This window comes from Lampris incognitus, chromosome 10 (genome assembly GCF_029633865.1).
Source record: "Lampris incognitus isolate fLamInc1 chromosome 10, fLamInc1.hap2, whole genome shotgun sequence".
Taxonomy (NCBI): Eukaryota; Metazoa; Chordata; class Actinopteri; order Lampriformes; family Lampridae; genus Lampris; species Lampris incognitus.
This window is the reverse complement of record NC_079220.1, coordinates 27,308,086-27,596,443: the sequence shown is the minus strand read 5'-3', so window position 1 is coordinate 27,596,443 and position 288,358 is coordinate 27,308,086. Positions and strand designations below refer to the sequence as shown.

Here is a 288,358-nt window from a genome sequence, read left to right as displayed (position 1 = left end):
CCAGTGTCGCTTTGCGAAGTCGGCCGTGCTCCAGCGAGAGGGACGGACAGGTGCGGGCCGTCAAAGCTGAACTTCAAGCTAGGTTAGGACCGTACGAGCCCGTTCTGACCTACCTACAGTCCGTCTTGTTGTTGGAGAGACCCTTTCAGTGTGTGCTTCTTTACACCGTGGTAAACGTTGTGTTTTGGTAAGTTTCAGCCGACTGTAAATCAAGTTTATAAATGTATGGGATGTTTCACTCCACACTGTCAAGGCGGTCTAGTTTTCAGACATTACTAATGATGTTCGTCGGCCCTTATGCGAAAGCTATTGTGGCTGCCAAGCGACTGATGCGTTTGCACAATGCAAACGTCTTACCTGTCAGTTCAAGACGAGACAGATGGCACGCCACTATTGCTATTTATAAACTTGTAAAAGTGGAAGGGACTTTTAGCAAGATTAAAACACTTAACTCTGCGGGATCATTTAGATCGCTGCACCACACTGAGATTTAATTTATTCTGTATAATGTAACTACAAATCCCTGAGCTGCAATCCTGTCCAGTGTGCATCATGTTAGCAATGTTGCCATCATATTAGATAAGCAAGCCCTTAACTGTATTATGCCGTGCAAACAATAAGGTCCCATGTGAACATGAGGTAGATGAACAAGTAATTCAAAGTGTGGGCCATATACTGTACTGTTAAATAGAGATTAAGCTCAAATAGGCCACTTTTGATGTTACTGTTACATGAAATGTTGACCTGAGGGCCAGACCAGTTTCCTTTAGTTCAGGCTCTGCCTTTATTTGATCAGACACTACTCACCCCCCCCCCCCACACACACACACACTTGTGCTTCAGTGGCACAGGCTAATTTCAGCCAAGAGTTATTCAGGGTAACCCAGACTTGGATATGGAATGACTGAAAATTGTAAATCATGTGTAATATGGGATGGGGGTAGGGGCAGCCTGCCTGAGATAACGGGCTTTCCATTAGCTACACAACAGAAAATCCCTTATCTTGTTTTTTTTTTGTTTTTGTTTTTTTTACTTTCAAAGTACAATCCATTTTGAGCACATGACCTCATATCTTCTGAGACTTCTATATTATTGCTTACATATTTTTCTGTCTCACAGTAACTGTTAACTTATATTACCATTCCAGTACTACTGTATAAGGCATTTTTTGCTGACATTCTTTTTCACGGCAAATCTTTATTTGCAGATTAATTGGGGAATCCTGTTAAATTGGGGAAATTGAGAAGCCTTTTGACCTTAAAGTGGAACAGCACTTGATTCAGGAATTTATTTAAAGCCTACATGATTTGTAAGGCCTAAGGCAGTGCAGAACCTATTTGTGAACAAGAACATCTCTCTCCTAGAGCAAAGAAATCAGAGCACCATGCCTGTGATCATTGGTGTCATCAAGATATAAAAATATACAGCTCACAACTGCTCCATTGTTGCTGAATGGGAGACAGACTTATTAATTTCATTGTGCCTCTGTCAAAATGGTAACATTTAACTGAAAAGCATTTTTAGTTCATTTTGGACATTTTTAGGTTTTGAAGTCATGGTTCAGTATGTTTTTGGTATAGCGGGGCAGAAAGAAACGAAAGATGACAAAAAGTGTGTCAATACTGCTGCAACCGGCTGCAACCAACTAATAAAAAAGTAAAATTTACTTAAAAGTAAATCAAAATAATTGTTCTCAAATAAATAAAATTATAATAAACATACATTAGAAAACTATACTTGAACTGCACTGTACTTGAATTCACATTAGCAGCTTTCACCTTCATATTAGGACTGTGCAACAACCGAGCTTGGACTGAGATCCGTTGTCATCTCATCTCATCTCATCTCATCTCATCATCAGCCGCTTCTCTGGGGTCGGGTCACGGTGGCAGCAAGCTAAGTAGGGCACTCCAGATGTCCCTGTCCCCAGTAACGCCCTCTAGCTCTTCCTGGGGACCCCAAGGTGTTCCCAGGCCAGATTGGACATGTAGTCCCTCCAGAAAGTTCTGGGTCTACCGCGGGGTCTCCTACCAGTTGGACATGCCTGGAAAACCTCCAAAGGAAGGCGCCCAGGAGGCATCCCAATCAGATGGCCGAACCACCTCAACTGGCTCCTTTTGACATGAAGGAACAGCGGCTCTACTCAAAGCTCCCTCTGGATGTCCGAGCTCTTCACCCTATCTCTAAGGCTGAGCCCAGACGCCCTACAGAGGAAACTCATTTCAGCCGCTTGTATCTGCGATCTCACCCTTTTGGTCGCTACCCAAACCTCATGACCATAGGTGAGGGTTGGAACGAAGATTGACTGGTAAATTGAGAGCTTTGCCTTCCAGCTCAGTGCCCTCTTCACCACAACGGTCCGGTACAACATCCGCATTACTGCTGATGCTGCACCAGTCCACCTGTCGATCTCATGCTCCATCCTACCCTCACTCGTGAACAATACCCCGAGATACTTGAACTCGTTCACTTGAGGCAACAACTCATCCCCAACCCAGAGGGAATAATCCACCATATTCCGGTAGAGAACCATGGCCTCAGACTTGGAGGTGCTGACTTTCATCCCAGCCATTTCGCACTCGGCTGCAAACTGCTCCAGTGCACACTGGAGGTCACATTCTGATGAAGCCAACAAAATCACATCATCTGCGAAGAGCAGAGATGCAATTCTGAGGTTACCAAAACGGACACACTCCTCACCTTAGCTGTGCCTTGAGATACTGTCCATGAATATCTCAAACAGAATCAGAGACGAGGGACAACCTTTGCAGAGTCCGACATCCACCGAAAACGTGTTTGACTTTGTGCCGAGAATGCGGACACAGCTCTCACTTTGGTTATACAAGGACTGGATTGCTTGTAGCAACTGCTCCGGTATTCCATACTCCCGCAGCGCCCCCCACAGAGTGCCCGGGCCTACATAGTCATCCTTCTCCAAGTCTACAAAACACATGTAGCCCATGCCTCCCTCAGCACTTCCGCAAAGATAAAGAGTTGGTCCGTTGTTCCACGGCCAGGACGGAATCCGCATTGTTCTTCCTGGATCTAAGGTTTGAAAGTCAGTCGGAGCCTCCTTTCAAGCACCCTAGAGTAGACTTTCCCAGGGAGGCTGAGCAATGGGCAAGGATGTGAAGGAGTGGTTGAGGATGTGATTTGGGCCTTTCTGGTAACTCCCTCCTTTCTGAGTCTGCACTTGTTTTCAGCAGTACAGTGGAGGTCATGGTTGTAGCACCCAGCACCCTCACGGATAGCCAGTCTCCAGACCTCCCTGTATTTTGCTGCTTGTTCCCAGGTGTTGAGGCTGATGTCAGACCTTTTGATGTAGGCCTTGATGTTATGTTTATATCACTTTTGTCCTCCTGGGGCATGGCATCCTGTCACAACCCGAGAATAAAGGACTTGTTTCAGGAGATGAGAGTCAAACATGCGGAGGACATAGCCTGTCCATCTCAGCTGTTGTTGTGCGATGGTGGTAGTTTTAGTAGGCATGTTGGTCTCCTTGAGGATGCTGAAGTTGTTGCGCTTATCCTCCCAGCTGATTTTAAGGATTTTCCTGAGGCCTCGCTGTTGGTATTCCTCGAGTGGCTTCAGGTGCCTGCTATATGTGGTCCAGGTTTCTGACCCATACAGTAGGGTGGGCAGCACTGCCACTTTGTACACCAGAATTTTTGTTCTGGTCTGATGGTTGCAGTTTTCAAAAACCCTTTTACTCAATCTTGACAGGGCCCAGTTGGCACAACTGAGACAAGGGTGTATTTTAATGTCAACATTGGCTTTGGAGGAGAGAATGCTGCCAAGATATGGGAACTGTTGCATGTTTTCGAGTCTGATGTCAGCAGAGATAGATGGAGGCAGAGCAAGCATATTTCTGTTGGGTAGGGGTTGGTAGAGGATATGGGTTTTTTTATGTTAATGGCCAGTATCTATACCTTTGCAAAGGCATCCAGTATGCTTTGTAGTTTCTCTTCTACGAGGGAGAGTAAGGCATTGTCATTGGCATACTGCAGCTCTATGATGGATGTGGTGGTGGTTTTACCTTTTAGCCCTGAATCTGTTAATATTCATAAGATCCCCATCAGTCCTGTACAGGATTTTGGCTCCCTGAGGCAGATTGGGACCCGTGAGGTGGGAGGATGGTGGCAATGAAGACAGAGAACAGGGTTGGGGTAATGACACAGCCTTGTTTAACTCCTGTGTGGCCCTTGAAGGACTCTGTCTCATCTCCATAACTGCTGAGTACTCTAGCTGACATATTATCATGTAGTAGTCATAGTACTCTGATATATGTATTTGTCAGGGCAGCCTATTTTTGACAGAACAAGCCAGAGGGCCTGGCGGTTTACCTAATCAAAAGCTTTGGTTAAGTCTATGAAGGCCATATATAATGGTTGATTCTGTTCCTGGGCTTTTTCTTGGAGTTGGCGAGCAGTAAAAATCATGTCCATGGTCCCTCTCTTAGGACGAAAACTGCTCTGGGATTCTGGCAGAATTTCCTCCGATATTGGGAGTGGTCTGGTGACCAAGACCCTAGCAAGGGCTTTCCCTGTAGTAGAAAGGAAGGAAATGCCACGGTAGTTTCTGCACTCAGCTGTGTCCCCTTTCTTAAAGACAGAGATGTCCTCTTTTTCCCATATTTTAAGTAGCAGGGCATGGATATGTCTGAGGAGTGTAGGTCTACCTGCCCTCAGTACTTCTGCCAGTATTCCATCAGGACCAGCAGCCTTGTTATTTTCATCTTCCTGATGGCATCCTGGACTTCTGTTATACTAGGTGGTGCTGCCATGTCCTGTTCTTTGGGTTGTTGCGGGAGTTGGTGGAGGGCATCCATCTCAGGGCTAGAGTCCTGGTTTAAAATGTCCTGTTAATGCTCTTTCCACCTGTCTTTGATTGACTCATTAAACTACCCTACAAAATCAGATCGCCGCAAATAAAAAAAAAATAGCAAATATGACAACATCATACAAGCACTCCATTTCTACTATCTGTAAATCAACATTGGCACAACAGAGAGCGCAACAGCTGCATCATTGCATGTTTCATTGAACCTTGCTAAAGCTAAAAAGCCATTCGCTGATGCTGAGTTGATTACAACGTATGCAATTGATGTGATTGGTGAAGTTTTAAGTCAAGATGAGAAAACAATAAAACAGTTGTGGAGCGATTAAAGCAGGTGCCATTGTTGGCTAACACGGCGACAAGAAGAGCAGAACTTTTAGCGGAAGAATTTTTTTTTTTTCAATCTACTCACCGAAGGAATGGAATCAAGTGCAACTAGACTAGACCAAGCTAGACTAGCTTGGTCTAGTCAGAAAGGCACGAACTGATGAAGCCTCTTTGATGAGAGGTGAAACGTCTTCACGGATATATAACCAAGTCCAGTTGCACTTGATTCAATTCCTTTGAATAACTATGACCTGGATGAATGAGAACATTCACAGACAAATCTACTCACCGATTTGAAGAAAGCAGAAGCCATATCACTAGCCATAGACTTGTCCTGTAACCGAACCGATTCGTAACAGCTGTCTGTTTGCAAAATTTTTTTCATGGGGAGACCTTTCAGGAAGAGCTACTTTGTTTGCTTCCTCTGCCTGCGCGCACAACTGGGGAAATCTTTTTCCTTTTTTTAACCCTTTTTCTCCCCGATTGTACCCAGCCAATCATCCCGCTGTCCCATTTACGTAAAAAATAAACAATTTTGGGCCTAATACTGACCCCCGTGGAACTCCACAAGTAATATCCTTGAATGTTGATTTAGTCACCTATTTGTACAAATTGTTGCCTGTTTCTTAAATAGCTTTTCAACCAATTCAACACAAACCCCTCTGATACCCTACCTTTCCGTTTTATTGAGTAATATTTCATAAGTAATATCAAATGCTTTTTTAAAATAAATAAACACTCCCACAGCATACTTCTTTTTGTCTATACAACTAGATATTTCTTCTATTAACTCTGTTAGTGCCATAGATGTTTGTTCTAAATCCATACTGTCTTGTCAACAAGTTATGCTTCTCAATGACATTGCCTAATACCTTAGAGAACTGGAAAAGTAGAGACACAGGCCTGTAATTGGTAAAATGATGATTATAGCTTTATACGATGGGATAACTTTGATCATTTTCATTTTAATAACTTTAACAATTTTCATTTTACATGGAAATGTACCCATTTGGAAGGACAGATTACAGATGTAAGTCAGAGGTTTAACAAACCGTTTATGACTTTCTCGAATAATGTCATGTCAATTTTGTTACAGTCAGTAGATGTTTTATTGTTACACTTACTAACAGTATTGATAATTTAATTTTCTTCTGCTGCTCTCAGAAAAATTGAGCTTGGATTTCTATCCCCATAATCATCAACAGCCCCCTCCTCGTTTGGCTGTGAGTCATTGATCTCGTCTGCCAATTTTGATCCCACACTTAACAAAAAAGTTGTTAAAACCCATTAACCACATCATTGATATTGTTTAAAGTCTTATCGTTGTCAATAAAATCCCGAGGGTAGTTTGTATTTGCTGATCCATTCTAATGCCATTTAGCACACTCCATATGCCCTTGATGTTTGTTTTTTTATTCTTTACTCTATTATTATTATGTTCCTTCTTGCATATCCTCATAATATTAGTTAACTTATTTTTATATGTTTTATATTTATGTTCTGCTCTGTAGTTCTATATTTTATGAATTCTCTATATAGATAATTTTTTTACAGTCATTTTGTAGTCCCTTGGTGATCTATGGCCTATCTTTATAATTTTGTTTTGTGTTGTATTTTTTTATCGGACAGTTCTTATTATATAATGATTTGAATGCATTTAGAAAAGTTTCATATGCTTTGGCTACATCCTCCTCCTCATATACTCCTTCCCGGGTTTGTGCCAACAATTAATCTCTAAAGCCAGCCATGGCTTTCATTTGCCTATATTTAACTCTGTTGGCATTCCCGTCCTTCCCACAATCACGGTCATCAATAACAAAAACCGGCAAGTGGTCACTGATGTCATTCACTAATAGCCTGATCACTGTATTGTCTTCCATAACATTTGCAAACATTTTATCTGTTATAGTGGCACAGTGTGATGTTAGTCTTTCTGGTCTCTTGGTCACAGGAAATAGACTCATTGTATCAGTAAATTCGTCAGTCATTGTGTGCTGATTTCGATTTAAGAGGTCTTTAAATTGAAATCCCCACAAATGAATATAACCTTCTGATTTGTCTCTGCAAACATTCCCTCCATACTATTCTTAAATCCCAGAAAGTTGAATCAGTTCATCTGGACCTAACATTTAGTGGAAGAAATGTTTCGTCACTCATTCAAGTGACCTCTTCAGTCTCACTTGACTGCAGGTATCCCCCAACCTTATAAAAAGCACAGGTGCATAATGACTGAAACCAACGATTGGTTTTATATGTAAATTGGCTTTACCATTAAGTAGAGTTAAAATGGCCATTTGTAACTATACACAGAGGATTGGGGAATAGTTGCAATCACAGCATTGTAAGATGGCAATAGATGTACTCTTAGCCCCCCTCCTCGGTTCAGGGATGGTCATTTCCTTTTAAAATAGATGGCCTCTTTGACTCCCCGTTCAAACCATCATTCCTCCCTATCATTTGCATATGAAACCAATCATTGGTTTCGGTCGTTATGCAGCTGTACTGTTTATAAGGTTGGTGGATGTCTGCAGTCAGTTGAGACTGAAGAGGTCACTTGGATGAGTGATGAGACATTTCTCCCACTAAACATTGTGTCCAGATTAACTGATTCAACTTTCTGTGATTTCCTTACCTGGATTATTGAGCATGGATAAAAACACTATCTTTAAATATTTCAGTGTTGAATCCAGGTGCACAATATACACAGCTAACAAGTACATTTTACTTTTTTCCATAAAGATTTCAATAGTAATACATCCCAGCACATCAACAGTGGTAGTTGCCATACTTTCCACTACCTTTATAATCAAAGATTGTTTCCATGTACAGAGCCACACCCCCTTCTCTTTTGATCCCCCTATTCATATAAGTCAGTTTGTATCCATTCAACTTCAAGTCCACAGCATTCTTGGAGCTGAGCCAGGTCTCAGAAATAGCTATAACGTTGAATGGTGTCTTGAATTGACTTAAATCAGACCTGCAAACTAGAGTAGCGAAAAAGTTTACAAGATACAAAACGCAAACAACGCCTTTTGGAGCGTTTTGAGAGTAGAATACAAATAGAAATCTTGTTTGAATAAACACAAGTGTTACTAAATTTTGGTTATTTTAACCACAGTGTCTAACTACAGTTAAGTACCAATGTGTCTACTTTCTTAAAATACTGAGAAAGGGTCAATGTGTGCTGGACTCCCTTCAACTCAATCTTCACCTCCACTTTAAGCCATACCTATTTCCATTTACATCTCATTCCTGAATCTAGCTGAGTTATATGTATAGCGCCTTCCTCCTTAAGCTCTCTCATTCTGGAAAGTAAATTACAGGGTACATTGTAACTGACAGTGATGGAAGAAGTCCTCAAAACTTTTTCTTAAGTAAAAGTAGTAGTACCACACTGTAAAAATACTCTGTTACAAGTAAAGGTCCTGTGTTGAAAATGTTACTTTATTAGCAACAAAAGTTAACAAAGTAAAATTGCTCATTATGCAGAATGGCCTATTTCAGAATAATATATTATTGGATTATAATTATTGATGTATTAATGTGTTCATCACTTTAATGTTGCAGCTGATAAATGTGGAGCTAATTATAATTAATTTATATTACTTTACATACTGCTGGGTAGCTTGTGAATTTCCCCCAGGGGATCAATAAAGCCTTATTCATATAGTAACATCATCATTTATTTATTGATTATATTTTGTATTGTTAATCTGAATCTGCAAATTAACTAGTAACCAAAGCTGTCACATAAATGTAGTGGAGTAAAAAGTACAATATTTGCCTCTGAGATGTAGTGAGTAGAAGTATAAATAAGCAGAAAATAGAAATACACAAGATAAGTACAAGTGCCTCAAATTTGTACTTAAGTACAATTGTTGAATAAATGTACTTGGCTACTTTCCACCAGTGTTAACCTTGTTGGACAAGTGCCATGAAGTTAGCTAATGCTCACTAATTTAGCTAACATTTCATATCAAGAAGGTGGCTTTAAAGAATCATTATTTTAGCAGAATCGCACCACACTGTGACACCTTAATAGACAATATATTCACAAACTTTATGGCAACACAGAGAGCGGGCTTTTAATAAATGACATCAGTGACCATCTATCTACCAGTTTTAATTGTCTATGACTGCAATTTCAGGAAGAAAAAAATTACCAACAACATTAACTATATAAGAGTAAGAACAGAGGAATCCATGAATGCTTTTAAAGAGGAATTACTAAGATATAGCTGGAATATAGTATACACAGAAAAAGACACTGATAAAGCTAACGATTCATTCCTAAACATATTTCTTTTTTCTTTTTTTTTAATTTATTTCTGATTTTTCCCTTTTTTCTCCCAATTTTAGTGGCCAATTGATCCCTATTTTAATTCAAACACCCACCCTCGTATTGCATGCGTTCGCCAACTGCATCTCTCCGGCCGGCAGTCTCGAAGGAGACGCCTCCCCACTTTCGTGACAAGGCGAATCCAAGCCGAACCACTGTTTCTTCCGACACACACAGAGACGCATTCACATGACGAACACAAGCCGACTCCTCCCCCCTCCCGAAGACAGCGTTGCCAATGATTGCTGCTTCATCGAGTCCGGCCATAGTCGGATCTGACGAGACCGGGGCGCGAACCCCAGTCCCCAGTGGGCAACTGCATCGACACCAAGCCGATGCTTAGACCGCTACGCCACCGCGGACCCTTCCTAAACATATTTCAATCCTTATATGACAACATTGCCCAATAAAACAATTCAACAGTAAACGGAAATATAAAGATAGGCCATGGATCACAAAGGGGCTATGTAGTGCTTGTCATTAAAAAAAAAAAAAAAATCATTAAAAAAAAAAAAAAAACAAGCTCTACAAAGAATTCATAAAGCACAGAACCATTCAACAAGGTACTGGAAACATTCCTCAGAGAGTTTGGTCCATATTGACATGATAGCATCACGCAGTTGCTGCATATTTGTCGGCTGCACATCCATGATGCGAATCTCCCGGTCCACCACATCCCAAAGTTGCTCTATTGGATTGAGATCTGGTGACTGTGGAGGCCATTTGAGTACAGTGAACTCATTGTCATGCTCAAGAAACCAGTCTGAGATGATTCGAGCTTTATGACATGGCGTGTTATCCTGCTGGAAGTAGCCATCAGAAGATGGGAACACTGTGGTCATAAAGGGATGGACATGGTCAGCAACAATACTCAGGTAGGCTGTGGCGTTGACACGATGCTCAATTGGTACTAAGGGGCCCAAAGTGTGCCAAGTAAATATCCCCCACACCATTACACCACCACCACCAGCCTGAACCGTTGATACAAGGCAGGATGGATCCATGCTTTCATGTTGTTGACGCCAAATTCTGACCCTACCATCCGAATGTCGCAGCAGAAATCGAGACTCATCAGACCAGGCAACGTTTTTCCAATCTTCTATTGTCCAATTTTGGTGAGCCTGTGCGAATTGTAGCCTCAGTTTCCTGTTCTTAGCTGACAGGAGTGGCACCCGGTGTGGTCTTCTGCTGCTGTAGCCCATCTGCCTCAAGGTTCGACGTGTTGTGCGTTCAGAGATGCTCTTCTGCATACCTCGGTTGTAATGAGTGGTTATTTGAGTTACTGTTGCCTTTCTATCAGCTCGAACCAGTCTGGCCATTCTCCTCTGACCTCTGGCATCAACAAGGCATTTTCGCCCACAGAACTGCCGCTCACTGGATATTTTCTCTTTTCGGACCATTCTCTGTAAACCCTAGAGATGGTTGTGCGTGAAAATCCCAGTAGATCAGCAGTTTCTGAAATACTCAGACCAGCCCGTCTGGCACCAACAACCATGCCACGTTCAAAGTCACTTAAATCACCTTTCTTCCCCATTCTGATGCTCGGTTTGAACTGCAGCAGATCGTCTTGACCATGTCTACATGCCTAAATGCGTTGAGTTGCTGCCATGTGATTGGCTGATTAGAAATTTGCGTTAACGAGCAGTTGGACAGGTGTGCCTAATAAAGTGGCCGGTGAGTGTAATTTGAGAGGGAAATTTAACTTCAAGAAATTATGTGTTCGAACAACTTTGAAGAGCATGGGCATTTCAATCTGTGGGGTAGAATTGTGGAACAGTTTGAGCATAGAACTCAAACAAAGTACAAACATTACGCAGTTCAAGAAGAAGTACAAAGGTCTGATTTTCAAGAGATGTAGGGACGATGAAGAGTTGTATTAACTGTTGAAGTTTTACTTAATATCTCCAAACATTCCTAATTAAATGTTTTCATTGTCCTTTATATGACACTGAGTGGATATCTGGGTTGTTTTATATTATTTAAGCCCCACCCATATCCCTGGCAGAGGTCTCTGAGGTGCTTAAAAAGCTCCTCAGTGGCAAGGCGCTGAGTGTGGATGAGATTCGCCCTGAGATGCTGAAGGCTCTGGACATTGTTGGGCTGTCTTGGTTGATACGCCTCTTCAGTGTCGCGTGGAGGTCGGGAACAGTACCTGTGGAGTGGCAGACTAGGGTGGTGGTTCCCATATTCAAAAAGGGGGACCGGAGGGTGTGCTCCAATTATCGGGGCATCACATTGCGCAGCCTCCCTGGAAAAGTCAACTCTAGGGTGCTTGAAAGGAGGCTCTGACTGATTGTCAAACTTCAGATCCAGGAGGAACAATGCGCATTCCATCCTGGCCGTTGAACAACAGACCAACTCTTTACCGTTGCGGAAGTGCTGAGGGAGGCATGGGAGTTTGACCAGCCAGTCTACATGTGTTTTGTGGACTTGGACAAGGCTTACGACCGTGTACCCCGGGGTACTCTGTGGGGGGGTACTGCGGGAGTATGGAATACCGGAGCAGTTGCTACAAGCCATCCGGCCCTTGTATAACTAAAGTGAGAGCTGTGTCCACATTCCTGGCACAAAGTCAAACACGTTTTCAGTGGGTGTCGGACTCTGCCAAGGTTGTCCCTTGTCTCCGATTCTGTTTGTGATATTCATGGACAGGTTCTCAAGGTGCCACCAAGGTGAGGAGTGTGTCCGTTTTGGGAACCTCAGAATTGCATCTCTGCTCTTTGCAGATGATGTGGTTTTGTTGGCTTCATCAGAACACGACCTCTGGCACGCACTGGAGTGGTTTGCGGCTGAGTGTGAAATGGCTGGGATGAGAGTCAGCACCTCCAAGTCTGAGGCCATGATTCTCTACTGGAAAATGGTGGATTTCTCCATCCGGGTTTGGGATGAGTTGTTGCCTCAAGTGAAGGAGTTCATCTCAGAGTCTTGTTCACGAGTGAGGGTAGGATGGAGTGGTAGATTGATAGGTGGATTGGTGCAGCATCAGCAGTAATGCGGACGTTGTACCGGACCATTGTGGCGAAGAGGGAGCTGAGCCAGGAGGCAACACTCTCAAGTTACCAGTCAATCTTCGTTCCAATCCTCACCTATGGTCATGAGCTTTGGGTAGTGACCGAAAGGGTGAGATCGCGGATACAAGCAGCTGAAATGAGTTTCCTCCGTAGGGTGCCTGGGCTCAGCTTTAGAGATAGGGTGAGGAGCTTGGACATCCGGAGGGAGCTTGGAGTAGAGCCGCTGCTCTTTTGCATCGAAAAGAGCCAGTTGAGGTGGTTTGGGCATCTGATTAGGGTGCCTCCTGGACGCCTTCCTTTGGAGGTTTACTGGGCACGGCCAACTGGGAGGAGACCCCGGGGTAGATCCAGAACGCACTGGAGGGACTACATGTCCAATCTGGCCTAGGAACGCCTTGGGATCCCCAGGAGGAGCTGGAGGGTGTTGCTGAGGAGAGGGACGTCTGGAGGGCCCTACTTAGCTTGCTGCCATCGCAACCCGAACCCGGAAAAGCAGCTGAAGATGAGATGAGATGAGATGAGATAGTAGCTGAATTAACTTAAGAGTAGGTGAGAAGGAGTAGGAAAAAATAAGAGTATACTACCTCCTACTCCTTTTCGAACATGTAACAAATAATTTGATGTATATGGAGAATTGTTCGCTGAGTTTGATGTGTGGATTTGTCGATTACTTCAGATTATTGGCAGTATATTATTTGTGTTAATTATTGCTTGTTTACATGTTTGAAATAAATCATCATTGATTCATTTACGTTGAATTGTTCTGTAAGGCAGTGGCTAACTGTGCTGTTACCGGCACATTATTTGCTCAGGCTGTATATTGTTAACTTGACTCACGGCAATTATTCTCACGTAATTCACTTTAGCCTGAGCAAATAAAGTGCTACACTGTAGCCTCCAAACATAAGTCAAAATATGACAAGGGTAACTATGAATGTTCGCTGTGAAAATAAAAGCTTACCTCAAGTAAAAGCTACCTCAAGTTTTAGAAGACACATTCGCTGGCGTTATGTTTTTCCCACCCGCATTTTTCAAAGACCCGCTCTAAACCTGCCCTATTTTGCATCTGATTGACTAGTACCCATTGCCTCTGTTGGTTAGGGTAGGGTTATGGTTAGCCAATCAGAGGCAGAGTAGGGGCGGGTCTTAGTGAAATGCAGGGTTAGGGTTAGTGAAATTCATGTGGGAAAAAATAACGTCATTCACCAAGCGTGTCTTCAAGTGGACGTCACGTATCAGACAAGATCAAAGTTAGCTGATTGGCCCATTGAAATGCCATAGAAGTTACTAAAACTACACTATTTATTGGACAATCCAATAAGGTTGATGCTAGCCTGGATCGGTAGGAAGGACACTCTCAGCAAAGACAGATAATGTGCAGTCTCATTCTCACTCACTCAGAACCCACCTCACACACACACACACACTTTTTTTTAAAACTCCAGATCTTCACGATACACTTGAATAACCTGGTTGACACTAAAAACATTAAAAACGACGATTGTCGCCAAAAGGTGATGGGTTTTCAGGTGTGTTAAATATTATTTGACGTTTGGAAAGTTTGCATATAGATACCTGCTGTTAAAGTGGGTAATTGACATTCCATGATCTGTCTTGGGGTCGGCCCCCCCTAGTCGAGCGGCTAGCGATGTCACCTTGTGGTGCGGTACATCCCGAATCAATTCTCGCATTGGGCAAGAAAATAGCTTGGTTACAGAAGTTAGCTTGGTGGCTAGCCCTGTGATCGCCTGGCGGCCTGTCCAGGGTGTCTCCCCGCCTGCCACCCAATGACTGCTGGGATAGGCTCCAGCATCCTCGCTACCCTGAGAGCAGGATAAGCGGTTTGGGTAATGGATGGATGGATGATCGGTCTTAACCTTCCTATTAAAGTGATCATCTGTGTAGTAACGGCAGTTGTTGAGGTTGTTGAAAGAAATTATTCCTGGGGTCAATATTTTGTCCAAATTCACATGTATTGTTGTAGCGACCGGGGGAGGCGGTTGCTCTGACTGTCGACAGCTCTGCACTGTGGGGCGCGGGGGCTCATTGGACTGTTAATTTTCGGGTTGTAATTGTTATTTATGTGTTCAAATGTTGTGTTCATGTTTTTGATTGTTTTTGTTTTGCTGTTTGACTCGGACTGGGTAGACAACCATTTGACTGACTGACTGTAGAACCATGACTGTTAGTTGTATGTTGAATCACAACCTTGGTAGGGGAAGCCATTGTTCGGCAACCATGGGGAGGGGCAGAATAAAGGAGCACTCCTGGGGTCGTGCGGTGTATGGGACACAGGAGCTGCCATTCTGAATGAATCCTTGCCTCTCCTTTCTTGTCAGTTCCGTTCGGTTCTGACGGAGTGTTAAAATTAAACGGCACTTTCGGGGTCATGCAGTTTATGGGACATGAGAGTTGCGAATAAGAGATCTCTATCTCTCCATTCTTCCACGCCGGCTCACCACATTATGTTCAGTGTATTCTGAAGTTTCAAGATTCCAACTGTCACACTTTTCATAAAGGCCTCCAGTTCTCTGCTGCTGCCTTGTGAGTTTATACAGTTGATCTCGTTGTCATCAGTGCTGGAAAATTTGTATTACCTTCTTTGCAAGGCTCATTTTCTGCTGCTTTACTATTTAAACAATCAATTTCTTTACAAGGGGGCAGCACGCTGGCGCAGTAGTTAGCGCAGTCGCCTCACAGTAGAAGGTCCTGGGTTCGAGGCCCGGGGTAGTCCAACCTTGGGGGTCGTCCCGGGTCGTCCTGTGTGGAGTTTGCATGTTCTCCCCGTGTCTGCGTGGGTTTCCTCCGGGGGCTCCGGTTTCCTCCCACAGTCCAAAAACATGTAGGTCAGGTGAATCGGCCATACTAAATTGTCCCTAGAGGTGTGTGTGTGTGTGTGTGTGTGTGTGTGTGTGTGTGTGTGTGTGTGTGTGTGTGTGTGTGTGTGTATGTCGGCCCTGTGTGACAGTCTGGTGGCCTGTCCAGGGTGCCTGCTGCCCAATGACTGCTGGGATAGGCTCCAACATCCTCGCGACCCTGAGAGCAGGATAAGCGGTTTGGAAAATGGATGGATTTCTTTACAAGGGTCCATCATCATTCCAGTCCATAGTCAGTCACTCTATGCTCTTAGTGAGCTGTCATAAGTTCAAGTAATCACCCATTTTAAATTAGTAATGTTCAGTTATTTCATTACCTTTGTGTGCTGCTCTCTTAGGAGTTGTCATCACTATTACTTATCTAATTCTGCAATCTCCCTGATGATCACTTTTCCCTCCTGGTGACCCATTCAGTTTAATGAAAACCTTGCAATTTGCTGTCTACGTCGATTGGGTCTTGTTCTGTTTTCTCAGGAATCGCGCCTGTCTTGCAATGTCAGCATTTTTCTTTTTAAGGTGTTTGTTCACATACACGTTGGATTCCTTCAGCTTTCTCCCTTGTCTGAGCAGTGCATGTTTTTGTTTTGTGTTCGTAAAGTGAATTATTATTGCAGGTTTCTCACCTTCTTTTTTTTTTTTCGGGGGAGAGGATGACACTCCTCAATACTCTTGCTGTCCACAGATATGCCTTTGCTGTCAAAGAAAGTGATCACCTGTTGCTCAAAGGAGTCCAGTTCAGGTTCGGTGTGCTCTCCACCCGAAGCTACCGCAGCCCTGGCATATGATCGGTGTCTGATTTCAAGCCCACTAACAATTGGATCGTTTATGCAGGAATACTGCTCCAGGTCTGCTAATCGACCTTCCAAGAGGGCAATCCTCTTGTCCTTCTCTGCATTCTGTCTTTTCAGTTCCTTAATCTTTGCCTGATATCAGACAGAATTGTCAGCTCGTTACACTCCATTTCCATCTTCAGTTTGACATTGCCTCCACTCTAACCGATTTGGGTTGGGGAGGGGGATTCAACTTTCCCTAACCAATCACTAAGCGACTAATTTATCCACCTGAATCTATCATCTTTTTAAGTTGACGCTGATGCGTAGCCATGGCAACATACTGGTTTTGCCGGGGTTTTAAGAGCGGAGCGGAGCAAATTAAAAATAAACTAAGATGTCGGGCAATGTTGAGAAGACATGCCGTCTAACGCTTGACAGTCGCGTTCGTCCTGCCCATGGTGCTGATTGGCTAATCGTTAGTCCCCATGCAGCACTCATTGGATAATCGCTTTTTCAACCGAGAAACTGCTGTTTCATGTCATAATGCCAGACCAGAAGAATCAGACAAGTCGGTGGAGTGGACAGATTCAAAGGTTTTGACACAGGCAATTAATCTCTCCCATCAAATCCATTAAGATTTTCTGTTGTTTAGAGATACTAGTTGCAATCTCTTCCGACAAAGTCAAGCGATTTCTTTATTTCCTCGATTCCCATAATTGCTCAACTTTTCTTAAGCGGCATTTCGTTTATTTAGTGCAACATATGTGTGAAAGACTAAACAACGCCCACAAAAAAGACAAAGCAAAGTTTCACAACGTCTCCATACAAGCACCGCACCGCAAACCCAGGAAGGTAGCTGGCTACCAGCAGCAACCACAGCAGGCTAGGAACAGTCAAGCTAACGAGGCTAGCTTGCCGGCTCACACAACATTTTTTCAAGTCCGTGTTCTAGAATCAGTGTAAATATCATTAAATGCAGTAATACAATTCTGGCAGCACGCTGGTGCAGTGGTTAGTGCGGTCGCCTCACAGCAAGAAGGTCCTGGGTTCAAGCCCTGGGGTAGTCCAACCTTGGGGGTTGTCCCCGGGTCATCCTCTGTGTGGAGTTTGCATGTTCTCCCAGTGTCTGTGTGGGTTTCCTCCGGGTGCTTCGGTTTCCTCCCACAGTCCAAAGACATGTAGGTCAGGTGACTAAGCCGTACTAAATTGTCCCTAGGTGTGTGTGTGTGTGTGTGTGTGTGTGTGTGTGTGTGTGTGTGTGTGTGTGTGTGTGTGTGTGTGTGTGTGTGTGTGTGTGTGTGTGTGTGTGTGTGTGTGTGTGTGTGTGTGTGTCAGCCCTGTGATGGCCTGGTGGCCTGTCCAGGGTGTCTCCCCGCCTGCCGCCCAATGGCTGCTGGGATAGGCTCCAGCATCCCCGCTACTCCGACAGGAGGATAAGCGGTTTGGATAATGGATGGATGGATTACAATTCTGAACCAGAAAATGTAACCCTAGTATCTTGTTGACAGTCAGTTACCTTTACTGTCTTTTTGTATCTATTTTTTTATGAAATTACTCGATGTAGCAAGTTACTGACCATAGTAGATCTGAAATGGCATTAGAATTGTAAATATCAGTGGTGTTTCTCTATAAGTGGGATCATTTGTAAAAGGAGGAAAAAAAAACTTTTTTTTTAAATCCATGCTCAATAATCCAGGCAAGGAAATCACAGTAAATTGAATCAGTTCATTTATATGGGGATACCTGCAGTCAGTTGAGACTAAAGAGGTCACTTAGGTGAGTGATGGGGACGTCCGGGTGGCATGGCGATCTATTCCATTGCCTACCAACACTGGGATGGGCGGTTTGAATCCCTGTGTTACCTGTAGCTTGGTTGGGTGTCCCTACAGACACAATTGGCTGTGTCTGCAGGTGGGAAGCCGGATTTGGGTATATGTCCTGGTCGTTGCACTAGTGCCTCCTCTGGTCGTTCGGGGCGCGTGTTCAGGGGGGAGGGAGACCTGGGGGTAAAAGCGTTATGCGCTGTGTCCCCCTGGTGAAACTCCTCACTGTCAGGTGAAAAGAAGTGGCCGGCGACATCACATGTATCGGAGGAGGCATGTGTTAGTCTGCATCCCTCCCCCGATCAGCAGCGGGGTTGGAGCAGCGATCGGGATGGCTCGGAAGAGCGGGGTAACTGGCCGGATACAATTGGGGAGGAAAATCCAAAAAAAAAAAAACATGATTGATGAAACATTTTTCTCAATAAACATTGTGTCCAGATGAAGTGATTCAACTTTCTGTAAGGAGAAAAAATATTTTTGAGAGCATTTGTAGCAGGATATATATTTTCAAATATATTTTTTCCTGTGCTTACTTTAGTAAAATGCTGAAGTATTAAAGGCATGTCTATAGGTGCCATGTCTATAGAGTAATGATAGTAGTAATCTATAGTAAATGGTTACTGTTGCGATCTAACTGTCAAGACTTATCAGTACTTTCAGGTTTTGCCGTTTAAAGATACAAGTTTCAGAAATGGCCTGAGTTTAAGTGATAAGGAGTTGATGAGTTGTAAGAATGTAAGAATTTGTAACCACTATTGCCCTTGTCATGGTTCATAACTTTTTTTTTCTTTTCTTTTTTTTCTTTTTGGTCAGGTTATCCTCAGGTTTTAGATTTGTCATTTACAAAAATGACTTGAATAGTAACATCTTTGTTCTCTTTTTGTCTTGTAGGTTCCTTGCCCTGACATCATTACGCCTACTGTTCCTAATGGCTTCAGGCCTGGTTGTGATTGTCTGTGTCGATACCTGGAGAAATAAGATCTGGCCACAGATCAGAGGTGTCGCAAGTAACTTTTAATTGGTTTCTCTGTTTGTATTCAGCTCCTGGGTCTTTACGCTTTTTTGATTGCCTTGGTCTTGTTAATTCAAAATATAGAGCTAGTTCATCCTTCCTTTAACACTAGCACGACCAAGGCTGTCATTTTGACGGTTTTCGATTTTCAAAGTTTTATAACTTTGTGGGGGAAAAAGATACAGACCTGCCACTCCCTGACTGCTCCTAAAATTGCATATATTTGCATTAAATGAGTTTTAGATCAATTGCAAAAAGAAAAGTTATAAGATCTACCTCAAATGACCATGAGCCATCAAAAAGACGGCTCGTAATTTGCATGTGATCGTGCACGTCACTATGACATGTGTTGGTCGCATCATTTCCTTCGCAAAGTTCATTGTTCTGTCCTAGAAACACACCATGACTACCACCAAGGTGTTGCAGTATTTACAGGCGTTGGACAGTGGCCATTTTAAATTGTTTGAAAAATAGTATTAACATTGTTAAAATTTTAATTTTGGTGTCAGTCGTTTCTTAACAGACATACTAACATATGCAATGCATTAATACCTTAATTAGGTATTTATCTTGACAAAATATAGAGTTTAAAAACCGTGTGCATTCAAGTTCAACCATGTCTCTCTGAAGTTTAAATTGTTTAAAAATAGTGTTATAGTTGTTAAAATGTTAATTTTGGTGTCAGTTGATTCCTAACAGACATACTAACACATGCAATGCATTAATATCTCACTTGGGTATTTATCTTGACGAGTTTAAAAACTGGCAGTCATTTTGATGGCCCATGGTTGTTTTAGGTAGGAGTGAAATCCTGGTTGTTCTAGTGTTAAAGATTTTCTGTGATGTACTTAAAGTATCTAGGTAGATGTGCAGTGTCTTGTGCAAACCTGCACTTTGGATGTTGCAAGTGTTACTTTTTATGTGAGATATAATTAGCCCTGCCCTTAACCATTTTTTTCCAAATGAACTTTCATTAAATACTGTAAAATATTAACTAGGCTGATCAGCTGAATCAAGGTGAAAATGTGGACTTGTAGAAGAATGAGGGATTTCCAAGTGTTGAAACTTGGATTTTACAGAAAGGAGGGCAAAAGTTTTGTACACTCAGTATCTGTTTCTTTTTGTATAAGATAATGATATGCAGGGTGCTTTGTGAGTTGACTCAAAGTCATGGATGTTCTTTCTTTCCTACAGTCAGAAAACTGGATGAATCGGAAAATGAAAGGTATGTTACTGCAACTTCAGTGCCATATCTATCATCAGCCACCAGACAGTATATCCACAGAGGTGATGGTTATGAGGAAGAAGAGGTGAAGGACGCTGGTAACATTGCCTTTTCTTTACAGCTGGGGTCTGGTGCAGCCCGGAGTCCTCAGTGTGCCTGAAATGTGTCACCACCTTGCTGAGGCCTGGGTGAGCGGAACAGCTTTAACACTCAGCGTGGTGCAGTACAAACGGCTAAATCCAGGCAAGGTAAAGCTCACAACCTGCTATCTTCTGTGACACTCAGCTAGTATTTATTAAATTTAACACGAACCATCAAAATTAATCAATAATCTGGGAAGTTTCAGCTGTAGGCATTGCGTGCACACATTGTTGCTGACTCAGTTGCCTGTATATTTGTATTCATTAAGTTTTGCGCTCTGACCTGTGGAGTCTTTACCTGTCTGGCTGTGGTTGGACGTTACATCCCTGGATTGGTGCTTTCTTACTCGGCTGGTAAGTGCAGTTCTGACTTCGCAATTCAAGTCTCATTTAGAGGCCCTTGTTAAAAATGCATGGGTGGTGAAACCAGATCTTTGGGGCCCTGGTTTCTGAGGTGATTAAAACCATGGTGCGATATACAGGCAGGGAGGGAAAGTTGGAGAGAGCGAGGGAGCTATGGTGCTAAGGATGTCATGCTGAGAAAGGGCTAATCGCCTAACATCCAATGCAGAGTGTAGAGCCAGGGACAGAAGTCCTGCCAGGCCACTCCACTCTAACATCTCCTAACAGTCTACAGTAGTTTGTACATGTTAACACGTACTTACTTTATTTTCTCGCTCTCTCAACCACTTAATGCAGTCACTCTCTCTCTCTTTTCCTGCCTACCTCACTCAGTCTGTTTTTTTTATTCAAGTTGAGCTCATCCATGGGCTTATGTGGGCGTGTCAGGGCTGACTGAGGAGGGTAACTCAGACTCTAAAATTTGGAGTTAATTCTGCATTTACCACAAATGAATTTGTTGTCTTTGCATTCCTTGTTGCAAGTAATAAAGTGGAAATCATCTTTTTTTGTCTCTGAGGTTCTTTTATTCTTTCCCTCAAGTGTTGGCTATTCTCCTTGCCCCACTGGCAGCCTACCACAGGATTTTGCAGCATGTGTGCGTGAGGCTGGAGCCAGTCATGCAGCGGCTGGATTTCAGTGTTCGTGGATATATGATGAGCAAACCCATTGATAATCAGTGTAAGTAGCACGTCTTACATTCATTATAATTAACACTAGTGTTTTCCTAGTCTTATGACACAACACCTGAATAAGACTGCACTTTCAAAGGTTGGAATAAAAGTTAGATAATGAGATCTTGCAGAAGTAGATGCATGCATTTGATAGGCTCTAAGTTAAAAAAAAAAAAAATACAACCTGCACTCACCCCTGGAAACAGGACCTTGTTTTTTTTTTTTTTTTACAGCCTGGGTAAAAGCATTATTTTGCATAGATACACGGGGATTAAAGTTCTCCGTCACTACGACGGATTATCGTCAATTGGATTCCAGAGAGGCCATGTGTGAGATCAGTGCAGGGTTTTCCTTATAGCATAACACCCGCGCCTAATAATTTTCTGCGCAGCACCTAAACCGAATGAATGGAAAAAGTATGCTGAAAGTTCTCTACCAAAGGATACCGTATTGGCCCTAATATAAGACAATTTTTTTTCTGAAACTTGGGTTTAAAAAAGTGTGTGTGTGTGTGTGGGGGGTTCTTATATTTCAGGACTAAACAATTACGTGTTCATTGTGCTGCCCCTTTAAGAGAGTTGACAGAGTGTTGGCTGTGTGACACTGTGTGTTATGTGGACTCAGCAGTTTCATTTGTACTGAAAAGCCTTCGAAGCACAGGTTGTCTAGCTTGTATGTAGGATTTTCAGTGTTAAGTTAGCATTCATGCTAACCACTGGTTGACTGTAATAGCTAATTAATGATAGTCTTAGCACATGTTGATGATTTAGTGTTTGTTGGTGTGAGCATGAGGCAAACACATTATATTTGTGAATTTTTATCTTTATTACGTATGTATTTCACTTTCAGTCCTTCTGATAAACATCTTAAATTGACAAGTTGTCTCCTGGATGTTTATTGAACCTGTTTCACTCTCTGCCAAGCTAGCAACCATGTTTACGTTTTAGTAAGGGCAGAATATTCATTCATAACAACAGATATTATTTTTGAATGGAGAGAATACCAGAGAAACTTCAGTATTTTACACAGCGTTTCATTATGGTTTGTTTGTTTAAGTACAAAAAAAGAAAGACTTGGACTGGGAAAAAAAATTAGCCAGAAGATTAGTTCTTTATTTATTTGTTTGTTTGTTTGCTTTAATCCCTGGATGCAGTGCTAGCAACTTTACTTTGTAGGTTTAAGTGGCAGTAGACAGCTTTCCAACTCCCCCAGTGTTTCCAAGAGGTATTATTGTTTGCACTGCTGCAATCGTTTTCCGTTTATTAGCAGTATGGCTACTGTCCAAAGTAAGAAACAACCGTAAGGATCCATATTTGAACTAGAAACCCCGGTCTCAGTGCTACGATAAAGGCAGAGTAAAACACCCAGTAGTATTAATAAGTAGGCAGGTTGTGTTATTTACTGATCCAGTAGAAAGAATGCCAACTGAATATCGGTTTGGAACCCTCTCAAGTCCCGGGTGTTGTATCAAACTCGTTTCCCTTTTGAGATCTGTTTTCCCCTAGCCAGAGTTCAATACAACACCAGAATGCTTGATTAACTGTAACCAAACCTAACCCTAAGCTTAACTTAATGTTTACCTTAACCTAATCATAACCGATAGCTAACCTGTTTCCATGCGAACGCTTTCGTCTGGCTAGGGGGAAACAGATCTCAACGGGAAAATAGAGTTCAATACAACACCAGAACACTCTGCAGGGCTGTCTAAGGTTCAGTCACCCCCCCCCTTTTCTCCCCAATTGTACCCGGCCAGTTACCCCACTCTTCCGAGACAGACCCAGTCATTGCTCCACCCCTCTGCTGAGCCAGGAAGGGCTGCAGACTTCCACATCATCAGTTCAGAATCAAGAATCAGTTCAGAATCAAGCAAGTTACAGTCCATTTTGTAGTGAAGTCTGCATCTCGCAATGCACATTGTATTTGTTTACTAGCAGATCTAAACTGCCCCATGGCGGCCACGCAGACGCATAGTGGCGACATACAGCAGCGGCCAATGAGGTATGGCTGGCTGCCCCAGTTACGTATGACGAAAATACATTGGTGCAAGCCCACCCAAAACCCATAGAGATTGCATTGCAGTTTCTGCAGTTTGAAAAAAATTGCCTTAACATGGTAGTCTATCAGAGCGATCTGGGCGATTTTCAACTAGACTGAAAGGGCGGTACTCCACAGAACACAACTTGACGCTGATTGGACGATGATATTCAGAGGCAGAACAAACTGTCTAGAACAGTCACAGCTAGCGTAGCACTGTAGTAGAATGTGATAGAAAAATTCCTTCTCCCTTTCCTTTGGTGGTGTGTCGCTTGACCGCCCTAAGGAACAAACCGCCCAGTGCTGGTGTGAATGAATAAGTTCCAAGTATGACAGAACACAATGGAATACCAGCTCAATGCTCCATCCAGGTGCAAGTTTATTGGTTTCAAGCATGACGACAACTCGGTGTTTCTGTGGATTTCTACCCATGTTTAAGTTTGGGTGGCACGGTGGTGCCGTGGTTAGCGCTGACGCTTTACAGCAAGAAAGTCCTGGGTTCGAACCCCGGGGTTGGCCAACCTTGGGGTCATCCCAGGTTGTCCTCTGTGTGGAGTTTCCCCCACCATCAGAAAGACATGCATGTTAGGGTTAATACTCCTGTCTGTGCCCCTCACCAAGGCAATGGAAAGATGAACTGGAGTTGGTCCCCGGGTGCTGCACGGCGGCTGCCCACTGTTCCTAGCTACACAGCTAGGATGGGTTAAATGCAGAGCGTAATTTCCCCACAGGGATTAATATAGTATTTTTTTAAAAAAGGTTTGCTTTGAAGCTCTCCATACCTCAAATCTACAGTGTGATTTGGGTCTACCCTCACATGACTAGTGTTTGCCAATCTTATTCCTTTTACATTAATACATGTCACGCATCCCATTTTCAATATTAAGTTCAATATTAAAATCCTTTTATTGTCAAACTGTTAGTTATACACAAACAGTGCAGTGCAATAGACATTTTTTATAAACCTTGGTCTGCATGTGTGTCTGTTTACTTTGCAGTCCTCCGTAAGCCTATCCACGGTGTGGCCTCAAATGAAGCCAGTGACAGTGAGGAGGAGTTGGCTGCTTTCTGCCCAACGGTAATTTATCTGCTCCAATTCAGAAGCTGCTCAGTGTTACTCTGTTTTTGGGTTTTTCCCTCTTTTTCTCCGCAACTGTATCCGGCCAATTACCCCATTCTTCCGAGCCGTCCCGGTTGTTGCTCCACCCCCTCTGCCGATCCAGGGAGGGCTGCAGACTACCACATACCTCCTCCGATACATGTGGAGTCGCCAGCCGCTGCTTTTCCCCTGGCAGTGGGGACTCTCACCAGGGGGACGTAGCAAGTGGGAGGATCACGCTATTCCCCCCTGTTCCCCCTTCCCCCTGAACAGGCGCCCCGATCGACCAGAGGAGGCACTAGTGCAGCGACCAGGAGACATATCCACATCCAGCTTCCCACCCGCAGACACGGCCAATTGTGTCTGTAGGGACGTCCAACCAAACTGGAGGTAACATGAGGATTTGAACCGGCAATCCCTGTGTTGGTAGACAACGGAATAGACTGCTACGCTATTCTGAAGCCCTGCTCAGTGTTACTCTTACACTGCCACAGTTTCAATGGACAGTCGAATTGTTATTGAACGTGGTCTAGTTTATTCTTTCTACTGTTGCAATAATAAGGCTGTGACAGACAAATAAGGATTTTTGTCTTTGGGAGCCTTTAAATATAAACATTTTTCTTTTTAAAGGCTTTCAGCAAATTTTGCTATCAACCAATTTTGACAACAGCTTAACTGAAAGCACTTTAAACCTTAAAAGAGGTATAGTTGTTCAACAAAATGCATGATCTTGGCTCTTTCTAGATTTAAGCATAATTCTAAAATTGAAGCTGCTTTTTATAAGGCTTAACAAGTTCATGGGCACTTTTGAAGAATGTTAACATCAGTCTGAATAGGTTGGACATTAATATGTAGCATTTGTGAAATTTAACTTTTTCCTGTGCCTTTTTTTTTTTTTATGGATTAAGTTTTGTCCTTTATAGTGTACAACAAAATTGACAGGGAATTGCAGTTTTTAGCAATGGTTGAAGCCAAGTGTTGAACCAGCCGATAGCTGTTTGACAACCACTGTTTTCGCACACTGTTGTGATCACTTGTTATGACTTCAGAATAAGTTTATTGCTCTTCAATCTGTTGTCTTTCACAGTTTGACGATGCTGTTGTTGCCAAGGAACTTGCATTGACTGACTCTGAGCACTCTGATGCTGAGGTGTCCTATACTGACAATGGAACTTTCAATCTGTCCCGTGGTCAGACCCCACTCACAGAGGGTTCTGAAGGCACGTACTCACTCATTAAAGATGCTTACGTTGTTTTATTGTCATTAACTGCAGAACTAATTGGTAATTGACCTGTCCTTGACTCTCTTTTTCTCTCATAAATCAGACCTTGACAGACACAGTGACCCCGAGGAATCCTTTGCTCAGGACCTCCCAGACTTTCCCTCTATAAACCCTGATGTCACCCTAATGGATGATGACGATGACACCAGCATTGGGCTGCCTAGTTTGGGCCCATCTGGGCTGCCTGGGCATCGAGCTTCCGTGCTGGATGTGGATGCCCACCTGGACTCGGACCAGGAGGACCTGGACGCTGAGCTCTCCCTCAGCGGACTGCCACCAGCTTCTGACTTCACAAGTAACTTGGCTGGGGTCATTACCAGCAATATGATCCAAGCAGCACTGATTGGGGCTATGCAGCCTCGGCCCCCTGCTGCCCAGCGTAGAGAAGGCCCTCCCAGGGCTGGGGCTCACCGAAGCTACCGTAAGCAGTCCAGCTCTGAGCTGGACACAGACTTGGATGGAGAGGACTTTGAAATGCTGGATCAGTCTGAACTGAACCAGATGGATCCCTTTGGTGGGCGGGGTGAAGGCCAGGGGTCCAACTTCCTCTCCAACCTGCTGGGGAAACCACAATGAGGTGTACGTGTGTGTGTGTGTGTGTGTGTGTGTGTGTGTGTGTGTGTGTGTGTGTCTCCATGACCGGTGTTTATCAGCTCTGTCCATGTGTGTGTGTGTGTGTGTGTGTGTGTGTGTGTGTGCGTGCACGTGCGCACGTGCATGCATGCCTCTTTAGGAGCAATGTAAGTATGTTTATGAGCCGTGTGTGATTTGTGTGTATGAGAGAATATTTTAGGATCTAGTCGCCAGGCTCCTGGTTAGCTTCAGTTGCTATCAATGTGAAGTACTTTGTTTTTGATTTTTCTTGTATTTTTTTCTCTAACTTTTCAACCTCTTCTTTTGTGTTTTTAAACATAAACCAGCATCATCCAGGAACGTTTTGTTTTGTAGGCTGAGCAATAGGAAATGCAACTCAATAATTTAATGGGGGAAAAAAAAGAACCTCAAAACTTTAACTGAACCAGCATAATTCAGACTCTCTCCGGTCTTGTGATTCATGCACCTGTAAGTAATAAGGGTACCTGGTCAATCATCAGGGATGACATCCAACAGCCCCTGTTATGATTTAGTCTTTTCTGCCTTGAGGGCCACAAACACAGGGCTATTTATCATGGGACCAAATGTGACATTCCTGTTAGCATTGACAAGTTTTTTTCAGTCAAGTCAATTTTATTTGTATAGCCCAATATCACAACTTACAAATTTGCGTCAGTGGGCTTTACAGCAACACAACATCCTGTCCTTAGACCCTCTCATTGGATAAGGAACAGCTCCCTAAAAAAAAACCTTTAACAGGGAGAAAAAATAGGAAGAAACCCAGGGAGAGCAACAAAGGAGGGCTCTCTCTCCCAACGTGCTATGGATTTTGTGTTTACACAACACAACATTGGAAGAGGATAAACAGAATTATAATGGAATTATAAAATTTAAGAATTATAATGGAATTATAAAATTTAAGTTTGACAACTTGCACAACTTCCAACTGAAAAAGTTTGAGCAATATCTCTCTGGTGTTGACTTTTTAAACAGTGTTCAAGTGTATTTAATGATTAGAACAGTGGCAAAGAAACCCACACTGAACATTGCTATTTCATTTGTTTACAAAGCAAAAGAATCAATGAAAAACTCTTAACATTTATAGGCACTTTTTTCACAATTTACAATGATCCCTTGGTGGGAAATAGGTCATTTTTAAGAAACCTCAGCTTCATGTTTTTGCTGGTTTGTCAGGTTGTTGTTCAAGGCTGCTGTTCTTCGTCCTTTAAAAACGTGTGGCAGTAGTCTTTTTAAAGACTTTGTGGGGACATTTGATATCACATGTTCACAGAGAGGAATTTGCATCGTTGCATAACATTTCTCTGCGGTAATGGATTTGGAAAGCATTGACTGTTGTCAGAGATTAAGCATAATACACCGTTATGATAAAGGCTTGAGTTACAGATCCAAGATCAAATTCATTTTTGACTTTTTTTTTTCCTCCCACAATTTTATGAAGGCATCATCACACATTTTACTAATCCTTTTAAACGTACATCAGCGTTTGATAGACAGAAAGCCTTAATGTACCGGGGACACGTTATGATGCTGTTTTAATTTCTTATGCTGTCGTGTGTTCATGTGTCTGTTCCTCATGGGCGGGTACGCTTGCTTTTTTTCTGTCAACCTATGGAGGAGTTGAATATGTTTATTTTGTTGTATGCTCAGTTAACATATGTCCATGGTTTATATTTCGGCTGAGCTTTCACAGGTGCTGTCTTTGGTCTGTTTTTTTTTTTTTTTTCAAAATCAAAATTTTAAGACAATTCATGTCATCTCCGTTCCCATTTTGTCATTCAATAATGCTGATCCTTTTAAGGGGAAAAAATAAATATTACTCTATAAACCTTTTACTGTTAGTTGGAAACATGTTTACATTGAAATCTAGTATTCAGACTTAACCCTGGTAGCATTTTTATAAGTGTAAGTATGTAAAGGATAAGTTTGCTTGTTCTCTTAAATATACATATAAAAGAACTCAAGGGTGCAGTAAACATTGTTTTTGTGCTGGTTAGCCTGATTTCCCGGAAGAAAAAAAATTCATTTTTTTCATGTTTTCCTGTTAAAAAGAATACAAAATAGGAAAATAATGTACTTGGTCATTCAAGTTTAAATGAGCCGCAGCTGGGAGTCACTGCAATAGTTTCAAACAATCAGAAGATTGTATAGAAAGAAAAAAATTGCTCAATTACATTGTGTTATTTTGTGAAGAAAATCGCAGCTGTCAGAGATTTATTACAATAGGTAGAACTGCTGGATCCACATTTGTGAAGAAGAAGAAAAAAAATATTGAATGGTTCAGATTTTGAAGAGGTCTAATTTGACTTATTTTGACTACTTGGGTTTGAGCAGGAATGGTCTTCATAGTCGCTCCATCGAGACTCGGTCCCTTACGGTGAGGGGTCTGTAGCTGGTCAACTAGTGTAATGTGCACAGTAGTGTATTTTTCCTCCATGTAACTGGTTTTGATATGTTTTGATGTGTAAATCTTATTAAATAAAATGTTTGCAATTAAGTTTTCAGAGTTTTGGACGTTTTTGTTATGGCTTCTTAGATTTGGCTAATTAGCTTCTTGCTCCTACTTGTTCTTTTTTGGTCTTAAGAAAATGTTTAACCTGTCAGATCAAAATAGCTTTAACATGTACAACAGTTGTTAGATCTTTGTGCAAAGAAAATTATTGTATGAATATAGGATAGTACTGGGCAATATGGAAAATATTACACTTATCATGAATTCATACACAATATTGATACATGAATATCTACTTATATATGCAAAAATAGCCTGTTAAATCTTCATCACACTGAGCTGTTTGTTATTGTAAAGTATGATATCAAATATTTCAGAACTAATTTGTGAGAAGTTTTAGGTAATAGATTATCATTATTGTTAATTTAGGCAACAAAATTATGTATTATGATGACCAAATGTCATACCAATACAATAACATTGAAATATGTTAAACAATATTAGATTATTGCCCTGTCCTACTCTGGACTTGGGACAAGTGACAACACAAAGAAAAGATAGTGCATGTAAAATCATGCAAGTTGTCAGTGATGCAGGCAATTATATAGGTATCAAATTAATTCGCCCTAAATGTAGATTTAGATCCAAAGGTTTGGACAGCAGCACACAAAACACGGCTTGATGATTGACCTTTATACTGTTATGCTTCGGATGACCACAAAGGGACTGTGGTGTTTGTATAGCACAGGTTGTCAGCCGAAATGATCAGTAAAGGGTACAAAACTGTCTTTACCCCTTTTTCTTAAACATTCCATGGTTTACTGTGCTAAAATATTTGGCCAGATCCAGACCATATTTAAGTAGGGTGATATCTATTTTTTTGAAAGATTATTGCAATGCAGTGACATCTTAATGATTGAAATCCTCAGTGTCACCAGGTTCTGCATTTTCAAAATACTTGTGAAAACACAGTCTTTGAAAAGTTCATGAGCAGACAAAATACTGTATTAAGGAGCTACAGAGAAACATGTGCAGATGAAACCTTTTTTGACAAGCCATCATTTGCAGTTAGGGCCGCCGATTTTTGCAAACAACTTTGTTAAACACAATTCTTGACACAAATGAAAACCAAAGGTAGACATGTTTGGTGTTTTTCCCGTAGTTCTAAACAATGTAGACAAGTTCTTACCCCTGTATAAGTGAACCATTGTTGGACGCCCTCTGAGACCCTCCCCCAAAGGTATCAAAGAATGACACTTTGTAGCGCCACGTCTGGAACAAAGCTACCCAGCATGCATGCCTGCATCGATTTAAAAAATTTTTTTTAACAACTGCATATACAAACAGCTTACACAAAATGGAACAGGTGCATAAAAATATAATAAAAAGAAAAAAGAAGATTGAAATGAAATTACATAAAACACAACAGAAAATATCTTAAAGGGCTAGGGCTTGTTTTGTAAATCATATTCTTCTATTTTACTAGAAAGTGTCATTGCATTCTTCTTTTCCATGAATTTCAGGACTTTCATGTAAGAAAGAAACTCATTGTGAAACACACAAAACTTAGGTTTCACTTTCATATACTTTGACTTGTGTATATAACATTTTCCAAGGATGAGAATGGTGTTCACCAGAAGGTCATCTTGTTTGTTTTCCAAGACAAGTCCATAAATAATGTCCTTGTGAGAGAAGTTTCCAAGTTTAAAAACTTTTGGGAACAACCGGTCATGTGTATCAATCCATAAAGCTTCAGAATACACTGAAAACATAAATGATTAGTCATTTCAATATCATCACAGAATACACAGTTATTAGTTTCGATTCCAAATCGATGTCGTAACAAGTCACTAGATGGATACACTCCATTCAGAATTTTAAATCGGATTTCCTTTCCTTTTGGAGTTACGGGGAATTTTAAATATCTAGTCGGTAACTTTTGAATAGTACATTTTGAATAATGTTGTGAGATTGAGTTTCTGTAATATATAATAGGGTAAGAGATGTAATCAAACATATTCCTAATTGTTTTATTTGGGAGTTTGATTCCATCAAAATCACAGGCTCCGACTTAAAGATTTGGAAGACTAGGGGTGATAGGAGTGGAGTCGGTTAAGATTCCTTTAATCAAACATAAGATAGAATTGGGGATTGCTTTAGTTATGGATATAGATGTGTGACGAGTGCCAGTCAAATCATATTTAAGGCAGAAATTCTCATATGACAAGATACTGCCACTGCTATCAACTATGTGAATCGCCAACCAAATAAATACCTTTCTCCATCCAGTTCTTGTTGTACAGCGACTTGTTTCTAACCATGATGTATCTATTATTCCATATCGGAGTGTTGTGAGGGGTGAAATTATGATTGTATAAAAGGTTCAAATACAAAAGGACCTGCGGATGAAAAAGTGATAATTTAACTGGAAGTCTTTGAATAGTGAAATCGCATTTGAGTAAGAATTCTATACCTCCCAATTTCTTGAAAATTTACCTTGGAATATGGTACCAAAAGTTGTTGTTATTCAGAAACGATTTTAACCAATTGATTTTCAGGATTCCGTTCATAAAACCAAAATCGCTGACTTGTAGGCCTCCATCTTGAAATTCTTTGGTCATCTCTGCTCTCTTAACTTAATGAATTTTCCTCTCCCAAATCTAATCAAAATTAACCTGATTGATTTTTTTTTAATGGCTCTGTTAGGGATAGCAATTGAGTATGCTGGGTAAATGCATCTTGAGATACTTCCCATTTTAGTTAAAAAGATTTGCTGCAATGAGCTAATGTCTCTCAGTAACTATGAGTTAAGTCTAATTTGGCATTCATCTATTACTTTCCACACATTCATATTTTCCCTTTCAGGTGGATCTTTGGATATATATGTATGCCCAAGTATTGAACAGTGGATTTTACAGGAATGTTGTATACCTCTGTTAAATGACTTTGGTGAATTGGCATTTACTCACACTTATTCAAATTTAGTTTTAGACCAGAGGCTTTAGAGAAAGTGTCAATCAGTTGTAGTATCTTTGGGATTTCAGTTAACTACTTCATAAAGATGGTTGTATCATCTGCTAACTGGCTAATAATGACTGTGTCCAAAGCACATCTAACGGGGCAATGTCAGAATTTTTTATTGAGATGAAAAGCATTTCTGTGGCTACTATAAAGAGAAATGGAGAAATGGGACAGCCCTGTTTAACCCCGTGTTTGATCATAAATCGGGGTGATGTGCCACCTGGTAAAGAGACAGCTATTTGTATTTTTATAGAGAGATTCTATAATGTTTTGAAATTTATCCCCAAAACCTAATAACTTTAAACAATGGAAAACAAAAGGGTGCTCAATTGAATCAAATGCTTTGTAAAAGTCAAGAAATAAAATAAAACCATCATCTTCTATCAAATGTCTGTAATCTAAAAGGTCAAGGATTAAGCGAATATTGTTGTGAATGGATCTGCCCTTCATGAACCCAGATTGGGAATCACTTATAATTTTATTTGTTATTTTTTTAATCTATTGACACAAATAAGGGTTAAAATTTTGTAATCATTATTTAGTAATGTCATTGGTCTAAGATTGTCTAATAGTTTGGAGTCCTTGCCAGGCTTGGAATTAAAGTTATTACACCTTGTTTCATTGTTGAAGGAAATGTAATATTTTCAGTTGCTTCAAGTAATATATAAAGGAGTGGATCCTTTAACAAATCCCGAAAATGTCTATAAAATTTTGCAATAAGACCATCATTGCCTGGAGATTTGTCTAATGACAAATTCTTAACTGCTATAATATTGAAATCAGTAGAATTGATATCAGCATTCACACAACTCTGCAAACTCATCATCTATGCGGGGAATAAGATCTTTGATATGGTTTAAGAAAGAGTCAGCATCATCAATAGAAAAGGCTGAGGAATATAATTTACTATAGAAGGAAAGCCCACTAGCTCACAAGTCTCTGCCCTGTCGAAGCTGTTTCAGTATAATGAATGAAGACAGACGCGTGGTGTCAAGTTCAGTAACCGTGTTGGAACAGATACAAGTCCCTGTGTGTGGGGGCCATAGCTTCCTAACTGCTTCCGGTGTATGACAGCCTGGCTAGTCGATTACCTATCACCTAGACCCCGTAACATCAAACATAATCATTTTCAATAGAAAGTGGAAACGCAACAGCATCGCATTAAGATCTTAGAATACAAATAAATTCTGACATAACAATTCTAACCCGAACACAAACATAACAACCAAATTAAAGCCGCAAGCGGCGTTGGGAGGGGTCCAAGCATTGGCAATGTTGCGCCCCCTATGGAGCAATTTGAATGGTTTTGTCCTCATGATCATATACCTTCACCCAACATAAATAATTAACGCTATGATACGTAGGGTCCTTTTATACACCTAGCTTGTAACAGACTACCGTTTCAACATGAAACTAAACCGCTGTTGGTAATGTAATAAAGATTTAAGAATCTTGCTTCAGAAACAGTAGCCTACCCGAGTTTCCAACCAGATATGACAATGTCGGATTACTTGGGTCGCCTGTGTCCTAGAAGATTACCGTAATTTTTTAAAATGTCGTAACACTTCCATTGCTTCAGAAACATGTGCCAGAGTTTCCAAAACTGGACCAGACGGTGTCTGATTTCTTGCGTCCTAGCCGACTGCCGTAAAAAGAAAAAATATGTCGTTATACCCAGGTGTCCTGGCGTGTGGTATGTAGAGCTGCAGCGCTTCCACACCAAATAAGTCAAAAAGCGGGCAAACTATATGACTGACATAGGTGGCCCCAATAGTAAAGTTGTTGAGCACATTGAGATGCATGGGTCGATTAAGTTTTGTGTTGATCTGACTTATGCTGTGGGAGTTATGGCCTTTTAAGCATGACCCTTTGTTATAGCGCCACCATCTGGCTGACATGGGTGATTTGTAGTGCCAGAGTAGTGGGGGGCCGTATGAATGCACCTACCAAATTTGGTCGGTCTAGGACTTATGGTTGCTGAGCCTCAGACACTTTTAGCTGAGAAACCGCGCCCAAACTAATACAAGTCAAAATGGCGGGCAAACTATATGGCTGACATATGTGGTCCCGCTAACAAAGTTGTAGAGCACATTCAGATGCATAGGTCTGTGCAGTTTTGTGTTGATCTGACTTATGGTGTTGGAATTATAGCCTTTTACGCATGACCCTTTGTTATAGCGCCACCATCTGGCTGACATAGGTGATTTGTGGTGCCTGAGTAGTGGGGGGCCATAGGAATCCACGTACCAAAGTTGGTTGGTCTAGGACTTACGGTTGCTGAGCCTCACACACTTTTAGCGGAGAATAATAATAATAATCCTAACAAATACAATAGGGTTCCACCAGCTTCGCTGCTTGGACCCCTAATAACTGTTCCCTAAATTGCCATCTTACTTTTCTTTTCTTTTCAGTCCTTGCTTACAAATTGAGCCTGTCCGGTGGCTTGCACAGCCGTCCCACCTGAGAGCAAGTGTGGGCTCTAGCAGAGTTAGGGTTATGGCTGTGAGCTGGTGAGGTTGGTGGGGAAGGAGTCTCACCCCCAGTTTGCTCATGCCTCAGTTCTGTGCACCTTGCCCTCAGGTCTGGACTATGATCTGGCTCATCCAAGTGAGTGCATGGTGTGTTGTCCTGGTTTAATGTCTGCTCTGCTATGTGCAGATCCACCCTGTTGCGGCAGTAGAGACAGCCACTGACGGCCACCAGATAAGAGCGTGGCACGACTTTTTATAGGCAAATGCCCTGCCTCCAACATCCTGTGTGGTCACCCAGCAGTGGTTTCATCCTGATTGCCTCACCGACTTCCAGCTCTGGTAGGTCACGAGCAGTCTGGTCGTAGAAGCACTTGGCAAGCTTGGTCTGCTTCGTCCAGTGGGCCTGGGGACCTCGGCCCCTGCCTGGAGCTGCGCCCAAGGAGGAAACGCTGAGGGCAGTCTGACAGTACACGGAAGCGGGGCGGGCTAGGCTAACAGCTAACCCTGCAGACCGGTGGTTCCGATCCGACATTCATCCTGGCTGGCCTTCGTTACCTTGGACAGTGATTTTTTGTTTATTTTTCATATATGTGTTATGTGTGTTCTTGTAGTTTTTGGGTGTGTGTTTGTATGTTGCACTGCTGTGGGCTGGGAGAAACGGCATTTCGTTTCATTTCAGGTACGCAAGTGCATGAAGTAAAATGACAAAGCGTTCCTGATTCCTGAATTGAATAATCAGTTCTGTAGCATGAAAACAATGAAGGCTGCAATATGTCTGGCAATCAAGAGAAAACACAAAGTACCCAATTACATGTGTAATTGAATGATCAGTTCTGTGGCATGAGAACAAGGCTCCCTGTTGAACGTGTAGTCAGGGAACATGCTTGGCTGTAGAACAAAGCCAGTAAATTAATTATCTTTAGTCTGAACCTAAATATGGTTCTGTCGGCCTCATCTCCAAAACCACCAGTGTGAAGAGAGTCAAGAGGAAGTATCTGTCTCTCAGCTACCAACATAAACTGCAATGGATATTTTATCAATAACTGTGATAACAGAACACACTAACCATTTCTGTTGAATTCAGCCATCCATCCATTATCTGAGCCGCTGATCCTATCCCAGCAGTCACTGGGCGGCAGGCGGGGAGACACCCTGGACAAGCTGCCAGTCCATCACAGTCCTTCTGTTGAACTAGGGTTAACAACTAGGGTTAATTTCCTTATTATATTATATTATATTATATTATATTATATCATATTATATTATATTATATTATATTATATTATATTATATTATGTGTGTGTGTGTTGGCCCTGTGATGGCCTGGCGGCCTGTCCGGGGTGTCTCCCCGCCTGCCACTCAATGACTGCTGGGATAGGCTCCAGCATCCCCGCGACCCTGAGAGCAGGATAAGCAGTTCAGATAATGGATGGATGGATATATATAAAAGTGGATGTGTTCAGACACAACCTGCTTTGCAGTGTTAATTCCATACCCCAAAGCAGGAAGGTGGGCGTCCCAGTCGTTGTGGTTGTTATTCACATAGTTTCTGAGAGCACACTTGGTGTTCTGGTTGGTCCTTTCATCCTGTACATTTCGGTGTATTTGTGAAGTTGATGAATAAGCATAAGTGATTTAACAGAAACAGATCTTAGAGGGCAGATATCCAAAGAGTTATCTGTCCATTGGTCTGGGGTGGTAAGCACTGGAGACCGCGTGCTTGATTTTCAGCATACTGAAAATGCTGCCATTGAGCTGCAGAGGAATGATCAGTTAAATGCACAAGACTGAAGCACTTGCAGACAACAACATATATGTGGAGAGTGGGGTAGGGAAAAAACTATAACTTTCTTAAATAAACTTTCACAATACATCACCTTGTTGACAAACTCCTTCCCTTGGTCTGTGATGAGTTTCCTGACCATGCCAAACGTGTACAACTTGGAAGTTATTGTTGAAGACACCTCAGTTGTTGTCTTAGATTGTAGAGGCTCTGCAGTCACCCACTTTGTGTAGAGGTCCGTCATGGTAAGGACACAGTATATGTTGTTGCATGCTGTTCTGGCAGTGGTCCAATCAAATCCAAACCAAGCACCTCCCAAGCTTCTTTTATCTGTACACAAGCTTGTGACTAGCATGTTAATCCACATTAGTCTTCACTATGCTAAAACATGGTAAACGGTACCTTAATGGAACGTAACCCCGGTGCAACAGTCTTGATGGGCTCATTCAACTGGCAGAGGTGACAACATCTGACCTGAAAGACAGATTGATACAAATGAAGACATTTTTAGAAAAAAAAATGTCCAGCATAATGAAAGGCCAATTAAAGAGGTATCTAACAAGGTATCAAACAATATCACATCCTACAAATGTTCCATGCGTAAGACACTAATTGCAAATTGGGAAACTGTGTGACAGTTTCATTTTATGCAACATAACAAAAAGCCAAAAATCATGTCCGAGTCTAAACAGATCTGCAGATGTGTCAAGTAACAGGCATATAGTATCACTCTGTAGTATATTACCCAATCTTTAACATCCTGGATCAGTGTAGGCCAGTAGTAGCCAGCAATAAGTCTGTTTCTGGTGCCTCTGATGCCATTGGGATTTCCAGTACCAGGTTTCTTGTGGCACTCCGTCAGAACATATCTCTTCTCTTCCTCTGACGGCACAACTACCCGCATGTAAGAAACAGGCAGTTCAAAGTAAAAGGAAATGACTATATATCTAATTGAGATTAAATTACATTAAACATAAAGTAATTTGTGCACTACTACTTCTACTCAGGTACAGGAGTTGAATAAATACAGTTAACTTTTAAATGCTGTTGGACAGCTTTATATTTTAAACAAATTGCATTTGTGTATTAAACACATGACCAAACTGTTACTAACCAGAAAGTCCCAGTTCTCTTAAACCTCCATATACATACACAATAATTTGTAAACTAAATAATTTTTGAGAACTTCGTGGACTTATACATATGATATGTAACAATTATTTGTTCAGTAACGCCAGCATTTCTGGCTAACTAGCGTTATTTTTACTTGTCTTTTGTTTCTTTTTAAAATCTATTTATCATTACCTGTAAGGATGAAATTTGAAGATGCCCGTTTCAGTTTTATTCAGTCTGAGATCGCAAACGCAAGTATATGAGAGTATGTTCGCTTCAAGATGATGATGATATTCTCGTTTCACGGGACCCCAAAAAACGATGGACTGGAGACACTTTAACAAGCCAGCACCAAGGACCATATAATACTGTTGCCAGCATTACTTCCACAGGGGTGGCCAACATTAGTAAGTGTTCAACTTGACAAGGTCCAAGGTCAAGGTCCAAGTATCAAAACTAAGGACATACTACAGATTGAAAAGTAAGGGTATTAGATACACTGTGTATATCACTCATACAATTAAATGCTAGGTCCAAAAATATTGGATTCATGTTTGGAATTCCTGTTATCAGTAATTGTCACATATTTGTGTATCATCGGATGCACCAACAGAGAGGAAGTTTCTCTGGGACCACCGTTATTCAACACTGAAATGGCAGATGGAGCATCCATATGCGTGGTCAGGTGCAAAGTGGGAGAAAGACTTGGGCCCTCGTCAGGATGATCTGGTAAGCATTTTTTTCCATCCAGTGACACATTTGCATATTTTGTAGTTTTTCCATTAATTAATCATGTCAAATGCGCTTTACTTTTGGTTGAAGTACGTGTTGGACAAACATAAGCCATCAGGAGAGCTGATTGTGAAGTAAGGCCAAATCTGCCTCACACGAGAAGACTTTTGGAGCCTGGGTTTTAGCCAGTGCATGGAACCTAATGTGAGTGTGTTTAGTGTCTTACTTTATTGCACAACAAATAAAATCCCAGATAATGCAAATTACACATGGCAGCTTTGACTGTGTAATCAACGGCTTTTTGCAATTAATTTCAGATTGGAAATGCTTGCCTCAAGATTGTGGAAGAAGCCGCACAACGACATGTAATTTATACTACTGGTATATTATTTTGTCCCAGTCCTATTAGGAAAACTTGAGCTCCAAGGATGCCATGCTGTTAGCAGCTTGGAGCAGGTAACAGGATGAAGCTGATCCCTATCTGCTCTGTGTTGAGTGTCCTTTTATAACCTTTCTAGATTTTTATTTTTAATTCAACAGAAGGGGTTAGTGTGTTCTGTTTTCATAGATATTGACAAAATATCCATTGCAGTTTATGTCTGTAGCTGAGAGACAGATACTTTATCTCGACTCCCTTTGCCCTGGTGGTTTTGGAGATGAGGCCTACAGAACCATATTTAGGTTCAGACTAAAGATAATTAATTTACTGGCCTTGTTGTACAGCCAAGCCTGTTCTCTGTCTACAAGTTCAAAAGGGAGCCTTGTTCTCATGCCACAGAACTGATCATTCAATTACACATATAATTGGGTACTTTGTGTTTTCCCTTGATTGCCAGACACATTGCAGCCTTCACTGACCTGGGATCCTGGACTGAGAAAACAGGAAGAGACCTGGAAGTACCACTTAACTGATGGAATTGTGTAAAGCTATACAAGTTAATATATATACATAATTAAACAAGCTAGCTAGCAGTTGTATTTCAACCTCATTTAATTTAGGATGCACTTTACTTTTCCAGTATTTTCCTCAAAAGACTACAGGAAATTCCTGCAGCCTCTTCATGCTGATGGTACGCGTGTTTGATTCCTCCAAACTGTTGTATGTAAATGTCACGGTGTGTTACAATTTTCTTTGTATTTCATAGTAGGCCCTCTGCATCTGTACCTCATCCCTACTAACATTCACAGAGGTAAGCTATTTTTTTCTGATAAGTACACCATCAAACTACTGAACCCAGCCACTGAGGATGCACAAGCCAGTGGGGAGGGTTGCGTCAGGAAGGGCATCCGGCGTAAAATCTTTGCCAAATCAAATATGCGGATCATAAATAAGACTTACATACCGGATCGGTCGAGGCCCGGGTTACCAACGATCGCCACCGGTACTGTTAACCAGCAGGGTGTCGGTGGAAACTATGCTACTGTTGGGCGAAGGAGAAGGACAGGGGGAAAGCATGTCCAGAGGCAGCTAGAGAGGAGGAAGGGTAGACATGTGGAGGTGAGAGTTGGAACTTTGAATGTTGGCACTATGACTGGTAAAGGGAGAGAGCTGGCTGACATGATGGAAAGAAGAAAGGTAGGCATACTGTGTGTGCAAGAGACCAGGTGGAAGGGGAGTAAGGCCAGGAGTATCGGAGGTGGGTTCAAACTCTTCTACCGTGGTGTGAATGGGAGGAGTAATGGGGTAGGGGTAATTCTGAAGGAAGAGTATGTCAAGAGCGTGCTGGAGGTGAAGAGAGGTCAGACAGAGTGATGAGTATCAAGCTGGAAATTGAAGGTTTATTGCTGAATGTTATCAGCGCATATGCCCCGCAAGTTGGGTGTGAAAAAGAAGAATTCTGGAGTGAGTTGGACGACATGGTGGAGAGGGTACCCAAGGAGGAGAGAGTGGTGATTGGAGCGGACTTCAATGGACATGTTGGTGAAGGGAACAGAGGTGATGAGGAGGTGATGGGAAGGTATGGAGTCAAGAAGAGAAATGTGGAAGGACAGATGGTGGTCGATTTTGCGAAAAGGATGGAAATGGCTGTGGTGAATACATATTTCAAGAAGAGGGAGGAACACAGGGTGACGTACAAGAGTGGAGGAAAGTGCACACAGGTGGACTATATCTTATGTAGAAGGCGCCATCTAAAATGGATTGGAGACTGCAAGGTGGTGACAGGGGAGAACGTAACTAGGCAGCATCGGATGGTGGTCTGTAGGATGACTTTGGAGACCAAGAAGAGGAAGCGAGTGAAGACACAGCCGAAGATCAAATGGTGGAAGTTGAAGAGGGGAGACTGTTGTGTGGAGTTCAGGCAGGAGTTAAGACAGGCACTGGGTGGTATTGAAGAGTTGCCAGATGGCTGGACAACCACTGCAGAAATAGTGAGGGAGACAGCTAGGAAGGTACTTGGTGTGTCATCAGGACAGAGGAAGGAAGACAAGGAGACTTGGTGGTGGAATGAGGAAGTACAGCAAATTATACAGAGGAAAAGGTTGGCAAAGAAGAAGTGGGATAGTAAGAGAGATGAAGAAAGTAGACAGGAGTACAAGGAGATGCAGCATAAAGCAAAGAGAGAGGTGGCAAAGGCAAAGGAAAAGGCGTATGGTGAGTTGTATGACAGATTAGACACTAAGGAAGGAGAAAAGGATTTGTACCGATTGGCTAGACAGAGGGACCAAGCTGCAAAGGATGTGCAGTAAGTTAGGGCGATCAAGGATAGAGATGGAAATGTGCTGACAAGCGAGGAGAGTGTGCTAAGAAGGTGGAAGGAATACTTTTAGGGGCTGATGAATGAAGAAAATGAGAGAGAGACAAGGTTGGATGATGTAGGGATAGTGAATCAGGAAGTTCAGTGGATTAACAAGGAGGAAGTGAGGGCAGCTATGAAGAGGATGAAGAGTGGAAAGGCAGTTGGTCCTGATGACATACCTGTGGAGGCATGGAGATGTTTAGGAGAGATGGCAGTGGAGTTTTTAACTAGATTGTTTAACACAATCCTGGAAAGTGAGAGGATGCCTGAGGAGTGGAGAAGAAGCATACTGGTACCGATTTTCAAGAACAAGGGCGATGTGCAGAACTGTAACAACTACAGAGGTATAAAGTTGATTAGCCACAGCATGAAGATTTGGGAAAGAGTAATAGAAGCTAGGTTAAGAGGAGAGGTGATGATCAGCGAGCAGCAGTATGGTTTCATGCCACGAAAGAGCACCAGAGATGCCATGTTTGCTTTGAGTATGTTGATTGAGAAGTATAGAGAAGGCCAGAAAGAGTTGCATTGTGTCTTTGTAGATTTAGAGAAAGCTTATGACAGAGTGCCGAGAGAGGAGGTGTGGGATTGTATGAGGAAGTCAGGAGTTGCAGAGAAGTATGTAGGAGTGGTGCAGGATACGTGTGAGGGAAGTGTGACAATGGTGAGGTGTGCGGTTGGAATGACAGATGGGTTCAAGGTGGAGGTGGGATTACATCAAGGATCGGCTTTTAGCCCTTTCTTGTTTGCAGTGGTGATGGACAGGTTGACGGACAAGATCAGGCAGGAGTCTCCATGGACAATGATGTTCGCGGATGACATTGTGATCTGTAGCGAGAGTAGGGTGCAGGTTGAGGAGAGCCTGGAGAGGTGGAGGTATGCACTGGAGAGAAGAGGAATGAAAGTCAGTAGGAGCAAGACGGAATACCTATGCGTGAATGAGAGAGAGGACAGTGGAATGGTCAGGATGCAAGGAGTGGAGGTGACAAAGGCATTTGAGTTTAAATACTTGGGGTCAACTGTCAAAAGTAACGGGGAGTGCAGTAGAGAGGTGAAAAAGAGAGTGCAGGCAGGTTGGAGTGGGTGGAGAAGTGTGTCAGGAGTGATGTGCGACAGAAGGGTATCAGCAAGAGTTAAAGGGAAAGTTTACAAGATGGTTGTGAGACCAGCTATGTTATATGGTTTGGAGACAGTGGCACTGACGAAAAGACAGGAGGCGGAGCTGGAGGTGGCAGAGTTGAAGATGCTAAGATTTTCACTGGGAGGATTAGGAACGATTATATTAGAGGGACCGCTCAGGTTGGACGGTTTGGAGACAAAGCAAGAGAGGCAAGATTGAGATGGCTTGAACATGTGTGGAGGAGAGATGCTGAGTATATTGGGAGAAGGATGCTGAATATGGAGCTGCCAGGGAAGAGGAGAAGAGGAAGGCCAAAGAGGAGGTTTATGGATGTGGTGAGGGAAGACATGCAGGTGGCTGGTGTGACAGAGGAAGACGCAGAAGACAGGAAGAAATGGAAACGGATGATCCGCTGTGGCGACCCCTAACGGGAGCAGCCGAAAGTAGTAGTAGTAGTAGACACCATCAAACTACTGGTAAATGTGTCAGTTTTTTATTTTTATTTGTGTGTGTGTTTTTTAGTGGGAAATACTGTAGCAAATTCAGGGGGCAGCTCGGGACGCCGCATCCGGGACGCGAACCCGTGGTTCCCACACCACAAGCGCCAACGTTAACCAGTCGACTAAAGGGTCCGACCCATTAGTTAAGGACCAACGTGTCTACTTATCCATGCACGTTACAATACCATTAATTCGCCGGTGGTTGCACATTCACCTGATGGAGAGGTTTTGAATAGAAGGGTATAACTGACACTACAGATGCAATTTCAGTATTTTGGCTGTATTGTCACTGTTGTCCAAGTGATGCAATGGTATTATTCAAAGGCATGGACAAAGATTTGTCTACTGGACAGAGGAAGCATCCCATCTCCTTCAGGTAACCCTTGAGCCTCTCTTCATGGTGTCATAAACCACCTCCGCCAAACTGTCGCCCAGCAGGAAAGTTGTGATTGACAACGAAAACGCTGAGGTAAACATTCTTTAGGGGACACATATCATGAAATTGCTTGCATGCTTATGGATAAATAGCATTAGTTTATGTGTCAGAATTGACTCTGTTGTAAGCCTGACAAACTGATTAGGCTTCTAAAAAAACAAAAAACAAAAACAAACTAAAACCTAAAAAAAAATACTGAAAAAAATTCAATTCGATTCAATTTACTGTCATTAAAAACAATGTGCAGGCACATGTTAGAAATGAAATCAGGGCTGCCGTCTCAGAAAAAGAAGTTTACGTTTCAAGACAGCTGAACATTGCTGTGTGAACATTGCTGTGTGCCTTTGTGCCAAGCCTCCAGTAAGTATAACAAAGTATTTAGTTTTCATACATTTCCCTCCTACGCGGAAACCAGTCGAAAATGGATTGTCGCTATCCTGAGGGAAACTTCACCACCAACATTACACGTCTGAATCTTACATTGTTAATTGTGGATGTAGCTTGAAACGTAAACTTTGAAGCCCTTCTCCTTTTTGGTAACTGACGTATGGCCTGCTTCTTGGATAGTGCGACTAACGTCATTAACCGTGAGTTTGGGTAGCTCTTGAAGAGACAGAGTGAAAAACACCATTGCTTCGCTGTTGTTGCCAGTTGTCTGTATCACTCCCAGCACTTCCCGAAAATGATCGAGCTGGCCGAGTCTTTTTTTTTTTTATCGGCTCTGCGCATAACTAGTCCACTGACTTCCGGTTTCTACTGCACTAATTGTGGACGTAGCTTGATATGTACAACTTGAAACTTTTCTCCCGTTTGCTGGTAGGTGCAGGTGAAAGTTTGACAATTATGTGCATGTCGTTGACCTTTATCCATGGTAAATCTTGCAGGCATCGCGAAAAATATGCTACTGTCAATAGCACACGCCAACAAACAGGAAACTGGTATGACCGCTGCAGTAGAAACCGGAAGTCAGTTGACTACAGTTATGCACGGAGCCGATTGGCTAACACTGATGTCTTTGTAACTACAAATATCCATCAGACCTTGCTTCTGACTGCCAGGAGAGTTAAAACAAATCCATAGGTGTTTAAGAACAAATGTGTAGGTACGAACGATTGATGAATGAGGCCCATTGTTTGCTGTAAACTGTGATGCCGTCGGCATCAGTTTCAGTCAAGACTGTCGTAATGATGCAATGCCGTAGGTTAACCATTGCCGTAAACCATGGAATACTGTTTGCTAACGCCTGTCTCTTTAGGCAACGAAAGTCTCAGTTTGTGGGTATTTGCTCTATTCTAGATTACATGAAACTCACTTTATGTTTTCATTGTGTGTGCGTGTGTGTGTGCGTGTGTGTGTGTGTGCGCGCGCGCGCGCGCGTGTGGCGTTTGCCTGTCTCTATTTCTGTCCTTCTGTTGCTCTCGCTCCCCACCCACATCACCTTCTCTTTCCCGACCAAGGTTTCTGACCTGTTGTTTTTTTTTTCTATAGGTACAATCGATTCAGCCAAAGGTTTAAAGGTTATTTTTCTTAATATTAGAAGCCTTGTTTCAAATATTGATTTCCTCAGAGCCTGGGTTAGTCTTTACAAACCCAATATTGTTACTATTTCTGAAACATGGCTGCATAGTAAAATCACTGATGACGAAATTGACAGTTTTGCTCTGTGTAGAGCGGATGAGCGGATAGGGTTTCTAGAGGAGTCGGGCTGACCACATATGTTGCTGCAAATCTTGTTTCTGAGTGTGTCATTCCTAAAGGAGAGCCAGTTAATTTTCCAATGCCTTTTCATTAAATTTTGTCAACTATTAATTCTTTTGAGAGGCATAATGAAATTATTGTCTTGGCTGACTTCAGTAGCAACTGGTCTGATTGTTCCTCCTTCAATGATATAAATTTATTTGGTAGTGTAAACCTCGCCCAGTTGATTAATGACCCTACTAGAGTGAATTATCGGTATTCATCTTCGTTGGATTGGATATTTGTCACTAATCCTTGAAAGGATAATTAAATCTGGGGTTATGTCAGATTGTTTAATTGACCACTCTGTTATAGTTTGTGTCTGGAAAATCAAAATTACAAGTTCTCCTCCTAAATATATTAGACAGGCAATGCAAGAATATTAATGTAGATTGTTTTATTCAAGACTTAATTGAGCGCATATATATATGTTATAGTATTAATTTATTAATTTATATTATAATATTATATTATAATACTGTAACGATCGCGGATGAATAGGCTCGGTAGCCCTTGGCTAACGAGTGGGACCCTTTAGTAAACTGGTTAACGTTGTCGATTGCGGTGCAGAAGAAACAGGTTCGCGTCCCGGCTGTAGCGGTACCCGGGCTGCCCTCCTAATTCGCTACTATATATTTCCTGTTCAATCCTCGTGCGGATAGTTCGAGGCCCGGGTTAACAAGATTCAAAAGTTTTATTTGTCACGTACACACAAGTACAAGTCTCGAGTGCAGTGAAATGGGGGAAAAAAGGTACGCGCTCCGAGATGTGCAAACAACAAAGTACAACAGGTAGCTGCATTCCAATTTGCAATATACAATTTAAAACGGCTGCCATTGGTGCTGTGCCCCCACAGGGTACCGATGGAAACTATAAAATCCACTGTGATGACCCCTGAGAAACGGGGTCCCTGAGAAAAGGCTTAGACACGAACAGCCAGCACTAATTTAAAGCTACTTCAATATAATTGGTTGATGGGGACTTATGTAACCCCTGTCAATTGAATAAATATAACGACAATATACCTGACACATGTTTTAAATGCAATGAGGCTCAAGGAACATTTATACATTGTATTTGGGAGTGTGACAAAATAAAGAAACTTTGGAGGGAGGTGATCAATACGATCATCATCATTTTGTCTGTAAATATTCCACTAGACTCCAAGATGATACTGTTACACATGTACCCAACAGATCCGAATTTGAGAATTAAAGAATACAAATGTATTGATTTTGCTATACTGCAGGCAAAACGATTGATAGCTTTGAACTGGAAGAACACTGGACGAACACTGTTGCACCTACACTTAATCCAAGTACCTACACTTGGTAGTTGGATTAAGAATATGGCACACTGTATGTCAATAGAGAGAATAACATAAACCCTGAAAAATAAAATGGGTGTTTACGAAGGAATATGGAAACCATTTATTGATTTTATATATATAGTATATAAAAGGAGATATAGAGGGAGCTCCTACAAGAGGAAAACTTAGGACAGGGTACTTAAAAAATGTAGGGTACAAAGGGTAGACTCCAGAAGGTGACGGAAGCACGTTTTGAAAATTTGTTGCAATGATGTAATTTTTTTGTCTATGTTTATCTTTATTTTGTTAGCGGTGCCATTGAATTGTATGACTGATTTTGTCATCTGTTTTATATTCATTTTGGCTCTAAATACAAGGGAGATGTTAAGAGAGAACAAGTGAGAAGTGAGTGTTGGGGGGGTGGGGAGCATGTTTTGTTTGTTTGTGAAAGTTAGAATTTGTAGTGTAATTTGTTGCATGATAATGCTGACATATATGTGCAATGAAAAATCAATAAAGACAATGTTTAAAAAAAGATATAGATAGATATATAGATAGATATAGCCCTATATAGATGCCTGGGGAACAGGGAACAAGCCAAAAGAAGAAGATAGGTAGATTTTGACCCCATAAGAGAGGATTACAAGTTAATAAATAATGGGTAAATAAATAAAAGTAAATGAGCCACGAAACCGGAGTCAAATTCCATGTTTGTGCAAACCTACATGGCCAATAAACATGATTCTGATTCTGATTCTGAATGATGTCAAGCACAATCGAGTTTAAAAAGGTATGTCCAAGCATAAAAAGTGCTATATAAATAAAATTTCCCCTTCGAGAATTGCCACCTTAACATGGTGAAGGGGTTTGTGTGTCTCAGTGATCCTGGGAGCTGTGTTGTCGGGGGCAATAGCCCCTGGTAGGGTCTCCCAAGGCAAATTGGTCCCTGGGGAGGGGCTAGACTAAGAGTGATTCCCAAGAAACCCAAAGAAATTACACCAGCAGAGTTACAGCACCTCGCCCGGAAAAGAGAAACCGGGGTCCTTTCTGGAGCCAGATCAGGGAGGGAGCTTGCCGGCGAGCGTCTGGTGGCTGGGCCTTGGCCCGTGGGACCCAGTCAAGCCCAGTCTGAAAAAAAAACCCCAACATGGAGCCACCACCTCATGGACCCACCACACGCGGGGATGAGCATTTGGGGTAGGGTGCAACAGGCCGGGCGGAAGGCCAAAGAGGGAACCGGGGCGTGCCGACTTCTGGCATCACAGATTGGTTCTCAGGATGTGGAATGTTGCTTCTCTGGCAGGGAAGGACCCTGAGCTGGTGCGGGAGGTGGAGCGGTACCAACTAGATATAGTTGAGCTCACCTCCACACATAGCATGGTACCAGCTCTGGTACCAAACTCCTGGAGAGGGGCTAGACTCATTACTTTTCCGGAGTTGGCCAAGGTGATAGGCGCCAGGCATGTTAGGGGATACTCACAAGTCCCTAGTTGAGTGCCGTCATGTTGGAGTTCTCCTTGAGGAATGAGAAGCTCTTCTCTATACGACTGTGAGTCACTGGGGGGAATGCTCTGACTGTTGTGTGTGCTTATGCACCGAATAGCAGTTTGGAGTATCCAGCCTTCTTGGAGTATCTGGATGGTGTCCTGGATAGGGCTCCACCTTGGGACTATATAGTTCTGCAGGGGGACTTCAAAGCTCACGTGGGCAATGATGGAGAAATCTGGAGGGGCGTGATTGGGAGGAACAGCCTCCCCAATCTGAACCTGAGCTGTGCCTTGTTATTGGAATTCTGTAAGAGTCATGGATTAGCCATAACAAACACCATGTTTGAACATAAAGTAGTTCCTAAGTGTACTTGGTATCAGAACATCTTAGGCCAAAGATTGATGATAGACTTTGTGGTCATATCATCAGATCTACGGCGATATGTTTTGGACACTCGGGTGAAGAGAGGAGCAGAGCTGTCAACTGATCACCACCTGGTGGTGAGTTGGATCAGATGGCGGGGAAGGCTGCCAGACAGACCTGGCAAACCCAAACGTGTAGTGAGGGTGAACTGGGAACGTCTGGCAGAGGCTCCAGTCCGTGAGGTCTTCAACTCCCACCTCCTGAAGAAGTTCTCATGTATCTCGAGGGAGGCTGGGTACATGGAGTCTGAGTGGGCTATGTTCAAAGCCTCTATTGCAGATGCAGCAGGCAGGAGCTGTGGTCATAAGGTCATCAGTGCCTGTCGAGGGGGCAACCTGAGAACCCGCTGGTGGACACCGGCAGTGAGGGAAGCCATCAGGCTGAAGAAGGAGGCCTTTCGGGCTTGGTTGGCCCAGGGGTCTCCTGAAGCAGCAGACAGGTACCAGGAGGCCAGAAAGGGCTGTGGCTTTGGTGGTCGCAGAAGCAAAAACTCGAGGGTGGGAGGAGTTTGGTGAGGCTATTGGGGAGGACTTTCAGTCGGCCTCAAGGAAGTTCTGGCAAACCATCCAATGACTCAGAAAAGGGAGGCAGGGCTTGACTCAGGCTGTATTCAGCCGGGGAGAGGAACAGTTGACCTGGACTTAGGATGTTGTCAAGCGGTGGAAAGAACACTTTGAGGAGCTCCTGAACTGGCTAACATGTCCTCAGTGGAGGAGGTGGAGTCTGAAGGCTCAGGGGAAGCCCCAAGCATATCCCTGGCAGAGGTCTCTGAGGTAGTTAAGAAGCTCCTCGGTGGCAGGGTGCCGGGTATGGATGAGATTTGCCCTGAGATGCTGAAGGCTGTGGAAATTGTTGGGCTGTCTTGGCTGACACGCCTCTTCAGTGTCGTGTGGAGGTCGGGGACAGTACATGTGGAGTGGAAGACTGGGGTGGTGGTTCCCATATTTAAAAAGGGGGACCGGAGGGTGTGCTCAAATTATCAGGGCATCACATTGCTGAGCCTCCCTGGGAAAGTCTACTCTAGGGTCCAGGAGGAACAATGTGGGAACAACGGACCAACTCTTTACCTTTGCGGAAGTGCTGAGGGGTGCATGGGAGTTTGATCAGCCAGCCTACATGTATTTTGTGGACTTGGGGAAGGCTTACGACTGTGTACCCAGGGCATGCTGTGGGGGTTACTGCGGGAGTATGGGGTAGCGGGCAGTTGCTACAAGCCATCCGGTCCTTGTATAACCAAAGTTAGAGCTGTGTCCGCATTCTCAGCACAAAATCAAACACGTTTTTGGTGGGTGTCGGACTCCGCCAAGGGCTTCCCTTGTCTCCAATTCTGTTTGTGATAGTCATAGATAGGATCTAAAGGCATAGCCAAGGTGAGGTGTTTGTCTGTTTTGGGAACCTCAGAATTGCCCGTTACAGCACCTGACACTGGGCCTGATCCGCCCACAGTCCGGCAGATCCGCATAGGAATCACATCCGCCTATAGACCGCCCCCCACCTCTGCGCCGATTCCGGCAGATCAATCACATCCGCTCCTAGACCGCCCAACGCCTCTGGCCAGAGTGTGGCCTCTTAAAGTATTGGCCCGTTGTGCAAAAAGACACCGGGGCGGATCCGTTTTGTGGAACCGCGCCAGTAGCTGTGATACATCCGGTCCGGATCTGGTCAAGTTTAATTTTGCTGTCTGGGGCACCTCTGCTCTTTGCAGATGATGTGGTTTTGTTGGCTTCATCAGAATGCGACCTCCAGCGGGCACTGGGGCGGTTTGCAGTTGAGTGTGAAATGGCCGGGATGAGAGTCAGCACCTCCAAGTCTGAGACCGTGGTTCTCTACCGGATAATGGTGGATTGCTCCTTCCTTGTTGGGGATGAGTTGTTGCCTCAAGTGAACGAGTTCAAGTATCTTGGGGTCTTGTTCACGAGTGAGGGTAGGATGGAGCATGAGATCGACAGGTGGACTGGTGCAGCATCAGCAGTAATGCGGATGTTGTACCGGATCGTTGTGGTGAAGAGGGCACTGAGCTGGAAGGCAAAGCTCTCAATTTACTAGTCAATCTTCGTTCCAACCCTCACCTATGGTCATGAGCTTTGGGTGGTGACTGAAAGGGTGAGATCGCGGATACAAGCGGCGTAAATAAGTTTCCTCCATAGGGGCTCAGCCTTAGAGATAGGGGGAGGAGATTGGACATCCGGAGGGAGTTCAGAGTAGAGCCGCTGCTCCTTCGCATCGAAAGGAGCCAGTTGAGGTGGTTCGGGCATCTGATTAGGATGCCCCCTGGGCGCCTTCCTTTGGAGGTCTACTGGACACAGCCAACTGGGGGGAGACCCTGGGGTAGACCCATAACTCGCTGGAGGGACTACATGTCCAATCTGGCCCCGGAATGCCTTGGGATCCCCCGGGAGGAGCTGGAGGGCATTGCTGGGGAGAGGGACGTCTGGAGTGCCCTACTTAGCTTGCTGCCACCGCGACCCGGTCCCGGACAAGTGGCTGAATATGAATGAAGGAATGAAGGAATGAATGAATGAATAAAAATGTGCTTGCTTCTATATAACAGCGTTTAGTCTGAGAGTTGGGAGAAGGCCGAGGAAGGCGGAAGAAATTAGTTGTTGGGTGTGCCTACTTGAAACTAGGTTGCTGTTGAGAAAACCATGTGCTCGTGTGGGCTTTCTGTGTCTTCCCTGTAACCACATAGTGCAATGCCTTGGTTCACACAGAAAAGCAATGACAACTTTCACATGTGCCCGGCTTCTTTCAATAAAGTCAGGAAATTGCCCATGCTTGTTTTTCTGTACCTGGTGCATGATGTCTCCTTTTCCAGCCCTTTGAATTTCCATGAAACCTTTGTGTCTGGCCACAGCAGCAGCATGGGCTTTACTGGCTTCGTGTTTCATACAAAACTGACAAGATGGCCCCGGTTTCTCAGTCTTCCTTTGCTAAATCTGTCCTCCTTGACATCGATGGAAAAGTGGCGGCAATGTTGGCAAAATACAGCATCCAGTTTAATGCTGTACTCTACCCAACTGTACCGGTTATACCATTTAGCTGAAAAACCTGCTTTTTCCACTGACTGTTTGGGTGACAGGGAAAGCACGCAATTTGGGCTGGCATGCAGGTTCGTTACTGCTGAGAGATCGTTAGCGGTAGCCATTTCTGTGTCATCTGTCGCAGGTGGTTCAGGTGCAGGTAGGCCTACCGAAGGAGCACTTGTTGTGGGGGAGGGGGTGATGCATTCTCCTCCTCAGCTGTTGTAGGCCTTTTGTCCGGCTGGTCATTATCTATGAGAGGTTTTTTGAAGAAATTCAATAGCGAACTTTGTTTTTTCATTTTGATAAAGTAGCTAGTATCTAGCATTAGCAAACAAGTATGAAGTTAGCTGTCGTTTCATTTCACTCACGGTCTCACCATCCCACTTCTGACACCAATGCAGCGTATTAGGGGGGCAGCCCGGGAACGGCCGCCACACGAACTCATATCCCCCGCACCGCGGGCGACAGCGTTAACCAGTCAACTAAAGGGTCCGCCCCGTTAGCGAAGGGCTACCGAGCCTATTCATCCGTGATCGTTACAGCATTATAATTTATTTTTAAATTAACAGTTATTGTAATTAGAACATAATTGCCAACGTTACAAACAAAATGTTTTAGTAAGGCTATAACTAAAAATTAATTTTGAATCTGATGTTTTTGGGTGTGCCAGCGCCCTCTATGTGTGGCACAGGCACACCCAGGCACACCCGTGACTACGCGCCAGCATCAGAGACGGAGCGCGAGAATGGAAATGAGGACACGAGAGGATTTTTTTTTTTACATTTATTATTTTTGTATGATAATGAACAAACATACAAGACATTGCAATAAAAATACAATAAACGTACATAAACTTAACACTGAACACGGGGTACAATCAATTATTCAAATCTTATATTACACTTCTCAAAATATTAACAGATCGGAATGTTTTTTTGTTTTTACATAAATGAATGGTTTTGATGTAGTTTTGCATGTCTATTAAGAGGGTTAGAAAATTTAAAAAAGGAAGAAGAATACATCAAATTGCTCAAGCAATGTTAGGCGGTCATTGGGAACAGAGGAGATTTATCTTGTTGGGATGATAGCCGTGGCAAGAGAAAACGGGATTTTCAAGGACCTACATGAGGTCGGAAAGTTTGTAGGGGGAAAACTTGGAGATGTACAATCGATCAGGATAACTAGAAGTAGGGTGGTTATCATTGATTGTATGTCAAAGCATCAGAGAAATAGAGCCCTTAAGATCAAGATATTTAGAAGGTCTCTGAGTGATTTGCTTCCCACTCGGGTTAAGTTAAAGAAGAAAGGAGTGGTAAGTGGCGTGTCACTGTCAGTCATTTCGGGATGTTGCAGGCGTGTGAGGCAAGACGTATGACTAGATTCCGAGAAAGAGGACAGTAAGTATTTGTATTTTACTTTTGGGGGGGAGTTGCCAGAAAGAGTGTACCATGTGAGTTACAGAGTGAAGCCATATGAGAGAGCTCCTCTCAGATATTTTTGCTGTCAAGAATATGGACATTTTGCTGCAGTATGTAAGGGAGTTGTAATGATCTGTGCCCTCTGGCTATGTTAACTTATAACATTAATAAAGCAAGGACGACTTCTCTCGTGCTGGGTGTTTATTCACCGACCGGATTCCGACTGACGTTGTTACGTACATCACGTGACTTTGTTGTGGCGCTACGGAAAGCCGTAAGGGACATTAGCAAATCAAATATTACTAGCAAATATTACATCTCCCTTTTTCTGAAAAGTGCTGCTTTCTCTGCAGAGATACAGACCACGTTGAGCACGTTTATAAACGAATACAATCTTAATAAGAAAGAATATGAAAATGGAACTCTTATATAACTGGACTGCAACAAAGTAGTGTAAAACATTTCCTTCCCTGTCTAAATGTGACACCGTAATAACATTTCATCTTTTTTTTTTTTTTTTTTTTTACATTCATAAGTCAAGGATTTGTCTTGGTTTGACCGTGCGACCTGACCTCGTGGTGTAACCAGGCTGTGTGTCTGGTTGTCGCTGATTGTTCGTGTCTGGAGGTTCAGCATGCTCTTGCTGATGGGCTTGTGTGTTGTTGTTAGCGCTGGTAACAGTCTGCTGTGAAGTGTGTGTGTGTGTAGTGTGAGTGTTCACTCTGCTTTGTCGCAGGTGTTGACGGTTGCGTCGGTAGATCTGACCTTCTTTGGTTTGGATGTGGTAGCTCCTGTCTGTGTTCGCTGGTCTTTCCACAGTTGCAGGTCTCCAGGATCCATCCTCCTGCCGGAAGCGGATTGGTGTGCCTGCGGGCAGGTGGGGCAGAGGTTTGGCTGTTCGGTTGTAGTATGCCTGCTGGCGCTGTTGACATACCTCTCTCCTTTTGTGAACATCCTCCTGACTGGCGATCTGTGGCTGCAGGTGTTTTGCTGTTGATGGGAGAATGGACCGCAGCCTCCGACTCATCAGTAGCTGTGCCGGTGATTTCAGGTTGTCCACCGGTGTGTTGCGATACTCCAGTAAGCTCATGTAGGGGTCTTTGTTCTCAGCTTTGGCTTTGTCCAGGATGCGTTTGGCCGTCTGGACAGTCTTCTCGGAGAGGCCGTTGCTCTGTGGGTAGTGGGGGCTTGTGGTGGTGTGTGAGAAACCCCATGTCTGTGAGAAGTTGCGGAACTCACCAGAGCTGTAGCACGGACCGTTGTCGCTGATGATAGTCTCGGGGATTCCGTGTCGAGCCATTGCTGCTTTCAGCTTCATGATGACGGCAGATGAGGTGCAGCTGTAAAGTCTCTCTAGCTCGAAGAATCTGGAGTAGTAGTCCACAGTGACTATGAAGTCCTGTGAGTTCCATGTGAATAGGTCTGTGCCTATCACTTGCCACGGCCGCTCGGGTATGGCGTGTGACATCATTGGTTCCTTTGCATTTGCGCTGCGCCGTTCTTGGCATATGCTGCAGTCTGCTACCGCATCCTCGATCTGTTTCCCCATGCCAGGCCAGAACAGTAAGTCTCTTGCTCGGCATTTGCTTTTTTCCACGCCAAGGTGGCTGGCATGGATGCGCTGTATCATGTCCTTGCGAAGCTTTTGGGGGACAATGATTCTCTCACCTTTGAACAGGATACCGTCCATTTCTGAGATTTCTGCTCTGTGGTTCCAGTATTCCTGGATGCTGGGCGGGCACTTTTTCTTTGTGTCTGGCCAGCCAGTGAGTGTGGCTCGTCTGAGTGCGGTGAGCTGTGGATCTTGCGCTGTTTCCTGCTTGATTTCTGTGAGTCTTGTGTCGCTCACAGGGATGTTGCTGAGGACTGTGTGCACTTGGGCCTCCATCCCTTCCTGTAGGTCACTGTCGTGGTGTTCTATTGACTTGCGTGACAGTGTGTCGGCCACCGGTATGTCCTTACCGGGGCGGTGGATGATTTGGATGTCGTATTTTTGGAGCGCCAGGATCATCCGTTGCAGCCGGGGTGGTGCTGCTGCCAGTGGCTTTTTTAGTATTGCCTCCAGAGGCTTGTGGTCTGACTCCACAATCACTTTTCGTCCATACATGTACTCGTGGAACCTCTTGCAGCCGAAGACCACAGCGTAGAGCTCCTTCTCTATCTGTGCGTAGTTTTCTTCAGTGCTGTTGAGTGACTTGGACGCATAGGCAATTGGTTTGCCATCTTGGAGCATGACAGCCCCAAGGCCACTTTTGGATGCATCCACTTGGAGTCGCAGCTCTTTCTGCGGGTCGAAATATGAGAGTACTGGACCTGGGTGCTGTGTAATGAGATTCTTCATCTCTTGGAACGCCTTGTCGTGGACTGCATCCCACACAAACTCACTGTCCTGTTTCAGAAGCTGTCTGAGGGGTGAGTTTATCTGTGAGAGGTGTGGAGCAAATCTGGCGAGGTAGTTGATCATGCCGAGGACTGTCTCCAGCTCTGCTTTGTTCTGTGGGGGTTGCATGTCCTTGACCGCCTTCACCTTGTGTGGGTCTGGTTTGATGCCTTCGTGTGAGAGCGTGTGGCCGAAGTAGCGTACCTCGGACACGCATATGTGACACTTGTCGGGGTTGAGCCTCACCCCTCGCTCCCTTGTGCGCTTCAGCATCGCTCTGAGACGCTGGTCATGTTCCTCTTTAGTCTTGCCGAACACTAGTATGTCGTCCACTATGGCCGTCACACCGTCCAATCCTTCATATGTTTCATCCACGCGTCTCTGGAACTCGTCTTGAGCGGACACGATTCCGAATGGCAGTCTGAGGAAACGATACCTGCCAAACACTGTGTTAAATGTCGTCAACATTGAGGATTCAGTGCTCAGTTTGATGGCCCAATAGCCTGACCGCGCGTCTAACACGCTAAAGTACTCAGCTCCAGCAAGCTTTGTGGTGGCGTCCTCCAGCGTGGGGAGGGGGTAGTGAGGTCGTTGTATCACTTTGTTAAGAGCTCTGGGGTCTAAACACACTCTAAGTTTGCCTGTCTTTGGCTTCTCAACAATGACGAGTGCGTTCACCCATTCTGTGGGTTCTGTTACCTTACAGATTATGCCGCCTTTCTCCATGCTGTCAAGCTCGTCCCTCAGTTTGCTGCGTAGGGCGATGGGGATTCTGCGTGGCGGGCAGACGACCGGCGTTGCATCTGGTGTGACGCGGAAGGTGCACTCGCCTGGGAACTCTCCTATTCCTTGGAAAACATCTGCATACTCATCCATTATGCTCTGTGGTGTGACATTGTTTTCCTCGCTCACAGCCATCACTATTTTTACCAAGTTTAGGTCACGGCATGTTTTCATTGCCATGACTGGTGGGGCGTTTGTGTCAATGACGTAAAAGTCCAGCATAATTGCATTGTCTCTGTACTTACATTTGAGTTTGCATGTGCCTTTCACGCTCAGCGCGCCTCCTCCATATTCAGTGAGTCTGTGTATTGCTGGTTTCAGTGTCACATTTTTGAACAGCGCCTGGAACAGGTTGGTGGGAATAGTATTGGCCTGTGCCCCAGTGTCTAGTTTAAACTTTACCTTCTGTGGAGGTGTGCCAATTCCAACCTCTACGTAAGCCTGCTCGTTGCTTTTTCCGTTGTTCTCTATTGAGATGCAGTCTATGTACAGCTCTGTCTGTTCTCCCACAGCGGTGCTCTCCACTGTAATGTTGTCGAAGTACAGTTCTTCCTGCTCTCTGTCAGTGGTGTACTCTTCTGGGTTCTCTCCGACGGCATGTACTGTGCCGCGGTAGTACTTTGTCTGTCCCTGGGAGCTAGACTTGCATACTTTAGCAAAATGATTGAGCTTCTTGCATTTAATGCATTGTTTACCCTTAGCTGGGCAAGTGGCTTTAGCGCCGTGTAGCCCTCCACAATAGCTACACGCCCTGGCGGCGGTGCTAACTTTACCTTCCCTTTGTCTGAAGTTAGCGTTAGCTGCTTTGGGTGCGTTCGGTTTGTAAGTCTTTCTGCCTATTGCGTGCACCGTTTCATGTGTGCTGCCCTGGCCCATAAACGTTAGCTGTTGCTTTGCTAGCTCGTGTGAGCGGGCTACATCTATGGCTTTTTCTAGCGTTAGCTCAGCTCCCTGGCTAAGTAGCTTTTCTCTCACTCTGGGTGAGTTGGTGGCAAACACGATGCGGTCCCTGACCATCTCGTCGGCATTTGGGTAGCCACAGTCTTTGACTAGGAGCTTTAGCTCAGTTACAAATCGTTCGAAGGATTCACTCTCTCCCTGCATCTTTTCATGAAATTTATATCTGGCATAAATCGGGTTTGCTTTGGGGGTGATGTACTCAGTGTACTTATCGTAGTACGTTTCTAGCTTCTTGGCTTGTTCTCCGCTGAGTGTCCAAGTGTTGTGCACATCGCGCCCTTTTTCCCCTATCCAGAGCAGGAGGTAGCTGCATTTCTCCTCTTCATTCTTCCCGCGCAGGGGGCCCTTGAACATTAGCTCCGTTGTTTGTCGAAATCGTCTCCATGCTTCAGGTAAGTTCGCCGATTCCCAGTCCATCCGTGGAGCTGGAACGCCGTACGAATCCATATTGGGTATTTAAACTCCGCTACTCTGACACCATGTAATGATCTGTGCCCTCTGGCTATGTTAACTTATAACATTAATAAAGCAAGGACGACTTCTCTCGTGCTGGGTGTTTATTCACCGACCGGATTCCGACTGACGTTGTTACGTACATCACGTGACTTTGTTGTGGCGCTACGGAAAGCCGTAAGGGACATTAGCAAATCAAATATTACTAGCAAATATTACAGGAGTCAGGAAATGTGGGAAGGACAACTGCAATATGGCCAATTGTAAAGTTGAGAAGGCGCAAGCACAGTGCCTGCACTGCCAGAGAAATCATGATACGGGGTCAGCACAGTACCCAAAACGAATTAAAGAGGAGTAAGTGAATAAGGTGAGAGCAGAAGCGAGAAATGACGAAATGGTAGAAGTGCAAAAAGAATCCGAGCAAAAAAAAGGGGATGGAGCTGACCAGAATATCTGCATGGACAAGAAAAGATTTTTGGCATTCATTGCCATGGCCATAAACAGCACTGCTGTAATAAAGGGGAAGCCGAAAAGAATCAAGATAGTGTTGGACGCTGCCGGGAGATACTTGAGTGTTGTGGACATATCTGGAGAAGATCTAGATGTTTCGCTACGGGGAGGATTTGCATCAGCTCAGACTGGGTCTGGGTAATAGAATGGATAATGTCGTGAATGGGATCACTTTGGGTGTACGATTAATACTGTGACGTTCTTACATTTCAGTAGGCGGCGTTGATGTAATATTGTGGGTACCAACCGCCGATAAAAAGAGACAAGAAGAAGACGGCCTGCACAAAGCGGGCGCAGTGGCGATGGCGCGAGCACTGTTATTCTGCCCGTGACGTACATTTCGCGCGAAAGTCAACCCTAAACGGACTCCAGTCAAGTGGAAGAAGATGAGCAAGAAAGATAATAGTAAGTTTAAAGCTAAGATGTCTGGTCAAAGTGTATTTGGTGAGCCAGTACAGATGTCCCTACTCCTGCCAATGACGTTAATTAGACACAGCAGCTTGTAGGCGTCATCCAATTCCAGAACTTTGTAGTCGCGTTAGCGTTAACGAGATGACGTTAGCCTGTCAATCAACAAGGTAACGTTAAACCGAGCTCGTTTGTGACCGTATTTAAATCTATTTTAATCACTGAAAAGAGGTTTGTACTATGTTTTTGCAGATGTGTACTTTGGCTTTCAAAAGTGCGTCTCATAACTGGGATCTAGGCTCGCCACAACAATGAGAACGTCGAGTTTATATGTCATTATTATGTCAGTCAACGTTTATACGAAGTAGTCGTTAGCAAGAAGTTTGCTTTGCTAGGACATGACGGCTAGCTTCTGTTTATCCAGCCACACAGTCGAGGGGGGACCCCTCAACTTGTGGGATAACTGCAAAGAACTGAAACAGTTCTTTCAGTGTGTGATATGCACCGTGTTGTGGACGTTTCTGTTGTCCCTTCTAACAGTCTTTTCCTTTACAGCTGCGTCGCTCATTCTTGCGTACCTCAATGAAAAGAACAGACCCTACAGTGCCCAAGATGTATTTTGTAATTTACAAAAACAACATGGATTTGGCAAAACGGTGAGAACTTGTCAAGCTGGCAACAAGGAGACGGTGTGCGTTCTTAAATTAGTGCATGATGGATTTCTAATACTTGTTTTTCTAGGCGGTGGTCAAAGCCATGGAACAGTTAGCCCTGGAGGGGAAGATCAGACAGAAAATATATGGCAAGCAAAAGATATACTTCGCTGATCAGGTAAATCTGACTATGAAATGCAGGTTAAATGCAAAACCTTACTGGGCCCTAACTTCAATTCGTATCACTATTTCACAACCTGCACTTTTACATATGTTATTTCAGTTAAAACTGACAACTAATTTTGTTCATCCACAATAGAGCCAGTTCCCAGAGGTTAAAGATGCAGACCTGAAAGCAATGGACTGTCAGATCTCAGACCTCAACACCCAAGTGCAGTCCATCACCAGCAGCTGCAGACAGCTAGACACAGGTAGCAAGCACTGCTGGTACTTGCAGCATTATCTGCTGTGTACTGTCACCAGAGGGGAAAGAAAGAATACATGTGGTTTATTTTTGACAAGAACTACATAATTTCAAGAGGATATTTGTGTTCCGCCATGTTGAAAAACACTTGTTGTTTCTGTTCATTTAACAAGTAGGGCAATTGCTTTGCAAGGAATTAAGCTTGGCGGCAATGTTGTTTTTTTATTGCGCTGCATTTTCAATGGAGAACTCTGCGGTCCTGTTTAAAACTGTGATTGCAGAGCTGAAGGAGCTCAACAGCTCTCTGACTACAGAACAAATTATATCGGAGATCCAAGATCTGAAAGCAGAGTGTGCCGAGTATAGGGCTCGTCTAGATAAAATAAAATCGGCCACAAACCATGTCACACCCGAAGAGAAGGAGAAGGTGAGTATTGTAGTTTTACTTTCCAGGTATAAACCGAACTTGGGGAAAGTTGGGATGTATGGAAAATCCAAATCAAAAAAGAAAGCAGGGATTTCTAAATTTATTTTGACTTGTATTTCACTGCAGACAGCATGAACACAACATATTTCATGTTTCGTCTGGTCAACTTAATTTCATTTGTAAAAATAAATCCATTCCTGCCATTCAGGCCTGCAAAATATTCCAAAAAAGTTGGGATAGGGGCAGTTTAGGGCTAGGAATGAGGTAAAATAATTAAATAATATTGTAATTTGAAACGGGCGATGTCAACAGGTGATTGCAATCATAATTTGGTACAAAAGCAGCATCGAGGAAAGGCCTAGTCCTTTAGCTTCTGCTGAATTGCCACCTTGCCGTGATGGAGAAGCTTGCATGCACCAAGGATCTCAAGAGCTATGCCGTCCAGAGCTTGGCTCCTGGAAGGGTCATCCAAGGCGAATAGGTCAAGGGGGAGGTTCCAGACAAAGCACGATCCAACAAAGACCTCAATGGCAGAACTGGCATAAGATGTCTCCAGGTCACAACGACAGTGAAGGCGGATGAAGGCTGCAACAGAGGTCGGTCCTCAATCATCTTTGTTCTAAGTGCCATTGGACTCTGACCACTCCCTGCCAAGCACCATGTGGTGGCTTCCGGCGCATCAGCCACTCTATGTAAAAAGCTGTCATGCGCAGGCATCCTCCCTTTATGTGGCTCCAGGATTGGCCTCTATGCCCACCTGGGGACCCAGAGGGAGGACGGCCATACTCGACCCCGAGTGACTGCTGCTGATGATGATGAGTCCTTTAGGAGTGAAGATGGTCTGAGGATTGCCAGTTTGCCTACAAATGCACGAGAAAATTATTGAAATGTTTAAATAAAAACAATGTTCCTCAAAGAAAGAGGAAGGGATTTGGATATGTCATCCTCTACAGCAGTGTTTCCCAACCCAGTCCTCAAGGACCCCCTATCCTGCAGATTTTCTTGGCAACCCTGAATAGGTACCTGTTTGTAGTTATTCAACCAATCAGCAATGAATTATATCAGATGTTGCACACCTTGCATAATTAAGTGCTATGAGATGATTGGTTGAGTAAGTACATGCAGGGCTACCTACGCAGGGTTACAATGAAAATCTGCAGGATAGGGGGTCCTTGAGGACTAGGTTGGGAAACACTGCCTACAGTGCATGACATAATTAAAAGATTCAAGGAATCTGGAGGAATTTCAGTGTGTAAACGGCAAGGGCCTAAGCTGAATAACTGCTCCCCAGTCCATCTGATGGCACTGCATCAAGAACCATCATTCATCTTTACGCAATATAACCACATGGATTCCGGATTACTTTGGCACACTTTTGTCAAGTATTACAATATGTAGTTGCATCCACAAATGCTAGTTAAAACTTTACTGTGCCAAGAGGAAGCCTTATGTTAACCACGTCCAGAAGTGCTGTCAACTTCTCTGGGTTCGGAGGCATCTGGGATGGACCATCACATGGTGGAAACGTGTATTGTGGTCAGACAAATCAGTGTTTCCTGTCTTTTTTTTTGGAGGAAAAGGACCATCCAGACTGTTACCAGCAACAAGTCCAAAAAACAGGGTCTATCATGGTATATGGGGCTGTGTAAATGCCCTTGGCAAATGTAACTTACACTTTTGTGATGGCACCATTAATGCTGAAAAGTACACGGAGGTTTTGGAGCAACATATGCTGCCTTCAAGTTGACATTTTCCAGGGGAGCCCATGCATATTTCAACAAGACAATGCAAAATCACATTCTGCACACATTACAAAGGCATGGCTGAAGGCATGAAGAAGAAGGTGTGGTTGCTGGACTGGCCTGCCTGCAGTCCCCACCTGTCCGCAATAGAAAATGTGTTGCACATTTTGAGACCCAAAATGCGACAACCAAGACCCCGTATTGTTGCACACCTTAAGACTTGTTTGCAGGAAAAATGGGACAAAATTATACTTGAAACGCTTAATCACTTGGTGTCTTCCGTCCCTAAATGTTTTTTTTAAAGTGTTGTGAAAAGGAATGGCAGCATTACAAAGTGGTAAATACTTTACTGTCCCAACTTTTTTTGAAATATGTTGCAAGAATCAAAATTGAAATTCGTGCTTATTTTGAATAAACAAAAAAAAAAAGACATAAAACAACAAATTGTGCTGTTTTCAATGTAATTCAGGTCAAAGAATTTACAAATCACTGTTTTTGGTTTTAATTTAAATACCGTCCCAACTTTTTCTGATTAGGGGTTGTTGAATTGGTAAAAAAAAAAATCCTATTTTTGATGTTGTAATTGACCAATGAATTCTCATTTCTAGGTTTATAAAGAGCGGACTGTATATGTGAAAGAGTGGAAAAAGAGAAAAAGACTGGTAACTTATCTTCTGACAACTTGAACATTCAAAGTAGGGCTAAATGATGATCACATATTACAATATTGGTTTTTGTTGATTGTAGAGCATTGCCATCTTGCCAATATTGAAATATTTAATTCAGAATGCCCACCATCTTTGAACTATCAAGATTGATTCAAGATGCAAATAATGCAATAAAATTTTATTCCATATTAACTCTTAATTGCCATAAACGGCTGCGAGTTTATCACTGCTCTTTATCAATGTGTAGTAAAATAATTAGCACTTTAGCCATCATTGTGCAGCCCTATTTTAATTTAGTTGGAAATATACTTGCAGTATAGTGACAGTGTAATGTGAGAACGAAACGATACATTATTTTCTCGCATTTAGTTTTTTACAATTTCAAAATATTCTTATGCTAAATAAATTATCATGAAACTCTTTTTTTTTTGTTGCCACCACTAAATCATCAACTTTGTCTAACTTTGCTTCACTCAGGCATCTGACATGATAAATGCAATTCTGGAGGGTTATCCTAAAAGCAAGAAGCAGTTCCTTGTGAGTCAAAGCATTTGTTAATAATAGCTTTAAAATTGCATGTCATGATTCTGACTTTTTGAGATTTTGGCTTACAGAAATATGGTAAATTATTATTGTGGCTAAGCCCTACCATTACTAATGCTGATCAGCACTAATCCAGTGATATTGCTGCTACTGTCCTTGTAGGAAGAAGCTGGTGTCGAGACTGATGAAGACTGTAACGTGATTGTACCAAGTACTTGATATAATAAGAAACCGTTTGTTTCTTTGCCAACATAAGGCTATGTGGCGCTACTCTGGGGAAATGATTTGCATGTCTAAAAAGGAAACCTGCTGTAGAACTCAAGCAAATGTTTATTTATATTGTAACCCCCCCCCCAACAAACACATTTGTAATAAAAGACATGGAAACCATTGATTTTCAACTGAAAGTGTATTTATAAAAAAAATAACACTATGTTGACAGCGTCTGCAAAACAAAGTGAACACACTTGCTTATATCAGCACTGATGCACTAGTCATTGTCCTGAAATGGCAAAGATTTTTTCCCTTTTTTTTTTTTTAAAGCTTGGCCATAAAACCAAGTCACGGTTTGTTTATTGCAAGATTTCCTGAGCTCACAGTGAAAATCTCAGTAAAACATTCGTGTTTCGTTTGAAGATCTTGCATTCTTTAATACTCTGAAATTTCATCAAACAAGTCTGTTGCCTCGTCAGCTTTTAACACTGGACTAATGTTTATTACTAACCATGGACAGCTATTCACGCTTTTGATTTCAGGTCATTTTAAATTCATTTATTTACCTCAATTTTTGTCACGTCTTTAACGTTTCTCTTTACATAATTGGATTGAATATTTCCAGCTGTTTTCTTGATCCGCCAACATGAACTGCAATCAGAATGTTGCCCCAGACAAGAATACAAATTGGGGCAAATGTTCTTTGAATCACAGGCACACTGGTTGTACAGATGGAGACAACACCATTGTGCTACAAATACAGCAAAATATCCGACTATAACAAAGTAGCTGTTTCCTAAAAACTCCCAGCCGCTCACCTTCTTTATCACTTCCAACAGCAAGCACAACAGTTTGTTACATTTCTTTTTATGATTGTTGAAATCACATTTGGAGATATACTAGTTAAATTCTTAGAAGTAAAAAAAAACAACATTTAGGGCACCTCTGCAGCCAAATGGTTACATGAATACCACATGGTCGCAACGTTGCCGGTTCAAATCCAGGCGGCGAACTTTGCTGCAAGTCATACCCTTCCCTCTCTTTCTCGCTCTCTCTCCATTTGCTGCCTGCCTCCATTGTCACTATGCAATAAAGGTATAAAATAATCTTAAAAAAAAAAAAACAGCATAAAAATGAAAGTAAAAAAAAAAAAGGATTCCTGGAAATGTTTCTGGGCACTGTTGGCAATCACTTATGTGAAAAATCTGCCCAGGTTTTACAAAGCTTTGTTGCTACAAACAAAATTGTCAAAACTTCCTGAAAATGAGGTACTGCATGTCAACTGTCAAAAAGATAACACCCCCTTGCATTCAAAACAAAGTTGTGCTTTGTCATGGCTGTCATGATTTCTCTGGCCCTGTTTTGGTTCAAAGAGTCTTTTTGTCTGCACTATATTCTCTCGAGACATATGGGACTATGGGGGGAGGTATTCGTCAGAAAAGATCAACCCTTGCTAGTCTGAAAGGTGATTTTACATGATGATGGTGGCAAATCATTTACTGCTCCACAAGTATTAGAACAAGAGGAATGACCATTTCCTATCAAAGCCAGAGATAGCCAAAGTAAAGCTATAGACCCTCATTTAGCCTGTCAACTCAAACCACTGCAAATGTAAGTAACGAGTCTCTTGGTTGATTTTAACATCAATATGAAAGCTAAGCTCTTGATCACAATACTTTTCACCAGCGCTCCCTGATAAAGATTGATTTACACTAAATGTACCTTTTTTTTAACCCCCCCTTTTTTTTTCTCCCCAATTGTATCCGGCCAATTACCCCACTCTTCCAAGCTGTCCCGGGCGCTGCTCCACCCCCTCTGCTGATCCGGGGAGGGCTGCAGACTACCACGTGCCTCCTCCGATACATGCGGAGTTGCCAGCTGCTTGTCACCTGACAGTGAGGAGTTTCACCAGGGAGACGTAGCGCGTGGGAGGATCACGCTACCCGCACGCCTACATGTACCTTTTAAATTGTTGTGAAAAATTTGTACAATTTTAGTTAGTGGATCTACTCTCCCATCAATTATCTTTGTTAACGGTCCACTGAAATAGTTGGAAACAATAAGATGCGAAAGAGTTCAACATCACACTCTTCTGTACTGGCCTCATTACAGGAGCTCTTTAGTGGACACCCACGGAAACCCTCTAGCTGAACTGATTAGCTTATTCTATTCTTTATAAGTGACGATTCATTTACACTTTTTATTTCTACAGAATCTCTACAACTTAAACATCATGGCAATTTTTTTTATGTTTAACAAACTTAAGAGCTTCATGCTGTTTGAATCAATATTGTTTATAGAACTATTGTCTTCAGACTGAACCTGTAAAGACAAGCCTTCTTGCTAGAAATTTGCCAAACTGGCTATGAGCCCCAATTTGACTCATGGGCATAGTCAATTCTGTCTGCTGCAGAGAGGCTGAAATAATATGCAGTTACAATAGTTCTATTGCTCTCTCACCTCTACATAGCTTCTTTGTCAGGTGAGCAAACCTTTTTCTTATTGATTTACCAGGAGGAAAAGGTTTAGGGAACATGAATAAACAATACATTGGGCATCAATCATCCAAATATCAGGTTGTGTGGTTTTGTAAAATGAGATCAGGATGGAGTCATATTTTTACATCCAATCAAGCTGATGCAGCTTTTTTTCTTAGTGAGTTAGGTAGATGTGATCCAACTGTAGCCTCTGTATCATTTACAAGCTGAGGTAATAATAACTATTACATTTTTTATAGCGCTTTTCAAGACGCCCAAAGCGCTTCACATTGAAGGTGGGGGTAAGTACTGCATTGTGGATGACGCAACTGGCTAATGTGACCCTGAGAGGCCACAGCGAGCCCAAAGTCACTTTCTGGGGCAGGGTTCAGTCTGGAGATTGTACAGAATCAATACAGCTGGCCATTGAGCTGCCTGAGCACTCCGAGCACGAACTCCCTCAAAGTCTAGAAAGGAACAGAGGAGGTTTAGGGTAATACCACAATGATGGACCCTGTGAGCACCTTTAACATGAACAATGCAATGCTGGTGACCATCTATTATAGTCTAATGGTGTTTGTGCGTTACCTGGGGCTTGCAGTGCTCCTCGATCCAACTGAAGATGCAGGCCGAGAGTTCTTGGAAACTGTTCACTGATACAGAGTTGCTGAAGGACTGGAACAGGGAGTCCATGATGCTCTGAAAGATGCTAAACTTGACCTGGTCAGACACCTGCTCCTCCCCTTGCTGGGGGTTGTTCTGGTGGGCCTTCACTATGTGCTCATAGTTCCTGTAACAAACCAGGATGCACTGTTCAATGGCAATGACACAATGCTGAAAAAAATTACAATTTAGTGACACAATAAACTGGCCTTGTACTCTAAAATCTCTGCCTCCAAAGAAGAGAGGATTTTGCAAGGGTTGCAAAAGTGAGATCGCCCTTTCTAGCTTCCTAGCAGCATTGACTACAGAGGTGTGCTTAGATTTTCAACCTTATCTCTTTCTATCTGTGACAAAGATAGCACATGAAAAACCACCTGCAGTTCTTGATTGTTTCTGCATCTCTGGGGTGGCAGTGAAACTTGAGTTTGTTTTTGTTTTTTTGTGGCCACCAACTGACATCACAATATGTCACTTGGCGGCCAGAAAAACTACAGCCTAGCAGGGTTTTTAACACTCTAATCAACTCTAAGCACGCTGTTAAAAAAAACTCATCCTCATTCTCTCAGCTACATTTCCTATGGTGAAAATGATGTCCCACAACACTAGCACAGAGGATTTTATGGACAATGATCCAGAGTCTTCCACAAAATGCATTCTGGTATGTATAGGCGTGAGTGGGTGAACACCGATTTCTCCATCAATACAGTACACGGTGAGGATTTTATCCCTTCAATCCACTACATTATTTATCAGCAGTGATTGCACATACACAAAACCATTGGCGACATTTCCCTTGGGCTGAACGATATTGAAAAAAGACAATACAATATCTGTTGTAATGTCATGCCTCCGCCACGTATCGGCGGAGGCATGTGGTAGTCTGCAGCCCTCCCTTGCTCGGCAGAGGGGGTGCAGAAGCGACCGGGATGGCTCGGAAGAGTGGAGTAATTGGCCAGGTACAACTTGGGAGAAAGGGGAGGGGGGAGCAAAAAAAAAAAAAAGCATCTATACTTAAGTTTCCTGAGTACTTTTTAAATAAATTTAAATAGAACTAGAACCCTCTTAAATGAACTTGGCAGTTTGTTTGTTTTTTTCTTGCTTCCCTTGCGGCAAGCGCTGCCACAACCGGGAGGACTTGCGTTTTTGATTAACTACCCTGATTCTGTCCATCACGCTTCCCCTCCGTAAAACTGCAGATACACAGAATCCGGTTAGGAGGCATCTGGACGCAACAGACCACTGAACCATGGGTGTTGCAGCTATCATAGACCCCTCCACTTTTACCATGTCGAAAATATGTCTATCCACTTGCTCTTTTCCGAGTGCTGTCTCAGTGCTTCATATAAAATCCATTCTGCTTGGTTACTCAGAGAATGCCCAAATGAATGAAACTCCATACAACATTTTCACTGCTACCTTGCACCTAGGCAGATTCTCACATAGTACACACATACACGAGTGCTAATCATTAGCTAGTCATTGATGCCCGAAGCTCAATTAAGGTGAGTCACACCGTCACCACAAAATGTTCAGGAAATTAACTTACTGAAAATCAAAGCTTGAACTTTAACTGTTAGTATTTTGTTACAAAGTCTATATTGACTGACAGTAGCCTCATTGTTCAGTTATCAAACTGTTAATGTTAACTAGCTTTAGCGCTTAAGATTAACGTTAGCAAAATAGTGAAAATATAAGGAGGCTAGTTTTCATTTGATTGTTACTGTAGAGTAGACTGGTCTATTTTTTGGCTGACGATCTCTTGGTTTGATATCTTTGCTCCTCGGATAACATGGAGATAAGGTTTTTTTTTTCCAAAGAGAAAAGTCATCAAATAATTTACCTATTTCTAGTTGAAAATGAGAAGTTAATTATTTTAGTTTATTAAACTCATAAGGTTTTTTTCCAAAGAGAAAAGTCCACAAATAATTTGTTGTTACCTATTTCTAGTTGAAAATGAGAAGTTTATAATTATTTTACAGTTTATTAAACCCGTAATATTGATATTTTTCATTTGCAGAATTGTGATGTCACTTCTTGTTTAGTCACGTCCAGTGTAGTCACTTCCTGTTTAGCATCTCCCTGGTTCTGTGAGACAGACGTGCACATAGACATATAAAGAGTAGACGCCGCATTGGCTGTTGGGGCGCGAGAAATACGGCCGCCATCTTGGACCGGTCATCCTACGAGTTGCCTAGCAGCAGAATACACGACTGAGAAAGATGCCAGAACACTGTTCAGCATATTCCTGCTCCAATCGACGGACCGTCGAAAACAGGGCTCGGGGGATTACTTTTCACAAGTAAGATTGAACATCACTATTGGTTGTATTTTGTGAATATAATATTACTGTACTGTATTTATGTCCAACTGCGAAATCGTAGCCAGCTAGCTAGGCTATGCTCAGTGCCGGTGTTCACCCGGCTATGAACTGAGACTTTATAAGTCATATTCCATAACACTGACTTTCAACTGACAAAAGAATGCTATTGTACAAATAAAACAATATTCACGTTACTGGTATTATATTGACCAGCGAATTTTACACAGGTGGCCCTGACTGTATTATTCACATGTAATCCATCCTAACAACAGTAAGATAGGGGAGAACCGGGCCCAAAGTAACACGCCGCGAAATTAGCACAGAGCTTTTTTCGAAGGAAACAAAACAGGACGTGATGCAATTAAGTCAGTGTGTGTGTGTGTTTATAAGACCTCTCCCTTCTCCCAAAAAAATTGGCGCGATACGGAGTTATTTAAAAAAGTTATAGAGCGAAAGCTGTCCTGTGATGTGTGCCGTGCGAGCCTTGTCAGAGATGCTGTGCCATCATCATTTGACGAGAGCTACCTGCCACCTTCTAGCCCTGAAACACAACGGCGGGCGGCCTAGTGATTCCATCACAAGGCACAGTGAAGGTTTGATTTCATTATCTTGTTTTAAAAAATATTTTAATCTTTGTATATTAAAGTTGCTTTGTTCTTTGTTCTTATTTTCTCTGTTCTGTAAAGTGTCTTTGAGCACTGTGTAAAGCGCTATATAAATATAATGTATTATTATTATTATAAGGTGCTGAGAGCTGCAGAGAGGGTGATTCGCCAAGCTGCAACAAAGCAAACTCCAAAGCTGTCTACAGTCACCCACATCGTCCGAGAGGAGATTGGCACAGAGGATGTTTTTCTGCTTGGGGAACACATTGAGGAGACAGTTTGGCATCGACAACCACCACTACAACTTGTTGTCGTTGGTTGTCTGTGTTTCTCAAGATAAGGTTGCACCACATTGCAAAACTCACCTCTCTTGACCTGCAGAAAGGGAGCACGAGAAAGAAACTCTGCAAAACAGTTCTCTTTCAAGGGTTTTAGGGGTTTCATGTCAAACTTTAATTAGCAACTTTTATTTTTCCCCTACATTGTTATGCTGCATTGTTTATATATTTATCTCTTTAAAATATATGTGTATATCTGTATTTATTTTTTATTATTACATCATACTATTGGATATAATTACGATATTATTACAGTATTATACCACTTTATTACACACACACACACACACACACACACACACACACACACACACACACACACACACACACACACACACACACACACACACACACACACACACACACACTGTATACCTCCTACCCTCACATGTAAATATTTTGTGTTGTTGCCAGTGTTTACGTTTGTCCATTGTGTGTAATGTACTGGTAACCTATGTAAGCAACTTTGTACATGTGTAAATATGGTTTGGGGCGGGGATTTATATATTTTTTCATTTTCTCTGATATATAACATATATTGTTGTTATATATACTGTAGATATATTATGTGTTCATATATTGTTTATATATTTACATAGCCTAATCATATATTGTTTCTTCAACTTATTAAAATAGCTGACTTTACTGCCACTATCTGCTTCTGCCTCTCTATCATATTTTAGCGTGTGTGTGTGTGTATATATATATATATATATATATATATATATATATAGATAGATAGATATATATAGATATAGATTTATAGTGAGTGTTTTGCTAAATACCGTATTGTTCCGAATATAAGACGACCCTGATTATAAGACGACCCCCCCTTTTTCCAAGAGCAAATATTGGTTTTATAAAGAAAAACATTATATTTGAAAATAATAATAAAAACACATTGAATAAAACAAGGTAGTCTGTTTAACAGCTTTTAAATAAAAAAAATGTAAATACATTTGTAAATGAATGACTTATGGTATTTAAATAGCATACAAATGAAAATAAACTGTAGTCTATTGAGACTATCCATCTCATAGTGAAAAAATAACCATTTCAACATTTCAATAACTGCATTAACCATTGAAGTGGTCTAATTTTAGAACGGTCTTGAAACAAATCTGACTGAGTGAGAATGTATATTGAAATTCAAAAGTCTAGACCTCGAATGTAAGACGACCCCCACTTTTTCATACGTATTTCCAGGGTAAAAACCCCGTCTTATATTCAGAACAATACGGTAGCTACCTATCATACATCACATATATCATATATCAGAATATTCTATTGCTGTTAAGCCAACTATAAATATTAAAATACGTCAAACCATGTGTCCTGTATCATAGCTACATGTATGACGTTTTCAGCAACAAAAAAGGCGTGGAAATCAGTTTGGTATTCAGCGAGTTATGATTGATCAACTGCGCTGACAGTTCATTGCGCCTGCCAAACACATTACACTGAGTGGAGCGGGTGACCGGTCCAAGATGGCGGCCCCACGGCTCGTCAGCGCCAATAGGCAGTAGCGGTCGATGCGGCGTCTACTCTTTATATGTCTATGGACGTGCTTGCTCTAAAGAGGTCATTTTGAAAACTGTTGTGTGTTGCAGTGTATTCATATTTACAGCTCTGTACAAAGTAATTTGAAAGGCACGGACAGTAAATATTTTATATTGTTTCTTGTTTGCAGTTTTCACCAAAATGTCAGTGAAGTGTCAGTAAATGAACAGTAAACTTACGACTCTCTTCACTGGCTGCAGTTTAACTTGGTGGTAAGTCGAAGTTGCAACACACTGTGCGAGAATACTAAAATAACATTAAATTAATTTAACATAAATTTAAATTGCATGCAAGTATAAAGAAATCCTCAAGTTTAAATGAACCATTCAGTGATTATTATTAAAGCTGGCTCTAAATTAGTCATCAAATCAATTTCTGTTCTTTTATTTTTTTAATATCTTCAAATGTGATGGGGCCAACCATTTCCTCTGGATGAAATTACAAAATATACCCATAATTTTTCTCATGCTAGTATAGCCAGACAAAACTATCAAACCACATATTAAAAGGCACCAGATACAGGAAATGACATTTCCTCTGTTAAAATATTCTGGGGGAGGACCCCTAGACCTCCCGTTACACTGTCCCACCCACATTTTCAATGCTTCCTAGCCCATGCACTGAACGATCTGGTTGGTGGGCGGTGCTTGGTTTTGGGTGGTCCGTTTTCAACATCACGGCCATGTCACTTTCTCATTTTACAGCTCAACACTACACTAAAATATGTTTCTGAAAAAGGTAGAATGCATGATCTGAAAGGGATTGGAGACTACTAGGTGGTGACAGGGGAGAACATAGCTAGGCAGCATCGGATGGTGGTCTGTAGGATTAATTTGGAAACCAAGAAGAGGAAGTGAGTGAAGGCAGAGCCAAGGATCAAATGGTGGAAGTTGAAGAAGGAAGACTGTTGTGTGGAGTTCAGGGAAGAGTTAAGACAGGCACTGGGTGGTAGCGAAGCGGTGCCAGATGGATTGGCAACCACTGCAGAAATAGTGAGGGGGACAGCTAGGAAGGTACTTGGTGTGTCATCTGGACAGAGGAAGGAAGACAAGGAGACTTGGTGGTGGAATGAGGAAGTACAGCAAAATATACAGAGGAAGAGGTTGATGAAGTGGGATAGTCAGAGAGATGAAGAAAGTAGAGAGGAGTACAAGGAGATGCAGCGTGAAGCGAAGAGAGAGGTGGCAAAGGAAAAGGCGTATGGTGAGTTGTATGAGAGGTTAGGCACTAAGGGAGGAGAAAAAGACTTGTACCAATTGGCTAGACAGAGGGACCGAGCTGGGAAGGATGTGCAACAAGTTAGGGCGATCAAGGATAGAGATGGAAATGTGCTGACAAGTGAGGAGAGTGTGCTGAGTAGGCAGAAGGAGTAATTTGAGGGGTGATGAAAAGAGAGAAGTTTGGATGATGTGGGGACAGTGAATCAGGAAGTGCAGTGAATTAGCAAGGAGGAAGTGAGGTCAGCTATGAAAAAGATAAAGAGTGGAAAGGCAGTTGGTCCTGATGACATACCTGTGGAGGCATGGAGATGTTTAGGAGAGATGGCAGTGGAGTTTTAACTAGATTGTTTAACACAATCTTGGAAAGTGAGAGGATGCCTGAGGAGTGGAGAAGAAGCATACTGGTACCAATTTTCAAGAATAAGGGGTGATGTGCAGAACTGTAGCAACTACAGAGGTATAAAGTTGATCAGCCACAGCTTGAAGATATGGCAAAGAGTAATAGAAGCCAAGTTAAGAGGAGAGGTGACTATTATACCCTTTTCCCACTGGCCAAAAAACCCATTAATGTCTGCCTTTGGTCAATGTAAAAAGGCAGATGTTAGCGGGTTTTTTGGCCAGTGGGAAAAGGGTTTTAGCGAACAGCAGTACGGTTTCATGCCACGAAAGAGCACTACAGATGTGATGTTTGCTTTGAGAATATTGATTGGGAAGTATAGAGAAGGCCAGAAGAAGTTACATTGTATCTTTGTGGATTTAGAGAAAGCATATGACAGGTTGTCGAGAGAAGAGGTGTAGTATTGTACGAGGAAGTTGGGAGTTGCAGGGAAGTATGTAGGTGTGGTGCAGGATAGGTATGAGGGAAGTGTGACAGTGGTGAGGTGTGCAGTTGGAATGACAGATGGGTTCAAGGTGGAGGTGGGATTACATCAAGGATCGGCTCTGAGCCCTTTCTTGTTTGCAATGGTGATGGACAGGTTGATGGACGAGATCAGGCAGGAGTCTCTGTGGACTATGATGTTTGTGGATGACATTGTGATCTGTAGTGAGAGTAGGGAGCAGGTTGAGGAGAGCCTGGAAAGGTGGAGGTATGCACTGGAGAGAAGAGGAATGAAAGTCAGTAGGCGCAAGATGGAATACATATGCGTGAATGAGAGGGAGGACAGTGGAATGGTGAGGATGCAAGGAGTAGAGGTGACAAAGGCGTATGAGTTTAAATACTTGGGGTCAACGGGGAGTGCAGAAGAGAGGTGAAGAAAAGAGTGCAGCCAGGGTGCAGTGGGTGGAAAAGGGTGTCAGGAGTGATTTGCGACAGAAGGGTACCAGCAAGAGTTAAAGGGAATGTTTCCAAGATGGTTGCGAGACCAGCTATGTTACATGGTTTGGAGACAGTGGCACAGATGAAAAGACAGGAGGCGTAGCTGGAGGTGGCAGAGTTGAAGATGCTAAGATTTTAATTGGGGGTGACGAAGGAGAGCCGGATTAGGAACAAGCATATTAGAGGGATAGCTCAGATTGGACGGTTTGGAAACAAAGCAAGAGGCAAGATTGAGAACATGTGTGGAGGAGAGATGCTGGGTATATTGGAAGGATGCTGAATATGGAGCTGCCAGGGAAGAGGAAAAGAGGAAGGCCAAAGAGGAGGTTTATGGATGGTGGTGTGAGAGGACATGCAGGTGGCTGGTGTGACAGAGGAAGATGCAGAGGACAGGAAGAAATGGAAACGGATGAGCTGCTGTGGCGACCCCTAGCGGGAGCAGCCAAGAGTAATAGTAGTTGATATCTGAGGTGAGAAATAGGCAATGCAGTAACATAATCTCGATTCATATTTGATCAGCACTGCCTAGTTTGACAGTTTGATCCAAGTTTCGCGAGCCGGGTGCATTGTGCTGGATGGACTCATTTGCCTAAATTGAGGTCGAGTCATGTTTATGCAAATTTAGATATAGTGAATGGTCCGTCAACTCACTGTGTCATATACATCATGCACCCACGTGGCCGGATCTCCTGCTCTCTGTAGAAAATAAATCCGGTGTAGCTGCACCTTTAGGCTGGGTTCAGACAAAATCAGGCAATGTGGTGACTTGCCACAGCGGTGTGGGTGTGTCACTACACAGCCCATTTGTGTGATGTCATGTTGTGAACTTCACCACCCCCCCATGCCAGAACGTGGCGGTAATGCACCTAAAAACTGTTTGCCAACCACCATTAAACAACAAAAGACAAAATTAAACAACAAAACTTTAACCCCCCGAGCCAGACCTTTTTTTCCATTTCCTGTCCGCGAACTCAAAGAAATGGACACAACCAGAAAGAAGCTTCTTGCCATCGTTATTTTGCAATGTTGACTGCAACCCAGACACAGACATCGAAGCTGGGTACACAAAATACATCCAATTTTTCTTCTCTTTTTTTTTTGTTGCCATTTTCCACCTTTATTTGATAGCAATAGTCAAGAGAGACAGGAAAGGCAGGGGATGACATGACTTGAGCTTTTTTTCTTTTTGATGTAATTCAAATGGTATGATGAAAGACCTGATGATTTTTTGTTTGGCAATGAATATTAATATTATGTAAGTTGAATGTTTACACTCTTCCCTTGTCCATTTTTTGCAGGCGTGGGCTGTTGTGAAAGTTTCCCCTTTTTGAAGTGTCACTGTAAATATGTAGATACATTTTCTCAATTAAATTTTTTTTCTCATCAAAAAGCAAATTACCATATTTTTAAATTTTATTGTTTGAAGAAGAAGCCACTACCTTTTCTATTGGTCCCTTTACCCACACTTGGAAAAGGTAAAGGGTGACAACACCTCAAGCAAAGAGGGCTGTCTGTTATAGAACAAAATGCATGCCTAATTGAAACATGCTGAAAGGGAATGTAAACTCACAACTGTTTTCCAACATATGCACAATTATAATGCCAAGTAAAAGAACACAAATAAGATTGTTTCACAAATGTGCCGATATTGCCACATTTGCATTCAGTTGTGTCACCTTTGTGGCACAATTGAATGCAAATCACATCAATGTAGTTCTTTGTGTTTCGAGGCTGCATCTTGCATTTCTCAAAAGACTACCTCGATTCAATGTAATTAACTGTTCAATCACAGCCTGGGATGGCTTGGTTAGCAGCGTCATTAAAGAACATGAACTTAAAGAACTGAAACTGATGCACTTGAATGCATAGGTGAACCAGACAATCACGTCAGAATTTACTTTGCAAGTGACAAATGTGCTGCTTTTAACAAATTAAGAATGATGCGACAAATGGCACCTATATGTTGACAGACTGGAGTGGTTGTAGGGAAAACGGACAAGGGGTGCAGTGCAGCTTCAAAAACGACTTTGAGATCCATTCAAGAATGGATTCAAGTACCTGCTAGCCATGGTTGGTTGACTGAAAATAACCTCCTAAAATAACACTGGGAGGGAAAAAAAAAGGTGAGATTGAAATTTTTTTGAGCCACTAGCTTACGTTTTCATGATCTTTAGGGCCATCACTTCCTTCCTCAGTGTGGACACTTCCTCCTCTTGCTTCTTCTTCTCCTTGTGAAGAAACTGGATGTAGTCAATGGCTGCAAGAAAAACACAGGTCAGGTGAATAACAGACTCTTACCCACAGTTCTTTGATTGTATCGAACAACAGAACAATGTTCACAGATATATATATATATATATAGATCTCTCTGTATGTAGAGGGGCTACTATGAACAATATCTTACTTTGGTGCAGTATGTTCCCTTACATTTTTAGGAGGGATTGTGTCACAGCTAACAATGTCAACTCTAAACTTGTTTGTATGTATCTAAAAATAAATTAACATCTAAATAACTGGAGCTTTCTGCACATTGGGGATAATTAAAAGACCATATCTTACTCTTCTGCAGTATGGTGGCCTTGCTTATTTTCTGTGTTCCCACAGCAAATTCAGACTGCTGCTGGCAGGTGGGCACTATGGACTGAAGGTCATCATAACCTTTCTGCAGAAAAAGACACATTCATTCATAAATTATAAAAGTGGTGTCCTGAAATCCCATCCATTTCTCAAGCTTTTCCACAAAGACTAATAATTCATAGAGATCTCAATTCCTGTGCTGTGTATTCCATCCATACCTTAATAGCATCCCTTCGTTTCTGTTCAGCCTGTGTGTGTGCTTGTCTTCGTCTGTCTTTATAGGAGTTTTTATATGATGTCTCATGCCTGTAGTCACTGTCTTCATCATCTGCAGTAGAAAAATAAGACGGTTACATAAGAGATGCAGCAAAGTCCTGAACCTGACAACGGAAATAAAATAGATCTTCAGACCATGTCGGGCAACAAAAGTCATTCGTACCTTTTCTGAACGGCTAAAGTCTAAGGTGGGGTGAGAAACTGTCCATCATAGAGGGTGGAGGGATTATGAGCAGGCAGTCTTTGTAATTGCAACCCAAAGAGACAAATAAATGTTGATAAAGACAAACACTCAGTTTTTCCTTGAAGCTGTCCGTGATGAATGGCGAGCAGTCAACATTATGTGGAAGTAGTTGTATGATGAATGAACAAAATAGAATTTGCTGATAACCTGATTCCCTGCATCCCCCCAATCAAAACAGCACCTTGTTTGACGCATGCAACATCCTTAAAACCCACAAGTCTATACATTTAAGGGAATTATCAAAGTTCTTGAAATAGTATACCCTTTACGCTGGACATGGTCCTCTACATCTTGCATGTATTATTTTCTCAACTAATTTCTGATGAGCTGAGCTTTGTCAAATGCACTGGAATACAACACCTGTATTTGGTACTGAGGAGGCACTTGTGGATCCGATGCTGTTGGCCCTGGAGACAACAGTACTCTTTGTTGCAGTCTCTGCAAAGAAATCTGCGGTGGGAAATGGAAGATAAATTATTGTGGGATATAAAAAATATGACGAAAAGAGTTTCATGCCAAATCCAAAACCAGATAAAGTGTCTGTCACAGTCGAATTTATACTCACTATGATCAAAGCCGTTGTCGCTGAAAGCACCGTCAGTCTGCAGAGTCATCATCAAACAGAACAAGATGTGGAGAGAGACAGGAAGACAGTGGGGTGAGATGAGGGGGAGCTGCCTAAATACTCAACAACAGAGCCATTACAGCTATCCTGAAAAAGAGGTAGCTTAAACCCCCACTGAGAACTGCCCTGCTTTAGGACACTGAGCGCTCCTAATACACACCAAGACGAGTTAAGGTCCTGCTTAAACCAAGGCACCTTTTTCCTGTTTAACCGACGACAGTTAAACAGCTTATAAACCTAACGCTACACCACACCTCTGAGCTGTTCCAGGGATATGTTTATCTGCTTGTTAACTCCATTTCGCACAATTAACAACCAGCCACGGATACACCGAGGTTAGAAGGGCAGCATGACAAATTTAAGTCGATAACTGTTAACAAGAAAATGTAGTCCGATACACTCTCCGGCTTCACAAACTTCGGTTAGCGTAACGCTAAGCTACTGCCCATGAACAGAAACAAACGCTCATTACGCCAAACGCAACACGTTAGCAAGCTAACGCTAGCTGGCCAGCTAACAAAAGCTGGTCAGTTTTGGCACGGCTTCGGATCCTCGCCGCAGACTGATATTTGACACGCATCGTAGTCGTAAATGAAACGAACTCCCAATTTAAGGGAGATGTCAAGATTAGCTTCTTACTTTCCAGTGTTCATCTGGCGACGTCGTACGGTCCGTCATCTTGGAAGGGTAAACTCAAGCGAGTTTATTATTTACCTGGTGCCAACGAGCAGCAGTAGTAGGCAACGTGTGCCTACTACTGGACGCAACGTGGCATTGACAGAATGGCCCAGTTGTGCTAGTAACATTGCATGTTTTGCGTTTAGGCCCATTTACTACAAAACACGTATATTTTACATTACTTCCGACCAATACGCAAAACACGCCATAGTTTTATTTTTTATGTTTGAAATGCGTTTTCTCTTCCAGCCAAGTGTTGGTGTCTATTCATCTCACCACCTATAAGCTTTCTTTCAGTCAAAGTGACGTCATCATCGCTGGATAATGCAGATGCTGAGGAAAACCTCTCAAGCAAGACTACATAACTGACAAAATGTTTACTGTGATGGATTACCTATCAGGAAAGCTTCAAGTTTCTGTAAATTGAAATGAATGGAAACAAACTACTCTCTACTTGGAAGGCCAGAAAAAAACGTGTTCAAAACATCTAAAAACCCAAGAGTGTGCTTTGGGAAATGGTCGGAAGTCATGTGAAGTTTATATTTGAGGTATTGAACGTGTTTGTGGTAAATGGGCTAAAACAATGGGCCAGCCTGATGGTAATTGATTTCAGTGAATAAATAATAATTCATTTGATACGATCGGATTTATACGCGAAGCACCATACAAAGAAGTGATGCTCTTTGGAATGACGCACCATGGTGTAGTTTTAAGCACTGGGTGGCGCTATTGGTCAGTTCTGCTGTCCTGGCCTGGTGGCGCTTTACCTGAAGGCACCGAGCCCGGTAGTTTTGAAGGGTAGATGTGAACGTGAGTGGTCTGGAGCAGTGGTTCTCAACCTAGTTCAAAGTCCCCACAAGGACCCGCACAAGCAACATGATAAACCGTCTGCCTGTCATCATCACCACTCCATCACTCTATTGCAGTTAGTCGAACTTATTCCATTTAACTCCATAAAAGAATAAAAGTTATTCAAAAACATCATTTGCAAAGCAACATACTTACAAATCAAAAAACACTTTTTTCCCCTGTTATACTCAGTCATAGCAAACACGAGTATGTGACATCTACACAGAAAGTAAGGAGGCTATTCTATATAAAACTGTCCTTCCTAAATATTACCAACATGTGACATGTCCCAGGACCGAGGTCAAAATACATTGGACCATGTTTACAGTAACATCAGAAAAGGGTACAAGGTCTCCACACTTCGCCATTTAGGCCAGTCTGACCATCTATCTCTCTTTCTCACTCTGGCATATACAGACCTCCCATCAGCAAAAAAAAAAGAAGCCTTCTGTGAAAACCATAAAGACTTGGCCTGAGAGGGCTTCCACTCAGCTTCAGGACTGCTTTGAGCGGTGTACTCACTGGGATTTATTTGCACAACAAGACATAGAAGACTACACATCCACTGTCCTGTTTTACATACAAAACTGTACTGATACTGTGACTGTTGACAAACATATCAGACACTTTCCAAACAATAAGCCATGGCTGACAGAAGATGTTAAGATGCTGCTGGGGGACCACGACACAGCCTACAGGTCCGGCAATGCTGAATTATACAGCATTGTCAGGTCCAACCTGAAGACAGCCATCAAGGAGGCAAAAGCAGCGTACAGGCAGAAAATTGAAGGACACTTCAGTGAGGGGGACCCCCAAGCGTGTATGGCAAGGCATTCAGCACATCACAAACTACAAAGGCAGCAAAGACCCAACCGGCACCAGCAGCAGCAGCAACTCCCTAGTTGAGGAACTCAGCCACTTCTTTGCCTGTTTTGAGGTGAATGAGGTGTATGAGGCGGAGACTGACACTGCACTGATACCAACCACAAACTGCCTGGCACTTCATGTGAGCAAAGACGATGTCGGGAGAGTGCTCCGCAGTGTCAATCCCAGGAAGGCTGCTGGCCCAGACGGCCTTCTAGGGAGGGCACTCAGATACTGTGCGGATCAGCTGGCGGAGGTTTTCAGCAACATCTTTAACCTCTCCTTGTCATTGTGTACTGTCCCCAAATGCTTTAATTCTGCCACTATTGTGTCTGTCCCTAAAAAAACATCTATCAGCAGCCTTAATGTCCACAGACCTGTGGCACTCACCTCCAGTGTAATGAAATGTTTTGAGAGACTGGTCCCTAAAACACATTAAATCTGCACTCCCACCCACTCTAGACCAACACCAATTTGCCTACAGAGCCAACAGGTCAAGTGAGGACACCATTAACACAGCTCTCCATTCTGCACTGACACATCTGGACAGAGGTGACCAACCCGGCTTCAGAAAGTAAAAGTCCTGCCATGTATTTGTTCCACCCATGCATTACACCGGCTGAATTTAATCAGAACAACTCTTCAGCCAGGTAGAGTGAAATCACCTTGTTAAGGGAATGGCTAGAACAAATGCATGGTAGGACTTTTACTTTCTGAAGCCGGGGTGTCTGTCTCTGCATCTGGAGCACCTGGGATGTGAGGATGTTGCTCGTAGACTAGCGCTGCATTCAACACAATAATGCCCAGCAGAATGGTGATCGAGCTGCTCGAGCTGGGTGTCAGCCAGTCCACATGCAGATGGATAGAAGACTTTTTAACAAATTGTCCACAGACTGTCAGGCTGGGGACACACCACTCATCAACCCTGACACTCAGCACTGGAGCTCCACAGGGCTGCATGCTGAGTCCTCTTCTCTATTCACTTTACACACATGACTGCACACCAACCCGCAGTACAAATACCATAACAACATTTGTAGATGACATTACTGTGGTGGTGGCACAGTCGCCTCCCAGCAAGAAGGTCCTGTGTTCGAGCCCCGGGGTAGTCCAACCTTGGGGGTCATCCTGGGTCGTCCTCTGTGTGGAGTTTGCATGTTCTCCCCGTGTCTGTGTGGGTTTCCTGCGGGTGCTCCAGTTTCCTCCCACAGTTCAAAGGTATGTAGGTCAGGTGAATCAGCCGTACTAAATTGTCCCTAGGTGTGTGTGTGTGTGTGTGTGTGTGTGTGTGTGTGTGTGTGTGTGTGTGTGTGTGTGTGTGTGTGTGTGTGTGTGTGTGTGTGTGTGTGTGTGTGTCAGCCCTGTGATGGCCTGGCGGCCTGTCCAGGGTGTCTCCCCACCTGCCGCCCAAATGACTGCTAGGATAGGCTCCAGCATCCCCGCAACCCTGAAAGCAGGATAAGCAGTTTGGATAATGGATGGATGTGGTGGGATGAATACAGAATGCCAATGAGACTGCCTACAGGGATGAGGTCCACAAACTGTCAGTATATATATATAAAGATAGATAGATAGATAGATAGATAGATAGATAGATAGATAGATAGATAGATAGATAGATAGATAGATAGATGTAAGAAAAAAAACGTTGATACATTGCATTACAAGCGTGTTTCGTGCGTCACAAACTCGTCAGTGTGGTAAACAACAAAGAAAAACACACAGTCAGTACATATTACGTTGCTCTGCGTCACGCCCCTAATTTCGGTGGACAGTAACCAATGAGAGGATAGAAAACATTTGCGACATTACAACCAATGGGGTAGGTAGTTACGATGCGCAGCAACCAATGGTGGGATAGAAACGTTTCAACCAATGGGATAGGGGCTTTGGCTTGTTTTGAAGGGGAAAAACGTGAGGATTCAAAGGCCAGGGCACAGTTGAAATTGCATACATTTGACATATAACAAGATAACGTCAAATGGGGTAATTTACGTATGTCGTGTTGGGGCACAGTTGGAAGGGCAGACAGTTAAAATATAAAAATATAACATCTAATAAATGTCACATGTGTATCATCTAATGGAGGGGGGATAATGAAGACACTGTTTTACTTGTAATTACAAAGCAGATATTTTTTTCTGTCTACAGCTGGTGGCCAATTCATTTCTACTGTTCAAGGTAGACATATCAGGCTTGCAAATAATGGAATATTTCTCTGCCAAGCGTGGGTTACAACTTTTGCTGTTAATTGAATATGCATTGTTCATATATATCTCACTGGGAGTTGCACTTAATTTCGCTGTACAGCTGTGCAATGATCAATCAATCAATCAATCAATCAGTCAATCAATCAATTAAGTTGCATTTTATATAGCTCCTTTCTAGCTGCAACAGCCACTCAAAGCGCTTTACATTTCTGGTCAAGTCTGAATTTCAGACAGCTGTTATAATAGAGCACAAGCGGTTTGAGTGGTCGGTGGACTAGAAAGGCTCTATGTAAATGGAGTCCATTCACCATTTATTTACTCTTTACCCTGCTCGGCATTCATCCATTCATCCATCCATCCATCCATCCATCCATCCATCCATCCATCCATCCATCCATCCATCCATTCATGCATCCATTCATGCATTCATCCATCCATTCATTCATTTATTCATTCATAATTACTTGCTTCTCCAATTTATTTAGCTAAATAATTACCTGTGTCTTGATGTTTTGTAATTGAAGCTTTCGATAATTTCCTATCACCATCATCAAAGGCCCCTCTGCCAGCTCTCTGAAGCCCCCTTTTGGCCCCGCTCCCTCTATGTTTAGGAAGCCCTGGTTACGCAACTGCAAGTGAATTGGCTCACAGGAAACTTAATTTCAGCGCAGATGAATTTTAATGGCAAAGGTGACGAAAAGTTTTTCTCATGCATTGCTTTTCTTAAGCTTTGCTTGTGGACCTGCTCACAGGCCTTCCCCATTATTAGTTTCTGCCGCTGCAGACTTCACTTTCCATTCTGCTGTGGTGTTGCCTTCTGTATTCACCTCCACCCCCTTTATGTTGCTCTGTCACACAGGAAGTTACTCTTCTGCTTTTTTGTGCTTCGGTGGTTTCTTCTCGCCCTCTCCTTCCTCTCACACCCTACTGAGCTCATCATACAGTATGAGGAGCAGCGTGTTCTATACACTTTTATTATCTCACTGTGCCCAAAAGGCATGACCCTTTTTGACGTCTGCTAAAAAAACCCATCAAAAGTACATGTGGACAGAAGAGCGGGGACAGGTTTTAGAAAGGACAGACATGAGAAGGAAGAGCCTGGTTTCATCACTCACCCTTTCCTCGGGCCCAAGACAGGTGCAGTATGTCAGTCATTTGATGTTCACCTCACTGAAAGCCCAGCGGGTCATTGGGGGACATGCTTGTTCACCCATCATGCCTTTTGTCGTGCTTTTGGAGCGAGTTGTTAATTCTTCCAACCTGATTTCTTTTTGTTTTTCTTTCGCCCTGTGGTAGATTTAATTCTCGGTGAAAGGAGTTTGCGTGACCTTCGCCCTCCTGGATTACTTGTGGAGATTCGTGATGGGGAACGCCGCAGGCGGGGGTGTGGTGCAGGAACAGGCCGAGGCCCAGGAGACCGAGAACTCAGTAGGGACGGCGCCAAGTATGAGCAATCCCACACCCACCGTACAGAAGAAGCAGCTGGCTCCCCCTAAACTGCCCGTACCCCCAGAGAAGGAACTGGAGGAGCGATTCAACGTGGTGCTGGTAAGTGACAGGAGAGGAAACCGGCTCTGAACAAACTAACAGCCTTCCTCAACTCGCTTCACCCACCTGTCTCAGGGTGGCATTAATATACTATATATGCAGTGAAATCATAGAAGAGGTCACACAAAGTAGCACCAGTCGATGTAGATTGTACGAATTAAGTGTCTTTAAAAGGAAAAAATGCAAAAAATGATAACACAAAAGAATAAATGTCACTATTCATAATGTTGGAACTGGGGCATTCGGGTGGCATAACAGTCTATTCCGTTGCCTACCAACACGAATCTCGCCGGTTTGAAACCCCGGCCAGGCTTGGTCGGGTGTGTCTGCGTGTCTGCGGGTGGGGAGCCGGATGTGGGTATGTGTCCTAGTCGCTGCACTAGCGCCTCTTCTGGTCAGTCGGGGCATCTGTTCTGGGGGGAAGGGGGAACTGGGGGGAATAGCGTGATCCTCCCACGCGCTACGTCCCCCTGGCAAAACTCCTCACTGCCAGGTGAAAAGAAGCGGCTGGCGACTCCACATGTATATCAGAGGAGGCATGTGGTAGTCTGCAGCCCTCCCCGGAATGACGGAGGGGGTGAAGCAGCAACCGGGACGGCTCGAAAGAGTGGGGCCGGATACAATTGAGGAGAAAAAAAGGGGGGGGGGGCAACAAAAAAACAACAGCAATGTTGGAACTGAGTAATTGGATCATCATTCACACACTTTTTTAACGTCCAAAAAGCATGTGAAGTATACGTTCTTATGACTAAATCAGTGCTTACAACACAGAAGAATACAGACATTGGATACTTGCTTCACTTTCAAAAGCTACAAAACAAGTAAGGTCTTCACAAATTAAGAAAAGTGAAAGTATAAGGAGGTTAAAAAGCAAATCCCATTGTACCCAGGACTGAGAGGATTCTGTCTGGTGAGCTCAGGTTGCCTTTTTTTCCCCCTTTTTTAAATAAATGAGCTAAATCTCCCTTCTTGTGCAAAGTCTAGTACTGAGTCATTTGGCCGGTCTTTTTGCCCGCACATCTAAAGCGTGTGTGATGTGGCAAATTGGTAGTCAGGGGAGGGAGCAAGGTGCTCATATCAGAAGAAAAAACAACCTCCTCATTCTACTGAACCAAGTTTCCAGCTGCATTAAAGTAGTTTCTTTCTCTGAATCTACACGCACAGTTGTCGTTTTTTTTTTGGACCAGGGTAGAAGAGTGCCTGTGTGGGCTGCTGGCCCCAAGAGGAAGTTGAGCAACACAGTTTATGGAGCATAAGACCGGAAGGCTAAGGTTTCACCATCATCTAAGATTTCACCATTATCTCAAAAGTTTGGCAAACACATCACTTAATGACGATACCAAGTCCTTTTTTTTTTACGACACTGGCGACAAATACGATGCGGTTTTCAGTCACAATTTTAGAGAAAACAATATGTTGTTTTATATATTAGCTGTTTATAGCAATGTTGAGAAAATGCTTAGGGAGCAGTTAATGGGAATGTCAGTTAAGAGTCTGCACTTGTTATTCTTAATGTTTTAGGATAGTTGAACGAGTATTTATCGACTTGTAGAGTGGCTAACCATGGTTGATGCTGATGTGTCATGATGTCTATTGGGAGGGGAGGGGTGCGTCCATGACGTCGCTGTAACCCTTCTTTAATAAGGATAGAATTTTACTTCAAGGTCAGGTATAGTATGAGTTGACTGTGTGTGAATAATCTGGATGAGGCAAAAGGTAAATACAGTTGCATGGAGTTATATTGTAGATAGATGTAGAGAGTGAATAACAGTATGTGCCAATATTTATATGATGGTTCGCAAATACAAAAATATACTACTACTACTACTACTACTACTACTTTTGGCTGCTCCCGTTAGGGGTCGCCACAGCAGATCACCCGTTTCCATCTCTTCCTGTCTTCTGGGTCTTCCTCTGTCACACCAGCCACCTGCATCTCCTCCCTCACCACATCCATAAACCTCCTCTTTGGCCTTCCTCTTTTCCTCTTCCCTGGCAGCTCCATGTTCAGCATCCTTCTCCTAATATACCCAGCATCTCTCCTCCACACATGTCCAAGCCATCTCAATCTTGCCTCTCTTACTTTGTCTCCAAACCGTACAACTTGAAAGGTCCCTCTAATATAATAATTCCTAATCATGTCCTTCTTCATCACTCCCAGTGAAAATCTTAGCATCTTCAACTCTGCCACCTCCAGCTCCGCCTCCTGTCTTTTCATCAGTGCCACTGTCTCCAAGCCATATAACATAGCTGGTCTCACTACCATCCTGTAAACCTTCCCTTTAACTCTTGCTGGTACCCTTCTGTCACAAATCACTCCTGACACTCTTCTCCACCCACTCCACCCTGCCTGCACTCTCTTCTTCACCTCTCTACTGCACTCCCTGTTACTTTGGACAGTTGACCCCAAGTATTTAAACTCATATGCCTTTGTCAAAGTAAAGGTCCTTTGGACCTGCTGTTGATAATTTATCACCACTCAAACACCAATGTGGAAAGGTTAACTGAAGATTCGTGCAAGCATGGACCAAAACGTTTCTTAACTCCTGATCAAGAGTTTTTTTTCCTTATATTGGCAAGATTGCGATGTGGAATGTTAGAAGAAGATACTTCAAGCAGGGCAGGAATTTATGTAAGTCACTTCTCACGCACCTTCACAACCTGGATTGACTTCCTTCACACAAGATTTCGATCCTTTCCAATATGGCCATCCAGAGAGACTGTTGACAAACCATGGCCATATTTTTCAAAGAGACATACCCATCAGCTAGGGTTATCGCTGATACCACAGAAATATTTATTGAAATGCCAAGTTCTTTGAGATCGCAAAGTGAAAGCTACTCAAATTACAAGCATCACAATACAGCTAAGGGGCTTATAGAAATTGCACCATCAGAAGCTGTTACCTTTGTCTCAGACCTGTATGCTGGCCATTGCAGTGTCAAGGCTATAACAAAAGATTCCGGAATCTTGCAGCTTCTTGCAGAGGGCGATTCCATTGTGGCAGACAAGGGCTTCACAATAGAGGACGATTTACCACTAAAGACATACCTCAACATTTCACCCTTCCCGAGAGATAATGCATCCCTTACCATTGAAGAAGAGATAGAGACACGACATATAGCCTCTGTAAGGGTGCATGTTGAGAGAGCTGTCAGGAGGATAAAAACATTTCGTATTTTGAAAACTATTTTTCCTATTTCTATGGCACCTGATTTAAATAAAATTTGGGTTGTCTGCTCTTATCTTACAAATTTATTACCACCTTTGATAGCTGACCAATAAGGTAAAAATATAAACAGTAAAATTAAGCTGATTTAATTGTAAGATCTTCTAAGATTCTGAGTGTTGTTTTTTTTTGTTGCTCATAATACTTTGTTTAGAGATCAGCTTGGAAATTGGTCTTTTGTTTAAATTTTGATGCACCTTAAACCCGGTCCGAAAGTAACATAACACAACAGCTGATGACAGTACTGAATTTACAATCTGGCGCGCATCCTATACACCTTGTACCACAATGCATTGCAGGCGCGCTGAATAAGGAAAACGGTGAATTGAAGCAAACAAAAAACAAATAGACTTTCTGGTAATCTCAGTGGACCTTAGGAACGGCACATACAAGCCGTACATTAAGCCCCACAACATGCTGCAGTATGTCCTTAGTGAAAGCAACCACCCACCCTTCATCTTGAAGAACATCCAGGAAAGCATTAATTGAAGACTCTCAAAATTATCATCAAATGAGTCCATCTTCAATGACGCTACACCCCCATACCAAGATGCACGATGAAAGAGCGGCTACAATTTTAAGTGCAAGAACATCCCACCATTAAATACTGACTACCAGCAAATCAACAAACGTAGCAGAAGACGAAACATCACCTGGTACAACCCAGCCTACAGCGACACCATGGCCACAAACATCGGTAAGCAGTTTTTTAAACTTTTGGATAAGTGCTTCACCCCGGACCACCAACTGAGGAAGATAGCTATTCAACAGCAACACCATTAAAATTATTTACAGCTGCATGCCTAACTGTGGTGTATTGATAAATGTTCTATCATTCACTGTGGATACGGAACTACTTATTGTTTACATGTTGTTGACCGGATGTAACCCCGCCCAGAAAGGATATAAATATTAGGTGCAAAAGCGCCAAAATCCAGAACTGCGCTCTCCAATGCCTTGACAGTCAGGTGGACATGTACAGCCGAGAGATATGAATAAAAGCTCCTTTACATAAAGTAATCTCCGGGTACTCTGTCCATACGAACACAACACTAACATTCAACAAATGATATTGTCACACAACACAAGAATCGAGACCAAATCAATGACACTTTCATCACAAACGGACACCCCCAACTGCAACTGCCGTGTGAACGACTCATGCCCCCTCGAAAGAAAATGCCAGACGAAAGGAGTTATCTACCAAGCTACGGTGACGAGAGAGGACAACGGCAAAATAGAGACATACATCGGTCTAACTGAACATTCAAAAAGAGGTTTAATGCACACGTGTGTAGCTTCAGAAACAACCGTTTAAAGAATGTAACATCTTTAAGCTGTTATATTTGGTGATTGGCGGACAGAAACAATCATTCAACCACCTGGAAAATTCTCTCAAAAAAACAAAGCATATTTAACCAGTGGTAAAATGTGCAATCTATGTCTAGCTGAAAAATATTTTATCATTTGCAAACCAGAAATGTCCACATTGAATAACAGGAATGAATTGGCCAGCAGTTGCAGACATAGATGTAAGCATCTATTTTGTAATTTTAAATAAGTAATGCCAATAGACAAATACCATTAATCTTGTATGCAAACCCCCCCCCCTTTTACTGGACGGTTAGCGATCACGTTTTTGAATTTTTGAATGTAGGCACCTCCCCCTTCTCTAATGGACGTTGTGCACTTGATGTGCACGACGAGGCAGTTAATATGTTATATTCTTTCCCGTGTAACTTTATTGACAGCTGATGATTGCCTATGGCATGAGACGGGCTTGTACTGTCTCTTAAAGAATTAACTTGACTCGCTGGATTGATTTTCAGAGACTTTCTTTTGATAATTTAGAAAATTAGTGGGATTTTGTCAGCTTTCACATAAAGCTGAAGTGAAGGTTTAGAATCAGAAACATTATTTGTCATTTCATTTCATGCACTTGCGCACATGAAATGAAACGAAGCATCGTTTCCCCCAGCCCACAACAGTGCAACACAAAGACAAAAACACATATCCAAACTACAAGAACTACAAGAACACATATATCCAAACCAACACATTTAATCTAAACTAAACAAAACAAAGAAAAAAAACACTGTCCAGGAGAATGAACGCCAGCCAGGATGACTGTCATAACTGTCGGTCTGCATAGGCTAGCAGTTAGCTTAGCCTGCCCTGCTTCCACGTCCTGCCACACCACCCTTTGTGTTTCCCCTTCGGGAGCAGCTCCGATCAGGGTTGTGGTCCTTGAACCCACAGGACACAGCAGACCAGGCTCCCTCAGCCTATCCAACGCTAGCTCTCCCAGCCAGACACCTTCGACACACCCACCCGCACTCCACATGACGACACTAAAAACACAGTCAAGGCTAGGCGAGGCCGCCACCAGACCGCCCTCGGCGTTATCGGAACTGCCGGTCTGCATGGGCTAGCAGTTAGCTTAGACTGCCCCGCTTCTGCGTCCTGTCAGACCGCCCTCGATACCTCTTCGGGCACAGCTCCAGGCAGGGCCGTGGTCCCTGGGCCCACAGGATGCAGCAGACCAAGCTCTCCCAGCCGATCCAGCGCCAGCTCTCCCAGTCATCAAACGAAGACAAACTTAGATGCCGACGTGGACAAAGACACTGCATGGACGGTACTGGGTGAGACCGTCACAAACATGAATTTGCGCCGCCATCTTGCCACACCGGAAGCAGAAAAGAAAAATCACATTATAAAATCTCCTCATTTATTTTATATAATTGTGTTGCTGTGTAACTCCAAGCTGTGGTAGGTCTATAAAATCAGTCACTCATACCAAATGAGCTCATCTTCCTCAGCCAGGTAAAGTAAACGGAGAAATTCCAGGGTTATTCTAGTTCACCAAACTAGACTGATCCCTCCTCTAAGAAATGGTTCCTCTCTAAACTATTAGCAGTGATATTTGTTTTACAAGAGTCATCAAATTGCTCTAAAAATGATTTTATGCTCGTCAAGATTCGGCATTTTTGTCAGAAATATGATTTCTGCCATTGTGGGACACATGCACAGCTGATTTTAACAATATATTTTTCCAATATAATGTAGAATACATTCCCTTGTAGAGGAGCTCAAGCAGGAGTCGTGACAACTTTCTCTTTCGGGTACACAACGTGCACCATTTATTCCTTCCACCATTATAACAACAACAAAAAACCCGCGCAGCGGAAGTGTGTCACTGTAAACCCGAACCGAGGAAACAGCAGCTGTAAACTAACGTTCCTACTAGCTCAATAAGGGGAATTATGTAGCCCCATAACCACTACACATGTCCCCCCAGAATTCGCCTTAATACGAAAAGTCAGTGTGGCGAGGGGGGTGGATCTCTCTGCCCCAACGGCTCCGCTGAACAGGAGCTGGGGGCTGGTTAACCGCAGGCAAAGCAGCAGAGTCCTCACAGCTGGACCGGGGAAAGGGAGGGGCTGGGGAAGCAGGGGGCGGCTCGCCGGGGGAGGGGGGCAGAGCCGGGGGGCGCCCCCGCCGTGGGGGCAGGGCAAGACCAACAGAGCGGTCTAAGTCCAGGTGAGCAGGCTTGAGGCGGTCCACAGAAACCCGCTCCAGCCTGCTGCCAACCTCCACCACAAAGTGCTTATCTCCAGTGTCCCGTACCCGAAATGGGCCGTCGTAGGGTGGCTGCAGGGGACCGCGGTGCGCGTCGTGACGGATGAAAACATACTCCGCCGACCGCAGCTCCGTGGGGACATAGGACTAAGAGCCGCCATGCTGAGAAGTGGGGACTGGTGCAAAAGCCCTGGCTTCCTCCTGCAGCGCAGTCCGTTGGCATGTGGCGGACCAGGGAGCTGTGGCGGTGGGGAGGAAATCCCCCGGGACCCGAAGTGGCTGTCCGTAGACCAGTTCGGCGGATGAGGACTGGAGGTCCTCCTTGGGAGCCGCCCAAGGCAGTTTGTCGACCCAGCGGTCGTCCTTGAGGGTAGCCCGCAATGCGGCCTTCATCGAGCGATGGAACCTCTCGACCAATCCATTCGCCTGAGGGTGATATGCTGTGGTGCGATGGAGCCTCACCCCTAAACCCGCGGCGATCTCCTCCCAGAGCGCTGACGTGAATTGCGGCCCTCTGTTCGAGGAGAGGTCAGATGGGGTGCCAAAGCGGGCGACCCAGGTTCCGATGAACGCTCGGGCAACCTCAGGCGCTGTCGTGGACGAAAGCGGGACGGCCTCTGGCCATCGCGTGGTCCTGTCGACCATGGTGAGCAGGTATGTGAAACCACGGGAGGAGGGTAGGGGGCCCACCAGGTCCACATTCACGTGGTCGAACCTCCTCTCAGGTACCGTGAAAGGTATCAGGGGCACTTTGACGTGCCGGAGCACTTTGGAGCATTGGCACTCCACACAGGTGTCAGCCCAGTCCCTCACATCCTTTTTGAGTCCATGCTAGACAAACTTTGCTGCCACCAACCTCTGTGAAGGCTTTCTGCCAGGGTGAGACAGCCCATGGACTGCGTCGAAGACCCGTCGCCTCCAAGCAGTCGGAACGACTGGTCGGGGCTGACCCGTAGAGATGTCGCACAGGAGCGTGGCGCCGGCGCCGTCGAAAGCCACATCCTCCAACTGCAGCCCTGTGTCAGCGGTCCTGCATGCCTGCACTCCTGGGTCGGCGGCCTGGTCAGCCGCCATCTGGCTGTAGTCGAGTCCCAAATGGGCGGCACCAGCGATGGCCCGGGAGAGACAGTCAGCGACCGGGTTGGACTTCCCAGCGACATGCCTCACGTTGGTGGTAAACTCTGAGATGTAGGCCAACTGTTGCTGCTGGCGGGCTGACCACGGCTCTGCCACCATGGCCATCGCGAACACCAGCGGTTTGTGATCGACGAAAGCCGTGAACTGACGGCCCTCCAGTAGGAAACGAAAGTGCCTAACAGCGAGGAAAAGGCCAAGCAGCTCACGATCAAAGGTGCTGTATTTGCGCTCTCTCAGGTTCAACTGCCGGCTGAAGAAGGCAAGCGGCTGCCACGCACCGCTCACCCACTGCTCGTAATCCGCGCCGACAGCGTAGTCCGAAGCATCCGTCGTGATGGCAATGGGCGCTCCAGACACAGGGTGTGCCAGCATCGCTGCGTCAGCCAGGGCGGCCTTCACATCCTTAAAAGCCGTGTCCCTCTCTGCAGACCAGTCCACAGCGTGTTTGGGGGCTGTGCCCTTCAGAGCCTCATATAGGGGGCGGAGGAGATCGGCAGCCCGGGGGATAAACCGGTGGTAGAAGGACACCATGCCAATGAACTCCCGGAGGGACTGGGCCGTGTGTGGGCGTGGAAAGTCTGCGACGGCCTCCACCTTAGATGGAAGGGGGGCCGCCCCGTCCTTGGTGACCCGGTGGCCCAGGAAGTCGATGGTGCTCAGACCAAACTGGCATTTGGCCGGGTTAACTATCAACCCGTGCAGACTGAGTCTCTCGAAAAGGGCTCTGAGGTGGGACAAGTGCTCGGACACGGAGGTGCTAGCGACCAGGATGTCATCCAGGTACACAAAGAGGAAAGGCAGGTCCCGCAACACTGAGTCCATGAGGCGTTGGAAGGACTGCGCGGCATTCTTAAGCCCAAACGGCATGCGCAGGAACTCGAACAGTCCGAACGGAGTTGTCACAGCCGTTTTGGGGACATCAGCGGGATGGACGGACACCTGGTGGTATCCACGGACGAGGTACACCTTGGAAAGGATCACTTTCCCAGCCAGGTGGGCGGAGAAATCTTGGATGTGAGGGACCGGGTAGCGGTCCGGTGCTGTTGCGTCATTGAGCCGACGGTAGTCACCACATGGACGCCACCCACCGCCAGGCTTAGGCACTATGTGGAGGGGTGAAGCCCACGGGCTGCTGGAGCGACGGATGATGCCGAGGCGCTCCATGTTCTCAAACTCCGCCTTGGCGACAGAGAGCTTGGTCGTGTCGAGGCGCCGAACTCGGGCGTGCACCGGCGGGCCGGTGGTGACGATGTGGTGCTCAACCCCATGTCTGGTCGTAGATGACGAGAATGTGGGCTGAGTGAGGTCAGGGAACTCGGAGAGAAGATGGAGAAACACGTCCTCATTGGAGAGCATGCTGGACAGCCTGACGAAGCCTGTATCGCTGAGCGCACACGCGTGTGAAGCGAAGGTGACGGCGTCAATCAGGCGTCGATTCCTGACGTCCACCAGCAGCCCATGAGCACAAAGAAAATCCTCACCGAGGAGGGGAAATGCCACGTCGGCGGTGACAAAATCCCAGCTGAACCGCTGTCCGTTAAAACGCCTCGTGCCGTACGTACGGATGGAGCTGCCGTTAGCAGCTTCCATGGGAGGGCCGTGAGCGCCCGACAGGGCGTCCACACTCGATGCAGGTACGACACTCCTCTGCGCCCCAGTGTCGCATAGGAAACGCCGCCCCGAGATGGAGTCTCGCAGGAAAAGTAGCCTGTTGTCCTCCACGCCGACGCCCATGGCCACTAGTGAGCGCCGGCCTTGGCGTCTCCCGACGAGCTGAAATTGCACGGGGAGTTGCACTTTTTCGCCTTGGCCCCGAACTTTTCATGGTAAAAGCACAGGCCGGGCTCCTGTCGCCGACAGGGGGTTGCCGCGGCGACCACCATGGAGTCACCAGGTGGTGGCGTGTGGGGGTGGGCAGGGGTGAGCGCGGACGCGCAGTGCTGCTGTTGGCTGGCCAAGAAGAACTCGTCAGCTTCTTCAGCTAGCTTGCGGCAATCGGTAATGCAGAGAAAAGAGACGGTGGGCCCTCTCGGCGTCGGAAAGTTCAAAAATCTTCAAGAGGTGATCTTTGAACCCCTTGTATTTGTCTGCCGCCGGAGGATTTGTAAGGAGGCTCACCACTCTAGTTGCAGTCGAACATCCGAGCGCCGATACCACGTAGTAGTATTTAGTAGCATCCTCCGTTATTTTGCGGATAGCAAACTGCGCTTCCGCCTGGGCGAACCATGTCGTTGCCGATGACTCCCAGAACTCTGGCAATTTGAGAGAAACCGCGTTGATTTCGTCAACCATGTTCGTTCGAAAGATTGTCTCTGATAACTACCAAGAGACAAACGTCGGGGTCACCAGTGTAGAGGAGCTCAAGCAGGAGTCGTGACAACTTTCTCTTTCGGCTACACAACGTGCACCATTTATTCCTTCCACCATTATAACAACAACAAAAAACCCGCGCAGCGAAAGTGTGTCACTGTAACCCGGACCGAGGAAACAGCAGCTGTAAACTAACGTTCCTACTAGCTCAATAAGGGGAATTATGTAGCCCCATAACCACTACACCCTCAGTATTCATATATATTATAATTGACCTCAAAATTTTCCGAATTGTCTCACAAATCTTGCAAAATTGGAAAGTATTACTAGATCTGAAAATTGTAACCAGAACTACGACAGCAGCTATTGTGGTTAGCTGAAGAAAGCCGTTTTCCTCCAAGTGTCGGGGGGCCAAAGTATCTGTCGATTGTGACTGACAAACGTAGATAAATGGCTTAACCTCTGCTGAACTTTGTCTTCACTTTATAAAAATCCATCAAGGCTTTAAATACACACAAAAATGACAAAAGTATTTCAAAAACAGGCAGAAAAGTGAGGGAATCCTGTCTAACGGGCTGTTTCGTTTTTAACAATCTGCCAGGAAGTGAGAGCTGGACTTCCTTATATTTGGTACGCAGAGCTTATTAAAATGAGACAGTCCTCTACTGAATGTTTGCGTTGGCAAAAGCAAAGGAACCGGAAAGAGGTGCGAGGCACAACAATGGCAGCTGCAAAAAAAAAAAGCCCGCTAATAAAACACATGTACGTGTGGTTTCTGGTGCTTTGTTCTGCAAGTCTTGTCCCACAAAAGCCACTGTGAAACCCCTCCCATGCCCCACCAGAGACCAAACTGTAACTTAGCAAATGCCTGTTTCCGTCTAAGCGCTCGTTTATCTTTTTTTATGCATGAAAACAAGAAACCACAAACACAGCTCGTCTCCGCCCATCACTCTCCTTCTCGGTAGCTGAAACCTTGATCCATGCCTTCATCACGTCCAGAATTGACTACTGCAACAGCATTCTGGTATGGTGTATGGTGTATGAGCAATGTAGTATATAAGCAATATGCTATAATAGGTGGGCATAGGTTGTTAATTACTCAACCATAACAAAACTCTGTATAGTAGCGACACACCTGTTCTGCAATACATGCTTACCTCCAATGTCCTGTTGTTGTTCCATTTGTTTCTTGTCTTTTTCTTCTTTTTTTGTTTTTGTTTATTTTCTGTTTTTTCCTTTAATGTGTGCGTTTGCAAGTGCTAGAAACTGCTGTGAACAAGAGTCAAATTCCTCATGTGAATTGGCACACTTGGCCAGTGAAGTTGATTCTGATTCTGTATGGCTCATCATCCAAAGTCCTAAATAAACTCCAGTACATCCAGAACTCTTCTGCCCGCCTGCTCTCCCACTCTCTTGACCACATCACCCCTGGCATCTAGAACCTCCACTGGCTCCCTGTCCCACAACGGATCCAATTAAAAGTCCTTCTCCTCACTCACAAAGCCCTTCATAGGCTTCTCCTACCTCACCGACCTGCTCCACTATCATACTCCTTCCTGCAGCCTTCGCTCCCCCGATGCCAACCTGCTGTCTCCACCACACAGGACCAAGCACTGGGCTTCCTGTCTCCACCACACAGGACCAAGCACCAGACCACCTGTCTCCACCACACAGGACCAAGCACCAGACCTCCTGTCTCCATCACACAGGACCATGCACCGGACCTCCTGTCTCCACCACACAGAACCAAGCACTGGACCTCTTGTTGCCACCACACAGGACCAAGCACCGGACCTGGGGTGACAGAGTCTTCTCCACAGCTGCCCTGTCCCTTTGGAACCCCCTCCCCAAATACATCAGAGACTGTACCAATCTGTCCACGTTCAAATCATTAATCAAAACACCTCTTCAGAATTGCTTTTAATCTGTGGTTATGTGTTGTGTGGTTTATGCTTTTGGTTTTATGTTTAGTGGCACAGTAGCACAGTGGTTAGCACGGTCGCCTCACAGCAAGAAGGTTCTAGGTTCGAGCCCCAGGGTAGTCAAATCTTGGGTGTTGTCCCGGGTTGTCTTCTGTGTGGAGTTTGCATGTTCTCCCTGTGTCTGCGTGGGTTTTCTCCGGGTGTTCCAGTTTCCTCCCACAGTCCAAAGACATGTAGGTCATTTGAATTGGCCATACAAAATTTTCCCTAGGTGTGTATGTGTGTATGTGTGTGTGTGTGTGTATGTGTGTGTGTGTGTGTGTGTTGGACCTATGATGGTCTGGTAGCCTGTCCAGGGTGTCTCCCCGCCTGCCGCCCAATGACTGCTGGGATAGGCTCCAGCGTCCCGTGACCCTAATTAGGATAAACAGCTTGGATAATGAGTGAATGATTTTATGTTTATTTTAATACTTATAAAGCGTCTTTGAGCATTTTGAAAAGCGCTGTACAAATAAAATGTATTATTATCATCGTTATTATTATTATTATTATTTACTGCTTGAGAATCTACAGTACTTAATATAATCACACCCTAATCAACAGCTTTTACACGCCAAAAAATGTCCAATGGCAAACATTTCTAATTGCCAAAAAAAAAGGAAAAATAGAAATAATGACCCTGAATAATCTTATTCAAATAATAAAATGTGAAGTATTGGATTGTTTTGCTGTAGTGAGCTAAGACAGAAACTATGTGAACCCTTTGCTCTGGTTCAACGAAGGTTGAATCAGTTCATCTGGACACAACGTTTATTGACGGATACAATTCATCACTCATCTAGGTGACCTCTTCAGTCTTAGATGAGTGATGAAACGTATCTGTCAATAAATATTGTATCCAGATGAACTGATTCAACCCTCTTTGATTTTCTTACCTGGATTATTGAGCAGGGCGGCACGGTGGCGCAGTGGTTAGTGCGGTTGCCTCACAGCAAGAAGGTCCTGGGTTCGAGCCCTGGGGTAGTCCTCTGTGTGGAGTTTGCATGTTCTCCCGGTGTCTGTGTGGGTTTCCTCCGGGGGCTCCGGTTTCCTCCCACAGTCCAAAGACATGTAGGTCAGGTGAATTGGCCATACTAAATTTTCCCTAGGTGTGTGTGTGTGTGTGTGTGTGTGTGTGTGTGTGTGTGTGTGTGTGTGTGTGTGTGTGTGTGTGTGTGTGTGTGTGTGTGTGTGTGTGTGTGTTGGACCTATGATGGTCTGGTAGCCTGTCCAGGGTGTCTCCCCGCCTGCCGCCCAATGACTGCTGGGATAGGCTCCAGCATCCCTGAGAGCAGGATAAGTGATCAAGATAATGTATGGATGGATTATTGAGCATGCATCAAGACACTTTGCTCTGGATCTATTCTGAATCTTAAATGTAATACAATTTCTATAAAACAAAAAAACGATAGGCTATGACAGTCTTTTGCTATCAAGATGATGAATTCGAGAATGATCCAACATTCCTTGTCAAACAAATAATAATGAACAGCAGGCACAGTTCACATTAATCTGCATAATGACATCAGCAACTGCCAGTGTGTGTACGGGTGACATGATGGGTTAGCTGCCAAAGTAAAACTAAAATGTCAAAAAAAAAATGAAGACATCAACGAAGAAGTCTGAACACCTTAAAATCTTTTCATGTAACTAAAATTCAGTTTGAGTAGTAAAAGAAGAAGAAGAAGTAGTAAAACTTGATTCATGGTGTCATGGAAGAGGTTAGCTGTTGCATTTATTGGGATTTATTTTTCTGAGGGGTTGAGGTGACCTGCACCAGTCAGGACAACACTGAACAACCCTGGCTTTCAGTGTATAATCACCTCAATTACCAACCACCAATACTCTTAATATTACCTGTGAGGGTTCAGCTGTCTTGAGGAGAGAGGACTGTCTGTACAAGGTGATTTAGAAAGTTAAAAGAACATTTTAAAAAGGAACAAAGCGTGAAAATGGAAAGGTTGAACATATTTGTATTGGGTTTTCAATTTAACTTGCTTTTTTGTTGTTGAGCCAGTTGTCTTGGCTGTATGCTGTTGCTGAGTTCACCTCAATTTGGCAACAAAAGCGAGTTTGATTTGGTCTCGTCATTAAGTGCAATTCAGAGCAATCTTCTCCGCGTGGCGACATTCTGCTGTGCATAAATAAAGCAGCAGTTCTCAGAAACTCGCTTCTGCAGACTGTGTTTCTGAACACAAACTTGCACGTCGTGAAGCGGGCGGTATCCCCTGACTACCATCAATACAACACATGGCAAGGATGAGTCAGCGTGGTGGTGCAGCAGGTCAGCGGTTGCATCCCTCTGCATCACACTCAGGGAACATTTGTGCTCTGATAATATTTCAACATTACTGAACGCTCAGTAAATGTGTGTGCATGACAACACAGGACATGCTGTAAATATGCTGTTTTGCAGTACAGTACCAGGAAAGTAAAAAAACAAAACAACAAATCTTAAGCCAAACCTGCCATTTATTTCAAGAATAAACAGAATTCTTAACCTGTTATCTACTCAACAAGTCCCATTTCTTCATACGGTTGCAAAGTTAATCAGTTGGATATGTGTAGGCTTTACTAACTCCTCATTTCTCTCGCAGAGCTACATGAACTTGCCCCCAGATAAACTGAACCTTCTGAGCCAGTACGACAACGAGAAGAAATGGGAGCTGGTGTGTGATCAGGTAAGAAAAACCTGGTCACAACTGATACTGGGACTTTTGTTTCACACTTTGGTTTCACAGCTGAGAATAAAGGCGCTATTTTAACAGTTCAGTTTTCCTCGAGTCTTCAGTGAAGCACTGCGAGGATGCATCATGCAGTCAGTTTATATCAGTGACAAAATATTTGTGTGGCACGGAGCGAAATAGAAACAGTGTGATAAAGGTCATGATGTGCGGTGTAGTGACGCTACACGGTTCTCTTGCTTCCACCCTGCAAAACAGCAACGGATGCCGCAGAGGTGTTGCCATGGAAACAGAGCGGTTTGTGGTTGCTATGGTTGTTAGCATTTAAGCGCTACTTACTTCGGTGTAAGTTGGCTTGCGTCTTATCAGGTTCATCTTCAAGCTCTTTACCGTTAGCCAGGTGCCTTCGCACATACAATGGACTTAAGGAACACAGGACATAAACCCAACGTTCAGCAATGGCATGTGATAATGTGAGGGATGCAGAGCACAACTGCATATATAAAAAACTGTCATCAGAAGTTTGATTTGTTTGTTAAATGTTGTTAAAGGTAATAGAGCATGTCTTACTTGCATCCATGTCAATGGCTTTTCTTGAAATTCTGTGAAATGTGTGGCAGCACGATGGCCCAGTGGTCAGCCCTGTCGCCTCACAGCAAGAAGGTCCTGGGTTCGAACCCCGGGGTTGTCCAACCTTGGGGGTCATCCCAGGTCGTCTTCTGTGTGGAGTTTGCATGTTGTCCCCATGTCTGCGGTGGGTTTTCTCCGGGTGCTCCGGTTTCCCCCACCATCAAAAAAATACATGCATGTTAGGGTTTATACCCCTGTCTGTGCCCCTGACCGAGGCATGGCAAGACGAACTGCAGTTGGTCCCCGGGTGCTGCATGGCGGCTGCCCACTGCTCCTCGCTACACAGCTAGGATGGGTTAAATGCAGAGAGAGAATTGCCCTACGGGGATTAATAAAAGGAGTTAAAAAAAACCCTCAGATGAAACCGCATGGGCAATACCGTATTGTAATGATACCAAGGGATAGAATATAAGGGAGAGGCTAAGAGAGAATAGAAGTTGGGGGCAGACAATTTATTTTTGGCCAATTTTCTTAACGATGAGGATATCATGTTAATTGAAAATAACTCAAAAATGTTGTAAGGCTCACATCAGCATATATTTCTAGATTCACTCCTTCACAAATATTTTTTTGGGGTGGGCATTGACTGGGTTGGACCCCCCCCCAAAAAAAATACTACATAGATGGTACAGCTAAACGTGAGAATGTTAGCTTGTGAGTGAGTTACAAGCCAGCTTCATGAGATACCTTGCCTCTACACACAGGAGAACAAACTAAGAACCTCTGAGAATATCTATGTGATGGCATGTCGGTACACGCCGTCTCATCATCCAGAGCTTTAACAATAACTTAACAAGACTAACGTTGATTCTGCCCTCCATGAATCTTCATCTGCTAGGAGCGCTTCCAAGTGAAGAGCCAACCCTGTGCTTACCTGACTAAGATCAAGAGTTTCTACCAGGACCAGGGAGGGGTGCCCCGCAGGGTTGGTACAGTATACAGTTTCCTGCTGTCACTCATAAAGTATTGAAACACATCTATGGTCTTTTCTGTCAATTTACAACTGGACAAAGGGGTGTGGATACTGACTGTCCCCTATTTCAGCTCAAGAAGCGGATCCAAGATGCTACTCAGGTCCTCAAAGACCTGGAGATATCCCTTCGCACCAATCATATTGGGTAAGCGTCTTCGCCAGGATGGGCCTGCTGGTTTTGTTATTCTATGGTCAAGGGGAATACATTCGGTACACAGGAGGTACACTAAATAAAATGGTTTACAGATTGTATTTCATTAATCCACCTTTATTAAAACAGGAAGTCACCACAAAAATAATAGTCTCTTAAGAGATTAGGAATGGCAACATCAAGAACAAACAAAAGCTTCTGCAACATAAAATCCGGGCCCCTCCCCCCAATTGTACTTGGGCAATTACCCCGCTCTTCCGAGCCGTCCCGGTCCCTGCTTCACCCCCTCCGTCATTCCGGGGAGGGCTGCAGACTACCACATGCCTCCTCCGATACATGTGGAGTCGCCAGCCGCTTCTTTTCACCTGACAGTGAGGAGTTTCACCAGGGGGTCGTAGCGCGTGGGAGAATCACGCTGTACCCCCCAGTTCCCCCTTCCCCCCTGAACAGGCGCCCCGACCGACCAGAGGAGGTGCTAGTGCAGTGACCAGGACACATACCCACATCTGGTTTCCCACCTGCAGAAACGGCCAATTGTGTCTGTAGGGTCGCCCAAACAAGCCGGAGGTAACACGGGGATTCGAACCGGAGATCCCCGTGTTGGTAAGCAACGGACTAGACCGCTACGCTACCCGGACGCCCAATATAATATTTTAAGAGCAGTTTCAGATGGTTGAGAATATACGAAATTGAACGGTCAATAAAAAAGTGCATTGTTATGGCAAATTTCAGAAAGGGTAATTAGGACGATGAGATAGGAAAAGATTATAAATCTTAACAAAATGATCGTCACAGTGTCTCTTTATATTTGTCTGTTTCTCCATAGATGGGCCCAGGAGTTTCTCAGCGAGGAAAACAAAGGTTTGGACGTGTTGGTGGAATACCTCTCCCACGCACATAGTGATATCTTGTAAGTACCGGCACCAAGAGCCCTCTCAATATGAAACCAATAAGAGGAACAATTTGTGTCTAAATTTACCCTGTCTTGAACAAACATCCCCACAGGTTTGAAATAGAAGGACTTGAGAATGGTGGCAGTCTGTCAGAGAAAGGAAAGTCCACTGAGAGGTCACTGGAGGACCTGAATAAGAGCAGCAGCCAGTCTCATGGCATGACCCGAGCTGCTCGTGCTCTGACACTGAGGTACGAGCAGCACCTCCTGCAACTAACAATGCACTGAATTCCAAAAAAGGGAATATTGTTTACAAAATGCATATTTAGGGAACGCCACATAATGATTCCTGACTAAAAAAGAATTTTCTGCTCTGATTGACATGGGAGACTTTGTTCATTATCTCACATGACCCAGTGCCACAAGAGCGCACAAGACTCCCTATATTCCCAGAAGCCACTGTGTGGACATTATCCTCCATCATGTCCTTTATAAATTCATCTTTTTTTTGGATCCCCCCCCCACCCCCTTCCTTTTTTTTCTCCCCAATTGTACCTGTCGAATTACCCCACTCTTCCGAGTCGTCCCGGTCTCTGCTCCACCCCCTCTGCCGATCCGGGGAGGGCTGCAGACTACCACATGCCTCCTCTGATACATGTGGAGTCGCCAGCCGCCTCTTTTTCACTGACAGGAGTTTCACCAGGGGGATGTAGCACGTGGGAGGATCACGGTATTCCCCCCAGTTCCCCCTCCCCCTGAACAGGCGCCCCGACCGGCCAGAGGAGGCGCTAGTGCAGGAACCAGGACACATAACTCACATCCCACACGTGACTACGGCCAATTGTGTCTGTAGGGATACCTGACCAAGTCGGAGGTAGCACGGGGATTCAAACCTGCGATCTTATGCTACCCGGACTCCCCATAAATCGGTCTTTAATCCCAGTTTTCGAGTCCCTTTTGATTTTTGTTTTGGCACTGTTGCTGGTGCACAAGTACACACAACCCAAGGCCAAAGTAATGGTGCCTGCAGGATGCTATTACAAATGGCGTTCTGCTTGTTGACCTCATATGAGCTACAGCATCGACGACTGTTGCAGACACTATTTTCTGTTGCCCATAATAGCTTCTAGCCTTTTTAGTAGATCTGAGCCTCAGCATTTAACCATTTTGCACATAGTCTTTACCTGTTAAGGTGTTATCCCTCCTAATTTCTGTAAACTCTTTGCAGGTTAAGCAATACTCTGGCCAACAGAATTCATAAAAAATCCCATTCGGCCAACCAGAGAGATGATGTGCATGTGTGCATCATGTGCCTGCGAGCGATCATGAACTACCAGGTAAACTCTCTGGTGGTGCAAACACGCTGCTCCCTCCACACTGCCCAGCATCCACTTCAGCACATCCTCACATCCAAATTTAATCTTTCACTCTTCTCGAAACAAACCACACACATTGGAAAATATTGCTATCTGATGAAAAAAAAAATAATTTTCTTAGAAGATTCACTTGACTCGGCATCTTTCCGGAAAGAAATGTTGATATGAAATAAAGTTAGGTGTGCTTACTTCATTAGTTTCAAGAGAATACCACTCAGCTGAAAAAAAACAAAAATTCAACATTGATTTGCATTGAAACAGCTAAAGAAGCTGACTATATTGGCAGATTTCCTTGACTTGCTTTAAGAGAGAAAAGGGATTTTTTTCCCCGGATTTCCCCCCCTTTTTCTCCCCAATTATACTTGGCCAATTGCCTCCCCCTTCTGAGCCATCCCGGTCGCTGCCCCACCCCCTCTGCCAATCCGGGGAGGGCTGCAGACTACCACATGTTTCTTTTCACCGGACAGTGAGGAGTTTTGCCAGGGGGACGTAGCAGGTGGGAGGATCATGCTGTTCCCCCCAGTCCCCCAAACAGGTGCCCTAACTGAAAAGAGGAGATGCTGGTGCAGCGACCAGGACACATACCCACATCCAGCTTTCCACCTGCAGACACAGCCAGTTGTGTCTGTAGGGACGCCCGACCAAGCCGGAGGTAACACGGGGATTTGAACCGGCGATCCCTGTGTTGGTAGGCAACGGAATAGACCGTCATGCCACCCAGACGCCCCGAGAAAAATCAATAGCTCTGATATCAATAGCTCTGATCAATAGCTCTGATAGCGACTCCAAAGAGGATAAATATCTGAGTTTCATCACCAGCCAGTCAGACTAGCTTGGTCTAGTCAGAAAGGCACAAACTGAGGAAGCCTCTTGGATGAGAGGCGAAACGTCTTCACAGATATATACCAAGTCCAGTTGCACTTGATTCAACTCCTTTGGATAACCATGACCTGGATGAATGAGAACATTCCCAGACATGCCCCGAGAAAAATAATTTTAACTGAAAACACAAGATTTAATAACCCCCTGAGTTCAATGCTGCGGTGCAGCTCTTCTATCACAGGCATAAACACAGACTACATGCACACACCAACCAACAACACACATTTTCTATTGCTCATCAATTCTTCAGAACTGCAGAACTGCTCACTGCTTTGTTTGCTGTGTACTTGCAGTCTGGGTTTAACCTGGTCATGACTCATCCACACTGCGTCAATGAAATCACCCTTAGTCTCAACAGCAAGAATCCCAGGTCAGTGTGTGTGTGTGTGTGTGTGTGTGTGTGTGTGTGTGTGTGTGTGTGTGTGTGTGTGTGTGTGTGTGTGTGTAGTGTACAAGTAAACGTGTGTGTGCACTGAGCCAGGTCTGTCTGTTCTTCCATCCATTTCTTACTCGTTCTTCTCTGCAACAGAACCAGAGCGCTGGTGTTGGAGTTGCTGGCTGCTGTGTGTCTTGTTAGGGGAGGCCATGACATCATTCTCTCTGCCTTTGACAACTTTAAAGAGGTAGGGCAAATCGAATGAAACATATTCATTTAAATACACACACACACACACACACACACACACACACACACACACACACACACACACACACACACTCATCTGACTATTACCCATACAGTTGTGCCATTGTTTTGGACTTCCCTTGTCTGGTAACTCATGACAATCCTCTTCTCACATGTGAGGCAGAGCAGTGTGTGCGTGTGTGTGTGTGTGTGTGTGTGTGTGTGTGTGTGTGTGTGTGTGTGTGTGTGTGTGATTTCCCAATTCAAGCACAAAGCAGAACTGGCTTTAAATAGAGCCAGTATTATTTGTACATTGTTTTTTCTTTCTTTCACCATTTTTCTCCCCAATTGTACTTGGTCAACAATTACCCCACTCTTCCGAGCCGTCCCGGTCGCTCATCCACCCCCTCTGCCGATCCGGGGAGGGCTGCAGACTACCACATGTTTCCTCCGATATATGTGGGGTCGCCAGCCGCTTCTTTTCAGCTGACAGTGAGGAGTTTAACCAGGGGGGCATAGCACGTGGGAGGATCACGCTATTCCCCCCAGTCCCCCCCCGAACAGGCTCCCAAACCGACCAGAGGAGGCGCTGGTGCAGCGACCAGGACACATATCCACATCCGGCTTCCCGCCCACAGACACGACCAGTTGTGTCTGTAGAGACGCCCGACCAAGCCGGTGGTAACACGGGGATTCGAACCAGCGATCCCCCTGTTGGTAGGCAACGGAATAGACCGCCATGCTACCCGGACGCCCTAATTTGTACATTGTTGACTTATGCTTTACAAGGGAAATATTAATATGCAGTCATGGTCAGAGTATAGCAAGGTAGGCCCCTTACTCCCCCACATAGACATCAATATAAATGCTTGTTTTTGATGTAGCTCGTATACTCTCTCCATCTATCTTAGGTGAGCAGAGAAAAGAACCGCTTTGAGAAACTGATGGAGTACTTCGCCAGTGACGACAGCAACATGGACTTCTTGGTTGGTCCACAAAGTCATTATTTCTCATTACTATTACCTGCTGACTGAGGATCTGTACCGCATATTGAGTGGCAGTTGGAGTAACTTGTCAAATGTGCCCGGCTCTGCCCGCAGGTAGCCTGCATGCAGTTCATAAACATCGTGGTCCATTCAGTGGAGAACATGAACTTCCGCGTCCATCTACAGTACGAATTTACACATCTTGGATTAGACCGGTATCTGGAGGCAAGTTAGACTTTTTCCAATATTAACTAGGTAAATAGAGTTTTCTCTCCACAATGGATTGTATTATCATGTTAACATGCTGATGCTGTGTGTGTGTGTGTGTGTGTGTGTGTGTGTGTGTGTGTGTGTGTGTGTGTGTGTGTGTGTGTGTGTGTGTGTGTGTGTGTGTGTGTGATAGACTCTGAGGCTAACGGAGAGCGAGCAGCTGCAGGTGCAAATCCAGGCCTACCTGGACAACGTGTTCGATGTTGGAGCCCTGCTGGAAGATGCTGAGAGCAGAGGAGGAGTGCTGGATCACATGAACGAATTACAAGAACACAACACACAGGTCAGACATGACTACACAAACGACAAAGTCCAGATAAGCGACGGTCTAGGTTACCAAATGAGGTGGGCGGGTTGTTAGTACTAGTGCCTCACAGGGTCCCTGGTTTCAATGCCACCTCTTCTGCGTGGAGATTGTATGTTGTCCCTGTCGTTGTGTTCACACGGGTGTCCTCTGGGTACTCTGGTTCCCGTGTCAAGCGCAAAGGGAGACTCTAAAGCCAATAGATGAAAATACATGTCTGTCTGTGCCTGGCATGTGATAGACTGGCGCCCTCTTCAGGATATATTTTTTCTCGCCCAATAACTGCTGTCTCCAGATCCCCACAACCCTAAATTGGTTTGAGTGGGTTTAGATATTGAAGAAATGAGCAAACGACGACGAATTTGTCCACAATAGCACATTGATGGAGATGTTAGTGCATGCTTTTGATATCGGGCTGTTGTCTGTTTTGTTAAAGCTGAGTGTCAGGCTACACGAAGTCGAGAGTCAGACGGCGGAAAGAATAGCCGAACTGGAGACTCAGCTTATGCAGACCATCAAAGAGACCGAGCTGCTCAAGGTAAACACTACCCAACGCCCCTATGTGACTTGACATTTTCTATGTATGAAATCCCTCTCATCATCAGCCGCTTCTCCGGGGTCGGGTCGTGGCGGCAGCAAGTTAAGTAGGGCACTCCTGACGTCCCTCCCCCCAGCAACGCCCTCCAGCTCCTCCTGGGGGATCCCCAAGGTGTTCCCAGGCCAGAATGGACATGTATTCCCTCCTGCGACTTCTGGGTCCACCCTGGGGTCTCCTCCCAGTTGGTCCTCCTGGACCAGTCTGCAATGCCAGAAGTCGGCACGCCCCGGTCCCTGCCTTTGCCTGCCACCCGGCCTACATTGCAGCCCACCCCAATGCTCATTCCCGCGGGTGTCGGGTCCACGGGGTGTCTATGTATGACATGCACAGCATAAATAAAGCTGGATTGTACACACACAGCAGCCCCCTTCTCTACCTGCATGCACACACTCAGACATTCACTCCTTCCTTACCCAAGCCACGATTCATATCCAGTCAAGGTCACAATATTTCAGTTTAACTGATCATTTAATAAGTGGAGGGAGTAGCTATCTTGGGTACATTTACACCTGCATTTTTAAACGAATAAGCCCTATGTGGAGATGATCCGGACACTCGGATGCATGAAATGATCAGGTGTAAATGGGGTATGATTTATTGATATACATTATTCATACATTTTCCATATGCAACCTTATACATAAATAATATCTATATGCCACCGCATGCCTCTATATTTTGAAATACACTTCTAGTAACTCGTGTGTGTGTGTGTGTGTGTGTGTGTGTGGGGTGTGTGTGCGGGCTGTGTTGCAGGAAAGCCTGCGGGAGTCCTGCTCCCAGGTCAGCACCCTGCAACAGCGGGAGAGGGAGAAGGAGCTGGACAGAGAGAGGGAGAGGGACAGGGAGCGTCTGAGTTCCCAGGTGTCTCCTCAGAGCCCCATGGAGCTGGAGCAGAAGGTGCAGGAGCTGCAGGACAGGGGGCTGATCCGACTGGGGCGCACTGCATCTGGGGCTCTGGACATCCAGGTTGTGCCCGTTACCACGGTTGAATATGTCCAGGTCCCGGTCTCCAGTTCCCTGTCCGGTAATGGAGGCCCAGACTCTCCTGAATCCTCTTTCTTGTCGGCGCCAAACGTTCTTGCCTGTGCCTCGGTCTCTGCTCCCCCTCCCCCTCCCCCTCCACCTCCACCTGGTGGTCCTGGGGAGTCCACATTCACCCCACCTCCTCCGCCTCCACCGCCACCGCTACCAGGTGCCAACGCCAGTGCTGCACCTCCACCTCCACCACCACCACCTCCACCTCCTGCTCCTGGAGGGGGTCCGCCCCCGCCCCCTCCCCCACCCGGTTTTGGGCCCCCACCCCCACCTGGAGCCCCGCCAGTACCAGACAGTCAACCTGGTAAGGATGCTAACTGGGAAGAAGAGGACTGATGATAGACTGTAGGGCAACAATTAAGCAACAGTATTCATTCCAAAAAAAAAGCTCCTAACACAAGTCCTATACTATCTCTCTCTCTCTCTGCTTCTACCTGTTCCTTTCACCATCCCTTCTTTCTTTCTTTCCTTTCTTTCTTTCTTTCTTTCTTTCTTTCTTTCTTTCTTTCTTTCTTTCTTTCTTTCTTTCTTTCTTTCTTTCTTTCTTTCTTTCTTTCTTTCTTTCTTTCTTTCTTTCTTCACTTCTTGGATCCATCCCTCTTGCCTAAAGAGTCAAAGAGCAGGAAGCCCATCCAGACCAAGTTTCGGATGCCGTTGTTCAACTGGCAGGCTTTGAAAGCCAGTCAGGTGACAGGCACTGTCTTCAATGAGCTGGATGATGAGCAGGTGTTAGGGGTAAGTAGTCCCATCATCCCTCCTGCAGATGTAGTGTCAATCTTGTCTGCATACTGTGGTCTGATGTGAGTTCAATCAGCTTTGTCCATTAACCACTCTCAGTAGTTTTTTCCTACCCTCAATAAGAAAGGAAACGATTTCCCGTCAACAGCCTTTGCTTCCTGTTTTTGATCACCACCCCCTCCCTGTTTTTGTAAGGAGCTGAACATGGAGATATTTGAGGAACAGTTTAAGACCAAAGCCCAGGGTGCTCCAGCAGAACTGTCCAGTTTGAAAGTGAAAGTTGTCCAGAAACCCCCGAGTAAGGTGTCTCTGATGGATGGCAACAAGGCCAAGAACCTGGCCATCACTCTGCGCAAGGCGGGCATGAGCCCGGTCAACATCTGCACTGCCATAGAGACGTATGAGCTACTCGAACATCTATTTCAATTTCCCACCTGAGCTAAAAACCTCTCTCCCTGCTCACTTTCCTCCCCAACTTGACTGCCTTGTCAGCTACTCTCTTTTACAGTAGACTCATCCCACCCTGCTATAACAAGATCTTCCTCTCTAAATTATCTTTCACATCCTTTACTGTCTGTCCAGGTATGACCAGCATGCTTTGGCCTTGGACTTCCTGGAGTTAATGGAGCGGTTCATACCGTCAGACTATGAACGAAAGCTGCTGCTAAACTACGAGAAGGAGGGGCGTCCGTTGGAGGAGCTGTCGGACGAGGACCAGTTTATGATTCGCTTCGGAAAGATTTCCCGTCTGAGCCAACGAATAAACACCCTCACCTTCATGGGCAATTTCCCAGAGACTGTTAAACGTCTGCAGCCGGTTAGTCTTCCAAGTACGCCGTACCTGCTGGGAAAGAACACACGATTAGTGCTTTGGATTAAGACTCGAGTTTCAAAAGATATTCAATTTGGGCTTTTGTTTTTTCACAGCAACTAAACTCCATTATTGCTGCATCCGTATCTATAAAGTCCTCGGCCAAATTGAAGAAACTCTTAGAAGTGAGTATGCAGCTGAGTACAGCAGGCCTACTGAGCATCCAAATGTGTGTGTGTGTGTGTGTGTGTGCTCATCCCGTCTCTTGTTTTTCAGATCATTCTGGCTTTTGGTAACTATATGAACAGCAGTAAGAGGGGTGCAGCTTATGGGTTCCGTCTGCAGAGTCTGGACATTGTAAGGACCCTTCTTTAGATCATTCAAGCACTGTTAAAAACTGAATAAAAAAAATATGAATATTTTTAAAACATTGTTCAAGTCATTAATACCTTTACATTACAGCTGCTAGAGACCAAGTCCACCGACCGCTCCCAGACGCTGCTCCACTTCATCGCCAACATCATCCAAGAGAAATACCCCGACCTGGCGTCCTTCCACTCGGAGCTACTCTTTGTGGACAAGGCTGCCCTGGGTACACGCTCATACTCATACTATTACAGCCCTGCACAGCCATAGATACCCATGTTGTAAATCATGGAGAATAAATATACATTTTTGAAATGATTTTCTCAGTGTCCTTGGATGGCATCCTGCAGGACATCAGGTCGCTAGAACGAGGGATGGAGATGACCAAGAAGGAGTTCATGGTGCAGGACGACAGCCGTGTGCTAAAGGACTTTGTAAAGTCCAACAGTGAACAGTTGGAGTCTTTACTCAAAGACAGCAAGTCAGCGCAGGTTGGACTGCAATTCAAATCGCTCTCACATTTACACACATCTTTGATCGATGCCTCGTCATGATTTTCCCTCCTCCTCTCTATCTCCTTGAAGGAGGCCTATGTCTCTGTGGTGGAGTATTTTGGCGAGAACCCCAAAACCACACAGCCGTCCATGTTTTTCCCCACATTCGCCCGCTTCATAAAGGGCTATAAGGTGAGTGTCTGTGCTTAGGTCTGATCTCTATTGTCTAACATGTGCTGTGGTGCTTGAATTGTGTCCAGCTTGTTTTTTTTTTCCATCTCTTCATGTCAATCCAGAAAGCAGAGCAGGACAATGAGGGGAGGAAGCAAGCGAAAAGCAAAAGCAGTGAGGACAAAGCTAACACGCCGTCTCCTAACAAGGCTGGGCCAGAAAAGGTAGGATACACTGTCTAATCATATACCAAACATTATTGTTGACCGGTTATTGATTGGTTATTTGTGACAAGGCATGGCACAGTGACTAAGTGGGTGACCCAGTATCCGAGACTCTAGCCCCATTCTTCTGTGTAGAGTTAGCACACTCTCCACATGTTTGTGTCAGGTTTTTCTGGCCGCTACAGATTCACCCCACAGCTTAATGCATGCTGATGAGGTGGACTGAATAATATAAATTGCTCAAAGATATAAGTGAGAATGTCCTGCGAAGGACTGGCATCCGGTGAAAGATATCTTCCTGCCAGTTCTTGCCCCCTGCAACCCTGAACTGGATTAAGCGCGTATACAAAACATATACCTGCTTAATCCAGATAGGGATTGATATTTGTGGACAAATGTTTTAAATTTTTTGTGGCATCTGGGTAGCATAGCAGTGTATTCCGTTGCCTACCAGCATGGGGATCGCCGGTTCGAATCCCCATGTTACCTCCGGCTTGGTCGGGTGTCCCTACAGACACAATCGTGTCTGTGGGTGGGAATGTGGGTATGTGTCCTGGTCGCTGCACTAGCACCTCCTGTAGTTGGTCAGGGTGCCTGTTCGAGGGGGAACTGGGGGGAAATAGCGTGATCCTCCCATGCGCTACGTCCCCTTGGCGAAACTCTTCACTGTCAGGTGAAAAGAAGTGGCTGGTGACTCCACATGTATCGGAGGAGGCATGTGGCAGCCTGCGGCCCTCCCCGGATCGGCAGAGGGGGTGGAGCAGCGATTGGGATGGTTCGGGAGAGTGGGGCAATTGGCCGGGTACAATTGGGGAGAAAAATCCCCCCCCCCCCAAAAAAGTCTTGCATTGTTTTTCTTGTGGACATGTAACAGCTATTTGTAATAAAGCACATGCTATTTGATACCTAACGAGGACTCATTTGCAAAATCCTCCTCTGTTTTTAAGATGTCCAAACCACAGCTTGTCTCAGCTCTGTCTCACTGATAATTTGGTTAACTTTTAATAAAATCTGCCAGCTCTGGATGCTACTGCTCATTGAAAACCAGATCAGTTGTCTCAACTTGTACTACTTGGATTAAATGAGGACAAGGTTCAAAAGAGGCTGTAAAAGGATGGAGCTTACATGGAATTTCACTGGACCTCCATCCTTCTAGACGTGTTGAATCAAAATATCTGGGCATCAAGAGCTGCATACTTTACTAATCTAATAACGGTCAATAAGTACAAACCCAGAGTCTCATTCAGTACTATTGACAGGCTTTCAAATTGTGTTTCTCATGTTGTGTCTTAAGTCTATCAGAACTAATATTATGCCCCCTAGATCCCCTCATATCCTGGCCTGCATCTCTTCTGTCCCACTTAACCAGTTTGCCCCTATCTTTCTCCATGATCTCACTAACGTGGTGTCACACATGCATTTGTCCTCCAGTCCTCTTGACATAAATCCCCTCTTGGTTTTTTCAGTGAAATCCTGGGTAATATTGTCCCCAGTCTGCTAACCATCTGCCTCTGTCTGTGTCCCAAATTATTTCAAGATGGCCACGGTCCATCCCTTCCTAAAGTAACCTGACCCGGATCCCTCCCTGCTACAGAATTGCAGACCCATTTCCAAACTCCTTTTCATTTCCAAATTTTGTGAAAAAGTTAATGCAAATCAACAACAACAATCCGTCCTCAACGATCAAGACAGCAGTTGAGGATAAAAAGGTTTTTGATCAGTTTCCATCAGGTTTTGCTGATGAGTGGGAGTGTCCTATTCCGGCTTTGTTGGACTTAAGCACAGCTTTCGACACCTTAGATCAATCTATCAAGATTGACAGGTACAGGCTTGTGGGTCTGCTAAATAGGAGCTTTAGGAGGTTTACTGCAATCATGCCTCATTATGTGCTCCCACCTGTGGGGTGCCCCAGGGTCCCCCTTGTGGGCCCTTCTTATTTTCCCTTCATGTGCTTCATCTGGGAAGTGTTACCATAGCGTTGACTATATATCTCATCATTCTCATTACACACAGTTCAACATCATTGTTAATCCCAATGACCACTCTAAATTCACCACATTGCATGATTGTCTGGACATCATAAAAACTGGATGGCTCACCATATCCCTCAGGTAAACCCAGATAAAGCTGAGGTTTTAGTTACAGGTTCTGTTCAAACAGGGTTGATCAGTCAAGGCTGACGCCTTGCCCTCTATCCCCTTATGCCAAGAGCCAGGAATCTGGGTTGGGTTTTTTTTTTTTTTTTTGGACCTACATTTTAAATCAGACAACCATGTCAAATTGAGGGTCCTGAGAGTTTCTTTCAACTAAGAAATGCTGGCAAAATACGTTCCTTTGTGTGCTTCCAAGATATGAAGAATGTGTCCATGCCTTTGTCTCCTTTTGTTGGGAATATTGTAATGTCCTGGTCGCCTGTCTCAGTTAAGCTGCACTTTTATTGCGTTCAGTGTGAAACATTTTTGAACTTGAGTTCTGAAAACCGCTATATAGATAAAGACTTAATTATCTTAGGGGTAGCCCTGACTAAGTAATCTTCATTGTTACAGCATTTTTCTAACTCATCAAGTGTTCTCCAACAGTGTTCTCCAACAGTGTCCTTTATAATTTCCCTACAGATGTACTATCTAATCATACAGATGGCCAATCAAAATAGATGTTAGACACCGAAGTATATTGGCTGCTGTTTTTATGACTTTTAGGACAAACTCACCAATTTGCAAGATAAGTACACAGGATTCTAAAATATAGCATTATGTTTTCTTTTCCAATACCAGTCTCCTATGCCCAAGATGCCCCAGATGGACCTGATAGCTGAGCTGAAGAGGAGGCAGGTGAAGCCTCAGGTACGGGAGGGGAAGGATGGAGCTCTGGAGGACATCATCACAGGTATTGTAGCCTTTACCAATATACCTCCTATCCTTTATTCACTTGTCGCCCTCCACGGAGAGATCAGAGGTCAGAGGGAAGGTCAGCTTGAGCTCAGGCCCTCTACATGAAATGTTGCCTCCGATACTTGCGTCATCGCCCAGTGAGGAGGGGGCTGCAGTGTAGAATATAGGTGTAGGTTTAGGTGAGGACAATGGGGCCATGTTCACCATCACAGCCCATAAATATGTTTACTTTGAAAAAAAAATTGCCTCTGCTACTTGTTTGTTACAGCTGGCCTACAAACACCATTATTTATAATTTACCAATTTTTACTTACTAGGAGAGCGCCCTCTTCTTAAAATAACCCGACGAATTTGACTCCTTATCAAATTTTGCATGCCACACTTCAGACTGATTGTATGTTGCCTCGAGTGGACAATTAAAGTAGTTTTGCATAGCAAGCTGTAGGAGAAGATAAGGGCTTAAAAACCGGGAGGATAAAGCGCACTGCTCTCCAAATGTTGTGTAAATTCTCATACTAAAATGTATTTACAACAAAGGGAGGAGCCTCCACGGTTTATTTCGAAAATTGATTTCATGGGGAAATATAAAAAAGATGTGCACATATGTGCATGCGGTTTGATCATATGATGTGAATAGTGTGGAAAAATGATGTCCTCACCAGCCTCTCTGCCAAAACGTATCCCCAACCATATTAGATTGGTGTGGTAATATCTGACACAGTTATGTGCCCTGACTTACTGTAGCTCAGCCTATTATCTAAGCACCCTGTGTCTCTGTATGTGTGTGTGTGTCTGTGTTGTGAATATCAGACTTGAGGACTACACCATACAGACGGACAGACGGTCGAAGATCTGCGCAGCGCCAGGACCCTTGAACCACTTCTGCTCCAAAACGTTTCACAACATACAAAGAGTTACTCAGGTTTATGTACAGGATGACACATGCACAGATGTCCAGAAATAAGCGTGCACGCCTGCAGAAATATTTTATGTAAATATATAACTAGCTATTGGAGGTTGTTTGTAATGTAACAGTACACGACTTTGATTCCAAATTTCGCTAAAACACATCATGATACATGATATTGTCCTGAATTGCTTTGTATGTTCACATTTTGTAATGTTTCTCTTGAAAATTAAAACGTGACTCAGCTTTATTTTAAACCTGTGTTTTGTCTTTAACTAGCAATACCTATATACCACCCCCCCCCCTCGTTCTCCCAATTGTACTTGGCCAATTACGCTTTCGAGCCGTCCCGGTCACTGCTCCACCCACTCTGCCGATCCAGAGAGGACTGCAGACTACCACATGCCTCCTCCGATACATGTGGAGTCGCCAGCTGCTTCTTTTCACCTGACAGTGAGGAGTTTCGCCAGGGGGACGTAGCGCGTAGGAGGATTACGCTACCCCGCCCCCCGAACAGGTGCCTCAACTAACCAGAGGAGGCGCTATTGCAGTGACCAGGACACATACCCACATCCGGCCTCCCACCTGCAGACACGGCCAATTGTGTTTGTAGGGACACCCGACCAAGCCGGAGGTAACACGGGGATTCAAACCAGAGAGCCCTGTGTTGGTAGGCAACAGAATAGACCGCTACACCACCCGGGCGCCCCATGTCGATCTACCTTTTCTTGAGAGAACCAGACACTTCTGACCCCATTCGCCCTTGCCAACATAAAGACCCGGACTGCACCACTTTAGAAGAGAGCTGCACTTTATTAGACACACAATCACAGCAAATTATGTACAAAAGAAGGCAGGTTCAACTGCCAGTCTTCTCACAGGGAAAAAAAAACCACACACACACACACACACACACATTTCTCACAGAATATCATGGCATCCACACTGATAAATTAGTATCTCCATTATTGGTAGGCTTTTAAATTCATAGAATATATTCATAGAGCTATTTTCTGTATTGTTTTGTTCATATATCACACTACTCTACAAATGGGAGAATCACTCTGGAAAGAGTACACCGTTGACGGTGGGTTTTCTGGTCGGGGTGCATTCAAGCATTCTGAATCAATCTGGACGTTCGTCACTCTTAGCCACTCTTCAGCATCGCCATTATCATCGTCATCATCTTCATCACATTTACAGATCACAGTAAGACTGAGCATGCCAGAGTCACAGATACCAAAATAATGTTTCATTCTCTACAGTTGTAAACCATTAACATGGAACACCTCTTCTCTCTCTCTCTCTCTCTCTTTCTCTCATTTTTTTTAGAGAAAACATGTAGACAACATTTTTCAACTGCACCGTGCGATTGCTTGAGACTATACATGCATTGTTTTTGTTTATACCTTTTGTAGCCATCATTACATTTTATTAATAAAACATTTTTCTTTTGGACATAACAATTTGCTGTACTTGCTAGGAATGACTCTGGTCTATTTACATGTTAATTTGTTGGATTTTTCTATTTTTGATGCCAAGATTTTTGAACATCCACACATTCATGTAAAAATCTCATATACATACTACAGAACAGAGGTTCATTTTATATAGATATATAAAAAAAAGATACAATGGCAGAATAAGAGAAATACGTTTCTTAATTTATATAATTTCTTTACTGATCCATCTTCTTCTGCGGTCCTGGTGGTTTTGCATTTAGTTCGGTTCATTTTAACTGGGGGTCAAACCCATTCAGAATCCCAGTCAGAGCCTGTTTTTATGTGCCCGGGTAAGGTTTCACATCAGGGATTTGGCTCTGTGCAACAATAACGTCTTTCCACCTATTTGCTTGTTTATTGGCTTTCTATTCATTAAACATGCTCTCCCCACTGAGCACACACACCCACGCTCCGGCCTACTACGTCTCACAGGCAGCAATGAACATGGAGGAGGATTAAAGCCGACTGAGTGCGTGTAGCGGAGCCCCGAGGCTCGGGACTGAACAGGTGAACAAACAGGCCTCACTTTTTACACCGGCCACCACCGCGTCTGCCCCACGTATAACCATCGCTACCAGCTGAAGATGGGACTGGATCACAAACAACAGAAGAGGAGCCAACCACCCGGCAGCCAAAAGAGAGTAACAAGAGAGCCCCGCCCCCCGGCCAAGCCACGCCCCCACACCTCAGAACAGCCCTGCAGACAGGGAGGCTTAGGTGCAAGACACTGTGCTGGACAAACACTTGTTTGTTTGTTTTTATGTTTTTTTTTTTTAGGGACAAGCTCTTAAAAAAACCTGCCAGCAACAGAGGACTATGTAAACTAAGTTTACACACAAAAAAAAGAAAAGAATCGAAATCAATAAGAGAGCAAACAAATCAAATTCCAGCTTCAAAATGAACTACGGTGTATATTACAGAGGCCTACTGTTGTATCTATACAGATAAAATATTCAAATCAATACAAAAATGTTCTCTTCATGTAATAATAAATAACTGCCGTATCTCTGTTACTCGATTAAAAAAGAAAAAAATCTGTACAAAGTGGTCACTAATATATAAAACTGAAGAGGTGATGACATTGTACATTATATAATTAAATCTAGACATATATATATATGTCACACTTTTCTTCACAAGTATATCATACACAAACATCTGACTCTTAATATATAGTATTTATATATGTATAATTGCTCGATGTGTCGTTTCATTTCAAGTTTGCATGAGGAGAGTGTCTGATTGCCTTCAACACGCCCTCCGGCAGCTGCCCAGCGGAAGGCCGGGCTGCTGCACGAGTCTGGAGTCTGCAGAACCACTCCAGAGAGCATCGTCACGCAAAGTTTGGAAGTCCCCCCCCCCTTTTTCTTTTTTCATCTCCGACTTTCCCCGGGGAAAGCGGTCAAGCATGAATACTTTCTTCCCCATCGCTCACCAGACGCTGGGAGTGGTGGATTTGAGTGTGGAGCAGCAGCATGAGTGAGTGAACTTCTCTCATCTGCTTCGACTCGATATTAAGCGCTGGGCTTGAACCCGGTGTGGCCGAGCAGCATCCAGCAGGAGGATAAAGTCGCTCTGCGTTGGGAGCTGGCACTTATCGCACCATTCAAAACCGGGGAAGAAGCTTCACTGCAATTGGTTTGCCACTGGTTTCAACCTGACATACTCTGCATCTCAAACTGTGTCTGGCCTCTCTCTAAGGAAACGACCAAGGCCAACGTTTGCATCCCCCCCCCCTTTTTTTTTTCTTTGGGCTACAACATGCCGTTCTGTCAGAGCTGTTGATCTAATACTGTGAAATACAGCAGAGCCTTTACCTCCGCTGAAGAGTTCTGGCAACAACAAAGACCCCGAGGCACTGCAAGAAACCAGGATCACACACACACACACACACACACTAATGACAAAGTAAAGTGAAAAAGGAGGTAAAGAGCAGCCATGGAACCCATTCTCGTCCTCTGAGTCTTCTGTATCAGAATCTCTGTGTCGGTGGGGGCAAGCTGAAGCCCACCACATAATAAAGTAGCCTCACAAGCAGATGCCCCATCTTCAAGCTGCCTACTCTCGTCTGCTCCTTTGCACAAGATATAGTTTTTATCTCAGTGCCACTGAAGAAGATTTTCTGTCCCACTGGCATAGGGCTGAGAAATTCATTGTGTCTCTGAGGCTTAAACCAGTCCTGCCACTCCAGCAGGGTGCAGGACTGGGGCTATGTCACAAGGGGCCATGTCACAAGGGGCCAAAAACACATCAACCTGGCTCCTGGTGCAGGATTCACAAGACGTGCAGGCCTTTGCTGCAAGCCTCTTTTCTAGCGTGTAATTAAACCCACACAGCCGCCGTCACGAAAGCACCAAGGGCCCGACACTTATTAACACCTCATGTCACCATATGCCGATGAGACGCGGTGAAGCAGCACTGACATTAGTGACGTGATAAGTCGATGGCTTCGCTTCTTCTTCAGTTGAAATCTCTCAAGAGTTTTGTGCTTTTTTTGTGGTCGACCAGATTCATCAAGTATAAAATATGGGGAGAGTGGTCCTTTATATGACTCAAAGTCATGCCTGTGTCATGTTTCCATGTTATCCTCTGTAGCTTATATGACTTGAACGTAAATCTGTCCCAATATACAATGGACCGCCGACCAAACGCTCCTCCAAATGCGTGGAGTCAGAGAACGGCTGAAAAGCCCGTTTTGCCAAAATGCACCTTGATGCCAAATGCATGCTGCAAGATGGGTCAAGCTGAATGAAATCCTTAAATAAGCACTGGGATCTACAGAGGGGCTTGTTTACTCTCTAAACCTCATGTAGAAGTGACAACCCGAACCCAAACCCAAACCCACCGATTTCCTGTTCAATCATCTCATCTCATCTCACTACAGTGGGAGAGACCCGTTCTTTGGCTTTTTTTTCTTTCTTTTTTTTGTGGTCTTTTCTTCCTATTGTCCAGTAATAACTACGATTTCAAGCCATTACTGACATTTCCTTCCACAAAATTGTGCACGTCGCATTCCATTGATCACATTTTGCCCTCAAAAACTGAAGAACCCCATCCCATCTCCATGTGGCGAAATACAGCAGTGTGCTTGTGAGAGGTGGTACAAATGTGACATAAAGTTTCAAACATTAGACAAAGATTATGAACAAAAAAAGGTGGCAACTGTGCTTTACAAACAGCCTGACTTGACCCAGTGTGTAGCGGAGCAGTGTGCATCACCTGTGTGTGTGTGTGTGTGTGTGTGTGTGTGTGTGTGTGCTTGCATCTTCAGAAAGGCTGTGATCTGTGGTGCAGGAAGGGCAGGGCGGTGCAGGAAGTGCAGGGTAGCCCCCGAGCTGCCGCCGCTGGCTACATCCTGATTGTCATCGTTCACTTTGTCACTTCATGTGTTTTCGTCCATTTGTTCATACGATTGCACCTCCTGGTCCCCTTCGACGTGTTATTCTAAAGAGATGTGCTACTATGATATTACTTTTCATAATGTGCTTTCATCGCTGTACAAATACTAAATTCAAAACGAGACGACGGACCGCGTCGGGTCTCTTGAATCGGAGCGCTTTCGGGAACTGGTTCTGGTTCATGCTGTAGAAACGGGGTAAGATGGAGAAAAGAAAAACAGTGGGTGGATAAAACTCCTGACCCCCTCACTATAACATATAGTATATTATATATTACACTATATTCACTTCATCAGACTGTGGAATGTAGAGTTGCAAAGTGAAGGCCAGAGGACAGCCAGTGGGTACATTCATGTAAACTCATTACACAGTGTGTGCAAACAGGGGACAAATTAAACCCAATAACAACAACAACAACAACATAGCACCAGTTCAGTTCAGTTCAGTTCAGTTCAGTTCTTCACAGGCGGTGCAGAGAAAAGCCCAAAATGCCCATTTTACTACAATACCAGCTCGACAACTACAACCAACACCTTGTCTTACATTTGTGTTTAGCAGCAGGTCCACATTCTGCCAGGGGGCACATGTAAGAGCAAAGGCAATATCATTTTGAACCCGCACACGCACGCACGCACGCACGCACGCACGCACGCACACACACACACACACACTACTACTGTACTCACTTGTTGATTATTGAAACACTAATTTCTACCATATAGTAGGTTACAGTCTAGATATTACGTCTATTCCACTACCGATCCTTCGGGTGAGATTTGGCAAGTGACGTGATGGGATCGGGTCCGTGATGAGGCTGGTGCTGTCTCTGTTATTCCTTCGGACCACATCAGCTTGGATCAACCAGGTGGTGGTGGGAAGCTGAGGCCCATGTGTGCGTTTCTCTGTTTGGGAGAACTGGCAGTACAAGTGCGTGGGAGAGCCGCCGAGGAGCTGGATCAGAAACGCCATCCAACGATGAGACTGGGCCTGCGTTTACAGATCTTCCTGCCACAGATATGTGAGGATTCTGCCTCATGGGAAGGAGGCCAAAAGCTGTGATGGCAAAAGGAAAAAAAAAACAAAAAAAAACAAAAGCCATCGAGTCCTGAAGGAAAACACGAGAACAAAACTTTTATGTAATTTATGTGAACCCACTGTACGTAGTTTCGGATCCCACTCTGCAAGTGATGGAGCTTGTGTTGCATTCCTTTGCACCTTCATCCTCCTCCTCCTCCTTGTCATTGGGAAGTACTTGGGGAGAGGTCCTTCAGCAGGGTCTTGCTGCCGCAGGGCTCCTTGTGTCTGTTCATGTCCGGAGTGATGTCGCTTGGCGAGAGTAAGGCGATGGAGTTCAGGGGGCTCTGGGAGGGCAAGAACGGAGAGAAGTCGGGGGCGGTGGAGGCGGGAGAGTTGGAGGTCAAGGAAGGAGGGAGGGAGATAGCTGCTGTGGAGGAGGAGGGAGAGGAGGAATAGGAGCGGCCGTTGGGCAGAGGCAGGGAGGAGGCCCGCTGCTCACGGAGGAGGCGGGGGTGGTGCTGAAAGGTGGAGGAAAGGAGCAGGGCCTCGGCGCTCAGGTTGGAGGCTGACAGGCTCGCCAGCAGGGCCTTGGCCTGATGGGAAGAGGCGGTGAGGGAGGAGAGCGCCCGCTCCTGGGGATACTTCCTCAGGCCATGGGCGAAGACCGCCGGGCTGGAGGGCAGGCGTCCCGAGAAACTGTAGGCTCTGCTGTGCCCGGAGAGGTGAGGCTCCAAACCGCCGCCACTACTGTTGGTCCCCAAGGCCTTCTTCAGGTAGGGCCCCAGGATGGAAGGAAGGGCAGGGGTAGCATTGGGGGTGGGGGGCAACACAATGAGATGGGAGAGTTGTTGTTTTTTTTTTTTTTTAGGGAACAGGAGGAGAATGATAGAAGAGAATACAGTCTTATAGAGGGTACTGGACTTGCAGAGGACTGCCTGCAACATCTTTCCTTTCATTCAGGAGCTCAGCAAATGCACGTGCACGCACACACATGCATGCACATGCACACACACGTGCACACACACAAGCGCACACGCGCGCGCGTGCGCACACACACACACACACACACACACACACACACACACACACACAAACACACACACACAATAGGGACCAGTGTAGACTAGTGGTGTGAGTAACTGTGGGAGAAGTCAGGGTCAGAAAGGCGAGGCCCCGAGAAAGACAAATACACACACACACACACACACACACACACACACACACACACACACACACACACACACGAGTGTGCGTGTGTGTGTGTGTGTGTGTGTGTGTGTGTAGGGGTGATTGGTTAGGTTGCATGCAGCCCTGCAGTTATGAGGTGCTGAATAAGAGGAGTGGGGAGAGAGGCTGAAGAGGAGGAGGTCACGGCTGGGCAGGTCTCTCACTGCTGCGGGGTCGCAGGTGGATGGGCAGGTCAGGAGGTGCGGGACGGCACGACAGGTTCACGCAAGGTGACGGGACGGGGTGGAGTGAGGTTGATCCGCAGCAACAGGTGTTGGGGAAAAACAAACAACGGAACAAGTAGACAAGTGGAGAGGTGTGTGTGTGTGAGGGGGGGGGAGGGAGGGAGGGAGGGTGAAATGAGAACAAGAGACAAACACAGGAGACTGTTATTTAGTTTAGCATCAGCCTGTGCCATGCCAGCTATGAGCCAGGCCGCCATCTACACAACGACGAACATAACCACTGATACACACAGCTTGTGTGACACGACACAACTTTAACACTGAACATTTAAGTCACGCTGTTGTTGACCACTCTGTTCTGGTGCTTTTTTTTAATGATGTCATTAAAAAAAAGCAAACCCGTTCCAGTTTAACAGCATCCCGCCCTAAGACCCCCTGCATGTGATGCTGGAGTGAGTCAGCAGATGGCCGTGTTCTAGCAGCATGGGACATGTGAACGGCAGATTAACAAGTGTGTGTTTCTCTTTGTTTGCCTGGCTGGAGGCAGCCATGAGACCCGGCGATGTGAGAAGGCAGAAAGCCAGACAGGACAAAGCGCTGCGGAGCGACGCTGGCGTGGGATAATGTGAGTCTCCAAGCCTTTTGATCTGGGCCGTGCCGGAGTCACCGGCTGACTGCACTGGTCTAGACGTGTCCGATTCTGCAGCCCTCCTGACTGGAAGATGTCACCTTCTTTCCCCTCATATTTTTGGTCAAGAAACTAGTCAGGTAGAGACACATAGAAAACACCATTCATAATTTAATATGCACTCGACTTGACATGCTCTCTTGTCTATGATACGATTACCGTAAGGCGCTCAGGGACGCCAGTCGGTAACGTTCCAATGTATCTGGTAATTACCGACTCTCTTCTTTTTTTGGATTTTCCCCTCCTTTTTCTCCCCAATTGTATCCGGCCAATTACCCCACTCTTCCGAGCCGTCTCGGTCGCTGCTCCACCTCCCCCTGCTGATCCGAGGAGGGCTGCAGACTACCGCATGCCTCCTCCGATACATGTGGGGTCGCCAGCCGCTTCTTTTCACCTGACAGTGAGGAGTTTCGCCAGGGGGACGTAGCGCATGGGAGGATCACGCTATTCCCCCCAGTCCCCCCCCCCTGAACAGGCGCTCCGACTGACCAACCAGAGGAAGCGCTAGCATACAGCATGCCACATGCCACTTCCCACCTGCAGACATGGCCAACTGTGTCTGTAGGGATGCCTGACCAAGCCGGAGGTAACACGGGGACTCGAACCGGCGATCCTTGTGTTGGTAGGCAACGGAATAGACCGCCACACCACCCGGACGCCCCTCGCTGACTCTCTTCTAAGTGGCTTTGGACAAAAGTGTCTGCTAAATGAGTAAATATAAATGTACATCTAAGTAACGGTAACTCAAATGCAGTGACCAGTCTGACTACGTATCATCACAGTTCCAGCTGGGGAGGTTTTATGACTTACGTGAGTTCTCATTAACGGAGTTAAGGTTTGCTGTCGACGTCTATTTTCGAGGGCACCAGTGAGGGGATTAAGGGGTTTTATTTTTGTGTGACAGGAGAACAGGTGTGCGCTGGTCTGCCGGGAGGATTTACCATCCGCTCCGATGTGATTTTCAGGGCCCGCGCCATCAGCGCACCCCAGAGAAATGTGGCTGTTCATTCTGCTCGAGGAGGCCTGGCCACCGCATTTATTCTGGTCCGTTAGTGCAGCAAACCAGCCTCCCTTCATCTTATGGGCTTCGGAGCTGCCTGCCAACAGACAACCTCCTGGGATAGGCCTTCACCCCCACACACACTCGCACACATCCCCCACCCCAAACCCAGTACCTTTAACTCGCCTGTTTTACAGCCAGAAGTAATAAGAGGCCAAATGGGAAATGGAAATAGAGCTTTGCAGCATGAAAGAGATTCACATTGTCATGCCCCCCCCACCCCGCTCTGTGCCAAAGCAAATGGAGCGAAATTGTGGCTTTGAACTGACTGTTCTGATCCAGCACATTGATTTGAAGGATCCTCATGCCTGGACTGCTCTAACATCTGCAAGTAAAGCCCAGCTAACAGCCAGCTCATGCACGGTGGTATAGAGTATCATGTAGAAGGGCTTGGCTCATCCTAATGCCCATGGTCAGTGGTATACAAGGGTGCAGGGCAGGGCCCACTGAACTGCCTCGAGCTCGGTGCAAAACACTGCCATCAACGTGACTTTTGTGAGACATCAAGAAAGGTTGATTAGCAACACCAAAATGTGATCGGGGAGAACACAAAAGACACAAGTAAGAGGGGTGACGGAGTGACCACAATGTTACTCTGAGAGAAGGTCAAGGGTCATGTGTGGGGGGGTAGGGGGGGTCAAGTCCAGGATGAAGGTGAGAGAAGAGACTGCTTTACCTTCAGCTGTGGCCCCAGGAGAGAGGTCACCCATGGTGGACATTTCTGATTGTCAGAACAACAAAACCCATCAGAACTGATGCAAATGAGGGGTTGGGGGGAATTGGGGTGGTGGTGGGGTGCAATTGTACTAATCGAGCCTACCTGACATACGTTTTGGTGTTGTTTAAGTTATAGCGAGAAGACCACACACACTTACGATTCTGATGGAGATCCTGGGATATACTACATGATGTACTGGGTGATTGTGTGGAACAAGCCACACGAATTTGCTCTTGAAAGCAAGGGTAGTTTGTTACTTTTAGCTACAGGGCAGATTGGTAGTCATGGAAAGCATTATAAAATATTCTTAGATGGTTATAATGATGATTTCTTCTTAGGAAGATCACACACCCTTTTGTAAATGAGAGGGTTACAAAGCAGTCTTGTCAGAGCTGGAGCAGGGAGGAGAAAAGTCCCTAATTGGCTCTTTAAGGCTGAATGCAAAACAGCAAAATGCCTTGATAATTGGATGAGATAAGATCCACATATTTAGCGTATTTCTGAAAGCTGTGCTTATAAGTAGGCTGTTCCGTTTTATGAAAATTAAGATTATTTGTTTTTGTCCGAGCTTAAAAACGCCAGAATATCATAACATATTTCTTAGTCTGATCGGCTAGACATCAGATAAGACCCAGCCTCAATGTAGTATGACATGACTGATATTAAAATGAACAATTTGGGGTGTCGCGTAGTGGTCTAATCTGTTGCCTAACAACACGGGGATCACTGGATCGAATCCCCGTGTTGCCTCCGGTTTGGTCGGGCGTTCCTACAGACACAATTGGCCGTATCTGCAGGTGGGAAGCCGCATGTGGGTAACCCTGGTCGCTGCACTAGCGCCTCCTCTGGTCAGTTGGGGCACCTGTTCAGGGGGGAGGTGGAACTGGGGGGGAATAGTATGATCCTCCCATGCACTGTCTCCCTGGTGAAACTCCTCACTGTCAGGTGAAACTCCTCACTGTCAGGTGAAAAGAAGCAACTGGCAACTCCACATGTATCGGAGGAGGAATATGGTAGTCTGCAGCCCTCCCCGGATCAGCAGAGGGGGTGGTGCAGCGACCAGGACGGCTTGGAAGAGTCAGGTAATTGGCCAGATACAACTGGGGAGAAAAAGGGGGAAAAATCCCCCCCCCCCCAAAAAAGAGCAATTTGTTCAGTATTTGGGCTTCATTACGATGTGAATGTACGTGGAACCTGCCATGTGGCATGTTGAGCCTTGACATGTTGCAGGCTATGGCTACATGCACAGTGTATGTTCTGTATGTATGCACACAGGCTAAGTATTGTTTCAGCTGCAGCAGCTATGGTCACTGCCTCTAGGAAATGAGCAAGGGACGCTTGCATCATCAGAGACTAGAAAAAAAATCCTTTTAAAAAACAAACAAAAACACCAAATACCTTTTATTCTGTTTTCTTTCAAATCCTGCCAATTTGGCCACTTTGGATAAACAGAACAAAGTGAGAATGATTTACACTCAGGTCTATTCAGCAGCTGAGCAAAAAATAACATTTGTTTGTTTGTTTTTTTTTTAATTTTTAATGAAGGGGATCAGTTGCTGCTCATATTCAGACAGCAGTCTGAATCTAAGTTGACATGCAGAAGGTCAACTAAACTCAATGCAAATAGAAAATAGTCACAAATCTAAGTCAACAAAATCCTTGTCATTTGCATTTAACATTTACCAAGTTAATTTACCTTTAGCGGTCTATTTTTCATCCAGTCTTCTTTCAGATTTGAAATGCAACTCTCCCAAAGAGACCAAGGATAGGAAATACTGTGAAACGTGTCTCGCTCTGGTATCGGTGTGTTAAGCTTCAGTCATTTAATAACGTGCAACACAGCAGAGCATTTGATGCCAGACCAGCAGTTTGACCATCCAGATATGTACAGGGAGTCCCCGGATTACGATCAAATTCTGTCTGTTCGTAAACCGAATTTGTATGTAAGTCAGAACAGTTAAGTACAGTTCACATCTAGTGTCAATTAGTCAAATGTTTGTCTTAGTATACAGTATATATTTTACCTAACACGTCATAAATATAATAATGCAGTAATAATAAATGCAACTACAATGTATAGGTATATTGGGAGAAGGATGCTGAATTTGGAGGTGCCAGGGAAGAGAAAAAGAGGAAGGCCAAAGAGGAGGTTTATGGCTGTGGAGAGGGAGGACATGCAGGTGGCTGGTGTGACGGAGGAAGATGCAGAAGACAGGAAGAAATCAATCAATCAATCAATCAATCAAGTTGCATTTTATATAGCGTTTTTCTAGTTGCAACAGCCACTCAAAGTGCTTTGGAAATAGATAACCCGCTGTGGCGATCCCTAATGGGAGTAGACCAAAGTAGAAGTAGTAGTAGCAGTAGTGTGTATAGGTATAAAAAACTTTAAAAGAGACATTTCTTAAATTTCAAACTCTCTACCTGCCACTGTCCTCAAAGTGGGTCGCGACCGGCGGAGGCTGGCTGTTTGACGCCAGAAACAAGAGCCCGCTAGGGATTCGCCTTCCCACCTCACCGGGTAAGTGAAAAAGCGTTTCACCTCTCTCTGAACGCTTCATTATTTCCACTTTCATGTCAATCGTGATCGCTTTCCTTTACTTTGATGCATAACCATTACTTGCATCAGATTTACGCTTGTCCTGGTCGCTGCTCCACCCCCTCTGCTAATCCGGGGAGGGCTGCAGACTACCACATGCCTCCTCCATACAAGTGGAGTCGCCAGCCGCTTCTTTTCACCTGACAGTGAGGAGTTTCGCCAGGGGGACGAAGCCCCCTAGTTCCCCCGCTCCCCCAAACAGGCACCCCAACCGACCAGAGGAGGCGCTAGTGCAGCGACCAGGACACAACAACCACATTCGGCTTCCCACCCACAGCCCACAGACACGGCCAATTGTGTCTGTAGAGACGCCCGACCAAGCCGGAGGTAACACGGGGATTCGAACTGCCGACCCCCGTGTTGGTAGGTAACGGGATACACTGCTACGCTACCCGGACGCCCCACACAAAAAAATTCAGTCAAAACACAACGCACACAACAATGTTTACTCAATCAGACGTAGAATGGCAACGACGGCATGGCGTTGTTCTTCCACTGGCCGACGAACCGCCTAACACGCGCAGTGTTTTGAACATCATGAAAAGCAGTCTGTCCGCTCGTTAGTACGAACCACGGTGTGCAACTAGATTTTTCAAAATAATAGGCTTTACGGAGGTCGGTTCATAAGTCGGGTGTTCGTAACCCGGGGACTACCTGTATTGAGTGAAGCATCATATCTAACGTCTTGATGCATGCTCAATAATCCAGGTAAGACAATCAGAGACAGTTGAATCAGTTCATCTGGATCTCACTTAGTTGAGTGGTGAAACGTTTCTGCCAATAAACGTATCCAGATGAACTGATTCAACCTCATCTGATCATCATATCTAACATCTTCACCACGTTATACACCAAACAGACCTTATCTTGGTATATATAGCCAACGGACTGATACCTACCTAGCGCTTCACCTAGTGGTTTTACACGCCAACTGCACATCAATCCATAAGATTATGTTCTCGGTGATTAAGAAGATTGGCACTGCAAGATATTAATGCTTTAAATTCAATGCAAATCCCTTTGAAAATTCTTCCCATTATTTGTGATGTTAATGTGGCATGGTGCTTTTTGTGAGTGGCTTGGCAGCCACAGGGCATGCTGAGAGACAATATGTGTTCTGAGGCTGAGGCTTTCACACATATGCCTCCTTCCTACAGTAATTGTTTGGTGCAGTTAGTGGACAAAGAGACCGTGTTATGTCTCAGTGTCATGCTGGAATAATGGGATTAATTTTGCTTTTATTAGAGCCAGCTAGGGACACGACACTGGTCCCCCAGCAAAAAGAATGAAAGAGAGTCAGTCACAGAGAAGACAGTGAGAGCGAGAGAGAGCGAGCGAGCGAGAGAGAGAGAGTGAGAGAGAGCGAGCGAGCGAGAGAGACAGAGACAGAGACAGAGACAGAGGAAGAAAGAGAAGGATGAGGGTGTAAATTGCAGATTGGAAGAGAAAATTAAATAAACAAAGCAAAGGATAAGATAAAGACTTGAATGGAGAGGGAGGGAGAGAGAGAGAGACAGAGAGGTGTGAGTTAAAGAACTGTCCTCATCTTGAATAATCTGTTACTGTGTGGGACTCAACTCATCACTTATGAGCCGGAAATGAAAAGATTCCTCCCCAGAGCTTCTTCCTGGGGTGGCCTACGCCCCCTTTCTCCAACTCTTCCTCCCTCAATCTCTCCTATGCTTGCCCACTTTTCTGCAATCTTCAGGATTGAATTTGTCCCTGAATTCTCTGACAAATCCTTTGGTGCATGGAGGTTTAGGTGCACTTCAGTGCTCCTGTTATTTTTTGAATTCCATTGCCTTTTTTTTTTCCTTTGCCTGTGCAGTTATGAAAAGTTTTCTTCTGGCTTTAACAGACTGACATGCTTCAATGGTTCAATTTCCTTGCCTCCTATGGGCCATCCAGTATCCCTGAATAGAGTGCTTACAAGTCCCCCACCCCACCCAAGTTTGACAACAGTAAAAATACTTCACTGCACCCACGTCTTCACTACCCAAACAGGACTAAAAAAAATGCAGGATCCACAATAAACATCCAACATATAGTGACATCTCCTGTTGAAGTGGATTTTTATAAGTGTGGCAAAGAAACAGGAACTGTCTAACTTTCACTTCCTTCACCTCACGCAATGCATGGTTTGCTGGTGAGGGAAAATTGACAAAAACAAATTCTAGGTTTAGATATTTGCACTGCTAAAACAACACCAGTTAGGGCAGTGATAATGATTTGCCACATACATACATGACTCTCTATGGCACCATCTGAATTTGCTTGTAAGTCTGTCTTTCCTGTCTGGTTGAAGGTGTGTTAAAGGGCAGGTGGAATGTTGGGTTGAAATTAAAAGCTGCCTACACGTGGTTTCCCGTGACACATGACTGAGTACCTCTGATCACTGCGGAGTGAAATAAAAGAGCGCTGCAGTGTACTGGACTCTGGAGTAAAGCGTCATCTAAAAAGTGCAGTGAGTCTGTGGATTGGGATGGGAGTCTAGGGGAGGGGGTGGGGGTATTGATGAGTGACAGGTGGCTTGAGGTGAACAGCGAAGACAGAAGATACCTGCTGTTGGCTGTGGCTCTTCAAGAACTCCTCCCTTTTGCTGTTCTTCGTCTTCTCTGGGCTGTTCTGTTGCAGGTGCCTCAGCCGGGAGGCAGCCGAGGAGTGGAGGACCTTACCCATACCAGAGCCGTTAGCCCCCTTGGGGGGTGGGGGGTAAAGGAGGTCATTTAGAGGGGTGGATGAAAGAGAGACATGGGAGAAGAGCAGATGCAGACAGAGAAGAGAAGAAACCAGTTGTAAATAAATGGCATCATGGACGTCTCACTTCTCCCCATCCCTCCTCAAGTGCTTTATATTGGTAATAATACTGGCATAAGACAAACAACTCAAAATAGATTATAAACCAACTCAGCCACTCTGTCTTCTGAGAACAATGAGGTCTCTGAGGGCTAAAAGCTGAAGTTAAAAGTAGATCGACTGGGATTTTCCTAAAAATCAATGTAGACTCATACAAAAATAATCCCTCTCAATCATCACTTATGACCGGACCCACTAGACATGTGTGGTGGTGTTTGTATCTGCAGAGACCCTGTCCTCTGCCTGCATTTTCTTATTTTTCTTGCTGTGTACGGGACGTTTCTGGGTGTTAACCTTTGGCTAGCGGGACTTTAAAAACATAACAACCAGGCGCCAGCTCGAGATCGTAAGCACGCATCTAAGAGGAAGCTATGATAATGGGGGACACAACGCCAAAAAGATGCAAATATAGCAAGGTGAAATGCCAAGTGGACAAAGCTCGTTCCAAAATGAGAGTGGATCTGGGGTTGGCTTTCACCCGTTGGCAAGTACTGAAGGACAAGATAGGAATGACGAGCGACGCGGAGTTGGCCTGTACACTGGGATGTGTTCTAGCAACTGCGGACAGGGGGTGTGTCCTTTTGGTGTTGTTGGGCTGGGGAGGAGGGGACAAATTTGAATGTTGTGTTTACGAACCGCGACCGACAAATCCTACTCGTTCTACCTTTAACTGCAACATCTCCTTCGAGGACTTTCAGTATCGCTCATAGCACTGATGCAGAAATGTCAAACGAGAGTTGCCTAATGATCTCTTCTGGCATCCTAGCTTTGTCGAGTGTAAAATGTGCACTGCCACCCCCCCCCCCCAAAAAAAACCGAAAATCAAAAACAAAGACAAACAATCTCTTTGACGTTCCCAAGCTAATGATTCTCCATAAATATTTCTTCATAAATAAACATTAGCTGAAAGAAGTGATTACATATCGGTGGCATCACGCAGCCATCCTCATTAATCGCTGTATGCTAGCTAACGCGATCAAACACCAAGCTTGCATCTCCTCTGTGCCACCACCCCCACCACCACCTCATTATATGCACGAGAGGTTTGAAGTATTGACATATTATACATACTTAACACTCGATGAACGATGTTTATCTTGTTCTATGGACTAGAACTAAATCATAATGGGGATCAGAAATAGATCATCTGTCAGTGGGAATTTGGTCAGCCAACTATGCAAATTCTGGGCAGGGAGAAGACGCAGGGATTGTACCGGAATAATGAATGTAGTTGAAGTGATGAAATAATGTTCGAGGACTCTGTAATCCCCCCCCCCCCAACCATGCCCGCGGGAATGGCGCCTGGCTGTACATCAGAGAGGGGAAACTCACCATGACAGTAAGACTGGCAAGTACAGCAGCCCTGCCCCAAGTAGGGGGGCTTATACATGGAGAGATGGGCACCATGAATGCCCCCACCCCCAAAGTGTTTTTTTTTTTTTTACTGTAAACTATCATGAGGTGGCTGGATGCTCGGTAACACAAGAACACAAGGGCTCTTTTGATAACGTAGCTTCTTTGTTCCATCCCCTGTGTGCTTTGAGGTATCTGTATGAATCCTCAGGTGAACTGCAGGTGAACTCAGATGAGAAACAGTCGGTCTCCTTGCTATTGATGTGTCAGGCCTGAAAATGAAGTTCACTGCATGATCCTTAATTATTGACGAGATGTGGTTCAAGGCTATTTCACTTAGTGTAATTGATGGGTTTTCATTATCTATGTTCTCATCAGAGTGGCTGTAGAATACAACCACAGACATTGGCTGCCACAGATTGGAATTGACATCACTTTCTAACAATTGCTTGCTTTCAGCAGTCTGTCAATCACACATAACCCAAAGATTCAAATAATATTTAACTTGACTCAAAAACTTTTTGTCAGTCTTTGGGATCTATATTTCAGCAAGTAATTTTACAAGCATGCAATTATGAAGTTATACCAAGTAAGCAAGGCAGTTTTGAAGGACAAACAATAGATTTCAAAGAAGCAAACCACAGAATACAGACAAGAAGCGTAACCCCCCCGAGAAATTGGAAGTAAGGAGTGGAGAATAAGGTGACTAGAATATTTATTTGTATATTCATTTTTCATCATCTGTTGAGAAAAACAAAGAGCGTGAGCTCAACGGAGGTGAGACAGATGTCAGTACAGGTCAATGGAAAGACAATTAACAACTCCAGGCACAGCAGGACAGATGCTCCAGCACTAATCACACAGCAGGTAAGTAGGGAGGGAGTCTGTTGTCTGTCCCATTCAATAGAAGTTAATACCAGGCTCTACACGGTTTCAATTTGAAATACAATTAGATGGCAAATTGGGGAACAGACATCAGACTCGGATGAAAGCAAAAATCCTAACATCCAGTCACTCGTAGAAAAAAGATAAGGAAATGAATCAGAGCATGCCTCTTTGAGAAGAGGAGTCCAAACAGAGGGTGTGAGTAATGAACCTGAATCAATGTCGGGCTGAAAGAGGAGGGCTTGGGTGGGACCGGTGGTCTCTTGGCCACTGAGGCAGGATTGCTGGTCGGTTGTAAAGGTATGTTCACTGAGGATTCCCCAGAGTTGAGGTGCTCTGAGGTGGGCTGACCCCTGATCTCTATCAGGGTGTTCTCCAGCTCGCGGATGGTCTCTTCCAGGCTGTCCAGCTGCCTGTAGGTGCTTCTACGGACATCTTCCACTCTTCTGCAGGCATTCTGGCTCAGATTGTCTGGACCCTCTACAGAAGTTGCTGACCCAGCGGGCTCTGTGGCAGTGTCTAGTGGGCTGGGTTGGGCAGCAGGAATAACTTCTGTCATTGCAGCATTTGAGATGGTTACCATCCTATCTCCTGCCTCCATTCCCCTCCTCAGAGCCTCCAGCAGAGAGTCCTGCTGGCTGGGGTGCAGCAGTATCACAGGATCTGCCAGACTGGGACTGCAGTAGGTGAAACCTGTTTTGGGTTTGGGTACCGGCTTGGAGGATTTGAGCAGTGAGCGTAGCAGCCTGTAGGCTTCTCGCACCGTCACTTTGTCCCTGAATAGCACAAGCAGGGGCTTGTCACTCAGGTAGACCTCAGAGGTTTTCTCAGTAGCCCATGGTGGAATGGTCAGTGACTGTAAAACCTCAGTGCCGATCCTGCTAAGCTCCCAGGCCTCGGGGGGACTCACCACCCTCACCTCCAGCTTGGTCAGCACCAAGGCAAGCTCCTCTTTTGGCTCAGTATCTTCCTTTATTAAAGATTGCTCTGTCTTTGTCTCCCACCGAGGAGGGTTTCGCTGGGACTGGCTGACTCGTTCCTTCTCCTTAGAGTTCTGAACATGTGAGACCATGTGATGGCTGGTGCATTGTTGGGCTCGTTTCTTCTCTATAAAACCCTTTGATAAATCTCTAATAGGACCCTCGGAGGAAGAGGATGAAGCTGACACACAGCCTGTCAACACAATTTGGGGGATTGGAGAGAGAGATGCCAATCCTCGCTGTAATATAAGGAGAGTGTGTGAAATTGAAATTACATGGAGTTACTTATAACGATACCGGGCATCAGCTTTAACTCCAATTTATTGTGCGTTAACTCCTTACCAACGTGTTAGATGCCATAGTGCTAGCTGTGTGGTCTGTTGTGTGCAGCTCTCTCTGAGGGTCTGAGAAATCCAGTAAGGTGCAGCTGGACAGCTGATTGTGTAGCCCATGCTAAAAAGCAGTAAAAACAAATATTCAAAGCTGTAATATTTTACTGACATAGAAAGGGTTAACACTGATTTTTATTGGCCATTTCTTTCTTGGATTATTTCCCTCCCTTTTTCTTCCCAATTGTATCCGGCCAATTACCCCACTCTTCCAAGCTGTCTCGGTTGCTGCTCCACCCCCTTTGCCGACCCAGGGAGGGCTGCAGACTACCACATGTCTCCTCTAATACATGTGGAGTCGCCAGCCGCTTCTTTTCACCTGACAGTGGGGAGTTTCACCAGGGGGATGCAGTACGTGGGAGGATCACGCTATTCCCCCCAGTTCCCCTCCCCTCCGAACAGGTGCCCCGACCGACCAGAGGAGGTGCTAGTGCAGCGACCAGGACACACACCTATATCCGGCTTCCTACCCGCAGACATGACGAACTGCATTTGCAGGGACGCCCGACCAAGCCCGAGGCAACGCCAGGATTCGAACCGCCGATCCCCGTGTTGGTAGGCAATGGAATAGACTGCCACGCCACCCGGACACCCCTTGTTTGCTATTTCTGACTGAAACTGGGCTGAGCTAATTAGGTGGCCTGTTGCTGTGTAACCTAGCCAATAGGTGTACTCTCCCAGCGTTCCCTGCTGTCTGATGGTGGTCTGGAACTGTAAATTGTCGTCCATTTGTGCTCTCGCTTCGAAAAAACCATCTGCTTTACACAGACTATGTGTAGGCTGAAATTGTACACAACAGTTTAAAATCACCTTGCTGTCCTGATGAAGGGTGCAGAAATTCAAATTGTTCAGCAGTGAGTAAAGAAGAAACGCTAGCAGTCGATATCAGCATAATCTGTCAGAGAGGAGCGAAAATGTTCTCTAGCCGCTATGCTAACGTTTACAATGTAAAATGCTGTAGACTTTGCTAATGAGTTAGCACATGGCCCGTAAGGGAAAATGTGGTTAACAACCTCAATTTGTTACCTGGGGAATGTGTATGTTGGTTTGTCAAGGTGAAATGTTGACACAAGTCTAGGAAAAAATAAATGCAGTTTATGCTGCATATTTATTTAATTTTTATGACTGTTACCCTCTTGCTGAGGAGTTTTTTTTTCTTTCTTTTTTCTCATTCTCAAGGAGTTTCGGCGGCTCACAGTATAGTCCTTACAGCATACAGTTGTTTTGCTGTGTATGTAAACATAGAACAGGGTTTTTCGTTTAAACAGTCGTTTAATAAAATATTATCTTAAAGCTTAAAACAAAGTAAGTTTTGGTTGTGAATGTTTAGAATAATTCATAAGGACACCGATACAGCCCATCTTCAAGCATACAGCCCATCTTCAAGCATACATGAATAACTGGTGTGATAGGTGGCTACTGAAATTAAATCCAGAAAATTGCAAATATTTACACATTAGGAAAACAAGTGCCAACTGGGTTAACTACAAAGTTGGAGATTTGATGGTTCAGCAAGTGGAAGAGGAAAAGGACATCGGTGTCGTGGTCGATAGTTCAACTGAATAATTAGAAGAACTTTTCTAAATTTGTGTAAGGAAATAGTTTTACCATTATATAAATCCTTGGTGCAATCTCATCTTGAATTTGCAAGCTTGGTCTGGTGTCCTTATAAAGTAAAATATATATATATATTTAAAAAAAATTGAGAAGGTTCAGAGAAGAGCTACTAAACTAATCCTAGGTCTGAAAGAGATGTCATATGAAGAGAAGGGAAGAAATTTACAACTACCAACTCTAGTATACTGGAGACAAAGAGGAGACATGATTGAAGTCTATAAGCTTGTTCATAAAATATATGATTTCACAGCTGAGCCTGTTATCGATCTTTGGAATAATAAGTGAGTTAAGAGGGAACTCCTTAAAACTATTTCTAAAAGAGAAAAAAAACTTCTTCACAATTCGTGCTGTAAGAGCATGGAACGAACTTCCACAGGATGTGGTGCAGGCTTCTTCAGTTAATTCTTTTAAAAATAGATAAATTTTGGTCAACAAAGGACTTTTTACACAGTTATAAAGCTGATCATTGTGAGTATTGTGTGACTATGATTATTTGTGAGACTAATGTATTTGAGAGACTATTGTATTCATGTGATATGTGATTATTTGTGAGATTATTGTGATTTTAATAACTATATTGTGGTTCTTTTTTGTATGGTTGTTTGTTTTTATTTGCTGAGTCTGGTGTAGAGGATTTGTATCCTGTGCCAGAAATTTTTTCATTAAATTTCATTATCCATCCATCCATTATCTGAACCGCTTATCCTGCTCAGGGTCGCGGGGATGCTGGAGCCTATTCCAGCAGTTACTGGGCGGCAGGCGGGGAGACACCCTGGACAGGCAGCCAGGCCATCACAGGGTCAACACACACACACATGTATTCATACCTAGGGACAATGTAGCATGGCCTATTCACCTGACCTACATGTCTTTGGACTGTGGGAGGAAACCGGAGCCCCCGGAGGAAACCCACGCAGACACGAGGAGAACATACCGACTCCACACAGAGGATGACCCGGGACGACCCCCAAGGTTGGACTACCCCGGGGCTCGAACCCAGGACCTTCTTGCTGTGAGGCGACCGCGCTAACCACTGCGCCACCGTGCAAATTAAATTTCATTAAATTAAATTAAATGTTGTTAAAGCATTTAGATTATTTTAACATTGGAATTGAGATTAAGAAATTATAATTTTGTTGTACAGCATAGCAAATTGAAACTGTGATTTGAATCAGAGGTTTTACTAACACTTAGTGATTACTAACTACTTTGTAAAGCATTTGTAAAGCGAGTCATGCACCAAAGGTTAGTGTTAATAGATGTTTTATAAATACTTATTAATACGGCAATTCATGATTAATTCATGCTCAGATGCACATCTAAATAGTGTGTTAATCATGTACTTACACTTTCCAAAGGATCTTATGATTCTTCAGACTTTTGTGAGTCTCAAGGTACTGCTGGCCTTTCAATCTCATTTGTAAATGTTTTGTAAGGCATAGATAGTCCTCACTTTAGATGAGGTCATACAAAATTCTTAACTAACAACTAGTAACTACCTGAATTAATCATGAATTGCAGACATGAGTAATTTTGCTTGACGTGTAACACTTGATCTGATGCAGAGCGGTTTTGGTTGTGTTTCCTAAGGAAAGTGTGACGAATTCTTGCTAATGGATATCTTTTCTTCGTAAGCACCTTTTGGAACATTCTAGTGTGTGTATTGTACATATAATAGAGCTAGGATCACAATGGAAATAACACATATTCACATCATCACGTTGTCAAAAAATGAGTTGGCCAGACCACGATACTTTAAACTCTCAGAGCAAACATGAAGCAATGCCACAGCTGTTGCAGACAGTGATGACAGCCTTACTAAAAAGTGATACCTTGTTCTTCATTCATGTCCTAAGCACAGCACGCACACACGTTAAGTCTACTATGAGGAGTTTTTCTCTGATTATCTACCAGCTTATCTAATTTTGATGTGTCTGTATAATCGATATAAGCAAATGACAAATGAGACCATTAGCAAAGAAGATTACATATTGCACTATGATGATTTCACTTGCTTGTCTCCAAATTGGATTACCTGCAAAATTTGACAAAAGGATTTATGGCATACAGACAGGATACATAGCCACAATTATAGATACATTACCTCATCACTGTATGTCTTACAAACAGCTCTTTTATCAAAACACAACTACATCTCTCACTCTTCTCTTCCAAACAGACACGCCAGCTACCAGAGCGTGAACGTAGACCTTCGTGACAATGAAGTCCACAGCGTCATACAATTTGAACAAAAATCTGAAGGTATTCATAGCAGCGTTATCACACGAAAAGAGAGGTGAGGTGGGTGAGCAAGAAGGAAAATGTCCTATTGTATGTCTGAGTTAAAGTAGAGTGTAGTATGTCTAAGGTGGAAGGTAAAAAGGGAAGTATGTGTGTGGATGTGATTGGGGAATTTGATTGGGGGTGGATAGTGTAGGTGTGCTGTCAAGGGGTGTTGGGAGGAGGAGGGGGAGGAAGAGGAGGATGGCCTCAGAGGGCAGCAGTCCACAGCAAGCTGGAACAGCCACCATGTTACTTCGATTCCTGAGGCCCCAGAGGGCCACGGGACCAGGTTAGCCTGAGAAGTGTTGGGACTGCTACAGGGAATACCAGTCAGGAACTGAGGAGGGAGCAGAAAGAGCCTGAGGGGCCTGGGGTGCCCCGGTGGCTCACCTGGTAGAGCGTTTATCACATAAGGCTGACTCCTTACCGCAGTGGCCTGGGTTCAAATCCGGCCTGGGCCCTTTACTGCATGTCATCCTCTCTTTCTCCCCTGCCTTTCTTGTCTCTCTCTCTTGACTATTGCTATCAAATAAAGGTGTGTGTGTGGGGGGGCATCTAAATAGCTGGTCAGGGACAAGGGAGGTTCCAGCATTGATGATAAAGGTAGCCACGGTAACAGTAAGCATCACAGCAATAACATACTGTAGTATTAAATTGGTCTGAATGCAACAAGAGAAAGCTTATCCTGGAAGGGCTCTGTTTTACTCTGAACTTCAGACAGGCCTGTTCAGACCCAGTCCTAGAAGGTATCAGGGTCCATCTGTCTGGCTGCATGATCTGTGAGCCCTGTCTGATGATGTGTGTGAATGAGCTGAGTGTTATCGCTGGGCATTCCCAGTGCCAGGGGCGAAGGGACATATGGAACCTATTGCTTCAACATGAGTTTAACGAGGCCTTTTTTAATATGCCTGTGTGTGTGTGTGTGTGTGTGTGTGTGTGTGTGTGTGTGTGTGTGTGTGTGTGTGTGTGTGTGTGTGTGTGTGTGTGTGAACATATGATGAATAGTAAAACGTCCCCATTTCTCACTTGCTATTCAAAGCAACACAGCGTCCACATTTTGGATTTTCTACTATGACAGTACCTCCAGCTCAGCAGCGATCTTCTCCTCCTCTTTGTCCTCTTTGTCACCCGAGGCCAGGATAGGGGGAGTAGAAGCGGGGCGAGGATTTTCAGACATGGCCTTCCTCAGTTTCACGTGCGGCTTCTGGGCTTCCATCTCTTCAGACTCAGACTTCTACAATAACAAACAGCTGCGAGGGTTATCGAAGAACAAAGGCAGACTTCATAGTTTTGTATGAGCAGATGTACGGAGCATATAGGGTATAGGGTGTATGTGAAACTGTATGCGATTAGTTTCTCTGTCACCTTTATGCTTTTGCCAGGGATAAGGGTCTCTCCACTTCGAGTGGTCAAGCCTGGAGATGAAGGGAAACTACGTCGGGGTGGCGGGGGAGGAGGAGACTTGGAGGGCTTCTCTGTGCGATATCGGGCCACAGTCAGCTCATCTGGGATGACAGATACTTAAGTGAAAGAGTAATACTACACATGCTTTCCACCACTACTACTTCACAGGACCTACAAAGGGAGTTTGATTTGATTGAGTGCTGGGTGTGTGAGCGTGTTATTGTGTGCTGGCCTGACATTAAGCCTGACTCGTGAGTTCCATCCATCCATCCATCCATCCATCCATCCATCCATCCATCCATCCATCCATCCATCCATCCATCCATCCATCCATCCATCCATCCATCCATCCATCCATCCATCCATCCATCCATCCATTATCCACGCCGCTTATCCTAATTAGGGTCGCAGGATGCTGGAGTCTATCCCAGCAGTCATTGGGCGGCAGGCGGGGACTCGTCAGTTCGAATCAGTGAATTGAAGCAATGTGTCAGGCTTTATGTTTAAGATATGGCGACATCAATTTAGTCAACTTACAATGGGAAAAAGTCAAGGATGAATTACAATTAATTTGATGCAAGCTTCGGTATATCAGCAATGACTGATATGACACGTTTATCTTTAATTTTTTAGCTTCTAAATGTAATGTTTTCTTCAAAGTTCTCTCTCGGTATGCTCATCTCTGCCTGACATTGTGTGACAACCTGCCCCTCGGTCAATTAAAACCGACTTTCCATGTGTTCTTCTATGCACCACCAAACACTTCAGCGATCTGAGTGTGGGATAGCTTTGTGTTTTGTATAAGGGTTAGTCAATGCCTGCAACCATTAGCTAACTAACTGCTAGCCCATGCAGACCGGCAGTTCCGACAGCCATCCTGGCTGGCATTCGCTCCCTCTGACAGTGATTATTATTATTTTATTTTTTTTAAGTTTGAATATATGTGGCAGTTTGGATGATGCTATGATTTTCACTGGGAGTAACGAAGAAGGACAGGACTAGGAACGATTATATTAGAGGGACTGCTCAGGTTGGACGGTTTGGAGACAAAGCAAGAGAGGCAAGATTGAGATGGCTTGGACATGTGTGGAGGAGAGATGCTGGGTATATTTGCAGAAGGATACTGAATATGGAGCTGCCAGGAAAGAGGAAAAGAGGAAGGCCAAAGAGGAGGTTTATGGATGTGGTGAGGGAAGACATGCAGGTGGCTGGTGTGACAGAGGAAGACGCAGAAGACAGGAAGAAATGGAAACGGATGATCCGCTATGGCGACCCCTAACGGGAGCAGCCGAAAGTAGTAGTAGTAGTAGCTATGTGGCAGTTTGGATATGTGTTAGTTTGGACATGTGTGTTCTTGAAGTTCTTGTAGTTTTTGGGTATGTTTTTTGTCTTTGTGTTGCACGGCTGTGGGCTGGGGGAAATTATATTTTGATGACAAATAAAGTGTTCCTGATTCCAGATTAGCACTGCTTAGTAAGGGTATGATTCACTGAAACTGCAGCATTCAGTGAGTGAGCCAGATTATTAATAGCTGAAATGACACATAATTACCGACATAAAACCTAAAAAGTTATAACATAGCGAGAGGAAATGTCAAGTAGACAGGGCGCACTCCAAATCCAGAGTTAATCTGAGGGTTGACTTTCCACTGTTGGTGAGCATTGAAAGAAAGGATGGGGATGAAAAGCAGCGTGGAGTTGTGCGCTTCATGTCTTTTTGAGCTAGGGAGGAGGGACTAACTTTTCAAGTCGTCTTTACAAGCCACAAACAGCAGAGTGCTACTCAGTATGCCTTTAAAGGGCCTAATTCTCATTCAACTGATTATGTGAACTGAATTACTGGACTGTCGGTCCTACCAGAACCACGCCTGGATCCAATATCTTTCCCAGAGAGCTTGTGTTGGGGCTTGTTGGGGCGCTGTTCAGGAATCCCTGCCCCACTCTGGGGTGTCTGGGAGGACGGTATGCTGGACGAGGGCTTGATCTGCTTGGCGGCAAAGTCCAGGTCTGGAATGGCCTTCATTAGCTCAGCCTGGGTCTCCTCCAGCAGCCTGTTAATATCCTGGGCACTGTACTGGGTCAGACTGGCCCGCTTCTCTTCCCAATCCCGTTCAGCTGCCTGTGGGGTGGAGAGATGGATCGAGACGCTTCATAAACACACCCATCATATGTAAATAGCAATATGCTGGTGCCGTCCAAATGAGTCATCATAGAACAGTTAGGCTATAATGCTGCCTCATTCATTCAACTCATTCTACTCGCTTAATATAATTCAGTGCCGCAGGGGGCTGGAGGCTATCCCAGCAGGCAGTGGGCAGAAGGCATCCTAAACAGGTCATCAGGCCATCACAGGGTCCACACACATGATTAATCACACACCATGCACACACCTATGGGTAATTTGGAGTCTCCGATTCACTTGTCAAGCATGTCTTCAGACTGTGAGAGGGGACGGGAGTATACACAGCAAACCACATGGGGTGAGCATACAATTTCCAGGCTGAAAAGGCTGTACTTTATCCAGGATCATCTTGCTGTTAGGGGACAGTGATGAACACTAACCATTGTGCCATTCATGATGGTGCCTTGGGTGACCAAATGGGGATGGGGCGGGGGGGGCATAGTAAATTAAGAATAGGAAGAAACATTCTCTTACCAGTCGGACCTCCACTGACGAAGCCTTTTCAGCGGCTGCGCGGCGCTCCAGCTCCTCCAGGGCTCTGCCCTTGTGGGGAATGGGAGGGTGATGGTCCCTGTGGGAGCTGACAGGGTTCCCGTGGCTGTGGCCGGAATGGGGACTCCAGTTGGACAGGCTGTTGCCCCCGCCCAGGTCACTGATGCTGAGCAGGGGGTTGGTGGGCATGTCAAAGTCCGAACTCTTGCGGTAGTCCTCGCTGTGCTTGGCTGAGGGGCTGGAGAAGTCCTCCTGCTTCTTCCACACTGCCTCATTCGCTTGTCTGGCAACACACAGAGACACAAATCATCAGAGACACCTGGTTTTTCATTAATTAGGTGACGTGAGAACAGTGCAGGCACTGATAAACTGCTGCTCTCAGTGGGTGCGAGTGACGTGGCCCATACTTGTGCATTGTGGCGAGGGTGTCAGTAATGGTCTTGCAGCGTTTTAATAAGGCGTCAAGCCTGTGGGGCTCCTCCTTTAGGAACTTGACTGCTTCCACTTCCACCCTGAGTACTACCCGCATCTTACTCTGCAGGCCGGGGAACTGATCTGCAGAGGACAGGACAGCGTGAAATTTCAACTTCTCAAAGATGCCAAGGGTGCATTTGTAGTAATAAAGTATTTCTATGCCACCTTAATTGACTTGGTACGGCGTTACTTGGTGAGGTTTAGCATGTCTGCACAGTTTGAGACTGATTAAACATTTGACAGACGGGTTACGATTGACTGACAGATAATCAGTGCCTCGGTGAGTAATTACCACATAAGAAACTGCTTGCCAGAGTGAAAGACCGTGTGTTTGTGTGTGTGTGTGTGTGTGTGTGTGTGTGTGTGTGTGTGTGTGTGTGTGTGTGTGTGTGTGTGTGTGTGTGTGTGCACACGCGTGTATGTGTGTGCGTATGTGTGTGCCTGTGTTATTCATGTCTATGTGTGATTGTTAGCTGTATGTGTATGAAAGTGGACATGTGACTCACTCTTGAGCTCTGTCAGCGTCTCCCCCAGCTTCCTCAAAAGTGTGGCCTTCTCCTCCAGCTCCTGTGCCGGCACCAGTTTGTGTTTGACAGACGACTCCTTCTGGATCTCCTCCACCGACTTCTCCAGGTCACTGAGATGGAACAGACAGAAGGCTGGGCACAGGGGGGCTCATGTGCAACATGCGAATCTTACCAAACGTTTCTTGCCAGAATTAAATCAAATCAAATAATGTCTATCAAAATCTCTTTTAAATAAGCCGTTTCTTGATCGAGCCCATTCCTAGAGCATCAGTGGCACATATACATGTGTTAAAAGAACAAAATCTGAACTTTTGAAGCAAAACAGCATTTCAGATTTCAGTCCCATTACTTAGAAAACAGGGACAACTTTACCCTTTGTATAATTTACAGTGTACAGAGGTTATCCAACTTATATGAGCAATTTTGTGTGTGTGTGTGTGTGTGTGTGTGTGTGTGTGTGTGTGTGTGTGTGTGTGTGTGTGTGTGTGTGTGTGTGTGTGCATCACGTACAGGGCACACACACACACATATACACACACACACAAAGAATCAAGACCACTAAATGACTATGAGATACAATTCTGTGAATAATTAACAAGAATAAGAAAACTATTAGCAACGGCAAGTACTACACATCGATTAGAGGAGGTCATCTAATGAGTAGATCAATTAGCCTGTAGTAAAAACGCCACTTACATCAAAGTTACAATTATTGCCACAATTTCTCCACTTCTGAAACTTACATTAGGCAAGTGATCTAATCATCAAATTTTCAAGTAATCTTCATTTTGCAGTGGCTTCATTAGTTGCTGCATTATTAGCTGTCACTTAATACTTTAAAATCTTGATAATAATAATGAAAATAATAATAAACGTTATTTATATAGCACTTTTCTTAACAATGTTACAAAGTCCTTTACAAAAGAAAGAAAGAAAACCAGAAAAAGCAAAAATGAGAATAAGACAAAAGGACATGAGCACAGAGGAGGTAAAGTGCCTTGCAAAAGTATTCAACCCCCTTGACAGTCATCACTAATTTCGGGATTATAAAAGACACTCACACATCTGTTCCTGAACAATATTATTTTTGTGAACCCATAAGCTCTAACAGCATGTTCCCAAAGCCAAAATAATTTATGTTTTGCTGACTTTTCATTAATAAATTAATAACTAAAATATAGTGCTTGCATAAGTATTCAACCCCTTGTGCTCTGAAAGCTCCAAGTTTACACAAATAACAAATTATTCCTAAAACAAACCCAGGTTAACACAATTGGACATAATTAGTGTGCACCTGTAAGATATTAAAGTAACGGTCTCGTTTATGGGCATAAAAATCACTCTGTGTAAAGTTCATTAGCTGCAATAAAATCTATCAGAAAGTGAAGACAAAGAAGCATAATACTGAAGTAAGAGACAGTGATTAAAATGCAGAAGGTGGGAAAGGGATACAAAACAATATCCAAGATGTCCCATGGAATACTGTTGGATCCATTGTCAGAAAGTGGAAGCTGTATCACGCCACCCAGACGCTTTGTAGGGCAGGCCCACCTTCAAAGCTAAGTGCCTAAGCAAGACATGGGCTGGTGAGGAAAGCCACAGATGATCCTGCAATCACTCAAGGAGCTCCAGAGGTCAGTGGCTGAAACTGGAGTAAATGTGAATGAGTCAGCCATATCACAGGTCCTCTATAAATCTGGCTTGTATGGGAGGGTGGCAAGAAAGAAGCCGTTGCTCAAAACTATGCATATAAAAGCATGCTTGGAGTTTGCTACCAAGCATGAGAGAGACCAGTTAGGATGTGGGTAAAGGTTTTGTGGTCAGATGAGACGAAAGTTGAGCTTTTTGGCCAAAACTCAAAGCATTATGTGTGGCGCAAACCTAACACTGCTCATGCCCCAAAAAACACCCTCCCTACAGTGAAGCATGGCGGTGGCAGCATAATACCATGGGGTTGCTTTTCATTTGCAGGCACTGGGGACCTTGTTCAAATTGAGGGAAGAATGGATGGAGCTAAATACAGGGAAATATTGGAAGAAAACCTGTTTCTGTTTGCCAGAAAACTGAAACTTGGCAGAAGGTTCACCCTCCAGCAGGACAATGATCCTAAGCAAAAGGCTAAAGCAACAATGGGATGGCTCAGCAATGAATAGGTGAACAATTTGGAGTGTCCAAGTCAAAGTTCGGACCTCAACCCCATTGAAAATCTGTGGCAAAGACTGAAAATTGCAGCCCAGAGGAGCCATCCCACCAACCTGCAAGACCGGTACAAATTCTGCCAAGAAGAATGGGCAAAAATTACTCCAGAAGACTGTGCAAAGCTTTTACATACTTAATGCAAGAGAATCATGGCTGTTATTGCAGCAAAAGGGTACTCTGCAAAATATTGATATGTGGGGTTGAATACTTATGGAAGCACTTTATTTTAATTTTTAATTTATTTACAAAAAGTCAGCGAAACATAACTTATTTTGGCTTTGGGAACATGCTGTTAGAGCTTATGGGTTCACAAAAATAATAATTGTTCAGAAATAGATGTGTGAGTATCTTTCATAATCTAGAAATTAGTGATGACTGTCAAGGGGGTTGAATACTTTTGTAAGGCACTCTAAAGACAATGAATGAATAAGACCAAATAAATAGGAATAGAGATAAAAACAGGAAAAATAAATAAAAACAAACATCAAACATTTCCAAAAGCTTTCACAGAGAAGTTTTAAGAAGAGACTTAAAAGAAGCTAGAGACTTAATATGTCTGAGTTCAGTAGGCAGAGAGAGTTCCATAGTATGGGGGCTCTAGAGAAGGCACATACCAGGTCAATAAATCAGAGATGTATTTAGGAGCAAGAAAGTTTAAAGCCTTAAAAGTGAGCAGTAACATTTTAAAATAAATTCATAATCTAACAGGGAGCCAGTGTAGGAAGGCAAGCACAAAGGTGATGTGATCATGCCTCTTTGTCCCAGTAATGAGTCAAGCAGCAGTGTTTTGTACCAACTGGAGATGGTGGAGGGAGCCCTGGCTGATACCTGAGTAAAGTGCATTGCAATAATCAAGCCAAGAATAGATAAAAGCATGTACACATTTTTGTAGATCATCAATTGATAAAAATTACAAAATTTTAGATATGATCTTAAACTGAAAGAAATATGACTGAATAACATTTTTGACTTGATTAACAAAACAGAGGTTAGCATCGAATGTTACCCCTAGATTCTTAGCAGCCTGCTTAATACTATTTGACAGACCATCAAGATTAGTACCAACAGGGCTAATGGAATTTGGGGGACCACACAGAATGACCTCAGACTTATCATCATTAAATTTAAGAAAATTTTGGGACATCCAGGATTTAAAATCAGAGAGGCAAGTTGTGAGATTTGCTAGGCTGCTAGGATCTGTGGGATTTAGTGGCACGTATAACTGAGTGTCATAAATATAGTAAAACACATCATGATTTTGAATAACCTGACCAAGATGTAACAAAACAGAAGGGGGTCAAGAACTGAGCCTTGAGGGACACTACAACTCAACTGAGCCATCGAGGAATTAGAGATACCCAAACCAACAGAAAAAGTTCTGTTGGAGAGGTATGGGCATAATAAACTAAGAACCATGCCCTTGATGTCTATCCAAGTCTCCAAGCAATGTAAGGGTTGACTGTGTCAAAGGCAGCACTTCAGTCTAAAAGATCTAAAATCGAGCACAATAACCTGGAATAACCTGCCTGCTGTCATCAGATAACCAGTCTGTTGAGTCCTTTAAATCCAAACTTAAAGCTCATCTTTTTGCCTTAACCTACAATTAGTTGCCTTCTGTCTCAATGATTTACCAAACACTGTTCTGCCGACAAGATTACAGAGCATATTGACTATTGCAAACTGTTCTCTTCTCTCACATGTCTTTCCTCTATCTCTGGATGACATCTTCTCCTTTCTCTTTTCCTGTGTATGTGAATGGTGTAATGTGAGTCTCCCTGTGTGTATGTGTAGTCTGTCCTCCTCCCAGGTCTCTATGGTGATGGTGGTTGCCACCTGGACACTGCTTGGCATCCTCATCACCATTTTTTATATATATTATAAATCCATATCCTGTTTCAATGTTACATCCTTCTCTCTCTCCGATGTGTGACTAATGTTTTTTCTTGTCTCTTCTCTCACATACGTAAATGGTGTGATGTGAGTTTCCTCTGTATGCGTGTGTGGTCTGTCCTCCTCTCAGGTCTACATAGCGATGGTGGTCACATGGCCCAGGTCCTAGGCTGTTCCGATGGTATCTGGATAATGCTTGGTGTCCTCCTCATCATATTATTCATATGTCTTATAATTCTTATAATTCCGTTATAATTCTGTCCTTTTTCAATGTTGTATTCTGTAGATTGTGTACACATAATATCCATTGCATGTCCATCCATTTTGGGAGAGTTACCCTCCACTGTTGCTCTCTCTGAGGTTTTATCTCCCTGTTAAAGGGTTTTTTTGGGGAGTTGTTCCTTATCCGATGTGAGAGTCTAAGGATGGGATGTTGTATTGCTGTAAAGCCCACTGAGGCAAATTTGTAATTTGTGATAATAGGCTATACAAATAAAATTGACTTGACAGTCACCACTGTGCAGTAAGAATTAGGTCATTAGTAACCTTAACAAGTGCTGTCTTGGTACTATGAAGTGCTCTAAAACCAGACTGGAAACTGTTAAAAATACTGTTAGTATTTACACAAGCTATCAGTTGACATGAATTTACTTTCTCCAGAACCTTAGATAAAAATGACGATTTGGAGATTGGCCTGTAGTTACTTAAGGACAGGGGATCCAAATAAGTTTTTTTCAGCAATGGGTTAACAATGGCATACTTAAAACTCTCTAGAAAAGAACCAGAGGCCAGAGAATTATAAAGAATTTGCAGAATAACAGAGCTGATAATATAAAATACCTCCTTGAGCAGCTTAGTGGGGATGATGTCTAAGATGCAGGAGGAGGAGTTCATATGGGAGACTGTACTCTCTAACACTGAAATTGTAATGGGTTGAAACTGAGTAAGAGATGCAGAATTAAAATGGGGAATGGAAAGAATGCAAGGATCAGGCTGGATTTGGGACCTGATATTCTCCACTTTATTTACAAAATGAGAGAGAAATTTTTCGGAGAGTTCAACATCAGGCTCAGAAAAAGAAGTGGCGGGACCATTAATAACATAATCAATTACCCTAAAGAGAACTTTAGGATTGTGGTTAGTTCTAGATATCAGTTCCAAGAAGTTAAGCCAATCTCGCATTCTTAACTGCTTTCTGGTAAATTAACATTTCGTTTTTAAGGGTGTAATGTGCTATTTCGGACTTGTTGACCTTCCATTGTCATTCACATTTTCTCCAGTGTTTTTAAGGGCTCAAGTGTGATTTTTCATCCAGGGGAGGTTACTTGACGTCTGTTTCCTAGTTTTAAACAGTGCAATTTGGTTGAGGATGGATAGGCACTTATCATTGAATGAATTTAACAGTGCGTCTGGAATCGAGAGGGGACATAGTGGAATTAAAGGATGAGGAAATAAAAACATCACAGAATTTAACTGCAGAACCAGCATTTATGTGGTAAATAGAAAAAAGAACCAGCATGCGAGTGCATGTTATAGGGTAGCAACTAGGAATAGAGAGCTGTAGTGGAACTTTAAAAATAACAGCTTTATGATCAGTTACAAGCATATCCATCAGATTAAGACACTCGAGAGAAACCAGATGAGAAGACAAGGTCTAAGATATGACTGTTGGAATGTGTGCCGGCTTGTGTAACAGATTGAATGAGGTTAAAAGAGTATAAGATCTAAAAAATGTGAGGTGAGGGAATGTGAAGGACAACATACATGAATATTAAAATCACCAGGAATAAGCACCCTGTCATATTAAGGCATGACAATGGATAGAAGCTCAGAAAACTCAGAAATAAAACTAATGGAATTAGGGGACCTATAAATTAAGATGCAGAGTAAAGGGGGAGGACCAGTGATAAAGAAACTTAAAACATCAAAGGAGATAAAATTACCAAAAGTAACAGGATGGCGTAACAGGGTGGCATTAAGACCTAACTTATAAAAAACAGCTAGGCCATCGCCTCTTCGAGAGGGTCTGGGAATATGAAAATATGCAAAATCAGGGGGCCTAGCCTCAATCGGGAACAGTGTCGCCTGGGGACAGCCATGTCTCAATAATCATTAAAAAAGTCCAGATCATTAGAATCAATGAAATCATTAATGATAAAGGACTTATTGCATACAGATCTAACATTCAAGAGGCCAAAATTGTTTGAGGTCAGAGCGGAGCGAAAAGAAATGGGAATATAGCAAATAGGATGTAAATTGGAGATATTTGCTCCAAATATTAAGTTGTTGTTTCTACCAATCGATATGTCGTGGGGATGAGAGGCCCTGTGCCTAATAATTGTCTGTATGAGGAAAACTCCCGGTGAGAGGGTTAATGACAGATGAGGCCAGTGGGCAGAGCTAGTGGGGGAACAGTACTGTGGGGTACCAAAGTATGCAGAGATGTAGGTTCCAGGGAGGAAGTGTGGGATGTAAACAGTCAGTCATGTGGAGAGGACTGTATGGCATGCTGCAAGTTGGCCGCTAGCATTTGGCTACCCAGCCTGTTGGGGTGGACTCCATCTGTCTTGAAGAGGGAGAAACGATCCCAAAAAAGACTATATTGTCAATAAAACCTATATTGTGAGCTCTGCAGCCAGACTGGAGCTAAGTATGGAGGCTGACAATTCTACTGAAACACCCTGCTCCATGGGCCAGCGTGGGAATAGGACCAGAAATAAAAACAGACTTTCCACTAGTACATAAAAAGCTAAGAAGGTCATCAAAATCCTTTTTGGTGAGTTCAGACTGCTGAAGAGCTGCATCGTTTGTCCCAACATGAACAATCACTCAATTGGCGGAGGACGGGAGTGAGTGCAGCAGCCCCAGGAGCTTACCCAGGATATGAGTGGCTGTGACTCCAGGGGAACATGTGTGTGGCTGTGTTGAAGAAACATATGTACCTGATTATAGAATCCCCAACTATTAATGTGGCTGGGGAGAAAAGTGGACCAGGATATGTCAGCTGTGGGTTCTCAAGGCAGGAGAGTGCACAATCCACAGAGTGTTGAAATCGCCGCCTAGGGATGGGGTGTCCGAGCAGGCGAGTGCTGTGGCGAGGCAGTGACATCAACTCTGAGAATGGATTTCCCCTGCCGGTTTGGGGCAAGGAAGACTTCCAGAGCGTCTAATCACAGCCTCTTTCAGGATCTTATGAAGGGAAGAGGCGGTCATAACCCGGGATGAGGGCTGTTGTTTTGGCTTTACAATGGGATGGTGAGCCACCTAAACACTTCTAGCCACCAGTGGTGGGGAAGCTGCAGTGTGGACAGGTGCCATTTTCATAGAGGGGCCTAGATTGGGACAAGTTGGAACTGCAGGAACATCAGCTGGGTAGAACAGAGTGTCGACAGACAGGGCCGCATAGCAGTTTGAGAGGTTTAGGCAAGGGGGTGAGGCAGCCTCATCTAAGTCTCTCTTGCGACCATGGACCACCACTTCGGCCCAGGGCGACTGGTGGTTAGATGTGGAGCAGGAGGAAAACCATGGACAAGTGGATGGTTCCTACAGAACTGTGTCCTGGATGGTTGCACTTGGAGAGGCCACACGTTTGGACTGCCCAAAAGCCACATCCATGAAGCTAGTCAAAAGGGAGTCTTTCTTATGCAGTTCATCAGAAAGCTGTTGCATATCCTCTTTAAGGTCAGTGATCTTTCTGTTTGCATCTTGAGTAGCACACAGTCCTCACCAGGCAAAACTGGTAATTGTTTTGGCTAGCTTAGCCACCTGGCTAAAAACAAGCCTAGCCAAGCAAGTAGCCAGATAAGTAAGGCAATTGTAATCAACAGGAAAGCAAGCAGGGATATCTCGTAAAATCAACTGAGTTGAGATAAAATGGTAAAAGACTAGTAAAACTGCTAAGATCAATTCAGATCAATGGGTGAAAAAACCCCAAACACCCCCCCCCCCCAAAAAAAACAAAGAAGTGGCTAACGATGCTAATACAAGCCATTAGCTCCATTAGCCTAGGGTTGTTGTGTTCACGGCTGTATTGTTTTGAGCAAATCGCCGTTAGCTCCCTAAATAACACACTAAAGGAAAGGGAAAAACCCAAAAAGTATGACCTCTAAGATTTCGGCTCTGATCTGCAGTTCTGTTTGGAACAGTTGTGTTCAAGTTACCACATGGATAAACACACTTGACGACAACAGATCATTTCATTTAAACACTAATAAACTCATTAATTTATATTAATTGATTGATTAATTAGCCTTTCTAAATTAAGGTTCAGGTTCAATAAATTTGCCAGTAACAGATTTGTGTCAAGACTAACTATGCCTCTTTGTATAAATAAGTAAACTGCTCTGAGTGTTTGTGTGTGTGTGTGTGTGTGTGTGTGTGTGTGTGTAATGTGTACTGACTGGAGCTGCTGAATGATGAGCTCTTCCTCATTGAGGTATTTGAGTCTCTCCTCCTCCACTAGGAGGCGCTGCCTCTGCAGAGGGTCCTCCTGTTTCCTCAGGGCGTCAGCCACGCGCACACTCAGCTCTGCTTCCGTCCTCTTCAGCAGAGTTCGCACAGAGTCCTGGTTCTGGAGCTGCATATACACACATACATGCAGAGATAGAAACACACACACACACACACACACACACACACACAAACACACAGAAATGCAGACAGACAATATTTTATTAGATAATGCTCAAAGAATGCTTAAAGAGAGACTGACATGCCCTTTCTGAACACATTTTTTAACATTGGGAGTTTGAATCACAACTGAAAATAGGTGTGGTTTTAAGAATTCAAAGCTATTGGCTACTGACTTGCTGGGTGGGTGGGGCTCGGTACCATTTGTCACTTGTTATTTACAAAAAATGTCGGATAGCGAGAGCGAGAGGAAGATCCTCTGCGAGGATTAGTTTCGAGGAGGAGGATTCAGTGATACAAATAACTGTTAGATAGATGATAGATATTTAAATAAATAGATAGCTAGACAGATAGATAGCTAGATAGATAGATGATACATATTTAGATAAATAGATAGATAGATAGATAGATAGATAGATAGATAGATAGATAGATAGATAGATAGATAGATAGATAGCAATACGTTGTAGCAAGATCGATAATAAAGTCTCAGGAACATAGCACAGACTCGAGCCAAGTAGCTAGCAGGAGGGGGTGAAAGAACGGCTTCTGCGTGGTTTTATAGCATCTCACTACGGACACACCCTATATGCAAATTGACTGGTCTCTACGTATCCACCGGCACAATTTGTCATTGGACACCATCTACAGTCACTCACAGATCTCTCTCGAGTGGCTGCAGACGTGCTGTTTTGGCCACTGAATTTCTCCGTGGTCACATTCCCAGAACCATAGCCGATCAATAGGAATTTTAGGATTTTGAAGTCAGTATCACTTTAACAACAGGCTTCACAGTGTTTGGGGATGAATTCTATCACGCTAGACTGGCAGCATCGGCCTCGCTGGCCTCAGGTGAATAACTCATGGAACTTATCAAATCTCTGCCATCACCACCATCATGACCTTACAGAAGAACACTGAGGACAAGAATTATGGCTGCCACAAGCTTTTCAAAATGGAGAAGTGAATTACAGTAGTTTGGGCACCATACTACACCATGTCCTTGAATAAGCGGCTCAAGCCTCCTTTTGTATTACTGTACGCCCCTCTGTTCTGGTTATGTGAGTAGAATGTTCTGCCTTGTCCTTGGCTGATTATGTGTATTTCCATCCTTGTTTATGCAACTCAGCCTTCACAATAATGGCTGTGTCCTTGAAAACATTGTGTTGTGATGCAGTGTGCAGTTTACTGACTAAGAACTCACTGAGGAAGAAGTGTGTGCGTGTGTGTGTGTGTGTGTGTGTGTGTATGTGTGTGTGTGTGTGTGTGTGTGCGCGTGCGCATTCATGTGCTTATCCCCGTAATATGCCCCCTCACACACAAAGCCATCGGGGTCCCAGTCTGCTTTGCCCTGTGGAAAATGCTGAATACTGCTGTTCTCATGTTCATGACAGAAGCTTTAAGCATAAATCCACTTCACAACCAGGGTTATGACAGGAATATTCTAAGGGCCTGGATGAATGCAATCCAAGCTATCTAAAAAATAACCCTTAAAACTGATAAACCCAGGCATCTGGGTGGCATAGCGGTCTATTCCGTTGCCTACCAACATGGGGATTGGTGGTTTGAATCCTCTTGTTACCTCCAGCTTGGTCAGGCGTCCCTACAGACACAATTGGCCGTGTCTGCGGCTGGGAAGCCGGATGTGGGTATGTGTCCTAGTCACTGTACTAGCACCTCCTCTGGTCGGTCAGGGCGCCTGTTCGAGGGGGAGGGGGAACTGGGAGGGAATATTGTGATCCTCCCATGCACTACGTCCCCCTGGGGGAAACTCCTTACTGTCAGGTAAAAAGAAATAGTTGGCGACTCCACATGTATCGGAGGAGACATGTGGTAGTCTACAGCCCTTCCCGGATCAGCAGAGGTGGTGGAGCAGCGACTGGGACGGCTCGGAAGAGTGGGGTAATTGGCCAAGTACAATTGGGGAGAAAAAAGGGAGAAAAATAAATAAAATACATTTGAAAGCAATGCAGACACAGCAGTCCAAGCAAACACATTTTACTTGTCTTGTATACATATACATCTCAGTGTTGTGATCTTCTCCTGGCTGGTCTTTGCTTCACCTTCTCTCCATGCATATTTCATGAGCCACATGTATAATTTAAACTGCTGGCTATCTCCATGGGTAACAAGAGTCAGGCTTGGACACACTGGGTCAGAGGGTCAGGCTTGGACACACACACGCACACGTGCACACACAAACCCACATTTACATTCACAACCACATTTGCAGAGGTCCAACCACATTTACATGGTGGTTGGACCTCTGGGATAGCTCATTAATTTGGCATCTCCCCATCTTGGGCTTTTTGCTTGCTGAAGAAAGGCTTTTTGACTGTTGACTGTTTTGGTTTTCTCACAATCTAATCTATCCAGTTGGAGAACAAACTGTTTGTACGGTACACCCATCCTCCCGCCCCCCCCCTACAAAAGACTTGAAAGGTCCCTCCTCTGCCACTGAAAAGCATTTAACTCATCAGTCCCATCCAACACCTCCTCTAGTAACCATGGCAGCGCATGGAGCAGAGATAAAGGGAAACAAGGCCTGACTGCATCTCTTACATGTTCTTTTGTTGTCTGTTTTATGTCCTCTGTTTTCATGTCTTGATTCTGATCTGTGCCTGCCTTCATAAAGACAATCTGAATCTTACAGAATCTTTCATTATAATTCTTAAGAGGATACAATGGCCCAAATGTGTCATAAAAACCTGTATGAACCCGTGTGTTTATGACGGGCATAGCATTCAAATGAAGATCAGATAAACGACAAATCCAATGCTTAACACGGACGACATGTGGAGATCTGCACCGTCTCATAAAAAATGTTACAATATGAACTGGCAAACGGCTCTGTACAAAGGAAACCTATTTTGTTTCTCTCTTATGATCATCACACATAAGCTGATATCAGAAGGTACTGCACATGACATTGAGTGAACTGCCCCTCTCTTTCTGCCCAACCTGTCAGTGCTAAGTATCACATCCAATAATGCCATAAAATAAATCATGTCTCCATTTAAAAGACACGGCATGCACATGCATCTCAAGCCGGGAATGCAGATATAATGTGATGCCATGTGAAAGGACATCTCACCTGCATCTTGCGCAGCTGGGATAGCTGCTTGCGCAGGTCAGTGGCATTCTGCTGTAGGTCATGCAGGTGGAGTTGCATCTGTAGGTGGCTGACGCTGTTTGCCTGGCTGGTGCAGGAGGGGGGTGGTGGCATCAGAGCCAGAGGGGCCGATGGTGTCAGGGCTGCCAATCACAGAAGTGGGAAATAGGAGTCACCGGAGGGTCGCGGGTTAAACAAACAAGTTAATTTGTTGGGCTGAATCCAAATTTAATTTGCAGCTAGCCAGCTGCAATTATTTATTGTACAAATGCATATTTAACACATGTACACATCTACACTCACACATGCTCCTGGACACACACACACACACACACACACACACACACACACACACACACACACACACAAACACACAAAATAAATCTGAGACGCATACACAGTAACTCTTTGCAAAACATGAATGCAGAAAGCCATACCCACAAACCCATAGGAATATACTGGAAATGCACTATATGGTGAAAAGTATGTGGATACCCCTTCTAATTAGCAGGTTGGGCCATTTCATCCACACCCATTGCTAACAGTTGCATAAAATCAAACATGCAACCATGCAATCTCCGTAGACAAACATTGGCAGTAGAGTGGGTCATACCGAAGGGCTCAGTGACTTTCAACATGGCTCCATCATAGGATGCCACCCAGTGTTTCCCCTGGGGTTTTTTTCAGGCCTGGTGGTACGCCCCGAAAAATCATCAAACAGATAAGGCACGGGATGGCATATTGGTGCAGTCGGCTTAAGTCAGATGGTGCAGCATGTGGCCTTTAATTTATATTTGCGTTCAAATTTTTGTTCGCTCGGTATATATTCAAGACTTAAGACGAAGTGGTCACAAGGAGAGGATGACTTAATGAGCTGCATTTATTGCATAAAATGTTTATATAAATAAATAAATATGAAAGTAAATAATATATATAAGAGAATTAATAAAAATAAAATGTCGCATAAAAATAAGCTGTGTCACTTACGACCTTTGCAAAACAATTAGCACATCATGAACACAGCGCATGATTTATTGCTGCACTTTATCTTCCTTGGCTTGGAGAAAAATTTCATCATGGCATCATGATATGGAAATTTTTCGGAGAAACATTTTCAAGAAAAACGTGAACATATTTGGTTGTCTGTTCCCCACGTTAAAGCTTTTTCTCTTTTTAGGCAGCGCCATGCTCACGTTAGCTAACATGCATCCCATATGCTCACGTTCTTGCTACGCAGTAATTTAAAGGGACTGTGATAGCAGTGACATTTGCATCGCGTCGAGCGTTTCCCAAGCAACGACACAGAGGTTGACTCATCTTTCAGAACAGCAGTGCACAGAGGCTCCCAAACATAAATGATTATTGATTTCCAAATGAATGGCTATTTGGCGTTATTTTTGGCATTTTTTTTTTTTGGCCTGGCTGGGGTTCTCGGCCTGGCGTCCTGTCAGGCTTGTACAATTAAAGGGGAAACATTTGCCAACAACTCAGTCGGTCAAATTTCTGCCCTGCTAGATCTGCCTCGGTCAACTGTAAGTCTGTTATTGTGAAGTGGAAATGTCTTGGAGCGACAACAGCTCAACCATGAAGTGGTAGGCCACACAAGACCACAGAATGCGACCTCCAAGTGCTAAAGGGCATAGCGTGTAAAAATCGTTTCTTTGGTTCCAACACTCACTACCAAGCCCCAAACTGCCTTTGGAAGCAACATCAATATGAGAACTATTCGTCGCTTCATGAAATGGATTTTTATGGCCGAGCAGCCGCACAAAAACCTAAGATCACCATGCACAATGCCAAGTGTCGGCTGGAGTTGTATAAAGCATGCTATTGGACTCTGGAGCAGCGGAAATACGTTCTCTGGAGTGGGAGTGATGAATAACGCTTCACTATCTGGAAGTCTGATGGACCAATCTGGGTTTGGCGGATGCCAGGAGAACGCTGCCTGCCAGAATGTATAGTGCAGGCTGTAAAGTTTGGTGGAGGAGGAATGATGGTCTGGGGCTGTTTTTCATGGTTTGGGCTAGGTTGCTTAGTTCCAGTGAAGGGAAATCTTAATGCTACAGCATAAAATGACAGTCTAGACTATTGTGTGCTTTCAACGTTGCGGCAACAGTGTGGGGAAGGCCCTTTCCTGTTTCAGCCTGACGATGCATTCACGCGCAAAGCGAGGCCCATAAAGACATGGTTTGCTGAGTTTGGCCTGCACAGAGCCCTGACCTCAACCCCATCCAACACCTTTGGGATGAATTGGAACACCAACTGTGAACAGAGATGGGCACAAATACATCAGAAAGTATCTCGTTACAAGATACAAATACTTGCCCATCAAATGTGTCAAAATAAAATACAAAATACTCGTATGAGAAAATGTATTTAATTAAAATAAAAGTAATTTGTCATTTGAAAATACAAAAACACATTCTATACAAACGGATATCACATTTTAGGCAATTAGTAGCCTCAGTATTGGTCTGAGCTTAACCCCCTTACATTGAAAAGATGAGCTCTGCTAATTTCCCCACATCATAGATTTGAAGTAGCAAACAAGATATCTTGGAGGTGGGAGGCTGCGGATTCAAGGGCACATGCTGGGTGGTTTCTGTCAGTCAAAGCGACCATTGACTGAGTGAGTGAACAGCCAGTTGAAATACAACTGGGAGAACTGAATAGTCAGGCCACAGTGATGCACTAGTTCTTTCAGAAGACAGTTAGACTGGGCGTTTAGCAGATGCCTTTTTCAAGAGTGATAAATATAAGTGCAGTGGAGTAAGTAACTTTCTGAGATCTCCAACTTTAAAAGCAACCAACTGAACGAGTGCAAACGACATAATAGTACAGTACAAAATAGTAGAAGAGAAAGAGAAGCACCCCCTTCCCCCCAATGCCAACAACAACCTAAAAAAAAGAGTATACTCCGTTGTGTAACCCCTGACACTGCAGTTCTTCCATTTCCGCTTAAGTTGTTTTTCAGCACAACTAATATCTAACAATTTTTTTATAATTCAGTTTTAGTTGTTTTTCAGCACAACTAATTTCTCCATCAGTTCAGCTGTTAATCGCCTTCTGTGAGGGTGGTAAACCATGCCTGCAAAGGAGAAGAGATGCTCAACTCGTGCCGATGATGGCAAAGATCTCACAAAGAGTAGCTTGATCAGTGGATATGAATCGAGCGAGGAAAGGTCCTTTCTGGGGTCCTCCAGAGAGTGAAGGGTCTCCAGCTCTGCTTTGCTGTGGCTGCCCAACTGGCTCTCAGTTCCTGTTGTTGTGATTGGAAACAGTAGAGGCAAACAAGGTTGTTATGAATTTATATTAAATTCAAGGATTTTCCATCCATCCATCCATCCATCCATCCATCCATCCATCCATCCATCCATCCATCCATCCATCCATCCATTATCTTAACCGCTTATCCTGCTCCCAGGGTCGCGGGGATGCTGGAGCCTATTCCAGCAGACATTGGGTGGCAGGCGGGGAGACACCCTGGACAGGCCGCCAGGCCATCACAGGGTTGACACACCCACACACATTCATACATAGGGACAATTTATAGTATGGTTGATTCACCTGACTTCCATGTCTTTGGACTGTGGGAGGAAATCGGAGCCCCCGGACGAAACCCATGCAGACATGGGGAGAACATGCAAACTCCACACAGAGGATGACTAGGGATGACCCACCAAGGTTGGACTACCCCGGGGCTCAAACCCAGGACCTTCTTGCTGTGAGGCGACCACGCTAACCACTGTGCCGCCATGAAACTAGCTACTCACTGGGGCAATTGGCCAAACACATTTGAGGAGAAAAAAAATAATTAAACTAGCTACTCATTTTTTTCTCCCTTTTTCTCCTCAATTGTATTTGGCCAATTGCCCCACTCTTCCAAGCCATCCCAGTCGCTGCTCCACCCCCTCTGCCAAGCTGGGGAGGGCTGCAGACTACCACATGTCTCCTCCGATACATGTGGAGTCGCCAGTCACTTCTTTTCACCTGACAGTGAGGAGTTTCCCCCAGGGGAACATAGCGCATGGGAGGATCACACTATTCCCCCCAGTTCCCCCTCCCCCCTGAACAGCTGCCCCGACCGACCAGAGGCACTAGTGCAGGGATCAGGACACATACCCACATCTGGCTTCCCACCCGCAGACACGGCCAGTTGTGTCTGTAGGGATGCCTGACCAAGCTGGAGGTAACACGGGGATTCGAACCGGTGATCCCCATGTTGGTAGGCAATGGAATTGACCGCTACACTACCTAGATGCCCCCTCATTTATTTTTTAATTGATGAATATTCATTTTTGTTTATTAATTCATGAGATTGCAGTTTAACCTTAAGACACTGAAGTGAGAGTAGTTTACCCGTACCCTCGTCAGAGAGAATGAAGAAATCATCTTCATTCTCTTCAGCGTCGTTTGATGAGGCAGTCTCACTTTCTGACCCAAGGTCAAACTCTTCAGCTGAGTGCAGAAACAGGTGATATATCCTCTTCTCAGCAGCTAGTTTGGTAGGCAACCACCTCATCGTGAAAAATGGGTGGGTTGCTGTAGCCAGGATGGTTTCATTGACATCAATCTTCAGCTGTACGAAGCTACTGAACCTTTTCTCAAAGCCAGCTATGATGGCATGCAAGATATGTGAGCAGTACCTCAGGTTTGAAGCTTGTAGGTCATGTAGTTTAGCCTGAACAGCAAAGAGGGTAGGGTAGGTATGAGCTCACCATAGTAGCATGAGGTCTGACCTTGAAGGCAGTCAACTGCAATGGCAATGGGCTTGAGGACTCTGCAGTATTCCTCAAGGACATGAAACTCTGCCTCTTTGAACGGTGGGAGTTGCAAAGCAGGCATGATCTCAGGAAGCTTCTCTCGAAAAAATGTCAACAGTCGTAAAAAGAATTTCACCTACAAATGCAGGGTGCCTTCAGTTGCTGGTTAGTCAAGTTATTGAGTATTTCCACATATTTTGGCATGCCAGAAGCATTCCATAAGGCTGAATACTGCCATGGATGAATGATTTAGCCTGGAGAGAGTTGAATTGTCTTTAATTGCTCTTTCGGCATCAGTGGTTGAAACCAAACTCAGTGTGTGACCTGACATGAGGTGGTAGAATGATAGCACACTCTTACGCTTCTTTTCCCTCTGGATCTATTATTACAAATGAAAGATCCTGTTCCTGCTCATCTGTCTCATCCTGTTCATCTGAAACGACTGTGATATTGAACTCTTGAAATGCTTTTGAGAAGTTTGATGCATTGTCAGTTACAGTAGCCACAATAGTGTCAGTTGTGAGTCCATATTCTGAATTGATTTCCTCCAGTAGTGCTGCAATGCGACTGTAGGTATGTAGACTGGGAAAATGTCTGCAAGCAAGAGCAGCCGATTCACTTCCAGCATATCTGTTTCTATCCAATGTACAGTGACTCCCATATAACTTGCTTTTTTAGTTGACCAGATATCTGCAGTGGTGCAAACATTTTGTACGCACTTAAGTCTCTCCTTCAAATTTGCTGTTTTATTATTGAAATCTTCATCGATTCTTCTCCCAAGTTCCTCCTGGACATAACTTCAGCACCTTGGCAAAGTCCCTGTACCAAGTCTATAAATTCTTTGTGCTCAACAGTGGCCAACCGGTATATGCCTTTAGTGCACACAAAGGATGTGACAAGAGAGTCACTTATTTTGCCACTGGACCACATTCAAAGAGAGTAGTTTGTTTGTATGAGGTCCTGTTTTTTTGTTGGTTTGTTTTTTTTCCCCTACTGGCAAATTCCTTTTTGTGGTATTTAAATTCCTTTATTTTGTCAGGGTGCCTTTGTTTGAAGTGGGATTTAAAATTTGATGTTGCTGCATGAGAGCCACATATTGTGACCTTTTTGTTAGTGCACAGCTGACACTCAGCCTCTATCTTTCAGTTCGGGATCTGCTTCACTATTTGGAAGTATTTCCCATCCAGCATTGCACATTTGAGCATTGGTGTGGCTGCTTCTTCAGCGGATGATGGGCCATCCTGGCTAGGCTCTTATGGCTCATTGCCAGTCATCCCCTGAGAAGACTGACTTCTACCTAAAGAAAAATTGATTAAAGATACCATTAAATTGATTAGACCTACCAGTTGCAACTTAAAACCAAAAGCATTCAAAAAACATTAACAACTCACATAATAGACAGTAAAACGCAGTCATTTATGTGTTACTTAAGCGCTCAATTCACTCTGAATTGTATTAATTCTCTATAATCCATATTGTAAAATGTTTTGTACAAAAAGATGAACAACATTTAGCTTTAGAGTAAAGAGCAGAATGAAAGATTTTTAATTGATATATGACTTGCTTTCTTAAAATCTATGATTTTTTTTTTTACCTGAGTATTAACCTGACCATCCCCTGGCATAGCAAACACTGTAAAATGTTATCCTTATCCTCACGGAACTGTGAGGGCTATTTCCCTGGCAACTATTAAGAATGGCCACTATAAAACGGCTAAATGTAGCTATGCTAGAAATTAATTTTGTCCTGAGTTACAGAAGTGGCTAACAATTAATCTAGCTAATGAAACTTCCCATATGATGACTAACCACAAGATGCCACTGTTCCAGGCTGCCTGAGCATGTCTGTGACATTAGCTGGTATGCTAACGTTACTAGCTAGTAAGTATATTTGCCAGTTCTAGAGCACATGTGTTTGCTAACTACTCTTTTCTTCTATTGTATTTTAGAGTCATTCAGAAAGCTAGCCTTAGAATGCACTATCTGATCATATTTTGATTACATACCTTTATCTTAGGGGAAATTTTCACCAAACACCAAAGCAGCTTCTTTCCTCAAGCTGCTGGTCACAAGGAACACAAATGAAATATCGTAGTTCACAATGAGTGCGGTGCTGGACCCGACAGGACATGTCACGTGATTCACTTGCATTTAGCCAGACTGTGATTAGGCTAATTGTTGTAGGTTTTTTTTCTTCTACAGTTAAAACCTGGGGATAAAAATTTGTCTTTTTTGAGAATAAAATTACATATTGAATAATGCATTTGAAGTATTTCAAATATACAAATACAAGCTCTTAAAGTATTTTGATACAAATTACATCTTATTTTTTTTTGTCCAGCAAAATTCAAATTACAAAAATACTCAAAAGTAATTAACTACTTCTTTTAAATACATTTGATTTAATCCGACTGTGAACCAGACCTTTTCCCCCGTATCAGTGCCCCACCTCTCAAAGGCTCTTGTGACTAAATGGGAATGAATCCCTGCAGCCATGTTCCAAAATCTAGTGGAGAACCTTCCCAGAAGAGCTGAGGCTATTATAGTAGCAACAGTGGACCAACTCCATATTCATGCCCAATGGTTTTGGAACGAGATGTTCAACAAGAACATATAGGTGTGATGTTTGGGTGTTCATATACTTTTGACCATGTTGCATATGTGCTCCTGTTATTACTGATCCACTGAGAGATGCAATTATTCTCTAATTCAGTGGTGTGACACACAAGGAGATAACCAACTGTGATTATCTCACCATGGGGCTTTGTGATTATGGCCAATGACCCCCCAACCACCAACCACCACGTATACACACATATACTGTACACATACAAATACCCCACCCCAGCACATACATAATTCATTCTGGGGTGCCCGGTTACTGACAGGACATCCTTCTGAATTTCACAAATGCAAAACAAAGCAGAAATTCAGAAGGGGAGACAGAAAAAGAGACAGGACAAAAGAGAAACAATTCTTCGGGAAACCAGCTGGGAGGAGTCACAGTGGAGGATATAGACGCTGGCCAGGGCTGTGAAAGAAGACACCACGTACACATATATATAGGAGAGCAAAGCAGGAGCTGACAGATTGGAGAAGGTAAAGGGTGAGAGAGTAGGAGAGGGCAACTACCTTTCTGCTTTAGCCGTCCAGCTGAAATATAGAAACAGTGAACCAGTTACCGGATATTTACAAGAGGAGAGGGAGCATGAGAGAGCGTGTGTCAGAATGAGACAGACAGAGTAAAGGAGAGTGAGAGATGGAGTGTGAGAAAGAGAACAGAGATGGGAAATCATCAAAGCTCACACCAGGGCTGTGCGATATGATGATATATATCTTATGACGATAGAACATGTCTATCGTTTCATATTAAGCTCTATCGTTTATTTCATTGTGTCGCAAGTCACACTCTTCACGCGATATTTTTCGTCATTTGGACGACCCTTTCCTCTCTTTGCACAGCATGGATGCAGGCAAGAAATTTGCATGTAGGCAAGCAAACATGGAGGACAGTGAAAGTAACGCAGAACGAGGTAATTCTGAACAGAGAGACTCTGACCAGCCAGGACCAAACGAGGAGCTTGTACTTACAAGAGGGGCTACTTCTATCTTATGGACGTGGTTTGGGTATGAAAAGTTCAATACGGACCAGAAAACCATACTTTACAAAATACGCTGCACGCTGGTCCCCACAACAGACTCAAACATCACTAGCCACCACTACGCAAGAATCTTGTCAAACAGTACAGAGTCTCCAGATGAGAGCCGCAAAAGCAGTCGAGTGCTCAAAACAAACCCCAGACATTAATATTTTAGATTTTGTTACATGTGTAATTGAAAATTTGCACAAAGGTTCTAAATAAAAGGAGAAAACTAATCAAATATGAGTAAGTACATTTTATTTGTCGAGCATATAATTCAAAATGTAATAAGAGGCCTTCCCATGTGGTCATTTTATATAAACTATTTCCATCCACCCATCCATTATCCAAATCACTTATCCTCCTCCGAGGGTCGCAGGGATGCTGGAGCCTATCCCAGCAGTCACTGGGTGGCAGGCAGGTGAATTTACAGAAAATGTGCTATATTGTGATATGTATAGTTATCGTGAATGACCTATATCGTGATATGAGATTTTGGTCATATCACACAGCCCTAGTTCACATGTTCACAGGATGAGGACCCCAGGAAACCTTGATTGAACACAGCAGAGGAAATTGCTCAGTCGGAGGCTTGGCACTGTCTGCTTAGACACTCATGTCCTTGATATATAATAGAAACGGTAGGAGAAACAGAAAGATATAGCTATGAGAGGGGCAAAAGAAATAAAAGAAAATGACTGACAGAGAGAAATAGATACATATGGAGAAATGGATAGGGAAAGTATGTACGTAGGTGTTGAAAAAAAACTTTGAGAGAAAAGAAAAAAAAATCAATGACCTATGCTGATTCTATGAATGGATGATGGAAGTGACTCAGTGACAGGCCGTGTGCATTAAGATGGCAGCCCTCTGGATTGAAATGAGAGCAACACGCATCCAACAAACTTCATCTTTGACAATTATTCATTTGCTCTATGGGTCAAAATAGAGGGCTGTAACCTTTAGTCCATGCCACACCATTCCATTTTTTTAATCTGCCCACACCTGTTTTAGATTATAGGAAATAGTTTTATATCATAGAAAATAGAGTGTGACAGTAAGCCAGACAGAAAATGTATGCTTTGCAAAAAAGTACTGCATACTGATTCTTTTGTAAGAGAAGCATTTTCTAAAGTTGAGATGAATTCAAAAGGTTTGCAAAATGTCAAACACTTTATATGTGTGGAGCCACTGCAGAATAGGAAAGTGGGGTTTCATGCTATGAAGACAACAAAAGGTCCAGGAAACTAGATTGAAACTGGTATAATCCCTTGAAGTGAAACTGGAGTGTGTTGTTAATATTTCTTGCAACTTTTTGACACAATTTTAACAATTAACTTGCAATATAACACGATATTATCATGGCCTGGAGTTTTTGCTGGCATTTTCTATTAACCCGTAGCACTTGTGGACTATTTAACTGATTCATTTCATTATGCACTTTAGAGTAACTTGTGTATCTCTCCATTAAGGGGCTTGTATGGCATGTGTCAGTGCTGCAGAGACAGAGCTCTCAATGATCAGTTCAGCTTTAGCTTTTTAGAAAAGCCGTATTTCTGCTGGTGGACGACACCGAAATCCTCCATCTGTAAATGTGTGCAACAAATATTCACCATGGTGGCTACTGCTACACACAGGAAATGTAATCAATTTTAGCAAATATCTTTATTTTAGGGTGGCATGTTGGCGTAGTGGTTATTGCGGTCGCCTCACAGCAAAAAGGTCTTGGGTTCGAGTCCTGGGGTAGTCCAACCTTGGGGGTCGTCCCAGGTCATCTTCTGTGTGGAGTTTGCATGTTCTCCCCGTGTCTGCGTGGGTGTCCTCCGGGTGCTCCGGTTTCCTCCCACAGTCCAAAGACATGTAGGTCAGATGAATCAGCCGTACTAAATTGTCCCTAGGTGTGAATGTGTGTGTGTGTGTGTGTGTGTGTGTGTGTGTGTGTGTGTGTGTGTGTGTGTGTGTGTGTGTGTGTGTGTGTGTGTCAGCCCTGTGATGGCCTGGCGGCCTGTCCAGGGTGTCTCCCCGCCTGCCGCCCAATGACTGCTGGGATAGACTCCAGCATCCCCATGACCCTGAGTAAGGAGGAGCGGTTTGGATAATGAATGAATGAATGTAAATAGTGTGTTCTCGTGTGCAGTGAGGGAATGTGCAGTGTCTCAGTGCCATTTTCACAAGACAAGAGTGACAACAGCAGGCTGAAAGAGAGAGGGCATGGTGATTTTAAATATTACTGACACAATGATTTCACTGGTTTTTGGGTCAAAGTGGCGTGGCGTGGTCCCTGGCAAAATCCCACCCACTGAAAACCTCAAGTTTAGATGAGGGGAAGGCAAGAAAATCTCTGCACCAAGGCCTTTCTGCATTTTGTTTTTGCAAGATTCTTTTTTTTTTTTTTACACATTTTTTGGTCATTTGTGAAAACACAAATGTATTACAAAACCACTCCAGTAAATGATTCAGAGCTCAGTTTCCTGGACTTTATAAAGACAACAACAATAAAGGACTGCACTATTACAGGTCAAGTATCACCAGAGAAAATTCAGTTATACTAGTTGTTAGTTGTTCGTTGTTAGCGAATGGCCAGAGAGTCAGTGCAGGAGTCAAGTTTGGGAACACATTGGTCTTCCATGGACATTTTGGAATGAGTATGAGAGTCATACATAAGTGGAGTGTTCTAACTGTTACAGCTAATGTTACTCTTTATGGACATGATGCAACATGCACAAGAAATGCTTTTTAATATCAGCAGTGTTTGAGGCAGTGACCCCCCTCCCCCCAAAAAAAAAGAAAAGAAAAATATAGGGTTCACAGTTAGTAGGGCCATGCATAGAGAGAAGAAAAAAGAAATAGTAAGAGAGTTGGTAAGTGGCGTAGGGATAGAGTGCCACCTGTGTAGGGTTAGTGGCAGCTGTTTGACAGTAGGCTAATGAACAGCAGTGGGGCCATGGCTACAACTGTGGTGCTGTACTCACTTCCAGTGGCGGAGCCGTCACTGTTGGTTTCAGTCTTCTCGCTGGAAGAGAAAGGTAAGGGCCGTGAGAACTCCGTCCCTTGGTCTGGAGGGCAGCCCGCCATCATGCAGAGACGCAGCAGGCCACATCTGAGGATCAACGGCCACAGGGCAAGGCAATTACAGTGCTAACGCTAACAGCTCTACTACTTCACAATGCACCCTGTCCACTGAGGGTTAGCATCTTCAACTTTTTAAATGGATCCTCAGTGTTAAGACTTCACTGCGTTCATGTTGGATTAGCATGATTAACACCATTATGTGGAATTGACAGACTGCAGTTATACTGAAAAGCAAGCTTACAGGTCTTACTGTATCAATGCCTTGCAGCTAATGTTTATTGCTCCGTACTCGTGCTGTGCTCGCACAAATTAATGTGCCACTTCACCGCTATGGAGCTGTTAATGGTTGTGATAATAGCCTGCTGCCTGTTCCTGACAATAATACCACCTGTCTGGATAGCAGCTGTGAGTTTTGGGTGAACTAATGCGGTATAATTGAGTGCCTTACGTGCTGTCGCTGTCAGGTGCCCTGGTCAGCACACTCTGCACCAGGCCGGTCAGACTGGCTATCTGCTTCTCCATGGCTTCCATTCGTTCCAGACGATGATCTCTGAAACAGAATCATGTCCGAGTGGCATCAAAGTCAGGGCATGGACTATCTGAGCAAGATTGTCACAGTGGTGCCATTTAAACACTGATGTCGTTAACTTTTAAAGGGTCCTGAAACACTAAAATAACACATAAATAACACTAAAAAATGATGAGGCGTTAACTGCTATCTGGCTGATGTTTGAGGGAGCAGGTAATAATGTGCATAAACTCTGCAAAGAAGTGCATCCGTTGAAATGCTAGTGTTTCAGGCACTAAATTGCTGTTTTCTTTTTTTGGGGGGCGGTGTTGAAAATCAAAAGTAGGTGAATGTCATAATTGGTTTCATCACCCTTTAGTAACATAATGGTGGTAATACCAAGCCATTCACCACTATGATTGTCCTTCCTTCTTGTGCTTTGCAAAAATTCAGCATCATAATGACTCTCAATGTTTAAAAATAGTTTTGCCCAACACGAGGATCACTGGTTGGAATCCCTGTGTTACCTCCGGCTTGGTCGGGCGTCCCTACAGACACAATTGGCCATGTCTGCGGGTGGGAACCCGGATGTGCGTATGTGTCCAGGTCGCTGCACTAGCGGCTCCTCTGGTCAGTTGGGGCACCTGCTCGGGAGGGAGGGGGAACTGGGGAGAATAGCGTGATCTTCCCATGCGCTACGTCCCCCTGGTGAAACTCCTCACTCTCAGGTGAAAAGAAGCGGCTGGCGACTCAACATGTATCAGAGGAGACATGTGGTAGTCTGCAGCCCTCCCCAGATCAGCAGAGGGGGTGGAGCAGCGACCGGGACGGCTCGGAGAGCAGGGTGTTTGGGCAGTTACAATTGGGGAGAAAAGGGGTGGAGGGGGGAATCAACATTTTTATATATATATATATATATATATATATATATATATATATATATATATATATATATATTAAACCCAATGTTATGAACGTTATGTTGTAATTTGGTAGAAGCAGGCGACATCACTTGGTTGAACATTAATTCCAACTCTTGTACCCTGTTGTCAATTAGTGATCAGCACCTTAGGCGTTTTGTTGAGTGTGTTTTTTCATTTAACTTGGTCACAAAGCTTAAGTGTTAGATTAATAATATGAGCTTTTATTTTGCAATAACAAAATAGCGATATTACAGCGTTAAATTTAAGCTGATGTTGCTCTAATCCTTTATGCCAATCGCCATACTGCCACAAACCCACTCATGACATGTAACTTAAGAAAAGTTTTTCTGCTATAAATAAGAATAACATATGGACAATATAAAACACACTATGCAGTACTACTACAGTACTAATAGACATTACAAAATACAGAGGACATCTAATAAAGGCGAAAGGATTTTTTAAAAACTGCTACAGGTTGATGAAACTCATACTGACCTGCTACTGTCAGGGTCCTGTCCGGACATTGTGGAGCCAAAAGTGGGTGTTGCCCTGCTCCCTTCTCCAGGCCCAGCCGTCAGACACAGAGGCTCTGAGCCAGAGCTGGGCCTTGACTTGGGACTCTCCACAAACACCGAGGAGGAGGCTGAGTCTTTACGGAAGCTCTGCCTGACGGGAGAGGCTCGGCTGGGGGAGCTGGAGTAGGAGTCCCGGTCCCTCAGCTGCATGTCCGGGACCTTCTGCGGAGATGAGGGGGGCATACGGAAACCCATGCCCAGTGTAGCTGAGGAGTACGTGTCAGGGTAGAGCGAACCCCCCGGTTTGTAGAGGGGATCCTCCAGATCGCTCTGAAGGGCAGCCGCTGAGTAGGTGCTAAGTGAGCGCATGGAGCCACGGCGGTACAATCCGCTGGACACAGGAAAGCTGAAGGGGTCCCCGATGGTGGCCAAGGACTGGGTGGAGGCAATGCTGAGCCGACCCTCGTGCATCAGGCTGTAGGGATCTGCGTAAAGCCCCTCATTCTTCATCAGCACCATGTTCTTACCAGCCATCTCCTCATCAGGTTTGACGTCGCGACGTTCCAGGATGGCGCTGGGCGAGGGCGACAGGCCTGCTCCGGGGCCATGGACGGCTGACAGGTGGTGTGGATGCTGTTGCTGGGGGTGGGATCCGGGCCCCGCAAAGGACGGCGGGCGGCCCCCGCTGTAGGATAGGCGTGAGCGTGATGGGGAGCCTGAGGATGCTGAGGCTGAGGAGGAGGGCAGGGTGTTGAGGCGGCGGGTGGGGGATGATTCGCGCGATGAGTACACCATCTCCCTCTGAAAGAACAAGCAGGGATGAGCATTACCATGGAAACCTGCAGATGGGCAGCAATGTGTTCTACGTGTGTCAGGTTGAGATCAGCATGACAGAGATATCAAGCAGCAGACAGCCTGTCCTGGTATGTCACTTTCTCATAAGACCATGTAATCATTCAGCTGCATGGCTTAAGTCGGTAAAAAAACAACATCCTGTCTCTTTTTTTCTGAATAGCAGCATGACAGACACGGCAGGATGACAATGTTGAACAACTAAATCATTCATCTTATTACCTGCTATTGGCTTGCTGCAGCCATTGTGGAAAATGAAACTGAGAATTTTTTTCAAAAAAATCACACAAATCCACTTCTACGTCCTTAATCCATTTCTTCCATCTCCAATTTATTTTTTTTAATCTTTTTTATTTCTGATTTTTCCCTTTTTTCTCCCAATTTAGTGGCCAATCGATCCCTATTTTAGTTCAAACACTCACCCTCGTACTACATGCATTCGCCAACTGCATCTCTCCGGCCGGCAGTCTCGAAGGAGACGCCTCGCCACTGTCGTGACAAGGCGCCTCCAGGCCGAACCACTGTTTTTTCCGACACACCCAGAGACGCATTCATGTGACGAACACAAGCCGACTCCGCCCCCCTCCTGAAGAAAGCGTTGCCAATTATTGCTGCTTCGTCGAGTCTGGCCATAGTCGGATCTGACAAGACCGGGGCGCGAACCCTGGTCCCCAGTGGGAAACTGCATCGACACAAAGGCAATGCTTAGACCGCTACACCACCGCGCCCCCCCCCTCCAATTTCCAACATGTGATCACTACTACCTGGTAGTAGTGATCACATGTTGTGTTTCCTTCTGGGGTTTTTTCCTTGGGATTTCATTTGTCTTTGTGGTTTGCAGAATCCCACATACTCTGCTGTTTCTCCTCACAGCTGCTCTCTTGCTCCTCATTTGTTTTCCTATTCTCTACCTAACATCTTTCCCTATGTGTGACAGAGAGGGCTCGGCTGGAGCAGGAAAATATACTAAGTGGTGGTAAGCTGTCAGGCTCACATGTGTATGACACATTTACAAGAGACACGCGCATCTTTACACATAGATGTGTTGACCAGGTCTATAAAAACAGATTCACACAAGCCAAACACACACACACTCTCTCTCTCTCTCTCACACACACACACACACACACACACATAGATGTAGGAAAAAAAATGTCTAATACATAGGAGTACAAGCTTGTTTCATGTGTCGTGTACTCATCAGCTGCAAAATCAACACCATTATCAACAATTATTTTATCAACACCATTGATGGTTTCCGAAAAAAAAGTTATACATATATATATATATATATATGTGTGTGTGTGTGTGTGTGTGTGTGTGTGTGTGTGTGTGCGTGCATGTGTGTCCCTCCTGTAGAATAGGTGGGCCCTCCCTTGCCATTTGCATGTGTCACTACATATATAGGTGCATGCAAAAGCAATTCCATTTCCAAACTTGCTGTAATGTGAACAGATTACCAAGAATAGGCTTTCAATGTGATGTGATGCATTTTGAAAAAGCCATGGTCATGGGTGCCAGGAGGGCAGGGTGGAGCTTTTCGAAGGCGGCAATCTCAAAGGTGTACAATGATTGGACCAGAAAACAAGACACCATGGCAAAATTCCCAACCTGGCTCTCTCCATCTGACCACCTAATCATCCCCCTGTGTACTTGGCTCAGTGATTCCTCCCTCTCCACCTCAAGCTGATGTGAGCGTTCTAGCACAAAATAGCTACCTTGCATCACCCAGGTGGGTGCTACACATCGGTGGAGGTTGAGGTGAGTTTTCCCCCCCTTGACTGTGAAGTGCTTTGGGTGTCTAGATATAGCAATTTTTATCAATTGCCAATCTGCAAAAGTTTGAACATGCTTTTATCTATTCTCGGCTCGACTATTGTAATGCACTTTATTCTGGTATCAGCAAGGGCTCCCTCCGTCTCCGTCTGCAGTATGTTTCTTTTTATGAAAGCTTTTACAAATGTTTGATATTTGTTTTTATTTATACTGTTTTTGTTTTTGCTCTTACATGTTTGGTCTTACTCTTGTTTTTGCCTTGTCTGGTTTTATTTTTGTTGTGGCATTGTTTTAGAAAAGTGCTATATAAATAAAATTATTATTATTATTATTAAATGTAATCCATTATCATTAACATTAAAGCATTTGCTTATATGGGAGGCGGCCTTTGTTCTGTGAACATGGGAGAGGTGAGGTTACTACGGCACCGGTCCAATCACCAGTCCACAGTATGGCAGTCACAACACCATTGTGGAATACAATGACCAATTTCTGAACACATTCTTGCCACTGTTGGGGTAGCAGCAGACAACCACTCCAGCATACCTCTCTTGTCCATGGTTAACCAGGAAAGGTGTTTGCTGTGGGCTAAGCACTGGACTGTCAATAATGGATAAAGGTTGTCTAGTCTGATGAATCCTAGTTCCAGCTGCACCGCTATGACGATAGATTCAAGGTGAAGTGACAACATGAGGTGATGGATCCATCATCTATTTTCATACTATACAGGCTGGTGGGGGAGTTGTGGGGGGACAATCAAAGCCATGATGCCAGAGCATATCCTAACATCATAGTAGACCAGGTTCATCCATTCATGGCCATCATGTACCTCTAAGGGGATGGATACATTCACCCAGATAATGCTCCCTGTCTTACTGCAAGAATCATCCAGAAACAGTTGGAGGAACATTCTGGTGAAATGCTGTTAATGACCTGTCAAGCACAGTCCCCTACTATCACTCCCATTGAACACCTTTGGGATGAGCTCAACTGCAGCAACCGTAGAGGGAAGAATTCACCCATCAACCTTGGGCAGTTGGGTGAAGAACTGCTGTCTGTATGGTCAGCTTTAACACTGGGATGCAACAGAACCCTTTTGGTGTCGCATCTGTTATCAGGGCCATAGGTGGTCCAACGTAGTACTTAACAGGGGTTTCTATCTTTCTGGTCATTGAGTGTACATATATAGTATAGTGTATGGTGTGTGTATATATATATATATATATATATATATATATATATATATACACACACACACACACACACACACACACTATATGTACAAAAGTATTGGGACACACCTCTTAATCATTGAATTCAGGTGTTTCATTCAGACCCATTGTCACAGGTGTATAAAATCCAGCAGCTAGCCATGCAGTCCGCATTTACAAACATTTCTGAAAGAATGGGTCGTTCTGAAGAGCTCAGTGAATTCAAGCGTGGTATTGTCATAGGATGTCACCTTTGCAGTAAGTCAGTTCATGAAATTTCTTCCCTGCTAGATATTCCACGGTCAACTGTAAGCGGTATTATCAAAAAGTGGAAGCGTTTAGGAACAACAGCAACTCAGCCACGAAGTGGCAGACCACGTAAAGTCACACAGCGGGGTCAATGAGTGCTGAGGCTCATGGTGCGTAAAAGTTGCCAACGCTCTGTTGACTCAATAACTGCAGAGTTCCAAACTTCCTCTGGCATTAACATCGGCACACAAACTGTGCACTGGGAGCTTCATGGAATGGGTTTCCATGGCTGAGCAGCAGCATGCAAGCCTTACACCACCAAGCACAATGTCAGGTGTTAGATGGAGTGGTGTAAAGCACACTGCCACTGGACTCTAGAGCAGTGGAAACGTGTTCTGTGGAGTGACGAATCACGCTTCTCTGTCCGGCAGTCTGATGGATGAGTCCGGGTTTGGTGGATGCCAGGAGAACGTTACCTTGCCTGACTGCATTGTGCCAACTGTAAAGTTTGGTGGAGGAGGGATAATGGGGGTTGTTTTTCAGGGGTTGGTCTAGGCCCCTTAGTTCCAGTGAAGGGAAATCTTAATGCTTCAGCATACCAAGACATTTTGGACAATTCTATGCTTCCAAATTGTGGGAACAGTTTGGGGAGGGCCCCTTTCTGTTCCAGCATGACGGTGCCCCAGTGCACAAAGCAAGGTCCGTTAAGACATGGTTGGGTGAGTTTGGTGTGGAAGAACTTGACTGGCCCGCACAGAGCCCTGATCTCAACCCCATCAAACACCTTTGGGATGAACTAGAAGGGAGACTGTGAGCCAGGTCTTGTCCAACATCGGTGCCTGACCTCACAAATGCTCTTCTGGATGAATGCGCAAAAATTCCCACAGACACTCCAAACTCTTGTGGAAAGCCTTCCCAGAAGAGTGGAAGCTGTTATAGCTGCAAAGGGGGGACTAACTCCATATTAATGCCTACAGATTTAGAAAGGGATGTCATAAAAACTCCTGTACGTGTAATGGCCAGGTGTCCAAATACTTTTGTACATATAGCGTATATATATATATATATATATATATATATATATATATATATATTACTCACATGAAAACCTATACAATTTGGACTTTTAGTTCCCACACTGACATTACACAGCACGGTACAGGAGATCCGGAGAAGCATATGAATGTCTAGATACTTAACATGCTGTGCTGCCTGTGTTTCCAGCACACAAGTCTTCAGCGCAGCCAGAATGACACAGTGTGGCTTACATTCACTATCAAAGACCAAAGTTGACAGGTGCCTTTAATCAAAGCCCTGGTTTTGCAGTAAATAGCGTTTTCGTTTAAAAAGAAAAAAGGCACACGTCTCCTTGATCTCCATTTAAGCAGAAACAACCAGGGATAGCAGAATATGCTCATTTCAATGAGGAAGATGTCACTTTTGTGTCTGCATAACACGGTTGAAGATGAGAAGATACTTTTCCAGAGCAACTACCTGGGAAACGACAAACCCACGTAACATCACTACAACCTGTCAAATATATTTAGAAACTTGAAAAAGAATCAGTTATATCTCTGTTAAGCATCACATGGGGGTCCTGCTTACAAATGTGGAAAAATAATAAAAATGTTAATTGGGCATAGCGTTAGTTCAGTCAGGCCATGAAGTCAAGCTCAGCTCACAATTCCCAGCTTCATCAGCTGATAGCAGTGGATCTCAAAGCCAGCCTATATCAGCTCATGGCTCAGCTGATTCCCCTCTATGCATCCAATTGGCAAATCTTATACAGGGCACCATATTTAAGCTACTTTAGTCTGCCTACCCTTCCTGCTTCTTCTGCAAGCCGCTTTGCAAGCTCCCCCACATGAGAATGACCAGGCTGTCTATGTACGTGCTTCAACTTAACCTGCTGATTGTCCTGTCGATACCCATCCATGATGACAATCCATGGCAGATCGACGGCATCATGGATTCACAGCATCAGAAATCTGAAGCAATGGAGGCCATTTGTGAAGAGGGTGCCATTTCCATTCGCTGGAGCACTCATCTGGCAAGTAAAAATTCAAATACTACCAGAATTAGGGAATGGCCAGTGCCTAGGCTCCAGGAAGCCTTTTTTCAAAACAATATTATGGCTGCAGTTGGAGCTTCTCATGAAGAGCTTTTGCATTGTCCATGGAAAAAAACCTTATTGAACCCCCACTTGCAGATCTTTCCAATTCCTCTGTCCCCAGGGAAGCCACCAAGAAAAGGAAACACTACTCCCATAACTCTGCTGCAGTCCCAGTTCCAGCCGCCGCTCTGCCGTCCAAGAGAGTACGAGTTCCAGGTCCAGCAGCCAACTCTGCGGACCTGGAGGATAAGCCCATCTTGCCAGCCTTGTCCCAGAATCCAGTCATCGCTTACCAACATAAACTCCAGAACCCAATCCCCAGAGTCCGGTTTGTCACCCTCAGCAAGTCAATTTCTTCCTCCTCAGTTCCGGGGCTGGTGATATCAAATGTGATGCTGAACAATGATGTCACTCCAGCAAGCATCGGTGGCATCACAGTCCCATGAAGATCATTGGGAAATGCAGTCCCAGTCTCCATCGGGGTTCCATTCTTTCCTCCTGCTGGTGCAATTTCTCCTAATCTAAGAAGCCAAATCTTAGCAGGTAACAACATCAACCAAGTTAAAATCTTGCTGTGCTCAGAGCTAAGTGATAGACTTATTGTGGATTGTGGAGATGTCTCAGTGATACTGAAGGATAGTAACCCTCGGCTTTCTAAAACTCTAAATCTGGCCGAATTTAAGGCGGCTTTTGGTGTATTCAGAGATGTAATAATATGTTAAGTTTATCCTTTCCGTAGAGCTGAGCTGGACAGCTACATAGCCATCATTTCTGATCTGGCCATGACCTACGGAGGAACACTATTTTACGAATACCATAAGTCGTTTTCTGCAAAAACTGCCATGTACGTCCAGAGGTTCAACCAAAGACTGGACTGGTCAGTAGTTGACCTGGCTCTCATAAGTAGGCATTTCACGGCACATCAAGTTCTCTCCTGCTCAATCTATGGCTCTCACTCCTCCAAGCTGTGCCAAAAATCTGTGGCTATAGGCCAACCATCCAACCCTTTCCTAACCCCCCAACCTGGAGAGACTAAGGTGACACCACTTATGATGCCTACGTGTTATAATTTTAATGAAAATGTATGCAAGTTTTATAATTGTAAATACTCTCATGCTTGCAGATAATGTTGAGATGGGCATCCAGAATCAGTGTGCCTGAGACGAACCCACTTTATGAAAAAGGAAAAGAAAAAAATAAAACCATCAACCCAGGTCAATGTCCCTAAGCTGAGGAAAAACTCTGAAAAAGCATCCTAAGAGCTGTTTTGTAAGTTACAGGTAGTCCCTGGGTTACAATCAAGTTCCGTTTTTGAGTTTGTTCTTATGTCGAATTTGTATGTAAGTTGGAACCGTTACATACAGTTCACATCTAGTGTCAATTAGCCAAATGTTTGTCTTAGTATATAGTATATATTTTACCTAAAACATAATAAATATAATAGTGCAGTAATTATAATAAATCTAACTCCAGCACAGTATTTATAATCGAGAGAGAGAATGTGTGTATAGGTATAAAAAAAACTTTAAAGAAACATTTCTTACATTTCAAACTCCCCACCTGCCACTGTTCCGGGAGCGGGTTGCAACTGGCGGAGGCCAGCTGTTTTGATGCCAGAAACGAGAGCCTGCTCGGGGCTCACCTCCCTGCCTCACCGGGTAAGTGAAAAGATGATAAGAGCGTTTCACCTCTCTCTGAACGTTTTATTATTTCCACTTTCGTTTCAATCATGATTGTTTTCCTTGACTTCGGTGTATCACCATCGCTTGCATCAGATTTATGCTTTGAAGCCATGATTACGAGGGTAAACACACGGAAAATTTGAGTCAAAACACAATGCACAGAATGTTTACGTGATCCAACTTAAAATGGTGACGACAGCGTGGTGCTGTTCTCCCCCAGGCTGACAAACTGCCTAAAATGCACAGTGGTTTGAGTGTCGCACAAAGTAGTCCGTCTGTTCATTAGTAGGGACCATTGTCTGTAACTTGATTTTTTTTTTTTAAATAATAGGCTTTACGGAGGCCGGGTCATAAGTACAGGCATTTGTAAATCGGGCATTCATTACCTGGGGATTACCAGTATTTGATTTGATTAGAGGACTGGTTCAAGGGTTCATAGCTGGTTTGACTTGATTGCCAAATGTGTGATTTGTTTTCAATAATTTTCAACCTGCTTTGAAGGAGCCTGAGATAGTTGATATATTACTGTAAAAAGAAGTTAAGAGAGGATTCATGATTATCCATTTGATAAATTGCCCTTTCCAACGACTCGCATTAATCCTCTAGGCAGCTACCCATAAATATTCTAGGAAAAAGTGCCTAATCATTGATTTATTTTTGCATGGATTGTAAAGTGTTTTTGTCTGCATCTGCGTTTGTGTCATCGTGTGGAGTGCGGGGGAGGTATTTCGAAGGTATCTGGCTGGGAGAGCGAGCACTGGATCGACTGAGGGAGTATGGTCTGCTGTGTCCTGTGGGCCCAAAGACCATGGCCCTGACTGGAGCTGTGCTCGAAGAGGAAACATCGCGGGTGGTCTGACAGTACGCAGAAGCGGATCAGGCTACGCTAACTGCTAGCCCATGCAAACCGGCAGTTCCAACAGTCATCCTGGCTGGCATCCATTCTCTTGGACAGTGACATTTTTGAATTGTGTTGCAAATTTACTGAATGGACTGTGTTGTTGACTGTGTTTTTTTGCTTTGTTCTATCTGGTTTTTGTATGTTTTTGATGCTGTCGTTTTTGGGAGGTTTTGGATATGTGTTTTTGTCTTTTGTGTTGCACTGCTGTGGGCAGAGGAAAGGAAATGTCGTCTCTTTTGTGTATGCAAGTACAAGAATGAGATGACAATAAATTGTTCCTGATTGTTCCTGATTCCTGATTTATCTTCTCTTCATAATGAAGAAGCTCAAAGCATCAATTGTCTCATTGCTTTGGCAACCTTCTTCCTATTTTATGCTACTATTGATGATGCCATTAAAACTAGGGTAGGCAGTTTATTGTAGAAGCATTTCTTGTTATATTTGTTGAAATTGTCTCTACAGTCTGACAGCAATCAATAAATCAAATGCTCTGACAAAAAAAAAAGACAAAAAATCCGGTATCTGTGGTTGTCGTGGGACCCTGTGTTGCGTCAGCCCAGTGGGTTGGCTATCAAATAAGTAAGCTATGGATTAAGGTTAGGTTTAGGTAAGCATTGGGTTAGGTAGAGTTTGAGATTAGGTCAGGTTAAAGTAGGTTAGGTTAAGTTTAGGTAAGTTCAATGAAATAGAGCTGAGGGAACAAACAGCTGACGGAACAGAGACATGCTCTTGGCTTTCGCAGTCCTGTACTAAGCCCGTCCAATCATTTCATTCAGTCCGTATGAAATGATTGGAGGACCTACCCACCTTCCTGCGTGCACTGTGCCTGTGCACTCATTGACTGTGAACAGAGTCTTCCACAAGGCAAGGTTAAAGCTTGTGAGCTAGTTGCACAACAATGGCAGAGAAAGTGCAGCCAACACTTCCAGTTCCACATATACCAACAACAGCTTGCACAGAAAAGAAAGACAGAAGTAGAAAAGGCTGACCAGAAAGAGGTTTGAAAAAGCAAGAGGTCAAACCAGAGTCAAAATCAATATGGCTTTTCAATGATGGCGAGAACTGAGGGAGTTGAAGGGCCTGAAAAGTGATGCCGTGGTTGCTGTATTTCTGTTGGACAGGTATTTGTCTGGTTTGCTTTGTTATATATATTGGGGCATCCTGACGGACAGCCTAGGTGAGGAGAAGGGTGAGGTGCTTTGTTTTGGGGGAGTTTCTTATTTTCCTAAACTATATAGCCAATGTAGCTAGCTACTTATGTTGCTACCTTATGTAATAGTCCAATGCTAACATTAGCTATGCTGTAGGTGTAAGCAATGCTCTCTCGTGGTCTGACTCATCCTCCAGCAGTAGTCAGGCAGTGCACGTTCATGTGTTTTGGGGGAGTGGCTTTGGAGGGAGGTCTGAAGGGAGGGGCTGGGATTTTTTCAGTTGGATACTTTTAAAATCTAGCTTAGTCTTGCTGGTTTCTCCAAAGCTGCCTATCCCAGCTTTAGGTTTATTAAGAAAGCAGGTAGGGGCACGTGGCTACCCAAGGCAGATATCACAGATGCTTTCAAAGTGATTTAAAGACACTTTATATGTAATTTTAAGCAAGCATACAATGAAATTCATCCTTTGCATTTAACCCATCCTATGGTATAGGAGCAGTGGGCAGCCGCAGTGCAGCGCCCGGGGACCAACTCCAGTTCTTCTTTCCTTTGCCTTGGTCAGGGGCACAGACAGTATTATTAACCCTAACATATATGTCTTTGATGGTGGGAGGAAACTGGAACACCTGACGGGAAACCCACACAGATACAGGGAGAACATCAAGACGCCACACAGAAAGGACCTGGGATGGCCTGGGATTCGAACCCAGGACATTCTTGCTGTGAGGCAATAGTGCTAAACACTGGGCCACCGTACTGCTGTGATGCCTTTACACGCTTTGCAATGGCATCTATTGGTGTTGAATGCAGACATAAAACATATTTCTCAGTTAGACTCACCTTCAGTTGTCGCAGCAGGTCAAAACTATTTGGTACGTTGTAAAAGGTGCTTTGCTGGATTTTTCTAAATAACTGTAAACTGCCTATTTTGCTTCATCATTTTGAGGATTTTCTGCTAGTGGACTATCCAAATTCAAAAGAAGATAGATGCATCTCTACTCTCACATATACTTTTGAAAAATTGGGTCTGGCCCACTTAAGGCTATAGAATTTCTAGGCATCACCTTAGATAGCAACCTGATGCAAGCCTCCCTGTCTCTCGAAAAATTAAATCACATCAGAGAGGTCATGAGAAAAGCACAGTAGGCAGTAGTGATTTCAAAAAGAGAACTGCTTTCTTTGTTTGGGCATCTTAATTTTGCAGTGTGTGATATTCCCCTGGGATGCTCCTATATATCCAAGCTTCTCAACCTCTCCAAATCTGTAAAGAAATTCCTTGGTACGTTGAACTTGGATGCAGGCTGCAGATCCAAGCTGCAGTTCTGGTCTCTTCTGTGCAACAAATGAAATGGCATCTCATTTTATAATGAGAACCTAGAATCCTCATTATCTATTAAAATATATATACATATACCCTTCTGTCAGTTTTGTGGGGGTTTTCAATAATCCTTGGTTCACTGATATATGGCCAAAAGAACTGTCATCCTTGCCAGCTAATGCTTCTTCTACTGCGCTAATGGAAATGCACCCAATTTTTATAGCTTTTCTTCTGTGGGGTAAAAACTGGTCAAGGAAACAAATCCTGTTTTGTGTGACAATGAGGCAACTGTCAATATCATTAATAAAGTGTGCGCCTCAGTTCCTTTTATTAACGGATTTGTAAGGTGCTTTACGTGAATATTTGCGTTGGGTAACTTCATTATTCAAGCAGCTCATATTCCAGGATTGGATAATAAAATTGCTGATTCATTGTCCTGGTTTGAATTTCAGAAATTTCACTAACTGTGCCTGGAGGCAGCTCCATCCAGCCTGACCTGCCCCCCATTCATTCAAACCCTGCTAGCTTAAACACAACCCGGAAATACTATATGCTCTCTGCTGCTCGCTATATGCGAGCTGGCTTAGCTAAGTCCAAATAACAAAAAAATGTATGAGTCCGCATGGTCTTGCTTCATCTCCTTTTGTGCCACCTTCTCTGACTTTGCCCGTCAATATTTTCATCATATCTGCCTATATAGTTCACTGTTTGGAATCCTGCAAAATGGAGCCATCTTCTATAAGGGACTTGTCATAGTTATAAAATTCCATCTGCGCTTTTTGGGTCCATCCACCAACAACCTGCTTGAACACCCATCTACTCATCTCCTTCTAAATGGCCTTAAGAAAGAGAATCCACAAGGCAATTATATACTTCTCCCTTTCACTTTCCCACTTGTGCAAAAATTGATCACATATTTAAGGGATGGGGTACTTTGGTCCTTATACAGACTATATCAGAAACAGTCTTCCTCACAGCTTTTATGGATTTCTCAGAGGTGGTGAGTTCACTACATGCTCAGAATCTTTTGATTCTTCACATGACCTCAATATAGCTGATGTAACAATTAATCCTCACTACTTGCCTGTATTCTTAAAACATCGAAAGACTGATAGGGATAGGAAAGGAACATCAAATTTAATTTCTGAGACTAATTATGCTTTTTGTCCTCTGTCTTCTATGACTTGCTATCTGAGAAGCTGACCTCAAGCCAGCCAACAAAAGCCTCTCTTTACCACGAAGGAGGGAAAACCCATGCCCTGAGCTTGGTTTGCCTCTCGCTTTTGCCTCCTCTTCCAATCCTGCAGGCTCCTGCAGGATTGGAAGAGAACTCCTGCAGAGTCTTGGCCTAATGAGGTAGCTCTTCTGTGTTGAACCATCCTCTTCCTCAACATCTGTTTGGTTTCTGCAATGTACAATTCACAGCAATCCTCCAGGCACAGGCCAGGACTCTGCAGTCTACACCCATCTACGGGCCAGTGGCCACTCTTTCAAGGATGAGAATGTGCACGTCCTTGATGGGGAGGAATGCTGGTTTGAATGGGGAGTCAAAGAGGCCATCTATGTAAGGAGGGATCTGTCATCATCTTACAATGCTGTGATTGCAACTATTCCTCAATCCTCCGAGTAGTTCACATGGCCATTGTAACTCTAGTTAATGGTCACATCAATTTGCATATGAAACTGATCATTGGTTAGGTCGTTATGCAACTGTGCAATTTATAAGAGTGGCCTGACCTGCAGTCAGTTGAGACTGAAAAAGTCACTTAGATGAGTGATGAAACGTTTCTCACAATAAACCTTGTGTCTAGAGGAACTGATTCAACTCTCTGTGCTTTCCATGTATGCACATGGAAAGACAGGAAGATGTGCTCTCCCTGCTTAGGCTTTCCACATATGCACGTGGAAGGGTGGGGAGGTCCTAGAACAGACCAATACTGCAAAATATAACTTACTGCAGATGGCAATAAAAGTTTTCTTTGACTACATTTTTTCAAGATACTCAGATGCTTCGCCAGAACATAGAGAAAAACAGTACAGGGAATGAAACAATGTACAGAGGGGTAAATGGCAGCAGAGAGTCTTCCAGCACTCCTCTTTTAAAATAACCCCCCACCCTCCCCCATCCACTCCCCTCTCACCCGCAGGTCCCCATTGGCTAGGTGCGCAGCAGCTGGGTAGGAGGCGTAGATGGGCTCCTTGCGGTAGATCTTGATGATGCTGCGGTCCTGGATGTCGCGTACATCCTCCAGCTCATAGAAGACATTACGTGCCTCGTCCTTGATCAAGATGGCCGTGTTGGGTGACTTGAGCATGCCTGCTGTCAGCTTCTGGGGGAACATATGCACGATGAGCGCGTGCAGCGTGTCCATGCTGCTCAGCTCATGGGTGATGTGCACCCGCCGCGTCTCATCGCCATACTGCAGGAATAGCACACCTGGGCGGAGGATGGGAGGGGGAAAGGTGAGGGTTGGGGTAAATGGGAGCCGGTGCCGGGGAGGGTAATGCGGTGTCGGCAAAGTCCAACCATGTGGGTCACAACAGATGGCAGATGGAGAGAAGGTATGCAAAAACAAAATGAGCAAAAATGACAAAAGACAGGCAGAATAGGTGAAGTTTTGTGAGGAGAGAGGTGGACAGACAGGGAGAAAGCAAAGACAGCAGTTAATTCAGGGACAGAGAATAGAGAGCGAGAAAAGCAGATCAGATTTTCTAGGCCATTTTTTGAACTCCCTATTCAAAAGGGCGCTTTTCATCACTCACTGTCATTTCGGTTTTACTGCTGTCTATGTCATAATAATAATAATAATAATAATAATAATAAACTTTATTTGTATAGCACCTTTCATACATAAAATGCAGCTCAAAGTGCTTTACATTAAAAACAAGGGAAACAATAAAACTCAACAACAATACAGATAAAATAAGTTAAAAGTAATAAAACACAGACCCAGGCAAAAAAAAACATAAAACAAGGCAAGAAATAAAACCACAGTACGAGATAAAAAATAAGAGTGAAAGAAATAAAATGGAATTAATTAAAAGCAAGAGCATAAAAATGGAACTTGAGCCGATTCTTAAAACAATCTATGGACGTTGCTTCTCTTATTTGTCGGGGGAGTCTGTTCCACACCGTCAATGCATAAAAACAAAATGCTGCTTCGCTATACTTTTTGTAGTTCATTCTAGGGACATTGAGCAGGCCAGCACCAGCGGATCTGAGAGAGCGGCTCGCAACATCATCAGATAAGCAGTCAGATAGGTATGAGGGTGCTAAACCATGTAGAGCTGCATAAACACAAGTAAAATAATTTTAAAATCAATCCTCAATGCTACAGGAAGCCAGTGTAAAGATGCTAAAACTGGGGTCATGTGATCTCTCATCCTGGTTTTTGTTACGACCCTTGCTGCCGCGTTCTGTACTAGTTGCAGTCTATTGATACTTTTTTTGGGTAAACCAGTAAGAAGTGCATTGCAATAGTCCAGACGCGAGGAGATAAAAGTATGCGTCACCTTTTTGGCATCTTCCAGGGAGAGGTAGGGTCTAATTCTAGCAATATTTTTTAGGTGAAAAAAAGGCACCCTTTGTAACATTGTTGATATGTGATTTAAAATTCAACTCAGAGTCAGTGATGACACCCAGGTTTTTTACTACAGTCTTATTCTGTACAGCCAGACGTCCCATTCTACTCGATATAATTTCTCTCTGTGCATTAGTGCCTATAATGAGAAACACAAAAGTGAGGCATAACCTCACTTTTGTGTTTACGGGTCTGCACCAACCCCAATGCCATTAAAGTACCAAATCTTTCCTTAGCTCCGTTGTTTATTATTGCAGCTTCATACCCAACATAATCTAAGTCATATATGCTAACAGGGGTCAATGATCTGACCCTCCAATTAAACACAAGGTTCCCGCAAAAATCCTGACAGAATTTAATGCGTTAATAGCCCAACAATAAACATGCTTAAAGTGTCCACTTAAGTATAAACAGTAAAACTTTATCTTGAGAAGTTGTGGTAGCCATAAATAGTAGCCATCCTAACTTGTCATAGGCTACATTAAGATATGTTTGCAGGCGGTGTCTGGTAATTTAACTTACACTATTTTGAATAAAATGGGGACACATTAACAGAAAAGACAGTTTGCTTTATCTTGGAACTGATTGTTTTATGTTAATAATGTCTAAAGGCATAAAACCACACATCGCCAGCGTTTAAAATGAGGGAGAAGACCTTTTAGCCTCAAGCCCTTCCTCTGCACTTAAGCAATTATACTTTGTAAAACTGCTGAATGAAGCTGAGTTTTCCAACTAGCTACTTATCTCTGTCTACCATATTAATGAATAGTGGAAATAAACTGCACAAAACAGCGACAGATCTTGCGAAGCAGGCCATCCAGCCTGCTGTGTTGGGAGCTGGTCTGCAAATGCATCACAATAAAGGTCATGTACCGTCATGTTGACGGTGCAAGTCAAACTTACCTGGTGAGCGTAGCTTGTTCTGGCTCGCGGAGCGAGACAGCGGCAGGCTCTGGCGGAAGCGGTTCATGCGGTTGAACCCCAGGGGGATGTCTGCCTCTGACATGGTCTCCAAAGATTCGGCTGAGGCAAAGGAGAGCTTGGAGGCCTGGTCGGCAAGCCCAGACTGGGTAGACTGGGAGTGCCGTGGGCTACGGCTCTATTAAGGGAGGCACAGGCACACACACACACACAGACAAAGACACACACACACACACAAGGAGATGTGCTCAGTTATTATTAAGAAGTGAAGGTGAGGCAGGGAGAATGCATTGGACAGACTTGATGGAGAGCAACGGAGTGGATGCGACGGTGAGCACACATGGAGACACATGAACCCACGGCACAAGATTAACAAGACCATCGCGATGGTTTGGCTACCCGCAATGCACTAACAACTAGCGTCGCAATGTCTGACATCTATTGTGACTCTGTGAGAAGAAAACTGGAGCAAGGCAGTAATGCAGGTAATCAGTCCCACTGAGTCACCTGAGGTGGGCATGGAGGAGAAAAATAAGCTGGCGTCTGTATTTAAGCTTAGCGTGAGTTATGTCGTGTTTGGGTGACTTTTTATACCTCCCGTCTGCTCACTTCCCAGCTCTATTCCCTGTGCTGTTACTAATTTTAAAATGAGGGCTCGCGGGATGGATGGGTGAGGTTTGTGGAAATCCTGGACTGTCGCTGTGGGCTTATCCTGCTGGCCTATTGTTCAGGCATCTCTTGTTGAATGACTGTTGCTGCTGCTGGGGCTGTGCTTAGTGAACTGTCTCCCCTATCCCCGCTGCTGTGCATTCTCCTCCAGCACTGGGGCCACTGTAATGAGCTCCCACAATGCTGTGTGATGGCTGTTTGGATGGTGGAAGTAGACATATCCGCAGCCACACTACAGTGGCTATGCCCACTTCCTCCCCCTCTTCCTCCTTGCACCAAGTAGAGCACAACCATTTCTTTTCTTTTTTTTGCTTTAATGCCTTTCCTGAGTTTTTGTCTTTTTTGCTTTCAAACTGCAGCACATCTTTCATTATAACTTTTATTAATCTCATAATTAGTTAAGGTTAGACTCACCTCTGTGGCAGAAGACTCACACAGGGCCTTATGTGTGCATGCACAGTGCTCATTGACTCAGTGGTGAGCTTTTCTTTTTCTTTTTTTGATTTTCCCTCTTTTTCTCCCCAATTGTATCCAGCCACTCTTCTGAGCTGTCCTGGTCGCTGCTCCACCCCCTCGGCCAATCCCGAGAGAGCTGCAGACTACCACATGCCTCCTCCGATACATGTGGAGTTACCAGCCACTTCTTTTTACTTGACAGTGAGGAGTTTCACCAGGGGGATTTAGCACATGGAAGGATCATGCTCTTCCCCCAGTTCCCCCTCCCCCCTGAACAGGCGCCCCGACCGACCAGAGGAGGTGCTAGTGCAGCGACCAGGACACATGCCCACATCTGGCTTCCCACCCGCAGACATGGCTAATTGTGTCCTTAGGGATGTAGGGTAACACGGGGGGATTCAACCCGCTGATCCCCGTGTTGGTAGGCAACGGAATAGACCGCTACGCTACCTGGATGCCAGTGGTGATCTGTTGGGGTTCAATTAGACACACAATTTTACACATGAAAAAAAAATAATTTTTTTGTTTGTTTCTGTTACTGTTAAACATGATGTGGTCATGTGTACTAACATGTACAGATTACACACACCCACACACTAAGGCACAGTTGCAGATGGAAAGATAGTGGTGGCATCCTGGGCAGACAGTGTCTGAGCACGCAGGGAAGACGGCAATACTGACGGATCGCCACCTCTGTGCTCTCTAATAGGGTCATTTATCTAAGCAATGGCCACAGTGAGCAAGAACACAGCCAGCAGCCCCACAGTGGAGCAGAGCGTGCCACAACGCCATGGCCCCACCACAGCTAGGCCTCGGTGACAGATACTGCAATATGTAACACCCGCACTGGGTTTGGTGAGACAGGCAAAGCTTTAGGTGGCAGACAGATTGCAAACACACTAGGTAAAAACAAAGCCAATGACTTGACTCTGTGCAGCCATATAAAAGGAGAGTACTGAGATGAACTGAACTGGCTCTAAAGACAGCCATTTCTGAGAAATGTCAACAGTCTCTTCCCTAAGAGTGCCTGTCCTTTTATCTGTGATGCTCTGAGAGAAATAAAAGAAAAAAAAAATCTTAGCTGCATTTTTTCCCCCTAATACATGATTCATTCTTCTGGTGCACTGCAGGACACATTTTCAAGGTGAGATACAACAGTAGGGAGTATTTCAAGGAAAGGAACCGAGCATGTCTCTCAAAGTCGATTCAAGCCAGCAGAGGTGTCGGGAGCCTAAAGGTCAATGAAACACATTTGTGACTTCGCACAACACCAGTTCAAATATCCAGAACTTCTGACATATGCAGGGGGAGGTGAGTAAGTGAAAACTCTCCTTTTCTTTGAAAAGTCCAATTTCAACAAGGCGCTAAAACTTCAAACTTTTCCAGCCAAACTTTGCCAGCGGAGCTGAGCGAGACCGCAGCCGTGCAGGCTAACTCCTTGGTATGACCACGTGAGGGCCAGGGTCTGAAATATTCTCAGTGAGTTTGCCTGGTTAAGAAGCAAGTTTGGTGAAGCACATACATAATTGATTACTCCCCCACAAGAGTTGATGCCGGCTCATGAGAAGAACCATAAATAAATCAATAAAACACTACACACCACTCTTGTATCACTACAAATGTATTAATGTGTCAGACAAACAAGCTACAGCGGTGCAGAGATCCCCTCATCAGGAAGACACAATGGAGCTCAGCGACATGTTTGCATGGCAAATTAATTACAGGAAGATATGCTAGTTTTTTAGTTTTTGTTTTTTTTGTCATTGAGCGTTTGGCTTTTGTGAACTGTTGTGTTGCATGCTTTCGAGTCAACAATCACTACTTTAACTTTACTTTCAGACTGTTTTCTTTTTATTTATGTATTTTGGCAAATACAAGGAATAATATTAAGCATGTACGGTGGCGTCCACGTAGCGGTCTATTCTGTTGCCTACCAACACGGGGATTGCCAGTTCGAATCCCCTTGTTACCTCCGGCTTGGTCGGGCATCCTACAGATACAATTGGCCGTGGCTGTGGATGGGAAGCCAGTTGTGGGTATGTGTTCTAGTCGCTGCACGAGCGCTATGTCCCCCTGGTGAAACTCCTCACTGTCAGGCGAAAAGAAGCGGCTGGTGACTCCACATGTATCGGAGGAGGCATGTGGTAGTCTGCAGCCCTCCCCGGATCAGCAGAGGGGGTGGACCAGCGACCAGATGGCTCAGAGAGTGGGGTGATTGGCCAGGTACAATTGGGGAGAAAAAAAGGGGGGGGGGAATTCACCAAAAGAAAAAGAAAGAGACAATGGGTTGGTATTGCAACATATAAAAAACAACTTTGTGTTACACTTAGTAAAATAGAAAAAAAACTGAAAAAGAATAAAGGTCAACACTGGTGTATTGCTAGCGTGTTGTGTTAGCAATGTGATCGTGAGCACATGCTTTATTTAAGTATGTATGTATGTATTTGTTTATTTATTGGATTTCTCCCCCACCCTGTTCACCCCAATTGAATCTGGTCAATTACCCTGCTCTTCCAAGGAGTCTCAGTCGCTGCTCCACCCACTCTGCTGATCCAGGGAGAGCTGCAAACTACCACGTCTCCTCCGATACATGTGGAGTCGCCAGCCGCTTCTTTTCACCCGACAGTGAGGAGTTTCACCAGCGGGATGTAGCGCGTGGGAGGATCACGCTATTCCCCCCAGTTCCCCCTCCCCACCAAACAGGCGCCCTAACTGACCAGAGGAGGCACTAGTGCAGCAACCAGGACACATACCCATATCCAGCTTCACACCCGCAGACACGGCCAATTGTGTCTGCAGGGACGCCCGACCAAGCCGGAGGCAACACGGGGATTCGATCTGGCGATCCCCGTATTAGTAGGCAATGGAATAGCCCACCACGCCACCCAGATGCCCCCATACATGCTCAATATCATTCCTTGTATTTGCCGAAATACCTAAATGAAAAGAAATCAGTCTGAAAGTAAAGCTAAAGTAGTGATTGTTGACTCGAAAGCATGCAACACAACACTTCACAAAAGCCAAAAGCTCAAAAAAAAAAAAAAAAACAACTAACATATCTGCCTGTAATTATTTTGCCATGGGAACATGTTGCTGAGCATATTGCCTGGTCATGTCTGGAAATGCAGCAATGTGCTAGGCGAGGCCGTGCAGGATATTGCAGTGGCCACAGCATTTTGAGAGGAAAACGGGTCCTTGCTCTTTCCCTCCACCCCTCCGCGCCTCTCCTGCTCCAATCCCCAACCGAGCCTTGCCATTTCTCCCCCCATCTCATCCCACCTCTACCTTTTCCTCTAAAGCTTTCCATCCGGCCAGTTTTCCATCAGCACTCAATTACTGTGAAAACTATAAACTGTTATTACGGCCGGGCAGGGGAGAGGAACAAGGAGAGCAAGATAAATGGATTGCATTAATATGGCGCTTTTCTAGCTGCAACAGCCACTCAAAGCGTTTTACAATCAATGAATACCTCACATTCATCCATGCACACACACTCATACACCGACGGCAATGTCAGCCGTGCAAGGTAACAACCAGGGGCAGTGTCTTGCTCAGGGACACCTTGACATTTTTGCAGGAGGTGCCGAGGTTCGAACCAGCAACCCTCCAGTTACCAGACGACCTGCTCTACCTCCAAGTCGCTGTCACCTATGAGACTGAATGACTGTGACTGAATGGAAAGAAGAGCAGGACACACTCGAAGCTATTGCACCTATTGCAACCTTCGAACTTCTTTTTCTTGTTTTGTCATAAACTTGCACGCACGCGGGCATGCAAACACACACATACACACACACACACACACACACACACACACACACACACACACACACACACACACACACACATACACACACAGCACAACTCAGTGATAAGGTCAAGGTACATTTTAGCCCCAGAAAATGGCACGTATTCCTCCCTCTCTCTGAATAAGTCAACAAAAATCACGTCAAGCTGCATCTGACGGTTCACAGCTGCCTTGCTTGCACAGCAAGCATCCTCGTAAAAGCACGACCAAAATCAAGAATCTAATTTGCACTTATTTCAAGACAAATTAAACTACTGAATGATTCACATCGATCACCGCCACCCCCATAGCGCATTTTTTTTCAGAAGAAGACAAAGACAAAACAATTAAGGGACATTTTAATTTATATGTTGTTTTACTACAGCAAGTGCTGCTTAATGGATCATATTAAAGTTTCATCAATTTATCAGCAAACAGTTCAGGAAAGGCTTGCTCTTGATGGTATAGATTCCTGCCAGTAAGCAAAGCAAAATCAAACTGCCAGATCTGCAAAATTAAATGGCTCTGAGTGTGGTGCGATAATCTCGGCCTTATAATGACAAAGAGGGTTATGTCACACATCGGAGTTGGTGGTGATGGTGGCTGTTGAAGCGCTTAAGGCCACGAGATTGATCAGCTTGTCCCCTATCTTGTCAGCTGAACAGCGCTGTCTTGTGAGTGCAGTTCCTGTTCCTCACTGGTATTGATTATGAATCCAACGAGATGTTGGTAATTACAAAGCAAGTAATTTCCCCCCCCCCCAGCCTACAATAAATCAGTCCTTGAGTGCTGCAATACCAAACTGACTGGAAAGGTCAGGGTACGGTGTGGAGGATGAATGCACATCGAATCAGTTTATGCACCATGGGAAAAAAGTTTCCTCACCTTTTTCAGCTTGTAAATACATAGCGTACATCAGTGAAGTACTATCAGACTGAGTAAGCTATACAAAGTTAGGCACTTCTGATGAGGGAAAGAAGAAGCAAACATTTAAAAAGCCCTTTTTCTTGTCTTTAGAACAGATGGTAAATACCCATCCATCCAATATCCAAACCGCTTATCCTACTTAGGGTCGCGGGGATGCTGGAGCCTATCTCAGCCGTCATTGGGCGGCCGGCGGGGAGACACCCTGGACATGCCGCCAGGCCATCACAGGGCCCACACACACACACACACACACACACACACACACACACATCTAGGGACAATTTAGTGCAGCCAATTCACCTGACCTGGATGTCTTTGGGCTGTGGGAGGAAACTGGAGGAAACCCACGCAGACACGAGGCGAACATGCAAATTCCACACAGAGGATGACCCGGGATGACCCCCAAGGTTGGACTACCCTAGGGCTTGAACCCAGGACCCTCTTGCTGTGAGGCGACCGCGCTAACCACTGCACCACCGTGCCGCCATGGTAAATACTCATCCTTCTTATTTAACCCAAAATCATTGTTCATCACTAAGAGATCAGCATTAAAGCTCGAGAGAGAGAGCAGCCGAGGTACAATGTCCGCCGATGGTTTTTATGCTCTCCTTCCCCCTCCACTCACTCCATCTAATCATCAGGCTGATAAGGGCTATTGCATTCTTCAGGGCTTGAGCCGGAGAATGACTAAATAGAAAAGAGAAATTTCCTACATATCTGGATGCACATGCGAGCTGAAGACTCCAGGGTATAGCCAGAGAGACGGGTATTAAGTGGCTAATATAATGATCCTCACACCTCTGCCATATCTCCTTTCTTAGCTCTCAACCTTTGTTAATCCTCACTCTTTGTTGCAGCTAGAAAAGCACTATATAAATGCAATCCATCCATCCATCCTTTCCTTTTTTTGGCTCTCCTATTTAAAAGATTCCCTTCCCTTTCCCACAGCCTTGTTTCCCCTCGTGTACTCAAGTCGTCTCTCCTCATTCCGCCATTCAGTCCACTGCTCTCCAAACTACATTTTTGACTCTTGGCTGTCTCAGCTGTGTTTCCAGCCGTGGGCAGTGGTGAACGTACGGCCCCCCGTTGCAATGCGTCTCTCACTGGTGTCTGTATGCCATCAGCCTTCTTCTCAGAGCCTCTCTCAACCCATCGCCTGGTTGCCTTTTCACCAAACAGACACAGCGCACCCGTAAAGCTTTCTCTCTCTCTGAAAAAGGCGAGGGGAAACTAGCACCCTGCATCAATCCATCTCTCACATCCCTTTGTCTCTTGCTATTGTTCCTCTTCTCCATCCCTCTAACTGCCTTCCTGCCTTGAACCCTGTCTCTCTATTTAATACCAAGAGTCATCAATGCATGTTGCTCACTCTATTGTTCCTTCGCTCCAATCCTCAAACTGTCACGTCAATTTCTGCCTTGAACCCTGTTTCTCCATTTAACAGCAAGACTACTCAATGCATAGAGTAAAAAAAAAAAATACTGGGCCAAATAGCTTTGGATTGTTTGCTGATCCAATCAGCTTGTTTGGGAGGAGAAGAGAGTAAAATGGCTGGCTTCTGGTGAGTGGGGGTGGGGGTAGAAGGGTTATGTCTGAGATATCTGGTTGGCCTTTCTTGGCTAAAGGAGTGGAGAAAGAGGCAGACCACTAAAAAAGAGAAGAAGTCCTATCTGTTTCATATTCTTTCCTACCTGCCATATCACATCTTCAGTTGTACTCTTCTGCACTGTCTCATTGTAAAATTACAATGTGAACTTATTAGAAAGAAAGCAAAAGCCACTTTATTTTGTAACTGTATTCTTACAACGAATTGTATTCTTACAATGAAATGTGTTTTCTGCATTTAAACTATCCTATTGTATAGGAGCAGCGGGCAGCTGCAGCACCCGGGGACCAACTCCAGTTCTTCTTTCCATTGCCTTGCTCAGGGGCACAGAAAGGAGTATTAACTCTAACATGCATGTCTTTTCGATGGTGGGAGGAAACCCAAGCAGACACGGGGAGAACATGCAAACTCCACACAGAAAGGACCTGGGACAGCCTAGGGTTCGAACCCAGCACCTTCTTGCTGTGAGGCAACAATGCTAACCACTGGGCCACCATGCCACCCAAACCCTATTAAGCAAACCTTTTTGACATTTAGCTGGATACAGAATGTATACACATGCAAAAGGATTCTCTTGAGAGTAGCTGCAAATGTGGCTTTAAGTTCCCAGTGAAAAAAAGAATTACATGAACAGTATAGATCAGCTATCGTTTATCTTATTCAAATTTCTGCAAGATCTCATCTTATCTCATCTCATCTCATCATCAACCGCTTCTCCAGGGTCGGGTCATGGTGGTAGCAAGCTAAGTAGGGCAATCCAGACATCCCTCTCCCCAGCAATGCCATCCAGCTCCTCCTGGGGGATCCCAAGACATTCCCAGGCCAGATTACACATATAGTTCCTCCAGCCAGTTCTGGGTCTACCCCGGGGTCTCCTCCCAGTTGGATGTGCCTGGAAAAGCTCCAAAGGAAGGCACCCAGGAGGCATCCTAATCAGATGCCTGTACCACCTCAACTAGCTCCTTTCGACGCGAAGGAGCAGCGGCTCTACTCTGAGATCCCTCCGGATGTCCGAGTTCCTCACCCTATCTCTAAGGCTGAGCCCAGACACCCTACAGAGGACACTCATTTCAGCTGCTTGTATCTGCAATTGATTTCTGCAAGATGTTGGTGTTTAAGTATGTGATATTAAGTATGCGCTGCATGCAGGTGTCAACTGTAATATTGCTTCGAGGAAACTAAATGCAGTTTATGTGGGTGAGAATCTCTGAGTTCCGTTTCATTTCACACTTGTGTAATGGTAACGGGTTTTTGAGATGAACTGAGCAGTCTAGCACACAAGTCAAGAGAAATGGCGATTGATGTTCAGCGACATCTCCCTCGCATCGGATGTGTACTGTGCGCTGACGTTCAGGAAAGACTATAGAGCAGATGTGCTCTTGTCCCCTCACCTGCACACACATCAATACATCCTTGGAGTCCCTTTATATAGACGGCATGCCTCTGAGGCCCTACACATCCTCCACAACATACCAAGGATATATACATTACATAGCGTTTGCTGGCTCACAGGTAAACACATATACCCAACACAACATACATTAAAAACCCAAAAAACCTTATTTAAGCAGAGATACTGTGTACGCCATGATTTATTGATGCTTTAAGCATCATATTCTGACAAAATATTCATGTATCCATAAATCCATCTCTCTCTCTCTCTTTCTGTCTCACTGTCTCTGTCTCTCTCTCTCTGTTTCTCTCTCTGTCTCTGTCTATGTCTCTCTCTCTCAGGAGGCAGTGGTGAAAGCATAACCCAGGTACCATGCCACTCGTGCAAGTGTCTGGATGTGACCTGTCTTATTCTTGGAGATTCTCTCTGCCCATTGTCTGATTTTTTACCAGACGCAGCACATCCAAAAGGTCTTTCTCACTTACTAAAATAATAGACAAAGAGAAAGCTAGGTAGATTAGGTAGGTAGGTGGCTAGGTGTGGTAACACACAGTACATATTTTCTCTATAAAACCTTTCAGCAGGCTGGCTGTAAATTGCAACTCTTGCTAATGTCAAAGCATTATTTCAGCGGGATGTCTGAAATGTCTTCTTAACGTCTCAGTCAGCCTGAGTAATATTTCTGTAAGGTCACATGGCTGCTACCCATTAGCACTAGCTGACTGAGGTATCATAAATCCAGAGAGAATCGTTTCCTGCAGATTAAATGGTGCTTGAGCTGTTTAAGCTGCACCCCCCCCCCGCAGCTTCCTTGGAGTTGAGAGATGCCAACTGAGCTGGGTGCCAAATGTGCAGCGGGCATGGGGCTGCAGGAGTCAGGGGGATGGGGAAGATAGGCTAATGATGCTAGAGGAGCCTGAACGAGCAGAGACAAGGACAGAAATACACACCACATCAAATCACAGCCCAGCAGACGCTGACCCACACCGACTTACACATGCAGACACAGACATACACAGACAATGTAGAACCACATATCACACACGAAGGAAAACAGAAACACACACACATGCACACGCACACACACACATGCCTGCACGCACGCACACACGAAGACATACGCACATTGCAGACACAAATAGATAAACTTATGCACACACACAAATTGGACATGAGAATGACAAACACGGAGACACAGCCATGCTGCACTGACCTTAAAACTCCAGTAGTTGGGCTGTTGCTGCAGAATGGGACAGTGGAGGAAACAGGGGAGAGAGAGAGAGAGCGAGAGTTAGATATTTGCCTCGTCAATAACAGCCATCTGACTTTAGGCATCCAGTGTAAAAGCTTGGCCAATGGGTGCAGCAGTGAAATGGGTAGGGAAACAAAGTAGAAAACCTAGGCTGCCAGTAGGCTCCTGACACAAAATCAAATGCTTTCCCATGTATGAAAAACCATTTCAATTTCTATTTGCAAAAGTTTCCCGCTAGAAAATACGAAAAACACCTCCAGGCTGTGAGATAGATGACCCAAAACACCTTGGCAGGATGACTTTCATCTATGACAGAATATGTAAATAAATTGAATAAATGCTGCCAAATTATAGGGCTTCCTCAAATTTGGTTATTTATTCATTTAGTAGAGGGTGGTATGCTGGTAGTAATGTCATAAAAATTTGTGACCGCTACAGATTTGCCATAAACTGCATACACTGTGCCAATGGAAGAGGTGATGCTGTCATTTATTAATTACCCAGAAAGGTGACCATTTGGCCAGACAACTTTTCCACTACACCCTACTTGTTAGTCTCTGGTGTGCTTTTAGCAAGTTGTTAACAATATGCAATTAGCCAACACTAGCTAGTTCATTAAAAATGTATCTAGCTTAGACAGCTGACATCCCCTCTGGATGTCAAACTGCTGCAAAATTGAGTTTATAAAGAACATTAAAAGAAACCCCAGATATAAATGACATTGGAAATTGGACATTTTTTTTATCAAAAAATACTTGACTGTGTTGTTTGAGCATCCCAACACAGTACACATTATTATTTTATTATTATTGTTTTGCCCCTTTTTCTCCCCAATTGTACTTGGCCAATTACCCCACTCTTCCGAGCTGTCCCAGTCGCTGCTCCACCCCCTCTGCCAATCCGGGGAGGGCTGCAGACTACCACATGCTTCCTCTGATACATGTGGAGTCGCCAGCCGCCTCTTTTCACCTGACAGTGAGGAGTTTCACCGGGAGGACGCAGAGCATGGGAGGATCACGCTATTCCCCCCAGTTGCCCTTTCCCCCTGAACAGGTGCCCCGACCGACCAGAGGAGGTGCTAGTGCAGTGACCAGCACATATACCCACATCCGGTTTCCCACCTGCAGACACTACCAGATCTCCTCACAGTGAGAAACAAGGGAATGTAACATCATCTGCCTTACAAAGACTCGGTTGTCGGAGGAAATCCCAGACCATGCAATCGTCCCAATGGGATTTTCTGTGTTTCGAGCGGACAGGTCGAAAGAACTCTCCGGTGGGAAAAGCAAGGGGGGTGGTGTATATTTCATGATCAATAATGCTTGGTGTGACCCTAGGAACATACTACATTCTCTCAAGTCTTTCTGTTCCCCGGACCTAAAATATCTCTCGCTCCTGTGTCGGGCATTTTGTTTGCCTAGAGAGTACACAGCTGTTGTGATAGCTGTGTCCATCCCGCCTGATGCCAACTCGGACCTGGCACTCAAGGAACTGTACAGGACAATCAGCAGCATGGAAAATATGCACCCGGAGGCTGCTTTTATCAATGCCTACAAACCCCTCCTCCACCCACCGTTCGGCAAATCGGATCACTAACGACCCACATAGCACGTGGCAGGGATTACACACAATACCGGACTTCAAAGGGAGACCCGGCAACTTAGCCAATGCCGCTACCTCCCTCCTGGACGAGTTCAATAGTTTTTTCATTCGGTTTGAGGTTTTTGGCACTAACCTCCTGGGAGAAGACTCCACCGCTGCCGATATGGACAGCGCGCTGGCCATTGCCGAGTCCAACTTGTGCAGGTCATTCGTACGCCGGACGGCATTCCAGGCTGAATGATCAGAGCATGTGCAACGCAGCTGACGGGTGTCTTCATGGATATTTCCAACCTCTCCGTTTCCCTGTGTGTAGTCCCTTCCCATTTTAAATCATCAGTCATTGTACCAGTGCCGAAGAAGACCAAGGTAACATGCTTGAATGATTGGCGTCCTGTTGCTCTCACTTCCATAGTGAGTAAATGCTTTGAGAGGCTTGTTAAGGGACTAATCTGTAGTATGTTATCGCCCACCCTTGACCCCCACCAATTTGCCTACCGACCAAATAGATCCACTGATGACGCAATAGCTACTACACTCCATACCGCCCTCGCCCAACTGGAGAAAAGGAACTCCTATGTGAGAATGCTGTTTGTAGACCACAGCGCAGCATTCAACACCATAGTCCCCTCCAGACTCTACACCAAGCTCAGGGACTTAAGACTCAGCCCCAGCCTGTGCAGCTAGATCCTGAACTTCCTGTAGAGCCAATGCCAGCTGGTGAGGATGGGCTTCAACACTTCTGCCCCTCTGATCCCTGAATACAGGAGCCCCAGAGTCCCTTCCTCTACTCCATGTACATCCATGACTGCGTGGCCACACAGCTCCCACTTGGTGATAAAGTTTGCTGAAACACGACGGTGATGGGCCTGGTCACCGGCGATGACGAGATGGCATACAAGAGGTTAACAATCTAACAAAGTAGTGCCAGGAGAATAACCTCTCTCTCAACTTCGACAAAACCAGGGAGCTGATTGTGGACTGCAGGAAGAGAGGGGGAGGCTGGACCCCATCACCATCAACAGGACTGCTGTAGAGAGAGTCAAGAGCTTCAAGTTCCTCGGTGTCCACATTACGGAGAACCTCACTTGGGATGAACACACCAACCATGTGGTGAAAAAGGCACAGCAAACCTCTTTCACCTCAGGCGACTGAAGAAGTTCATCATGGGGCTCAGGATTCTACGGGCCTTCTACAGAGACAAAACTGAGAGCATCCTGACTGGATGCATCAGCGCCTGGCATGGGAACTGTACTGCTCACAACCACAAAACACTGCAGAGGGTTGTGCGGACGGCCCAGGACATCGGTGGATGCAAGTTTCCCTCCATCCAGGACATATACAATAGACGTTGTGTCAGCAAAGCCCATAGGATTATCCAAGACCCCAGCCACCCCAACTATGGACTGTTCCAGCTGCTACCATCAGGCAAGTGGTACCGCAGCCTCAAAGCCCGGACCAATAGGCTCCGAAACAACTTTTTCCACCCAGCAACCATGCTTTTGAACAAAGAACATTAAAAGACACTAAGCCTGGTGCCAGACTGATGGTACTGACCTGTGGTCTTCAGCGGATCATCAGTTTACACACACACACACACACACACACACACAGAGGTAGCTTGGTATGCACAAACATGCACGGATATACAGACAACTACACACACATACGTGTGCACATTTATTGGGGCTGGGAATACACACACACACACACACACACACAGCACCGTACATACATCACATACTATTATTGTTGCTGCTTTTTTTGTTCTGTTTTGTTGTTGTTCAGTTACTATAGTTGCTGCAGTGTTGAGGAGCTGAAACTCAAGAATTTTACTCTCTTACACTTTTATAATGAGACGTAACAAATAAAGAATATTGAATCTTGACCAATTGTGTCTTTAGGGACGCCCGACCAAGCCGGAGGTAACATGGGGATTCAAACCGCCGATCTCTGTGTTGGTAGGCAATGGAATAAACCACCAAACCTCCTGGACACCCCACAGTGCACATTTCTACTCTACTCAGGATTGGAAGCTAAGTACGTGACCCAAACCCTAATCATAACCCTTCGTCATAGCTAGTGAGGCCAGCATGCCGAAAATTATAAACAGGACGGAGGATATGGGCATATTAGTATTGAGAAAGATATCAAATTTCAATTTTTACGTTTTTTTTTTAAGTTTCTTTTATTAATCCACTTGGAGAAATTCAGTTACTGCAAATTAACCCATCCTAGCTGTGATCTGTGTAGCTAGGAGCAGTGGGCTGCCGCCTTCATGCTGCGCCCGGGGACCAACTCCAGTTCTTTTCCCATTGCCTCGGTCAGGGGCACAGACAGGGGTATAAACCCTAACATGCATGTTTCTTTTATGGTGGGGGAAACTGGCGCACCCATAGAAAACCCACCGCAGACACGGGGACAACATGCAAACTCCACACAGAGGACTACCCGGGATGACCGACGCCCCCCCCCCCAAGGTTCGACAACCCCAGGGTTCAAACCCAGGACCTTCTTGCTGTGAGGCGACAGTGCTAACCACTGGGCCACCACACTTGAATTGTCCAAGGTATATTTCTTTTTTGCTGACATACTTAATATGTCTCCAACATAGAGTTATATATGTGCATGGAGTACTCAGACATAAGCATAAGCAGTGCCTCAAATGATTCTGCCACCGCAACAAAATACTCATCTCCACCACCATCTATAGGCCATCAATCAATGGCCAGCGGAAAAGTTTGACCTGGTCAAACCTCAACAGATTCAGTGGAAATGGGGGAAAAAGCTGTGCTCGGGCATAGAAGTCACTGCTGCCGTCATCTGGCTCTTACTGAAATGAATGACAGCAACAACTTGTCACTTGCTGGTGTATAATGCCCTTCATGATAATGAGATAAAAATGACGAGCCACCAAAACTGGACCCTGGACAGGCCACCCGTCCGTTATAGAGCCCACAAACACACTCACTTCCACATAATTCAGAGCTATGGGCAATTTGAAGTCTGCAAATTCACCTGGCATGCATGTCGTCAGACTGTAGGAGGAGGAAAGCAACACAAACTCAGGAAGAATATGCAAACTCCAAAGACAAACGCTGGGATTAAGCCCAGGGATCCCTTGCTGTGGAGAAACAGTGCTGACCAGAGATGTGGTTATCTAAATGTAATTATGATAGTTTGATAGGGGTTATTGTGGGGAAGGGAAAGATGATTGTTTGCAGGTGTCAGGTTACAGCAAATGCATAGCGACATAGAGCCTTTGGCTGTGATTTATGAAGGAAGCAAATGAAAGAAATGAAAATGAATTGGTGAGCAGCCCATTCTTTTGTCCAGACATTGGCTTGTCTCCCAGACTTTTCGATCACTAGCAGAAGCTTTCTCTCCTCCTCCTCTTGTGTCTTGCTTTCCATCGGTCCACCTGTCTCTCTCGTTTCATCTGAAATTTGAAAACCGTAGCAATTTTCTCCGAACCGTGGTCCCCTATCTCTCCTCTACACCATCCCACCAACCACCATCACCATCAACCCAAACAACTGCCTTGTCTCTGCCCAAACCTCCTGCTCTATCACACACAGGAGGGATGTCCACATGATGGCTGCGGCCTAAGGACATAAGCTTTCCATTAAAAAGTAATCATCCTATAGTCAAAACCAGAGCAAGCCACAAATGGTCCACGGATATATCAGAATGACATGGGAATTAAAGAAGATGGGGGAGAGTTCATGAATTTTAATTCTAATCCAAACTCTTACTTTGCTTCTTATTCTTATCTGCAGGCAATTTTCAATTCATTTAGCCTCTCCTCTGCAGAAACCACATTACTCTAGGCACAAAGATAAAAAAAGTGACAGCAAGTTTTGATTTATGATAGTTGCTGGTTTTTCATTATCAACCTTCCATTTTAATATCGCCTCTCCAAAGGCCCAGATTATTTCCATAAACATAGGCATCACAGAGCACATTTTCAACTGATTATTTCTTTATTGTAATCTAATCTTTCAGTTAATGTTCCCTCAATTTGGCCATGACGTGGTTCCTTTCCTGAGACGGTGCCTCTTGCTCTCTCTCTCTCTCTCTCTCTCTCTCTCTCTCTCTCTCTCTCTCTCTCTCTCTCTCTCTCTCTCTCTCTCTCTCACACACTCTCTCTCTCTCTCCTTCTCTCGCTCTCTCCTCCCGTCTCTTATTTACTTCACTCTCTCCCAATTCCCTCTGTCTTTCCACATCTCACATCTCTCCCTATCTTACTCCGTCTCTCTCTCTCTCTCTCTCTCTCTCTCTCTCTCTCTCTCTCTCTCTCTCTCTCTCTCTCTCTCTCTCTCTCTCTCTCTCTCTCTCTCTCTCTCTCTCTCTCTCTCTCTCTCTCTCTGCACCGCATGCTGGGAGTTTTGGTGGTGGAGAGCGTGGTGAGTTTGGCGGAGAATCTGTGACTTTTTCTCGATTTTCCCTCTTTTATTTTTCCTACTGTGTTTATTGTATGATTATTTTACTAGACGAAGCTAGTCAGACTAGACTAGCTAGTCAGACTAGACTAGCTTCCTCTAGTCAGAAAGGCACGAACTGAGGAAGCCTCTTGGATGAGAGGCGAAACGTCTTCACGGATATATACCAAGACCAGTTGCACTTGATTCAACTCCTTTGGCTAACCATGACCTGGATGAATGAGAACATTCACAGACAATATCATGGATTATTTTCCTGATGCTGACAAATTCATCCGGTCAGTTACTACACTGTGGCAGGATGTGGGATTATATGTACCGGATAGCAAGAAATGTTACAGTCTAAAGAAACATGTTATTGGTCTAAGGAGAGATTTGAAAGTGCCTATGGCAAAAATGGTGATGAAAATGAAACTCTCAGTTTAGATGTACCATGATCATGCAACACTTGATGTTTCTTCTCAGCTGTCTTTTTCTGTTTGATTTCTCACTGGTCTGTCTTTCTTCCCCTCCAATGCAGGGTTTTAAGGTGGCTTCATTAAACATGAATGGGGGTAGAGATGCACAGAAAAGAGCCTTAGTAACGGAAGTAATCACACAGAAAGGACTAGATGTGTTTTTTCTACAAGAAACACACAGTGACAGCATGAATGAAATAGACTGGGGCTTGTGGTGGGCAGGGCAACATGTGCTTAGCCATGGGACCAATTTTAGTGCAGGAGTTGCCATTTTATTTTCTCCTGCCTCAAATGTGAACATCTTGTCCAGCACAGAGATTGAGAAGGTCAGGGCAGGGTCCTTATGCTGAAAGCGGAAATAGGGGAGTTTAAGTTTATTTTTATTAAAGTTTATGCACCAAACAATGGCTCTGAGCGTGGAGGGCTCTTTAAGATGTTGCAGGACCAATTGGATGGCATTAATCCGGGGGGGGGGTGTATTTTATTGGGTGGAGACTGGAATTGCTGCACTGATTTTACCTTAGATAGGGCTGGAGAGGAGCCACATCTTCAGTCATCGTCTGTTTTGTCCCATGTCTTAAAGAAATCTGATTTAGTTGATGTGTGGAGGATGAAACACCCTTCAGTCAAACAGTACACTTGGGTCAAAATGTCAGATGGCACAGTTAGTGCAGCTAGATTGGACAGGTTTTACGTGTCTAGCTCCTTTACAGCTCGAGTTGTTAATTGTCAGATCCACTCGGTTGCTTTTATGGATCATCATGTAGTTTTAATGGAGCTGATCTTATCTCCCACCTGAAAAACCCAACTTTTTTTTGGCATTTTACCGTTAAATTACTACATGATCACAATTTTTGTGAAAACTTTAAATTGTTTTGGGATTGTTGGCGATCTAAGAAAGATGGTTTTCTTTCTCTAACTCAATGGTGGGAGGTAGGAAGGCCCAACAATACATATACAATTCCACAGCCAACATTAAGAGAGCTGTACAGGAGTTAGAAGACGAGATAAGAGACCTGGAAGATGTTTCCACCTCACAGCCTGATCAGCAGCATAATAATCTCTTACACTGTAAAAGACAGCAGCTGAACTCCTCCCTGCAAGAGAGAGCTAAAGGAGTTTTAGTCCGAGCCTGCTTCACCAGACTCCAAGACATGGATGCACCAACTGCTTTCTTCTTTAATTTAGAGAAGTCAGTGGTTAAAAAAAAAAAGGAAAAAAAGATGGTGTGTCTTCGTCTCCCTGATGGAAAGGTGCTAGAGATTCCGCTGAGATGAGGAAGCATGCAGTGGACTTCTACACTGACTTGTTCAGGGCAGAGGGCTGTGATGTGGACTCTGCTGCAGAGCTTTTACAGGGCCTTCACCAGCTGAGTCCAGCAGAACAGCATACATTGAGCATGGACATACCGCTAGATGAACTGACTGCTGCAGTGTCTCAGATGGCATCAGGCAAGGCTCCAGGACTAGACGGCTTACCATCCGACTTTTTTAAACACTTCTGGAGTGTTTTGGGACAAGATCTTCTACACATGTTTAAAGTGTGCTTTAAAAAAGGGATACTTCCTCCTTCTTGCAGGCATGCAGTTCTCTCTCTGCTGCCTAAGAGGGGAGATTTAGCCCTTTTGGAAAATTGGAGACCAATAGCTCTTTTGTGTGCAGACTATAAAATCCTCTCCAAAGTTTGGTCTAACAGACTGAAATTGTTTATTGAACTATTGATTGGTGCGGATCAATCCTATTGTGTTCCAGACAGGTCTATGACAGGTAATTTGTTTTTGATGAGAGATGTGTTTGATATATGTAAGCTATATGATATAAATGTTGGTATCTTGTCCATTGACCAAGAGAAGGCTTTTGACCGTGTAGATCACACTTTTCTTTTCTCCACCTTGCAGGCCTTTGGTGTTGGGGAGGGGTTCCTGTCCTGGTTAAAGCTGCTGTATAGTGGTGCATGTTGTGTAGTGAAGGTGTGTGTGTGTGTGTGGGGGGGGTTGAGCTGTCCTGTGCCAGTTGGGAGGAGGATTAGGCAGGGCTGCCCCATCTCAGGCCAGCTCTACAGAATTGCCATTGAGCCTCTCCTATGTAGGTTGAGGAGCAGGCTGAGGAGTATCTCTCTGCCAGAGCTAGCTCAACACCCTTCGGTTGTTGTATCAGCATACGCTGATGCTGTTAATATGTTTGTCCAGGGAGAGGGAGATGTTCTGGAATTGGAAGAAAGCCTGTCCTTGTATGAAAAGGCTTCTTCAGCCAAAGTCAACTGGGGGAAAATTGAGGCTTGTTTGGTGGGTCAGTGGCACTTGAAGAGTGCTCCTAGTCTTCCTGGGACTCTTAGGTGGGGGGTAAGAGGTATTAAAGTTCTAGCAGTATATCTGGGAAGTGAGGACTTTCAGAGGCAGAACTGGGAGGGAGTGCTGGAGAGGCTGGAAGCCAGATTGCCTAAATGGAATTGGATGCTACCCCAGCTGTCCTACAGGGGAAGAGCTCTGATAGTTAGTAATCTGGTCGCCTCGTATCTCTGGCAAAGACTCGCTGTTTTGGTGCCACCGCCAGGCCTTGCAGAAGGGATGCAGAAGCTCCTGGTGAAGTTTTCCTGGTCTGGTCAGCACTGGCTGAGGGCATCGGCCCTGTATCTCCCTGTGGCAGAGGGATGACAAGGACTTATAGACATTCGGTCCAGGACTGTGGCCTTCAGATTACAGACAGCGCAGAGGCTGCTTTATGGCTGCGGTCACTGCTGGTTGGCTCCTGCTTGGCTGCTTCTTCGGAAAGCTGGTCGGCTTGGGTTGGATAAGCAGATTTTTTTCCTGAGATCAACAGAAGCTCACCTAGTTGGACTCACATCTTTTTACACCTCGGTGGTTGAAGCCTGGCAGATGCTGAAGGTCACACGAACTCCAGAACCTAGACCAGGAATGTGGCTTTTTGAGGAGCTGCTGTTTCACAACGACTTCCTTACGAATACCACCTTATCCTCTGGAACAGTGTGGACTGCATTTGTTGAGGCTGGCATTACCAAACTGGGCCATCTTACAAGAACATCCCTGGAAACACTTGGTGGCATCATCAACATCAGGTCCTCCAGCGTGCTGAAGAGGGTTGTGGAGGAAGTCCGGGAGTCCCTGCCCGGGCCACTGTGGGTGTTTGCTGAAAATCGTGCTCTTGCTGACCAATGGGATGATGACAATGAGTACGTTTTTCCCTCCCTGATCGTCAGTCCTGCATTTGGGGCATGGCAAGGGGGGAGTGGACTGCTTCTTTACCTGAGTCCACCAGTGCTGGGTGGTTTCAGCTCTTGTGGGAAGAAGCAGCTTTACTACAGCTGTGTGAAGGTACTCAACCTTCGCTCTCTGGCTGAAGTCAGGGAGTCGAGGTGGACTGAGGTTTTTGCTTCAGACTGTACCCCTAAGGGCAGCTGGAGGGGTCCTGTATAAGCCTCCTGTTGAGAAATGGATGGCTGACCTCCAGTGGAGGATTATACATTGAGCAATAGCAACGAACAGACAGGGCTCACCTCGATCCAAGCACTGGGGAGGCTGTCCTTTCTGCACTCAAGAGGGAAACGTTAGAGCACTTAGTGATCTCTTGTCCTCGATTGGTGGGCTTATTTAGGGTACTGCAGGAATGGGTGGAAGCTTTGGGTGAGGGTTTCTCCATCCCCATGTTTGTTTTTGGGCCCAAATACACGACAAGAAAAAGACCTCTCCTGGTCCTAGTCAATTTTCTGTTCAGCACTGCTGAGCTAGCGATCTGGAAGACCAGGAAGAATCAGATACTAGGTCAGGGCTGGACCGATGTGGTGCAGAGTATGAAGGGTTTGGTGGCGGCTCGTCTGGGGATAGAGCACGCTTTCTACACCCTGACCAGTAATCTTGACTCTTTCGGGGCTTTGTGGGGGTTACAATGTGTTTTATGTTCACTAAGTGAAGATGGGTCACTTGTTCTGAATTTCTAATTCATTACGGTCGTGTGTATTTTGATTGAGTAATGATGCATGTAATTTTGTTTTCTAGCTTACCAGTTTGTTTAATGTTGACGATGGGAATGGAGTGATAGTTTTTTTACTGTGATGTAAATAAAATTTATTTTAAAAGTCAAAGTCTATCTCTCTCTCTCTCTCTCTCTCTCTCTCTCTCTCTCTCTCTCTCTCTCTCTCTCTCTCTCTCTCTCTCTCTCTCTCTCTCTCTCTCTCTCTCTCTCTCTCTCTCTCTCTCTCTCTCTCTCTCTCTCTCTCTCTCTCTCTCTCTCTCTCTCTCTCTCTCTCTCTCTCTCTCTCTCTCTCAGCCTGCTGTGTGTTTTCTTCCTCTCTGTACGGTCGCCTCGAACTTGGTCTGTGTGTGGCAACAAAGTCCTGTGGACAGATCTCTTATCACTAAAGCAGCTGATGCTTCCTCACTGGAAACATATGGAGGCTTTACTGGAGACCAATACACAGTACACTGGTCCCAAGTCTGATTATTATGTCATCACTGGCAGGCAATCTGTGAATATGAAAACAACAAACCTTACTTCCTGGTTTGTTGCTACCTTTGGTGAGCTACATTGAAATAGGGATGGGTGAGCATCCAGGTAGCATGGCGGTCTATTCCGTTGCCTGCCAACACGGGGTTCGCCAGATCGAAACCCCGTGTTACCTCTGGATTGGTCGGGTGTCTCTACAGACACAATTGGCCATATTTGCGGGTGAGAAGTCGGATGTGGGTATGTGTCCTGGTCGCTGCACTAGCGCCTCCTCTGGTCAAGGCGCTTGTTCGGGGGGGGGAGGGGGAACTGGGGGAATAGCATGATCCTCCCACGTGCTACGTCCCCCTGGCAAAACTCCTCACTGTCAGGTGAAAAGAAGCAGCTGGCGACTCCACATGTATTGGAGGAGACGTGATAGTCTGCAGCCCTCCCCGGATCGGCAGAGGGGGTGGAGCAGCAACTGGGATGGCTCAAAAGAGTGGGGTAGTTGGCCAGATACAATTGGGGAGAAAAAGGGGAAAAAATCCGAAAAAAAAAAATGCGGATGGGCAACATAGTCCAGAAAGCGCCAAAATTGATTCTATTAGTCTTTGCTAAGGACCTTGATTTGTAGACTCAGGTTTCCAACTGCTTGGTTAGAACAAAGACCTGCACCCACACCAGCCCTTTCTGGATCATGTTGCCCATACTGTAGGCTATGCTGTATAAGAAAATGTGAATAACAACAATAAATACAGCTGTATTAGCAAATGCCACTGAATGCCATACATGACGATTCTTGTGGACACTTTTCCAAACAATTTTGGCGCTGTTTCAGAGACACAGAATGTTATGGCTGCTAATGGATTGTTAAGAGAGAGAGAGACATAATGTTGAAAACCATGACTACTACTACTACGACTATTGCTATTATTTTTGGCTGCTCCCGTTAGGGGTCGCCACAGCGGATTATCCATTTCCATCTCTTCCTGTCCTCTGCATCTTCCTCTGTCACACCAGCCACCTGCATGCCCCCTCTCACCACATCCATAAACCTCCTCTTTGGCCTTCCTCGTTTCCTCTTCCCTGGCAGCTCCATATTCAGCATCCTTCCCCCAATATACCCAGCATCTCTCCTCCACTCATGTCCAAGCCGTCTGTCTTGCCTCTCTTGCTTTGTCTCCAAACCGTCCAACCTGAGCTGTCCCTCTAATGTACTCATTCCTAATCCTGTCCTTCTTCATCACTCCCAATGATAGCATATTCAACTCTGCCACCTCCAGCTCCGCCTCCTATCTTTTCGTCAGCGCCACTGTCGCCAAACCATATAACACAGCTGGTCTCACAACCATCTTGTAAACATTCCCTTTAACTCTTACTGGTACCCTTCTGTCACAAATCCCTCCTGACACTCTTCTCCACCCACTCCACCCTGCCTGCACTCTCTTCTTCAACTCTTTTCTGCACTCCCTGTGACTTTGGACAGTTGACGCCAAGTATTTAAACTCATATGCCTTCATCAGCTCTAGTCCTTGCATCCTCACCATTCCACTGTCCTCCCTCTCATTCACGCATATGTATTCCATGTTGAAAACCATGACTATTATCCTTTAAGGTTGGGCACGCATGCACGCACACGCACACACACACACACACACACACACACACACACACACACACACACGGTCTTTATCATTAAAACAGAACGCATATCTGCGAGTGTTGAGCTTTACTGGTGCTATGGCACAAAGGGCTAAAAGTGATATGGGAAGCGAGCTCAACTCGCACTCGCTTTTCCCCACGCCACTCAATTTTTCCCCCAAAGTCAAAACAACTATTATTACAAGATAGGTCTTTGATGTGGCACAGAGTCAATTTCCTATCGCTGCTTTACTTTGCGTTCTGCATGACTACATTATGAACTACAGTGCTTATTCCTTTCGAAAGGCAGTGAGCAAAAGAGCCTTTTGTCAGTCAGAGGGTGATGTGTGAGGCCATGTGGAAAGTAGGTCGTGTTCAGGGTTAAGACGGTATGAGGTTGCACGGGGTTTTCTTTGCTGGGCCGGGCTGGGAGAGGCCTTGTCCACATGATCATGTGTCACTCATCTATTCAGTCTGGCGGGGACTGTAGAATTGCCCTTGACAACCCCAGATACAGTATGACAGCAGCTCAGGGGCTCCGTTCCTGCATCATAAATAATTGCTATTCATTTCTTCAGACAACATCAATGAATTTGTTTTTTTGAGAAGTCAAATGACCAAGGACTGGCATTAATGGTGCATAATTATTTGCAGTCATGTGTGTGTGTTATTTTCCTTAACCACTACACACTTACAGGACACACACACACACACACACACACGTGTGTGTCCTGGTGAGCTGAACATTTTGACACCCCGCTTAATCGGGGCTCTTGATGCAGACCCCACCATCCTGGATTAACTGCCTGAATTTCTTCCCATCCACAACCTCAGTCTACCACCAACCTTCCAGGAGGTTCTATCAAGCTGTCCGTTTCTTTAAAGAGACTTTCCGATGAAAATCAAGTTTTTAACCACGTTAACATGTACATGTGGTGTTAGGGTAATGTTAAAAGACATATCAGGAGTAAAATAGGCAGCCAATGCCATGGCTGAGCATATGTGCTATAAAACTGCAGTGTACTAGGGACAGACACAAAAAACGGATTCAGACAGGCAGGGTTTCATACGTAAGAAACCTAAGGAACCAATGCTGTTAATAGACGGGGTGATGCTTTACATATCATTACCTGCATCCGCTTCAGCGATATGAGCCAGAGGAGAAGCCGGGGTGTAGCTACTTATCATAATTTTGCCAGCTATAAGTTTGACTACTCTACATTCCACATCCTCTACGGAGGAAAACGATTTTCCTTCCCTAGGGTGTCTGGGCTCAGCCTTAGAGATAGGATGAGGAGCTCGGACATCTGGAGGGAGCTGCTGCTCCTTCGCTTCGAAAGGATCCAGTTGAGATGGTTTGGGCATCTGATTAGGATGCCTCCTGGGCGCCTTCCTTTGGAGGTTTTCTGGGCACGTCCAACTGGGAGGAGACCCTGGGGTAGACCCAGAATTCGCTGGAGGGACTACATGTCCAATCTGGCCTGGGAACGCCTTGGGATCCCCCAGGAGGAGCTGAAGGGTGTTGCTAGAGAGAGGGACGTCTGGAGTGCCCTACTTAGCTTGCTGCCACCGCGACCCAACCCCGGTGAAGCAGCTGATGATGAGATGAAGTTTCATTATGTGCCATCCATTTATCCTGGGGACACAGCGAGTATGAGCTGACATGTTGGTCAACCGGTAAGTTTATTTTTCTTCCTTTTTCTCCAGAGACTTTCTATGGTGTTCAAATCGTTTCTTCCTAATGGCGCATCCGAGTGTTATCTTTACAAGGTAGATTCAAGATTCAAGAGTTTTATTTGTCACGTACACACACGTACAAGTCCCGAGTGCAGTGAAATGAAAAAATGGTACAAGCTCCGAGATGTGCAAACAACAAATTACAACAGGTACACACGCATTCCAATTTGCAATATAAAATTTACAATTTCCAATCAACAGTTAAAAACTCTCTGTAAAAAGAAAACAGACAGCACAATATATACAGTAAAAGCACTTAAAAATAGAAATCTGAGGTATATGTACTGAAATATGAGGTATGTATGTACATAATACGAGTTATGTGTAGTCGGTTACCTTACTGTGTGTGTGTGTGTGTGTGTGTGTGTGTGTGTGTGTGTGTGTGTGTGTGTGTGTGCATGCGTGCTTGAGCAGGAGGGGGGCAGTATGGGTCAGTGAGGGGGCCCCGGTAAGGTCAGAGTTCACAGTCATGATGGCCTGAGGAAAGAAACTCTGTCTCAGTTTCTCTGTATTTGCAGCATGACCGCGGAAACGCTTGCCTGACTGCAGCAGCTGGAACAGTCCGTTGTTGGGGTGGTAAGGGTCCTTCATAATCCTGTAGGCTCTGGTTCGGCACCTCTTGGTGTATAAGTCCTGCAGGGTGGGGAGTGAGTTACCAATAGTGCACTCAGCCGAACACACTACTCTATGCAGAGCCTTCCTATCTTGGGCGGAGCTGTTGCCAAACCAAGCAGAGATGCATCCTGTCAGGATGCTCTCCACTGCCCCAGAGTGGATGGACTGGAGGATCTTCCGGGAGACTTTGAATTTCCTCAGCTGCCTGAGGTGATAGAGGCGCTGCCTTGCCTTGCTCACCAGAGTGTCTGTGTGTGACTGCCATGTGAGATCCTCTGTAAGGTGGACTCCCAGGTATTTATACCTGCTCACCCTCTCCACAGTAGTCCCATTAATCCTCAATGGTGAGTACGTCCTCTGCTGTTGTGCCCTCCTAAAGTCCACAATCATCTCCTTAGTTTTGGAGACATTCAAGAGGAGGCTGTTGTCCTGGCACCAGAGTGATAGAGCAGCAACTTCCTCCCGGTAGGCTTTCTCGTCGTCATAACTTGTCAGAGCCGGTGAGTGGGACCACGGTTTATCGATCATTACCAACACATTATTAGCTAACTGATAACGTAGTTAAGCCAAAGGCTCATGTTCTCTATTACCGTTGCATTTCTAACGTTGTAGAGTGCAATACATAGAATACATTACCATTCTTTTATGTCCATTTGTACGCGACTGTGACAAGTCTGTTTCAATGAGGGGGTTTGGATAGAGAGACAGAGGCAAATATTGTCAATCACAGATATATCTATTATGACACATACCTACAGACACAAAGAGTAGACGGAGCCGGCCACAGATCTGGCCAGTACGAAGAGCTTTCCCAGGCTTTCTCTGGTGCACCTTGTGCCCCTTCCTCCCCTTCCTCCCTTCCCTGGCTCCGCTTCCTCGCAGTGACAGCAATCCAGAGGCGGTCCCGCCCAGTACAGTGTGCTGTCCGTGGCACATGCTGCATCTCCCTCAATCCCACGTCCACGGCCCAGCACTCCCCTGCGGGGTCAGTCAACTCCGGCTCTCCCACCATCTCTCTCCACATCGGCACCAGCCTGCCGTCTCTCGTCTGGCTCAGTCATCTGGTACATTTGCCTCTGCCCGATGTGGCGGTGGTGGTGAGGCTCCGCTTGCCATGCTGGCCCAAAAGAGTGAACCGGTGGCTCAGCGGGGAAGTTAAAGGCTCCACAATCACGCCAACTCGCCTCCTTCTCCCCGCTGGTGCTAACAAGCCACAGTGACAGCAATCCTGTCCAATTTGCTCTTCTTCTTTGGTATTGGTTTCTGGTTCAAACATCTACGGCTAAATTACCCCTATATTACCACTTGCCATTCTGTAGCGTACAGTAGCAAGCAAAAAAAACCAAAACAAGCAGAGGTTACTGTGATTGATGAGCAGAGTTGACGGTGAGCAGCTTTATGCACTGCAGGTGAGGGGAGATTTGAATTGAGGGTGGGGATAATTTGCATATTCACAGATTCTGGATTTTTTTTTTAATGAGGGAGAAGGAACAGATGTGATTTTCAGGACTTTAACAAGATATTTGAACTTATTCTGCAGAAAAAACAGACCATTTATTATATCAAGCAGAGTATTTTATGTCTTAACACATGACTGGAGGGGGACTTTAAGGACAATGAGTCCCATGTCGCTGACAATATCCCCATTGAGTTATGACGGATAGAAGGCACACGTGTATGCACATCCTCTATCAGTACATCACAAAGGATTTGACTGGTGAGAACATCCCACAGCAATAGGGAGATGCAAACCTCATTGTTATTTATAAGAACAAGGGTGACAAGGCCATCTGCAGCAATAGTAGGGGCATATCCCTCCTTTCTGTTGCATGGAAGATCCTGGCTAAGGTGATGCTTCAGAGACTCGTCAGTAACATCACTGAGTCAGTGCTGCCTGAATTGCAGTGTAGATTTAGGAAGAACAGAAGCACGATTGACGTCATCTTTACAGCTCGGCAACTACAGGAAAAGTGCCGTGAGCAACATCATGACCTGTCCATGGCCTTTGTCGAGCTCCCCAAAGTATTTGACACATTTGTTGGGCTGCCCCAACAAATTTGTTAACACCCTCCACCAGTTCCATAATGGGATGACTGCTCAGGTGATCATAGAAGGACAAGAGTCTGAGCCGTTCCTTTTATGCACAGGGGTGAGGCAGGGGTGTGTGAAAGCGCCAGTGCTCTTTAACGTCTTCCTCTTTTGTGTCACCAAGCTTCTCCACAAGGATATTTAAGACAGCAGTGGTGTGGCAGTGGGCTTCACACTAGATGGCAACCTCCTTAACATCAGGAGGCTCCACGCAACGACCAAATTCTGCAGAGAGCGGGTCTTGGAGCTACAGTATGCAGACTACTGTGTTATAATTGTGGCCAATACTCCAGAGGATCTTCAGACTGTCCTTGCTGTGGCAGTGTGAGCATACAGCAGGATGGGGCTGACTGTCAACGGCCAATGGAGTACCAGCGTCCCACCCACTCTACCTGCCTTGGGCGGCCTTTTTAATTTTCTATATGTGTCAAAAAAAACAAAAAACAAAACAAACGGTGGCCCAGTGGTTAGCACTGTTGCCTCACAGCAAGAAGGTCATGGGTTTAAACCCCAGGCTGTCCTAGGTCCTTTCTATGTGGCGTTTGCATGTTCTCCCTGTGTCTGCATGGGTTTCCACCGGGTGCTCCGGTTTACTCCCACCATCAAAAGACATGCATGTAGGGTCCGCGGTGGTGTAGCGGTCTAAGCATTGGCTTTGTGTTGATGCAGTTGCCCACTGGGGACCACGGTTCACGCCCCGGTCTCGTCAGATCCGACTATGGCTGGATTCGATGAAGCAGCAATAATTGGTAACGCTGTCTTCGGGAGGGGGACGGAGTCGGCTTGTGTTCGTCACATGAATGCATCTCTGTGTGAGTCAGAAAAAGCAGTGGTTCGGCCTGGACTCGCCTTGTCACGGAAGTGGCGAGGCATCTCCTTCGAGACTGCCGGCCGGAGAGACGCAGTTGGCGAACGCATGCAGTACAAGGGTGGGTGTTTGAACTAAAATAGGGATGGATTGGCCACTAAATTGGGAGAAAAAGGGAAAAATCAGAAATAAATTAAAAAAAAAGACATGCATGTTAGGGTTAATATTCCTGTCTGTGCCCCTGACTCAGGCATGGCAAGAAGAACTGGAGTTGGTCCCCGGGTGTTGCACGGCGGCTGCCCACTGCTCCTAGTATAGAATGAGTTAAATGCATACGGGAATTTCATTGTATATATATACAATGCCAAATAAAGTGTCTTTGTCTTCACCATTGGTGATGAACAGCTGTCAAAATTGCCATCTTAAAAATATCTGGGGAACATTCTCTCTGAGGATAGCAGCATTGACAATGATGTCCAGAGCCGCATAAAACAAGCATCAGCTGGCTTTGGGAGACTCTGGTGCAATCTTTCAGAACAAGAACCTTCGACCCTCCACAAAGGTCACCGTATAATAAGCAGTCTGTGTCGCCACGCTCCTCTATAGCTGTGAAGCTTGGGTTACCTACAGCTGTCACATCAAGTCCTTAGAGCACTTCCACATAAGCTGCCTCCTGAGCATCCTGGAAATTACCTGGCATGAGCGTGTGCCTCTCACTGAAATACTTGCAAAGACCAACACCAGAAGTATTGAGGCCATGATCACCCAGCGCCAGAGGCAGTGGCTGGGGCATGTGACATTGTGATAAGGATGTCCCCATGTCAGCTACCCCACAGCGCATTATATGGCCAGCTAGACCATGGTCGACACTCAGTTGTGTTTGCGTGTGTTTGCTGACTCTGTTTGTTGCTTTAATGAGGCTTATTCATAGATCTAAGGTAGAGTAAACATCTTTCAGCATTCAGCATTTCATGTTTAAACTGTTGCTCCGCAGACAGACATAGACAAACCGACTGAGCTTTGAGTCAGAAATATTTCGCTTAGGAACTGAGACGGTGTGACAGCAAACCCATCTCAGAGGACACAAGCAACAATCAAACTTAACTCTTTGTGCGCATATAACAAACCGCCAATCTCAAGTTGATCATAAACCTACAGTTCATACCACAGGAATCGCCTCGGCCTTGTTGTAGCATCATCCATCTCAGTCTACCCAGTACAGCGAGCTGGTATATTACCTCCTCTCCCCTCAATCTTTCTGGGCTATAATCCTTGACCTACTGTAGAATGGTACAGTGGATCTGCATACCCGCTCCACACAGCTGTGTGCTATCCGAGGGGGCTTCTACTGTGTCCAGCTGCCGCACCTACATCATGGTAACCAAACTTACCATAAAACCAGCTGATGGAAAACCTACCAGTTAGCTGAACAAGTGTCTTGTCACTTTTAATAAAGCCCCCTGTTGTGATACATGTGTAATATAGCCCTGGGGGGGAAGATAGCTGCCCATGTTTTAGGCTTCAAATTAGACTTGGTGGCTGAAGGGGGATAACTGCATCCCTACCTGCTTGCCTGGGGATACTGTACACACACACACACGCGCACACACACACACACACACACACACACACACACACACACACACACACACACACAGATAATGTATGTAAAAGAAAAACACCCCTCCCCTCCCCTGCACCCTTATGCAGGAGATGACCACAGGGCTCTGACAGGACAGAGTGAGCGCTGCTTTACCTGACCTGCATGTAAAGCAGCCCGCTCCCGCCTCTCTCCATACACCCCTCCTCCGCCTGCTCCTCTTTCTCATTCCGTCATTCTCTCTGTAGCTCCCCTCCCCTCCCCCAACCACCCACTGTCCCTGCTCTCTCACTGTTTACCTCAGTCTAGTTTCCTTTAATGTTACCTCCATTTTCCTCTCTTAAACACCCAGACGTACACACATACACACACACACACACACACACACACACACACACACACACACAGACATACACGCACGCACACTCAAATCCAAAACCACTGCCATAGTAATGGCCACTCTGACTTGGCTTGTCTTGCCTGGCTTCTGCCTGTCCAACATACACTGTCACCACAACAACCACAGCCAAAACAAACACATCAGGCATGGAATCAAAGTCCAGCTACAACCCCATTAACACGCATGCACGCACGCACGCACGCACGCACGCACGCACACACACACACACACACACACACACACACACACACCTTCAGCCCCTAGCCAAGCCTCACCTGTAGTGCACCTGTGCCTGTCCACCATTCCAGTCCCAGGCTGTCTGTCAGGTGCAGAGAATCCTCATAGCGTTTTGCCACTCTCCCCTCCCTCCGCTTCTCTCTTTTCTCTCTCTCTCTCTCCCCCCACCCCACCTCTCTCTCTCCCTCCCAATCTCTGTGTATCCAGCAGCACATGCAGCAGAAACTCTTTATTTAATTCATTACACCACGAGCCGATTAACTCCTTCCCAGATGGGTGGCTGGCTCCTGCTGGTGCTGGCTAATTGACTAGCAGGCTGCTTGACCGGCTGCTCTGCTCCTCCCAGCTCCCTCCTGACTCCTCCCCCCACCCCCCCCCCAGTCCCTCCTCTCCATGCTCTAGCCCAGCTGACTGCACAGCCAGCAGATGACAAGAAACCCTGGGCTTTTGCTGCTCCCTCTCTCATGCCAGGAGGACAGTGTCCCATCACTTGTAGTATTCCTCCATGCCTACTTTTTTTTCATCCAGTCGTTTTTCTCTCTTCTTTCCTCGCTTCTGCATTCCTTGATGTTCAATTCCTTTCTCTCGACTGCCTGACCTTTGCAATGCGATATCCCTGCTTGCCGTATATGGCGGAGGTTGCCGTGGCAACTACGGACTCACCTCATTCTCCCCTTCTCTCTCTCTCTCTCTCTCTCTCTCCATCTTCCTAATTCATTCTTTCACACCTTTCTTCATGCCGTATTCTTTAGATTACACCTGATTTTAAATATTCACACACATGCAATAGCAGCACTCAAGGGAGACACGAGCAGTGGCGAGAGAGATGAAAAGACAGGGTGAGGACAGGAAAAGAATGTTTAAACAATGTTAAGAGGCAAAACATTTTATGAGATGCCTGAGGTAAAAACTTGAATGGAGAGAGAGAGAGAGAGAGAGAGAGAGAGAGAGAGAGAGAGAGAGAGAGAGAGAGAGAGAGAGAGAGAGAGAGAGAGAGAGAGAGAGAGATGGAGGGATGCATGACAACCACCTTGTTCCTAAGCATAACATGGCACTCCACTGGCATATGCCTGTGACCATGTGTGTATGGATGCATGTATGTGTGTGTGTGTGTGTGTGTGTATGTATGTGTGTGTGTGTGTGTGTGTGTGTGTATGTGTGTGTGTGCTTCCTGTCATGTGAACAACACCAGTCGTGCTGCCTTGATGTCGAGGTCTGCAGGCACATAGGCTACAGACCCAGCGGGGAAAAGGGGTTAACTCTGGGTTTAGGCATTCTGATAAAGACCTCTGACTAGGACAGCTAAAGGCTACCTCTCATCTGTGTCTCACTCACATGCACACTGGACAGCTAGTCATCCAAATGAGCATTGTGCTTCATGCTGCCTTTGTGCAGAGCAACTATCTAATAAACAGTAAGACGTGATTATCTTGCTGACCAATGTGCTACTTCACCCAAGTCATGCAGTTAAAAAAAAAAACACAAGTACACCACTCAACAAAACTATGTGTGTGGCCTCTGTCCACATTGCTGCTTACAAACATTACAGACAAACATGAGTACTAGTCAGAGGTTGTCATGAGGTGGGAGAGTGGTACCTGTTCTCGTGCAGACCGCTCGGAGGCGCCCCTCATGCTCGCATGGGAGGGGGAAGGGGAAGGCGGGTTGTGGTGGGGGCTGTGGTGGGTGTGTTGCTGCTGCTGCTGTTGCTGCTGCTGCTGTTGGTACTTGCTCTTCAGATGGTCCATGAAGGCGTCCCGCTTGCGCTCTATGTCGACCTTATGCAGGTTGGTCAGTGCCTCCAGGCTCTGGGCGGCGATGACGGTGTGCCGGTGCTCGGACGTGTGCACCAGCCCCACGTTGGAGAAGCGTCGCGTACCATTGCCCAGCGTCCGATACTCCCGCGGGTACTCCAGGTCATCAGTGGAGATCATGTGGCTGCCGCCACGCTCGGGGTCTGCGGGCGAGGAAGACATAGGAGGGGAGGTGAAGGGGTGAAGGGAGGTAAGGGTTAGGGGATGGATGGGTGGGGGCGGAGAGCATGTAGAGTGAATAAAAACACACCCAAGAATATGAAGACGGATAAACATGTTGGAAACACACACACATTCACACAGATGCACACGCATATACAGACAGGGCCAGTACACACAGATGGGAACAAACAAAGCAAGGAAAGAGTGGAGAGAAAATAAGGCCGGGAGGAGACAGGAGCAAGAGAGAAACAGAGACAGAGGAGGAGAGAGAGAGAGTAATAGAGAATGGGATGGGATGTTAGACTATTTGCCACCATGACAGAGGGGGGAAAAAAAGCGGTTCCCTGCAGAGTTATTGATCTCAAGTTCAGAGGAGAAAAATGAGAAAAGTAAAATACTTCTGCAATAGATCATGGGGAAAGAGTCAAGCTGAATTTTCTCTGTTGGATATTGGATGTGACAGGATATACCATGAACGGATTTTCCATTGCTACAAGCCTTTTTGTCATCTAAAGTAGCTTTCATTACTTTCTGAAGACAGAGAAAAAAATGGAAAAAGAAAGCTGAGTAACTGACACAGAGTAAGTTAGGGACATGAAGGAACACACTGCTTACTATTCCTTTCCTTGTGTCTCCCACTTACATCACCAAAACTTTTCCATACATCTAAGCACCAGTCCACCCCCCACCCTGGCCCATGCTTTGCTATGTTCTGCTTATTTGCCCTGTCTTATGTCTTTTAGTGATCAATGCTGACTGCTGGCCTTAAAGGTAGAACGAGTGGGGTGTCCAGGTTGTGTAGAGGTCTATTCCATTGTCTACCAACACGGGGATCCCGGTTCGAATCCCCGTGTTACCTCTGGCTTGGTCAGGTGTCCGTACAGACACAAATTACCGTTTGTGCGGGTGGGAAGCCGGATGTGGGTGTCCTGGCCGCTGCACTAGCGCCTCCTCTGGTTGGTCAGGGCACCTGGTCGGGGGGAGGGGGAACTGGGGGAATAGTGTGATCGTCCCATACGCTACGTCCCCCTGGTGAAACTCCTCACTGTCAGGTGAAAAGAAGTGGCTGGTGACTCCACATGTATCGGAGGAGACATGTGGTAGTCTGCAGCCCTCCCCGGATCAGCAGAGGGGGTGGAGCAGTGACCAGGACGGCTCGGAAGAGTGGGGTAATTGACCAGAAACAATTGGGGAGGGAAAAAAAGGGGGGGGTCCAAAAAAAAAAAGAAAGGTAGAACGAGTAGGATTTTCCTAAAAATCAAAGTGTAGACTCATACAAAAATAACCCCTCTCAATCATCACGTATGACCCACTAGACGTGTGTGGCGGGGTCTGTATCTGCAGAGACCCTGCCCTCTGTCTGTATCTTCTTATTTTGCTGTGTCGGGACGTTTCTGGGCGTTAACCTTTGGCTAGCGGGAATCTATAAAACCGTAGCAACAAGGTGCCAGATTGAGATCGTAAGCACGCATCCAAGAGGAAGATACGACAATTGTGGACACAGCACCGAAAAGATGCAAATATAGCGAGCGAAGCGCCAAAGCGGACAAAGCTCATTCTAAAATGAGAGTGGATCTGGGGTTGGCTTTCACCCGCTGACAAGCACTGAAGGAGAGGATGGGAATGAAGAGTGATGTGGAGTTGACCTCTACACTGGGATGTGTTCTGGTAACTGTGGTAAGGAGGCGTGTCCTGCTGGTGACTTTGACCGGGGAGGAGGGGCCAACTTTGTGTATTGTGTTTGTGAACCTCAACCAGCAAATGCTATTTGTTCTACCTGTTCTTTTATTTATTTTATTTATTTTCTCCCCTTTTCTCCCCAATTGTACCTGGCCAATCACCCCGCTCTCTGAGCCGTCCCAGTCACCGCTCAACCCCTTCTCCCGATTCGGGGAGGGTTGCAGACTACTACATGCGTCCTCCGATACATGTGGAGTCGCCAGCTGCTTCTTTTCACCTGACAGTGAGGAGTTTCACGAGGGGGATGTAGCACATGGGAGGATCACACTATTCCCCCCAGTTCTCCCTCCCCCTTGAACAGGCGCCCCAACCAACCAGAGGAGGCACTAGTGCAGCGACTAAGACACATACCCACATCAGGCTTCCCACCCGCAGACACGGCCAATTGTGTCTGTAGGGACACCCGACCAAGCCGGAGGTAACAAGGGATTTGAAACAGCGATCCCCATGTTGGTAGGCAATGTAATAGACCACTATGCTACCCGGACACCCCCTCATTCTGCCTTTAAGATAGCATATTAGTGTTACAGCCCTTCACCCTTAATCCGCCCCCTAACTTGCATAGAAACACAGCCCAAAGAATAGGGCCACAAGGGGGTGGGGGTGGGGGGGGGGGTCATTGGATGGCATTTACAGACAATGGTATGGTTTTACAAAAACTATGGACAACAGTGTAAAGGAATGAGCTTGGTATAAGAAAAGGTGAGGAGCCGTTCCCTCTCTTAGTTACCTTGTTTAGGATAACAGGCCCCAGCGTTTGCTAGAAGAGAAACAGGCCCAGGGTTAATTTGTGTGTTTGCGTACAAACGTGCAAACAAACACACCAAGTCAAAGACAAACCCCCACCAGAAAAGAGCTATCACTGTAACTCTTTCTGATAGACACTGGTGTTTAATGCATTATGTATGCATTATGATGTATTCATATGGGTGGATATATGGAGTGGATAAAGTGGGTTGTGAATGCTGAGTGTCATACATTATATAATGAAAAGGAGAGTTATGCATTTCATTTATCAAATATACCTTTAACACGAAAGTGGTTCAAAGACAATTTCCGCTGACATTTAAGTAAATGCAGTACACATTTAATCTAATCCAAAAAAACAAAGACAAATTCTCTGCCAAGCACTGAATTCAACAGTAGGTAAGAAAAAGACATAATTTAAGAACGCAATGCAAAAAGAAGAAGAAAAAAATGTTGGTCCAACTAAAATACAAGAAGTGCAGCAGAAAGTGGGTCTTAATAGGGCTGAATGAAGTGAGCCATTTGTACATTAAAAGCTCATCTGCATCATCAGGATGAGCTGAGGGACAGCGAGCATCAGAGAGAGAGCTTGTCAGATCAGGAAAAACAAATGGATTGCTAGTGAGCATCAAGGAAGATGGGAGGGAACTGGCCAGGTGGAACTCCTAATACAGCAGACACCACAATGCAACTTGTTGATATGGCAGCGGAGAGTTGTCAGGGGGGGGGGCACTGGATTCTCTCACTATTCATTATCTGTCATAGATAAGACAAAGGTGACAGTGAGTAGCTGTTAAAACAACCTGCCTCTTATATGTACCATGTTATGAAGTGCTGATAAGACTGTTCTGGGGTTAAGCTAAATGGACTGGACCTCCCGGATAACAGCATTAGCATTGAGTACCCTGGTGGAGAAACTGACAGCTGGAAACATTTGCCCTTTCTGCATCTCCCCGATCTCTGGTTTACACTTCATTCAACTGGAGCTTAATGTGCATCAGCTAACGAGGACCTGACTCAGGGGCCCTATTACAATGGCTGGCTGAGTTAGGCCGATCAACTAAGGTTTATTATTGTGACTGAGCATCCACAAGCAGTAAAAGGCTGAATAGGCCAGAATTCTAGACCCATCCAATGCCATGAAAGTGGCAGGGTAACAAAATAAAAGCATCATTGCGTACACTATTATACAAACCACACAACGCAAAGAGCGGCCAAAATGCTTGTCATGCTAATGGCCTGCTAGCTACTGGTGCATGAACAGAATTGGACTTGCTGCTCTCTATGTAGCTGGTCTGGAATACAGCTGAAAAACTTTCCAAACTGCACTTGGTGAATTTATGTGCTTTGCAAAGCTGTACACAGAACGCTCATCTTGAACATGGCAGAGAAAAGAGTTGTGTAGGCAGGAGAGTAAGAATAGAAAATGAGAGCAGGTTATTCTTTACTCGTCATTCACAGCCAATACATTTCCCAATAAGCTTACAGACAATAACCATGACAGCCAAAACAATCTGTGCAAGCCCACACACTGCCAACACCATTTAAAGCTACATAAAAGAACTGTGATAGGGAGGATTTCTGGTAAAGACTTTATCATGAGGGAGAGATGTTTGTAAGCAGGTCTGGATGAGTACACACCCAGCACAATTGCGCTACCCAAACACAGAGCCCCAGGAAAAGGTATATGTTGGCTGGTCAGTTAAATAATAGAGGACCTGAAAGGCAGCAGCAGTCTGCAGCCAGGACTGAAAAAAATCCCTGAGCCCGGCCAATTAGGCCTCTCAAATAGAAGGTATGCTCAAAACCATCAACTTACCTACATAAAGGCTACCTACAGTTGTGTGCAACAAGAGATAAGAAAAGACAAATACAGCTGGCAAAGAAATAACCCACCTCAGAATGAAAGTACTGCATGCAAACAGGAACAAGGAGACACAGTGCCACAGATGAAAAGTAATCGTACTACTGAGTCCAAGCAAGAAAATACTTTCACCTGAGACCTGTAAAAGAGAGCTTCCTGTACGTTTGTATTGTTTTCCGTGGAAAGGTCACACTACGAGCACTTTCAACCCAATGCAGGGACCTGACCTTTTTTAGAGCTCAGCGCCATCAGTTCTCCACCTCTTTCAAAGTTGAAACAACTTCAACCTTTGCTGAAACACACAACTCATCAATGTCACAGCTAGTTCCACCAACCAATAAGAATAAAGGAAGGGCAGAACGAGAGAGGAAACTCTGGTCCTGATCTACTTTGTCAGTTTAAGCCAAGAGGAGAAATGAAATATCAAACGAACATGAATCAATAAAAAGTGGCGATAACAGAAAACCCCTATTCATTTGACATTTGATGAGTGTATTATCACAATATAAATAATGAGAATGCAGGAGGAATATTCCTTTTGTAATCACTTACCGAGCATCCTCCCCTCAGCACTCGGCATCCGCGAGTGCTCACCTCCAGCACTAACAATGTTTGAAAGAGGTCTTCGGTGGACACGCTGCTTTATTTCATGTGTTAGGTAGGCACGAGGCTAATGAGCGAATATTTCACTAGAAAGAGTTGCAAGCAGAGGTAGGCAAAGTCTTCTGTGAGGACAGTAGCCATTGGTTGTGCCGAAAATTGCTAGAATTTGCTAGATGACGCCATCAACTAATTTGCATGCTAATCTGCAAATGATGTTACATAAGAGAGAAAGGGCTTGGGTAGCAGAGAGAGCGAGAGCGAGAACGAGAGAGAGAGAGAGAGAGAGAGAGAGAGAGAGAGAGAGAGAGAGAGAGAGAGAGAGAGAGAGAGAGAGAGAGAGAGAGAGAGAGAGAGAGACAGACAGACAGAGACAGAGAGAGAAATTGAATGACAAGATGAGAATTATATTCAATCAGAAATTTATGGGAGGGGGACAGAAAGTGACGCCGATATTAGATTAGATTAGATTAGATTAGATTAGATTAGATTGTTTTATTAGCCACATGACCAAGGCCAGTGGATTTTATTTTTGGTACACGTTATTACAAAGAAACAAGCACTATAAGGACCCTAAAGGTAAACTGTTTAAATATTTACAAGAACTATATTCAGTCAGGTATTTATTAATAAGAGGGAGACAAAAAGTGACACCAAAAGCACCAACACATATTACACACTTATTTTGCACTAACATATGTAGATAAAGATCACAAACACACATCTTGGTGGGATTTGTTTGTGTTTGTGTGTGTGTGTGTGTGTGTGTGTGTGTGTGTGTGTGTGTGTATGTGTGTGTGTGTGTGTGTGTGTTTATAAGTGTGAGGTCCCTTTTTTTACAGCTGGCTGTGGAAAACTGCACCTTTCCACAGGAGCTGTGAGAGCTCAGCCCAAGTATGAACATTTGCCTTGGAACCGAGAGAGGTGACAGGGTAAAGCAGAGTTGGTGCACTGTTTACTGAGAATGTATTTGGAGGAGGCAGGAAGTGCAGCCATCACATTAGGGATATTACAGCAGAGTGTCAGAGGGGATTTGCTGACAAGTCTCTTGTCACTGTGAGGACAGAAAAGCTTGTGGCCTTCTGTAAACTTTGAATATTAGGCAAATGTAAGACATTGTTTGAAACTTTGTCACCAAAAAGCCTGCAGAGTCAATGATTCATCCCCTTTTACACCTCTTCATTTTTAGATGCAAAGCAACTCATTGACCTGGGTATGAACTCACTCACTCACTCATTCAATCACATACGATTAACTAGCCTGGTGTTACATCTGAATTCGTTCAAAAATGCAAACTTTTCTCTTTTTTTCACTTTTCCTTGACCTTATTTTAAAATGTCACATATGTCAAGGAAATGTTCCAAGGAGAATTGGAAAGTGACTTTGGGCATGTCTTGGAGAAATCTGACACCCTCTCCTATGAAGCTCTAAGTTGTTTTGGCCGCATCAGGGCACCAGATGGTCAACCTCCCACCTGTAGGCAGACTCATCCCCACCAGAGATGAGGCTAATAAGGGCAGTTTGCTGATGACACCACCGTTATTGGGCTCATCTCTTGTTGGGATGAATCTGCCTACAGGTGGGAGGTTGACCATCTGGTGCCCTGGTGCAGCCGGAGCAACTTGGGAGCTCAACGCTCTAAAGGCAGCTGAGATGGTTGTAGACTTCAGAAAGTACCCAGACCAAACCTCCCCCGTCACACTGTGTGGCTCCCCAGTCAACATTGTGGAATCCTTCCACTTCCTGGCTATCATTATCACACAGGACCTCAAGTGGGAGCTGAACACCAGCTCCCACACCAAGAAGACACAGCAGAAGATGTACTTCCTGTGGCAGCTGAAAAGGTTCAACCTGCCAAAGCCAATGATGGTGCACTTCTACACTGGTGCTCTGTGAAGAGGGTGGTTGGCTGCAACCTGCCGTCCCTCCATGACTTTCTCGTCTCCAGGACACTGAGGCAAACAGGAAAGATCATGACTGGCCCTTCCCACCCAGGCCATGGTCTCTTCAAATCACTCTCCTCTGGAAAGAGGCTAAGGTCTGTAAAAACCAGAACCTCATGCCACAAGAACAGCTTCTTCCCTACAGCAGTAGGCCTTTCTAACAAGCCCACAGACACCCACAGATCCTGACACTTCCGCCCTCCCATCTCCCACCCCCCTTCTATTTTTCCTACTGTGCTCTCTGTATATGGACACCTTGCATAAAACCTGCACTATCCTGTAAATAACTCTTACCTGTAAATAACTTTAAAATTCTAATTTAACTTTTTTTAAAATAAAGCTCCTGCCACCCAGTGCCGGGCATCAGGGGCTTCCAGGTGGCCTCTTGTGTTTCAACTCTAGTGATTGCACCTTACTGCACCTTACTTTTATTTTTATTGTATTTCATCTCATATATATATATATATATATATATATATATATATATATATATATATATAATTTATTATTCTTTTTAACTTTTATCCTCACCATTTACTGTTAATCTTTCCCTCTTTCACCAACATACCAAGACAAATTCCTTGTATGTTCTTGCAGCATCATAAAGCCGATGACCGCTGATATTGACATTGCTTATCATCAGGAAAAACTACAAGTTCACAAAGAAATTGCCAAGAGAAAGCGCACTTACTGTAGATATAATTGCCCATATAAATTTTAAACAACATTAAGCAGTCCCTCCTAATTTATGTTATTCCACGTTTGCTTAATTTAATGCAAGATTAACAAAATATTGCATTTTAACACAATGCTGCATAATTTACCATTTTAAACATTTTTGGCTATATAAAATTGCACATCTCAAGTGGACATTACATCTCCTTAAACTTGGCTTATGTGTACATTGATAGGTAAATCGTTTTTACCTCCACTCGTCTGGCTCATGAGCACAACAACACAAGCACAGCCAGCTGTATACACAGACAAACACACTGGAGCTACTAGCTACTATCTTAGCTTGTTTTAAGCCTATTGGCTAGGCTAGCTGATCGCTTTTATTGAGGATTTTGAGCTTTTAGCACTTTATGGACTTTTTATGCCAATTTTATCACTTGATCACACTTTCCCCCTCTTAAAATGGGGGACAGCTGCCCTTTAATAGAGCTCGGTCCTCCCAATTACCAGACCTTCAACCTCCCTAGGGCTCACTGGTCATGGTGGGGGTATTACAGTTATTTTTAAGAATAATTCTATTTGTAATCAGATTACATGGGGTACTTTCAATAGCTTTGAATTACTTTCTTTTAAAATTGATTGTGAATTACCAGTATGTTGCTTGGTTGTCTAATGACCACCCAAACCTAACAATTATTTTTTTAAATGAACTCTGAACAGTTAACTTCAGTGGTTCTCAAATATGATAGTTTTTATGCCTGGTTATTTAATGTGCACATTGACAACCTCTCAGATTCTCTTGCAAACAACTTTTTAAATATCACCAAATCTTTTAACCTTGTTCAACGTGTCCAGCTCTACGCGTGACCATGGTCACACTCTTGACCTTGTTTTTACCCTTGCTCTGACCTTGAACTCTCTTTCCATGTTTGATTTTGTCTCTGACCAAAAATGCATTGTTTTTGACACCATGCTTCAGTCTTCTGCTCAACCGCAGAAGTAAACAGTACACTCTCACTTCTTCAATGCCAACTCTGCAGCTACTTTTTCATCCTGTTTCTCTGATTCCTATGACCCACCACCTGATCCCTCCAATGTTAATGATCTTGTAACCTGGTTCAATGTTCAGTGGGTTTCTGCACTAGATACCACATCTCCCTACACTACCAGGTCGCTTTTGTCAATGAACTCTTTCCCCTGGATTAATGACAGCATTCATCATCTGAAAAGGGAAGTCAGAAGAGTGGAGCATAGGTGGAAGAAATCCAAACTCAGTGCCCATCTCCACCTGAAAGAACTGCTATCCATGCTCAACCAAAACATCTAAGAGGTGAGAGTTGCCTACTTTGCAGGCCTAATTAGGTACAATAAACACAATCTAAGGTTCCTGTTTAAAGCTTTTGACTGGCTTTACATTGTAAACCCTGCCCTTCCTGCTATATCTCCCTTCTCCCCAGTAGACTGGGAAATTTTTCTGTCTTCCTTTGTTGACAAAATCAGTAACAATATTAATATTGGTACAATATTGGTAATATTGGCACCCTTCATGACTGCATGGCTGCTATTAAGGAATGAATGTCACTCAATTTCCTTCAGCTCAATTCAAACAAAACTGAGGTCATCCTTGTCTTATAAGTTTGTCTAAGAAGTGAAACCCTGTATCGACCCTCTGGCTACCAATGTTAAACCCTCCTCAAGATATCTGGGTGTACTCTTTGACCAAAAACTGAATTTTGAGCCACACGTAAACAAGCTTTTTCCAATTTTGGAACATCGTAAAATTAAATCAATGCTACCAACCAGGCATCTTGAATTACTAATCAATACCCTATTTTTTTTATGCCTTGACTACTGCAATGCTCTCGTTTTGAAACCCATGCAAAACACTGCTAACAAATACCAATCTCAGATCCCACATCACACCAATTCTTGCATCCCTTCATTGGCTCCTACTAAATTATAAAATAGACTTCAAGATACTGCTTATCACATATAAAGCCCTACATGGTCTTGCCTCTTTGTACTTTTCCGAATCTTTGCATCCTTATTTCACCTCTAGGCCACTCAGATCTACCAATCAGGGTCCCTTATCTATACCCCACTCCCTCCACAAATCCTAGGGTGACAGTGCTTTTGCCGTAAGGGCCCTGTCTCTCTGGAACAGTTTTTCCCCCCCTCTGTTAGATCAGCCAAGTCTGTAAAAATCTTCTCAAAACCCATCTCTACTGACTTGCCTTCCCTGTAATGGGGCTGTAATTTTTACTTTTCTGTATAACTGTATGTGAATGTCATTTATTTTTTCGGTACATCTATCTTGTGCAGCACTTTGTAACTGTTTTAAAACTTGCTATATAAGTCAACCTTTACTTACTTACTTTTGGACACACGAGGGCACACAACATGGATAGTAGGTCTCATTGAAATGAAGAAGTTCTGTTCTTAGCTGATGAAAATGAATAGCCTAGTTTATTCTATGACATTGTTTGTATTTGATTGTATTCAATATTGCAAAAGATTATTAGATGTTGACACGGTTGTATGATATTCAAGTTTTATAGATTGTCTAGATTGTTTGTTTGAATGTATTTGCCTATGGGCATGCAAACTCAGCAAACATACCCATGTCTGCTTGGTATTTCAGTTAACCAAACATTTCAGTCTCCCGAATAACCATTTTTAGTTTCATTACTACAAATAAAGAATAAATCATGATTAGCAGGTGGGGGGGGGGGGTCACAAAACTTTCCGCAGAATTCTGCAAAGTACTGCACCGTAATCTTCAATACAATAAAAAAGAAAATACAAAATCTGGGGGTAACTGATGATAGCTATGGAAATCCATTCAGTTGCAGGCTAATCTGGGTTCAGAAAGAAACAAGAGGGCATGCATTGTTGCCTGCAATCAACAACAAGTCTGACAATACACGAGAGGAAAAAAAGCAAATGAGCCTTGAGGCTCCTTCACTAAATAGACAATCCAAACTCTCCTTGTCATGGCTGCCGCCAAAAAACTTGTGGGTCACTTTCCTTCTGTAGGAGCCTTCCTTGATCTACCAGAGAAATCAGATGCACCCTGTTCTTCAGCAGAGGTGGACTAGGGTCAAAAACATAGGGGGGAAAATGATAGCAGGGCTCTAAATTAAAAAAGCAGTGTTTCCTTTAGGATTTTCCCAGCAGCAGGGGTAAAGATTGTCAGGCCTATCATGTGCACACACCACCAGCCCTAACATGCTCATCTCCTCACAATTTAGTTTCTCACAAGTATTTGACTTGGAAAACTGTAAGAACATTTAATTCATGTTTACTATGACTACGTCTTTTCTTTTTCTCACAGAAAGCCCATTAAGCCTCTCTGAAATTTCACAGGGATTTATACAAGCCCCAAGCCCCTCCTCTGCCCTACAGTTATCTGAATATCATCGTCCTCATTTTGTTGCAGAATTTATCAAAATAAATGGTGAATTTTCTTATCTGAAGAGTTGTACGGGTAACAAAGCTTCACGGGCGCAGGCAACAGAATTTTAAGCTCCATGATTGAAACACGGCACAATGGGACTTGTAGTTGAGTTATCTGTTATATACAGTATTGTACGTTTGACTCTTTTTTTTCAAGGAACCAGAATTTTTTTTTCCAACACAATTGCTAGTTGTTTGTACGGATGATACAACGATGAGAGTTTCAAAACCATATAACTCCACCCACCTCTCTACTCTACAGAGGACGCAACATTTGGCGTCATCTTTGCTATGAATGCACAGAGATATTGACACGAAAATATCAGTAATGATCTTTGTGTAGGAGTGGTTCATGCACCTCACCTTTTTGCAATATCAGGATGACCTTGCATTTCAAGTTGTTTTTGAGTTTTAAAAACTTTATTAATATATTTTTTCTTTTTTCATTTAAACCTCTACAGAGGCAACTCACCTTTGCTTTTCATAGGGAAAACACTAATGTGTTGGGCAAAGCTTGAGAGACTTGAAAATGAGAACGATTTTTTTTTCAATTTGAAATGCAACATAAAATTAATAACTCGGTGTTCAGCTCATTAAAGAGACCCCCTCAGGTAGATCATATTATCTGTCCTCCAAGGAGTTGCCAGTAACTCTTAAGTGAATTATGCCCTCAAAAGCCTCATACCTACTGAATACATAAACAAGACTGTGAGCTCAGTGGAGACCTCTTTCAAAGAAACATTGCTAGCGCTTGTACTGGAGGTGAGCGCTGTGGCAAAGTCAGATGGTGAGCGCTGGGCGGAGATGCCTCCCAGTCAGTATTCCTCCTACTTTCCCTTTAACGCATATTGTTATAATACACACATAAAGTGTCACATATAAAATGCTGTTTTTTTTTGTCATCAGCACTATTGTTTGTTTTTGTACCTCCTCTCTGCTGACAAAACAAAGCCAGCTTTCATTTCCTCTCTGTGGCCGCCTCTCCTTTATTTCTATTGGTTGGTGAAACTAGAACTGACATTGATGAGCTGTGCGCTTCAGCAAAAGTGGATTTTTTTTCCAGCTTAGGAAAGAGATGGTGAACTCAAGGCATGAAGCCCTAAGCTCTACTAACAGTCTATTAAAACACACACACACACACACACACACACACACACACACATATATATGTATGTGTATATATATATATATATATATATATATATATATATATACACTCACTGGCCACTTTATTAGGTACACCTTGCTAGTACCGGGTTGGACCCCCTTTTGCCTTCAGAACTGCCTTAATCCTTCGTGGCATAGATTCAACAAGGTACTGGAAACATTCCTCAGAGAGTTTGGTCCATATTGACATGATAGCATCACGCAGTTGCTGCAGATTTGTCGGCTGCACATCCATGATGCGAATCTCCCGGTCCACCACATCCCAAAGGTGCTCTATTGGATTGAGATCTGGTGACTGTGGAGGCCATTTGAGTACAGTGAACTCATTGTCATGTTCAAGAAACCAGTCTGAGATGATTCGAGCTTTATGACATGGCGCGTTATTCTGCTGGAAGTAGCCATCAGAAGATGGGAACACTGTGGTCATAAAGGGATGGACATGGTCAGCAACAATACTCAGGTAGGCTGTGGCGTTGACACAATGCTCAATTGGTACTAAGGGGCCCAAAGTGTGCCAAGAAAATATCCCCCACACCATTACACCACCACCACCAGCCTGAACCGTTGATACAAGGCAGGATGGATCCATGCTTTCATGTTGTTGATTCCAAATTCTGACCCTACCATCCGAATGTCGCAGCAGAAATGGAGACTCATCAGACCAGGCAACGTTTTTCCAATCTTCTATTGTCCAATTTTGGTGAGCCTGTGTGAATTGTAGCCTCAGTTTCCTGTTCTTAGCTGACAGGAGTGGCACCCGGTGTGGTCTTCTGCTGCTGTAGCCCATCTGCCTCAAGGTTCGACATGTTGTGCATTCAGAGATGTTCTTCTGCATACCTCGGTTGTAATGAGTGGTTATTTGAGTTACTGTTGCCTTTCTATCAGCTCGAACCAGTCTGGCCATTCTCCTCTGACCTCTGGCATCAACAAGGCATTTTCGCCCACAGAACTGCCGCTCACTGGATATTTTCTCTTTTTCGGACCATTCTCTGTAAACCCTAGAGATGGTTGTGCGTGAAAATCCCAGTAGATCAGCAGTTTCTGAAATACTCAGACCAGCCCGTCTGGCACCAACAACCATGCCACGTTCAAAGTCATTAAATCACCTTTCTTCCCCATTCTAATGCTCGGTTTGAACTGCAGCAGATCGTCTTGACCATGTCTACATGCCTAAATGCATTGAGTTGCTGCCATGTGATTGGCTGATTAGAAATTTGCGTTAACGAGCAGTTGGACAGGTGTGCCTAATAAAGTGGCCGGTGAGTGTGTATATATATATATATATATAATTTACTTGACTCACTGGATTATTTTGCTCCTTATTTGTTGAGCACTTTCCCTACCATTGTGTCTTTTAACTAAGTTTTATATAATATATACATTTTTTCATTACTTTTATTAATCCTCATGGGGCAATTTTTTTCTCTGCATTTAACCCATCCTAGCCGTGTAGCTAGGAGCAGTGGGCAGCCAGTGGGCAGCCACTGTGCAGCACCCGGGGACCAACTCCAGTTTTTCTTTCCATTGCCTTGGTCAGGGGCACAGACAGGAGTATTAACCCTAACATGCATGTCTTTTTGATGGTGGGGGAAACTGGAGCACCTGGAGAAAACCCACTGTAGACACGGGCAAAACATGCAAACTCCACACAGAGGACAACCTGGGATGACCCCCCCCCCAAGGTTGGACAACCCTGGGGTTCGAACCCAGGACCTTCTTGCTGTGAGGCGACAGTGCTAACGACTGGGCCACCGTGGGATATGTAGTCTGAATAGTACTGACCAAATCAGTTTTAGTAGGCAGCGATTTCTACAGGATCATGATTTGGTTGTATGTTGGTAAAAGTCCGTGTGGGGAGCGAAAGAGGTGGAACGCACTCGCCGAAATGTTGTCTGGAAAACTAAAACACCTACAAAAAGTATCCATGTTTATGTATTGTGTGGAAAAATGTTCGACTTGTGTTGACTACTTGTGAAATAATCTGGTCATAGATGCCGTCTCTCAAATCCAACTCCCTTCTTGCGTCTGAAGTGACTAATCTGACTGTAAACAATGACAGGTGCACAGAAGAGGAAGTCTTCATAAGAAACTGAAGCCAGCAGCCAGCAGCTATACTGGAAGCCCCAAAATACTGGCCATTGTCCCCAAAGCTGAATCATCTGACACGATTTAACCTCTGGGTTCCGAGACTGACTATGCCCAAAAAAAGATCAAGTCTCTGCATTGGTCGGTGATGTCATGGAGGGAACAGGAATTGAGGACCCAAATGCAGACACGGTAACAGGTTAAACAAAAGGTTTACTGGTAGGAAACATGAGGGTATCAGGAACACACAACAACATGACAGTGACACAGTGCAGACATGGAACACTCTGACAACAAACAAACTAAACAGTCAGACTTAAATACACAGAAACTTGATTGAATAATTAACAACAGCTTTGGGGCGAATGGGTAACAGAGGAAAAGTTGACAGGACTCAGGACTGGGATGGTCCTGTCAGAGCAGGACAAGACATGAGATGTAGGAACCAGGGCTGGAGTGGCTGGAACTGAGAGCAGTCTTGACAAGTAAGGCCTCAAAGTATGACCTTTCCATATGAATCAATACAAAAAAAACAGTAAATGAAAGGAAGTGGACAACCACAGCTACTTCACGCAAAGTCTACATCATGCAAGTTTACCAAGTCCTGACTTACTTGGACACTTAAAAATGATGTCTAACGGCTCCATGCAACTGTGTTAAGTAACTTCTAAGAAACTTGATTCAGGAATTGAAAGTTACCTAACAGAGTCGCCTCGGACTACTTGACTTATTTTTAAGCAAATCCAACATTTCATTTTTTTGAGTGTATAACACTGTCTTCTTATTTTCGTTGCCGCAGTTATTTCTTTTCGTTTTTTTTCTTTTTTGGATTTTTTTCCTCCTTATCCTGCCCAATGGTATCCGGCCAATTACCTCACTCTTCCGAGCCGCCCCGGTCATTGCTCTACCCCCTCTGCCAATCCGGGCAGGGCTGCAGACTACCACATGTCTCCTCCAATACACGTGGAGTTGCCAGCCGCTTCTTTTCACCGGACAGTGAGGAGTTTCGCCAGGAGGACGTAGCACGTGGGAGCATCACGCTATTCCCCCCCAGTCCCCTCCCCGAACAGGCACCCCGACCGACCAGAGGAGGCGCTAGTGCAGCGACCAGGACACATACCCTTATCACACCAATCATCATCATCATCATCATCATCATTATCATCAGTTCCGTAACTTATGGAGGTCGTAGGAGCACAGCTGATGCCTCAACAAGAGGTTGAGTCATCATTGTGTTTCAGCAGGGGGAGTACCTGGTGGTCCCTATCTCCTCTCCAGGTATTAATGGCAGTTTGTTCACAGGGGAACGCGTCTACCATTTGACAGGTTTTGTTTTTAGTCCTGCTGGGTGTCCACACACCCTCCTCACAACAACCCAAGGGTTGAAGTTGGGGTGCTGGTTTAGTCGCAGTTTAATGTCAGACCCAGGACTCCAACAGACACGGCCAATTGCTTTTGTAGGGATGCCTGATTAAGCCGGAGGTAACACAAGGATTCGAACCGGCAATCCCCGTGTTGTAAGGCAACGGAATAGACCGCTACGCTACCCGGACAGTTATTTCTTTTATATCACTTGTATCCATTTTTATTTTGCATGGTTCCATGTCCTCATTCCTATCAAGTTGCCATGTTGAAAGCTCTACCCTGTTTCTCCCTTAATGCAAATCACCATGTCTAATACCCCCTATTCAATTGGTAATTGTATACATAATTGAGCCAATCAGCATTCACTCATTCAGCATTCGCATTATCTCTGCAGGTTGTCAGTATTTTCTCAATGACAGAAAACCGTGCAACATCTTTTGTGTTTTCATAAAATCAAATATCTAACTTATGTCTCTTTTTTTTTTAAAATAAGGTGAAAGTCTTGCAGATGGAGTGGAAACGGCTGAGCAGACTCTGCCCTGTGATTTGCTCTCTCAGCGGACAGACTTATTTTCCTCTGGCTGCTGTGGGACGCCGGCTGTGACAGCAGAGGGCTAGCACTGCTGAATGCTAACCAGAGAAGGAAGAGGGCAGAGGAGAAGCACAATCAAGAGGAGGGTAAGTGAAAACGGTAAACTGCAATCCGGCATATCCATTAGGGCTACAGGCAACAGGAAATAAGCCAATCAGCCAGGTCTGCAGCTGTAGGCAACGGTTCCCCTGCGCTCCTGAGGGGGATGGTTTAAACACATAACCAGGAGTGGAAAGAGGGCATGGCAGAAGGCCCCTGAAAAGACCGCAAGCCAAGAAACCAAAACCAACCCACTGCCGGGTATATTTCCACATGCAGTATATCAAACATTTTATTAAACCTTGAGTTGACAGCTGTGGGCCATATCTTCTGCAGGCATATGGGCATAGATTGGAAGCCAGTTAAGTAACAGGATGAGCCCGGCTCAAGTGCTGGCTGTTGACTTGATAGCACTGCTGGTACAGAGATCATCTCTGATGCATAACTTTCAATGGTCGAACAGGGAGTGTGAAGTGAAGTGGCTAACAACACTCATCCTACTTTTTGACAGTAAGAGCTGATGCAAGGACATTAAAATGTACTGAAGTTTATGGATGTATTGAGAAAGAGTTTCGCAATTCAAATGCACATAGGCTGTTAAAGATTATAAAATTCTTCTGGAAAGTAAGTCTGCGAACAGTACTTCATAAAAAAAAAGAGACACCTCTCCTCCAACTCTTTTTTTTTGTCTTGTGCTGAAAATGGGTGGTTTTGCTTTACTATCCACCCACTTCCAGCGATGAAGCCTCTGGTAGAGACCCATAACCCAGCAGGCATGCACGCTCTACTTTTCACTCTCCATTAAGGTAATCTCTGAGTGCTGCAAGGCACTGCTGTGCCAGGAGAGGAGAGTTAAAAGGGGTGAAATTGACGGCTTGGTAGAAAGAGCTGGCCATCGTGCTTCGGCAGAAGGTCAACCTGCATGTCTGTGCTGCTGGACTTGATAATAAGCCGCGAGAGCGAGGAGGAAGTGAGCTGCCAAATCTAAACTGACAGAAACAAATCCAATCTGTTGCTCTTCACAACGGGCAACTGGGAGACGACTCCTTTTTCATTAAAACAAGAACAATCTGAAATGCCGCGCCCCTCTATTCACCTCTTTTCCCCCCTTTGGTCTATCAATCATCTGCCTCCCTCCCACGCCACTCCCCCGCTCCAAACTCCCATTTCCCTGGGCTACACTGGGGAATGGCAGTTGAGTTGAAATTGAGGCAATTGGATCCGTCAAAGCATTTGCTAATGCATAACAGCCTCCGCACAGACAATTAGAGCAAGCTACAAGTCCCCTGTGCCTTCTATGGTGTCTACTGTAGCCAAAAAACATACATATTATACCCAACCAGAGAATAAATGCAAGTAAGGCTGCTGCAGAAAAACTATGTGAGAGAGTAAATAAGAGACAGAGAGGGACAGATAGACAGATAGATAGCTAGCTAGCTAGATAGATAGATAGATAGATAGATAGATAGATAGATAGATAGATAGATAGATAGATAGATAGATAGAAAATGAGAAACAGAGGAAGGCACTGGGTACCATGCATCCCCTTGTTTTCCATTTCATCTTAGTAACTGTGGTTAGTGTGGTTGCCTCACAGCAAGAGGGTCCTGGGTTTGAACCCCGGGGTAGTTCAACCTTTTGGGGGGGGGGGGGTGCGCGTCCTGGGTCGTTCTCTGTGTGGAGTTGGCATTTTCTCCCCATGTCTGCGTGGGTTTCCTCCGGGTGCGCTGGTTTCCTCCCACAGTCCAAAGACCTGTAGGTCAGGTGAACCAGCTGTACTATATTGTCCCTAGGTGTGTGTGTGTGTGTGTGTGTGTGTGTGTGTGAGTGTGTGTGTGTGTGTGCGCGCGCGTGCGTCGGCCCTGTAATGACCTGGCGGTCTCCCCACCTGCTGTCCAATGACTGCTGGGATAGGCTCCAGCATCGCCGCGACCCTGAGAGCAGGATAAGTGGTTCGGCTAATGGATGGATGGATGGATCTTGGTAACTGCTGGCCTTCTCCCTTCAAGAATCATCTCTCTCTCTATCTGTCTCTCTCTTTAATAGCAGAAGTCCAGCCACTGGTCTTACTTTACAACCTGTTGCCTAACCAGCTCACTCAGCATACTACTACCACTGGGAGCAGAAGAGACCATGCATCAGCCACACCACATCACCTCAGTCCACCACATGGCAAAGGAGAGAGCTGCCTTCCATAAGATGGCGGCTGGAGGTAGATGAGTATGAGGGAATTGAAGACAATGTCTTCAATGAATGTAACAATTCCAACCGTCATCTATGGTCATGAGCTTTGGGTAGTGACCAAAAGGGTGAGATCGTGCATACAAGCAGCTAATATGAGTTTCCTCCGTAGGGTGTCTGGGCTCAGCCTAAGAAATAAGGTGAGGAGCTTGGACATCCACAGGGAGCTCGGAGTAGAGCCGCTGCTCCTTCACGTCGAAAGGAGCCAGTTGAGGTGGTCCTGGCATCTGATCAGGATGCCTCCTGGGCACCTTCCTTTGGAGGTTTTCTGGGCACATCTAACTAGGAGGAGACCCCGGGGTAGACCCAGAACTCGCTGGAGGGACTACATGTCCAATCTGGCCTGGAAACACCTTGGGATCCCCCAGGAAGAGCTGGAGGGCATTGCTGGTGAGAGGGCATCTAGAGTGCCCTGCTTAGCTTGCTGCCACCGTGACCCGACCCTGGAGAAGCAGCTGATGATGAGATGAGATGATATGAAGACAATGTGGTAGAGGCATTTCAGGGGGAAAGCAGGCCCCATGCTGGCTTTTGTACATTATAGGGTTCACGCACTGAAACTTCTCATTCAAAAGGGTTCCATCTCCTTTAGACTCTCTCCCCGGGTGCTTCAGCAGGGGATCATTTACCAATACACAGGATATGATGTAACAATCCCTCCCCGCATAAACCTAAATGTGTGTCTACACAGAAGGGCAGCTCTCTTTTTTTGGGGAGGGGGTTCTCCCATTTCCTCTCCAATTGTATCTGGCCAATTACCCCACTCTTCCGAGCTGTCCTGGTTGCTGCTGCACCCCCTCTGCCGATCCAGGGAGAGCTGAAGACTACCACATGCCTCCTCCAATACATGTGGACTCACCAGCTGCTTCTTTTCACCTGACAGTGAGGAGTTTCACCAGGGGGACGTAGCGTGTCGGAGGATCACGCTATTCGCCCCAATTCCCCCTGCCCCCCGAACAGGCACCCCGACCGGCCAGGCAAGGCGCTAATTCAGCAACCAGGACACACACACACACACACACACACACACACACACACACACACACACACACACACACACACACACACACACACACATCCAGCTTCCCACCCACAGACACGGCCAGTTCTGTCTGTAGAGAAGCCCGACCAAGCCGGAGGTAACACGGGGATAGAAGGGCAGCTCTGATGTTTGGAGGATGACATATAAAACTCTCAGAGTTGCTCTAGAGAACATCAGGAAACACCGTCATGAATCCAATCCTGTCCCACTGGGTTGGTCGCACCATCCACTAACAACCCATGTAAATGTAAAATGTCACCAGGCTAGGTGCATGATAATTTATTTATTTTATTTTATGACTTTATTGATCCCCGTGGGGAAATTCTTCCTCTGCATTTAACCCATCCTAGCTGTGTAGCTAGGAGCAGTGGGCAGCTGCCGTGCAGCGCCCGGGAACCAACTCCAGTTTGTCTTGCCATGCCTCGGTCAGGGGCACAGACAGGAGTACCAACCCTGGTGGTTAGCAACAGTGCTAACAACTGCGCCACCATGTCACCAATAATGCCTCATAATGCATGCACATTATTGGATAATGTACATGCATTATGAGGAATACAATGTGGCACATCTACACTCATCACCTTTTCACCTATATAATACAGCATTACTTAACTTTTTAAGATGAGGTGAATGTCCATGGCATAAATTAATAGCGCCTTTCTACGAGTAACATCTAACTTTAATGTATGCTATGAGACAGTCGTTTCTTTTCTGGGGAGAAGTCTTTGCTAAATCATCAGTTAAGTGTAAACGTAATGGCTGGTCCTACAGTCGGTGATTACAGATTGAAGTTCATAATTTACGCTCATTTTTATTGACTGCTACATGGTACATTGTTCTAACCTTTGGTTTAAATGCTGTGAACATTACGTGCTCGTGAATTACAAGGGGATTGTTTTATGTTCTGTGGGGACGGGGAAAAGAGCAGGGCCGACTCTCCAGGGCTGAGTCATCATAAAAATGCGAGGAAGGCTACTGCAATGCCTGTATGGGTCATTTGAATAATATGCCTGGCCCGCTGCCGACTTCGTACAGTACTCAGACGTAGACAGAAGTGTGTGTGCGCGCGCGCACACACACACACACACACACAGCTACCTAAGTTGCGGTACTACAGAGACAGATGTGGGACCAGAGGACTGTGTAGAAGCTTAAAACACCTGCAGATCCACTGACTGCTCATTTTATGGCTGTTCTTAATGTGGTATGATGTCATCTGTCTGATTCTCTTTGTGCAGGCGCCTTTGGAGTAAGTGCCATAAACAAGGTGCACAGTCACATAGAAGGCTGGTTCAGATGTTTTAGGAATGATACACTAAGCCACAAATGGTGACTGTATACTGTATAGACATCAGGCTTCGCTGTCATAACACATCGTCAGCCACAGAACCGCACACCTGGTGCTGGCGGTAGGGGGAATATCTGTGCCTTGCTCAAGGATGCTTCAGCAAACGACGTCCGGGTACCATAGCAGTATGTTCCGTTGCCTACTAACACGGGGACTGCTGGTTCGAACCACCGTGTTACCTCCAGCTTGGTCGGGTGTCCCTACAGACACAAGACACGGAGAGCTGTTTTTCAAACTTACCCTTGTTAGTGTGGATACAGGGCAGAAGCCTTTCACTCAGGTAACACCCGGAGTTCTGTGTTTGCAACTATCCGCATTGCTGAAGCATCCTTTTTTTCTTTTTCTTTTTTTTTTTGACCTCCCCCCCAATTGTACATGGGCAATTACCCCGCTCTCCGAGCTGTCCCGGTCGCTGCTCCACCCCCTCTGCCAATCTGGGGAGGGCTGCAGACTACCACATGCCTCCTCTGATACATGTGGAGTCACCAGCCGCTTCTTTTCACCTGACAGTGAGGAGTTTCACCAGGGGGATGTAACACGTGGGAGGATCACGCTATTCCCTCCAGTCCCCCCACTCCGCCCCGTACATGCGCCCCGACCGACCAGAAGAGGCGCTAGTGCAGTGACCAGGACACATTCCCACATCCGGCTTCCCACTCGCAGACATGGCCAATTGTGTCTGTAGGGACGCCCGACCAAGCTGGAGATTACACAGGGATTCGAACCGGCGATCCCTGTGTTGGTAGGCATCCGAACAGACCGCTACACTACCCGGATACCTGGCTACATTCAAACCTGATTTGTGTGTCTCATATTACAGCTTTAGTCAGCTTCAGAGTATTGGCCTAGCACCATTTCTGTAAGTAACTTCACCATCTGTGTGTGGTGTGTGTTGCGCGCACATTTCACAGCTTGTGTGCATGCCAGAGAGAGAAAAAGTTGGACGGAGAAAGGAAATGAAGACGGGTGGAGAGAAAAGCGTTCACTCGATGTTTTCAAGTTGCTCTCTATGAACTGAGAGAAGCGGCACGACACAGGACACTGCTGAGCCGCGGGGGCAGGTGACGTAAACAGCCCCTGAATGAAGCATTAAAAAAGGGAAAGAAAACGAGAAAAAAGACCCAGTCCAGAAGCCAGGACTGGAGGTGTCCCCTGCTGTGCTGCAGGTGTGCCGGTCTTGTTGGATTTGTTCAGGTCTATTCGCTGACACACGGAAGGACAGACAAGCTTCTGAGAATGAGGACTTAAGATATGGGACTGAATACACACATCCAAATACAACAGTTCAGTTTAAAGATATAAACATTTTGTTTGTGCTGCATTTGCATTCTTTTAAATTTGTCACGCTTGTGTTCAGGTAAGAGTTGTCCAATTACAGCGAGACACCAAGATTTCGGAAATATTACTTTCCATCAGTAAGTCTGTCCCTCAAGGAATGTCTGCTTTAAAACATAAAGGTGTTTTTTCTTTGTATTTTTTTTGGGGGGGGGGGCTTTCCCCTCCCCCCTCTTTTTCTCCCCAAATGTACTTGGCCAATTACCCCACTCTTCCGAGCTGTAGCGGTCGCTGCTCCACCCTCTCCGTCGAGCCGGGGAGAACTACAGACTACCACATGCCTCCTCCAATACATGTGGAGTCGCCAGCCGCTTCTTTTCACCTGACAGTGAGGAGTTTCACTAGGGGGACTTAGTATGTGGGAGGATCATGCTACCCCCCCCCCTCCTCCTGAACAGGCGCCCCGATCGACCAGAGGAGGCGCTAGTGCAGCGACCAGAACACAAATCTACATCTAGCTTCCCACCCGCAGACACAGCTAATTGTGTCTGTAGGGACACCCGACCAAGCTGGAGGTAACACGGGGATTCGAACCGAGATCCCTGCGGTCTGTAGGCAACGGAACAGACCGCTACGCTACCTGGACACCCAAGGTGTGTTTTCAAGTATAAAAATATTAATTTATTCAGACCAAACACAAAAAACACAGAAACCATCCGACAAAACAGCTGTTGATTATCATGAAATTATTAATGTGGGTGAGCAAACGAGTTCATTTGGTTTCAGAAAGAGAGGGAGAGGCAGAGCAAGAGAGAAATAAAGAGAGAGAGAGTGAAAGGCACAAGGAGAAAGATAAACGAAAGCAAGCGAGAGAGCGAGAAAGACAGGGAGAATCACAGAGAGAAAGAGAGAGACAGGGAAACACAAATGTACACCAATGTATGTCATGCCAATAAAGCACATATTGAATTGAATTAAATTGAATTGAGAAACAGACAGAGAGAGCAAGAGAGAGAAAGCGAGAGAGAGAAAGAGAGAGAGACAGAAACGGAGAGAGAAACAGAGAGAAAAACAGAGAGAGAAACACAGAGAGACAGACAGACAGAGACAGGCAGACAGACAGAGACACAGAGAGAGACAGACAGAGAGAGAGAGACAGAGAGAAGAACAGAGAGAGCGCGAGAGAGAGAAACAGACAGAGAGACAGACCCCCTGTTGACACTTGGTTTTAAAAATGTGTTTTGGGCGATCGGATCACAGGGTCCCTGTTAATTTATGCCAAGGGTCCTATGTTCCCCTAGGGCACCCGGGGAACATAGGACCCTTTTTATAAAGAAAGGTCCTATGTTCCCCAGTCAGCAGGTTTGACGCTGTTTGGCGCAAAAAGTGCATTTTCAATAATGCATTATTTAGGGCAGATTATTAAGAAGACAATGAATCATACGATTTCTATTTTTATATCACAAAAACGAATTCACAAAGTCCAGGTTGGCTAAAGTATGTGGAAACTAAACCAATTTCAACTTATTAGGCTATAGCCTATATTTGGGCGCATAACCCACCCCGGTAGTTTAGATAGAAACCATCTGCTCAGTAAGGCCCTTTAAGCATCATAATTGTAATGATAATAATAATAATAATAATAATAATAATAACATAATAATAATGACAATAATAATAATAATAGCCTAATAATAATAATAATAATAATGATGATGATGATGATGATGATGATGATAATAATAATAATAATAACAATATAGCCTTATATTAGAAATGCTAAAAAATGGATAATTGAAATATTTATAATTATAAAGTAGGCTAATATAGCATGGTAATAACAAAATAATAACAATATCTGCCTGGTCTCTTAAGATTCTAAGATGCTGTATGCTACAGAAATAACGGGACATAGGCCTAGGCTAATGAATACGCCTTTTTGACAAAATATGAATGAAAGGCTAATCAACAACGCTAAAGCTGAATCACAAAACACAGATTGCTCGAAAAATAATTTATAAATAGCCAAATGCACACATGATTTCGAGTTTGGAAATATTTAAAACTTGTCGTGGATGTGTGGTCATCTGCACGCAAGTTTCCTGGCGTTCTAAACCACATGATCAAAATTCACCAATGTCTAAACCGCCCGCCAACTTGCAACAGTTTGCAACAATCGGTTGTTATCGGTGATAACTCGTGGACTCACTGTCATGTGCTTACTAGCCTACAAGAAGACAAACAATGGCGATAGTTATGGATGGTGATCGAGGGGGCAAAGTATTGGTACATGAGAACTTCAGATATCAGAAGCACCGCACCAATCAAGACACCATTAGATGGAGGTGCTGGAGGTGGAACTGTAGAGTGCCACTGATCACAAATAGATTTGAAGTGGAGGACGTGGATGCTAACATTATTGTGCACGATGTTGGGGAACATGTGCATCCCCCTGACGGAGAAATGGTGCACTGTGCAGAATTCCGACAGGGGGTGATTGCAGAAGTTGCGAGGGAGCCAACAGTCCCAATCAGAAGGATCTATAATGCGCAAAGGGTCCTGCAGCATCGGCAACGTCAAATCCAAGGTGGCGGCGACAGACCACCACCACAAGGATTCCAGTCTGTAAGGACTGTTATGGCCAGAGCACGCGCAGCAGTCACGCCCCCGATTCCAGCTACACTTGAGGATGTCGTCATCGAAGGTGCATGGGCTGAAACATGGGACAGGGAACAGTTCCTCCTGCACCAAGACAACGAGTGGGCTATCGCTGTGTTTGCCACAGAGGGAAACATCAGGAAGCTGCGAGGCTGTGGAACCATATATATGGATGCAACGTTCAGAACGTGCCCCCGCCCCTTCAGCCAAGTTTTTACAGTACTTGGAAACATGCATGGCTTCGTTATCCCTCTTGTGCATGCGCTGATGGGCCAGCGCACAATTGGGCACTACCGGCAGGTGCTCGATTGCATCAAACAGGAAACCAGGAGGATTACACAGCACCACTGGGCACCTCAAAAGGTCATATGCGACTTTGAACAGGCGCTTATCAATGCGCTGGAAACAGAACTTCCAAGGGCACAAGTGAGTGGATGCTACTTCCATTTCAGTCAAGCCCTGTGGAAGAGGGTGCAAAGACTTGGACTGACTACTGCATTCCGGGATGACCTTCAGTTGGCAGCAGTCATCCGCAAGGTAATGGCACTCGGCCACCTACCACTGGACACAGTTCAAGGCAACTTCGCCCTGCTCGTTCACCACCCAGACACGAGGCGCGTCCAGCGGGACCATCCAGAGCTGCATGACTTCCTGCAGTATGTCGGGAACACATACGTCCATGATGGAGCCCTCTTCCCACATCCAATGTGGAACGTCTATGCACGCAACATGGAGCAAAGGACCAACAACCACGTTGAGTGTAAGTGACTAAGACTTATTTTCTGATTTATTGAATAATCAGCGAACAGACTTTATTTTTGATGTGTGGCCCATAACACGCTTAACATTTTCATGCGACACCACAGAAGCGTGCAGGCTATGATAACGTAGGCCAATTGTATGATTATGGTTGTGTAAATTAGGCTATACTGTTTTTAGTCGATTATTTGTATCATTATTTAAAAAAATAATATAGCATCGGTGTAGGACTCACAGTCAACCACTGCTTTGGATACTCTTAAAGCTTGATGAATCTACATTGTTTCCATCAATTAGCTGTGGAATTCACCATAGGCTGTGTTTAACTTTCATTTTAAAAATCAGTTTAACACAATCCAGCATAATTTTTGGAGGTCTACATCACACAAAGGCCTACACTCCTAAAGCTGTATTATGCATTCATGTTTATCAAGCCACTGTCAACATGTTCAGCATATTCACATTTCTTTAACAGTTTACATGATTAACCTCTTGTTTTTGTTTTTGTAGCTTATCATCGCACTCTAAATGATGCGGTCCAAGTGCGCCACCCATCCCTTTGGATGTTTCTGCGCCACATTAAGGACCAGCAAACCCTGGCAAAGGAAAGGCTGGAGATGGCGGAGCGAGGAGATGCTCCCCCAAGGCGGAAGCCCAAGTGGAGGAGGTTGGAGGCCCGTCTCCTGCGGCTCAAGGGTCAACTGGATGCTGGTCACAGAGATTTGGAATCATATTGGAGGGCTGTAAGCCATCACATTTTCAGATAGGCTGAGTAGAGGTTTTAGCCCCTCTTTGTTGAGTAGCCTAATGGACTAGGACTACTCATTTTGCTTTTTTAAAGAAGAAAAAAGCCTTAACGTTAGGCTAGTTAGGCCTTGGAGATTTTTGTTTTAGACCATGCCTTTTCTGGGGGGCTTCTGCCATAGACCAACCCTTTTTCAGCCAAGCTTTTACTAGAAGCATTTTGTTATTAATAGCCTATTATCAGTGTTACTATTGATAGTATTATGCCTGTAATTGTTATTTGTTATTAGGCCTCTTTTATAATTAGGCTATTATTATTATTATTATTATTAAAGAAGAACATCAAAGGATGTAAGGTAGCACTCATCAAATGAAAAAAAAGACACAATTCTCTATTTTACCATTTCATTGTTTGGCATCAGTCAATAACTTGGCCGGGTGGTCTTCTTCAGAAACCTTAATGACTGATGCCAAACAATAAAATGGTGAAATAGAGGACTGCCTCTGTTATTTTTTTACCATTTGGTGAGTGTTACCTTACATCCTTTGATGTTCGTCTTTGATTCATGTTTTTGGCTTAGCACCTCCACAAGCCTTTAGTTTTTTGAGAAGCACATATTATTATTATTAGGCAATTAGCCTATTGTGTAAGGTAGGCGGCCCCCGTTGATGGATACTTTGTGCTGGTCCTAAATTCCAAGTCCTGGTCTAAGTTCTCTGCCTAAAAAGTTCATCATTAAAGTCTTTTTGAAAGAAAGTCTGCCAAGTGATTTAATATGGAAAACGAACTGCAAAGTAACAAGAAAGTGGCTGAAGTGTCCAGTGCTGTGCAAATTGAACTTTGAGCGAAGGTGGAAATGGCTAGGTTATACTGGTAGGCGGGCCTACTGCAAGACAAACTTGCGTTGATTTCCGACTGTCCATGCTGAGCCGGAGAGACAACTAACTAGGCCTACTGCAGTAAATATCGGAAAGAAATAACAATAAAGCAAATTACAGCCTCCTCTATAGGCCCAATTTGGATACGCACTCAAGGTGGCCTGCGATATACAACAGCCAACAATGGTAATACCGCCTAATTTAATCAGCGGAGGAATAGATTGTCGTAGCCTACATCTCAGCCATGACCCCAGTTTTTATTATTTTGGACCTGTTAAGGAAATAATTTGCAAAAAGGGTTCTAAGTTTGTTCCTCGATTGGCAATAGCGGGGGAATATAGGACCCTTTATTTGGAAAAAGGTCCTATGTTCCCCTGGAAACAGCGGGGAATATAGGACCCTTTTTCCAAAAGAGGGTTCTATGTTCCCCGGTGTCTATTGCAACGGGGATTATAGGACCTTTTTAGGGGAAAACGGGGAATATGGGACCCTTTTTTTTCCGAAAGGGTCCTATGCTCCCCGATCGGGGAACATAGGACCCGGGGAATATAGGACCCGGGGACTATAGGCACGGCCCCACACACACCAACACTAGGAACACGCCGGCATCTGAACAGGAGGACACTGTATGTAGTGTGAGTACATGCTTCATCGCCTTGCCTGACAGATAGGGGGAGCCACAGTCAGTAAGAGCTGCTGGTACTGCTGGTTAGAAATGAAAGGCAGACAGAAAAAAAATGCAGAGGTGGAGGTCACTGTAAATAGAAATGCCCCACTCACAGGTGCCAAGGACTCAATACTAAATCATTCCATTTTAATAGGTCATTACCTGTCCCGTAGGCCTTATATCATTTAGTGTAGCACACACGCACACACACACAGACACACACACATGCACAGACACACTCTCAAAACTCTGAAGAATGGAAATTTGCAGAGCATGGAGAGTCTGAAATATGACTAATGCAGGGAATTTAGATATTTTAGTTCTGTAGCTGGAAGAGCAGAGCAGATCTGAGTCCATAAAGAGAGGCTCTCAGGAGCCTTCCATCTCTAGGTTGATACCAGCAGTGTTGCATATTCATGAGATGAGTGAGGTTATGGTGTGGGAGGGGGCACAGCCAGAGGATAAAGGCTATGGCTGCTGCTGCTGTGTGTGTGTGCTCATGTGTGCGTGTGTGTGTGAGCAGGCATGAGTGCCTGCTTATGTGCATGCCTGAGTGTGTCTGGTCTGCGATGGGGTGGTGGAGCTCACTCTGGACAGACCTCTGTCTGTCTGAAGCCTGTTTCTCTCCCCGGCGGCCCTGCAACCCGGTGTGCTGACGGCATCAGGCTAATTATACCACAGCCGACTGTGGGCACGCTGCCATGGCCCGAGCCTGTCAAAGGGGAACTCCGGAGGTGTCAAACAATACTCGGAGCCTTAATGGTTTTTTAATGATATTGTAGGGAACCTTCCAAGTTCTAGATCTGTTAAAACGCTCCCTTGGGGTGAAATCTTCCGCACAGTTTCCCTGCTATTCCTGTCCGCCAAACTTGACAAAGAATTGGTTAATAATGAGAAGAGTTGTCAAGTAACAGGATCACAACCTGAAAAAGCCAGACAAGAAAAAGCCTTTAGGTTTTGGTCTCCCGCTGAGAAAATATCATCTGAGCGATCCAAGGTTTCAACAGACAGAAAGCAATGTTATCCTGCTGCTACTGACAGGACACGCTCACTGACAGATTCAATTACGGAGGTATTCGGTGTTTTTAGACAATAGCATGGCACATCTGACTGACGTCTCAGGTTGCAACCACTGAACGCATATTAATTTTACTGACTGCCTGAAGCTGAAAGACTTCCTCCATCCTCCTCCATCCTCTTCCTCCTCCCCATATCTACGAGCTCTGAGCTTGTCGGGTCTGCCGGGTCAAACAAATAGATGCAGCGCATCTCTGTAAGTTTGGAGGCCCACTGCCAACCACATGGATGATCTGACCCAGTTTTGGGCTTGCTTTTTAAAGGACCCAGTGAAAACCAGGCTACTGCTTGCACAACTGATTTCAAAGCAACAGCCTCTGTGGGCTCCACAGCCAAAAGGTACATGTCTCTAACATGATGGGATGCTAAAGATGGTGTAATGATGTGTAATGTCAACTAAATCTTGCCATCTCTGGGGTGTCCATGTAGTGTAGCGATCTATACCGTTACCTACCAACACGGGGCTCGCCGGTTCGAATCTCTGTTACCTCCGGCTTGGTCGGGCATCCCTAGAGACACAATTGGCCATGTCTGCGGGTGGGAAGTTGGATGTGGGTATGTGTCCTGGTCGCTGCACTAGTGCCTCCTCTGGTAGGTTGGGGCGCCTGTTTGGGGGGAGGGGGGGACTGGGGGAAATAGCGTGATCCTCCCATGCGCTATGTCCCCCTGCCCCCTGGTGAAACTCCTCACTGTCAGGTGAAAAGAAGTGGCTGGCAACTCAACATGTATCGGAGGAAGCATGTGGTAGTCTGCAGCCCTTCCCGGATTGGCAGAGGGGGTGGAGCAGTGACCAGGACAGCTCGGAAAATAGGGTAATTGCCCGAGTACAATTTGGGAGAAAAGGGGGGAAAAATCTAGCCATCTCTGCCAGTTCAATTGCAAAGTCGAGGGGTTAACAGCACTGTGTAGGCTTCCTCAATGCACAGGGTAGGGTTACTACACTGGCTGAGACATGGAAGTTAGTTAACTACGCTGTTGGCAGACCAGCTGCCAAGTCTCCTGTAATAATTGCACTTTTCTATTCAAAATTCCAGACAGAGCCAACAGGCCAAAATGAAATGCGCTCCTCCTCCCCAGGAACACATCTGTTGTTATATTAGCCAAAGCACGAGCCAAGAACTATCAGTCAAAATGCTGTAGCCAGACAGGAACATCCATCACCGACTTTAGCTGAGTAAATGATTTATCAGGACGTTTGTGAGAGAGAGAGAGAGAGAGAGAGAGAGAGAGAGAGAGAGAGAGAGAGAGAGAGAGAGAGAGAGAGAGAGAGAGAGAGAAGTACTGAGGAACAAGTGGATATACACTTTAGCCCTTCTGCCAAAAAAAGCAGTTAACTGTAGTCGTTGTCAAAGTGACAAAAACAACCTTAAAAGGTGGACTCTGTGACGGTGTCAAACAGCGGCCTCCAAGCAGAAGAGCCACATCAGGTTACTGCAGTTTACCCACATTTTTGGTGTTGATGTATTGACGCGAGTTTGGTTGAGTGTGAACAGAGGATGGGGGTACATTTAACAATGGGAAAGTGTCCTCACCTGGGAAGCATAGGAGCTTGTGACCGCTCTCCCGCTCGTATAAATATTGGACATGCTTTACTGAAATGGAAATATGCTAAAGCCAAAAGCTGTTTCACAAGCGATGCTACCGTACATTTGCATCATTTTTGCTATGCAGGTAAGTAAGGACTTGATATTTTCCCTCTTTCATGGCCTTTCATGGTCACTTCATGGTCGCTCATGACGATCTCTGGCTGTGGAAACATGTGGTGCCGGATACAATCGGGGAGAAAAAAATCTGATCTCACAGAAATACATGAAATGACCACGACCTCGTAACGCTCGCATTACGTGGTGGTGGCATGTAATGTGTTAAAATTACGTGCCGGCACCACAGAAACAATAGTTATGATGTCTGTGAATGTTCTCATTCATCCAGGCCATGGTTATCCAAAGGAGTTGAATCAAGTGCAACTGGACTTGGTATATATCCATGAAGACGTTTCACCTCTCAACCAAGAGGCTTCATCAGTTCATGCCTTTCTGACTAGACCAAGCTAGTCTGATTTTTTGTTCTCAAAAAACCCTAACCCTAACCATAACCTCATTGCGTCAAAATGAGTTACATCAAACACCATTCAGTGTTTGTAGAGAACAACAAATCGTAACTAAGGCACTATAATAAATTCAGTCAAATGACAATAAAAATAACAATCAAATAAAATGTTGTTAACTAGAAAATATTAAATACCGCTCATTGCATGTTGTTGTTGAATCAGGGAATTTGTGTGTCCTTCACGACAAATATTCCTAATTGACTTTCCATTGGCATGGTTTCTATGGTGCCAGCACGTAATTTTAACACATTACGTGCCACCACCACGTAATGCGAGTGATAAGAGGTCGCGGTCATTTCACGTGTTTCTGAGAGATCATGTTGGGAGAAAAACGGGGGGGGGGAAAAGCCACAAAAAAAACAACCTTAGAGGACGCTGTTTAACGCCATTTCATATTCTACCTTTAAAAGTTCAAGTCACTGTGATAGAGTTGCTTTTGGCACACGAGAAGAAATCAAATCTAGGCACAAGGCTTGTCATGACCTTTAAACTTTGGAAAACAAACTCACAACAAGTCTGTTTGTCTTTGTAGACTATCACTATGCACCCGAGGACAGCGGTAGGTGAGGAAGGGGGTGATTTTCAGTGGCGAGTGAAGAACTGGATGTGGGTGACAGGAATGACAGCTGAGTCGCGGAGCTGCACATATGCTCATTAGCACTTCAAAAGTTTGCATTAACCAACTTGGGTTCAGGTTAGCAAGGGTGAAAGGAAAGGACGTGAAGGAGAGTGAAAAGGTGAATATTAGATAGTTAATAGTCTGGTGGACGGAGAAGCGTCAGGGAAGGGGGATAACACAGAAGCCGCTGTACAGCGGCGATAGGGAATACACTATCATGTTAATCATAGGGATCCCCGCCCCCTTTTTCTCCCCAGTTGTATCCGGCCAATTACACCACCCTTCCGAGCCGTCCCGGTCGCTGCTCCACCCCCTCTGCCGATCCGGGGAGGGCTGCAGACTACCACATGCCTCCTTCGATACATGTGGAGTCGCCAGCCGCTTCTTCTCACCTGACAGTGAGGAGTTTCACACCAGGGGGACGTAGCGCGTGGGAAGATCACGGTTTTCCACCAGTTCCACCGTCCCTGCCTGAACAGGCGCCCCGATGGACCAGAGGAGGCGCTACAGCAGGAACAAGGACACAGACCCACATCTGGCTTCCCACCCACAGACACGGCCAATTGTGTCTGTAGGGACACCCGACCAAGCCGGAGGTAACACGGGGATTTGAACCACCGATCCCTGAGTTAGTAGGCAATGGAGTAGACCGCCACGCCACCTGGATGCCCTATCATAGGGAATTTTGCACAACATCAATATACACTCACTGGCCACTTTATTAGGTACACCTTGCTAGTACCGGGTTGGACCCCCTTTTGCCTTCAGAACTGCCCTAATCCTTCATGGCATAGATTCAACAAGGTACTGGAAACATTCCTCAGAGAGTTTGGTCCATATTGACATGATAGCATCATGCAGTTGCTGCAGATTGGTCGGCTGCACATCCATGATGCGAATCTCCCGGTCCACCACATCCCAAAGGTGCTCTATTGGATTGAGATCTGGTGACTGTGGAGGCCATTTGAGTACAGTGAACTCATTGTCATGTTCAAGAAACCAGTCTGAGATGATTCGAGCTTCATGACATGGCGCGTTATCCTGCTGGAAGTAGCCATCAGAAGATGGGAACACTGTGGTCATAAAGGGATGGACATGGTCAGCGACAATACTCAGGTAGGCTGTGGCGTTGACACGATGCTCAATTGGTACTAAGGGGCCCAAAGTGTGCCAAGAAAATATCCCCCACACCATTACACCACCAGCCTGAACCGTTGATACAAGGCAGGATGGATCCATGCTTTCATGTTGTTGATGCCAAATTCTGACCCTACCATCCGAATGTCGCAGCAGAAATCGAGACTCATCAGACCAGGCAACATTTTTCCAATCTTCTATTGTCCAATTTTGGTGAGCCTGTGCGAATTGTAGGCTCAGTTTCCTGTTCTTAGCTGACAGGAGTGGCACCCGGTGTGGTCTTCTGCTGCTGTAGCCCATCTGCCTCAAGGTTCGACGTGTTGTGCGTTCAGAGATGCTCTTCTGCATACCTCGGTTGTAATGAGTGGTTATTTGAGTTACTGTTGCCTTTCTATCAGCTCGAACCAGTCTGGCCATTCTCCTCTGACCTCTGGCATCAACAAGGCATTTTCGCCCACAGAACTGCCGCTCACTGGATATTTTCTCTTTTTCGGACCATTCTCTGTAAACCCTCGAGATGGTTGTGCATGAAAATCCCAGTAGATCAGCAGTTTCTGAAATACTCAGACCAGCCCGTCTGGCACCAACAACCATGCCACGTTCAAAGTCACTTAAATCACCTTTCCTCCCCATTCTGATGCTCGGTTTGAACTGCAGCAGATCGTCTTGACCATGTCTACATGCCTAAATGCATTGAGTTGCTGCCATGTGATTGGCTGATTAGAAATTTGCGTTAACGAGCAGTTGGACAGGTGTGCCTAATAAAGTGGCCGGTGAGTGTATATCACAATAGATATGTTCTCACAAATGCAAATATAAAGAAAATAATCAAAGACACACTGGTTTGAAGTGAAAAGGAAGAAATCCTTTAATAGATCATGGCAAAACTGTTAAAAACAAGTGGACAGTGGCATCTGGGTAGCATAGCGGTCTATTCAGTTGCCTACAAACACGGGGTTCCAGGTTCAAATCCCTGTGTTGCCTCCGGCTTGGTCGGGCGTCCCTACAGACACAATTGGCCGTGTCTGCGGGTGGGAAACCGGATGTGGACATGTGTCCTAGCCGCTGCACTAGCGCCTCCTCTGGCCGGTCGGGGCGCCTGTTCCGGGGGGGGATAGCGTGAACCTCCCACGCGCTTCATCCCCCTGGTGTGAAACTCCTCACTGTCAGGTGAAAATTAGTGGCTGGCGACTCCACACGTGTCGGAGGAGACGTGGTAGTCTGCAGCCCTCCCGGGACCGACAGAGTGGGTGGAGCAACGACCGGGACGGCTTGGAAGAGTGGGGTAATTGGCCAAGTACAATTGGGAAGAAAAATCCAAACAAAAACAAAAACAAAAACAAGTAGGCCTACGGGTTGCAGCCATATTGACCTTCTTCAGGCTGCAAGGTGTAGGCCCGCTTGTTTTTAACAGTTTTGCCATGATCTATTAAAGGCTTTCTGAACATGTTCATTCAAAATAGCGCGCCTTTGATTCTTTTCTTTTTGATCATATACCCGCACCCTTTACAAAAGAGCACCTGTTTGGAGATCAAACTGATGAAAGATGAAAATACCACGTTTAAGAATCCAGCTGAGGTCAATCACATTAAACTGTTTGGTAATGCCAAGTATATCAAACCACAACCCCCCCCCCTTAATATTTCCGACCTCATTTTGTCAGAAAAATATTAGGTAATAGATTCTCATAATCTAAACATCAACATTGTGTGCAATAGGGGCGTCCAGGTAGCGTAGTGGTCTGTTCTGTTGCCTACCAACACTGGGATCGGCGGCTCGAATCCCCGTGTTACCTCCGGCTTGGTCGGACATCCCTACAGACACAAGTGGTCTTGTCTGCAGGTGGGAAGCCGGATGTGGGTATGTGTTCTGGTCACTGCACTAGCGCCTCCTCTGGTCGGTCGGGATTATTGAGCATGCATAAAGACAACAGACAGCAGTAATGTCAAACTGTTGCCCAGCCCTACCTCTGTATAAGCCTGTTCTATTGACACTAAAATAGGATTTCAGGCTTGCGCTGCTTCACACACGTCCATCTACATGGTTGCTAGCATCACACACATCTCTGATCCAGGTCACGATTGGCTTGACCAGATTGTTCTTTCCTCTCTGGTACTTGCGGGGGGGGGGGGGGGGGTCAAGATCTGCCGCAGTCGCAGAGGAACTTATTACCCCCTCATCAGGAAAACAACAGCGGCAATTTTCCCTATTTGACAGGAATTAGCCTGACAGTTTAATTGGAATGCTGTCTGCTCGCACTTTTTTTTTAATTGAAAGAACTGCAGGAGAAACCCCCCCCCACTTTTCCAACAATGGCAAAACTGCAATAAAAAGAATCACTCAGAATAAGTTGTCAGTCATTAGGTGAGACATGCATAATAACACCGCCCGCAAGTCAGCTGCATCTATAGCGGGGCAGATAAGTGACTGAGGTGTGCGCATCTGGATAAAAGCATGAAAATGGGTACATGGGGGTTTTAGAGTATGCTGATTTCAAAAATAGCAGGAACCATGACGTCACTCCAACGGTTCCCGCCTAAAATCAAAAATTCAAAATGGCAGCCATAAAACATGTTTTTGCCAATAAATCAGCCATAAATACTGTGATTGCTACGATTAAAAATACTATACCTAGGTTTTTTGAGTTAACAAATGCTATAAAACACATGTTGAATCAAATAAGGTACATTTTCATGCCAAAAATGTTAAAAAAAAATCAAATCCTGGCCAAATACCAGCATCCTACCTGGCCACATACCAGTGCCCACTGTAGATCAGCCTTTATATGCTTTAGCAAAGAGAATTCAGTGGAAATGGCCAGACGAGTATAGGGAAAAGCAATATGATGTACTGATGGGGGGACTCCATGTCAAAATGGCCATGTTAAATGTCCCTGGTGACTGGCTCAGTGGGAGTGGTTGGACCTATGTGATGACCTCAGCCAATGTCACAACTGAGGGGCATGCAGAGGATCTCTAGAGAGGTTCACATACATTCAGAGGTCAGTGGGCACACCAAGTGTCAGCCACAGCCCTATACATTCTTATCCATAGGGCATATGCTGAGTATCAAGACAACACACCAGATAATGAACGTCTACCCTTTGATGACCGGTGTAAGCTGATGGCTTCAGAGCATCCTCAATTCGATTACTGGTACAGTTTGGCAGTTGCAAGTCCGGTGCTTGCAGTTTCTCAGATCACAGCGTGAACAGATATACCTTGACTATGTGGAATCACTCCTAAAGATAATCGCATGGATGTTCACCCTTGACCACTATCTCTATGCTCGCTGGATGACAGTTCATGTGATAGACTTACTCGCTCTTGAGGTCAACTGTCCTACCAAATATGCTGAGTTCCTCCACAATGGAAACTTTGTGATGCAAAAAACAACACACAAGCTCTCAGGGATGGCACATGATCAAGTTCATGAACAGCTGAATGCAATAGTGAGGAGGTGGATGGTGGCAGGTCCGGAAACAGCTAGACAACTACTGGAGTACGATGACAAACATTCAATGAAGAGGGAGGACACAGAACACCATCATGATCAAATCCCTAGTGTAGAGAAGTCTTTTCTGTCTCAAGAGTGTCATAAATGTTATTGAGGAATTTGGCAACCCTTTTGCTGATACCAACACAGCCCTCTATACACTGGATAATAACAAACTGATCATTTATGGCTGATTTATTGGCAAAAACGTGTTTTATGGCGCCCATCTTGAATTTTTAATTTTCGGGGGAACCGTTGGGAGTGACGTCGTGGTTCCTGCTATTTTTGAAATCAACTCCAAAACCCCCATGTACCCATGTCCATGCTTTTATCCAGATGTGCACACTTTGAGTAAAAAAATGTTACATATCCACTCCGCTACTATGCCTTTGCTTGTGCTTACGTCTCGCAGTTTACCCGTGAAGTGTGCAAGGGCAAGTATACGTATCGGGTGCGTTTACATAGAAACACACGATGCTTAGGTGAAATAATAATGCTTAAGCATGGTATTCCGTTGCATACTAACATGGGGATCGGCAGTTTTAATCCCCGTGTTACCTCCGGCTTCGTTTGGAGTTCTACAGACACAATTGTCCGTGTCTGTGCGTGGGAAGCCGGATGTGGGTATGTGTCCTGGTCGCTGCACTAGCGCCTCCTCTGACCGGTCGAGGCCAGAGGAGGCGAAAAAGAAGCGGCTGGCAACTCCACATGTATTGGAGGAGGCACGTGGTAGTCTGCAGCCCTCCCCGGATAAGCAGAGGGGGTGGAGCATACAATTGGGCAGAAAATGTGGGGGGGGGGGGGGTCAAAAAAAAAAAGAATACAACTGAGGGGCTTCCGGGTGGCATGGCGGTCTATTCCGTTGCCTACCAAAAAGAGTGGGGTAATTGGATCGATGCAACTGGGGAGAAAAAAAAGGGGGGGGATACAACTGAGGTTCATCACATTGATCTGCTTGGTAATATATAATGTTGAACCAAAACTAGTTTTCAAATAACTGTCGCTCAAATATTTTAGATGTCTTTTTTTTTTAATCTCTGGTAATAAATGTTCGTCATTGATTTAGACAACAAAACTGTACATCACGATATGACAATATCCGAATTTCCTCCCGATATGAAAGAGGGTACACGGTAATGGAGTTGTTGCCAGGTCCTGGCTCCCAGTCAACACAGCAGGTGACAGATGTGGCTGTGGCGGGTCAGGAGGGACTACAAGTTGCTGAGTTACCGTCCCACAGCCCGGTGTTATGATAAAGACAGCCATGTGTCACCCTGCAGCCCGCGCCCTGTCAACCACGGCCAGGGACCACAGAGATGGAGAGTCAGGGAGAGGACAGGGAGAGAGAGAAAGAGGGGGAGTCGGGGAGAGGAGGGACGGCAGAGAAAACGTAATAGGATTGTCTCACAGAAAATGCCTGTGATGATAAACAGAAATAAATTGTTTCCTTGCTGGTTCAAGGTTTAAATATAAGAGAAAGAAATAGAGATCTGATCCAATAGAAACACAAATATGGCATTAAATCTGCCTGCTGTTCATGTTGACACATTGTGACAAGCACGCAAAAGGTACGGGGCTACCCGTGAAAGCAAGGGCCGTGACACGTACCGTATCTGGTGTACACCGGTTGGGGAGCATTATGTCGGCTTGTCATGCCAGCTGACAACCCTGTAAGAGAGGAGGAGCGGAGTGGCGCACCGCAGTCCCTAGTGGGCTGTTGCTGTAATTGCCACTACACCGTTCCCTGGAGGATGCCAGAGATGGGCTGCAGCAGAGATGGAGGAAAAAAAAGCCTGCAAAACAGCAGCCCCGCCCTTGCTGCCTTTCTATCTCCCATCATCTTCATCTGCTCCTTCTTCACAAACACACACACACACACACACACACACACACACACACACACACACACACACACGCACACAACTCGAGGAGAAACAGTGGAAGTTGAAAAGATTTAAAAAACTAGCTGGGAGGTAAAGGTCTGTGGGGGTGCACTTTTCTCTCTCCGTTCTTTGAGCAGAATACAAAGGCTTTTCATCTAAATACCCCATCCAATGCCCGATTTCCCTTAAGCCCCCCCCCTCCTCTTTTCTGCCATGAACAGCAATAACAGCACTTGGCTCTCCGTGCACAGTGACATTTGTCTCTCAAACCATGTAACCAGTGGTGACCGTCCATTCATGTTCTAAGCGATTTCTGTGTTCAGTTCACGAGACATTTCAATACCACAACCTGTTAATTGCAAACCGCGCCCTGCCAAAGCTAAAACAACAGTGGCTAAGCAAAGGGTTATGGTTAGGTAGCGGTTAAAAGGAAAGTCCGCCATTTTGCAACTTAATCGTCATATATTGGTCCTCATTAATGCTCACTATAGGACACATCGTTTCCGTCTACTCACTAGGGATGACTATGGATTCCCCCCACCCATTTTCTCCCTCCCCAATTGTACATAGCCAGTTATCCCACTCTTACCCACATCCGGCTTCCCACCCGCAGACACGGCCAATTGTGTCTGCAGGGACGCCCGACGAAGCCGGAGGTAAGAGAGGATTTGAACCGGTGATCCCGTGTTGGTAGACAACGGAATAGACCGCTACACTACCCGGATGCCCAGGGATCACTATGGGTAGGTCAAGAATTTACCCACTGATGACGTCAGCTGGGATTTCAATGAGAAATACAAGGCCTTTCCCAACACGGGAATCGACGGTTCGAATCTCCATATAACCTCCGGCTTGTTCGGGCGTCCCTGCAGACACAATCGGCTCTGTGCATAACTGTAGTCCACTGACTTCCGGTTTCTACTGCAGCGGTCATACCAGTTTCCTGTTTGTTGGCGTGTGCTATTGACAATGGCATATTTTTCGCGATGCCTGCAAGATTTACCATGGATAAATGTCAACAACATGCACAGAATTGTCGACAAACTTTCACTTGCACGTATTGTAGAATGACGAATGGCCAGACACTGGAGAACGTCTAAACAAGTTTATTCTACAGGGGGAAATTTTGCCGACAATTCTGTGCATGTCATTGATATTTATCCATGGTAAATCTTGCAGGCATCGCGGAAATTGGCCATTGTCAATAGCACACGCCAACAAACAGGAAACTGGTATGACTGCTGCAGTAGAAACCGGAAAGCAGTGGACTACAGTTATGCACAAGGTCTGCGGGTGGGAAGCTGGATGTGGGTATATGTCCTGGTCACTGGACTAGCGTCTCCTCTGGTCGGTTGAGGCGCCTGTTCGGGGGAACTGGGGGGAATAGCGTGATCATTCCACGTGCTTCGTCCCCCTGGCGAAACTCCTCACTGTCAGGTGAAAAGAAGCAGCTGGCGAATCCACATGTATCGGGGAGGCATGCGGTAGTCTGCCGCCCTCCCCGGATCGGCAGAGGGGGTGGAGCAGCGACCGGGACATCTTGGAAGAGTGGGGTAATTGGCCGGATACAACTGGGGGGGGGGGGGGGATACAAGGCCCGATTCACACCAAGGGGAGGGAACAACCACAATATACAGGAGCCACATGGTGAAATTCCCCTTTAAGTTTAGACAGGTAGTGTTTAAAATGTAGGGTAAGGTTAGTAGCAGTGGTAGTTAAGTTTAAAGTTAAGGCTAGGTTGTGGCTAGTTAAGCTTCCATGCAACGGCTTGGCTAGCTTGGTCTAATCATGTGATTTCTGAGAGAATGTCTATGGAGACTCTTCCCTTTGTAATATAAAGTATAAAAAAAAAAACACTCCTCAAGGTCCAGATGACGACACATATGTCAGTTATCATTTCACTCCAAAAAAAAAAATGTTTCTACCAAAATAACACATTGCGTACTAAATGTGAAGTGTTACTGGCTGCATATTCACATTCACATTTTCATATTCATAGTTCTGTGTAATTAGCAACACATTGAAATGTGAGACATTTGAGAAAATCAAAGATGCTTTCGTTCTTTACAAATTTTCAGGATGTTCCCAGTAAACGCTGTACAAAATTGAGAAAAGAAATACAAATACCATGATTACAATAACCGGGCATTATTGTGACAGCTGTTTCCTCACCTCACCGTTTCTGCCAGCAGTGAGACTTTACTCTTTAATTGCAGTTAAATATCTCCGGCTTTCCGCTGCTGTGATGCTCCGTGAGCATCCAGACTAGTTTGTTTACAGGCCCTCTGGACCACATTTCCCACTGATTGAAAAAGACTATAAAGCCTGATGTAGTAAATGCTGAGATTGCTTTGCCATTGCTGCTGTTGTTGTTGTTGCTGCATTGTGTGCACCATTTAGCCACATTCACATGCAACACGGTGCAGTACGCCTTCATGTCCTTCTTCTGGAACAGCCTGACCCCACCACCTGACTCACAACAAAGCTTCATTGGCATATCCCGACCTTCCGTTACTTCTCCCTCCATCCACCGCCCCTGTGTGTGTGCATCATTGACAGGCTGCTCATTATGTCCTTGTATCCACTACATTAGTCCTGACGCTAATGGGTGTGCGGTATTGTAAACTACACCCAAGTTTGTGCGTGTGTGTGTGTGTGTTTGTTTGAATGCTGTTTGTTCCACCCATTGATCCTAGAGCCATTGATCTTGGCACACGGGTGTAAGGGGTATTAGTGCATTCTTCAGCTGCTTGAAGCCATGCTCACATCTTCCCAGTCCTCCTCCCTCTTCCCTCCTCTCTCTCTCTCTCTCTCTCTCTCTCTCTCTCTCTCTCTCTCTCTCTCTCTCTCTCTCTCTCTCTCTCTCTCTCTCTCTCTCTCTCTCTCCCTCCCTCCCTCCATCGCTGCGTAGAGGAAAGGGGAGGGAAAATGGGATGAGGTGGGCTCACAGATGGATGTGCAGGTTTCAGTGGCGATGGTACTGCAGGTGAGGAGGGAAAAGCAGTGAGTTGGCGCAGAGGAGGGGCTGTTGACAAGTTAGACATTAACAAGCTGTCATCAGTGCTAACACAACACAGCACAAAGCACAACACGGGCAACACGGAAGGAAACCCCCCTCGCATGCCTTTTTGTAAACAACCAATGATAAACACGCGCAACATGCTTGCTGCCCGGCCTGAGGCGGCGAGCCGCAACCCGAAGAGCATGTGGTCAGACAAGGCCCTCAGCTAGCCCCCCCGACCCCATTTAAAGTGACTGCGTCAACAAAGACAACTGAACCTGTTGCCATTTATATCTACCCCAAAAGAGGACAGGGAAGTCTCTGCTGTAAAATTGTGCGTACCGCTGCCAGGTGTAATTCAACAAATGAGCAGCAAAGTTCATTCGCCACCATATTCGGGCCAACCTCAATCTATCAGCCTGTTCCCAAATGGCGGAAAATGTGTCATGAGAAATGACCGGCTGCACAGAGGCTTGCTGCAGCAGGCTACAGATTAGAGAACCTGCCACTGTGTCAAAACTTTTCGTCCCACACCACCACAGTCACAGTAAATCAGGCTCACAGACAAGATAAATATGTACTCTGTGACTATATGATCACTCTGGACTGTTTGTGGATTTTCCACAGACACTCGAGTGACCCCAAATCATTTGTGCGTTACTGTCTCCAGCAGTCCTTAAACCTCTATCTTTCACAAACGTTATTCTAATTCTGAAAATATCTTAACTTCAGTCTCCTTTCTCACTGCTATTTACCTTTGATAACATCATTGTGTATGTGTATTGTTCACTCAGACCTATTTAGTTTTTTCTCCCCCCGCCCTTTTTTTCTCCCGTTATACCCGGCCAATTAGCCCAACTCTTCTGAGCCTTCCTGGTCGCTACTCCACCCCCTCTGCCCATCAGGGGAGGGCTGCAGACTACCACATGTCTCCTTCGATACATGTGGAGTCGCCAGCCGCTTGTTTTCACCTGACAGCGAGAAGTTGCACCAGGAGGACATAGCGCGTGGGAGGATCACGATATTCCCCCTCCCACCCGAACAGGCGCTCTGACCACCCAGAGGAGGTGCTAGTGCAGCGACCAGGACACATACTCACATCCGGCTTCCCACCCGCAGACACGGCCAATTGTGTCTGTAGGGACACCCGACCAAGCCAGAGGTAAGACAGGGATTCGAACCAGCGATACCTGTGTTGGAAGGTAACGGAATAGACCACTGTGCTACCAGGACGCCCCAGACCCATTTAGTTTAATGGGAGATCCATTTTACATCACATCACTTAAACATAAATGACTGTAATGTAATCACAATGTTCGGTTCAACATGTGCTTCGTTGACTGGGCAGCCATTAATTCAGACAAAATAACTTTTTGACCCATAAATACACCATACGCCTGTCTGATCATCTGCATGCACAAATCAATTATCTATGAAAAATGTAGACAACTGTCAGCCACAATGTGCCTGTTTTTTTTTCATGTTAGCTTGCATACTGAAGTAAATGACACGGTGCTTTGAGGCAGATATGCTCACATTACGTAGTCCTCCACACAACAAATGCTCAGTAACATTTACCAAAGAAAAACTGACATTTCTGATGACTCCTCAGGGCCATCTGATAGGCCGTTCTCCCTTTGATCATCAGGGAGCCTCGTTCTCCATCGTACCCACGGGAGAGCTGCCTTTCTGGGGACGACACGTGTGCTCCTCAACCCAAACATTGGTTTCTCTTTCGCAGTGGATCAAGATTTAGAGAGCGAAAATACTTTTTCATCTTATAAAATGCCATCTACACAACTCTAGCAGAACCCCTCCACACATTTCAAATCTCATGGGAAAAAAAAATATATATATATATATATATATATATATATATATAAGATAGATGTAGGGAAAAAAAACTTTAATACATAGCAGAACAAGCTTGTTTCGTGCGTCATGCACTCATCAGCTGCCAATGTGGTTAAACAACAAAGAAAAAACACACAGAGCCAAAAAATACTACGTTGCCCTGCGTCACGGCCCTAGTTATAGTGCACAGCAACCAATGGCGGGGATAGAAAACATTTGAAAAATTACAACCACTGGGGTAGGTAGTTATGATGAACAGCAACCAATGGGAGGATAGAAAACATTTGAAAAAAATGTAAAAATAACATCAGAAACATTACAACCATTGGGGCAGGGTTTGGGGCTTGTTTTGAAAAAGCATACATTTAAAAATATAACAAGGCAACATCCAATGGGGTACTTTATGTATATCATATAGTGGAGTGGTGCTGGAGCACAGTTGGAAGAGCAGACAGTTAAAATATAAAAACATAACATCTAATAAATATCACGTGTATCATCTAATGGATGGGGGGGTAATAAAGACATTGGTGTACTTGTAATTGCAAAGCAGATTTTTTTTTCTGTGTCTACAGCTGGTGGCCAATTCATTTCTACTGTTCAAGGTAGACATATCAGGCTTGCAAATAATAAAATACTTCTCTCTTCTCATAGATTACATATTTTGCTGTTAGTTGAATATGCATTGTTCGTCATGAGGATTTTCCGTGATATACAGTAATTAATATTCCTGTCCCCCAATGACCAAATGTGGCAGCTTAAAGTGGCGGGTAACTGAGCTCAAATCTGTGTTTTGGGATACACATACCCCAGGAAAACATATCAGTAACCACCCAGCCAATTCTGTATGATTAAAAATGTTGCGAAGTATATAAAACAAAGCTTCAAAAACGTGTAAAAATCTGCAGCGTCCACTGGTTTCAGACTCTGGGGGCGTGGCACCGAAAGGAAGACAGCGACGTCACCAAGGAAGCCGGCCAAAAAAATCAAGAAAGGAAAACGGGAAAAATACCCAAAAACGGTCTAACTCCGCAAATCAGTTCTATACATGGTTCAACACATTTTAACATGTCAACAGCAATACATCTCCCACATTTATAAAGTATTTTGAAGCAAATTTGTCAATTTGGTTACACTGCTCTTTAAGGCCATTGCATTTCTTGCATGCTCATTCCTGAAGCTACTCATAAGGGCGTTAAACCTAATTTTAAAAGGGTCCTCTGTTAATCCAATGTAAGTGTCCACTTTGCAGTTGTCTTCTCTTGTCACTGATGCCTGGTAGATGACTCCCTCTGTGTGTGTTGTGGGATGAAATAACCTGCTGAACATTTGGCATGCAGCTGTAGCTAACATTGACTGTGTTTCTGTTGAATATTTTTCTCAATTGGTGGTCTGGGGTAAGGCACTCATCCAAAAGATTGAAAAATAGTTTTCCAATATTAGAGGCCACGGTGTCACTGTAGGGAGGATTATACCAGGTGATGTTCCACCTTCTGCTGCACTTTTTTTTTTTTTTTTGGTTGCTGGCTGTGACTATGGTGGGTTTTACTTAAGCCTGAAATTATATCCACTTTTTTGTAAGGCTTCTTGTTATGGGGGGCTTCTTCATTAAAGACAGCTTCACTAGTCGATAAACATGAGCACTTACATTGGACTAACAGAGGACCCTTTTAAAATTAGGTTTAACGCCCATATGAGTAGCTTCAGGAATGAGCGTGCAAGAAATATAACGGCCTTAAGCAGCCACATTTGGTCATTGGTGGACAAGAATATTCATTATTTCCATTACATTCCGTTTCATGGAAAATCCCCACGAAGAACAAAGCAGATTCAATTAACAGCAAAAGTCGTAACCGATGCTTGGCAGAGAAGTATTTTCATTTGCAAGCCTGATATGTCCACCTTGAACAGTAGGAATGAATTGGCCACCAGCTGTAGACAGAAAAAAATCTACTTTGCAATTACAAGGAAACCAATGTCTTTATTATCCCTCCCCATTGGATGATACACGTGGTATTTATTAGACGTTATGTTTTTATATTTTAACTGTCTACTCTTCTAACTGTGCTCCAGCACCACTCCACTATATGATATACATAAAGTACCCCATTGGATGTTGCCTTGTTATATTTTTAAATGTATGCTTTTTCAACAGTGCCCTGGCCCTTTAAGTCTATACTTTTTCAAAACAAGCCCCAGATGTTATTTTTCAGCATTTTTCAAATGTTTTCTATCCTCCCATTGGTTGCTGTGCACCATAACTAGGGGTGTGTTGCAGGGCAATGTAGTGTTTATTGGCTGTGTGTATTTTTTTCTTTGCTGTTTAACCACATTGGCAGCTGATGAGTGCGTGACGCACGAAACAAGCTTGTTCTGCTATGTATTAAAGTTATTTTTTCTTACATCTATCTTAATATTCCGCTCCTCAGACTTTTTTTAGTCACCCTTGTTCTGCCAAATTGTAATTGGCCAATTACCCCACTCTTTCCGGGCCATTGCCGCTGCTCCACCCCCTCTGCCGATCTGGGGAGGGCTGCAAACTACCACATCTCCTCCGATACATGTGGCGTTCGCCAGCTGCTTCTTTTCACCTGACAGTGAGGAGTTTCGCCAGGGGGATGTAGCATGTGGGAGGAACACCCTAGTCCCCCAGTTCAACCTTCCCCCCCGAACAGGTGCCCCAGCCGACCAGAGGAGGCGCTAGTGTGGCAACCAAGACACATACCCACATCCGGCTTCCCACCCCCAGACACGGCCAATTGTGTCTGTAGGGACGCTTGACTGACTAAGTCGGTGGCCTATTGAGAAATTTTATTTACAAATTTACATTCAATGTCTGGATCTTCAGCTTTTCCAAGTACATGAGACATCAGTTTGATTACTAATTCCAGCAGCTTGGACCTGAAGTTGCAATGTGCAAGAAAATGTGCAAATTCTTCACTCTCCATTTGGAAAAAGATAAAAGTACAAGCAGCCTCATGTAACACTTAATTCTTGGCTGAACTGAAAGCAAATGAGTATTTCCTAAAACTATAAAACTATGAAAAAATAACTGTCCATTCCTTCTTCAGACCAGAGAAAACGTGCCAAATATTATGAGTTTTCAGGTTTTTCTGGAAAGACTAAGTCAAATCCTAGTACATGGCTGGAGCGTGTATGGTCAATGTTGGAAATTGTGGCCAATTTGTTACAGGGATAGTCAGTGGTAGTGTCTATAATGTGAATTCCTGGATATTAATTGTTCATCTGCAAGTTTCTGTAGTGGTCCCAGTAATATTTGTTGTTAAAGTGTACTGAAGTAGCATATCACTTGACGTGGTTCGAGTATAAATTTTTTAAAAAACGTTTATAAAAACAATTGCAAGGAGCATACATTCCACTCATATCTTGGGATGTTTGATTTGAAAGAGAAGTTAACTTAATTGTAAGTATACTTATTTGAATTATCTGTTAACTCCCCTCATCTTTCATCTGTTTCTATCTGTGGATGTCTCGTTCTTCTAAGACTCACTCTGTATTGACAGGCGGATTCACAAAGAAGAATTTGCAGCTGCTGATAGCGCCATGAATGGCACATCACATGCAACTGCCCTGTCTCAAGGTCCGATCGACAAAAGATATTGTGTGAATGGTATTACAGCATAATCATGCCCATAACGTTTTACAGCCAAGTGCAATTTGCCCCTGTTTTCCATCTGATTGCAATTATCCACGTGGCCAAGTATAAATGGTGGCTTTGCGCCAAGAACAAAGTAGGTAGATTCAATGTCTTCCTTGATGTCATCAAGTATAACAAGAATTATTTGACCTTGCAACCTGTATCTGTGAATGATTTCGGTCTCAGTTAAATCAAAAGGTAATATTCTCCTGTGAAATATCCAGTCACAGGCATGCCTGGCATGACAATACGTTCGCCTGGCTATAATCACTGCTGCCATCATTGCAGGGTGTCAGTTACCACCAACTATCTGAAGACGCCAATAATTTTCACTCAAACTGTATGTGGCTATTAGCACTGGGGTTTGTGAATTGGATGTTGTTTTTTTGTTTGTTTTTTTTTTTTGCAATGAGGCTCATTTGCATAGAGAGGGACCGAATGTATGCATATTGCCAAATTCAAATACATGCAAATAACACCGGCCCACCAAGGTGCCATTTGCTTTGCTATTTGCAGTGCAGTTAGGGGTGCATTTCACCCTTTGCAGGTGCTTTGAGAAGTACACGGTTTCTTGTTGTCTTGTTTGTGCACATAGACGGTGGCAGGGTATGGCCCCACCTTAGCCCTACCATGGAACAACCAAGAAAATTACCCAGCAGAATATGCCAACCCTTCCATTTTCATTTAGCCTTACTTTTGAACGTCAATTTCTCCCGCTGACCTGGTCCAACAGCACCCATATAGACCAAAAGCATAATGCAGTGTAGTGTAGTGATGCAAATCTGATCTGACTTCAGTAGGCGATCAGCCATTCAGAATCCCCATTGGTATTCAACGTAAGGCTGTCACTGTCCAGAGATCAGTGGGGAAGCTTTATTCTGTCACATGTCACTTCACTACGTCACGTGCGCACACCCAGCGAGTATGCTAGCTGTTGCCGATGCGTGCTATTTTTTCCAGACTAAAATGAGTAGCTGAATTAGTTAATGGTTAGGAAATTGCAAGTACTGTAACGACCATGGATGACTAAACTTGCTAGCCCTTGGCTAACGGATCGGACGTTAGTTGACTGGTTAGCGCAGTCGCCCCAGGTTCGGTTCCCGGCTGCCCACTGAATTTGCTACATTGGTGTCAGAAGTTGGATGGTGAGACCGTGAGGCTATTAAGAGTTGTGTGCACCTAGAGGCATGAGGGAGCTGGTATGCTGAAGCGCAGGGACGCACTTCCTGAAGGAGGGGGTTAGGGTAACGACCACGGATGACTAGAATTGCCAGCCCTTGGCTAACAGGTCGGACCCTTTAGTTGACTGGTTAGCAAAGTCACCCGTGGTGCGGGCTTCCCGGCTGCAACAGCAGTTCCCAGCTGCCCCCTGAATTTGCTACAGTATTACAGATCAATTTGTTTTCAAATGTCCCGGAAAGAAGAGGTGCCATGCCCGTTCTTGTTGGATACCGATAACTTTTTCATTGACACCTGAGGGGGAAGAGGACAAGCAGGAGCCCCCCTTCTTCCACCAACCAGGAGGAAGAAGACAAGCAAGGGGAGGAGAAGATGGGGCAGGAGGAGATGGAACAGGAGAGGGACTCATACCACCAACCATCGCCAGTGACTGAGGTCACTAGCCATGCTAATCAGTCTAGTGCTACAAGTGACATTAACGACCCGGGGATGTACCCTGGTGTCCAATCAGGAAAAATTATCCTTCATGGCTAATAGGTAACCAGCAAAGATCTTTTTATGCTGCCTGGTTTGACACACAGCTGGTTTGAATATTCAGCTGAGATGAACTCAGCTTTCTGCTTCGCCTGCTGACATTTTTTTGGGTGGTGGGCAGTGGTTCCTTTCTGATCCTGTCTTTTCTAATGGATATAAAAATTGGAAGAATGCAACAACAGCTTCAAAAAAAAACAGTGGCAGTGTCACACAGGTTCGCCATGGAGGCATGGGCGGAATTTAAACTGGCAATGACAGATGGCTCAAAATTGGGAAATATGATTGACGCTGGTCTTTCAAAAAATGTGCAAGAAAACCGTGAGCGCATGTAGGGATGCCCCCCGAAACCCGGTTCTAAACGGGAACCGGTTCTAAATTAGTAAAAACCGGAGCATTTTTAAGATCCGACGTTTTCGGTTCTGCTATCGGTAGTCGGTAGGTACTCGAGAAATCATGGAGTGAGATTTATATTGTGGCAATTGTGTTTTTCGAGGAATTTAAACGTCGCGAACATAATCTTGTTTGCCGTTTTCTCCATCTCTCTGTCTCTCTCTCTTACTGCGCGAGGGGCGGGGCTGTGCTGTGCTCCACATACTCGCTCACACACGCACAGACAGCTCTGCTCAAGGGCTCATCATGGCGGAGAGAACTAAACGTTCAAAAGTTTGGGTATATTTTTCAAAAGTCGATAACAACAACGCTCGTTGCCACAAGTGCAACAAATCATTTGCCAGTAAGGGTGGCAATACAAGCAATCTGTCGGAACATCTTTTGTCGAAACATGGTATTAATCTGCAGAAATGCGGCGTTTTCGACTGCTTTGCTCATAGTGTTCCATCCACGTCCACTGCAGGTAAGCCATATGAGCCATAGATACGGAGCTAGCTAGGCTAATAACGAATTATTACGAATAGGCCGATAAATAAAATATAATTGCTTAGCTAATTGTTTAGCTACAAATATATAAGCCATAGATACGGAGTTAGCTAGGCTAATAGCCTGGGACACTATAAGTTAGGAGAGATCACGATTCCTGCCGGAGAAGGCAGATATGTTGATTTTTCTGCAGAAGAACTGTTAGGATAATGTTCTAGGTTCTTGTTTGTTTGAACTTCCGTTAGCCTTTTGCTGTAAAAAATTATTTTTAATATATATTTTTTTCTTTATCTTTATCTACTTTTATTTTTTATCTTATTTGTTGTTGTTGAATGTTGATTATAAAGTCTATAATTCAGACGCATTTAAAACATTGCTGCTGCTGTTGCTGCTGAATAAATAATATTTGTTTATATTTATATAAAGTTATATAATAGAATAATAAAGCAATGTCGATTCTGTTCTTAATTAAGTTTTTTCTTGCATAATAATAAAAAAGAACCGACAAGAGTATCGATAAAGCACCGAACCGATAAGCAGTACCGATAAGAGTAGTAGTATCGATAAAATCCTAACGATACCCATCCCTAAGCGCATGAGAGCTGTGGTGATATCCGTACGTTATACTGCATGCCAACGCATTGCTCAGCAAGGTCACCAGTAGGGATGTAACGGTTACCGGTTTAATGATGAACCGCGGTAAAATTCCCGACGGTTAGTATTACCGTTTCAAATTTTAAATATCGTTAAAACCGTGTTTGATTACCGCGCTTTGAAAACCTCACGGTAAATACTGTCCAGCATAGTCGCTCAGACGCAGGCGCGCAGGCGCAGCATGCAACGTGGGTTTGTTTTGCCTCCATGAAACATGGAAGGCACAGGCAGTGACGGCGCTCGGAAGATTTTTTCGCCTATTAAGAGGACTAAGTCTGAAGTGTGGTGGTATTTTGGTTTTTATAAGAGTGCTGAGGGAAAACTGATGGAAGATGGTTACCCTGTCTGCAGAACATGCAGAAAGAAAATCGCTGTGAAAGGGGGCAACACCTCTAATCTTAGGAGTCATCTCCGTCACCACCATCCACAACTATACAGCGAATGTAAGGTAAGTTAACTTTCAGCTGAATGCCTGATGTGGGGACGTCAAAATGGGGGAAAATGTCATGGTTTGAAGGTCTAACTTGCTAATAGCTTGTCAATAATGTAAACTTGAGCTTTCATGTTACCAAACGTTACTCTTTGTGAGGGCCGACGGTCTGTCCCACTGGCTAAAGTTAGCTACTCGTGCGTGGTACGTTCTTAAGGAAAAGCAAGGAAAAAACCTCCACAGGACTCCGGTGTAAAAAGATCACAAAACGAACGTTTATTCCGGTTCCACAGCGAAATCTTCATACAGGAGTAATCAAATAATAATTTCCTAAACTATAACTAAGGCTGGCTATTACTGCCACATTATTACTACGGCTATGGTAAGAAAACTGTATAGCTTCAGTCTCCAAAATCACCGCCTACTCAACACTCACAAATCTAGACGCTTCCTGGCTCACGTACACAGAAATTTGCAATCTTCTTAAAGTGACAGTAGCCCTAATGTTCAACATGAGCACTGAGCTAAATAAAACGGTTTCATATGCTTATTTATACCAAAACAGCATTCCTAATGCAGATCATATCCAAAGCTATCAATGTAAACATTATAAACATTATTTAAAGTAACTAAGAAAGGCACGAACTGAGAAAGCCTCTTGGATGAGAGGCAAACGTCTTCACGGATATATACCAAGTCCAGTTGCACTTGATTCAACTCCTTTGGATAACCATGACCTGGATGAATGAGAACATTCACAGACAATGTGAAGAAATGTCTTTTGGTTGCTGTTTTCTTATTTGCAATGTGCAAAAAGTGCAGTTACCTCTCATGGCCACATGGTGACATCTTTAATGCACATTTGTATGGTTTTTTTCATATGTTTACATAAGGAATGTTATTATTTCTATTATTTTAATGTTTATGCAAACAAAAAGTGCATAGTGCTGCTAATTTTATTTGTGGTTTTCAAAATAAAACTTGGTGAAATGATTTGCGTGTGTGTATCAGTAGTTTTTGAACATTTTCAGCACATTTTAACAATACCGCGATAACTACCACATGCCTCCTCCGATAAATGTGGAGTTGCCAGCCGCTTCTTTTCACCTGACAGTAAGGAGTTTCACCAGGGGGGTGTAGCGTGTGTGAGGATCTCGCCATTCCCCCAGTTCCCTCTCCCCCCGAACAGGCGCCCCGACCAACCACTGGAGGCGCTAGTGCAGCGACCAAGACACATACCCACATCTGGCTTCCTACTCGCAGACACGGCCAATTGTGTCTGTAGGGACGCCCGACTAAGCCAGAAGTAACAAGGGGATTCGATTGGCAATCTCCGTGTTGGTAGGCAACGGAATAAACCGCCATGCCACCCAGATGCCCCACTGTTTCCTTAGTCTGACGAACCAAAAAATAACATCAAGTATTCACTTCATAATGATATAAATCCGATTAAGGCAAACAAATCTTAGCATTTATGAAACTGCAACCGACAAATATTTGGTATTTTTACTTGAATGACACAAACTACCAAAATTGTAATGATTAATTTTCTGTTGAATCAAATTAGCACTAATTAAATGGTCAAAGGGCCTTCTCATTTACCTACAGTTCCACAGTATGTAAAAGAGTCACACCAGAGAGGAACCACTTAAACTCAACATCTCCTCCTCCCTTAATTCTTGCTTGCTTCTGTCCATGACTGAAACTGTAATCCTGACAGTGGTGAGCGTTCTGACCCACGGCCTCAGAGCACTTGTCAGAGCAGCCCAGGGCTAATCCAGCTGGCAGAGCATTGACTCACTACCAAGCTAAGAGAAAAAGAGAAGGAGACACAAAGCGACAGAGAGATGGAGATGGAGAGAGAGAGAGAGAGAGAGAGAGAGAGAGAGAGAGAGAAAGAAAGAAAGAAAGCATGGAGGTGGCTGAAAATGAGTCCAGAATACTAAAATTGTCTTGGGGAGGCCAGCAGAGCATTGATAAATTGGTAGTTTAAGTAAGGAGCTGAAAACCAATGAAACTATAGGAGGGAACTCAGTAGAGTGCAGATCTCCCCCAGGCATATCTCCCCATCTCCAGCGCTCGGACTTAGGCGAGAAACCAGCTGAGGAGTTGACAATCCATTGCAGTATAAAACGGGTATTTCAAAGGTTTTGAATCACTACACCCAAGATCATACAGTTATAACAGTGCACAAAGATTATTAAGCTGACAGGCCCAGTAGTATGCAAGATTAGCAGTGGACAGATACATGCTCACATAGACAGAAAAACCCGTGTTTTTCCTACGATTTTAAGACTTTTGCGCAGTGCCCAAGTCAATTGAACGGAAACTATGGAAAAAAAATGTTTTTAATATGCTCCACTTACTGTTTTGACTGCAACATAGAGGAAGTTGTTCCATTATAACTTACGCATTTTTTGGATTATCAAAATTATTTTAATAACTTCTGATCATGTTATTGCCTGATCCAAGTTGACTGTAGATGTGAGTCACGCATGTATTGATTTGGATCGTGTAGCGAGAGTGCAGCAGCGTTGGTCGAGCAGGCTAGAGTGAATGAAGAGAGGGAGCGGCAATAGTGAGGAAAAAAAAAGTTTTTTGAAGGTTTTGAATCACCACAACCATGAGAGTTTCTTCATCATACAGTGATAACTATGCACAAAAGATTTTCGGCTGATAAGTCCAGTAGACTGAGAGATTAGCTACGGACAGACGCACACACACACACACGTGTGCAAGCACACTCAACCAAATGCATAATAAAGCAGAGGTGATGGTGGAGCAGGAACAAAGGTGTCAGCAGAAGATCCCATGGGAGCAGGAAGAATGAAATAAGAGTACCGAAGAGCAAAGGGAGAGGGCATTAGGGCCAGAGATGAGATGAGCAATGAGAGAGGAGAAAGGATAGGGGGTGGCAGGGGTGTACAAGGTGCCCTCCAAAGCCATTTGTCACCCAGTGACTCATTAGTTGCTGTGCATGGGGGTGTGTGGTTATAAATAGCCTTTGGAGGGTGTGTTTGACAGGTGAGAGTCGAAGCCTTGACGGTGAGGCATTAATCTCAGAGAGGAATCCCTGAAGACAGACAAGCAAGACAAACAGACACCTCTCCAGAAACAGCCACAACAAAGCGTTATCATTACTGTCAAGCCCACATCACAAACCCGCTGAAGTCTGTCTCTTTAGTATTCTTAACTTTTCGCTCACCGGTAAGTATGTGAACTCTCAATATGATACGCAGCTGAATCACCTTGAGTGCATTAGCCCTTCAGGCGCCTTTTTATTCTTATACTGGTGAGACACAAACAAGTGTCATAGCACAGTGGATCCCAATCCAGTTCTCACATACCACCAGTATTGCTGGTTTTCTTTTCAGTTCATTACATTCAGCTATTATGTCAGACGTTTCAGCCAAAGATAGTTTGCCTGTATAAGATTTGCCACTTGCTATCGCTTCCATTGTTCTTTCATTTGTGAGCCACAAGGAAGTGTAAACAGCATCTAAAATGTATGTGCAAGATAGGGCTGACACAAAGCTACATGGGTAAAAACGTACTTTATGTGACCGTACAACCACGAATCAACTTTTTTGTTCAGATTCGGGGAGGTGCTATGTCCAAATACGCTCAAGATCCATTTATCAACAAGGCCATTCAAGTCCATTTAAATAATTTTTTAGAAGCTAGCATCCATAACCGTGAGGCTTATCAATGCTGATTAACCATGTTGATGGAACAGGACCCATTTAAAACTGTTTCATCATGTACGTACATATGTTATGCAATGACATCAGACATAAGAGAATAAAGCTCCATCCATCTTCGAAGCCGCTTATCCTAATTAGGCTTGCGGGATGCTGGAGCATAGCCCAGCAGTCATTGGGCCGAAGGTGGGGAAATACCCTGGACTGGTCGCCAGTCCACCACAGGGCCAACACATTCACGCCTAGAGACAATTTAATAAGTCTGATTCACTTGCCCCAATATTTCTTTTGACTGTGGGAGGAAACCGGAGCACCCAGAGAAAACCCACGCAGACACAATGAGAACATGCAAACTCCACACAGAGGACGACCCCCCCAAGGTTGGACAACCCTGGGGTTCGAACCCAGGACCTTCTTGCTGTGAGACAACAGCGCTAACCACTGGGCCACCGTGCTGCAGAATAAAGCTCAATTTTCTAAAAAATTAAGTCATATGTCAGTGGCATTTGAAAAGTTATCTAATATAGACACAGCCTTTATAGAAATGAGCAAATATACAAATATGATTCCATAACATTGCAATGGTTTGTGATTTTGTGAAATTTATCCATTTGCCTCATTCATCTCGGCACCATATTTGGTTGACTGACGTCATGAGGGGGATTAGACGCGGAGTGCCATAACTCCAATCTTAAAATGCTGCTATATATATATATAGATAGATAGATAGATAGATAGATAGATAGATAGATAGATAGATAGATATCAACACCAATAGCAGCTGATGAGTGTGCGTTGCACGAAACTGGCCTGTACTGCAATGTATTAAAACTTTGTTTTTCCTGTATCTGTGTTGATATTCTGTTCCTCATTAGTTGAGCACTTATAACACCGTTGACGGTTTCGGAAAAAACGCTATTGTGTGAGTATATATATATATATATATCCATATATATATATATATACACTCACAGACACATGCTATTTCAAGATTAGTATAATATTATTATTAATAATAATAATAATAATAATGGTGAACTTTATTTATACAGCCCCCTTCAAAACCATGTTACAAGGTGCTTTACAATACAAGATAAAATGGTAGACAGTCAAGATAAAAAAAAAAGCATAAAAGCATAAAACCTGATCTGCTTTACAGAACGAGGTAAAACAGTCAGGATAAAGATCAAAAGAACATAAATAAAACAGAACATTGAACCCGATAAAACAAAGCGTATGATTAAAACAAATGAAATAAAACTGAAATATAAAATTGGCCAATAACACATTTACTCTAAAAAGCCTTCATGTAAAAGTTTTGAGACGCGGTTAAAAAGAAGGCACTGACTTTGCTAACCTAATTTCCTCATGCAGGGAATTCAGCATGTGTGGGGCTCTAAGGGAAAATGCCCGGTTGCCTTAAGGAACAGTGAGTGAATCTGTGATATAGATAGGAGCAAGCATTGTAGGACTATAGTAAAAGTTTAAAATCAGTCCTATATCTAACAGGTAGCCGGTGAAGTGTTGCAAGAATGGGAGTGATATGGTGTTGTCACTTGGAATTTTTAACAGTCTGGCTGCTGAGTGTTGGACAAGCTGGAGGTGGGAGATGGACTTTTGACTGAGCCCTGAATACAGGGAATTACAATAACTGAGCCATGAATAAATGAATGCATGGATGACTTAATTTTTTATTTTTGCAATGTTCCTGACTTGGAGAAAACATGGCTGTACTACCTTGTTGATTTGTGTGTCAAAACAGCTCAGAGTCCAAGAATACGCTCAAATTACAGGCGTAGTGCTTGACATTGACGGACAGGTTCCCAAGACTATTTTTCAGGTTGCCGGTCAGGTTAGCGGGACCAAATAAAAGGATAGAAGATTTGGACTCACTGAACCGGCGGAAGTTTTGTGACATCCAGCATTTAATATCGGAGAGACAAGCCATAACATGGGAAAGTTTGTCTGTGTCACTACCAGCAAGAGGGACATTAAGTTGGGTGTCATCTGCATAACAGTGAAAATTAACATTATGATTGTGGATGATCCGACCCAAGGGAAGCATGTAAATGGAGAATAATATTGAACTGATAATTGACCCCTAGGGAACATCACATGCAAGGGGGGCAGGGGATGAAGAGAACCTTCCCATTACAACAGAGCAAGATCTGTCGGATAGGGAAGATTGGAACCAGACAAGAGCAGTGTCCTTAATACCCACATAGAGTTCCAGACAATTTAAAAGGATATCACAATTGACCGTATTAAAAGTGGAACCCAAGTCTAGCAGGATTAAAATTGAACAAGCACCAGAGTCAGCGGTCAGCAGTAAGTCATTGGTAACTTTAATAAGAGCTGTTTCTGTGCTATGGTGGGCACGGAATCCTGATTGATATTGCTCAAAGATGCGAGAATTCTTCATGTGAGCAATTAGTTGAGAAGCAACAGACTTTTATAAGATTTCAGGTAAAAAAAAGTTAAATTTCGAAATTGGTCTAAAATTGCTTAAAACAAGAGCCTCGAGAGTGGGCTTCATCAGGACAGGTCGGACTATTGCATGTTTAAAACTAGATGGGAACAAACCAGTAGACAGTGAGCAGTTGATAATGTAGAGAATTTGTGGGCTGACTGTCTAAAATACATACCTCTTCCAGAAACCTAGGGGGAATGGTGTCAAATTAACAGGTGGAAGACTAGGTGATAAATTAACCCCTCTAAATCTAAAAGAGAAATTTGTTTCAAATGAGTCAAACTGGTGGAGGATTCAGTGCAGATGGGGAGATTTCTCGTCACAGGTGAAATGTGGAGCCCGATGTCATCTATTTTATCAATTTTTATTGAATAAATGACAGCAATCGGCTATCATAATTTCAAAGCCCTTATTAAGAGACTTCAAATGTGCCTAATCGTCATGGTTTTCAAGATATAAAAATTAATGAATGCAAATGGCTGCTCTGCTGATTGATTTTCATTCATTCTAAAGCAATAAAATAAAACTGGGGTATCTTAAGAGAGATGACCGAGTCAGGTGGCCTTTTATGAAGTTTAATTGCGCTTGCAACAGGGAGTAACAAAGAGAGATGGGACGTATGCATCCATTTTACTATCTGATCCAATAGTTTTCTTCTTCTCTTTTAGGAATTACATCGGAATCAACGCAGGACAGCGCCACCTGATGACTACTTTAGGTAAGGTATTTTACATGTTCAAAATATACATCTCCCCGCTCTTTAGGCTAAAAGATTTCTAACACAAATTTTGCAGTCTCAAATAATAACAGAACAACAATCCTCAATTCTAACAATCTTGTTCATTAACAAGCGTACCCACTTCAATCTTTCAAGAAGTACCAAACAAACCTGCCATTTTTGCAAAACACCATTCAACAAAATATAGGTGTAGTATGAGAATTCTTGCCTTTACAAATTCGACATTACAACTCAACATTACTCAACACTAGTCAACAATTTTTTAGATGTTTTTCCCGTTTTTCTCCCCAATTGTATCCAGCTAATTACCCCCACTCTTCCAAACCATCTCGATGTCTGCTACACCCCCTCTGTTCCCTTACAGAACATACACTGTGCATGTAGCTGTAGCCTGCAACATGTCAAGGCTCAGCATGCCACATGGCAGGTTCCACGTACATTCACATCATAATGAAGCCCAAATACTGGACAAATTGTTTTTTTTCCCCCTTTTTCTCCCCAGTTGTATCTGGCCAATTACCCCACTCTTCCAAGCCATCCCAGTGGCTGCTCCACCCTCTCTGCCAATCCGGGGAGGGCTGCAGACTACCACATGCCTCCTCCGATACATACTATGGAGTATCCAGCCGCTTCTTTTCACCTTACAGTGAGGAGTTTCGCCAGGGGGACGTGGCCTGTGGGAGGATCACGCTATTCCCCCCAGTTCCCCCTCCCACCCGAACAGGTGTGCTGACCGACCAGAGGAGGCACTAGTTCCGCGACCAGGACACATACCACATCCGGCTTCCCACCCGTAGACACAGTCTATCTGTAGGGAAGCTGGATGTAACACAGGGATTTGAACTGCTGATCCCCATGTTGGTGGGCAATGAAATAGACACCACGCGGACGCCCCTTTAGATTTTGTTCAATGTGTGTGGTTATGCACTTGTCTCACGAGGTCTCTCAGGTGAGCAGGAGAATGTCTGTCTCTCTCGGATCATCTCAGGGTTGTAATCTCGTGCTTTTGGTGTTGCCCTAGATTCACAGCCTTTCCAGGCACAGCCTGTTCAGTTGCTCTTGACTTGACCTCCATGGAAGAATCCTTGGTTGCTGGAAGAGAGAGGGCCACTGAACGCCTAGGGCTGTTTGACTCTGCTTCTGCATTCCCTCCTGGTTTCAGGTAGAGAGGTTCCCTTGTGTACCTTGCTCTTATCTGACCACATGTCTACACAGGCTTTGACCATTACCCACAACCAATGACATTGGACCTGTACAACTGCTCATGGCTGCAGGAAGCCACTTTGGACCATCACTGTATTTTTGGACAAATACTTCATCATCCAGTTAAAAATTTCTCAGTTTGGTGCCCTGGTCATGGATTTATTTCTGCTGCAACGACTTTTCTTGAATCTCTGCTTTCAGATCAGGTATCAAAAGGTCAAGAGTCAATCTTAGTTCTCTGGACATGAGCATCTCTGCTGGAGAATTTCCAGTGGTGGAGTGAGAGGTAATTTGGTAATTAAAGATGAATTGGGAGAGCTTTGTTTCAATTGTCTCACCTGGAGTTTCTTTAGTCCATTCTTTAACGTTTGCATTGCCCTCTCAGCTAGTCCATTGGATGAAGGATGGTAAAGAGCAAATGTGACATGACGAACACCATTTAATTTCAAGAATCCCTCGAACTCTGTTCTAGTGAAGCACACTCCATTATCTGTGATGAGGTATTCCGGTACTCCATGTTGCCTTAGTTTCTCAATGGTTGCTTGGTAAGTGGATGAGTTCATGGAATAAGTGTCAATCATTTTGAATTTGTATACACAATCACTAAGAACACCTTCCCTAAGAAAGAGCCTACATAGTCTGTATGTAGTCTAGCCCATGGTCTCTCAGGCCATTCCCAAAGGTGAAGTGGAGCACAGGGTGGGCATTTTGAATTCTTTTGGCATTCCGCACAACAGCTCACTTCTTTCTCCACCTCCTTGTCCATTCCTGGCCACCATACACGCAGAAGCAATCTGGATTCAGGTTCACCTGCCCCATCTCAAGCTAGTGTGCTGCTGCTATAGAACACCTAATTCTGACGTGGCATATCTTTAAAAAAAATCTATAAAATGCTTCAGAACATTTATGACACAGACAGAGAAATTTATTTCATAGGGGACCTAAACACAGACTGCCTCTCAAAAAAAACTGCCCTATGAAAATAAAGCTTAATGACATTGCTCTTGTATGCAACTTATCCCAAATGGTAAACCTACCAACCAGAATAAATGTCAACAAATCAGGTGTATTATCCTCAACTTGCATAGATCATCTTTTTCCAAATTCAGTTCATAAATGCTCGAAAGTTGTTTTGGTGTCAACTGAACTCAGTGATCACAACATGATTGCTATGGCAAGAAAAGTTAAAGTCCCCAAAGCGGGGTCTAAAATAGATCAATAGACACTACAATATAGCTTTCGTAACAAATGCCAGACTTGAGCAGTCTACTTCAAGATGAGTTAATGCAGATCAGATTTCTAATTGGGTCACTGAAAATAAGCTGAAACTGAATATATCCAAAACGAAATGTCTCGTTATTTGCTCAAAGTACGCTCAAAGAAAAGAACACAGGCTGTTATCCAAAGGAGTTGAATCAAGTGCAACTGGGCTTGGTATATATCCGTGAAGACATTTCACCTCTCATCCAAGAGGCTTCCTCAGTTCGTGCCTTTCTGACTAGACCAAGCTGCACTTGCACTTGATTCAACTCCTTTGGATAACCATGACCGGGATGAATGAGAACATTCACAGACAACACAGACTGTGCATTTATTTGCAAGGGGCTGATACTGAACAAGTTAAAGAGGCCAAATTGCTGGGGGTTACAATAGATGAAACACTCTCTTGGGCTACTAACATTAATAATATTGTAACAAAAATGAGCAGACGTAGTTCAATCATTCAAAGGAGTGCCTACTTTCTAACTAACACAACTACTAAGCAAGTCATACAAACCCTAGTCTTGTCACATCTTGACTACTGCCCAGCAATCTGGCCAAATGCATCTAAACAAGAACTAAATAAAATCCAGCTTACCCAAAATAGAGCTGCAAGACTCGCTTTGCATTGCTCAATTAGAAAAAAAAGTGTTGAAAAAAATGCATAAAGAATTGTCATGGGTGAGAGTCAATGAGAGATTAGCTCTTAGCCTGATTCTAGTTATGAAAAACATTTATACGCTACATAAACCTGTTTGCCTCTCCTCTCAGCTGTTACTTACTAGTGATGGTCATGACTATGGCACTAGACATGCCGGGAGGGGTCATTTCACCTTGCCTAAACCCAGAACTGATGCCTTAAGAAAGACTGTAATTTACAGGGCAATTACCTACCGGAATGAACTTCCGCAACATCTGGTTTCAATTATCAGCAGAGTTGTATTCAAAAAGAGGCTGAGAGAAGATGTAATGCAGAAAAAGATTGTTGTAGAGTAGGTCTTTTTTTATGTCCGTTTACTGTATTCTGTTATGAGTTATGTCTGCTTTATTTTAATTCATCTTTTTTTCTCATTTACAATAATTGTTTTTGTTTTTCTCTAATTGGGTATGATGGGTATACAGAATTTGGTGTACTGCTCAAAATTGTTTGATAAGTTTAGTTTTGTGTGATGTTTCTGGTTATTGCTGTTATATTGATATATGTTCTGTTTTTGCTTGTTGACTTTTAAATTTTAACTGTTGTAACGTTAGACCCCAGGAAGAATAGTCACTGCTGAGGCAGTAATGGGGATCTGAAATAAATAATAAAGAATATGACCTTGCCCATTCCTTCACCTTAGACATTCCTCCATGTGTGTAATGTAGCTGTTTCAACAGGATCGTTTGACCTTGTGATCACTCTTGCACCCCACAAGACACAGCCATCTCTGACACTTGAAGCAAGTTTTCTTGAGTAGTATGGTTGTAACCTGGAATCTGTTACTACTGGCCATCCTTTCAGAACATATTCACGGACCTGTGTACTGGCCATCCTTTCAGAACATATTCACGGACCTGTGAGAAGATCACATCTTGAGCTGTCCACTTCCTAATTTGTTCTGCATTCAGGGGAGCGGTGTCTAACAACTCAAGCATCAACACTTGGTCTCCCAACGACTCTCCCTCACCCCCAGAATCAGGCACTGGCAGTCTGCTTACCGCATCCACGTTTGCGTGCTGCTTTCCCGGTTTGTACACAATTTTGTACTCATAGGTTCTCAGCAACACAGACCAGTGCTGTACTCGGGGGTGATATCATTTGTGGTACTTGTTTCCTCTCATTGAACAAGGTTATCAATGGTTTATGGTCGGTGACTATTGTAAAGATCCATCCATACAAATACTTGTGGAATCTTTGGATCCTAAAAATCACTGCCATTCCCTCTTTGTCAAGTTGGGAATAGCGACTTTACACTAGTACTGGAATGCATGACATGAACTCCAACAGTCTTTCACTCCTGTACTCCACCTTGTGCGATAAGAGAGCCCAGTCTCACTCCCAACTCATCACATATGGACGTTTGTTGAGGACGACCTCTTCGTCACTGTTCAATGCTCTAGGTACCCCTTTAAAGTCAACTTTCAACATGGAGGGACCGAGATCATTCATAGGCGCAAAAAAACAAACAAAAAAAAACAAAACAAACCTAACCCTAACCTTAACTTCATTACATCAAAATGAGTTATATCACACACAAATCCGTGTTTTTAGCGGGAAAAAAAATCATCTCTGGTGCCGGCATGTAATTTTAACACAACATATTACGTGCCACAACCACATAATGTGAGTGTTAACAGGTTGTGGTCATTTCACGTATTTCTGTGAGATCATGTTGATGAATGCACACAGATAAAATATAGATTTAGACTCTGTACTTCTATTAAAAAAAAACAGTCGAGATAATCTCGAATGTTTTTTTTTTTTTTTTTTGGGGGGGGGGGTTGTGCCTACAACTACCCTCCACGTTGAAAGTTGACGTTAACGGGGTACCTAGAGCATTGAACAGTGACGAAGAGGTCGTCCTCAACAAGCATCCATATGTGACGAGTTGGTAGTGAGAATTTGTAGATAAGACTGCTCCAACCCCATAGGGGGAAGCATCACATGAAAGAATGAGATCTTGATTTGCTGAGGGGTGAACCAAAACATCTGCAGATCTCAAAAGTGCTTTTGATTTTTGGAAAGCTTTCTCTTGTAGTTCATTCGAACCCCGCTTTTCATCCTTGCTCAGGAGCTGATATAGCAATGATATAACAATGTGGCCAGATTAGGTAAGAACCTGCTATAATAGTTAAGTAAGTCTGAGTGAGTATGCCTTTAACTCAGTGATGTTTTTTGGAGCAGGTGCCTCCTCGATGGCTTTAACTTTGGTCTCCATAGGGCGCAAGCCCCGTGCATCCACAATGTGTCCTAGGTACTGCATTTCTGCTTCCAGGAAAGCACACTTGTTTTTTTTCAACTGCAGTCCAGCTTCTTCCAGACGTCTCAGTACTTTTCTCAAGTGCCTCAAATGGCTTTCCTTTGTGGTACCTGTGATTATGTCATCTAGGTACACTGCTATCTGTTGTACTCCTTGTAGCAAACTCTCCATTGTCCTTTGAAATATAGCTAGTGCCGAGGAGACCCCTGTATGTTAGTGGGGTCCTTTATGCATGTTTATGGTCACGTGTTTTGGGGACTACTTATTCAACATGATCTGTTGGTATGTGTGACTCATATACAATTTGGAAAAACACTTCTTTCCTCCGAACAGCACTGCGAGCAAATTTTCCGGCTTGGGGACTGGATACTGCTCTAGCGAAGCCACTTGGTTAACTTTCAATTTATAGTCTCCACACAACCTGATGGTGCTATCCGGCTTCAAACTGGGAACTACTGGAGTGACCCATTCGGAGTATTTAACAGGTGTAACGATGCCCTCTTTCAACAATCTATCAATTTCTTCCTCTACCTTCTCTCGCATGGCGTAGGGGACAGATCTGATATCTAAAAAACTTTGGGGTGGCATGTTCTGCTACGTGAATGACAGCAGAGTTGCCCTTCAATGTACCCAATTCCTATTTAAAGACCGAGGCATATATCTGGAGTAACTGCTTAAGTGTAAGTGATTCACTATTGGTATACTTTATTTCTGCCCAATTTAACTGAATTTCTTCCAGCCAGTTCCTGACGAGCAAATTGGGCCCTATACCGTCAACTACCACTATAAGTAACTTTGACACAAGCTACTCCCAAAATGTGGATTTGCTCCCCCGTGCATGTTTTTTAGACACAAATCAGTTTTCTCCAAATTTGGGCTGATATTGGTCTCACATATTTTCTTGTACTCCAATTCATTTATGATTGTGACAGTGTCTAGCTCAAATTTGACTGGATGCCATTCAGTTTTCATGTCAACCTGATATGGCTTCTCTCTCTTTGTGCTTGAGGCCAATACACTGTTTAGAGAATAGGTCAAATCTGTCTCATCTTCTTTGTCAATTGCTAAGCTCTGCACTCTGTGAGTTTTGGATTTTTCAAAGGCACACTTTCTCTTACTCTCATTTGTTTTTTGGGTTGTACATGCATTTCCCGTTCTTGAATTTACATTCCATCACAGCATGTCCTGTCCCTTGCCTTTGCATCTGTAGCACTCAACGAGTTTCTCATGCTTAATTTTCTTACTCCTATCTGAACTTTTACTCTGTACATGATATTTATTGTATGTCATGGCTGCTGACTTCCCTTGTATATGTTGTGCATTTGTTTTTGTGTTTCCATGGCCAAAGCAATTTTCATAGCGTTCTCAAAAGTTAAGTTTGCTTCTGACAACAGCCGGCTTTGTATCTGGTCATCACTTATGCCACTCACTAATCTATGTCGAAGCCTTTGCTCCCAAAGTAGCTCCATAATTACAATCAAGAGCAAGCTTTCTCAGTTCAGCCATGTACTCAGTTAAGGTTTCTGTGGGCTTCCGGGAGTGAGAGTCGAACCTAAATCGCTACACAATCTCATGGTCTCGGGTTAAAATGGTTTTGGAGGGGACTCACCAAATCGTTGTATGTTTGGTCATTGGGTTTTGCTGGGCTCAGGAGGTTTCTCACGAGGCTATAAGTTGGTGCTCCCAGTGCACTGAGGAAAATAGCTCTCTTCTTGTCATCATCGTCAATTTCATTAGCGATGAAAAACTGTTCCATAATTCATATATGAAGAAGAGAGAAAGCCACTTTCTTTTGTCATTGAATTCTTACAACTAATTGTATTGTTACAACATTTTTTTCCTCTGCATTTAACCCATCCTATTCTAAAGGAGCAGTGGGCAGCTGCAGCGCCCGGGGACCAACTCCAGTTCTTCTTTCCATTGCCTTGGTCAAGGGCACAGGGCAGGAATATTAACCTAACATGCATGTCTTTTTGATGGTGGGAGGAAACTGGATCACCCGGAGGAAACCCACTGTAACAGGTAAACTGTACTCATGTAGTGGGGTGTTGCATTTTGTGTGCTGGTATAGGCCTAAGTGAATGTGTACCCACCTCACAGCTTCTCACCCTTCTCTCAAGCTAGAAGACCACATTGGTAGAATGGTGAACTGGAACAATAACAAATTTATTTAAACTTAAATCAATAACTGCACTCTTTTCTCACACCAGTGGGGTTTCTTTTAAGTGTCCCAGGACAATAAAATAACCTTATTCATATTCATAGTATGACATTCCTTCTTAAATTGCTTTACTCTGCTACTGAGACAAAAGGTGAAGGCAGTTTAAGGCTGCGCTTCCAGAATGTAACCCTAATGCCCTGATTACCCCAGAAAACCAGACTTTGAATGTTATATCAAACCCAGACTGCAACCTCACTCAATCTGTTCTTCCAGCAATAAAACAATCATTTCTCAACAATACACTTCACCATGGTATTGCAGTCATCATACATTCCGTTGCACAGTTCGTATACAGTTTGTAAATTTCCACTCGTTTAAACCGTCAACAGTGTCCGTTCCGCTGGATGAAGAATGACTAGATTCCTCCTTAAGCCCAGTGCTAAAGTAGACGAAGTCAAGTGGCAGGGGTACTCACAGGAGGGAGGTGGGAGAAATGGCCAAACTTGCCGAACAGGTTCGCTGATGATGCCGCTCCTACTGCAGCACGGTCCGTTCACCTCACACACGGCAGCCGTCGTCCATTTCCTTGTGTCTCGACTAGGGATGGGTATCGTTAGGATTTTATCGATACTACTACTCTTATCGGTACTGCTTATCGGTTCGGTGCTTTATCGATACTCTTGTCGGTTCTTTTTTATTATTATGCAAGAAAAAACTTAATTAAGAACAGAATCGACATTGCTTTATTATTCTATTATATAACTTTATATAAATATAAACAAATATTATTTATTCAGCAGCAACAGCAGCAGCAATGTTTTAAATGCGTCTGAATTATAGACTTTATAATCAACATTCAACAACAACAAATAAGATAAAAAATAAAAGTAGATAAAGATAAAGAAAAAAATATATATATTAAAAATATTTTTTTACAGCAAAAGGCTAACGGAAGTTCAAACAAACAAGAACCTAGAACATTATCCTAACAGTTCTTCTGCAGAAAAATCAACATATCTGCCTTCTCCGGCAGGAGTCGTGATCTCTCCTGACTTATAGTGTCCCCGGCTATTAGCCTAGCTAACTCCGTATCTATGGCTTATATATTTGTAGCTAAACATTTAGCTAAGCAATTATATTTTATTTATTGGCCTATTCGTAATAATTCGTTATTAGCCTAGCTAGCTCCGTATCTATGGCTCATACGGCTTACCTGCAGCGGACGTGGATGGAACACTACGAGCAAAGCAGTCGAAAACGCAGCATTTCTGCAGATTAATACCATGTTTCGACAAAAGATGTTCCGACAGATTGCTTGTATTGCCACCCTTACTGGCAAATGATTTGTTGCACTTGTGGCAACGAGCGTTGTTGTTATCGACTTTTGAAAAATATACCCAAACTTTTGAACGTTTAGTTCTCTCCGCCATGATGAGCCCTTGAGCAGAGCTGTCTGTGCGTGTGTGAGCGAGTGTGTGGAGCACAGCACAGCCCCGCCCCTCGCGCAGTAAGAGAGAGAGACGGAGAGATGGAGAAAACGGCAAACAAGATTATGTTCGTGACGTTTAAATTCCTCGAAAAACACAATTGCCACAATATAAATCTCACTCCATGATTTCTCGAGTACCTACCGACTACCGATAGCAGAACCGAAAACGTCGGATCTTAAAAATGCTCCGGTTTTTACTAATTTAGAACCGGTTCCCGTTTAGAACCGGGTTTCGGGGGGCATCCCTAGTCTCGACAGCCTACTCGAACTCGCGCAACTCCGTTTTGCAGCTACTTACGTTTTGGTTACGTTATCACAAGCAAACTTCAACCTCCCCACACTCAAACTTTCACCGTCTTCCAAGCAAACATCAACTTCTCCACACTCAAACGTTCATCGTCTTCCTTAGCTTCTTCTCCTCGTACAGAAGTCCCGCCCTCTGCCACCGTCCCTCTCCTTCCCACGATTCTGCCACAATTCCTAACAGTCACTGATCGGTCAACGCGGCCACAGAAACGACCTGGACGGCCTGGGGTTCGAACCCAGGGACCTTCTTGCTGTGAGACAACAGTGCTAACCACTGGGCCACCGTGGGCTGCCTTTTTTCCTCTTACGTAACATAGCTATTTTTTTTTAAGTTGGCCACCTAGCGTGTCCGCCAGCGTTTTATCCTACCCGCACTCTCAGCCCAAAACATCTGACTTCACTCCATCCACCATTTAACTTGTCGCCAATTTTATGTGTTATCTTAGGAGAGATGACCAAGTCAGGTGGCCTTTTATGAAGTTTAACTGCTCTTGCAATAGGGAGTAACAAAGAAGACAGACTGAATCTGACCCAATTCTATTCTTCTTCTATTTTAGTATTACATCGGCAGCGCCACCCAGCGACTACTCCAAGTAAGGTATTTACATACACATGTTCGCAATATTACAAAAACGGTAAGAAGACTTCAAATGTCTTATCCATCGCGGTTTTCATAGTATAAAATGAATCAAGGCAAAAGGCTGCTCTGCTCATTGACTTTCATTCATAAAACAATGATAAGAAAACATAACTCAGCCATGGGAATGTTTTTTTTTATTCTAGCTACTAAGATGATTTCCAGCTGTGACTGTGATTAACCATTGTATTTTATAGTGGAGTTTTAACATTGGAGAGTATGGCACTTCCGTTTCTAATCCCCCTCATGATGTCAGTTAACCGAACATGGCGCCAAGATGAATAAGGCGAATTGTCCCCTTTTCGCGGCATGGTGGCGCAGTGGTTAGCACGGTCGCCTCACAGCAAGAAGGTCCTGGGTTCGAGCCCCGGGGTAGTCCAACCTTGGGGGTCGTTCTCTTTGTGGAGTTTGCATGTTCTCCCCGTGTCTGCGTGGGTTCCCTCCGGGGGGCTCCGGTTTCCTCCCACAGTCCAGCAGCGTGGCCAGGGTAAATGAAGTGGCGGGGGTATAAAAATGAGGGGGTCTGGGGACACGCCCTTTACTTTGGCTTGGAATACATCTCACGATATCATGTTTGCCATTGTTGACACGGAAACTTTTGACAATTTCTTTCTACAGAATACTCCAACCAGTCAAATGTACTGTACCACTTTTTCTTAAACCTATATTCCTTACTTCCATACTTTTCAGCAGGGAAATCGATCACAGGTCGTATGGGTCCAAGCGCGAGTACTTGGTCGATATTTACAACATTTTCCGCCGCAAGATCACAACGTGTACTGTAAGCCATTGCGAAAAGTTTGAAAAACCATTCCTTCGTTCCTCTTTTTTATTTGCACAATTCTATTCTAAAAACGGAAATTCTGTAATGTTGTTATGTTTGGATGTGTGTTGTGTAAGCAGTGTATGTATAAGTAAGGAAGTATAAGAGTAAGTAAGTAAAGCACGGAGCACAGTACTAAGGATCAAGCGTTTCGTATTCTCTTCTTCTCTTCTCTCTTACGTTACACGCAACAAGACATTCATAAGATTGGTGCCACCTACTGGCGTATGCATAAAACACAATGTGTCACGTGGTACTGCGTAAATGGAATGGGGAAGACAATATTAAGATATTGCAGTTTCTACAAACACACAAAGGACAATGTGTCATAGTGTAGAGTAGACCAATTAAGTACCTCATTATGTGGATTAAAACACATCATTTTATGGATTAAAATTTGAATACCTCCAATTGCTTCTAATTTCTGTGTGATGAAAGCAACCCAATACTGATGTATGACCGAACCACATTACATCACATCCCATCACAATTACAGTGACCTCGAATAAAAGGAGCACTTTTGCTATAAATGGCCATCACGTAAGTCACTTACGTAATCTTCTTCCAGCATTTCGCAAAAAATTCTTACCATACTCAACCTATACCGAGGCATTTTCTCCTTGGTTTGAAGGAATCTCGAGGACCATCTTTTGACAAAAGGGGGGGGGGCAAATGCCCCCATCCCCCCGTGGCCACGCCACTGACATGTAGATCAAGTGAATCAGCCATATTAAATTGTCCCTAGGTATGAATGTCTCTGTGTGTGTGTGTGTGTGTGTGTGTGTGTGTGTGTGTGTGTGTGTGTGTGTGTGTGTGATGGTTGGCGGCCTGTCCAGGGTCTCTCCCCGCCTGCCGCCCAATGACTGCTGGGATAGGCTCCAACATCCCCGTGACCCTGGGAGCAGGATAAGCGGTTCGGATAACGGATGGATGACCCCTTTTCATTTTACATTTAGTGCACTTTGAGTGCCCCTAGTGGCGGTTTTCAGAGGGGCAGTAACTTTTATTCAGCCTCAAGTAACTTTGATGCCAACCATCTGATCACAACCATCTGATCACAGCTGAATGTAAAATAGAAAACCAGCAGTGCTGAATGGCAATGGCTGCATTGAGAGCCACTGCCATTCAGGGCCATATTTATGTAGGTTTTCGTTCCAACCCAACACTGATTTCAATGATTTGTCTGGCTGAAGGTGAATTAATCAGTGAAGTCAGCTGGTGTAGAGTCGGGTTGGAAAAGGAAAACCTGCAATACACATGACTCTCCGGCACATGGTTGAGTATCACTGCTTTAAACTGGCTTCAAAATACATGCGAGTCTCTGCATCCAGCCCTCATCATTCTTGTCTCTCTTTTCCCGCCTTTTCACTCTCGCTCTTTCTGAGTTCTGACTTAAAGAGCTCTTCGTGCATCATTAGGCGCTTTTGAGTTTATTGCCACTTCCTCGCTTAAAAGCTTGTCAGTCACTTGCGGCATCTTTTCCAACAGCTCTCTCCATCTCTACTTCGCTCTGCTACCCCCAACTCAGCCCCCCCCCCCCAGGCGCCAACCATCACCAAGTTGCACCAAAAACACTCACTTTCTCTCTCTACTCTCATCTGAACCCCACTGACCATGGAGGAGTCCTTTGCTTCTGGCTAATTGGATCATCGTGATATAATCCTGTCACCAAACCCGGAGAGAGGGTCACACCAAACTTATTAATATTTTTTTTAAAAAATCAATAAAAGCAAAAGCTGACCTCTTGCTGTTATATGGTGTCAGTCGATGGCTCATTGGCGCCAACGGCTAGTCTGGGGATTCATTCTGCTCTCCTCATTCCTCACCACCTCCTCATCATTAAGTTACTGCCCGTTCTGTGGCATTAAAACCATCTCGGATAATATCCTTGCTTTCCCGTGGAGTAAAATACAAGGAGAAAAATGTCAGCAACTATTTGTTATCTGTGAATAACTACGAGGCTGATATAGCAGGACAAGCTTGGATGGGTTGGTTTTTACCCCCCCCCCCCTTCTATTGTAGTCTTTGTAGTTTCACTCCAGTGAACACTTGAAACCTGAGGAAATATTCAGTGGATTTATGGCTATTTCTGTCCATATTTATAGTTACTAGCATCTGTAGCTTCCAGTCAGTGAAATCACTCATGTTACACTGAGAGACTACATGCAAACCACCGTATAGATTTTAGATTTTCCCTATATATATATATATATATATATATATGCACGTTACAACACTTGAGAGAGAGAGAGAGAGAGAGAGAGAGAGAGAGAGAGAGAGAGAGAGAGAGAGAGAGAGAGAGAGAGTGAGTGAGTGAGTGAGTGAGTGAGTGAGAGAGAGTGAGAGTTGTAACGTGCATGGATAAGTAGACACGTTAGCCCTTCGCTAACGGGTCGGACCCTTTAGTCGATTGGTTAACGTTGTCGTCCGCGGTACACGAGTTCGCGTCCCGGCTGCGGCGATTCTCGGACTGCCCCCCTGAGTTAGACTGGTGTCAGAAGTGGGATGATGAGACCGTGAGGTCATCGGAAGTGCGTGCGCCCAGAGGCGCGAGGGAGCTGATATGCTGAAGCACGGGAACGCGCTTCCCGAAAGAGGGGGGTAGTGTAACGTGCACGGCTAAGTAGAAACGTTAGCCCTTGGCTAACGGCTCGGACCCTTTAGTCGACTGGTTAACGTGGTCACCCGTGGTGCGGGGGACCCGGGTTCGCGTCCCGGTTGCGGTGATTCCTGGCTGCTCCCTCCCCCCCGAATTCGCTAAATTGGTGTCAAAAGTTTGATACATTGGCGTGTCCCCCCGAATTCGCTGTCACCAATGTAGCGAATATATATATATATAGTGACTCCAGTAAATTCTTTATGAGACAGTACAAGCCTGTTTCATACTCTAGTAAATTCAGGGGGGGCAGCCCGAGTACCACCACAGCCGGGACGCGAACCCGTGTCTCCCACTACACAAGCGAGAACGTTAACCATTCGACTCAAGGGTCCGACCCGTCAGCCACCGGCAAACGTGTCTACTTATCCATGTCCATTACACTACACCCCTCCTTCGGGAAGCGCGTCCCCGCGCTTAAGCATATCAGCTCCTTCACGCCTATGGGCGCATACGCTTCCAATGACCTCACGGTCTCACCCCCGAAGGAGGGGGGTAGTGTAACGTGCATGCATAAGTGGACACGTTGGCCGCTGGGTCGAACCCTTTAGTCGACTGGTTAACGTTGTCGCTTGCTGAGCGGGAGATACGGATTCGCGTCCCGACTGTGGCAGTTCCCGGCCTGCCCCCCGAATTCGCTACAATACCATAAGCAATCACCAGGTTGCAGGACACACACAAGAAGACAACAAGGCGGTCCTGGGGTTTGAACCCAGGACCTTTTTGCTGTGAGGCAACACTGCTAACTACAGGACTACCGTGCTGCCAGGAGAGGTAGTTTGCCGCTTACTCTTGCTGACTGTGTAAATATAGCCTGAAACTCTGTGTTGAACACATACCCCGTTGTGAGTTTATGGTGGAGGTCAACCGATCGCGTCAAGGTGAGAACACTAGCAAAAGGAAGTTTGGTTTTTTTTTCATCAAAGTTAAAAGATCCCTTTGAATAAATTGAGGCACATTCCTTTTATCAGCGCTCTCCCGTCTTTCCTCTCATGTCCCCTTTTCATTCTTTTATCTCAATCTCCTTCTCCGTGGTAGTGACAAAAAGATCAGATAGAGTTTCTGAGCTTCACGACTTCAGCACGCTGCAGCAGCCTGCCTGGGAGATGCTGAGCGAAGCCACTGCGGCTCTGACAGTGAGTCATCCCTGTTCCCTAACACATATAGGAAAGTAAAGTTTGGTTTGGGCACCATACTGACCCTGCTACAACTCCTACGTAGCCCTCAACAAATGTCTCTCAAGCACAAGTCAAGTCGTTACACTTCACGTTCAAACTTTTAACTCGAATCGGTGCGCCGTACGCAGGCATGAATGCAAACACGGACACGTAACCCACATACGAACACATGTCTGCATTAACAAAGAGCCCACACGCATAAATACATACATAGAGAGAGGTACAGATGCACAAACACACACGAACATGCATATGCATGCACACACGTGTAGCAGCTGTAAGATGGTCGCTCAAAGACTGAAGAACACCAGTCACACCAGGAATCAGGATCTGCACATTAATTCTAAAGGAAGTAGCACGGAGCCCAGTCAAATCACACTCAGTGGCAGGCTGTCTCTCATTCCCCATTACAAGAGCTGCTCGACCTTTTTTTTTAAATAGACGTATACCAAAATACAACTATAAACAAAATATGTGCACACCAAAAGAATGTCTGCCCCCACATGTATTCGAAATCAGCAGTCAAAGTAAAAGCAAAAATGAAAACAATCAACAAGCACGATTATGTTTTGCCACTTATTTAATGCAGTCCTTCCATGAAAGTACACAAGAATGTAACAGATAACAATTTAACATCATAACGCACCTAAAGAAAGTAGCATGGGGCACAGTCAGTTCACACACAGCGGCAGGCTGTCTCTCCTTCCCCTGCGGCGAGTCAGGAAATACGCAAATTGATAAAATCGCTGACAGGTTAGGCCGGTAATACACTGCGCGAATTTGGGCCGTCTCAGACGAAAGATGACTAAGCATGGCGATATCTTTGGTCGTGGCTTCAAAACGGTGGTCCTACTTCGCACGATGAGACCAACACAGTATCACTACCAACTCGTCACATATGGACGCTTGGTCAGGACCCCGAGCTGGAAGTGAGAACAACAGGTTCAAAGACGGCCGTTTTGATGGTCTTGCGACCGAAGATAACTTGAGACGAAAGTCTGACAGTGTCAGAACTTTAGGATGACCATCTCACAATGTGACTGCTGCTACGACCTACGTCCACTAACCAGCCATTAGAAATGCAGCAGGAAATTACGCACAGATCAACGCGACGCATAACCTTTGCTGGTGCTAAACACAAATAAACAGACTTAGCATCTGTGAGCCAAATGCGATGGATTCAGCAAACCGCTCGACTAAAGGGTCCGACCCGTTAGCCAAGGGCCAACGTGTCTACTTATCCATGCACGTTACACAAAAAAAAAAAACTGGCTGGGGACCCCTGTCAGCTGGGCCCAGTGGTGAGGTCAAAACTGGCCTCAACTTTTGGCTTGGGGATCTGCTACTAGTAGTGTAACATTTTAACAGCTTTGGTGTTGTTGGAAGTTGAAATAGTTTTGACATAATGCCTGACTTCGTGTTAAAATACAGTAAATAAACGTTTTTGGTTACTAAACGCCTGTGAATGTGAAATTTGCCTAATAAAAGAATGAGGTTGATCGGAAAGTACTAATCTGTTTTAGATCAGTCATCATAGAAGCCAAGTAATACATCTTTATAAAACAAGGAGAAATCATCATATAGATATTTCTTGATAAGTTTACACATATCTTTCCAAAATATCCGAGTATATGAGCATGTCCAAAATAGATGTAAGGTGGTTTCATTACCGTTATCACAAAATGAGCAGAATGTCTCAATGCTATCCTTCATTTTCTTAAGAAAACTTTTAGCTGGGTAATATCTATGAATTAGTTTGCAGGTTACCTCCCTTATTTTATTAATGATACGGTATCTTAATGGTATGGTCCAGACTTTTTCCAATTGATGTTATTAACAAAGGCATTCCAGTATGGAATAACATAAGGTATTGTAACAATTTGTTTTTTTAAAAAGTGATCTAATCTTTCTGTTGCGGGTAGAAGGGCAAGACATAAAGCATATTTTTTTCCTACCTGGGTATTGTAAAGGTTACATTGAAAGGACCAAGATGGCTGTGTTTTAACAACATCTTTCAGGAGCATAATAACCCCTTGGGGGATAGCGTCCATGATAATAGAAAATTCTTTGGTAGTCGCAGGAATACCATATTGCTCAAGAAATACAGAATAGGTAAGTAAAAAGCCCTCTGAACAGAGTAGCTGGCTGACTCATAGAATCATATTGTCGAACCAGTTCTTAAAAAAAAAGAGATTTGTCCTTATAAAGAATATGTTTTATTATCCCAAATTAAATAATTGTGTGGAGAAAACTTGTGCTTGTATATTAGGAACCAAGATAAAAGCATTTGCTTATGACAATTTGACAAAGGGGAGGGAATTTTAGGAGCGCTGTAATTGCACATTAATACAAAAGGGAGGCCACCTAACTGCGACAATATGTAGTTTGGGATAAAGTTCCATATAGATTCAGGGTTGG

General features: G+C 44.5%; 5 protein-coding genes across 7 annotated transcripts in view; 3 read left to right on the top strand and 2 right to left on the bottom strand.

Annotated features, from left to right (window-relative positions):
- Window positions 1-28,954, top strand: part of retreg3 (reticulophagy regulator family member 3) — a 29,368-nt gene extending 414 nt beyond the window's left edge. The window contains exons 2-10 of the mRNA XM_056287784.1: window positions 1-187; window positions 18,877-18,983; window positions 20,192-20,222; window positions 20,344-20,470; window positions 20,632-20,716; window positions 21,305-21,442; window positions 24,468-24,547; window positions 25,656-25,788; window positions 25,895-28,954. The exon at window positions 1-187 is cut by the window's left edge and continues 89 nt beyond it. Coding sequence (XP_056143759.1) covers window positions 1-187; window positions 18,877-18,983; window positions 20,192-20,222; window positions 20,344-20,470; window positions 20,632-20,716; window positions 21,305-21,442; window positions 24,468-24,547; window positions 25,656-25,788; window positions 25,895-26,427 — 1,421 coding nt within the window. The 3' untranslated portion in view covers window positions 26,428-28,954. The remainder of the gene's footprint in view (window positions 188-18,876; window positions 18,984-20,191; window positions 20,223-20,343; window positions 20,471-20,631; window positions 20,717-21,304; window positions 21,443-24,467; window positions 24,548-25,655; window positions 25,789-25,894) is intronic.
- A 28,462-nt stretch (window positions 28,955-57,416) lies between these two features.
- Window positions 57,417-62,472, top strand: psmc3ip (PSMC3 interacting protein). Of its 2 annotated transcripts, none has more exons than XM_056287460.1 (8): window positions 57,417-57,715; window positions 58,274-58,374; window positions 58,460-58,549; window positions 58,691-58,802; window positions 59,077-59,222; window positions 61,573-61,626; window positions 62,110-62,169; window positions 62,338-62,472. In XM_056287460.1, the coding sequence occupies exons 1-8, from the start codon at window positions 57,697-57,699 to the stop codon at window positions 62,392-62,394; spliced, it is 639 nt and encodes a 212-aa protein (XP_056143435.1). In that variant the 5' UTR covers window positions 57,417-57,696; the 3' UTR covers window positions 62,395-62,472. The 2 variants fall into 2 exon arrangements, with proteins under 2 accessions (XP_056143435.1, XP_056143436.1); XM_056287461.1 differs by lacking the exon at window positions 57,417-57,715 and adding an exon at window positions 57,770-57,888.
- Window positions 62,473-62,565: 93 nt separating this feature from the next.
- On the bottom strand, window positions 62,566-77,470 carry mlx (MAX dimerization protein MLX). The gene is made up of 8 exons (XM_056287459.1): window positions 77,251-77,470; window positions 76,552-76,588; window positions 76,347-76,436; window positions 75,685-75,794; window positions 75,449-75,551; window positions 75,047-75,146; window positions 65,454-65,655; window positions 62,566-65,332 (listed from the first exon to the last, which is right to left on the bottom strand). The coding sequence occupies exons 1-8, from the start codon at window positions 77,287-77,289 to the stop codon at window positions 65,276-65,278; spliced, it is 738 nt and encodes a 245-aa protein (XP_056143434.1). The 5' UTR covers window positions 77,290-77,470; the 3' UTR covers window positions 62,566-65,275.
- Window positions 77,471-82,158: 4,688 nt separating this feature from the next.
- On the top strand, window positions 82,159-113,229 carry fmnl1a (formin-like 1a). 2 transcript variants are annotated; one of them, XM_056287229.1, is made up of 26 exons: window positions 82,159-82,349; window positions 82,509-82,760; window positions 97,574-97,657; window positions 99,129-99,215; window positions 99,335-99,408; window positions 100,241-100,324; window positions 100,420-100,557; window positions 101,535-101,643; window positions 102,858-102,934; window positions 103,094-103,187; window positions 104,101-104,175; window positions 104,290-104,400; window positions 104,579-104,728; window positions 105,186-105,287; window positions 106,104-106,689; window positions 106,996-107,120; window positions 107,319-107,521; window positions 107,706-107,940; window positions 108,051-108,119; window positions 108,211-108,291; window positions 108,397-108,526; window positions 108,628-108,791; window positions 108,885-108,986; window positions 109,091-109,189; window positions 111,964-112,075; window positions 112,891-113,229. In XM_056287229.1, the coding sequence occupies exons 2-26, from the start codon at window positions 82,575-82,577 to the stop codon at window positions 112,953-112,955; spliced, it is 3,342 nt and encodes a 1,113-aa protein (XP_056143204.1). In that variant the 5' UTR covers window positions 82,159-82,349; window positions 82,509-82,574; the 3' UTR covers window positions 112,956-113,229. The 2 variants fall into 2 exon arrangements, with proteins under 2 accessions (XP_056143204.1, XP_056143205.1); XM_056287230.1 differs by lacking the exons at window positions 82,159-82,349; window positions 97,574-97,657; window positions 99,129-99,215; window positions 99,335-99,408 and having other exon boundaries at window positions 82,654-82,760.
- A 5,896-nt stretch (window positions 113,230-119,125) lies between these two features.
- Window positions 119,126-213,937, bottom strand: srcin1a (SRC kinase signaling inhibitor 1a). Its single transcript, XM_056288380.1, has 21 exons — window positions 213,587-213,937; window positions 191,883-191,909; window positions 181,784-182,009; window positions 179,471-179,766; window positions 166,057-166,877; window positions 164,576-164,677; window positions 164,028-164,155; window positions 160,547-160,567; window positions 152,635-152,795; window positions 149,312-149,487; window positions 140,802-140,932; window positions 140,229-140,376; window positions 139,804-140,104; window positions 139,005-139,266; window positions 137,110-137,249; window positions 136,826-136,978; window positions 131,798-131,908; window positions 130,811-131,694; window positions 130,687-130,759; window positions 127,941-128,078; window positions 119,126-119,668 (listed from the first exon to the last, which is right to left on the bottom strand). Exons 1-21 carry the CDS (start codon window positions 213,920-213,922, stop codon window positions 119,126-119,128), a joined length of 5,178 nt encoding a protein of 1,725 aa, XP_056144355.1. The 5' UTR covers window positions 213,923-213,937.
- Between the last annotated feature and the right edge of the window lie 74,421 nt (window positions 213,938-288,358).

Bases quoted from the DNA above. Each gene is read 5' to 3' on its own strand.
- fmnl1a (XM_056287229.1), top strand. From the start codon at position 82,575: ATGGGGAACGCCGCAGGCGGGGGTGTGGTGCAGGAACAGGCCGAGGCC. The intron at 101,644-102,857 runs GTAAACTCTCTG...GTGTACTTGCAG, and splicing joins GAGCGATCATGAACTACCAG to TCTGGGTTTAACCTGGTCAT. The intron at 103,188-104,100 runs GTAGGGCAAATC...CATCTATCTTAG, and splicing joins CCTTTGACAACTTTAAAGAG to GTGAGCAGAGAAAAGAACCG.
- psmc3ip (XM_056287460.1), top strand. The intron at 58,803-59,076 runs GTAGCAAGCACT...CTGTGATTGCAG, and splicing joins CTGCAGACAGCTAGACACAG to AGCTGAAGGAGCTCAACAGC. The intron at 62,170-62,337 runs GTGAGTCAAAGC...CTGTCCTTGTAG, and splicing joins AAAGCAAGAAGCAGTTCCTT to GAAGAAGCTGGTGTCGAGAC.
- mlx (XM_056287459.1), bottom strand. From the start codon at position 77,289: ATGACGGACCGTACGACGTCGCCAGATGAACACTGGAAA. The intron at 76,589-77,250 runs GTAAGAAGCTAA...ATGACTCTGCAG, and splicing joins CGCCAGATGAACACTGGAAA to ACTGACGGTGCTTTCAGCGA. The intron at 65,656-75,046 runs GTAAGCTAGTGG...GGTTTGTTACAG, and splicing joins GCCCTAAAGATCATGAAAAC to GAACTATGAGCACATAGTGA.
- srcin1a (XM_056288380.1), bottom strand. From the start codon at position 213,922: ATGATCTCCACTGATGACCTGGAGTACCCGCGGGAGTATCGGACGCTG. The intron at 130,760-130,810 runs GCACCTCAACTC...ACAACCGACCAG, and splicing joins AGGGGTCAGCCCACCTCAGA to CAATCCTGCCTCAGTGGCCA. The intron at 128,079-130,686 runs GTTCATTACTCA...CCACCCCCCAAG, and splicing joins TCAGCCCGACATTGATTCAG to GGGGCTAACGGCTCTGGTAT.